General features: G+C 37.3%; 1 protein-coding gene and 1 long non-coding RNA gene across 2 annotated transcripts; one reads left to right on the plus strand and one right to left on the minus strand.

Annotated features, from left to right (window-relative positions):
- Positions 1–267,507: 267,507 nt before the first annotated feature.
- On the minus strand, positions 267,508–269,558 carry LOC118689622 (uncharacterized). The gene is made up of 3 exons (XR_004980656.1): positions 269,477–269,558; positions 268,150–268,260; positions 267,508–268,008 (listed from the first exon to the last, which is right to left on the minus strand). It is a non-coding gene; the product is annotated as an uncharacterized LOC118689622 (long non-coding RNA).
- Positions 269,559–276,875: 7,317 nt separating this feature from the next.
- Positions 276,876–283,430, plus strand: SPRY2 (sprouty RTK signaling antagonist 2). The gene is made up of 2 exons (XM_036390946.1): positions 276,876–277,678; positions 281,659–283,430. The coding sequence occupies exon 2, from the start codon at positions 281,710–281,712 to the stop codon at positions 282,643–282,645; it is 936 nt and encodes a 311-aa protein (XP_036246839.1). The 5' UTR covers positions 276,876–277,678; positions 281,659–281,709; the 3' UTR covers positions 282,646–283,430.
- Positions 283,431–288,358: the final 4,928 nt, after the last annotated feature.

Below are 288,358 nucleotides of genomic sequence, written 5' to 3' on the forward strand. Positions count from 1 at the left end.
CATCATTTGTATGAAAGCATGTTTTATAGACTGTTAGGCAACCTCTAGTTTAATGCTGGTGTCTGCAGCCTGTGGCCTACAACTGTTTTTCTAGTATGTTGATTGTTTTGGATCTGTTTCTGAAGTATCTAGTTCCCACTTGACATTATAAAAGCAGCTTATACACCTAATTTTAAATACGGATGTGGCTGTGGGACAGGAACCAGAAAGTTAAGTTTTGCAATATTCAGTATGGCTTAAAAACTTCCTTTCTTGATTTAGATTTCTGTCTAATGTATAAGGGAAATCTGTCTGACAACTTGATGCCAGTTTTCTCCAGAATCAATCTTTTTTGAGCCATGACTGCAGCAAAGTGATTCCACATAGTCCAGTTTACAACTTTTAGATTTCTGTACATGTCCCCATGAATTGTTTGACAATATTTTTTTCCAAAACAAAAGTACAAAAAATTAATTACAATAACACATACGCATAAATAAATAGTCTAAATGTTAATTCACAAGATACAGTCAATAGTTCTGGTACCTGGACTTTAATTCATTCAGGATATTTTTAGTGGGTGAGCCAATACTAACAACTGAAAAAATTCTATTTAAGGGAAGCTATAAAATGAATTTACAATGATGGTCATATTTTATGTGGTATTTGGTATAGAGATATATATTGGAGATATATTGGTATATAGAGATATATTGGTTTTACTGAAATTAAAATCAAGTATGAAAAGACATTAAAATAAAGTTTCATTTAAAGCTTCTAGTGAAAAATTTATGTAGTTTTATTTTGTTTTACAAAAAGAACTAATAATGTATTCAAAATATAAGGGAAAGTTCCTCTCCAGCACTTAGACACCTGAATACTAAAGATATTACTACTTAATCACTGTGGTGCTATGAAAAGATAGGTCCTATACAGTGCATTGACTTGGACTGAACTAAATGCAAGGGCTTTAGGCATTTGGATTCATTTATTTTCTTGAACTCCTGTGTAACTAATCACCAAGGAGATTATCCACCATATATTTCTTTCTTGGTTCACCTATTATAGCCTACATAAGCTAGTTAATATAAAGTGAGCAGAGATTAGATTGTGATCGCTCCACTTACCCAATTTCATTCAGTAACTAGTTTCAAAGAAAGGCAAAGCACATAAAAAGTGTATGAAATTGCTTCTCTGTATGCGTAAAATTCAAATGGGCTGGGATATGTCACTAGGGAAGAGACACAGCTTGGAAAAAGGGTGAACATGGGTGGAATAATATACTCAGGTGTATAAGAGACAGAAGGCATAGGAGCTGACAGTTCTTAAGCTCTTCCAGTGAAGGAAGAAGGGATGATTGGCAGAAACAAGGAGGGTACAAGTTTGGAGCAAAGAAAGGCAAGTTTTTTGGGTTTGTTTTTTTTTTTTTTAATGCAACAGGCAGCAGAGCTGTGAAACTCCTTGCCAAAGGACATTGTGGTTGTAAAGATTTGCCAAGGTTCATGAGAAGATTGGATGGCCACGTGGAAGAGTCATGCAGTGGGGTGATTAAGGATAGAAGTCAGCTGGTACTCCAGAAACCCCTGACCTGAAATCAATTGGAATTTGAGAGCATAATTTGAAGACACATGCCTGCTCTGTCCATACTTTTCCTTGAGTACCTGCTTATGATCAGTCAGAGCCTTCAGGAGACAGACTTTGTATCGAGATGGATAAATGGACTGAAACAATATTTCTGTTCTTATGTCTCAATCCCATAAATTTCAGAAAAGTGTTTGTTGTTCTATAAAAAGACAGAGATGCTTGTACACATCTCCACTCTCATTTTCTTATCCATCATTGCCTCACCAAACTTGATTCCTTCTAGTAGACACCTGGGAATGGATTTCCTGCTGGGCAAATTACTCTAAAAGCTGACAAACCTGTCAACTGCTCTCACCACAGCAGCTGTTCAGACATTCCATTATATATAACCCGTGTAATTCTCCCCTGTTAACTTGCCAAACAGCATGCAGTTGGCTGAGAAAACAAGTCATGGCAATTGTTCCTTTATGACTTGCATGCACCACCTCCTCAGCAACTTAGATCACAAAAACAGTGTGTGTTTCTTAGCTATATTGCCTGTGCACTCTTGCCCACATCAATACAGATAATGATGCAGTCTTCTGGTAATGGAAGATGTATTTAATGTAATTACACAGCTCCCACAAATATTCTAATATTACTCATCATTTCATACAGAAAAATACGTTAAAGGTTGTTACTCTGAGCCAATTTTGATAATTTCATGAGCTTATATTTCTCTCTGCAATTAGTCTGTGTACATTGTCAATTTAATCACTAAACAATGGCTTCAGACAAAGGCTACACTAACTTGGAATCAAGTTTAGGATTAAATAACTGCAATGGCATTTCACCTTTTAGAAAAACAGTTAAAAGAAATTAATACACACATAGGCATTAAAATAATTGTTTAGGGCATGCAAACAACCCAACCTCTGCCATAAAACAAGGCCATAAAGTACTTATATTTTTCAACACTATATTTTTTGCATATTTTCAAAACCTGAATTACCTCTGAAGAGAATTTTTTTTAATCTATTTGGGATTCTTCTGGCTAAAATATTTTTTGAAATGCACTATCGCTTCCATTCATACTTCCACTGCATTTCTCTTCATATTACGTAGGTCCTGATGTTTTGATGTTTTTCATTACTAGAAACAATACTTACATGAAATTGCTAAAATCCATTTGAGGCTGACATCAGCACAGATGCTTCAATATTCACATGCAGTTCTCAAAGAATCTAATTCTTCCACCCAGTTTAATACTGGTGGGAATCGGGTGGGAAATCAGGTGGGAATATTCCCTTTTATCTTAGACACTTATTTCAATGAAAAAGAGGCCAACATCTTAAGCACCAAAAGAAAATATTTACATACGGAGTCTTCAAAGGTGTTCGCATTTGCATGCCTTTCTGAAGTCATGTGTTGAGGGGCAATGGCATTCTAACTGATGCTTCTATAACGTTAAATAAACCTAGTCCATAGAATGATGTAACACTGGCATAATATAAATTCTTATAATATCCCTAATAAGCACAAAGTATGAGTATATGAATTCACTTACTTCTGTATATCCATTGCTGTCATGTTTGTTTTTCCTCTGATATTGTATCAATGAAGTGTTCTGTTACTGCAAAACTTCTTTCTTATATTACCTCAGGCTGTGAAAAATGTTATTTTTATTTCTTTTAGAAAAATATCACAACCTATCTATTAAAATTAACCACTAGCATGTGAACTGCAAGTTGCTTGGCAGCACAATGTTTGAGCTAGTAAAGACCATTCCTCCCTCCCCAACCTCCTAAACAGAGAAACAAGCCATTGTAAGACTGAGTTCCTTACTAGAAATATTTTTGCCATTTACAACTGTCACAGAGGGTCATTTAGAAGTCAACCAGCCTGAACTTTACCTTCACCCAATAACCCGCAAAACTATTCATTATAACACTCTCAGCCTTAAATGGAACAAAGCAGAAGAGAAAGCTATTAGGCAAGAACAAAAGCTACAATGAAAGTAGAGTTTGTAACAGCATTCTTGGTTAGATGATATTTTTTCACTTCAGAAAAGTAAAAGCAAATATGACCAAGAAAAAGAATAATTGGTCTGAAAATCATCATAGTGGAAACAGTCCTAAATACAGATAGGAAGTAAACTATAAAAGGGCCTTGGGCACAAACAGAGTGGAGGTAATTATTTTATGACTCCATTTCCTCCCTTTTAGTTACTGAGATTATAAATATATTTTATTGCTCTGGCCAAGCAGTCACAGAAGTCAAGATGTCTGTTTGTGCTTGTGCAAGTATAGCCAGGACAGTATTTGTCCTGGCAAGCAATTCTTTAAACTTTGACTAATGACATCTAGCAGGTCTTATTTCCTAAGGGAAAGATTAATTTCTCATTAATGAGGATTGTAAAGATGATATCACAATTCATTACCCAGCTCACTGCCCAGGAAAAGACTTAAGGAGGCAAGTGTTCTGCCTCAGCACTGATTTATTTTTTTCTTTTTTCTATTTTTTTCCTTTTTTTTTTCAATTGATTAAGTTATGTAAACTCGGAATTCTTATACTTTTGAGTGGATGAAAGTAGCTGTATGAAAATCCTCTTACAACAGCATGTGCAAACGCCAACTTTTAACTCAAGAAAAGGACTCCAGATCCCTTGCCTTGTGTCAAAGAGCACTTCGTCAATTGCAATGAGAACCAAAATAGAAGTCCTGCTGCCAGAAGCTCATTTAAATGCATGGCATATATTCCTTCCCCCACTTTCCACATACACATTACAGCAGGAACTCTGAGAAGAATTTACAACTTTTGCCATGTATATCTTCCTTTAGGCAATTCCAAGCAATCTATTCAATCCAGACCCTTGGATATACCATCTTTTACACCAAAGACTTACAAACTACTTAAGAGTAAGCAGCTGTCTGACAAAATAAAGCAAGGATACTTGTCAATTTAGGACAGGAAATACAGACAGTTACCATATGCAACTTTAAAAAAATGGGGCAATATCCAAACTGGAATGTGGCCAAGACACTAGATTTAACAATTCTATTCCCACAGGCTCTGAAACACTTATTTCTTAATCCACCAAATCTACTTTAATTGTGTGTAAGGAAATGTCTGTGTTAAAAGAAAATAACAGGGGTTACAGTAGTTCTTTTACAGCTCTTTGTCTACATATATCACTCAAGTTTCCTCACAACTATTAAACTTTCAAATTACTGATTTTTTCCAATATGTTCCTGTTTCCTAACATATTTTCTCAGTTACTCTGCTTCTCTTGACTCTACTTAATTTTCTGCTGTCTCTTCCTGCCTGCTGCTCACCATTCTAACCCTTTAACTGGTACCTTCTGAAGTTAAGGGACCAGAGAAAAGGATTCTTTCTGCCAGTTGTCTAATAAAAAAACTGGAATAAATAGATGTGACTGAACAGCAATTTTGTCCTACCATGTAATATATTATTTTTTACAGCATTTATCCTTACAACTTTTGTAGTTTCACAGAGGTCCACAACTTGTGCATCAGATCAGTCCCTCTTTGAATAATTGGCAGACAACATGCTTTTTAGGGACCCCTGAAACATAGATTTTGAACAACAAAGGATTCCTTTCTTTGAGACAACATCTTTTAGATGTTATTCTTTTCAGCACTTCCACCAACAATACAAATAATCATTCAATTTTCTGGGAATCATGAGAGATCATGTATATTTAACATTTGCTTATATCAGTTTTTGTTCTGTTTTTGAAACATCATTGGATGATGTAGTCTCTGCCAGTTTATTCAGAGATAACAGTGGAGCTAAGCATGAAGAGATTGGTAGTTACTTTGTCAAGTGCTGTATCACGATTAATTAAATCCACCGATTAAAAGTTATATATACAATGTGTACAGTAATAAAAATATTATACTAATTATAATATTATCTTCTATTTAAGCAAACTAGTTTATTTTTTCAAAGTGAGACTTAAAAAATGGGGCAGCATTAAGGGATTGGGAATGGCAACATTTTTGCAGAAGTGCAAGTATCTCATTTACATTCATACATTCTTAAAAGTCTCAACTATTTAGAATAGCATATCCAAAAAACATGCTGTGACCTTCTGCAATAGCCATATATCAACATTTTAGAGAAGTTTATATGAAACACATTGGCACAAATTAGCCTTCTGCAGTGTCCATATAAACTACATTTGCACAACACTGAAGTGTGGGGTGGAGTTCTGATTTCACTCCTGGCAATGGTGCTTCAGAGGCTGTGGAGCATAATGTCAATTCAACACCACATGACTGCTTCTGAAGAGGAAGTAACTCTTTAGAATAGGGCGTAGTCTACACAGATGTTTAGCCTGGAAGCCACAAGAGTCACTGGAAAATAAATCAGTTATAGCTAGATGGGTCTTAATGCTGTGTTTGCAAGTGTATTGCTTGGAATAAAGCAAGAAGTTCAGAACAGTTTATGAGTTAGCCCTAAAATAAAACTCTTGAATTACTTGGTAAATTGAAATACATGGCACCAAAAGATAGATTTTCATTTAAAAAAACCCCAAACCCGAAACAAAAATTAACTACAAGCAAGCAGATAAGAAACCCTGTGCATATTTTATCAAAAAACAAACAAACAAACCTATTTCCATTTTAATCTGAAGGTGAATTTTAATCCAAATACAGGTCCTCTTTTCATTTTATAAAAAGCTTAAGTGAAAGTTTCTTAAACTGAATTTTAAATTTGAAAAGTGCTGTGAATTACCAGTTCCATACTCTGGCTTCCCTTAAGGTTCTTCTTGTGACTGAAGCCTTTGTTTAGGGAAAGTGAATGTGATTTGATTAGATGAGATTAAGTTTGACTAGATTCACCTGCCTCCCAACTTTCATGTATTCATTTTTCTTGTTTTAAGGAATGGGTATCCTACAGCAAGATAAAAGGGCAAAAAAAAGCATTAAGAAAAAAAAAATTAAAATAAGGTAGTATGAGCATACTTCCAACATCTTATTCCATTTTACCTAGGAGTTTAATTGCTCATTCAGAGCAATTGCTTCCCATACAACAGGAGTGATGACTCCTGCAGCAAAACAGAGCAAATATAGAAAACAGGGCATTTTACAAAAGCATGCAATCTGCAACTAACAATTTTCTATGTCAATTTCAGTTACTATCTCTTTCTTTAATATTTCTGAGAGACTGAGAAATTGATTTCACACTAAAAAAGATTTCCAAAGGCTTTATCTCTCACAGAGGCACCCAACTTCTGTATATGAGCTCTGCTAACATGGCTTACAGGATGACTTGATTTGAGTATCTCTGACAGCCTGAACCTTGTTCCTAATGCAGTGTCCTCATTTTCATAAGAATACATTAATAAATAAAGGTATTGAATAAAGAGTTAAATCTCTATGGCAGCACGTGGGTACTCAACACTTGAAATGCTTCATCCTGCTTTATCTTTTTTATCTTATATTTTAAAAGGCTTAAGCAATAAGTATTTTAATAAATGTTGCTTTTCTAATTGATCTTTTATATAGTTCAGAAATGTAGAAAGAGAAATAATTTTAAACCATACCTGTAATTTGATGAGAGTATTATTACTTCTCATTCTTCAAAAAGAGGAAGAAACAGAAATTACTTGCTTACAAACTTTGCCCTGCAAGGTTAGGATTTTGACATATATATTTGTCACAAATCCAGCAGTTTTTGTCCAGGCAGTCACCTTCCAATTATTGGAGAGATAGTAAAGCCAAAAAGTTCATAGTTCTGGCAGAGATGTCTGTGATTTCTGATAGATATCTGTGTTCCCACTTAAAGATCTGGTCATTCTGGTAATATCTGTTCACATGGAGTCTAGGTTTAAGCTCTTAAGTAAGTCAAGATTTTAAAAATTTGTACTCAGCGTAGCACTAAAAAATTAGTTTACAAGTGTGTGGGCACAAAAAGAATCAGTAAGTTTAACCGGACGGTCCCACTTTTGAAATTCTTGCCATGGCGCTTTGGTTTTACAGATTTATGTAAACTGATGTCTATTTCATTAAATAATTCTAAAATAATGAAATAATTGCAAGCATGAGTTACTGGGAGTATAGCGACATTTTCCCTGCCAAGTTTTATGGTGCCATTAAATGTTTTTGTAATAGCTCATTAAACAGGCACTAAAATGTAATCTCAGAGCCATCTTCTGCTCTCCCCAATGGAAATATCAGCATATGGCAATTGAAATAAACATTGATTTAGTTTAAGTTTCAGACTTCATTAGATAATTTCATTATTTTGAAGGTCTCTAGTTTATGAACCATCATCATTCTAACATAATATTAATCAAAGCTGGGCTAATTCTTATTCCAAAGCCACCTGAGTTGTCTTTTTTTGTATTGTTTTTTGAGTTTCTTTTACTGGGAGTTGGTAAGGTGTGTGTGTAATGTCAATTCACAGAAACACATGAAGAAAACTTACTTGTGAAATGTTTGAAAGAGTAAGAATTATTTTTAAAAAGCCTCAAACTTGACAGTATGAAAATTCTATTGTACCAAGAACCAAAATCTCTCCTTGACTTTCTCTTTCATCTCTCAAGATGTTCCTAATTTTAACATTGTTCTCTGGCGTGATATTCCACAAGATCCTTACCTCATTTAAACATTAGAATGGAAGATCTCTATTTAGAAAACACCTACTCACCATTACATCCAGCTCTCATTGTTTGCTCCTGAACTTAAACATCATTTAAACTTTGTCTACTTGTACATAAAACTGAAGTCTCTAAAATTTTTCTGCAAAACAATCCATCCCTCCAGCCCCAAACATTGTCTTTAATCATACAAAGTAGTTCAGGTTTTTGTCATTTATTCTATTTCTCTGGAAGTGGCTGTATTACTTCCTCTCCTCTCACTATCAAAGTTCTTTTCTCTGCTAGGGGGAGTTTCAGGTTTAATAATGCATTTGAAATGGAAGAAGTTTCATGGAAAAACTCTTGGTTTTCCCTGTTTCTTTAACACTGATGAAACTCTCATTTGTTAATTTTTACATGAGATTTTCTTGTAATAGTTCTGAATGTGTTACTACAGCTGATGAATTTCTTTAGTAACAGCTATTGAAGAAATTGAAGAGCGTGCAGTTATTTTAGTCTTGTAAATGATATTAAACACAAGGTTCTAATTCAACACTGGGTTTTGGAGTCTAAAATTCTACTAGATTGCATGTGTGTACTTACATCCAGGCAAGAAGTTGGGAAACTTGTCGCTTGATGTTACCTACCTGCCTGACCTGTCTAAACATGGAATGCTGTTGACACATACCTCCCAGAAGTTTGCAGTTCTGCATAGCCAGGAAGAACTCTGCTTTTGCACAGTTAAAAGCCCAGGCTCACTGTGACCCACAACTCAAATGGAAATATCAGGGCAGTGCATATTATTTCATAGCTCAGTAAATAGACTAATTAGACTAAGGCAAATTACACCTGAGGTCATTTTTGCCTACATCTGTCCTAGTCGAAGGAAGTTCCTTTATCCCTAGTAAAAGCAGCTGTGTGAGCAACAGCCTTCCCACAATCAGCCTTCCCCTGATCTTCTGAGCAGCCAGGAAAACAAGCTCATACACAGAATTCCAGACATAAACTGTCCAAGGGGGAAGTAGTGTTTTACTTAGTTATGATTTTGTGGGGGTAGGGTTTTTTATCAGTTATAAATTTTAAAAACTACATCATTTTAACATCCTTTTAAAAGTTCATCCCCTTTAGCATTTCAAATTCTTGCTTCAAAACCTAGAGGTTGAGGTGAAGTTGAAGTAATGAGAATTATTCTTCTATTATGAGAAAGTTAAGTGCTACTTCTTCATTGGTACAAAAAGGCTGGTGATGTCCCACTAGTTTATGTTTCTGTTTTCCTGAAATTTGCTCAGATGAGGAAGAGCACATTGATGGTGCTTTTTAATTAAGGATTGTAAAGTAAGGTCTTCTGATTGAAATTACCAGATGCTTTCATTACTAGGAAGTGCTACAGTCACAGCTGAGTGGCTGACAGTGTTATCTATTGCTATTTGGATGGCTTTACATGTTATAGTTAATTGAAGATCCTGTGAATTATTAATTACAGATTATATCAGCCAAAGCACTAAAATCCCTAAAGGTTGTTGTGAGAACTGTCATTTTGGTGTCTGGCTGTAGAAGAGGAGTCTTCATGTAGTACTACATAACAAATTAGCTTTTTCTAAACGGAAGAGAGCAATAACACAGATGTCCAAAACAGGTCATTCCTGGTGTTCTAGATGACATTTATACTTATATTCAGGCTTCACAATTCAGTCTTAACAGCCTGGAACATCCTCTGAAGGGTGAGGTTGTCTAGACTCAAATGTGCAGAGCAAGGCACTATTTTTAATTATGTATTTTAAAGCAGATCTATGGCATGCCTCCTTTAATGCAGTAGATTCTGTAATGTGAGGGTGTTCCAACATACAGTGCCCATAGAGTGCTCTTCCCAGCAGGCATGCTGATTTCTTCACTGGCTCCTGGTTTAGTTAAGATTTCAGTCTTTTTCTAAATATACAATTTAGATTTTATCAGCAGGAAAATAGGTAGAGAAATAAATATTTCAAATAATTTTACTGTTAAATTTTATTGATAGAATTTTATATTTATCATGTATGGAAAATCTAATTTATAGTCAAACAATGCTTGACCTTTATAGATGTTTTGGTTTAACTCCAGCCTGCAACTCAGCCCCACACAGCCACTTGCTCATTCCCCAGAAGTGGAATGAGGGCGAGAATTGGAAGGGTTAAAGTAAGGAAACATATGGGTTGAAATCAATGCAGTCTAAGAGGTAAAGCAAAAGCAACGCACACAGGCAGAGAAAAACAAGGAATTCACTCAGGTGTTCAGCCATCCCCAGGAAAGCAGGACCCCACCACGCATAGCAGTGACTTTGCAAGACAATTGCCGTAACTGAACATCCTGCCATCCTTTTCCTTTCCCCAGCTCCTATCCCTAAGTGTGATGTCAGATGATGTGAAATATCCTTTTGGTCAGTTGAGGTCAGATGTCCTGAGAGAGCCCCCAAACTACTGGTGAGATGGGGTGGGGTGAGGAGCAGAAATGACCTTTACTCTGTGTAAGCACTGCTCAGCAATAACTAAAACAACCCTGTGTTATCAACACTGTTGCAGTCCCAAATCCAAAACATAGCACCTAGTGCAAGCTGCTAGGAAGAAAATTAACCTTATCTCATCCAAAAGAAACAGAACAGGCGAGAGAATGTTCATTCAGAACTTAAAGGCTCTGAATGAGTCATTTGATAGATATGATGTAGTGGCACACACATGGTGTACTGTCATGCTAAGAATGAAACCTAGGTGTCTTAAGTCTCTATAGTCTTTTAATTTGGAGACTGTCAACATTTTATAGTTTGGCAACAAGTACTTTTTATCAGAAACAATCATCTGTATTTAATTGACTGGTAACCTAAATACCTTGAAGAGGGCAACAAAATTTTATTAGCTATTCTACTAAGAAAAAAAAATGGAAGAAATTAGAAAATCATAATCCATTTATTGCATTGAAACAGTCCCATTAATATGTTCCCATTTGTACATGAGTAAAAAATGTATAAGACAAGTTTTTACTCTGTACTTCATACACCACACAAACGTGTGAAGGTTCTTTTTGCTCTTTTACATTGTTTGTTCTATATATAATTCAAATAAGTTGGGTTTTTTTTTTAAGAAGCAGAGGTGGAAAAAATTTCTGGCTTTACTAACAGATGAGGATATCTACTTGTCTATATGCATGCACTCTTACTTTCCAGCAGCTTTCTGTTATCCACTGAATTCAGTGGTGTACATTTATGTATGTGTACATGCATACATGTGCACACATACATGCACATTTATTTATTCTCATATAATTAAATAGCACGATTCTGTTACAGTAATTTTTTTATGTACAGACAAGTTACTAAAAATTATAATAATTTTCAGCTTCATCTTTTCTTTATGTTCTTCTTGAAGAAATGAAACTGATTCTTCCAAGGTTGAAAATATTGGAGGGTTGTTTATTTTCTCAGTGTTAAGAGGCTGGAAGACAAAATCAGTCAATAGTCTCAGGAGATTTGCAGATGTTCATTTAAAAGCATTATTAAGAAAAGCAGCAGATGTATTCTCTGGCAAACAGCTTAAGTTTCTGTGACCCTCTGTTTGTACCTCAGAAAGCTAATTTATTAAACAATGAGGTGCATAAGACCTGTTCTGTTCCTCTGTGGAAGAAGGTTACTGCAATAAGTACATTGTCCAGCTGCAATGAGAAACAAAGCAAAATATTTTCCCTGTAAGGCCATATCCTATATGGAACTAAATTGCAATCCCCCAGGCTTTCTAAGCAAAGATAATAGCTGTCTCACAGGGTCAATCATTTGACAGACGAAGGAGAAAATAGCACTTTATTTCAGGCCAGGTGGGCCTGTGGTAGCTGGTATTGGTACTAGTGGTTTTATGGGTGGCATAAATCTTTATCAGGACAAACAAGACAGCAGGGAAAGAGGAAGACACAAGTTCCTTTAGGAGCAATAGTATGGTGGTAGATGGCAATATGCCATAAAATGTAAATTTATATATGTTCTAAGATGACTACTTCTGGGTTCTCTTTTAGTGGAGAATGAACAGGCTTTTCTTGGATGCAGTCATCTGGAAGAGAATATTTACATTTCACCAATATTTTTGGGAAGTAAAGGTGTCAATTTATCTTTAATGACTACAAAATAGGTGAAAAATCTAGTTCAATCATAAACATTGGCAGTCTAGGCAACAGAGGCCTGATTTAATTAGCTAAACATCAGGCAACAGAGGCCTGGTTTGATTAGCTAAATGTAGGCATCTACTGCAATCTGAGATGTTGCAGGTAGTTTGAGGCATTTGTGTGAGGGTGACACACAACTCTGTATATGTCATATATCTCAAGGAGATTTCAGCCATTCTGAAGTGGCAGCTTGAAACCAGGCAGATTCACAAAGTAGTTCTAAATGCCTATGACTAGATAAATTAACCAAGTCCCTGAATTTCTGTGGTATTAATACCACACTCTCTGGTTGCTAAGAATTTATTTAGATTGAAAATTCATGTCAATAATATTTAAAACTTTTCCATATTGCTAGTAGTCAGAGTTTGAGAGTCTGTTACTATGAAGTAGCTATTAGTTTGCACCTTTAATAATTAGCATTTGCAATCCATAATGAACATTTACACAGCACTCCACAAGTGGTTGTTCATATGTGCTTGTTCATGCAAAATTAATTTTGTATTTTGAGAGCCAGAATTTCAACTAGCTTATATAAATATAAATTCACTGGAATTGATGGAGTTTTCAAAGTTTATACCAAATGAGACTTGACACAGAATGAGGTTATGCAATACATTTTACCAGTGCAGCTTGATACTTTTGGTATGAATACTTAATTTGGTCAAGTGAGTGAGCAGAAGTCAGTTTTTCCAGTACTAATGAGGTTTTTATTTTCTTTGGACTGTGGTTACAAAATGACTTATGAGGTTCAGTGTTCTGCACCTGTCTTTCCTTCTCGTTGAGCTAGAAGTGCTAAGATCCCTCAGACAAGCTTTCCCACAAGAATTTGTTAACTCATGGCTTCTGGCTGGATGCTCAGGCCTTCCTCTAAGTTTTTCAGCTTCCTGGCTGTCCTTCTTCATCACTGGATTTTTCTGGCTGTTGGCCATCACTAGTTCTGCTCTCTATTTCACCTCTTTTCTGTAATATGTTTTTTCTCTAACTGCTTATGGATAGGAGATTTATTTCTAAAACGTTCTCCTTTTTCTATTTCCCAAACTGATGATCAAGCATAAAAATTTATTTCAGGTTCTTTTCAGCTTGTCCCTTGACAGGGAGCAGCCAAAGGGTGGAGTGAATTTAATGAGAGAAGAATACACTATTCTCAGTTGGCCCAACACTAAAATGTGGCAGCAGCTATATTTGCTCTCAGTCTTTCTGGACTTTGAGAAGTTTGAGGACCGAATAGAAAAAACTGGCAGAAGTCTCTGAACGATATAAAAGTCAAAACAATGGGGTAGGTTGTGAAAAAGACTATATCACCTTTCAAATGTCCTTTTAGCAATATGGGAAGCAAACAACGCAGCTGCACTCTTGGAAAACAGAATGGATTAAGTTCTCTTTGGTTTTGCCATTTATTTAAAACAGATAGAAACTAATTTAGATCTCACAAACCTTGTTGGAACCAGAGACAACTTCATTAAAGTCAGCAAACACCTCAATAAAAATGGAAGTAAAAGGTAATACAAATTCTAACTAGACTCATAGAATCAGAATAGCCTGAGTTGTAAGGGACTCATCAGGGTCATAAAGTCCAGCTCCTGGTCCTTCCTGAACCCTCTCAGGCTGGTGCTGTGACCACTTCCCTGAGGAGCCTGTTCCATTGTCCAACCACTCTCCTGTGGTTGGAAGAACCCTTTTCTAACATCCAAACTAAACCTACCCTAACACAGCTTCAGGCCATTCCCTCAGGTCCTGGCACTGGGTACCAGAGAGAAGACATCAGTGTCTGCCCCTCCTGCTCCCCTCAGAAGGAATTTTCAGACTGCAATGAGGTCTTCCTCAGTCTCTTCTTCTCCAGGCTGGACAAGTCAAGTGACCTCAGCCACCCCTCATACAGCTTTCTGTAGAGGCTCTTCCCCACAGAAAATCTTTAATAAAGATACCTGAGTCTTTAGTGCTGGAATGTGGTGTTCTCTTTGACAGCTGTCCATATTTAAAGCAAAATGAGAATACATCAGCTACCAAACCAGAAATCTCCATTCTTTTATATTTGTGTTTGATTATTTAAGCAAGCCATTAGGTAAAGGGTGTTGGGACATCAATACTGCTTCTATAGCTGAATGTTTATCAGAAAGAAGAAAGACCAGGCAAAAGCAGAAAAGTATTAGTAAAGCCATCAAAGAGCATGAGGGATGAAGGAAACATTTGAAATACAGACATGCTAGGGTGAACATGCAAAGGTAAGGGTTCACAGAGCACTCACACGGGGAAAAATACCAAAATTGTGACTTCTAGATACAATTAATATAAAATATTTTCAAGAGAACAAAATTTATCATTCTCCACTAGTTTTTACATCATTAGAGTTCATGGTGGATCCAATAAATAACATTTTTAAACTCAATGACAATTTCTAATAGATAGTAAGATCAGATACATTGTATTGCTGATTCACAAGGACAGATAGGATTAATCAGTGTTAATTTTTGTAATCTTGATATTTTCAGCTTGTCCCAGAATTAGGATATATTCAAAGTATTTAATTTCTTTCTATACAAAATCTAGTTTGAATGCCACCTTGCTCACCTTTGATGGATACAGCTTCAATATCCATGTTTAATTCTTACTTTATGCACTAGGGGGTTCCCTTTCCCTCCTATTATGTACACATTCCCAAGTAGTTTTAACATCCATATTTAAGCTAACAAGAAAAAAAAAAACATCAAATGTGGTTTTGATTTGCTGCTATTTTAGGTAAGGGTATTTATTCAGCAAAAATAATTTTCACTATATGAAGAATTTAAACTACAATCCTGTCTCTGATAGAAGTATATGTAACATTATCCTGTATTTTTATTTTTCTCATTTACATATAAATATGTTTTAAATTTCTTGAGCTGTATGCAATTGAAATTTTCCAAAATAAATTATATTTTATACACTTACTACTTACTTGTGGATATAATATTTTTTTAAATCTCAAACAAAAACACCAAGAAGATAGAATTATAAAATTTTAATAAAGTTATAGTAAAGTAAAAAACATAGGATAAATAAATATGGCAGAGTAAATATGACCTCCTTCTTGTTTTACAGATTAAAATCAAGTGACTGTAGATTTTAAAACAGCATGTCATTGTGGTTTCTTTTTGAAATTTAGAAAAAACTAATCATTCAAACTGTATGTGCTATAGCATTATATTTATAAACAATTATTATACAATACAGCAGAGATTTTGTTTGGGTGGATGGGCAGTAATGTCATCAGTGTTTTGTGATGTCTGTAAGGGTTGAGACTAACTTCTGTTCCATTATAGACTTTACACTCGTAGAAATTTCTGTCTTGCATTCGGAATATGGCAGTAAAGGGAATTTTTTAGAAGACTTTGGGAAAGGGTAAAACTCTAAAGACATGCAATGTTGGTCCACTATCTTACAATATCTTACTAATAAGAGTAGCAGTTCCATTCAAATCTTCTGTTACAACCAAATTTCTGAAACATTCATGCATTATTTATAGTAGAAAGGTAGGTTGTAGTATAGTGATCCATTAGTTAAACACACTTCTGTTTCTTGTTGTTTCTGTCTTTTCCATGCACCCAAGTCTAGGATGATCTAAGTAGGATTCAGTGACAGACTGAAGATATCTGTTATATATTGTGCATATGTATCAACCAGACTACACAGGCAAAGATACTACTGTATCTACACTTAGAACCTGAATCATCTTCCTGAAGTGTTTAAAGTACTGTCTTTTCCTGTCTAATTTCAGATAGGAAAAAGTATCATGGGCTTAGTTACTTACATGTCATACATTCAGTGCCACTTGCAAAGATGCAGGCATCTGTGCTGGTTTTGGCTGGCATTGCAGGGATACTGTCCAGGACATATGCATGGACCTTGCAAATATGGCAAAGAACACACAGAAATCCACTCCCCTCCAAAGTGGAAGCTGGATCCATATGCTAAATTCTCTCATAAAGTAGTAGTTGTCTCAATATAAGCAACTTAGTAAAGCACTAATTTTCTTGTAAGTGCTAAAAAAAAATGTTATTTATTTCAATGAAACAAGGAGTAGCTGCATCTAGATTTACCTCTTGGGATGTGATACAGTGTGCTCTGCAGAGAGTGTCTTCATCCATGCTATGCTGGAATACATAAATCCTGATGCTAGAGATCACGAGAAAGGTCCTTTTGCAAACAATAATGCACTACAGGTTGTTTGTTGCCCACAATGTCTTCTTTCTAATAAAGGCCCTAACAGTGTTATCATCAGGCCTGGAACTGATAAGCCTTCCTGAGTAGTCCAAAGTCATCATAGCCAAAATAATTCTGATGACATCATAAATATGAAAGATAACTTCTCTTTATTGTTTTTATATGTCAAAAGGAATCATAAATCATTTTAGTAAAACCAAGTTTTCTTAAACAAAGATGATGCATATCTATACCAGAGCAGTCATTCTTCATATCTGTAATTATAGACTAAAAATTGGCAGTGTAATGCAACATAGATTTCCATCACTTCTACGTCTGAATAGCTTGCTTTTGCAATTGCTCCAGCTACAATGACATAGTAATTTGCTAAGCTAATGCCAGATGCTTGTGCTTGTCAGTTCTACTTTTAACATTAAATCTTTGTTGGTTCATTTTCTGTCTAATTTTGTAACCTTAATTCCCATCTTATTACTTTAAATATGTAAATAATTTAAATCTCATGATTTCAATCATTATATTTCTTTGCAGTTTCTAACATGTTACTATTTGTCAATTAACCAGCTTGCTTCTGACTTGTAACCTTAAAAAATTGTTAATGTACTTAACATCACTTTTAAAAGTATCTCATTTCATTTGCAGGGCCATGAAAGGAAGATACACATATGTTAATTAACCTTGGCTCAATTCGCAAAACATGATTTGATAAACAGCAGTAACTTGATCAGCTGAAGTAGTCTGAAAATATTCTGAAACCCTGTTGATATAGACAGAAATATTTCTGTGAATGTGGTTTATAGAATAAAGGTCCCCACCTATTTGTTTGGTCCCTCTTCTGAATATTACTACCATGAGAGCAGAGCCAGCTATATGTATGTTTTCTGTTCTTCTCTTTTGCCTCAGTACAAAGTCAAGTGACCTTATTTGTACAAATATTTACATCTTTGGATTTTCTGGTGGGTTTTACTTTGTATTTTATTTTAAAAGCAACAAAATTAACTTCAGAGAGCCTATGTATTACCGGTGATGAATAAACCATATGAAGAAGTGTGTTTTCTAAAGCAATGCGTGCCATATGCAAAAAAATTTATTAAAACAAGAATAAAGAAAAGACAAATATGTACTAATCAGGACATCATCTAGAGAATGTGAGTCTCTGCATACCTAATCAATGAATCTACAGATATCCATGCATGTATATTGACTTTTCCATTAATATGAAATTCATTATATTGATTAATATATTTAATCATTATCCTTGTCCATTCAACTAGCATCCACCTGACATTTACCAAATGAATACCATTAAAACCTTAGCACTTGAATGAATGTGTTTCCATTAAATTTGCATATTTATACAGCAGGCATAATTTCATCACAAATTTCATTAATATTTTTCTTACAGGAAACACATAAAATAAGCATTTTGTGCACTTTTCATGAGAACAAATTCCTCTGAGTAGAATGAAAGATTTAAAAAATAAAAACTGTATTATTGAATTCCATTGCCATCTCTATGATTAAATGTATTTTGCAGCAGGAGATACTTTTCAGTTTTTTTAATTAGTATGTGAGAAAGTGAAGAAAATTAGGACAAGATAATCTTTTTTATGCCAAAATTTGTAAAGGTGTACTTAAAAAACATGTTCTGTTTCTATAACTGTATAAGACTCTAACTGTATACTTTCAATAATAATAATGTTCAAACTGAAGTGTCCTAAATTATTCCATTTCAAAGTCATAAAATTTCTAAGCACCACCAGTTTAATAATAAAAGTATCTGAGAATTATTAAAGGTCTTAATATGTTTTAAATGTGCTTCAGCTCAGAATCAATAAAGCTAGACAATCTCCTTCTCCAACACATTTTTAAGAGTCATTTTTTAAAAGGCAGCATAATCTTACCCTGTGATGCCTATTATACAATCATGTGTTTGACTGTCTGTGTGGTCCCATCCTTTATTTGACAGTCACATGTAACATGGTTAGCACACATTACAATTGATTTCTATTATAATCACAACAATCCAAGCTTCTTAGCTGGTTTAAATTGGTTTTGATTTGGTTTGGTTTTTTTTCTACAGGGGCCAGTGAACAAATATTGACTTCAATGGGGCTAATTTGATTTATATTTTCAGAAGTCATATCCCACTATGTGGAAATAAATGTTATTACAACAAATTCTGTTACCACTTCATTTGGCCCCAAGAACCCTTTGTTGACCATAGTAAATACTTTCCCTTATTGATATCTCTTCCTAATTTTTAATCAAACAGATACATTTGGAAGTCTATGGTAACTTAAGAGGTGTGCATGAGGATATGTTCCTTTAAATGATCTCATTTAAAATGTTGCCAGTCTCTTAGTATTAAGTTATTTATGTGTAACTTCGAATTTTTACACTGTAATACACCACCATCAATATCACAACTTAGATAAAAAGGATTCCATCTAATTGTTTTCCAAAATTTTGTGAATCATATGAAATTTTCCTTAAGCAAATATGCATTTACACAGTATCATTTGACTTGAGCACTGTAGCAGATTTCAAGTATTTAAAAAAGCTTTGCATTTCACTCTTCAGAAAGTTTTGGCCTAGGGAAACAATGTCCTACAAGCTCTCTAAGCTCTACATCAAAGTAGCTATACAATAAGAAGATATTTCAGAGAAGGGTGAAGGCAGATATGGGAATGATTCACAGGAAAGACAGACTATCTTTCTGATATTCTGATATTCTGATATTCTGATATATCCTCCTCCAAGGGAAGGACTCTTCTCTAAACCTGCATTCTTCTGAAAATGAATGCTTGTCTGTGTTGAAATTCTCAAATATAGATGTAATCAAATCATTTGTTCTGGAAATATACCCTCAGAAGTCTGAGGAATGCCTATTTCAAACGGTCTGGATACCATCTAGTACTGCATTGTACTCCATAACTTAGAAATTTCTGGTTATGTAATTTTTCCAAAATTGCTAAAGCAGGAAATTTTAAAGACACAGCTAAAACTGTCACAATCTTGGAAACAGGTGCAAAACAAATCAGAAATCAAATATAACTCCACCAGGAACCTTTTAGCTATTTAATTCATCTAAGGGTGAGTGTAAAGGAAAAGCATGGGAGCTGACGAATGAAACTAAAAAAAGGATTATGGCCAAAAAGTAAGTTACAAACAAGCGATTAAGTAAGTAAATTGTAGAATCATAGAATGTTTTGGTTGGAAGGAACCTTAAAGGTCATCTGTTCCTAACCCCCTGTCATAATAACTCACAGACTATTTGACAACTTGGTTTGTTGTTGGTCAGTAATAGATGATGGATCCATCCTCCCACACTAAAGAATCCACGAAACACAGTCTCCAGACACTGATGCTCTTGGGATCCTAAGGAATAAATGCTAATGGTTATAAAGACCACTTAAAGAACCCACAGAAACACTGGAATGAGGTAATGAAGAGTAGCATTTCTAAAATCTCAGTAATAATAAGGTAACCAAAAATAGACACCATAGAGACTAATCAACAGCTGTGTCTGAAGTGTAATTTCCTTTCTGTGTGCTCTAGCAAGTCAACTTGCATATGGGTGATTTAGCAGACTTGTTATATCTAACAAAACTTAGGATTCCATATCAGATGAAACAATAATCGATTTGTACCTATTTGAAAATGTACATGTAATACTATTATTAATAATTGAATCATGAAAATTTATCAGTGAAGCTCTGAGGGTTACCCTTGCTTGAGAGTATTGTGTTATATGAGGTTTTTATTAACACTTTGTCCAACAGAGCAAAAAGAACATCTATAATAATGTCTCAAGAGTGGTTGTAATCATTTTTAAAACAATTCAGAAATATTATTAAATTAAGAATCATTTTGATAACACCCTCCAATTTCACCTCCATTTCAGAATTCTATAGTTTAAAAAATAATTTTCGTACAATGTCTCCTTAAGGAGTTGTGTCATGTTATTTTAGTGACACAATGTGACACAATGACTGCTTTTTAGTCTGATGCTTTATTGTCCCTTATTGCAAGAGCAAGGAGGAAGGGACCCAGAGTTGAAATTAATTTAGGTTCTGTCCGTGTTTGGCTGGATGTGGATGACTGGATGACTTCAGTTTTCCAATAAATTTTGTAAAGTTCTGAGTGAAATTGAGACAATGTTTTTTCTATTACTACTTTCACATCCATGGAATAGTCTACTTCTCAGTAAAAGGCTTGTTGAGATGCAATTCTCAGATCAACATTATGTCATTTACATTTGCATCTGGCCCTGAAATGCTACTGTTTGCATCGATGTTGCAGTAAATGGAAACAGCTTCAAGAGGGCAGGAGGATCTTTACATGAGTCAAAACCTATGAATTGTGGAGATAATTAGATGTTTTGTTCCTTTGATAGACTTTGTGCTATGGAAGGTGTTGGCTGAAGAAAATCAAATCATGCTTTGCTAACAGTGGGTTCTGTATGATTTCCCTCAGGAGTGAGGAGTGTCGGTGTTCATTGGCAAGGTAGGAACTACCCCACGTGAAAATACTTCATGTGAGAATCCTGGTGGGGTAAGTTCTTAGCTGTGGCTCCCAGATTAACAAGTAGCTTCAAGGATGGAAGAAAAACACATACTTGAAGAATATCAGCTGTTAACTCCTGTATTAGATTGAACACATTAGGAACCATTTGATAGTGAAGAAGCTAATTGAAATATTTTTAATTGTACAGTATTCACAGGCATTTCATAGATCCCAATAGGTCAAAGATTCTAGTAGCTGCATTTGCACTGAGGATGTGGAAATTTAATTTTTTAATGTATCAGATAGCACCAAGAAAGATTAAAATTCATTGCTGCATTATATTTCTGTTAACTTATTTTCATTTGAAAATGCCCAGTTGTAATTATAAATAAAACCCCCAACGATCTTAAATACTGATAAAGAAAAACAGAATGCATAGACAGGGCAGGATAACTAATGAGTTCTTTCCATGCCACACCCCATGTCAAGAGCAAAATATTTTCCTGGTTTTGACTGATAATCTGTATACTATCAAATCAGGAAAGGAAAAAAAAAAAACATAAAAACCCCTGAAACACTAGGTGAATATTAAGGGGGAAAAATCCCACATTTATGACACCCTGTCAATCATTCAATCCTCTAGAATGGCCTTCAAACTGTGAATGCAAGAGGGACTTTTCAGAAGGCACTAAATGATCTAAACCACATTTTGAGAATTTAAGACATCGTCACATATTCAGATGACTTCATTCATTTCCATAAAACATCGGAAGAACATCTGGCAAGAGCGGAAAAGCTTCTAAAGCTTTTTAAGGAGAAATGGTTGAAACTTGGGAAAAACAAATGTCAATTACTGAGGGATCACATTACCTTTTAAGGATATGCATGTTCTGAGGAATGGCAGAAGCCTCAGCCACAGAAACTGGATATTGAGTAATACTGAGATAGTTCCTGGAAAAATGGGTACAAAATCTTATTCAGATTCTTGAAGACATGAAAAATTTTCCAAAACAGCCAACAGAAAGCAGCTTTCTCATGACACAAAAACATCAGAGAACTTTTTATTTGTTAGGAAGTTCGAAGTCCATTTTTCTTTCAATTCCTGAAAGTATAGTAGCAGCTTGTAGAAACTGGTGATTTTCAGACACTAATTTTTTAGAGTATTAGCTGACTAAAATAGCTAAGATGCTGAATACCAGATTTTTTAAATAGAAAAAAAAATGTAACAAAATTAAATACCCAAATATATAATCTGAACTTTGAGGATCCCTCAAAGGTATATTCAGTAAAAACTATATGAATCAGGTCCATGAACTATAATTCCTTGTGGTCTGTACTTAAAACACACAGGCTTGTGGAATGGCATACAAACCACGTAAAAAGAGTTGCAATGATGAGTTATCTTGGAAAATACAATGACACAGGTTTCCTGTTGACTGAAGACAATGAGATTAGAGGCATGAGGTTCAGTGACGGTATTCAAGAAAAGTAGGCTTTGGAAACAAAATGGAAAGATTTTGCCAGAACAAATTTTCATAATTACACATGCAACAGAATGTGACTTTGTTGTTGTCATCAGTGGTATACACAGAAGAGAGCTGGAAAATCCTCAGGGTCTATGATGAAAGTACGATTAGAGGCACTGGGGTGGGTTCTCCCTTGTACTCTGAATGCCAGATACCCACCAAATCTCCCTATCTCTGCAGCTGGACAGAGAACAGAAAATATAGCGAAAGGTTCATGAGTTAAGGGCCAGGAGACATTGCTCACTGTTCACAGTCATGGGCAAAACAGACTGAACTTGGGGATATTAATTGATTTTATTACTAAAAAATCAGAGCAGGATAATAAGTGTCCTAGGCACTCGCCTGTACATTCCACATACCTTTCAACTATCCAGCCTCGTGGGAGATCTGTGTATTATTCTTAAATAGATTAACCCTAAACAAGACCTGAAACACTTTCAGAAGACTTAGCAAAAGGACCATGCTGGTTTGAGCATCCCAGGAATATTCAAAATTCTCAAGAGCAATTGTAATTAGCCTGGAGGAGAAGATGGAGATGGAAGGAGGTGTCTCCCCCTTAGGTTGGCTTGGAGAAGGCATAATTATTAATAGCTTCCAACAGATGGCTCCCGAAGTACAGAGATGACAGCAATGCTGATTATAAATACCAGATCAGTTTCATGACCTGTAATTCTATCATACCATAAGACACTGTTACAAAGCACAACAACAGGATGGCCTTAGCTCAGTTCCCCTGAGTGATAAACAGCACAACAGGGATCATATACTGCAAGTAAAGTATTACTTCTACTAATTTTGAGAAAAAACATACCAGCTTTATGAGAAAATAAATCAACACTGTGACCAGCAGCTCTTAAATTAAAATAAAGTGTGCTTATAATTTTTTTTCTAATTCTTTCCACTCATTTGTTCTTAGCTCAAACTGTCATGCCCCACCTTGAGGACAGGAGGTTGTGACATGGTTTAACTCCAGATGGCAAATAAGTATCATGCAGCCCTTTGCTCACACTCACCCCACAATGGAAAGGGAAGGACAATCAGAAATTAAAATGGCAAAACGTGTTGTTTGGGATAAGAGCAGTCTAAAATTTGAAATAAAGTAAAATATAATCATCATCATCCTCAACTTCTTCATCATTCTAAAGTAATGGAAAGAATAAGAGAACCCAAGAATAAGTGTTGCACAATTTCTCATGGTCCATTGACAAATGCCCAACCCATTCTGGAGTAGTAAATGTCCCCTTCTAGGCAAATCCTCCCCATCTTACACACTGAACAAGATTTTCTCTGGTATGGAATATCCCTTTGACCAGCTCAGCTCAGCTACACACCCTCACAGCTTTTTGGTCACCTTTTCATTGTTAAAGCATGAGAAACTGAAAAGTCCTTGACTTAGGGCAAAAACTACTTATCAACATTATTCTCATAATAAAGCAGAAAACTACTGCATTGCATCAGCTATTAGAAAGAAAATTAACCCTATTCCAGCTAAAAATAGGACACCACTATAGAAATAGTGGCAGAAAATAGAGAAATTCATGTTAACCTGTACCTGAAGGCCATGATCAACATAATCAATAAAATTTTTGAAAGTTGTTTTGAAATTCCAATTTAAAACTAAAAAAACAGAAGATAGGGAGAATAGACATTTAATAAATATTGGTACTGGAAATATCTGGAATCTGATATGGATTTCACCTGAACCATTATCCTAAACAGCACTCATAACTGCTGGAAAGAAGCAGGCATTTTGTGAGGCCTAGATGTTTAACACAGGAAAGATGCCTCACATCTTTAAAGACCATATCTCTAAAACTGTCTCAGAGAAAGTTAAGTCCTATTCCTGTTACTTGAAGTAGTCTTCCATTACCTAGTAGAACTGCAAAATCCAAAGTACAGATATTAAACAGCAGGCTAGACATTCTAATGCAAAAAGATCTGGAAAGCTCTTTTTGGCTAGTGAATGCTAAACAAACAAACCCTATTATCATATGTAAAATAAAACAATCACTTTGGGATTGTAAATGAGCTTTGTTGCCCCAGAAAACTGAAAAAAAAAAGATTATGTTAAATGAAAATTTTACTGAAAATGGCTTCTCAATGTGCAATAGTATTTAAAATGTCAGCATAACATTATGAAGTCTGAGGAACCAAACAAAGGGCATTATGACCATAGAATATGAAACCTGTTAAACCAGGGCTTGCTCTTCACTACAAATACTGTGTGATGTTCTTCATTGTCTCAATATGTGCAAGGTTACAAACACAGAAACTATCTGGTCGTAATAGTAATCATTGCTTTGGAAAAAAAATTCATGAGAACAATCTCTAAAAAAAGACTGAGCAATTTTTCCATCAAACATGAATGAATAATATAAACACCTACTTTATAAACACCTACATGATAAGTGCTAAAGGACAAGAAAAAAAAAAAGCAAGAGAAGATACTTGGGTTGATATTGTTCCTAATTAAACATACTAATGGCAAAAATGGGAGGATATGGTATAAACAATAGTTTCTCACAAGGAGCAGATCTATATCTGCAAACAAGATATCCAGGTATCCAGAACTTAGAAAAACCTGAAAAAAATTGATCAGCGATGCTTGTGAATCAAGAGTGCTCAGGGAATGGTAAAATTCATTCCATATATACATAATAGAGGGTATTAATAAATACTCTACTTCAGAGTCTAAGCTGGTCCAATTGTTCTAGAAGAAGTAGAGCTTTTTGCTAATTCTTAAGTGTTTGGAACTGTTCACAATGACAAGGAAAGTAGATTTTCTGGAAAGGATTTCTTTAAACCAATCTGGTAATAACTTTGATGCAAGAAAAGTAAGACATGCATGAACTGCTCCACAGGCCATTGTAGGAGGCAGTCTGCCTGAGACTGGAGACACTAGAATTATGTTTACTTACCAGAAATGAAATCACAGGAGTCTGGGAACTCTGTATGCATCATTTCTGGCCTCCACAAGATGTGCTCTATGTATTCATCAAGCCTGTTCTGTGAATCTGCAGACTCTTCTTTTTCAGCATTCTCACTTCAGAGCTGTTCTGACACCACCCAATGTAGTTTTAGTCTTTTAAACAATGTTGTAATATAACAGAAATGCAAGAATACTGTTAGGATATATATATATATATATATATATATATATATATATATATATATATATATATATCTCCACATGGAAGTAACTACCTGCCAGATCATTCGAAGAGCACTTCAGGAGAAATAAACCATGATTATACAGGGTCACCCAGCTGTTCCAGAAAAAAGAGTCAAAGGAAAGAGGAGGTACTCCACAGGAAGGCTCATGTACAAGTAGTATCTTTCCCAGTACAGCTGTCAGTCATCACAACTCAATTTAGATTTCTATTATGCTCTGTTACACTACTCTTACCAAGATTATGGGCTGCAACCATACACAACTCACAAAATATTCAATAGATCCTAAACCCAAACTTTATTTTCCTAATCTTAAATCTCTTGTCCATAGCCCTGAGTTACCACTTTATAATATAATTTTGTTTAAATGATGATGAAATTTATATCCCCACCCAGGTAACAATGATTGCCATAAAAAATGAGATACTGTTAAAATAAAGTGTGTGCTTTGCAAGTGAGTTGTTTTTACATTCAAAATGGGTTCCTTCAAATAACAGATAAAAAAGAGGAGACCTTAGATTAGAAATGATATTGTTATTCTTCTTGGACATATCAACGATAAAGAACGATGGTGGAAAGAATGAAGATAAACTATTAATTACTAACTTTGTCTTAAAATTAGAGCAAAACTTCTAACTATATGGAGACAAGGAACACAGTTGTTTTGGAGGGATGCAGATGTATCTATTAATTTATATTTATTTAGTATTAGAAAATTATTTATTTTAGTTTTGTGTCCCAAAGAACTCTATTAGTGTAATAAAAATTAGGACAGACTTCAGATACAGCTAGGAAAATGCAATGAGGAGTTGGTGAATGAAATTTTGAATACATGTATATCCTAGCTTTTATTATACTTTTAGGAGAGTAAAAAATCAACATAATCTATTTGAAAAGAAAAAAAAAGACATATTCCTCATTAGATTGTTGGGCTTTTAAAATACTTTTTTTAATTTTACTTTTTTTTTTTGGTCAGAAAATATGAGTTATTTATTTTATATATCATAGGTATTTATTTAGTTTATGGTGAGTGAAAAACATCTTTAAAGGAAAAGAAAGAATTTTTAAGTTCCATATTTCCTGCCCAAGTCTTCAGAAAATAGTTTTTCAAGTATGAAATATGGTATTTGGCATAGCTGGTGTAAGTATTTATACTGTTTGAGGGCAAAAGTGAAGTTACCTTATTTTTAGCTACAGTCTTCCATATTTTGGGACAGTAACTACTCTTCTTATTCTTTCTGCTATGACTAAAATCAAGTCAGACACTTTATATCTTATCTTCTAATATGAATTAATTTGAAGGTGTGACTCTGAACATGGGGGTAGTCATATAAAGCAATCTATAACTTATTTGTGGTGCTGCTAATGATCTTCTTTGTCCTTTCTGCATCTGTTTTATTCTCCCTGGATGAGCATTGTTTTCTCTGTTGCACACACTTAAGATAAAGGCTAGAGTTCACTTCTACAGCTAGTCTATTGACCTTTTTAATTTTTTTTATTTAAATTCAAATAAAATTCCAGAGAAGATCAATCACTGCAGTACCATTCACAAAAATGTGTTCTGTTCCTGTAGCTTCAAATAAACATATGCAATTTGCAGAAATCAATGCACTACAGAAACTAAACCTCATGTAAATTTTATGAAGTTCTTGAATTCCCCAAGTACATCATGTAACACTACTAAGCAGTGTGCAAAAACTGTTACAGCTGAAAGTAAAACCATTCAGTATGTGAAACATGAATCCTTGTCTTCTTTGTAATTCAGAGCATTCAGGGCCTCCATTCTCCACCTGATACCCACAATTACAAAAGAGAAATCAAATCTTGAGGACTGAGGAAATGTTGAACCTATGGTAGATGTTGTTAAGCTGCCCATATGACTTCCAATCACTATTGTCAGCATTAATTGAGAGCCCTGATGCCCACAAAGAGGAATCTAAAACATCATCTGGCTTTTGGTTCAAAAAGTTCATGAAACTCACTGTCAAGTAGCAGACTGACTGTAGCTGATGGATGCAGAGAGATACCTTAAAACATGGTGTTTGTGGTGAAACTCCTAGAGGAGTCCTTAGCCTCCTTAGCTTTTGTGATGTCCTAGTGTTAACTGAAAATGCAAGGAATAACCAGTCATTCCCTTTTTTCCCCATGGTCACAAGTGATAAATTGGATAGCGAGTTACATTGGTTTTATGAAATACCAAGATCTTCCTGGCATGGAAATTCTCTGTTGCTGCCTATGCCACTTTTAGAACTGTTTTTCAACACCTTCACAGGATCTTCATCACAGTAGAGGGCTGCAGACTCATGTCTGAAACCTATTCAATAAAATAAGATGCAGTTGTTTGGAACAGCATCAAACTCTAAATGTCTGTCTTATCAGTGCATGCCAGCCAAAAAAAAAAAAAAAAAACACATACAAGGACTGAGAAACCCTGGACACTCAAATTAATCCCAGAATTAAACTGGTTTTCTCTCTAACGATGTATTTGTAGAATACATTACTTTTCATTGCAGTCTTCTGCTAAAAAAAACCCAGCCACTACAAGTGCTGAGGCAAAATACAGCTTATGAGGATCTTGCAAATACTTAAACTCTAAATGTGCCTTAAGCAGAAACAAACCAATATCCTGCATGTGAAATGAAAATATATTTCTCCTTTGTGAATAGTTAGCTGGAGCCAAGAACACATCTGTTATGAGGATTCTACCTCGTTTTTATTCTCTGCATTCTTGAGAACAAAAGGTTAAAAAAAATCATTTACAAATGTATATCTGCAAAGAACTTTGTATTATTTATTTGCTATTCTATTTAAAGTATTCTCTACATCTGCTGTTTATCATTAAGTTCACTAACATAAAACTGAATCTGCCCTGAGGTGATAATCTAAAAAAGGGGCATTAGTGAGAGAAAATGTTATGGGAATGACAGAAGAATGCAGCTATATATTTTGATGAACAGTGAGTGTTCAGTGACCCAAGACAGAGGAAGCTATAAATGATTCATAACTTTGAGAAATTCTGTAGTTTCAGTAATTTAAGACATAGGGTTCTGTCTAATTAAAAGTAAGTACAGTATCTATTCTAGTCTTTGCTCTTTTATTGGGTCCTGGCTTCAATAAAATTATTTTCAGTGATGAACATTGCTATTTTAAGGGCCTCTGTATGGTGTTTTCATTGATTTATTATTATCTGATTTGCACATTGAAAACAATTGCTCTCAGGAGAATTACAATGGAATTTGATTCAGATGTAAATAAATAACAGAAGAGCCCTGAGATCTCAGCACAGTTTGCTTCTTTTTGTAGAGCTTTACAGATTTCCCAACTTGCCAGAAAATATTTTTCAAACCTAAAAACATAAAATTATAATTTTCTCTCACTTTTTTTTGCTTTTGTTGGTTTTAACATAGATAGATACATTATTTATATAATGAACAGTTGCCTTTGACTTCGGGAATATGGTTGTCCTTGCAGTCATTCCTCTTTTAAAGGCAGACGGGATAAATATTCCAATTCTCTCAGTTGATACCTGGAAATAATACCTTTTTGCTATTTGCTATAGAAATGCCCTGATTCTGCAAATATTTGCACACATAAATGTATTTAAAACATTTCAAAACTGTTTAAAGCTAAACATATAGAAAAAACTCAGATGTCTTAAAATCTGCCACTTGTAATTTCTAGACGTTTGGCATTCTGAATCTGGATGCAGATACATTACAGAGGTAATCAATAAAACTTCTAAGTGCTGGCCAGGGAACTGCAGAGCTAGGTAGAAGGAAACCTGAAATCCCAAACATCCCTAAGAAGGAGGAAATTGAATGAGACTGCCAGTGGGTTCTTCTGACTGTCAGAAATTGATAACTATGTCCTGGAAAAAGTTACCTAGAAAAGTATAAAAAACAACCAACCAAAACTAAGATTCAAACAGTATTTGTGGATATTGTTTAGTCAAAAAATGGCAGTTTAAAGGAAATTACTGTAACAGAGTTCAGAAGTCTGTAACTCCAGTTGAGGAGCAATAACTTTTTTAATACCTTGAAACTGATAAAGTAAGGTGGAATTTGATGTGCTGGAGTGTAGGAAGGCTCTACAAAGGGATCTGGACATGCTGGTTTGTAAGTCGAAGCCAGTTCTATGAATTTCAACAAAGTGAAGTGCTGGATCCTGCGCTTGGGTCAAAACAGTCCCAGGCAGTTCTACAAGCTGGGAGCAGAGATACTGGAAAGTGTCCCAGCAAAAAAGCACCTGGGGGATCTGGTCAGTAGCCAGCTGGACATGAGGCAGTGTGTGCCCAGGTGGCCAAGAGAGCCAGTGAGATCCTGGCCTGTATCAGCAAGAGTGTGGCCAGCAGGACCAGGGCAGTGATTGTCCCCCTGTACTCAGCACTCATGAGGCCACATCTTGAATCCTGTGTTCAATTTTTGGCCTCTCACTACATGAAAGTCACTGAGGTGTTGGAATGTGTCCAGAGAAGAATGAATCTGATGAAGGGGAAGGAGCGCAAGCCTTACAAGGAGCTGGTGGAGCTGGGATTGTTTAGCCTGGAGTGAAAGAGGCTTGGGGTGGGGGGTGATCTTACTGCTCTCTCCAACTCCCTGAAAGGAGGGTGTAGCCAGGTGGGGGTCAGTCTTCTGTCTCTGGTAACAAGCAACCGGACAAAAGGAAGTCTCAGGCTGAGCCTGAAGACTGAATTTTAGGAAAAAATTCTTCACAGAAAGGCTTGCCCATCATTGGAGCAGGCTGCCCAGGGAAGTGGTGGAATCACCATTACATTTAAAAATACATAGTTGATGGCACCTGGGGACATGGTTTAGTGGTGGACTTGGCAGTGCTGGGTTAATGGCTGGACTTGATGTACCTAAAGGTACCTTCAAACCTAAATGATTCTGTGATTCTGTTTGAACAAGTATGTTTTTTGATTGTTTAATTAATGATCTTACGTTTGCTTATATCCCTGTATAAAATTTTATTTCTTCACCTTGGGTGAAAACATTTTTCCAAAGCTTTACTGATTCAGCTCTATTGATGACATTTGGGTGTGAGATTTTATGAGGGTGGAGAGAGACTAGAACTCTGAAATGCTGCAAGTTGCAAAAACTTTTCATTGATGATAGTTTCCTCTTATTGGTACCTCCTCTAATCACAGATATCCTCTGATTTTCTCCAGCAAGTCCTCAGTTAGTTTTCTCATTTTTCTCAGCTAGTTTTCTCATTTTTTCTTTCCCACTTCTTTTGAAGCTACTACTAGGCTAGCTTTATTAAAATTGAGATGTTGAAAGAGTAGATATGAAGAAAATTATAGATAACAATGCTAATAATATGATTTCTGTAAAAAATCTTTCTGCAACTGACAATTTTTGGTATGAGTTCCAGCACACGTTGCATCCCACAGGGGCAGAGTGGAATGGCACAGGATTGTGACAGGGACCACTGAGAGCCTGCAGAACCTCTGGGAACCACTGAGGCAAGACTAGAGCCCAGCTTGGATATCCCATTACAAGCATTTGGATGTGAAGAGCACAAGGTGGATGGGAAAAGAAATAATGAGCTGGGAAAGGTAGAAGATAAGTTAGAAAAATAGATCCAGAGTTTAAGATAGTTTAAGGCTTTATGTATCATCCAAAAAAATCAATACACATTCAGAAGTCATGTACTTTATGGTACTTAAGGTCTATTTTATCCAAGAAGGGTTGTCTTGGTGTCCTGAAAAACTTTTATCATTGGAATGATTTCAGCCTTAGAGACTTCACAACTCACCTACAAAACATTTGCTCTATAAGACGTAAAATTTGCCTTCCAACTAGCAGCCTGTCTTGGGGAGAGGACGTGAGTGAACTATCATTTACCAGTGCCTGGGTGGGAGGTCTAGGCAATAGGTCTTCAGACATGAGGGAGTAGATTAACTTCTTCATCTCCCTGCTTTTTTACTAGCCCCCTTTGAAAGCACCATTGGCGCTATTCCTAGAATTAAATAGACAATATGAGAATCCCACTGCAGCTTGGGTGTGGGTCAGAGGGCTTGAGGAATATTCCAAGAGCTGAATAGCTGTATACATATGCCACTACGAATAATGCAGTTTCCTATAGACTTTGAATGCTTCCCTGGTTTGTTAGAGGATACTGAAAAAAAGGATTCTGAAAAATGTTCAGAAGTCTATAAATTTCTAATACTATTTTATCATGGTTAATAAGTATCAAAATCCATTCATTAATTTAATTCCCTGTTCCTTAAATTCCTTTTTGGCAACCTCTTAAGACATCATAATGATGACTTTGGGGTTTTTTTAAACTGTAAATTCTCTGCTTCTTTTTCAGTATACAAAATAAATCTCAGGTATCATCTGACATGTACAAGAAACATTGCAACAACTCTTACAGTAAACCAAGGCTTGGTTTAGAGTACTTTGGTTGGTGAAAGAGAAATTATTTAGTCTGAAAACTTTATTACAGATTAAGCAGAAAGAAGATGAGGGAGCAATTAAAATATTTAGATTCTTTAAGTTTCAGATTCTCCAAATCCTTCAAGGTCAGTAAAGAGAAGACTAAGATTAATTCCAGAAGTTGTCTTCAATTAAGTAATCGTAAAAGGGTTACAAATACACTTTCAAACATGATTCTCATAAGAGAATAAAAGAGTGGCCTCTGATTCTAATAGAGGTTGAGTACTAAATATAAAATATAAATATTGCAATATTAACAGCTGTATAGTTGTGGAAGAGATATCAGGTAGGTATTAGGTACATTTTAAGGTATAATTAGCCTGCACAGTACAGTCCCATGCAGAAGTACTTGAGCTATTATGAGAATGACAACCTAATTGTATTGTGTCATTTTTTAAAAACTGATCTGTCTTTTAGAGATAATTGTATTAAAGTACCAAATATCCTGTACCTTGTAAAATCATCAGTTCAGTTTAAAATAAATCTGTCCTGGCTCACTGACATTCAGAGCACAATAAAGACCAAATGCTTTGGTATTTACAAATAATTGAAACGACTAAGTTTGAATAGTATTCTGTGAATAAGTATTGGTCAGCCTTGCTGGATAGAATATGGAATAATACCTAATATATGTATACACAGGCCCAGCTAGTTTTGGATTAATGTTACAGACATCCTCTTGAAGATTCCTACATTTTATGGGAAACAATGAGGCCTGAATTCTTTCTCCCTCAACCATCTCATTTTGCAAAATAATTGTTGTAAATTTTGCTTACAGATATTACATTATGTTCTTGTGAATAGATGTCATCATTCATCTGAAGGGAGTGGTAAGCATGGAAGACCATATAGTGATAGGGAGAAATTTTTAATTACTTTTACTGTAAAAATCTCTTGCCAGAGTTTGAATCAACTCCCATTCAGCCCCATTACATAACTTGATGAAAATTATTTTGTTCAAATATATAAAATATATAACTCACCTATTCTTAAAGAAAAACATACATGAGATGAAGCACCTGACTGTCACCTCCTAAGTTTGCATCACTGGTTTAAACTGCCCAACAAAAATTAGAGTACCTAGAGGTAATATTGCAGCAGGGCAATGGTTAGGAGAGCCAGTGAGGGGAAGCTTAAGTCGAATGGAAGACAATGCCTAAATTCTTAACTCTAGAAAGATGAAATAGTTTAAAGCATATTATTTTGATAATTTTTCCCTTTCATTGCCTAAAAGGTAAAAAGATATACCTTCATGTTAATTACATTTAGGAAACCAAACTTTTTATGCTTTCTTTTTCTTAAGAAAATGTTAGGCCTTGATAATATCATCAATATTAGGAAAATAGTAAAAGTATTTTTGTCTAATCTGTTTTGGATGAAAATGTCAGAGCTAAATTAGGTAAACATAAAATTGGCTAAAAGGTATAAATCTTAATTTATGTTCATGTCAGTTAGTTCAGACATATTTAAACATCCAGCAGCGCTCTAATAAAAAAATATCTACACAACTGTCATTAAATGTTCAGTTTCAGTGATACCTATTAATTTTTTTCTAAAAATAAACATTTTCCTTTATTATTTCAATCTACAAAGTGAATCCATGTGTTAGATAACAGCATTAAAATCTGAAGATTGTGATTTGAACAACTATAGAAATTTTGATCCGTATAAGAAAACTATGTTTAGGCCAAAAATTGCTTTCCTCATCTACAAAAATCCTTCATGTGATTAGAAACACTTCTACAGTCTTTATAGTCCACTCAGAATCAATCTTGCAAGAGTAAGTGTGCAATTTACACACTTGTAGATTTTGGATTACAGACTAAGATGTTAACAATTAGCTTTATCACCATTTGAGTTTCTAAACCTCCAGTTGTGCATGCATATATTAACTCCAGCAGAGCTCTGGGAGGATGCAGGGATCTGCCTACATAGCCCTCTGCATATCCATACTCTTTTTTCCCCCCAATTTATTTGAGAGGTATTTTACTACCTCTCAACACAGCTTTCTCATAAATTAACCTTTCTGAAAAGAAATTCCAGAATTTCTTTTTGGACTGAAGAGAGAGGGAGAAAGTAGTTTTATAAAAAAAATTTGAATTTGTCCATAAAAATGATGCTACTTAAACTCTGGATTAATAAAATCTCATTAGAAAATATATTAGATTTATTTTAAATATATGCATATCTATGACTGTACAGAAAAATGCAGGACCAGATAATGATATATAGTGTAGGTATGGTGTACTCATTTATTTTCATCATTCAAAGAACTTTGAGCTTTTGTTAGTTTTAGAGTGAAAAATTCAATAGAAGTCCTGAAAGTTTATACAGCAGTGCTCTAGTAGAAGTTTTGAGTCTTCATTCATCTATAAAATGAAAAAAAAAATTATTTTTCATTATAGCATTATACTCTGTATTCTTCAGTCCCAAAACAATCTAGCTTGTAGAATATGAATTTTGTTGCTTTTTAATAGCATTATATGAATAACACTATATGGGAAATAGTGTAATCACATGTCACTGTATCAGGATATTTTCAAATAGTAATTCTCTCCTGCTATTACAGAAACACCAGATCTGTTGCAGTGATCCTGAATACAAAAACATGATCTTATTTATTTTCAAAAGAGAGGTTTTCAACCTATAGCAATGTTACAGTAAAAACTTTGCTGAATTGTACTTACACTATTTATGATCTGTTACATTTGGAAAATTGTGGAATAAGATATAATACTCTGTATGCAAAGGCAAAACAATATGATCATGACTGTATTCAATAAAAAAACTATTTGAATTGTTCCCCTCTCTCACTAGGCTGGTGATGAAAAGTGGAATTAACTGTGTGTAAGTTATTAGAGATGTTAGGAAAATTAAGGCAACAGGGTTCTCTAGGTTGTTCATAAAGATAATAACTAAATAGCAATAAGAACAAAATCAAATTCCACCCAGCATACTCTTATCCTTACAACAAACTAATTGTCGTGATTAAATCAATGGATCTCCTTCCCTGTCTAAAGCACAATGATCTGAAAACTCTTAGAAACAAATGTCCATATCCTTTTCTGTGTTTTCACTGTTCAAGCAATCTTACCATTGACACCACATTTATGTTTTATGTAAACCACACAGCACTAACAATTGCCATTCCCTATCATCTCAATAGGTTTATTACTGCAGGAAGAGTGGCTGCATCAGAATGAAAAGCTGTCAATGAGCCCACACCCTGCTGGACAGCTCCAAATTAATCATATAGTTCATTACAAAAACAGCATTTCCCTTCTTTTCCAGATGACAGTGATTATAGCCAGCCATGGAAAAGTTTCTCCAGATGAGGTGCCTGAAGGAGAGCACTAATCTGACTCTTCTGAGAGAGCTATGCTTTCCTTTCCCAGAGGCTGCAAAACACCATAAAAGAATGTTCTCCTTGGCTTCCCCCCATCTTCTCCCCTCAATATACACTTCTCAATTTATTGAACAGCTTCAGAGCCTGGACTGCAGAATTTAACTCCTGCATATCTGAGGTAAAGGCAATTCAACCTGATTAGCTTGACTTTCCTTCAAGTCCCTTTGTTCTTTTCTATCTTACATTGAAAAGGAAAAGAAAGGAGCAGAAGTGGGGGGAAAGCACACAAGCAGCCATGAATGGATAATCTTCTTCTTTAAAATATCCCATTTTCTAAGGCACTTAACCCATGAAGTGACACAGAATAAGACAAGAAGGAAAGACTTTTCATGAGGGATAACCTACAATGTGGTTAATGAAGGCTAAGAGGTTATGCTAAGCTTACTGGTGGTCTTTTAGTTATGAATGACAGAAAAATGGGATAAACACTTAGGATAAATCCACAAAATAGTCATGTGTTTGCTTTTCAAGAGACACTATGCTTTCTCTTGACGAAAACAGGGGGAGGAAAAAAAACAAAGAAAGAACAAAACAAACCAAACCTATAGGGTATTCCCAACACATAAATCTTAATTTCCTCTAGGGAAGGGAGGAGAGGGTTTGACACCTGTAGAGCATAAGGAGTACCTTGACCTTTTCAGACAAGTTTCTTACTTGAGATTCACAAGCAACAAAAGAGACAAAGATTAAATTGTATAGCACTTTGTCACTTGGTTTGGTGATATTTGTGGTTCTCACAAAGGATGTGAAAATATTCCTCAAAATTAGTATTAGCTTGGGATGAACTTGTTTTGACAAGAATTTCAGCAAGAGAAAAACTTGAACCAATGGGCTCTGGCACAGAGATAGTCTATTTTCATGGCTGAAACCTTTCCTGACCTGGCAACTCTTATGAGTCTCTTTAGAGACCCACAATTGTCTGCTCAATAAGAAGGCAAATCTTCACTCCAACATGATACAATTCTAAAGGTCATGAAGGTTTTTTAGTTTTCTAGGCTTTATACATTAATGGATTTTTTACAAAAGAGGAACTATTCTCAAAAAACCAAAAAAATCTCCAAAAGTATAAATTGAAGGAGTTCTGTTTCTTTTTTTCTGAATTTTGTAATGGATCTTCTTATTTCTTATTTCTGGTATCTAAACCTCTGTTTTGTTTCTCATTAGAAAGTACAGGAATAATCTTATTCTATATCATTATTTGATAAACAAATCCATTCAAGAGACATATGTTATTCCTCAAAAACAGCAAAAATGTAAACATCTGCTCTAAATCCCCAAATGAAACACATTTTCCTTCGGGACATTTAAGTTTTCATTTCCTGATAGATCATCTTTCGTGTCTCAGACTTCTTATGGGAAATCCTGAAGCCATTACTCTGGATAAGAATAAATAAATGAAGAACTCCAATGCAATTAGGGAAAAAACCCAACCCAAACCAAACCAAGCCAAAACATCGCTGATTAAATTGTTTACAATATACACAGGCCATGTGATCACAGCTAGATAAAACAGAGTTAAAAAGATTGACAAAGGTTTTTCATTTTTTTTCCTCCAAATGTATGTTAAAAGGTCTTTGTATTTTGTGTTTGGAGGATTAGTGAAGATAAGAAAGGGCTGGATATAACAGGTTTCTGCTACTTTGAACATAGGCTTGAATACCTTGATGTGAATTTATATAATGGAACTACTATACAGGGTTAGGGCCTAGTACAATTTTAATCAAAAATCAAGGATCAGAGGGCAGTAAGAATGTAATTTTTGATCAGCAAATACTGGTATGGAAGGTTAAAGGATTGATTTCAGAAAAACCGGTGGGAAAAACTGGTCTGGAAAATTATTTTGAACCTTTCCCCAAATAAATGTCTTTGATAATGCAAACTTAATTATATGGTTGAAATCACCTTTGTTGGAAACCTACTTACGGACTGAAAAGGAAAAAGACTGAAGACATTGGCCAGTGCTCTGTGATGTCAGTACAAGCAGATCTGAATATGCAGATTTCTCAGAAAGGTTTGACCTGAAATGAAAAGTACTAATTAAATTTACTTTTATGACTCATCACATTGACAATTTACCCTTTTGCAACTCAGGATTTTTGCAAGATGCAAAGAGATTCCACAATGCAGTCAATGCTGTTCAAAATATGCATAAAGCTATGAGACAAAAATAACATGGGATAAACTCCTGATGCTAAAGACAATGAGCAATTTTTTAAATAATTTCAATGTACCAAAAATGGGCTGAGAATCTTTATTGCTTTCTGACATAAAATAATCACTGACATGCTAAGTTTCTAAAAAAACAAGTTTAAACAGTAAAACAGTAAACTACCACCTGAACCACTGAAGTATACAGAGTTTATGTATTATAAATTTGAATTCAACTGAGTACTGCAGAGGGAGGGTTGAATACCAGCCAGTTGATTTAGATAAGCCTGAAATTAAAGCAGTTGGAGAGATTGGCAATGTTTTTCTGCATCCACAAGCATGAGATTATGTTGGTCATTTATTATGTTGTGTTTCATACTGCATCCTGACCTCATTTTCTTCTCTAAAAGAGTGTGTCTTTCTATCTTAGTGAAACTAATATTATGATTTCTTTTTTGCTGGTACCTTCACTCCCATTTATCAAGTTTAAAATTAAATATAAAATTGATTAACATTATCTTTAGTAACAGGATTTAGATGTTTATCCTTTATCTTTTGCAAATCATCATGTTTACAGACATTAAATCTGTGAGTGGATTTCAAAATGTTGGCATTAAATAATTACATTTAATTAATTAGACAAACCCAACCCTTACTATAGAAAAGTGAAAGTAAGGATTCTATTTGTTCTTGTATTTTAAGAATACTAACAGCTGTACTTTTTTGTGGCCTATGGAACAAATTGAAGGATATGAAAATTTTTGTTAGTTTTTAATTCACATTGTGTACTTAGAATACTGCCAGAATACTATTTAGTATATCTTTTCTGATCCATCGGAGATTGTGTAATTAAAACTGTAGATTTGTAAGTAGCCAACTGCTTAAATTAGAATCTGCATGCTATGCTGAATTTTAAGCATGAATTCTGTAAAGTCTTTGTTCCAGCTTCCTTGAACTAACAGGGTCAAATTCTGCTTGAGATGTACATCTGGCCCCGGTTCCTGAAACAGGACATACTATATTTTACAAAGAGCACTAAAGATCAGCCAAGTGACCTTTTATGTATTTTACAAATGCAATTGCACAGTGTGCAGCTGCTGTGGTATTCTTCCAAGGTGCTCCCCTTATTTGTCCTTCTGATTCTCCCAGTGTTGCAAACTGAAATTATTCCATTGCTAATTACAGATTATATTATTAAATCCCAGTTGTTAAGTAAGGGAGCAAAGATGTCTGGAAGTAACATCAGCAGTTTGGTGACCAGAAAAAAAAGAAAAAAAATCTCAAAAGAGTTCCAATTTTTTTTTTCTTCCAAAATAAGTTTTAATGCTGTGATTCATCAAAACAAAACTCCAATGTATACTCTTTGACATTATTTTTATTACTACTATAAGGTACAGAGTAATATACCCCAGAACTTGAAATAATACAACACTCCTGAAATTCAAAACAGAAGAAGAATCTTTTCAAGCATGCATTCAGTGATTATACCCATCTAAAAAGGACAATGATGTTATAAGCAGTAAATTAAATTGACTGTGAAAAATTATTAGCCAATGATTTTTGCTTCACTTTTTAACAAAATTATTCCATATTGATATATGATTTTAATTTAACTGATCTACATAGGTTTCTATTTCATTATTTAATATAAGTGTAAATATATTTATGATTCAAAATTCAATATTAATAACTGTAAGAAACTATGATATTTAATTGAGACTTTTCTTCCCTTGTAAACTGATACCACGGGCTACAGCAATACTACATTAATTTCTACCACTTTGAATCCTGGGGTCTACTTGGAAGATTTATTTTTGTGCATCAGAATCTCTTGACTTCCCTGAATTATATAAAATAAATACCTTTATGTTTTTTATGTAAATGAGTATATACATTAACATGTATACCCGCACACATATGTGTCTGATTGGAAAAAAAAAGGATAAGTAATAGAAATACACTGATAGAATGTCAAGGTTAAAAACAAAGAAAATAATAAATAATACACCACCATTAGTGGAAGAGTCTGATGGGATTCAAAGCTCTATGGCTAAAAATCCTGTGATAAAAAAAACTTAGCTGCTGTACAAAATCATGTTAACTTGATAAATGCAGTATAAAGAACTGGCAATCATGTAAACTCCACACTGCAGAACAAATTTGTAAAAGCTTTTACAACATATTAAAGTCATATGAATCATAAAGTCATCTCATTTGCTTGGGTTTTTTTAATTGTTCAAAGTGAGTTAATGAGATGTTATTATCTTTAACTGTAAAATTTCTGGAAATCCATGATCTCATATATTGTAATACAGTTTAATTTGCTAGATTTTTTGGGGGTTCCCATCAGTACTGAATTTTCATTTGCCTGCTCAATTAGTGTTTTACACTCTAATTAAGCCAATATAAATATTAGATAAAAAAGGGAGAAACTCTTCATCAAGTCAGATGTTCCTTCATATGCTTGTTTTGATTACAACCCAAAACCTTAGCTTTCCAATGAAGTAAACAGAATGTAGACACGCATTTGTTAAATTAGGCTGTAACAGCCTGTGAGACAGAAGTAGTGCAAAGCCATGTAAAGAATACCTTTTCCATTCTCTGTGACACAGTGCTCATCTCTCCAAGGTGACTACACCAGTATTTAGCTGGGCTGAAGGAGCTGAGGTTTAAACAAAAGTCAAAACTTCCCTATTTTTCTCATGTCCCCTTTTCAGAATCCAAGCCTCGTAGTCACAGGACTTCAGAGAAACTGAAGTGCTGGAAGGCCAGTTGTCTTAGACATCCTGAGGACCTGAAGCAACAGAATAGCTCAGAATAGCTCAGCTAGCTGATGAATTTGTGATTAATTTGTTTCCACCTGGCTAAGGTTAATACAGTCTTCAGAGCAGTGTGATACCAGTGATTTGTGACGAATCAGAGAATTTCAGAGAAATCAGTCAGATACATTAATCCATATGTAAACTCAGAGGAGAGTTATTTTTGTTTTCAAGACTGAGGCACAATAAATCAAATTACCCTATTTTACATCACCAAACCATTTATATGAAGTCTCTTCTATTATCATCAGCAGAGTACCATAGCTGTTACACTATTAAGAAGATAGGGAAAGTGACATAGAAATTAAAGGAGGTTTGTAGGTCAGGAGCTTTAGAAAACACAGAGTACATTGGTCAAAACTGATAGATAACTCCTAATGGTATAAGCTGAGAAAAATAGAGATATGTGGTATTTATTGCATCAGGAGAGAACAGCCAGGTAGGCAAACAAAAAAAAAAAAACGTGATTAGGTCCCTACTTTCCAAATAAAATGATTCAAGAAAAATAAGTAAATATTAATAATAGTTTAAGTTCCATTGAACAAAAAGCATGCCTCAAGTATTGAAAACTACTCCAAACAGGCATGCCTTTGCTCCTCTACAGATGCATGGGCTGTCAATGAAGATCTTTGTGTGCTAGCAAATGATACTGAACCTTTAGGTGATTACAGCCTACTGAGACTTTCTATCTGCTAAGAGATCAGGGCCAGCTATCTGCTGTCAGGCAGCTTCACTGCAGCCCATGGAACTGCACTTTGTCAGAACTCAGTAAGAGTTCTATGAGAGACTGAAATAAAGCTGTTAATTAACAACCAATGATCAATCATTCCTGTGCTAATCACAGACTGCATATACACATGAAAACTCACTGAAGCTTTAAACTACTTGTTTTTCAAACTATAAAATTCTTTGAACTTTGAGAGGTTTTCTCACTTTTGTAACAAAAGCTTGTCATACTTGTTTCAGAAAATAACAGGAAGATGAACAAGACCTGCTTCCCAGGTAACAGGGATTTTTATCATATAGGGATAAAGCGATGGTAAAAAAATAGGCATAAACACAATAAAAGATAGGTAATGTTCACTCATCTTTTTTCTTGCTTGTTTCAAACTGTTCTGAGAGATTCAGTTTCAGAACAGGAAAAGATTCGCTTTGGACTAAATGAATCCCTTTTGGCATTTGAATTCAGCAGCTTAAGCACTTCCTATAATTAAGTCCAAAGAAATACTTATTTTAGGCTTAAATAAATCCCCTTGGAGCTGTCAATGAATACTAACTTCCCTGGGCTCCAGAGAGATGTAGGGGTCCAGGGATTTCTCTTAAGTGCCTCATTACCCATTAGCTTGCAAAACACATTTATTTTCAATACCTGTAATATGATATTGAGTTTTAAGAGAGTAAAAAAAAATCTAGAATCCAGCAGGAATGTCCCCTTATGAAATTTAATATGGAACTAACTTCAATCCCAGTTTTTTTTCCTGACGGAGTGTAAGCTAACATGAAACACCATACAGGAAGCTTTTTTCTTTCTGCTTTTTAGGCTCCCCATCCCCACCCCCACCTTTGAAAACAATGTACAAAAAGGGACTCTTCTGCTGCCTGCAAGAGGTGTCTAATTACTAGCTGGAAGCTTCATTCATTGCCCAGGTGTTAGAAAACACAGCCCTCTAATAGCAGGCCATTGCACTCCAGTGAACTTGCCCTGCAGGGGTTTGGGCTGTTCAAGGCCAAGCCTAGGGTAACCTGCTCACAACTATATGGGGGAGGCCTATAGTCCTGTTTATAACAGTACTCCCTGAATTCCTGCTCTTCCTCCACTATTCCCACAGATATTTAAGAAAAAAAAGTTTTAGCGGGAAGAAGCAGATGCCTACAACCACCTGTACAACAATTCTTTCATGCATAGGCAGCAATTCTTTTATGCATTGCTGGCTCTCTTGTGTAAAAAAAAAAACAAAGTATGCATGCATGAGCAGTTATCAAGCAATAATAATGTAGAAAAGAAATAGAATTTTAAAAAATCCACAAAGCAGCCACATAAAGAAGTATAAAAAAATTTAAAATTACTTGAAGAAATTAAAAAGAAGCTGTTTGAGACAGAACTGCAAGTTATTGATTATATTCTCACTTCTAAAAATCAAATCTGATTCCTTTCCTTTCCTTTCCTTTCCTTTCCTTTCCTTTCCTTTCCTTTCCTTTCCTTTCCTTTCCTTTCCTTTCCTTTCCTTTCCTTTCCTTTCCTTTCCTTTCCTTTCCTTTCCTTTCCTTTCCTTTCCTTTCCTTTCCTTTCCTCTTATTTATTTGGGACTGGAGACTGATGGCATAAACAGACACACTGTCTTGTGCTCTTAAATAGCTGAAGCATCTGTGCACAATAGTCATATAAACCCTCATGTTTGTCTTCCTGGCATTTCAATTTAATTTTATAGCCATTCTTAGAGCACTAGCAGAGACAAACACATCCCTTTCACACAATTGGCCAGGGCTTCGATCTTGCAAGACTTCAATTTTAGTTAGTTTTAAACAGTCTAGTACTCAAATTCCACAATGTGTATGCCAAGAGACCTATCCCTGTTGGTGCAAAATACTCTGGGTGTAACTCTAATTGAGTTTTAAGACAGATCAGGAATGCACTTTTGAAACCAAATCTCCTGATCCTTGTGGAGCCACTCCTCACAATGTAGTCTGGAAGAGTGAGTGCTAAATGGATTTGTGAAATGCAAAGTAAAATGCAAGATGTACAAGGAACAAACTCCATTTCTCAAAACTGGTAGGGGATGTTCAGCCTATGAGACCACCCTAGCTTTTGTGAAATGTCCTAAAAATCATATAGTGTTGACGCACCAGGCCCTCCACCCCAGCTGGGTCCTGTAGTGTGACTTGTGCCATAGGACTTACTAATGCTCACATGATGTGTGAGCATCTGCTGAGAAACAGATATTCATCAGACTAGCAACCTCTGGATAGTCTACCTTTTCTCTGTCTCTGAAGTGATAGATAGATAGATAGATAGATAGATAGATAGATAGATAGATAGATAGATAGATAGATAGCCTTTCTGTATCGTTTATGAACCACTCACAGAATCACAGAATCACTGACGTTGGAAAAGACTTCTGAGATCCTTGAGTCCAACCTTTGAATGAAAAACACCATGGCACTAAGTGCCACATCCAGACTTTTATTACATACCTCCAGGGATATGGTGACTCCACTACCTCCTGGGCAGCCCATTCCAATGCTTGACAATCCTTTCTACAGAAAATTTCTCCTAATGTCCAGCTGAACCTCCCCTAGTTCTGCTTAAAGTCACATCCTCTAGTCCTCTCACTGGTGTGGGAGAAGAAACTGACCCATAGCTGGCTACAACCACCTTTCAGGTAGTTGTAGAGAGCAATAAGGTCTCACCTGAGCCTCCTCTTCTCCAGGCCAAATAACTCCAGCTTCCTCAGCTGCTCCCCATAAGACTTGTGCTCCTACCTTTCATCAGATTTATTGCCCTTCTCTGAACACATTCAAACACTTCAGTGACTTTCCTGTAGTGAGGGGCCAAAACCTAAACACAGGATTCAAAGTGTGGCCTCACAAGTGCTGAGTACGGAGGGACAATCACTGCTCTGGTCCTGCTGGCCACACTTTTGCTGATATAGGCCAGGATGTCATTGGCTTTCTTGGCCACCTTGTCCTGTAGGTGCCATGTGATCACACTCAAGATGAACTGGTCCATATCTTGCTGTAGCTGCCTGGATCCTCCTTCCAGTCCTTTGTGTGGATGGCGTCCCACTGGCCAATCTCTAGTCATCTGGGACGTCCCCAGTCAGCCAGAACTAATGAAAAATGATGGGGAGAGTTTTGGTGAGCTCTTCTGACAGCTCCCTCAGTACCCTCAAGTGAATTCCATCCAGCCCCACAGACCTTTGAATGTCTAAGTGCACGGCAGATCACTAACTCCTTTCTCCTGGAAGGGGGGGTCTATTCTGCTTCCTGCCCCTGTCTACCAGCTCAGGGCACTGGTTGCCCTGAGGATCACTGGTATTTCTGGTAAAGACTGGTGAAAGGACAGCATTAGGTACCTCAGTCCTGGTGACAATTTGCTCCCCTACCCCCATCCAATAAAGATGGAGATAAAGAATTCAGAAAGTATGAATAAGGAAACTCAATATCACAAAGCAACTCCTTCTTTCATATATGAACAACAAGTGTTTGTAAATTTACAAATAACTAGCAGAAAAACAGTGTGGTTCTGTATGTTGAAGTAAACTCAAAACCTGTGTTTGTGATGTATTTACTTCATCCTATGTGAGCATCTCTACAGAGTAAGATTCTGCAGGAATCCCAGAAAGTGATTCACATGATTGCACTGAAACATTAATCTTAGGGTGAGATATATCTGATGATACATCCCTGAATATATATCTACACACACATACATTATATACATATATAACATTATATTATACATTGTACACATATAAAGTTTAATGAAAAGTACATTGCTGTATATTTGTTGGGGTGAATAATATGTATAATGCTCCTCACCTCTACAGCTGGATAACAGTCTGATGTTTACATATAGTGTTGCATGAGTTAAAAGACATGGTAACTTTTCCTTGTTCTGTAACCTGGGCTAAGACAGGCAACTCCACTTAACAAACTGTGCAGCTATTTTTGGCTGGTGCTGTTTCTGAGTAAGCCTGGTTCCTAGGAAAGATCAGATGTGTCTGACAGAATGGCAGGAGCATGAGCTATATTTGTTGTGGCATTGTGCCACATTAATGTCGCTCAGTGGTAGCCAGAATAAATGGGCTCTGTCCTGACATTTCAAACACAGTCTTGAGAAGCAGGAGCCCATCTTCATCCACCCATACAGAAATTCCCTGTGTTTTTATTTCTTGACAGGGCTCGAAGTACTCTGGGAAGTGCTGTCACATTGAGGTCTTATAGTACCACCCTGGGTTAAGAGTTCAGAAAATAATATGCACAAAAATACTAATACGGGAAAGGTGTGTCTTCTCTTGCAATTATTTACATTAATTGGAAGTGCCCCTAATCCAAACAAAAGGTTTTTATTACGTTTAGACTGAGCCACTAAAAGAAACAAAGATTTGGTCCTGCTTTTCAGAGTACATATTTGCAAAGAGGAATTAGGTTCAGTTGCTGAGCTTGGAAGCATGGTAAACATTGCTGGGTCTCAAACTTATGAAAATTGTGAAACCTTGTCTTTACATTTTTCTATACACCCAATTCTTGAAGTACCACAACCACCTCAGAAGCATCCATTTTTAAAATTTCCATTTCTATCAAACAATTTTTGCACCCTGTTCCAGGCTCTTCTGTTGTTAATAAATAGTTTCAAAAGTATTACAAACTGCCTTCTCATAAGAATTTGGCATTTACTTTTAAAATGCCTATATTCAATCAGATTTTTCCTGATATCTTCACAAACATTTTTTCTGAATACAAAAGTTTTACAGAGGTCTAATTATAAAAATCTTCTAAAATATTCTTCTTACAAGAAAAAATAATGGATAAACTCATATGGCTTTCTTATTTTCCCAGTAACTGCACCCTCCAATTCAATTTGCTGATTTTACTTGGGTTTTTGTTCAGCAACTTTCCCAGGCCTCTACTTCCTCTGCAATGAGAGGCCTTTCCAACTGTATTATCTCCAAACTCCCTTGTTGACAGAGAATTATTCTTTCAGTTCCTTTGGAAGGACGAGATCCCTTTGAACCATCTGCCGAGGAGATATGCTATTATAATTTTCATTCCTTTTTCTTCCTCTTTCCTCCCTCAAGGAATAAAATGTGTGTACCTCAATCAAAAGCTGAATGAATAGCTGTTTCTCTCAGATCTTGATCTGTGTTCTTTACATTTTACCCATTCCAGAAGAGGAAGCTGATGAAACTTTCTGCATCAACTAAAATAAGTAATTTATGCCTGAAACATCAAGAGATCTTCTGCAGACCACTGCTTGTAATCTTTCTCTAATCTTGCATTTTACCAAAAGAAAAGGTAAAAAGCACCAGGATGAACAGTAGGGAGTCTAAGAAGATATCTTCATGTTAAAAGATTTTAAAAGCATATGTAGAAATCTGTAAGCCTAAAAGCTTGCCTCAAAATAATCTTTCCAGTGTATTTTTGAGCTATGCAGCAATCCTGTGTAAACATTACAGCATTAGACCACTGCCTGTTCTACTTACTTACTATCACAGGCAAATCTGTTTAGTCTCTTTGTCAAGATATTCATATTTTTGGATTCAATGTTATCCTGTGGCCCTGAGTTCCATGATTTTTTTTTTAATTTAACACATTACTGAGTGTCACTAGATTTTTATAAGAATCATAAAAAAATAACAATGTCATTAATTTAGAAATCATTTAGTGCCTGTCTAATTTTGTGCCAGCATGATCATGGATATCTATTTCTGACAGTGTTTGAGTGCCACGGACTACAAAACGTGTGCTGAATATGTTTTGTTCTTTACCTTTTTACCTTTAATTTCATTTTCTTTATCAAACGTGTTCAATTTACTAAAAATAGCTTCAACCAAACACCAGTAATTTACTACTGCTCCTATCTGCCATAGCTATGTAAAAGACATTACTCTTTTTGTTTTTGGAAAAATATTTTATATATTTTATGAATGTTATCATGAGTTCTCTAAATCTTCTGTTCTTTAAGGTAAGAGGCACCACAACTTTCATTCTTTTCTCATACATTACATGTTCCATACTTGTCAATGTTTTCCTTGTTTTCATAAAGACTCAATTTAGGTTACATACTGAAATATCCAAACACGAATTCCAGCTGATATTTTAATGTTGCTCAGTAGACAAGATAAATTATTTACTTTTCTTGCAACCTTAATTCCTATTTAAACATTTCTATTTGATTGTTTTCTTCATAAAAATATGGTATAGTGAAATTCTGGTTCCCAGTAATCTCAGAGCATTTTCTTAAAAATTTCTGTAAAATATTTTTTCTCACCTTACATTTCTCCAACCTAAATAATTTTATTATTCTCTATGATTATTCTTACTTTACAGCGGTCTTTTTAAAATATCTCTCATTTTCTTCTCAGTCAATTTCACTTACAGGTCAAGATCATTTTGAATTCCTGCCCTATGCTTCAGTTTGCCAACCACAGATGATCATGTGTGAGTCCCTTTTGAATTTTAAAGACCTCTGTCTTTATATCACTCATATTTGTCTCTTGCTGAAAATTCCTCATCTGTCTACAGAGTCTTCATGGGAGTCATTCCATATCATTGGTTAGTCCGTTGATTTTCAGTGTACTTTTTCTACTTGTGGCATTCGATGGAATGATAAAGTGTCAAAAGATTACTATACAAAGTGTCTTTGAAACATCTAAATCTTACAAGCCTAAACTAAGAGAGAAATGCTCCAAATTTTGAGAAATGGAAGTTTGAAGATACCAGTGATTTCTTGAAGTCAGTGACAAATTAATGATCATGACAATGACTTTGATTAATATTGATCTTGTAAGTTTTTTGAGCAAGAACTTGACCATAATCATCCCAACAGGCCCAGCAACCTCACTTGTAATATAAACTTAATGGAATGATTCAGATAATCAAGGTTGGGATTAAGTACTAATTACATGAGAACCAGGGATTTTATCATCTTCTCTGTCTGTCAAATTTCATAAATTATATGGGCTCTGTACATTATACTTGGTATGCAATTTCAGCTAAGCCTATTTAAATTCATTTTGTAGACTTTTGTCATTTCAGTTCTGAAAGATACTGAAAAAGAAGTGCTGATTTGTTTGTAAGGTATTTGTAGCTTCAAAGCAGATAGAATACAGTGGATTTTCACACCAACCACTTGTCACAAGGTTTGCCAGTCTTCCATTGCTTAATGAAGCCAAGCATTTTTAACAGCTGTGAAACTTACCAAACATCAGACTGTCTTAATCCAAAGTCTGCACCTCTGAAGTACCTTCATTTCTACTTTAAAACTTAATTGAACTGACTTTTCTTGAGTTAACACTTGATAAAATTTTGATAAAATATTTTTAATTATCATATAAAATGTGTTGAATTTTCAAATAAGGAGTACTATTATTTAGTGACTAGTGACCTTAAGAACTGTAGTGGAGAAAAACTTAATAGAGAAATATAATCAGCTTGTCTCAAAGAAAATCCATGCCATATTATTAATGCTAAGCTGTTAACAAGATTTTCCTAATGTTAGAAACTGCTAATGGGACTTACAACACATATCAAAAAAGACATAAGATATCTGTGGATGTAATATTCTGTATCACTCTTATACAACTTCAATACTTTCAAAACACTTTTATTCCCACATAGCGATCACTATAAATTCAGTCAATTGATCTTTCTTTGATGACATAGAACCATAAAGAAAGGTCATTATACATATTGCAGTCATAAAAATCAAAAATAGTACTGAAAAAAGGTCTCTTGTGGAGCACAAGAAATAAAAGAACTTGAGCCTGTGGCGTAATGTGGCTGAGGAGAGAGAATCTATTGTTGCCAGTGGTGGTAAATCAGCTGGCATTCACTAAGGATTTTAGTCTACACCCACAAATATCCCTCTGCAAAAACAAGCTGATTTCCTTTCCAATCCCACATGCTGCTCACCCTGATGTCAGAGCACTGAGGATATTATTGACCAGGAAAATAGTAAAAGTAAATGCTATTAAGAGCTCCTTTTCTTACAGTTAAATTGATTTTATAGTTAAAATAAACCTGAGCTTCCTTTGGAAAACACACACAACTACTTCATGCTTAACAATTCAGCAGCTTATAGCTAACCATCCTGTTCTCAGCTCAGTACTCCAGCAAGTGAAAGTATTGTCTTTGTACAGAGATATATTCTTCAAATATATCTTCTCCTTTTTCTTTTTCTCCTCTCTTGAGAAAAAGGTTTTAGAATTTAATAACATTTTGCTTCATTTTAACACAACATTGTGGTTAATATTATTTTCCTTATTGAATTGCTGTTGGGAATATATTTCTGAAAATTTTAATTAGAATGGGAAAGAATTGACAATTTTCTTGCTGGTTTCTAATACACTTAAAAACTGGGATGAAAAAGACTGGCAACAGCAAAAAACTTCAAATATAGCTCAGCATTCTAAAAGCTACACATATTTTTCTGCTACCCTCCATGGTTAGAAATTTGAAGAAGGAAACCATGGAATAAATTGATTAAAAATAGCAGTTAGAAAGTCACAGAACCAGTCAGAAGAGGTACTGACATACAAAGCGCAGATTTTTTTTCCTTTTTATTATTTTTTCACAGATGATTTTTTACTTTAGAACTATTGATGACATGTTTTTAATGCCTTTGATCTATTCTTTCATCTATTTCTCCTAAACATTTGAATTGATATACCTCCTTGTACAGGGTATAACCATGGCTTTTCAACATTGATTAAACAGTTTTTACTTTTTTTATCAAGGAAAAATTCTCATTACATGCAGATCTCTGAGGCTGAGTAATTCCAATTTAAGAAAAAAATAGAAAGCACATTTTTATCATTGTACAGCAAACCCAGGCTGCAAGAGCAATTTTATGGAGATATTTTCTCCTTTGCTGAGTCCATCTGGGCTCATTGTAGTTAGCTATATAAAAAATTACAGGTTTACCTTTTTTTCGAGTATATACTATAAATTGAAATACTGTGACTACATTATTGTGCCCATGATCAAAACATAGTTCATCACATTTAACATTTCCCAATATATTTTCATGCAGTTTTACTGAGAGTACAATTTTGTATATTACATGGGAAATCTAAGATGAAAAGCTCTACATAAGAGTAAGTATGACTTATATCTTACTATTTAGAGAGTCAAAATTTTATCTCTGCATAGAATGGAAGCCAGCTTGTGTTCCATATAATAGTCCTGAATAGGAATGTAACCCTTTTTCACTCTTAGAAAAGGAAAATCCTAACAGAAGATTGATCCTATCATCAGTGCTTCCTGATGTTGACTGCATTCACATTATTTTCTAATTTACCCCTTGAACTGTCTTTCTAACATTTAAAAGTCACTGTTCTCTCCCATATATATTCTGCTGTATGGTAGCAATTAAATAGAGAATTGTAGCACCTGTGCCAGCTGTTTTATTTCACTTCACAGTTTCCAGATGGCATGAAACAGGTGATACAGCAACACAGAAAGCCTCAGTTTCAACACTTCAGCATAGTAGTGGACCTCATCTCACTGCAGCTAGACCTCCACAAAAAAAAAAGAAAAAAAGGACCCCTACAACAATATGAAGTTTGCAACAGCAAAAGTGCACCACAGAGGACAAAAAAAGAGTATCCCCTTCCTTTAAAGAATAGAGGCAAAGAGAAAGTTCCTGCCTCTCTGCCTACCCTGAGAGTTGGTCACACAGCTAAAAGACTTATTGCAAGATCATGGCCAGCAATTCTTAACCCTATTGTCACGTCCTTTCTGGAAAGACATAGATATGCATCTCTTTTCTTATACGTGTCTACTAAAGACAGTTATTTAAGAGATTTGTTTTTCTTAGTGTTAAATCATTCAGCACACTCATTTTGCTTTGTTTTATGATTCAACTAAGGAAGTCCAGGCCTTATTTATTATGAAAACAATGGCAATACTGCCATCAGACACATTAGTATGGCACAATGGAATGTGTTGACTCTCAAACACATTAAGACCCAATCCAGAAGAGTCTAAAAATTACTTAAATTAACTTTTACCCATCCATCTATCTTTACATACATTCATACATAACATATACAAAAGCATGCTATTTTATGTCTTTTTTTTTTTTCCTTACTCAGTGATGAGACTTAATGTATTTTCTTCTGGAATCTGAAGGCACCTGTTCCCAAAAGCTCTCATTTTACCACTAGAGGGCCAGTAGATCCTTGAATTCTTTAACTTTCCCTTTATATAGCTAATGGAGGAAGAATCTGAAGCAGGAGCAAATATTATTTCTGGCAGTTTGTCATTGCTTTGTTTTATGCGTTTGCCACTAGACACTGCTCACAGAATCCATTTGAGTTTTTATGAAGCAAAGGTTAGAGGTGTAAAATTCTTATAATGGGACCAGAACTACATAAGTTAATATGTTAACTACCAGGTTTATGCAATTTATTACATATAAATGCTCTCCATACCCACCAATATGGTAAAGGGGATACTTACAAGAATGGCTGCACATGTGCATATGCATTTGAACTCAGTTGCAAGTTGCCTGAGACCTTGCATCGTTTTCAGAAAAGATTGCTAGCTAGAGTATACCAGCAACCTCCCTTGGCATTTCTGAAACATAAAAGTATTTGAAAAAGTAATTACTTTCCGATATTTATGTACTTTTATGTACAGCTGCTTTGTGACAATTAGGATAGCATAAATTAAAACTCTTGGTCAGATCCATTAAAAATTGATTCAATGCAGAAAGATATCTGATGGAGCATCATGAATCTACCTCAGTAATATCTGCTGGAATGATTTTCAAGTACTGGCTAAAGTGCATTCCTGTGTATTTCCACTCAAGCCGTCTGCCAATCTTAGTACTTATTCCTGAGGGAGGAAATCTTCCAGTGCTGTTTTCCATTTGATTTGCAAGGACATCCTGTTTAGGTACTTATCAAAAGAAGTACAAAATTCCAAAAGTCTTGATTTAGACAACTAAATGTGTGAGACTAAAGTAACAAGCTATATTTAAAAGGAGCTGTGGCATTGTTCCTTTATATTTGAAAAATATATGTTGCTGTTCACAGGCCAGATATATTTATGCATGTCTCCACAGTAACTGCTCTGTTCCCTAAACATTAAAGGATTTTGCTAAAAGTTGCTAAACTCCACTGGTTTGATGATTAAGGATGAAATCCAAAAGAACAACTAAACAAGTGAGCTATGCAAGAAGAAATAATGACTGACTTAGGGCACCAAGTTGCCTAAACAGTAATTGACCACAAGGTTCAGAGCAGGAGTGTTTACATACTCAGATGACCAGAGTTCTGCTACTGTACTTGTTTGGAGATGCTGCCATCGTGTCTGAGCCAAGGTCTTGGGGCTTATCTGATGCTTCAGGCTGTTCAGATCAAGCCAAAGACTGTACCTAACTCTCACAAAATGCATATGTGCGAGGGAAAGGTGGAGGGAGGAGAGAGGAAGAGACCACACCTAAAGCACTCTCACAGCACTTAGTACAACACAACCAAACAGCTAGATCCCATGGACTCCCATTTCCAAAAAGTGATGGAGAGAAGCTGCAGGTTTGCCCTGGACTATTGGTGTTAATTTCTTCTTCCAAAAAGAGACTGCCTAACTAGCAGTCTGTGTGCAAAGCTGAAATTGCCACGGGAAGATTCTTGCATTAAATATTGGGCTACTGTGCAAAACTAGGTCAGTGAGAAGTACAGGAGAGCCTATGCATTGCCCAGTAGTTACTACAGCTGCACTCCCTGGCACGAGAAGGGGTTCTTTAAGTTCCATTTCTTGATTCAAAGACCTTATACCTTCTGCATTAACGAGTCATTGGACAAAATGCCCTAACTTTAATGGCAAGAATTAGAATGCAGGGAGAAAAGGGAGAAACAGACAAGCAGACACCTGTCCCAATGAAAAGGGCTGTTTCCTTTGCACATAGTCTCTTGGGAGGCAGAATTCCTAGAGTTCCTACTGGCTTCACAGTAAAAAATTCCCATCCTAGGAAACATTTCAACCAACTACTGTCAAGGTTTTGTAATCAATATGATTAGGTGGCTCTGCCAGCTATTTTCTCTTCCAGGACCTCTTTTCATCAGTAAAACTCTTATTGGCTCTGAGGGTAGAAGTTATTTCCCTAAAATGTAAACTGATCCATCTTAGCTACTCACTCTAGGGATCTTTTATAGGCAAAGAACAGGGGTTTGGGAAACAATCCATCTTATCCAGAGTTAGCTACCCAAGCTAAGTTCAATAACTTTGAATAAAGGGGTCTATTTCCTTCTGTTGAATAGAAGTAAGTTAAAATAGACACTCAGAGGAAAAGTTCCTATCATATGGATACCCAAAATCAAGTGAGTAATAATACCTACACTCTCACTGGGAGGTTTGCTTGTATAAGAGTAGCCAGTCTAAATCTCAGACCTTCATTTTAGTATAATAGCAAAACAGCGACATTCTAACCAATGAAATATTTTCTAATGTAGAAAAGATCTTAAGAACAAATCCTGAATTTTTATTCACAGCAAATAAAACTCAACTGAAGACCAGATAAAAATTTGGAATCTTTTAATGCTAACAGGAAGAAACAAGTTTGATTAAAGGTGCCCTGTAAATTTACTGTAAATTGTAAGCCGTGGATATCTACTGCTTTGAGAAACAGGCAGCAGAAGTGTTGATGTGAATCTATGCCTATGAGCTTTCAAATATGCTGTTGAAAAGGGGACAATAAAGTCTATTCCCAGATATCCACCAAATATTAACACCTGCAGTTACTTTTGCATGGTTCTGTGGTACCTCTGTATGGAGAGGCAGGGTGGAAATGTTTTTTTAGTATTAGATTATCTAGTCATGCATCAGTCTTAGCCTGCATGGGCTTTTCTAATGCCTTTCTGTTCCTATGTATGCAGCTTACATAATGCTGGGCTTTGCTTCCTGTTGTAATTATTAACCCTGTGTGCTTCTCCTTCTTGTCTCCAGATCCAAAGCCACAAAACGTAAAGTTGCTTGCCAAGAGCCCATGTGTGGCTAAAGAGAGGTTAGTGGGGCTTGCCTATTAATGAAGACAAGAATTTTTAAAACCTGAAAAATAATGTATTTTTAAAATTATGGCAGAATATGTTTTTTTCTACAGGTGTATATAATAGAGAGAAACTGTTACTAAAGCAGCCATCTCAACAACAGCAGCAACAACAACAACAACAAACCCCCAAAACAAAAATAAAACATATTTAAAAATAAAACCAAACAAAACCCCAAAACCCCACAAACAAACAAAAACAACAACAAAGAAGCAAATAAACAAACACTAACAAACCCCAAAACAAAACCCAAGTTAGGGGATTCACATGGAGGGGGAATCAAAAAGTGAGCACTCTTGAAGTTATGACTCAGATGAATGACTGCCAGGAAGCTGAGAGTAAAGGATGATGTTCCATGTTCCTGTCTGAATTCTCAAAGACACTGGAGAAAACTTTATAATCGGAATTGTCTTGTGTCTGTTCACTGGAGTTCCTAATGCAACTATTTAAATGTGTCTTTCTCTGTATGAACATACTCCATTCATCAACTCCAGGCTTATAATGACCTATTTTGAAATGCTGCATTAGCTGTAGGAAGAACTAGTTTGTCACAATAACTGATCATCAACCACAGAACAGCTTCTCAGTCATATCTTGCAGCATGAAACTAACATTTTTTTTTTCTAACATGGGTCTTTTTTCATGTTCATCTTTAAAAAGGGAGATTGACTGCAATAGTATTTTACTGAGAAATTCTGTCTAATCTGGCACTGTTAACTCAGTCAGGAGAGACATCTCCCAACAAAGCAGTGCTCATTTGCTCAAATGCCTAAGCTATCACAAAGATATTTTAAAAATTACTAATTGTAGTTTAACAAGAGAGTCAGCCTGGCAGAGGTATCAGTTCATAGGCATGAAAGACCAGCACATCCGTCTAGTCTATCACTTGATGCTTTGGAGGCAGAATAATGGGTTTATCTATCCTTTGACAAGGAAAGTGTTAGAGTGTTAGAGCCAAATGATTTTTGGCTTAGCAGTTTATAGGAATATTGAAAAAAACTTACTTGCAAGAGTAAATACATAGGAAATGAAGGTCAGAAAGGATTGAATGCAAAACAACACTAGTAAAAAAATCAATTATCCTGAGGAAACCAGGAGAAAATATCAATATACCACATTCTAGTTATCTTAACATCAACTTCCCTTTTTTTTCCCCTCTTTTTCTTTCTTCTTCCCTCTCTCTCGCTCCCTTAACACTATTAAAATTGAAAGAATTAATTTATAACCGTGCTGGCATTCTTGTGCATCCTGACGTTTGTTGCTATCAATTGGCTCTTTATGCCTCTCGGTGGAGGCCGGATGTTTGCAGTTGCTGGCAGCTGTTGTTGGAGGCCCCGGAACAGCTGATGGGCTGGCAGCCGGCATTGAGAGGGAGAGAGGGAGCAGCCCGGAGCCTGGGAAAGAGCCCAGGCTGAATGCCCCCGCCTCTGACGGGTAATTAGCTGAGTACATGCAAGATTAGAGCACTAGCACTGGAGATAGGGCATCTGACCTGCTTTCCAAAAGTCATCAGAAATTAGAAATAGTAATTCTTTCACAAGAAATGTAAAGAATTTTGTGAATGGAGCTGGTTGGCTTTTCTTTTTTTTTTTTTTTTTTACTAAAGAAGCTCTGCTAGAAGTTGATCTCCTTTGAGCATTTATTTAAACAAATGGTTATTGTGTTATGGGTTTTTTCCTACAGTAAAATATTATATTTAAAATATTGTTAAAAAATAAATTTATATGTGCTTGTCTCTGAAATTTATGGGTGCTACAAATTTTCAGACATAACCTGTTGTACCAGTAAATCATCGGGGATTTTAATTTTTTTTTTTCTTTTTTCTTTTTTCTTTTTTTTTTTGTTTGTTTTGATTTTTGTTTTGGAAGGTGGAATCACCTTTAAGTAGTTAATTCCTATTTTTTAGTTATTTAAACTAAAAAAATAAAAGCCATGGAAAAAAAAGTTACTTGTAAAAATAGAATTTAGGCTCTGTTTTTTTACTTTCATTCATCATATAGACAGGATCAGACCCAAAGCCAGATGAGATCAAATGAAGTCCTCTGTGTCCTAAGGGGATCTGCTGTAATATTCAAGAAGTATCTGTATGCATGGGGGCAGGCATGTGTGTGTTAGAACACACCACATCCTTTCTCATATCCTGCATTTAGACTGGGGCTCTTTCAGGATCGTGAAATTCTCGGAAATTCTGATCTAAGCATGGCAATAAAACATTGTCTCATCCAAGTATGACACTTACTCCCTCTATGCTCTGGCAATGTTTTCATGAGTTTCTGCAAAAATGAAGGAAATTACTATTTCACAGATAGATTTTGTGAAAAATAAAATTATGTTTGAAACATACTTAGAAGGAAAAAATATTATCATAATTCCAAGTCCAGTATCACAGTTCTTATTAGAAATTTGCACTCTAAACCAATTTGGATTTCATAAATCAAAGTATGAAAGTCTTGGCAGATGCAACCCCTAGAGTCAGTGGTCTGCCTGTGGTTGGACTTGGGAATTGCTACCTGTGGTGCTTGTTATCCCTAATATCTGCACCTGCAGAAACCACAGATTCTTCTTTTGAAAAGAAAAGATCCAAAAAAGTATTTTAACAGATAAAAGAATCCACAGAGAACATGGACGAGCATTCTCGTCTGTTTTAGCATACTGTATTTTCAATTAACACTGACATTTGATGTTGGGGCACTCCTTCAGAGAATAAAATTAAAACCTTAGAGAGGAAACCCAGGTTTAGAGGAAAAGGCATTAGAAGCAAATCACAGGAAAGAGAAGGGATATATGTTGTAATTATTTTTTACTATTTACTTCCCCTGGGAATCTTCAACTTGCAAGGGAGAAACTGTTGGCCTCGTCTGTGCTTGGAAGTCAGCTACACACCTGGGGTAGAAGAATACATAGGGAACGGTAAATTTTAAAGAGAGAAGTCCAAATACTACTTTCATAAAGAGGTTTTGGGGATGGGGAACACTCATGTTTCTTTAGATTGTTCCCAGTCAAAACCATCTGAGAAGAGCAAGTTAAACTCATGACAAATGTGTAAGTGAACAAGTTAGTCTGTATCAGATCTCCCTAAAATTAATTCTTGGGCCTGAGATTACTGCTTCCAGATGAGAAAGAGGAGGGGAGCACATGATGAATGGAGAGATGGGGACAGACAAGGGGACAAGGGATGGGAGAGAGAAGAGAAGAGAAGAGAAGAGAAGAGAAGAGAAGAGAAGAGAAGAGAAGAGAAGAGAAGAGAAGAGAAGAGAAGAGAAGAGAACTATATATTTTGCTAGTGGCTAATGTTCCTATTAATTATTTACTGAATATTATCAGCATACTGACCTGTTAAAAAAAAAGACACAGTTCCAAAGAGATTTATCATCTTGGAGTATCAAAAACTGATGTGAATTCATGCTATGACTCTAAAGCCAGTGTAAAAGATACAGCCATTCTTACTTATAAAAAGTATTTTTTCCCATGAGGGAAAAAAAAAATTCATTGCCTCAGTGCAGGAGAGCTACAAGACAAAATGCCCATGGTCTAATTTGCCCACAGTTTAACCAGACCGCTTGGGAAAGAATCTGACAGTAAAGACTGCCCTGTTCCTGCAAGTACTCTGCTTTCAGAATAGCTTCCATTGTCATGCCAGATGTGTTGCAGTGATCTTGTGACCTTTTCTGAAGGTAAAAGAAGGAAGTGAAGAAGAGCTTGAGTGTTTTCTAAACCACAAATTGGACACACAGTTAACTGAATGTAACTTCAAGTACCTGAAGCAGGATGATATATGTGAGTTAATCATGCTATCTCCGATGGGGGCTTGTGTGAGCTAATTTATCTTACCCTGAAGCAAGAATGCCTTTTATGATAACAACCCATTTTACCCATTTCTCTCAATTGGATGCTAGTACAGGTGTAGGCATATGCACCAGAGATGCCTTAAGTAAAGGGAATGAAGTAATTCCCTGAACACCCCCCAACATCATTCCTGTCACTCTTCCAGAAAGTTATTTCATGACTTTCACTACAACTTCAGATCAGCAGTGACCAAAACACTCCATTACATGAGCTATGCTAAATTACAAGAGCTTTACAATTCACTCCACCCATCCTGTTTACATGCCTCAGTATGGAAAGCAATGAAAAATATCATCATGAGGATAATGAGACAGGAAAGGGAAGAAATATTTGCTACCTCTTGTCTCTCCCGAAGGGCATGTGCCCACATCAGTGCTTGGGCTGGTGAGACACCACTTCTAATTTTTCATTCAATTGCTCACAGCTGCAATTCCTCTGCCAAAAGGAGCAGTTTATAAAATGAGAGGTTTCTCTATTTCTTTCCAGTTCAGCCAACTATTCCAAGAATCCTGCCACTTATCAAGAGCAGACTGACTACTCACAAGAAAGGTAGAGAGGAAATGTTAAATATGTTTATGGTTGATTATAAAAAATTAAATATGCCAAGGCAGATTATTCCATTGGTCAACTTATAGAACCTTCCCACATCCAAGGCAAAAGTGGGGCATTGCAAGAATTTTTTTTTAATGGTGAGTTACAGGAAAACCACACATGCTATCTGATTCAGAAAAAATATGAAGTATTGATGGGGCTTTTGTTGAAAATTTCAGCCCTTGTAGGTCTTATGGTTTTTTTCTCTTGTATTGATAAAGCAGACTTCTTTCCCCCTTTTGATTCATATTTGTCTCTCAATAACATATGTTTAAAATCAGAAATTCTTCCACCATATCCTTTAAACTGTCCTTTTAAGGACAAAAACTCCTTAAACAAATGCCACAAAACTACTGGCCAGTATTGATATAAACCAAAGACCATCAAGGACAACGTTGACTGATAGGAGGAAGAGCACTGATTCATTTGTGTGTGTGTGTACAGATGTGTGTGTGTGTGTTCATAAAAGCATGGAAATATTTTATTCAGTGAAAGTTGTAGTGCCATTTTTAATGGCTTTTCTATCAAATTCCTTAAAAATTTTATTTTGAATTGTGTAAATGGAGGTGAGATCTTTGGACTGTTTAGAAATGCTTACACAGTAGTGTTTCTCCTAAAAAGATACCAAATGTTAAATAGAACTAAATAAATAAATTTGCTAAAGAATCCTCCATAATAAGTGATACTCTTTCTTCAGTGTACCAAAAAAGAGCAAGGGAACATATTGATTAAAATAAGCTTAGTATTTGCTATTTATATTTTAGTAATTTATTCTATTAAATTTCAAGCCCTTGATAAATTTGCAATAAATTCTGCATGGATTATTTAAAATGTTTTGCAATTTCCTAGAATCTGTACAAGTTGTCTGAATTAAGCAGGAATGAGGAGACAGATGAATCCAGAATAAAATATTAAAAATCTATCTCAGCAATAGAATAAAAATAGAAGAGCATAACAATTAAAGCAAACAAAATAAAGTAATACAAAAACAAAGCAACAGGAGTTGATTTAAAATAGGGTCTTTGGATATCATGATGGAATTTAAATTTAAATTTCTGGTTCCCAACTCCTAATATTTTGGTTCCAGGCCACAACTACCTTTTGAAGAATGAAAAGCCATGATGTCCATTGAAAGGTATCAAGAGGATATTAACTATCAAGAATAAACCACCAAGAGGATAGTTTACAAAATTATAGGAAAAATGTCTAAAACCTAATCTTAACCATGACTCAACATTTAACTTCACTTTCCTAGAGACCAAGCCTCTCCTTGATATGAAAACTACCACAGTGAGCCATTTAGTCATATGAAATAGCCACAGTTTAAGATGATAAAGCAGGAACTCATTATTACTGCTAAAGTTTTCATTAAAATCAGCCTCAAGGAACTTTAAAAAGAATCCTGCTCCTAGTTTGAACAAGTAATTTAATTGATAGTTAATTTTTCCTGCATTAACCAATATAAACCTCCTGCCTCAGTTATTTCATTCCTTACAAATTTTTATCATTTGAGCTCCAATTTTCTAAAATTGATTTTCCCTGGGGCTGATTATGCTAAGAAAATTTCAACAATAATGGTTCTCTTCAAGTTTTTAACTCTTTTTCAACACCATTTTTTGGTACAAAATACTCTATAGATATAAAACTACCAAATTATTACTAACTACCAAATTACTAATACTCAGTCTCTAGCACTATGAGGTGGGCTTTTTAGCCACTTGAGGTGTCTAAGAAAACATATTTCCACTGTCAGTTCTTAAACAAATGACAGTATAAGTAATCAAATAAGGATAAAAATGAGCATTAATCTAATCATTATATCATGTTCATTATTATAAAGTGTGATTTGAATCACTCTGCAGTACTTCTAGATTTTTTTTCTTAAAAGTTTAATTTGTAGGAATGGAATTTAATCAGAAGTCTCAGCAGATTTCCTGCTTCTCTTAATTCTTCCCAGAGAATATGTATATTACAATGAATGAGGTAAGCACTGAAAAGAGTTCTCTATCTAGGACACAAGTGCACTGGTCTCTCAACTTTAATTAGTACAAAAAAAAAACTGGTCAAATTTTATTAGGAAGACTGAAAAGTGTCTCTGGGTAGAAATTTAAATGTGAGGGCTGGATCATATAGAGCTCAGTGACAAAAGGACTTCTCTTGGAAGTATTGGGGTTTGACAAGACATAAATTTTGGGGGGAAAAAGAAGAAAACAAAACCAGAGAGTATTTAGACTCTATGATTTGATCTTACTAGTAAAATTTTTCTTTTTTTTGGAAGATAGTTGCAAGGCTTACATTCAATACTGGAATTGCATTTAATTTTAACTTTTATATAATAATATTTTAATTTAAAACTTCATTGCCTTTTTTTAATATTTTATATAAAACCTTTCAATGTTAAGCATTTTTAAAATTTTATTTTAGGTGATATATTCTGAAATATTAAAATTCCATTCTTCAAGAATGATTATACATGAAACTTTAAAGATTGACATCAAAGTGTAAGGGATTTCAGAATATTCTTATTTCCAGTAGCTAGAATTTCTGGTCTCCAGACAACACTGTGAAAGACTCTCCAGTTAAGTGGTGTACTACTGAGTGCTGACAGCCAATTTTTAGATGCCTAAATTTAGGTGACTTTAAAATGATGATGACTTCAAATATGGTTTTCAGAAACTTAAACTGATCTGAAAATAGAAATTCTTTGGGTTGGGAAAATCTCCAAAACATTATATATTTTAATCTCATCATTTCATCATGTCCATTTCAAAATTGTATTAGTTGTAATTTTAAACCATATGTATAGATATATAGACATATATAAGATCTATAAGTTTGCACAGATATAACTAGGTTTTCTAACGTCCTTCTCTTTAAAACAAAGGTGTCTATACACTTAAGTATATCCATTTTGAAAATAAGATTGTTTTTCCTACATGAAACCAAAATGAGATGAAGGCTACTAATTGTTATTTCTAAGTAGATAGTGAAATACAGCAGTTTCTAATACTTTTGGGGCTGGGACATAGCTAACTAAAATGTCTGGTGTAAAAGAGGGGAGGAAATCCATTGCTTCATTTCCAGCTAGTTTGAAAATTGTCAGCTGGTTGATAGCCCTGTTTAAAAAATAGCTGACATGAAACAGCATTACAGCCTCTGAAATTGTTTTTACACTGTTCACAACTGTAAGCACAATCTCCCTCTCAACATGTAAGCCTTCATGCAGAACAAAGCTGCTGTGGCTGCTGCCTTTATTCAATTCAAAAGTTTGATGTGCCAGACTTGGCATAAGCCTATCTCTCATTAACATCAAAGGCTCTCAGATAAAACACCATTAGTGTTGTTTGGGATTTTCATGAGCAGTGCATATAAATACACATCTCTTACACTGTCATAGTTGTATTATCCTTCAACATTAATGATGACTCTGGGACACAGAACTCTGATTCAGAGCTGGGTTTTGATCTCCCACATTCAACCCACAGATCCTGGAAAGTGGGTTGGTGCCCGGTGTTTTATTTAGAAGCATTATAAAAAGAAACATAAGATTTGAAACTGGGCTTTGCAGACTGCTCTAACATCTTCCATATGTGACTGCCTCTCTCTCCCCCTCTGTCATTGCCTTCCAGGCCTCAAATCTGATTGTGACACATCTAATTTCTCAGTTATAGATGTGCATCCATTCATACATTGAGTGAAACCCTTACTTGGAGGGAAATCACTCAGAACAGACTTTTAAGCTTTCAATTTTATATAGTTAAGGCGTTTTAAGAGAAAAATTCAGGTGTGTTTACTTTCTTTGAACCTGCTTCTAAATCTATCAAAAACTCATATGTTTCTAATATTAATCTTTTTTGCTCTGTTTGATTAAATGAAGCAACTGACTGTAGTTCAGAATTTCCTGAAGATGTGATAGTATTGAAGCTTGCCTGGAGTACATGCCCTAAAACTTGTAAATCAGCATATGAAAATTTTGGCCCTGTTTTGAAAATGAGCCAACATATTAAATGGGTTGTTTGGTTTAAATTTATTTGGTTTTAATTTCTATCTCTTGTTCCCAGTTCTAATGTCTCTAGGAAAAGTCAGAACTTTTCCCAATGTGATGCCATAAACTTAGCAGGTTATCAGCTCGCTATAATTCACCAAAACTTCCACTTCTGGCAAAGATTTTATGGTGAGTCATTCCAGGTCTAACCACTTTTGTTGCTGTTGTCCTAGTGAATGCAAATTGTTTGGAACACATAGTTGTTGCCAACAGAAATTACAGTTAATATCAGTAAAAACAAATTAAATGAGTATGTTCAGTAAAAAAGAATACAAAATAACCATCAGGGAAGTGAAAACAGACCCAAGACCTTGAGGAGACCTTTCTCACTTCCAGCTATGTAAGGCAGATGGTTTGATTTTAATAATGAGTTTTTTCTCCTGCATGATGAGCTGCTTTTGGCTAAATTTTATTATGTTCTACTGCATATGTGCCAGTAAAAATTTCAGGCACATTACATTGGAACAAATATAACAAGTAACCTTGTGTATATACATGACATTTTAGATTTCTAGATAATTTTTTTTACCGTGACATTGTCATTAGATTTTAATCAACATTATGTATTTATCATGAAATTGTGAATTAAGTTTTAAAAGGATGAGGTACCCAATATTTTAAGTTTGCTTCTAATAGTGATTTTCATTTAGAGCTATATAAAGAAAATTTAAACAAGCAACAAACTGCAGAAACAGTTTGTAAATACTGCTTGTGATATTTCCTTTAAACACGTTCTTGATTCTCCTCATTCCCACTAGAATTTGGGAGTGTTTGTTATGGACATGTCCTTAGTGGGTTCTGTATGAATGACAGAGGAAAAAAGTTTTACGTAAATGGCTCGTTCTTAAGTGTATACGATGCTGGCATTCCCATATATTTGCAAAACCAAATATGCTGACTCTTTCTCAATTTATACTTTTTCAAAATCAAAAATTGCTGATTTTGCATAACAAGTTTGCAAATACTCTTTTTGACACAAAATAATTTCTTTGAAATATTTCTAAATAAGTATGTGGTTTTGACAAAATTCATTTTCATTGAGAAATAATTTTTGAGAGCCATATGTAGTCAAGCAAAGCAGCTTAAAATTATTAACAAGTCAATGATCCAGTTGAATAAAGTGATAGAGGTATTCTAGCAAACAAACATATTCAATTAAAAACCAAGCATCCACAAAATATCTTTAAAGACTTGCTTAAGCTTTTACTTAGACTTTAAATAAGCTTTTCTACAATATTTTCGTATTGGTGTTATAAGATGTAATTATACCCTGTCTCTTCCTAATATTCAAGCCCACCACAGCTCTCAATTCCTTCAGTAATTTTAGCATGTAAAGCAATCAACACTGTCCTGGATTGCTAAAAAGATACAGGATGACATAGATATTACCAAGATTCAGACACTGGCATTGTAATTGATATTTTGTTGTAACTCAACCGATATAACATCAGAATTGCCACAGTCATATGTGATAGTGATTATCTGTCATAGACTAACGAGATACTGTGTGTTATTTCCTGCCAAAATAGAAAAAAATTCTGAATTCAATAAAAGCTTTGACTTGCATTATTCAAAATGGCATATAGTAAAAATTATAAAATAAGAGTATTGCTGTTGCAACTCAATTCCTAAATCAAATAAAAAACATTGAAGCAGCATAGAAGAATCTGAGAAACAAATATGGTAACGCAGTGTCTTTGTAAAACATCCAAACTGGATGATGACAGCTCCACTTATGACTGTTGCTAAATGGTATGTCTATTCCAAGTACAGTTTGGATGAAAATCCCAGAAAACTGGCAAACAAATTATCTGCTTTTTATGCTGCTAAACAGGAAACAATAGTTATAAGTCATAAAAAGTGATGAAAAGGAGAAATGCTTTTATTAGTAGGGAAGATTTCAGAAAGCTCTATAAGACATTAAAAAAACCTTACCCATTACTAAACTATGCAGCACTCTGCAATGCATATGATCAAATCCTTTTGCCTGATCAAAAGGAAACAATACAAGCCCTAGAGTTTTCACAGTTTGTCAACATATTCTTCTTTGAGCAACATGAAATAAAATCTAAAAGGATCTAGAGGTGACTGTAAAAGGTATTATTAAGGTCTCTCTAGCAGAAATCATGGGCATCATCTCCTAATCAGAATATCAATGCAGACTTTTTCTGTAAAGTGGGATATGGAAAAAGTCATGCAAACATCATATACCTTTACAAAGAGAAGGTTGCTAGATGCCAGGATATATCACTTGTTTTAGCTGTGGGATAAATTGCTGCTTGGATAATACAGCTAAGTTGCTTTAAAAAAATCCTTTGGGAAAGCCAAAGCTGTTTGTGATTTCTACAGCCAACAGTACGTGTAAGTGTATGCCAACTGTTTGTCTTTCTAGCCAAACTAACAGAAATAACCACAGTTATCTTTAGATATTCCTGAAATTTGAGAAATTTGAGAAATAGTCTTGATAATTTTTTTGCATTATGGCAAGATAGTAGGGGCTTCAATGTAAGCAGAATGACATAATCTTTAAAGATACTTCTGCCAAAGGCTGTGCCTTGATTGAGCACACATATTATAATGTCCAGCAAATTTGATTGTGGCACCAAGTGCTTCAGGTTGAACACGACGCAAATAAAACCCCAGAAGTCCTTCTCCAACCCTATTGCACTGAAAAGTATTTGAGGCAACATGTATAGTGACAATACAACTCTAAATTTATGAAAACATTTTGCATCATAATGTTTCAGTGTATTGTAGCTAATGATACATAACTTACAGATACAAACCCACAGTCAGCTTTTGAGAGACCAAAACGTCATTCCTAGGCAGAAAGAGACATCTAACTGGAACAATTTCTACCCCATTAAGTGGAAAATGGCACAATAAATCAATAGGGCATGCCATGATTATTGTTTAATACTAACAGAAATGGCACCTCTACCAAATATGTTTTATTACTGCTTGGAAAACAAAAACAAACAAGGAAATGACAAGCAAACAAGCAAAGGGGTCAAAAAAGCTGTCTGCCCTTTAACTCATGGGGATATCCAAGAGCATTGTGCTAATCTTACTGGCTTTGGTCCATTAAAAAGTATTATATACTCCTTTCAGGAGGTTTTTCTTGAAAATTTCCCTGCACATTTCCCTGGATTTGTTATGAATTTTGCTACATTTCTGTCAGATAATACTTTCTTCAAGTACTCAATGTGGGCAAAAAATTGTCATTTCATTCACTGTAGGAGTATACTCTATGGAAAAATATTTTATTTGAAAGACCTAGTATAAGAACATGTAAAATTGTTGGTGAATTAGTAGAAAATAAAGTATTGAAGAAAATAAGCAAGTACTATTTATTTTAAACAGATGCAATTATTTCCTTGTGAGAAAAAGAATTAATCTTTTCAGAGATATTCTGGGGATAGATTGAAGCTTTTTTCGTTTATTTTTTTAATCTTATCTCTATATATAGTTCTTAAACATTAAATGCAAACCATAATTTTCAAAGAGTTCTTAAATTAATGCTGAAGTATAGAAACACTGCAAAAACAATTTAAAAAAACATTCAAGCCCCAAAGAAAATATTTGCCTTTGGTAAGTCAGTACAAAAGCATTGCTTGTGCAAAAGAAACATTGAAACTTAGATGGTGGAATATGGATGTTTCAAGACAACAAAGTGCTGTCTTACTGAATTCATGCCCAAGTCAGGCAAAGAATGACAAAGAAATATTATGACAGATTATGCCATGAGCTGTTCATTTCCTGTTACCAAGGAAGAGGCAGCAGCCAAAATATTTCAGCCTTCTGGCCTTTATTGTACATCTGCTGTTATATTGTTGTTTAGCACACCAAGTTCTCGTTGACCAGAGAGTTAGTTAGCATAGTTGCTCTTCCAAAAATCATAGTCAATAACAGATGTTTTAAAATGACATTATGTTGTTTTGAGGTTGGTTTTCTTCAGATAGCTTGGGAGCAATCAAGTTCAGGCTATAGACATATAGCCATAAGAGAATGTGCATTTTTTGTGAGAATAGGCAAGTTTGACTCTGATTAGAAAAATAATTTGCTTAACCTGTACATTTTATATTAGAGATATATTTCTCAAATTTACATTGTGTGATTCAATTTTCATAAAACAAATGTATCTGTACCAAGATGCAGAGCTAAATTTTCTGTATCTATTGTGAGATTTGCCCAACACACTACAGAATTCAGACAACACTAAATATATTTCACAGTCATTGCATAAAACCTCAGATATGACACAATACAGAGCTACTAAAAAGAAGGAGCAGAGTTATTAGATTACTGTTAGAAATAATGGTTTTTACATCAATTTAAAAAAATTTACTAAAAGAAAGGGCAAATAGGAAATACACACAAAACTACAGCCTCCTTTGTTGTAAAATCTTTTCAATTTTTATACCTTTGGACTTAATTCTCTTTATGATGTAATAATGCAGTTCATTTCATTTCTTGAAGGCTTTAGTGAGATTTGTTGTAGCTAAGGGGTTATTTTCAATGAGGTAAAAATTTGAGATGTTTTTGTAATGAAAGAATGGGCTGTGTTTTCTTTGGTGACATAAAGTAATCCATGAAATGAGTAAACAAATATAATTTTAAAGGTTCTCCCCTGTTGCTTTCAAAATTTCTAAAAATAAGTACTTACACTATCCAGCCAAAGGAAAAAAAAAAGTAAAAATAAACTAAAAGAACAACACACTAAACACTCTTCTAATTAAAGAGAGCTATGTATTTCAAAGCTGAAATAACAATGCGATCATTTAAATATTTAACTTACATTTATTTCATTGAAGTCTGAATTTCTTTTTCCAAAATAAGCTTTACACATCTTGTAAAGAATAGGAAGCAGCTTAGACAAAGGTATGCATGAAATATTTTTCCCTAGGAAGAAAGAAGGACAGAATGGTAAAGCAAACAAAGGCTATAAATCAGATGATAAAAAATGCACATTGTGGAAGAATGATTTCCTGTTTGGGAAGGAAGAATAACTAAAATAACATGCCCTCAGCTTTCACTACCTGTAGCAGGAATAAGTTCAAAGAAATAGTTAAGCAATCAAAGGTTAAAAGGAAGCACCAATCACATCTGTCAGAAACTTATTTAACTTTTTCTGATGGAGATATGCCACAGTTCCACTTCTCTTTTAATTCCAGAAGGAAAGGAAACAGTTAGAAGGTTCTTCATTATCTTTATGTTGACACTGAGATAAGCTAACAAATTTTTCCTTAATTTCTGTGATGCTAATAACTTTTGTGCCAGCTTTATAGAGAGTGCTTAGAATGAAAAAAAAATACTTAAAAATTCTTCAAAACCCCAACCAAACAAAAAATCTCCAAACCCAAGCTCTTTATCTTTGCTGGTAACATTTTCTCTTCCAAGGCAAATAACAGACGTATTTGGGCTGCTGTTTAGAATGTATGCACAAATATATACCAGAATGTTAAAGCTCCCTTTACATAGCATACAAAGGAAACTTTTCTTAGCTTATTGTTTTTCACATTTCTCTCAGATGCCTGGAATCACCAGACATTTCTGGTATGTCTTTTTTCATGACTATTAATGTATTCTATTTTGTTCCTGCTGTCTCTATTGCAATTACTTGTTTTACATCCTGTCCAGCTGTGCAGATCTTTCAGATTAACAACCTATTTTGGGGAAATTCAGACATCACTATTCCCAGGTAATCATAATATACCCTTTAGCTAAATTATGTAATCTTGTCAAGTTTGTTGTCTTTAAAACTAAAGTTTTTTCTTTCTCATTAAAAAAGTGTTTGCTGTTTCTCTTTCCATGTATTTATATATTCATGTGTATGCTTTAAATCAAAACAGAGATCATGTGTTGAAAAAATTGTGTTCTCCTAGCTTTTCAAACGGACTTTTGCTGTTAATAAACACTTTGAAATATTTAACCAGTCACTGTTGAAACTATATGCTGTAATTATTAAGAGCCATATCTTAACCTGAGACTATTGAAATGAAATTATTTAATTTTATTTATCTGTAATTTCTTTCCTCAGAAAGGACCAGACACTTCTCTGCAGAAATTGTGAACTCTTGAGGACTAAAAGAAGACAGGGAACATGCATTTTGAATTTTCCAAAAATCCCAATCTTAAATCTGATCCAATCTTAAAAGGCAGTTTCTAGATGTGTTGAGATATCTATGATCTCTGTTGGTTGTCTGTCTTTCAGTGAACTGTACCAGATTAAGGTAAATTTAATTATGCTTGTAATAGAGATTTTACAATGAAAAGTCCCTGGAATCTTCCAGCTTTTTCGGTATTACTTGTTGCAACACTATTGCATAAAAGTGCACCTCTTCCAAGGCAGCCTGCATAAACTAGGGAAGCTTGCTAGAAACTTGAGCAACAGAAGTGTTGTGGAGGGAAAATGTGGAAATACCCCTGTTTATGTAATTATCACATCCTTTTAATGCATCTTAAGAAATTGCTGCATTTCCCAGGACTGCTGAATGTTCTGAAAGTCATGCCCTGACAGAATGATCCCAAGGAGCATCACTTGCCAAGAAGTCACTGCAGTCTGAGCATGCAGAGAGCAGTTCTGCTGTGCACATGGAGCACATAGCCTCGTGACTTGGAAAGTGCTTGAAGAAGAGAGAAGTGAAGATCAGGCTGCTCTTGGTGCCAGAATTGTTTTATCCAACTCATGACATCCCCCCAGCATGGTTGATGAATCCTCTGGTGCAGACCAGAAGCTACATGAATCTCTTTTACAGGACAGCTATGTCTCATGTGTCACCTATTGGAGATACATATGCAGAAGCAAGGTGTATTTTGTCTCATACAAAATGTTAAAGAGGAAGATTACAGAGAGAGAATGTGTGTTTTACAGAGATTTTGTAAACTGTTCTTTAGCACCTCAAATTCCTTTTGTCAGAATAATGCCATCTAAGGCCCCCTCCACTCTTGATGAAGAGGCAGCCTCCAGAGCGATTCAGACTGTATGAAGATTGAATCCTTCCTTCTGTTTCCTCCTGAGTAGCTGAAGACTTAGGGAAACTACAAAATAGACTTCTATATAAAGTTCTCAGAACTAGGAAAATTCTGACTCTGCACTTCTTCCAAATGTTATGAAACTATATGCTGCAGAGGAAAGCTAAATCATGTTAAGTGAATCATGATAATTCTGATCCTTTAGCAGAGATCACTATAAACAAATGGAAACATAACTAAATACCACAAGTCTCAATTATTTTTGAAAGCTCTTACTTTGCTAAATAGTAGTAGTGCTTACTTAATTATTAATTTTCTGGATCACAAAATCACAGAATCACAGAATGGATAAGCTTGGAAAGGAGAAGTTTATGTACTGATTAGAAAATAAAACACTTTGAATTCAAGCCTTAAACATTTAAAGAAAAGACAAGAAGTGAATAATAATTTTCTGAAGTGAGTTCTTAACAACTCTATTTCCAAGCAGGAGCACTGTATGTCAGCAGCACTGTACCCTGCCAGAAGCAGCTTGGAAGTCAGTAAGACAAAGTCATTTAGAGATGTGCCCCAAATGTGACCATACACATTCTTTTCAGCACTGTCTATTCTCAATTCAGGACACAGAGTAGCCGTTTGGAGCATTTGGATTATTTTGTGTTAGATTTGTATGACATTATTTGATTATTTTGGGTCATTTTTGCTGAGCCAAGGAAGTATGACTGCAAAAAGTACTAATTAAAATAAGTCTTATTTCCATTAAAAATACTTACACCAGAAACTGAAAATGTATATGACTACGTAGGAGCCAACACATCTCATAGAGATAGTATTTATGGTTTGTTTGAATACTTCAGAAAGCAGCAATAAACTGCCAGAAGAGTATTTAAAGTCTCAAAAACAACACATCAACTCACCACACAGCATTCCTGTGCAAAGCAAATTGGTCTTTTCTCATTTTTGTTTACAATCAGCTCTTCATAGACTAAACTCCAGTAAGTTGTGGAGTTTCTGATGTCTTCTCTCTATATACAAACAGTGCATTCACTATAAACACAATGAGGGAGGTAGGAAATAGAGCCTCACAATCAGACCCTGAAACACTGACCCCTTACATGAAGAGCTGGTTGATAAAGAAAACTGGTGGGGTGACAAAAGGTAAGAGTAGCTTAAAACACTAATGATTTAAGCAAAAAAGTATCAGCTTACTCACTCTGATTTCTGCAATGCTGAAGCTTACAAAGATTTAGTTTACAGCCAGAAACAGAAGCTCATTTAGAGGCAAGTTCTGTAAGAAACATTTTCTGTTTGCATGTGTAATTGATAAGTACCCTACAGTACTAAACAGGATCACTTTGGTTTTAACTTAGGTTTCAGTGTTTACAAAGCTTCCAAACTGCTTCCTAGGAACTACAAAAGATGTTTTATATTCCTTAACTTTCTACTACACAAGTTTTATAAGAGTTGAGTAGACAGTAACATGACTTTAAATCTTTCCATAATGTAGTAATATGCAAAAAAATTAGTAACATAATTCAAGCCTAATTTTCCAATATTCAGACAAATAAAAAAAGAAACTCTTGAATATGGATCACCAAATATCTACTGCCCCTTAGAAAGATATATCTGTTAGATATGCAATTACTTTGGCATGTTTTACTTTCAGGTTTAGGAGTTAGGTGGTCATTTGGGACCATGTTCCAAGTATAGGAGTTAAATAAATACAGTGTTGCCAAAACCTTGCTGAGTAATCAAAATTTCAGCAGTGTTGTGTGACTCACAAATAAGTAACAGCCACTGTGACAATAGGAGTCTTTTAATTCAAAAGAAAGTCTACATTTTAAGGTTAGAAATGAAGCAGAAATAATAAAAGAACCTTAGAGGGAAGTTCTAGAGGTTCTTCAAAATAACCTTCTGAAGAAAGAGAAAGGAAGGAAGGGAAGGAGAGAGAGGAAGGAAGGAAGGAAGAGAGGAAGGAAAAGAAAGAAAAGAAAGAAAGAAAAGAAAGAAAGAAAAGAAAGGAAGGAAGGAAGGAAGGAAGGAAGGAAGGAAGGAAGGAAGGAAGGAAGGAAGGAAGGAAGGAAGGAAGGAAGGAAGGAAGGAAGGAAGGAAGGAAGGAAGGAAGGAAGGAAGGAAGGAAGGAAGGAAGGAAGGAAGGAAGGAAGGAAGGAAGGAAGGAAGGAAGGAAGGAAGGAAGGAAGGAAGGAAGGAAGGAAGGAAGGAAGGAAGGAAGGAAGGAAGGAAGGAAGGAAGGAAGGAAGGAAGGAAGGAAGGAAGGAAGGAAGGAAGGAAGGAAGGAAGGAAGGAAGGAAGGAAGGAAGGAAGGAAGGAAGGAAGGAAGGAAGGAAGGAAGGAAGGAAGGAAGGAAGGAAGGAAGGAAGGAAGGAAGGAAGGAAGGAAGGAAGGAAGGAAGGAAGGAAGGAAGGAAGGAAGGAAGGAAGGAAGGAAGGAAGGAAGGAAGGAAGGAAGGAAGGAAGGAAGGAAGGAAGGAAGGAAGGAAGGAAGGAAGGAAGAAAGGAAGAAAGAAAGAAAGAAAGAAAAAAAGAAAGAAAGAAAGAAAGAAAGAAAGAAAGAAAGAAAGAAAGAAAGAAAGAAAGAAAGAAAGAAAGAAAGAAAGAAAGAAAGAAAGAAAGAAAGAAAGAAAGAAAGAAAGAAAGAAAGAAAGTCATAGACAGTGTTTTCATCCTACCAAAGCACTGACTGCAAAGAACCTTTTGTATTGTGAGTACACTGGGCATAGTCTGTTTTGCATATGGGTATGCAGATATATTATCCCAACTATTCTGTCTTTTCACACAACACACAGTATGATACCACGCATCAGAGATAATTTCTGAGTTGAGATATAGTCGATAACAGTAAGGTAGACAACCATCTACAACCTTTATTTAATATTTCTGAGGTTTTCATTGCAGTACCTAAAGTTGATTTTGGATTTCAAATTACAGGACAGTATCTGCAAGTTGAAATGTTTAACTAAAATCCCTCCAGCTTCCCATAATGTGATTTCCATATTTCAGGCTGCTAATACACCAATATCCTGAATAGAGTATTGGATCATTCCTATTTCCTCTTCTGTATTAAGGCACCTAAATTGCAAACTAAGTAAATTAAATTAGTAGACAACATTTTCCTATAATTATGTGCAGGTCACATTTCAAACAATAATGGCTTTTTACCATTTCTCTACAGAAGCAAAGCCTACAAGGAATTGTGATATCATCCCCTGTCTTCCCTTGAAGAAACAGTGGTGAGTTTTGAGCCAGATCAGACTGAGGAACAGTGATCATAAAGGTATGAAGTTCTCACAGATTTCCTGTATATAAATTTGTTCTGAAGGAAAGCAATTTAATCAGTGACCTAAAGGATAGAGAAGCTGAAGAATGATCTATTATTTGATAGAAGAGAATCCAGAACCATTATAAAAAATTCAGTTGCATAAATTGCTATGATCGCTACTTTGCACCTTCTATAAGAGTGTATGGATATAAGAGAATCTGCCAAAAAATCTGATTTCATTTCACTGATTACTGTTCATTTATTCAACAAGAGCAATTGACTAGATATGATCTAGAAACTTAATATATTTCTGACTGATTAGGAGGGACATGTCACAAAAAAAGAAAGGATAATCAAAATGTTTTAATTTCCATAAGTAGCCTTGTTCAATTTGAAGTTGATTATTTTATTATTTCCCTGGTCAGAAGGAATTGCATCCAAAATTTTTGATGCATAGGAAGGAAACAGGTATTTCATATTTCTCATGGAGATATTTAGATCTTGATTTGGCAAGTGAAGCAATCAATCTGATCATGATCTTCATGTTATTTGTACTACAGGATGTTAATCTAATATTTTCTGCTTCTTGCAAGAAGCATATTTTTCCTATCTTTTTCTAGAATGCACAAAAATTTACCTGTTTTTATACATTCAAAAAATAAACTAGGTAACTGATGTTGTGATGATCAGTGCCTTGCACTGTTTTCATCAAAAGGTCACTCATTTCCTTGAACTTCAGTATTGATTTCCTGTCTTTTAAGAATATTCCTTCAATTTCCAGTGAATTGCATTGAGGTAAATAGTTTTATTTTAAGAGGACAAAATTAATAATCACAGATTTTTCTGTTTTTCTCATAAACTGCTTTGAATTAATGGGAGAATAAGGACCATGGGACATGGGACCATGTTTATGAAGGCAAACTAGAGTATTGGTTTGCTTTCATCTTTTGAAGTAAGAATAAATTAACCTGTGGCATGCAGAGTAGTCCATACAAGTGCTTGATTCATCACAATAATAATTACATCAGTTATACTTCAGAAAACTGGATTATTCTGGAAACTCTGGATACTGTTTCTTTCACAACATTATCAAAGACTATGTGCGTTTCTTACCAGCCATTCCTTCAGTTCTTCTAGATACCCCTTTCCAGACTTCTCCACAGTTATATCCACATCACAAAATCTGGCTGGAAAACTTGATTTATACAATCTACTCATTAAATTTCTCCTGGGTTTTAGTTTGCTTCTGGAAATGTTTTTACTGTTCCCATTTTCCCTGTGGTTGTCTTGTCCTACCTATGCTCTTTTATTGCACAGGTAAGAAACAGGTGAGAGAAGATTGCACCAACAATTACATTACATGCAGAAATGTCAAGAAATTTCATACAAATCCCCACTACTAAAGATATTTTTCTGTGTGGCCCAAAACATCCAATTAATTCCTGCACTACAGCCTGGAGAAAGTCAGTGAAACATTTACAGAGAAATGTACATGCAGTCTGCCTTTTAATGATGTTCTTTGATATCTTAATAAAGTGCAAATAAAGGAAAAACAAAAAATGAAGAAATATGGAAGAGTAATTAGGAGACAGAAGATAACAGTCCATTTTCAACACAGAAAGACATTAATGGACAAACTCCAAGCTTTATCCACTAAATTATTCAAGACAAATATTTTTATTTAGTCCTGATTACTGAGAGTTTCTTTATATGGCATTTTAGTAAGAAGTAAGAATCAGGAATGCATTTTCAAAACAAATGTCCTGACCACTAGAACAATTCCAGGATACTACCTGTTTTGATCGATAGCACAGAGCAGGGTTGAAGTACGTAAACTATTTTTGTTTTGGACTAAATTACTGGAAGATGTGATTCAGAGCTTCACCTTACATGCTCTCTCTCCTCCCAGGATCCAGTTCATAGGACTGAGCTAGAAACAGTCTGAAGTAAGCAGTCTACCCTGCAAATTGCTATGCTACAGACAATGAGGCTTCAATGACAACTGTTTTATTCTACTCCTATTGGTCTTCACCACTTAATGACTTAGCCATAACTTCATTGAAAAATAATATAAAAACAGGAGCAAATGGTAGTGTTGTTTATAATGAAAACCTTAGGTACATGACCAATCTAAAATTTGAAATATAAAGCTTAGGTTTTGAGCTTGTGTTCGTTTTTTTTTAAAGGATAGATTTTTGTGATATTTTTGGTTTCTTTGAGGGATAAGTCAGCCAGTAACTGACATATCAACCTATGGAACTTTTTGCATCCAATTTGCTACATAGTTGAGCTGATTCATTTTACAAGTGACTTATTCTATATACTCTATATTTGACTGAGAAAGAAATGCCCATATCTTCAAGAGATTATATTCATTCTTTGGTGCACTCTCAGAGCACAGAAGGACTCCTCTGAAATCAGTGAAGATAAAATTTGTGAAAATACACAGAGTAGGAGGATAATCAGGGTCCAAGTTAGAAGAATCATTGTGATATAAATTTGGAGAAAAAGTAGCTGATTCTTTTTGAAGACCATAATCATCCATAAAACTCTGAATTTATTTTTTTTTTATTTCAGTAGTGCTTCTGTACATTTCTTATTTTAACAGGATGCAAATATTATCTTAATATGTTCAAATGGTAGACTCTTAGAATTTAAGAGAGAAGAGAACTTAAGCACTTAATTTTATGTACTCTTGCAAAATATATTTGCAATGTAAGTTTTTCTTACATTAAAGTAAATTATCCTTGAAAATTAGTATATTATATTATGTGAATTCTCTGCACATAAAACTGCTAGATTTCCTGGTTTTCAGTCTAATTAAATTTTTAAAAAAATAATGAGGATGTAATGTACGACATGAGATGGGAACCTCATGAAGTTCAACAAGGCCAAGTTCAAGGTGCTGCACTTGGTTTTGGGCAATCTCAGGCATGAGCACAGACATGAGAAGAGGTCACTGAGAACAGCCCTGCATGGGAAGAAAGGTCTGGGGGTTCTTGTGGCTGAAAAGCTGGACATCAGCCAAAAGTGTGCACTCACAGCCCAGAAGGACAACTACATCCTGGGCTGCATCCAGAGAGAAGTGATCAGCAAGGTGAGGGAGGGGATTCTGCCCCTCTGCTCTGCTCTGACCCCACCTGCAGTGCTGCATCCAGCTCTGGGGTCCCAGCACAGGAAGGACATGGACCTGTGGGAGTGAGTCCAGAGGAGGGTCACCAAAATGATCAGAGGGATGGAGCTGCTCTCCCATGATGAGAGCCTGAGAGTGCTGGAGTTGTTCAGTCTGGAAAAGAGAAGGCTTCAGGGGCACTTCATTGAAGCATTCCGGTACCTTAAGGGGCACCTTACAAGAGCTTTATAAAGGAGGAGGGAGAGGACTTTTTACACAGACAGTTTGTGACAACACAAGGGGCAATGGTTTTAAATTTAAAGAGGGCACATTTAGATTAGATGTTAGGAAAAATTATTTTACTTAGAGGGTAGTGAAGTACTGGCACAGGTTTCTTAGAGAAACTGGTGCCCCAGCCCTGGAAATGCTGAAAGGGAGTTTGGATGAGGGCTTGAACAACCTGATATATTAAGTGACATCCCTGCTTATGGGAGGGGAGGTTGAACTAGATGATGTTTAAGGTCCCTTCCAACCCAGGCATTAGATCATTCTGTGATTCTGTGACATTTCAGCTACCAGGGATTAAACAGTTCCTTTTCTGGTTGCTAAAATCTCATTTTGTATGATTACATATGTATCTTCTGACATCACCAGGTATGAGAAATTTAACAGTGTTTGCACCTGGAAAAGAGGGAGGTAGAATACACGATTTCATCATTACCAGACATGGAATAATGTACTTCTGAATAGGAAGTAGTCTCCACTGCTGCATGAAACTCCATGTTCTACAAATGATAAATTGTGACAGAAATAAAGCCGTTCAGAGATTTTTGCCAAGTAGTGCTATTTGTAAGCCCTCATAGGTCAAGCTCAGAAGATTAATTCCATATTTTTTTCCTAGAATTCCTTGTTTCACTTACTATGTGAATGCCAACATATACTGTCAACTGAAAAGGAAATACTATAAAAAATTAGGTTAATTTCCTAGTGTAAAATATATTAAAACATGATGTGACTAGCTTCTTGTGTCATTCAAGTACTAGGCTGTCACTGTGGTTGTAGGCAGAAAAAATATTGGCAGCTATGAACAACATATTTGATTTCTGTGATACATATTTTTAAATTATAACCAGAAACTTGAAATTGACCTTCTTCCAGCCACAAAGTTTGTTAGCAGTTTCTTTACATAAATTTAAAGGTTTTATTTAGCATTACCACAAAAATACAAAAACAAAACTACAACAGAAAATGTTGCTGTTCCAAAAGTAGATTCCATATATTCATATCATTCTAAATGTAAATATCTGCTTGAAAGTGTAGCGTTCCACCTGTGTGCAGTCTCTAGTCTCTTAAATGGGATAATAGTCCTCTATTTTTCTGTAATTCAACAGTAATGAAATATACTACAACAGCAATTCTGTTCACTGCAGTTAAAAAAAAATAGAGAAAAAGACATTTCAAAAGCTTTGTTAAAAGATTTGGAATACAACCAATTATGGTTCTAGCCTATGGTGGTGGTGGCTCAAATATGTTACTATCTTCTAATTGTTTCTCCTCCTGCATTAAAGCGCTGGTCTCAATCAATATCTAGTTTATCAAAACCACAGTCACATTTGGTATTCATTGCTACCCTTGTTTACAGTCTCAGAATGGAGACTAGGCAGTAAGTTAAGTTAGGTTTGGAACTAAACCCTAAACTCTTGTAGATGAACTGTCACATTGGGCTCCACAAAACTGGCAGGAAGAATACGAGGCCTCAGCAACAGTTACATAATGAAAACTAAGAAACTGAGCCTGTCAAAAATTGAATATGCAGTTTTATTTCCTTCTTCCAAATATTAACAACAAAAATAAAGGTTTCTGATTTTGCAATCTAAATATAACATAGGTACATGCCATCATTGTACAGTATACTTCCCAGAATCATCAGACTCACCAACTTTCTGTTGATATTGATATTGACTTCCACTCCATCCTGCAGATATTTTCAAAGTTCTGTGTCTGTTCATTTCTAGATATTTTCAAAGTGTTTTGTCTGTTCATTTCTAAATATAGACACCTTTTCCTTTCTCCATGAACTAAATCCTTCAAGAAAACATTTTCTCAACTTTCATCTTCCTTATGGTGAACTAATTAACCCTTCTTTGCTATGCCTCTAACCTCTATCATACACTTTAATTTTTTTTAAAGTATGCTCTATTGCATTATCATTGAGAAACAGTTAAAACACAACTCTGAAGATTTAAATTTATATACCCTTCAGTTTAACAATGAGCCATTGTTAAACTACCTATTAACTACCTACTGGCTTTCAGCCAGTTTTGAGTCACTTTATGGTAATATATTACTCTAACCTACTTACAAGAACACCATGTGACACTGTTTCATTAATTTTATTCAAGTCAAAACATAATTTATTATAGAAAAAGTTAATCTAGTCTGTAATCGTTTGTCTTTGCAATACCTTTTTTTAATGCCATATTCAATAGGATTGCTTACAAATTTGGATTGTCTGTTGTCACATTGTCTGATGACTGAAGCTGCACTGATTTAATTTCTAACCTAAAGGTTTGACAACAGATCAGATTTGCATTACATGCATGACATGCTTTACAGTTAGAAAAGGAAGTATCACCTCTTGTGAAAATGTTCAATGCTAAAGGACTACTGTGAAAGTGATTAAGAGAAGCAGCATGAACTCCTCCTATACCCAAGCAATTAGAATTCAAACAAGAAGTAGCAGAAATACAGATTATCCTTTCTTCTATACCTAAGGCACCAAGACAGACAAATTGAGGAGCAAAGTAAAAGTTCTGAAGATATGTCCTCCAGAGGACAGAATAAGAATAATATTCTTAAATTAAGAATAATATTCTTAATTTAAAGCATTTAGAAGATTGCATAAGCAGCTATTAAGATATGCTGCACTATTTTACAAGGGAAAAAAGTAAAGGTTAGCATGAACAATGTCAAATATGTACTACAGTGGAATATAAATATTTGCCTAAGGCGTGGAGAAGCAACGTGCTTCCTGAAGAGAGACAGGCTTATAGACAGTGTCTGCTAAAAAACTGCAGAAAATAACCATTTGCTGAATTTCTCCATTAACATTAGATTTTCATAAAGAATTTATTTGTAATAAGAAGTTATTTGATCTTGGTGTATGTTCTTTCATATGCAACCAAATAAGTACACATTTTCAAGGCATTAAAGAGTTGTCAAAAAGCAGCATGTAAATATTTCAAAGTCCTCTAAATATTGTTTGCAATAGACCATGTGATGTTTAGCAAATCTCTGGCACTTACTTAAACACTTAGGAAAAATGAATGAACAAAGATAGGACTTAGGGCGGGGAGCGGGACTGGAAAAGAAGAATAAAGGGAGGAATTAAAGAAAAAAAATAAAAACCAATTTTATATTGATTTGAAGTTAGAATAGCATGTCATTGTCAGTGCAAGGCTCTACAAACAACTAAGAATATTTGCATTGTAGAAAACTGTTCATTCTAAAGGAACACTATGAAAAAAGCAGCAGAACTGGGCTGCAGAGTCTGCTATAGTGACATATTCCTTGCTCCTTTGCTGAATTTCTGCATTATTAAAAGTATGTGAAAAATTGCAAACTTTTGTAACCAGTCTACTGGCTAAAGATGAAGATGTTTTTTACAGATGGATTGGAGAGGTTGAGTCACTTTAAGAATAATTTTCAGAGCACATTCTTAAAAAACTATATTAATTGCATAAAATCACCGAGTATGTTGAACAATGAAATGAGTTGTTATAGAAATCACTTACCAACATTCCAGTCATTATGATTTTATTAATATAAAATGTTACACTGATCTGTGTGGTTGCAAAGCAAATATGCACAAACACTGGATTTGTATGTAGAACATACAGAATATATAGAACATATAAAACCTATTTTAGAATATAAAAAACCCCACATATTACATTTCTAGATAATTTGAGGAGGCTATTAAGAATCTGTTTTCAAAATTTGCTTGGAACCAGGATACAAGATTTACTTCAGTCACCAGTAAGTACTAATCTAGTAATTCTTCATCCATTTCCTTTCCAAGGCAGAGTGAAAGCTCTTTCTGGGGATACTTGGTCTTAGTATGGCTGTTAATACTTATTTTCCAGTATACCCTGCTGTATATTACCGGTTTAAATTTTGCATTAATATCAACATCTGCATTAATTGCACTAGAACTGTTTTTCTTGGATTCAGATATTTGTTTTCTCTCTTTTTTCTTTTTTTTTTTTTTTGTTGTTGTGCTTTTTTTAAATTATTTTTCCTTCTTCTTAATATAGTCTTTTCCTCACTTCACTGCTATACATGTAATGACCATAGTAGAGACCATTTAGGCAGAGGGAAAAAAGAAATCCTGTCTGTTTCATGTGAGGGTCAGGACATCCATGTACACGACAGTACAATTTATAATTTTTATATATGCACTCATTTAGGATAAAAGGTACTTAAAAGTAAAAGATTCAAAAATATTCCTTAACCAAAACATAAGTAAAAATGAGATTCAATTGAGATTTGCGTTATTTATATGATGTGGTCTACTGTTTAATATGATCTAGGAGTATAGACTATTCTTACATCTTTATTTCTCCTATGGGATTAGAGGGCTAAACCACTGAGACTTTCACAAATAAGTTTACTGAATGAAATATATACAGTTCTTATGTAAACATACAGGCTATAACTTGAAGCTGCACAAAGGCTTTAATTGTACAAACCATGTATTGCTAAAATCAATCCAAGTCATAACTGTGGTAAGCAACCATCTTAGTCTTGAGCAATCTTTCAGTAAACTAATTAATTACACCAATATGGAGAGAGGAATAGCTCCTCTTTTTTGGGCATCTGTTCAGCACCCAGGAATAGCTGGGTTCTAACTTTGCCAGCTCTAATCAAATAAGCAAATCCTTTGTTGGTTAAAAGTTTCTCTAAACCTTTTAGGAAGTTAACAAGATACAAGAGGTTTTCCATGTGACTTTCTCTTCAAGACAATTTGAAAGCATGCAAACTTGTAAGGACTGAGATTTCAGTTCATCTCTTAATCCTTCAAACATTCCTTAAAAGATCCAATACACATTTTATTCAATTGTGACTACACACACATTATGACAATAAATCCACTGATTTGGAAAGCTCTAGGATTTTCATCTTTTGCATCCATAGAATTATAAATAACTTTAAGGCAGCGACCTTAAAGATCATCTAGTTCCAATCCCCCTTGCCATGGGCAGGGATGCCACTCGCTAGACCAGGTTGCTCAAAGCCCCATCCAGCCTGGTCTTGAACACTTCCAGGGGCTAAGCATCCACAACTTCTCTGGTACGTCCTGGGTAAGTGAGAGTCACAAGACCAAGATTTTAAAGGAGAATATTCCTCACTTTCAATATATGGTTTGCCTCACTAACTCAGTAACAACTACTGTTATTCTTTATTCTTTTAAACCAAATACATGATGACACATTGCACGGGTAAATAATGATGCCAATAAAAAAGAAGGGGCTTGGAGACCTGTGCATACTTACTGTGCAGACACTTTGATCTTTGATGTGGTCTGGATGAATAACACCTGTCACATGCACACTCCATTGAGATAGCTGCCAGACAAGATGCCTTCAAATGAACAAAATTCTAGTGAATGTCAGCATGAGCAAATTTCTCTGGGGAGGGCATGCCTACATGCTGTAGGGCTGCCAGTACACTGTACTACAGGGCAAACAGATTCTGATGAATGAGGAAGTCCTAATCTAAATGACAGCCTGCATGACATCTAGAATTTCCCATCTTCTGCCTCCTCTTCATGAGCCCACAGCTGCATAGACCATTTCTACCTAAAATAATTTTCAGGGCTGAATGTCCAGCATTAAAACAACAAATATCACCATTTTACACAGTAAAATAGCAATTCATAGTAGATTGATTTTTAAGTTATTTACCATTCAAAATCCATGTAAAGTTCCTGGAATAACCCCTAGTTTTTAATCTCAAGCACTACAGGTAGACTGCTCCAGATCTCAATATTGACACTTAGGGCTGTACAAGGTGACCTAGAGTGAGCATGGAGATAGAAACTGGTAATTCAGTTTTTCAGATTCTTACCTTTCTATACACTCTGTGAGAGGGTCAACAATATCTTCAGCAGACTAGGATAACCAGGCTGATACCTTGAATGTCAAAGTAATTACTTATGAAGTGTGAACCAAAAGCAGGAAATGCAGTGAAACAGCCCTCCATTACAGCTCAACACTAACCTTGCCTGTATAAAAGACTTACCAGGCCTGTTACAAAGTCTGATGAAGTAGGCAATCAACTCTGGTAAGCAAAAGTAGCAAGAAGAACAAAACATAACTATAGCAGTGAGTTCATGGATCATTTTCTCTGTTAGACAAAACAATATCTATAGTCAATTAAAATGCAACATTGCTTTTCGTGTCTGTCAAAACACCTCTACTGTCACAGCCTGTGTTACAGAAAAGCTTAGGCATTGCAGTAGAAAGAGAAGCTGTGTCATCAAACTTGTCAGCAAAGAATAAAGTACAGTTTATAAATAGATAAAACAAATAAAGGGTTAAGAGATATAACGGAAATTTCATTAATATTTTGCAGGTTTCTCATTAGTTCCTTTAATTTTCCTGGCTTTTTCTTTATTGACTGATGATATTGAAGATGAGGCAAGGGACAAAGCGAATGGTGGAAGCAGTGGAACAGGGATAAGAGGAAGGGATATATGGGTGGCAGCTAAAGTGAGGCTGAAGTGAAGCAACTGTAAGGGAAGGGGCAGAGGAGATTTGTAACAAACATCTAAGATGAACTATAAATAAGAATGCACACAATGCAGCACTTTATATCTTCAAAGCACAGGAAAACTACATCTGATATCAAGTCAGGAATTTCTTCCATTTCAAAGTATTTAGAAAAGTGTTTATAATGGGAAAATATAAGTAAACCCTTGAGGGCAAGTGCAGTGAGAGGAGAGTCTCCAAATGTCAGGTCTTTGTACTGAGACAGTTCTGGGTTTGACCATCACGCAATACTTTGAAAATGTAGAGAACCATGATTATCCACTACATTTCAGTGAAAAAGGTTAAACTCCTACCAACCAGATATCATTTGCTCAAGCAAAAAAAAAGTATATTTTTTTGTGTTTCAAAATAATCATCTGCAATGAATTAAGGGTCACCCGATTTAAAGATGCTCATTAAAACTATGAAATTATGGAACAAATTTTTATTATGCACTGTTTCTACATAGATGAAATCCACTGTATGTAAATCCATAATTTGCAAATCCATGGTATGCCCACATCTCATGTGTGAGAAACTCCCAAATACGGAAAAATAGAAGAACATTCAAAAAAGTAACATATAAACTGACTTCTGAGCAAGCGGTCAGAATGCTTTGATAGAGAGATAAAATTAAAGGGATGACCCTGTGATTCAAAATTTTTAAATTTGAGAGTAATCCTGAATATTCTCCAGAACAATAAAACAAAAAAGAGGTTTAAAGCTGTGACGAAAATGGGACTAGTTTACAATTTTTATAAAAAGAATTACTAATTTCTTCCATATTGCTACAACTTTTTTCTAGGGCCATTGCTGTGGAATAGTGGTGTCTGTTTTCTGCTATGACTATTATTCCCTCAATAATCTCAAAGTACCTATGAAATTGAGACCATGTAACAATGTGTGCTGAAGGCACAGAAGTCATTCAGAAATCTGAGCTGTGAGTATTCTTGCAGGAAACTCTGAAGAAGATCACTGTTGTCAAGCCGGAACAGGGAATGTGACAAAAACATTTGTTCTTGTGCTAGGGATAGCCAGGCAGGGAAGAAGCACTGGAGTTAACTCAAAGGTTAAGAAGCCTTAACAGTGAAAATCTATTTGTTTTTAATCAATAGAGCAGACAAGAAAACACATGTAACCAAGTAACAGAAGCACAATTTGAGCTCTGTAAACTGAAGTAAGATTGCCAGTGTCTGGGGTCAAATGCAGTAGCTTGATGAAGGTGAGGATGCTGCAACTCCATGACAACTCCAACCCACAGCAAGGTTCTTTCTAAGTACATTCACACACAGAAGACATATACACATACACACCATATGTGTATATATATATATATGAATACATGGTGTATATATCTATGTCAAGGTGGATCCCTATGCTTACTCAGTGTGCCCAGGAGCTGACCCTGGATCCCTGCCTCCTCTGAATCCAGAGCCTCACACCAGCTGATGTTACAGACCATGGTGTACATATGAGCACACACACACACACACATACACACAGAGCTAACTGGGACTCACATTCATGGACAGCCAGCTCTTTCCATGCTCTTGACCTTGGAGACTATCACATCCCATCTCCCAAGCCACTTCACCTATTCTTTAGTTTGTCCATCTTGATCTTCATCATGCACTCAGACTCCCAGACTTATTCCAGTTCCTGGCAGCTCAGGGAAAAGGCTCCCCTGTCATCCATGGTTCCATCTCTCTCATTGTAATTTGTTTTCATTAAGTTCAGTCACTCCATGCCCTAAACCCATGCACGTGGACCCTCCAACCCATGGCATGACTAATTTCTCCTCATACACACATGTTCACATATCAAAAACAGAGGCCTCACCCAGGAGAGCTAAAAAGAGATTTAATAACAAGCTGGGAAAGACTAGACTGATCAGGCAGAGGGAATGGCCAGAAAAATATACCTACCAGTAAATTTATGTAAGACTGACATCTCTTGGCTCCTTAGCCTTCAATTTCCCCACATTTATTCCTCTTTAAATCAACTCACACCACCACCATACTTTACCATCTTTGGTTCATCCCTTAAAAGTCCCATAGAAAGTCCTAGGTGACACAAAATACTTTTCCCCTGCATGCCATAATATGTCCCATCCCCCAAGGAGCAATCTCCTCAGGCCAGAAGATTCTCTGACATTGACCCATCCTGAGTGGTTTCCTACCAGGTCACAGCAGCTGAGGCTCTCATGGGGCAGCTCTGGAAGGTACCCAGACATTGTGTCACTTCCTTGAGCCTTTCATTTGTGTTCCTGCATGACTTCAGGCCTTTGTACTCCTCTAGATTTGTGGAAATGAGCATCTGTGGTCTGCTGGCCCTCAGGACTGGCCTCAGCTTCTCCAGCTGCCGTTGTTTGTCCCTGCTCCTTTCTGGGTGTGGAGATGAGCTTTTTGAACACAATCCTACTCTGCATTGTTTAAAATATGTTCCACATCACATCTCATAAAAAGAATGCAAAATAAGTGATCATAAAATCATAAACAATGGAGCTGGAGGGGATCACAAGGAGTTATGCAATTCATTTCTGGACTCAAAGATACAGTGCACCTAAATTATTCCACAAAGTGGTTTTATTATTTTCTTCCACAAAAGGAGGAATTAATTAAGACTATCCTTTCACAGCCTATTACAAATAGCTTTGCTGCTAGAAAACTTTAAATAATGTTTAGACTTCACTGAATTCTGTTTTACTTCGCTGTTATTCATGCTGGCCATGGAAAACTGCTTATACCTATCTCCTATTTTTACCTTTCTATATCCTGCTGTCATAGCTGTCTTCAGTCTCCTCACCTCTAGACTAAACAAGCCTAATTCCTTCAATTTTTCTTTAGAAGTTATGTTTTCTAGACCTGTAACAATTCTTGTTATTTTCTTTTGGACCCAATTCAATTAGTTTGTACCCTTCTTGAAGCATGAAGGCCAAAACTGTAATAATATTGTATCTGAGGCATAACCAAAGCCAAACAGAATTTTACTACTTCACATGTCACTTAAACAATAAAATGTTTATGTACAATGTTTATGTGTTTCATTATCATGTTTGCCTTTTGTGTATATAATCTCTAAAGTAAACTGATTTTGTTGATTATTTCCATCTTGTGATATCTTATAACCTATAGAGATCCTTTTTAGCCGCAAGACTGTACTTTCTCTTATTCTCCAATTTCTGTGCAGCTAAACCTCCAAAGATTTGATAAAGCATTTCCACATTTCAAGAAGTAATCATAATCTCCAGTGGTTACTTGATGTTTCTCTTCCTTCTTGCTATTACCTTGTAAATATTACAAAAAACCTGTATTTCCTAACAATAATTGCAAAACTAATGTCAAAGTAAGTTTGCTAAAATGCTTCAATTTTTTCTCATTAGACTAGGGCTTAGGAGAAAGACAAAAATTTGTTTAAAGAATTTACACATGATCTACATTGCATTATCCACGACTTTCAAACTTTTAAAATTTTATTGTCTTTGATGTAATATCTATGGTTCTACAGTTCTACTTTTGGGCATCTTTCTCAGGTAAAGAGGTTCTACTTTCTACTACTGTAAGAAATGAGAGAACATAAGAAAGAAAAACTGTACCAATTGGATTAATTTTTCAAGACTCTCATAGTTGCTAGAGAGGGAAAGACTTCTGCCACAACATAAAATATCTAAACTTGGTTTCCTAAGTTCTGAGGTTTGCACCTCTACTCTGCTCTTGTGTGACACTGGCAATTTATTTACAGACGCAAACAGGATGGGGCTGCTATGGAAAGTGTCTTGAGTTATTTATTTTTCAGCATCAGTCTCATTACATGATTATGATAATGGAAAGATCCTAACAGCTCACAGTCCAGGCAGCAGGCCAGAAAACTTAATCTTACAGCATACGTAAAACCTTCTAGACCAATCACATGAAGCAAAAGCATATTGACAGTAGTTCTATCCAATCACCATAAGCACATGTAGCTTTGGTTAAAACAATGCTTGCTTATTTCGAATACAATACCCATTTATAAGAGACAATGCACAGAGCTCCATTCATAAGCTTAACCTTCCTAATATCTTGCTAGATAAACTTTCTGCAACTTAGAAAGCCAAACAAGCACTAATACACAGTTTTATAGTTCTATTTGCCCATATCTTTGCTACAGCTTAAATAATATTTCTGCTGACTCATCTCATGACTGTTGCTTTTAGCTCTACTGACAATTCTGCTGCATCTGAGGCCTGTCTTCTGCAGTTTTCCTAAAACCCTCTGATTTTATGGATTCCCACATTGTGGAACTGAATTTGAAATATTCCAATCAGCTCTGGGACCCACAGCATAAAAAAGACATAGAGCTGCTCAAGAAGGTCCAGAGAGGGGCGACAAAGATGATTAGAGAGCTGGAGCACCTCTTCTGTGAGGGCACACTGAAGGAGTTGGGGTGTTTTAGTGGTTCAGTGGATTTATTTTAACAAAGAAAGAAATCCCATGCTATTTTCAATTTAAGCATGTTAAAGTAGTCTAGGTTGCCATAGTCATGAGCAGAGTGGGAGCTTCAGACAAGAATTATTAGAGAAGCCTTTTGTGGTGGTGTGTGATGTAACGTTGTTTGATTTGGTCTGGTTCATCCTGAATAGTTTCCCCCTCTTTCCCTGGAAATCCCCAATTTCTTATCGTTATTTGTCTATCATGTTTCCCCTCCCCTATCCATCAGATGTGTCTTGTTGTCCCCACCCCTGGCCTTTGTCCATCACTTGGCAGCCCTGCCTTTCCTTCTAGAACCTTCTCCCCAGGGTGTCAAGTGATTGGGCAAGGGCAGGGACCCCTCCCCAGTTTTTTGCTGATTTGTTAGCCTCATACGTTCATCAAACTATGTATCAGTTTTTTCATACCCTCATTTGCCGTCGTGTTGCCCCTCCCAGGCCCTCCCCCTTCCCTTATAAGCTGTCATTTGCCCTCAGTTCGGTGCTCAGTCCTTCTTCCTTCACCCCGCTCAGTCCTTCTCCCTCCACCCTGCTTTTCTCCCCCTTCGACCTTCCTCCAATAAACCTGCCAACCCTTCCTGAAGGCTGAGTCCTCCTTTCCTTGCCTGCGCCTCCCTGCGTCTGCCGCCCTCCTTTGCTCTCGCATCGTGGATCTCATCGGGACCCATAGGCGCGATAGGAGCTCCGGGCTCCTCAAGCGCCCCTTCGCCGCTGATCGGGGCTGAACGTGAGCCGGGCAAACTCATCACCCCAGCACCGCAGCAGTTTGGCGCCCAACGCGTGGCGTGAAGACCCCTGCATCTGAGGCAGTCTGCGATCCTGAACACCGTTCGGAGGACTGCATCTCGGAGCAGGAGTCCCGCGACGCGCGGGTTGGATTGCTCTAATCCTTTGGGCGACTCACCGCTCTCCGTGTAGCACGCCCTCGTTTCGGGAGGTGCGGTGCTCCGGAGAGAAGAAGGCGACACCCTCTCAGCGCACCCTAAAGAGGCCGCCTTCGGCGCAGGCAGCTCCCGCTAGCAGCAGCCTTGGTTCGTCCCCCTGACGGGTGAGTCTCTTGGCTGTGTTGTACAGCCCACCACCTGACCTCACGGAAAACCTGGCATAGGCATCCCGGTCCTCTCCTCGGCCAGTGGGAGGGGGAGGTCAGGGTCAGTGGGGACCCCGTTTAGTTTTATTTTAGATTCCTTTTGATTTCCCTGTTGCTAGCGGTAGAGCGAGTGGCTGACCCCTGCGTATTCCATCTGCAAATATGGGTGCTAAACTGTCGGCCACTCAGAAAGGGGTTTTTTACCAAGTTGTGGGTACCCTGGGGGGTGGGAATTATAAGTTTAATAAAAGGGAAGTTAAAAGTTTAGTCCGCTGGCTGACCCATACCTACCCCGATTTAAATGCCGAGTCAGTCCGGGATCCCAAATTCCTGAGGCGAGTCCAATCCCGCCTTCAGAGAGAGATCCAAGCTGGCGGCAAATCCTTTCAGAGCCATTTTTGTTTAATATCCCTTTTGATTTCTGCCCTCACTGTTAAACCCTCCTCCCGGACTCAGCCAGCGGACCCCCAGTTATACCCCAGTTCTCCCCGTCCCCATGCGCCTGCCCTTCGTTCCTCGCGCCCTCCCTCCCGAACCGAGTCCCTGCGGGGAGCAGCCCGCGACAGCCCCGCGCCAGGGAGTCATCCGTCCCTGAGCTCCTCGCGGGTGACTCGGTCCCCGAGCCTCCGAAGGTCTGGCCAACCTCCGGAGGAGACTGTTCCTGCTCCCTCTTTCCGCACCCCCTCGACCCCAGTTGTTAAACCCAAGGTTCGTTTCAGTTCTCCGCGGTCCTCTCGCCAAGATGGCGTCAAATCATCCCGAAATGGAGGGGACCGCGTGTTCAATCCTAAAAAACCCCCTTCTCCTTCCCAGAGTTCCCCCACTCCTTCCCGAGCCCCCCCCCAAATCCCTCCCCTTCCCCCCTCGCGGGTTCCTCCCACGTCCCCTCCCCTTCCCCCTCCCCCTTCTCCCCCCCCTCCTCCTCCGCCCCCTGCTCCCGAAACTCCTCCCCCTCCTCCCCCGCCTTCACCCCCTGCAACTCCTCCCCCTTCCCCTCCTCTCCCACCACCCCCCGCCTCCGCAACGACGTCATGGGGCCCCTCCCACAAGGGGAGGCACTTTGCTGCAGAACCCTCCCTCCAGTTCCCACGCCGGGACCCTCCCTCCCCCGCTCCCGGTTCCCACGCCCTCCCTTCCGGTTCCCACGCTCTGGGGGCTAGCGGGGGGGGGGTCCCGAGCCGGGGACCGGAGCTGTCTGCAGTCCCATCAGCAGCCCCGGTCGTTTTTCATCCCGCGGGAGATGGGACGACCCTGGCTCAATGGGTCCCCTTCTCTCACTCGTCCATGAAGGAGCTGTGCAAAGCACAGAAGGAGTTTGGGAGGGACTCCGAATATTTTCGGGGACTCCTTCAGGCCGTCCTGGTGGAGTCGGTCATTACACCTGCCGACCTCCGCCGAGTCTTCCGCTGCCTCCTCAATTCCACCGAGCAAGTGCTCTGGGAGGCAGCGTGGAGAAAGGAAGCCTTGAAGGTGCTCCCGTCCCTATGGGATTCCCCGAACTCCCGGACGAGTGTAGACGGGGATGTCATTTCCATTGACCATATGCTTGGGACGGGGAACTGGAGTGACGGAGCAACCCAAGCCAGAGCCATACCCGTGGAGGTTCTGCAGCAAACTGCCCGGGCGGCTGAGAAAGCTTTCTTGGGGTTGCGAGCGGCCACACCCCAGGTCCCATATGCCAAAGTCCTGCAGGGTGCCGAGGAACCATTCCTCGAGTTTGTGGAGCGGCTCCGAAAGTCCATTAACTATCAGGTTGAAGGAGAACACTTGCAAGCCGAGCTGTTAAAAGAGATGGCATTCCTCAATGCCAACTTGGCTTGCAAAGATGCAATCAACAGCCTCCCTCTGGAGCCAGCTCCCACCCTGCGGGACATGCTTTTGGTGTGTGGGAAAAAGGTATTAGTTCCATCAGGTACCGGACCACCACCTGCCGCAGCCTCCCGCCTGAAGACACCTTTTCATCCTGCCGCCGCCGCCGTCGAGGAGCCCCCATTTACCACCGACGTCTGTCCCACTACCGCGCAGCCGCTGCCACCAACATCAGCCCCGGTGCCCAAGCCTCCAGCCACACCGTGCCATCTGTGTGGGAAGCTGGGGCACTAGATGCCCGCATGTCCCCTCAAACAACAATTTTATGAGTCTAAAAAGTCCGTGCAGGGGACCCACGGGCAAACTGTTCAAAAAAACTAATTAAACAGCGCAGCGGCCCCCTGCGCCAGGACACAAATGCGGAGGCCTGTTCACACCATCCGTCCTGGCGGGAGAAGAGGGAGAACAGTGAGATAATGCCTCCAACTGGACTTGACCTTCATGCCGGACTGACACAAACACCACCTACTAATACTCATGCTCTTTCATCCTGTGTTTCCTCCCGTAGGTTGCAGCTTGCGGAACCATTACATCTCCGTTCCGCCGGTTTCCACCACGTTGCTGTCCTCCCGGAGGGTCTAACAAACTGGGAACGTCAAAGCCACAGTCTCCTCGTCCTAGGCGACACAAAGGCGACCCCACCAGAAGTGAGTATTGTCCCGAGCCTGCTTCCCGCTGGCTCGGAACAAATCTCACTCATGCTGCATTGTGTCCACCCCCCGCTCTTCCTACCGAAGGGGCAAATAATAGCCCAATTCTTCGTCGTGCCACGACCATCCACTGTTTCCGTTTTACCATCTCTAAAACCTCAATCGGCAACCCAGGCTCCAGACATACCCACAGTAGCCTGGGCTCAAACTCTTGGGCATGAAAAGCCCAAACTTATTTGTAAATTAAAAAAGGGGGGAGAGCAAGTCGCACTACGCGGCTTGCTGGACACAGGGGCAGACGTCACGGTTATTCCCTCTCGGGATTGGCCGTCGCGTTGGGAACTGCAAAGCGTCCCTGGCCACATCAGAGGTGTAGGAGGGCTTCAATTGGCGAGGCAATCGAAAGGCATCGTACAAATTACGGGGCCCGACGGACAATTGGCTTCTGTTCGTCCGTTTGTATTAGATTATACGGAACCCCTGTGGGGGAGGGATCTCTTGGCCCAGTGGGGAGCCCGAATTGACCTACCAGTGGCTCCCCAGGTTTTTCGGGCAGCGACCACTGCTGAGCGCCCCACCTGGAAGCTGGATTGGCTTTCGGATGAACCAGTACAGGTGGCGCAGTGGCCGCTAAACAAACAAAAATTAGCGGCGCTCAACGAGCTCGTGCAGGAACAACTACAGAAAGGGCATTTAGTAGAGTCCATGTCGCCTTGGAACTCTCCCATCTTTGTCATTAAAAAGCCCAACAAAGACAAATGGCGACTCCTGCATGACCTCCGTCAAATTAATGCAGTTATTAAAGATATGGGACCCCTCCAACCAGGGATGCCGTCCCCTGCGATGCTCCCTAAAGATTGGAATTTGGCAATAGTTGACATAAAAGATTGTTTTTTCCAAATTCCCCTACACCCTGATGACGCGCCGCGCTTCGCCTTCACGGTTCCATCCATCAACCGTGAAGCCCCAGGCAAGCGCTACCATTGGACAGTATTGCCACAAGGCTTAAAGTGCAGCCCGGTGATCTGCCAATGGTACGTCGCTTCCCTGCTGACCCCTGTTCGTGCAGCTGTGGAGTCAGCCGTCATCCATCATTATATGGATGACATTTTGATTTGTGCGCCAGACGACGACCTGTTGGCCCATGCGCTTGACCTGACAACCACTGCGTTGGTTGCTGCAGGATTTGAGCTGGCGCAGGAAAAGATTCAAAGGATGCCACCCTGGCGGTACCTCGGCCTTGAAATTACCAAGCGGACCATTGTTCCGCAAAAATTGGCAATAAAAAGCAATATCCGAAGCCTAGCAGATGCCCACCAACTGTGTGGTTCTTTAAATTGGGTGAGACCTTGGTTGGGTATTCCCACGGAAGACCTAACCCCTCTCTTCAATTTGTTGAAGGGGGGAGAGGAGCTGAGTTCTCCCAGGACCCTCACCCCGGAGGCCAAAACCGCTCTGGAGAAAATTCAGAGTTTAATCTCGGCCAGGCAGGCCCACCGGTACCAACCGGGCCTGCCATTCCGTTTTATTGTTTTGGGAAAACTGCCACACCTTCACGGCATGCTCTTCCAGTGGGACGGAGTCATCGGGAAGAGCAAGGACCGCGGGGCGAAGGACCCTCTCTTGATTATAGAGTGGGTATTCCTGAGCCACCACAGGTCCAAGAGAATGACATCGCCACTGGAGCTGGTGGCTGACCTGATCCGGAAAGCGAGATCACGGATCAGGGAGCTGGCAGGTGAGGACTTGACGTGCATTCATCTTCCCATTAAATTTGGCACGGGCCACCTCAAATTAACAATGTTTGAGAACGTCCTTCAGACGAACGAACTTTTACAACTAGCTTTGGACAGCTACACGGGCCAAATTACGATAGATCGGCCGGCCCATAAATTGTTTAATCAAGAATTTATTTTTACCATCAAGTCAGTACAGAGCAAGAGACCCCTCGATGCCCTGACCGTTTTCACTGACGCATCTGGAGCATCCCACAAGTCAGTGATGACTTGGCGGGATCCTCAAACTCAGCGGTGGGAGGCAGACATCACTGTGGTGGAAGGATCGCCACAAGTGGCTGAGTTAGATGCAGTCGTCCGGGCTTTTGAGAGGTTCTCTGAGCCATTCAATTTGGTAACTGATTCGGCATATGTAGCCGGTGTAGTGTCCAGAGCGGAGGGAGCAATCCTCCAGGACGTCTCGAATGTTCGTCTTTTCGAGCTACTCTCCAAAATTGTAAATTTAGTCTCCCACCGAGAGCAGCCCTTCTACGTAATGCACGTAAGGTCGCACACCGACTTGCCGGGGTTCATTGCGGAGGGCAACAGGCGCGCTGATGCCCTTGCCGCTCCTGTTCAGGTGGCCCCGCTCCCTGATCGCTTCGGTCAGGCCAAACTAAGCCACCAGCTGTTCCACCAAAACGCGCCTGGCCTTGTTCGCCAGTTCAATCTGACGCGCGAACAGGCCAAAGCTATCGTGGCGACATGTCCCCAGTGCCAGTCCCACCAGCTTCCATCATTGGGCCTGGGGGCAAATCCTAGAGGACTTTCGAGCTGTGAAGTGTGGCAAACAGATGTCACTCATGTTCCCTCCTTTGGCCGGTTGAGCTTTGTTCATGTCTCGATAGACACTTTCTCCGGCGCGGTATTCGCCTCCGCCCACACGGGGGAAAGGGCAGCAGATGTCGAAAAACACCTACTTCAGGCATTTGCTGTTCTGGGCATCCCTAGGCTGCTCAAAACTGATAATGGGCCTGCGTACAAGTCCAGGGAACTGCGCCAGTTCCTGCAGCAATGGGGAATAGAACATCGAACAGGCATCCCCTATTCCCCGACAGGCCAAGCCATGATAGAGAGGGCTCACCAAAGCCTTAAGAAAACTTTAGAACACCAGAAATCCACCACAAAGGTAGAGCCCCCTCACATCAGACTCTCAAGGGCGATGTTCACTTTGAATTTTTTGAACTGTTCCTTTGAGAGCCTGAACCCGCCCATGGTTAGACACTTCGGGAGCCACAACGCGCTGCAACCTACAGCCAAGCCTCCGGTCCTCATCAAGGACCCGGAGACTTGGCAGACCCAGGGGCCCTTTGACTTGGTGACCTGGGGGAGAGGGTACGCTTGCGTCCTCACTCCTTCTGGTCCCAAGTGGGTGCCCTCAAAGTGGGTTCGGCCTTTTGTGCCCAGGGAAGCGAAACACCGGGCGAAAGAGCAACAAGTCCGTGTCGCCAGTTGGAGGCGCCGAAGGAAGCCCCCTGACCCCCTTCTTCCGCCTATCTGTTTTTTATTCAGTGGTGAGCCAGAACCATTTGAATATTTAGTTCACGTTTCTTAAAACCCAGTTCTCCTTCCCTGAATAAGTTAGTCCCCCCCATCCCCCCTTTCCTTTTTTTGTTGTTTGCGAAAGGGGGAGATGTGGTGGTGTGTGATGTAACGTTGTTTGATTTGGTCTGGTTCATCCTGAATAGTTTCCCCCTCTTTCCCTGGAAATCCCCAATTTCTTATCGTTATTTGTCTATCATGTTTCCCCTCCCCTATCCATCAGATGTGTCTTGTTGTCCCCACCCCTGGCCTTTGTCCATCACTTGGCAGCCCTGCCTTTCCTTCTAGAACCTTCTCCCCAGGGTGTCAAGTGATTGGGCAAGGGCAGGGACCCCTCCCCAGTTTTTTGCTGATTTGTTAGCCTCATACGTTCATCAAACTATGTATCAGTTTTTTCATACCCTCATTTGCCGTCGTGTTGCCCCTCCCAGGCCCTCCCCCTTCCCTTATAAGCTGTCATTTGCCCTCAGTTCGGTGCTCAGTCCTTCTTCCTTCACCCCGCTCAGTCCTTCTTCCTTCACCCCGCTCAGTCCTTCTCCCTCCACCCTGCTTTTCTCCCCCTTCGACCTTCCTCCAATAAACCTGCCAACCCTTCCTGAAGGCTGAGTCCTCCTTTCCTTGCCTGCGCCTCCCTGCGTCTGCCGCCCTCCTTTGCTCTCGCATCGTGGATCTCATCGGGACCCATAGGCGCGATAGGAGCTCCGGGCTCCTCAAGCGCCCCTTCGCCGCTGATCGGGGCTGAACGTGAGCCGGGCAAACTCATCACCCCAGCACCGCAGCAGCCTTTCCATTGGGTCACAAGGTACAGAAAGGACACCCTTGTTTTCTAAACTCCTCAGAGAGGAGCCTGGGTGTGGTTGAATCCAATCCTGACTTTGTTAATGGTTTATACCTAGAGGATTATACCAGTGTAATTGGACCCTTATACAACTTTGTCCTTCAGGATCAAGGATGGCAAACCAAAAAAATTATATAAATAAAATGAATTATATATCTAAAATTATTACAATAATGATAATTAGTAGGAAATAAATTCAAATTAATCTGAAATATTTACTGCACTGTATGAATAGCTATAACTTCAAGTTTAGTGCACTATTTTTTGAAGCAATATTGAATTAATTTTGTTAAAGTAATGATATTAAAACTAGGAAAACAATTATTAAGTAGAGATTAATACTTCTCACCCATACCAATAACTGTAGCAATATCTCTTTCACTGTAAAGTTGAGGAAGGCTCTTCACACATCTTAGGGAGATATGGTACGAGTCTTTGCTGTGCAAAATGGGGAAAAGTGGGACCAGGTTTTTATAGTATAAGATGTCAGTTACACACATTTTTTAGATTATGTATTATGAGGCTTAATGAGCAAAATGTGTTTTGCAAAATGCACTTCAGCTTTGTGCTGAAACATTGTTACCTGCTTTTTGGATTGTTCTGCTCAGCACCTCTGACTCTCCCTTCTGTATCAGAGACTGCACAGCCTTGCTTCTTCTGGCCTCAGGGAGAGCCTGTCTTGCATGTCCTCATGGTAGGTTTCATATTTTGCTCAAGCTGATATGAGCATTCTTCAGCACTAAGAGCAGAAGATTGTTCTTGCTCAATCTTATCACTTAACTTGTGAACGAGGCAAATTTTGAGCTGCTGTATCTCCACTTAGGCAGAGAGTTCTGCTACAGTCATTTGTCATTTTTCTTCTAATTTTTTGCATCATAAGCTTTTACTTACATCTTCTCCTAAGTCCACATGTAAAGCGTCTGTCACATCTATGACACTGATTGTTTTTACGTAAAATCCAGCAGATGAAGTTTGGTGGGAAACAATTTTTGAATCTAAGAAAGAAAAATTAAACTTGCTGAAACATGGACATTAACACTCTACATCTGAAGACAGAGTGACAAAGTTATCTCTTCTTAATAGATCAGAGGTTACACTCTGTTCCTTATTAGAATAACCTTGTAATAGTTTTCCGGGTAAGAGTAGATTGATTATGAAACACTTGTAGCTAGCAGCATCCTTGAGAAGAACAAATTCATAGTGGGTAAATTACCCTCTGCTATAGGAATCCAAACTAGAGCAATTCTGCTAATGTGATTTTTTTAACACCACGTATTTTATTCAAGTCTGGACAACTAAAGTGAATTTGAATACTTCCTAAAATTACTCCAATATTTATAAAATATTAAATATAATTGAGCTTAATTCCGTGTTGGGTGTCATTTCACCATATCTTCAAATTCAGTAAAGGATGTTAATCTCCAGGCATTTCCTTCCCAAATGCCTCTTATGCTTTGGTTGATTTTAAGCATGATACAGATAGCAGTAGGTGTTATTCATGTTCTTAAAGCTGGGAAAATAGTTTTGAAAGGAGTGAGGCACCTTTCATAGTGCTGTATTTATGAAAAGTCAGAAAAGTATGTTTCTTTCCATAATTCAGACAATAAAAAAAAGCACACTTTCAATTAAAGTATGACAGTGCCACTGTCTCTAATTTATTACCTCACGTTTAAATACAAATAGCAATTATATATAATAGCTCATGATGTTGGAGACTTCTGACAATCTCCAAAAATAGAAAGCTAATAATAAACTAAAATGGTCATGTAAATATCAGAACTTCATTTACTTTGCTTGTTAGGTTAACATTAGTTTAACCTCAATTTTTCTCCTGTGTAGGGTGATACAGATTAGTGTTTTTTCATTATTGGGGTATATTTTCTTCTCATCACTTGTGCTCTTAATGAGAGAACACTCCCCTCTAGCATACAGATTGAATCACTTTCAGTCGCAGCATAAATAAATGCCTAGAAGATGTCAGCTGAAAATCTTAGTTATTTCCTAAAGGTGCAGGTGCTGGAAATGGTGTAATGAAGTAGAGACAGCTGCAGCCACAGGCTCTGGCCAACTGGAATATGTCTTCAGAGTGACATTCAGCATAACAAGACCTCACTATGTTTGCTTCCAAGAATGTTATCACTGTGGTTTTAAAAACAGCATAAATCAAGAGACATGCCCACAAAGTATAGCTGAAGTCACATTATCTTTATTATAACCCTATATATTTTCCTCATTACAACCTGAAATATGTTGACATAACCACTCATGCTCATCTATAATGTTACTAATAATTACACTTCTAGAAAGAAAAACGAGAACAAAAGGTATTACAAGGCTGGAATTAATCAAGTTATGACCAAGTAGATTCACTGGAACTTTAAAACCTCAGGTACAGGTAAATTTTAAGAAGTCTTTTTGAAACTAGTAGGGAATAATAGATGAGTCACTGTAATTTACAAACCTTTTCTTCAAAGAAAAAATTTGCACATTGAACCCTATTTTATTTCAGGCCTGTGAGTGACAAAATCATTTCTTGAGAATGCCACATAGCTGAAGATTGATGCTGCAGATACTGAGGACCCAACGTTCTACTCTCTTTTACAGAGACTTCATGAAAGATATGGTTTTATTTTTATTAGAAAAAACAAAACAAATATGTGATATATACAATAACTTTATCAAATATAGCTAGTTGCAAACCAGCAATTATTTGAAAGATAAAATACCTTCACAAAAACTTGTCTTTTTAATTTTTTTTAAGTTATATTGTAACTACTATCTGTTATGAAGCACTTCTGCAGTCACTATTTTGGGCTCAGCCCTCTTGTGTGAAGATGGAGGATTGGATCCCAGAGATACTAAGGATTCACCATAACACTGCTGGCTAATCTAATGGTTAAAACCTCAAACATTAAAGCGAGACATTTAAAAGAACTTATTATTCACTTGGTTTTTACCTAAACGTAGTTGTCAAGGAACAAATTTCAGTTTACCATTAGCTTTCCACATTTTTTTCTGCCAGGTAAGAGATTAGTAAAATCCATTCAGGGGCTTATTTCTGCTAGGGAGATAAAGCTGATGTTCCTAAACCCATCTTCACAACATATCAACCCATGGAAGGAGACACTTTTATTCTACACTTTTACAGCTAAGTGCCCAGTTCAGTGGGATGTAACAGGTAAGAGAGTGGCCCCTTCCTACTCAGCTGCCATAGAAAATCTTGTAGATGTATTCCTTTAGAATATTTAATAGGAGAAACTTATATTCCACTATCCTGGTATTGATAGTGCATTCAGAATTTTGACTTCAGTGAGGGGTGGAGGGGAAGAGAAATAAAGAGCTCCCATATTAGTGGATGTGTTCTCTAAAATAGAAGTGGTGATGGGACAGAATCAAATTAAAACTGTTGAAACTTCAGTTGCAGAGTAAAATGTATCACTAAGCAAATGTCCTCGAAACCAAATGCAAATCTGCTATGATTTTGCACCAGAACAAATTCTTTTGAAATACTGCTTTTCAGCAAGGATTCTGCATATTTATGCATATGAAAAAATGAGCTTCATTCATGACTAGAAAAAAATAATGAATAGAAATGTGCAAAGCTGCATGTAGATTTTCTACCTTTTATTAAGACTCAGAATTTAGGCACTGCCAGCAGTGACACTAAGCAAATCCTTAAAGTAACCAGTAAGCCTTGGGCAAACAACAGTGATAATGAATAATAGATGGTTCTATAAAGAATTATAACTTTCCTTTTGAGCATACAGATGTTAGATAAGTTTTAAAAGGGAGAGCTTGCACTGATGATCCCCTTAAAGTTTTACAAATATACTTTTTGAGCTGTTCAGGATTTCAGAATCAACCTGGATTTCACAGGACTAACAGGGATAAATAGTTACCTACTTCCAACATATATTTTTGTGAGATAAAAAAAAAATGTTAAACAATCCTACCACTTTTCATAGCACACTGAGTCAGTTCCAGCTCCATATTTTAAGTCACAGAAGTGCATGGTTTGTCCCCTTCCCCTTCTCCTATTTACAGAAGATTGCAGTAAAAAAAGACTTTTTTAGATTATTGTTCATATTAAAATTCTCAGCATATTGGTCCAGTATCATAATGTTATGGGAATCATTTAAAAAAAAATAAAACAAAACAAAACCAACAAATAAACAAATAAAACAACAATAAAAAAAAACAACAAAAAAACCAAAACAAACAAAACAAACTGGCCACAAGCCTGACTGATTTTCAATAGTGAAGAGCTACTAGGTATTATTAGGGTGCAAACTGTTTCTTATATTAGAAAATGTGAAGAAATGTCTGTCTCTTCTTTAACTGCTCCAGAAAAGACATGACATCTTTTCTCCTACTTTTAAGGGCAAAATCCATATCTTTAAGAAATATCAACTGATTTCCTTCAGATTGGCCCTACTCAGTGGTCCTGTTCTAAATTTCTGCTGTCTCCTTCCCTCTGGACTCAGCAGTTCCTATGCCCTGTTGGTGCAAATTCAAGGAGCAAAAGAATGCCTCATCTCCTTTCCAAAGTATTTTCACTTTGACTCCTAAATGAAATACCCAACTGTCTTCAGTGCTTCTCTAGGATATCCTGTCCAGAAGAATTATCCTACATCTATATAAAAAAATGGCAATTTAAGTCAGTCACAGATCCAGACCTGTATTTTTGAAATCTTCACTGGCTAATCACATACATAAAAGAACTGTTTAGTGAATATTAAGTGCTTTTAAAAGTCCTTCTTTAAAGCAAATTCTGTTTTAACAACAATAAATGATGAGGCAATAAGGACCAAAATTATTGGAATTTCCCTGGAGACTACTGTTAGGCTGGAAGGAGTTGAGACTTGATTTAGTTTAGTACTTTTTTTGGGCACTGATTTTCTTTCCTATTCTATCCGTATATTTTCACTAAGCTAATCATCATACAGTACCTCTGGAATTTTGAGGGAATTAATTCCCAGTGCATCAGATGAGAATCAGTCATATATTTGTTAAAATCTGAGGCCTCGGGACTAAGCGTTACAAAAGCCCTACCTATTGTAATTTTCACTGTGTGTACTCATACAGTCACATACAAAACAAAGCAATTAACATTGAAATCAGGAAAAATATATGTATGCCTATCGGAGGATCAGAATGATGTCACTAGGTTTGGGTTTGCTTCCTTAGAGGAACAGGAAATGTATATTCCTGTGCACATTGCATTTTCCAAAATAATTATCATTCCAAATGTAAAGAGCTGACAGCTGGTCCTTGTAGTAGATGCAGTAGCAGCATTTTCCAAAGGTTAATGCTGAATTTTTTTAAATGTCTGCATATTCATATATTATGTTCAGGACATTTATTAGGCAGCACTGGGTAAAGAGATTTGGTTGGTTTATGTCAACTACTTTGAATTTTTTATTGTTTCAGTTTTTAACCATCTGTGAGCAAGAAATCCTGCCAATTAGAGGAGTAGAAAAGTGAACTATTCACCAGCACACTATTTAAGCATAAATCTGCCTCATAAAGCCTACTGTGCTGGGCTAACAAGCCCACAGATGTCGGGGTCTCCAGGTCAAAGGACGGCAGTGGCTGCCCCATGCAGTGGGTCACAAGGCTCCTAAGGCCAGAGAGACCCCCAAGGCCCATCCCTGCCGCTCCAAAACCCCCTACCAAGACACCAGGCAGTTGATCCTATAGCTTGAAAAATAACTTGAGACATTTCTTGCAGCGGACACATCCCAGGAAATCAGGGCTCCCTGTAGTTTAACACTCATCAACCTGTCCCAGCTGGTCTGCGTGTCTTATTTTAATGGATGAGGGAATAAAAGTTATATTTGTATCAGCTTATCTGGGCAAGTAACATTTTATCCAGGTGCAGAATCCCATAGAGTTTTATTGTCCATATTAGATAAACACATGAAAAATGGACAGAATAATGTCAGCTGAGGGTGTATGATTCCTGTAATGAGTACACAATACAAACAGCACCCATCTCTCATCAAAGTAATTCTTTCTTCTATAAAGATGCTTGTGTATAGCAGATAATTTTGATGCAGTCATGCTCATAAACATACGTATGGAATACACTACGCTCAATTTACTTTTTTAATCTGAGAAACATAAGGCTTCATATAACTTGACGTCCAATTGAAATAGTACATATTTTTTTATTCATTCAAATAATGTCGTTTCATAAATTTCTTGGCCAGTTTTTCTTTACTCTTCACTGGATTTCCATACGGAAACCCCCTTTTAGGAAACCAAAACTCAAAACAGTCCTGAAGGAAGCAATGTAGGTGAGTAATCCGCCCTTGAGCTACATTGGTTGTAACACTTCTCCTGCTTGGAAAAAACTCATTTCCTCTTCTGATTGCCATTTTATCCAGCTATATGGGTCACATTCTTAGGACTGTTGTATGGTATGTTCTGTTATATGCATTTGAATTGCTCTTAAATATTATAAGCCTTCTAAAACAATGCTGTAGAAAAACTGGTGAAATTGTGTGTGTGTATGTGTGTGTATGTGTGTATACATATTTGTATCAAAGTTCTTCCTTTGAAGAGAACTAAAGTGTGTGTGCATGACCACATGCATGTAACAACTGGAAGGATTTTCATCATTAATTACACCTCTAAATTCAGAGATGCCTGGAGGACAACAGGAATTAGATTCAATAGATGAAAAGAATAAAGGAAAACAGCAGAGAGAAAGAACCCTTTGTAATCCTCTCTAACTCATTTTCTATGTATTATAGCTATAATTACTTCCCTGATGATGAAAAGGAGATATGCAGGAGAAAAAAAAATAATACACACAGTAGGAGAAGAGGTTCTTGAGGTATATGTACACTTAGTCATAATTAGCACCTCTGGAGCAGGCTGAGCAGCGCTATCAGTGTGCAGGAGCAGCACTGCTCCCCCTGAACAAGGGGGGACACTCCTGGCAAATGTCTGTAGCTGGGCTTCTGAGGTCTCCCTCCTGCCCTGTGCTGATTCACGGCCCTCTGGAGGAGCTGCAGAGGTCCAGAACAGTGCCAGAATATAAGCTACAAACAAATATCACAGTCCAGTATTCTAACTCTCCCCTATTGCTTAGCAGCATGGAGACACCAGGGTGGCTCAAGCCACAACAAACAGATCCCTTAGACAAGTATGGAAAGGATGGTGAGGAAGATTAAAGCAGTTCTTGTATGAATGGGAAGAGTTACATTGTTGTAGTGAACAAACTGCAGAGTCACTTGTATGAAACAGCTGTTCAGAGAGCACTTGAATAGTGGAAGGATCAAAGAATGGAAATAAATGTAGCAATATCAGAAACCAAATTCAAAAGGAACCATAGGAACCATAGAATCAGTGAAAAGTCATGTGGTATAAACTTCCCAGAGAAAGCCATTCTTCCTGAACTTTAAAAGAAGAGTAGACCTGAGAATTTTAATAATGAGATAAACCACCCACCAAAAATAAAAATCACATCTAAAAACAATTTTACAAGTAGAAGCAACCACGAGATATATTAACACCCTCCAAAGCCCTGCTTTCAAAGAAAATTTAATCATAACAATATTTTTAGTCAGTGAGACTTTTCTTTTGTTTGGGTTTTGGACCAGGGTATAGCTGAAAAGGGAAACCACAGTTTGCAGAGCGGTAAATAAATGATTTTTTTTATTATAGAATTCAATGTTCACACTAATTGTAAAAATTTCACAGAACTTCATGAAGCCTTAAGTTTTTGTTTGATGTTTTTGTTTTGTTTTGGTTTAAGTTTTAAATTCATTTTCTTCAAATTCAGCTTTTGACAGTTGTAATGCAAGTACTGTTAATACTGTTCCTCTAATCTGCCAACAATTTGTATGCCCTTAAAAATAATAAAATAGAAAACCCACCTTCTGGATTTCCTGTGGCTAACCCTGGTTTCCACCAGCTGCACTACATTCTTCCTTCTAGTTCATCCTTAACAATGCCTACATATACATTGACCATATATGATTTTTAAAAACATTTTGGGGTTTAATTATAAATTTTCCATCAGATTCTGGGAAATTACTGAATAAATTCTTCTCATTAGACTGTACTGTCATTATTCTTTTTAGTCCATCACCATAATGAAAATAACCCTCTAACAAGCAGAAGTTTCCTTCTAGGTTATGGAATATATTTTCAGTGGAGAATAACACTAACATGTTCATCAGTACAATGTCTCCATGCAACTTGAATATATTAATTTTTCTCCCCAACTTCTAAATTTCCAGAGAGTTAAATACGTCTTGGTCATTGCTGTTATAAAGTTGTATTTTTCTCAATCTTCTCTAGTTATTCACTATTTTTGGATTGAATCTTTACTTTGCTAGGAGTGCTTGCTGTTTGGTTTAACGTTTGCACAATTTTTTGCCAGGGAGGAGCAGCCCTTTTTCTTCTTGTGAGTGGTTTCACATTGCAGCTGCTGTTTGCTGGTGGTCTCTGTTGGTACTTTTCCCTCATTTGCTTCTGGTTTTTGGAGCTGTCCCAGCAAAGTGGATGGGAAAATTAAATTCTCAAACTTTTTACTGGGGGGATAGGAAATATGTGGGGGGAACTTTTTTCTTTGTTTTTATTATTTTAGTCACTGTTTAAATTGGGTACCTTACAGATGAGGGAGATTACAGATGAGAAGGATCACTAATATGTGTGCATCACATAGAATTCCAACACATGGCTTTGGGGATATTTTTTGCAATTTTTTTTGCAAGAAAATGTATTAGCAATTAGATATAATCTGATGTATTCCAAAATTAAAAATAATTATTCAGAAACACACTTTTATGAGCAGGTAATATAAGGAAGTCAGACTCAAACATACATTAATTTGGGGTATGGTTTAGAACTTGGGTTTAGAGCAAAATTAAGGTTGGGTTGCAAGATTGTCTTCATATATAACAGTGGCAAACTCACATACAATTTCTTCCTTCTTGGAACACAATCTGAGGAAAAGAGAATTTGGTTATATCCAGACTGGAGCTATAAAAGGCCCATTCTAATTTTGTATTTGACCCAGGATCAAAGCCACAGTCCTGGGTTAGAACATAGTGTTCTCATTTGGTCCTTTCTCTCTGATATTGGAAATATTTGGATGTGAAGTTCTGCATTTGGCTCATATCTATCCAAAAATGATAGTGAACCTTGCCAGTGGTAAGGCAAGCCTCTCCTCAGCCCACTTCAATTTAAACAGAATATATCCAGTAAATTAAAACACTAAAAAATAGGAATTACTTTTAAGCAAAGAAGTAATAGCCATGGTAACATCTTGTGCTGGATCTTCAGCTGTCAGAAAGGATAATTTTGCCTTCTATGTCATCACTTACAGAAAATATTAGTGTAGTTTTACCACCATCTGAGTCTGTGATAAAAACTTTTTCACATCAAATTCTCAGACTTTGAGACCTTTAAGACATTGAAAATGACAGCCTCTGACTGAGATGTGGATGCAGAACCTTCTCAAAAGTGAAGTGGCAAAAAAATCTTTAAGGAGTCTCTTTTTGTATAGATACAAAACAAAAATGAATATTTATGCTTTTTTTAGTGAAGAGTTTGTATCTGGTGCATTCTATACTGTTCACCTGCATAAGCAACTTTTAATGAAAGAGATATTTCTGTCTTGTCTATTAACATCATAACTGTCTTGATATTTGTCTCAAGCAATTAAGAGAAATCCAGTGTTGCAGGAGAATATTCTGGTTCTCCCTGAGGTCTATTTACTTCATAACCTATAGCAAAATGCTTCTTTTCTCTGTTGTTGAAAGTTTATATTTCGTTCACCTCAATTTTTTTTTTTACATGCTTTAAAATTCCATTCAAAAATACATGTTTTCTAGGATAAGCAAATATTTTCAATGAATACTTTTTGTGGTAGCTGGAGTGTGGAATGGAATTTCTTCTTAAACCCAGGAGTTTCCTGCTGTTCAATCATATTCTTTGACTGAGGCTTGGAATAAGGTTGAAATTTCTACATATTTAGGAATTTCAGTCTTGGTCTACCGGATACTGAGGAAATACTGTAATGGGATATTTAGGGTCCTCCACGGACTTCTATAAAGTTGGATGGCCCCCACTGTGTTTTCCCCTCTGCAATGCCTTTTTAAAACCAGCTCAGGTCTCCCACTCTGGTCTCTCTTCGCTTCTATTGAACTTCCCATTGGCAGAGTGTCCTCATTTCCTTTCATGAGAACTACAACCATCTTCCATGTGGGAGCTATCTACCCACTTCCCATTGTGCTTTCGTGTTCTGTGCTTCTGAATGCAGATGACTCAGCCAAACTGCCTTTTCATCTCCATTTTCTAGCTTATCCTGACTTCATTGGTTCTTGGATCAATATGCCTGGAGAGGTGCAGTCAGTCTCCCTTTGAGCAGTCATTTCATTTCCATTTATTACTTGTGGATATGAAGAGCCAATTTGACAAAATTTGAAAAGACAATTTGACATTTACTTCATTCACTATTTTGGTCCTTTGTCTCAGGTTCTTTACATCTTGTACTGGCCTCAGAGTCCCATTATAGTACTGAGGGGCTCTTGTCCCAGCTGTATATGAAGAAAATAGATTTTCTCTCCACACAACATCAACACAAAAAAGAAAAGTTTTCCCTATCATATCATATGCCAGTCTTTATGAAAATTTAGGAAACTCTTGCTCATCCCCAGGGTGAATGACAGGCATTTTGAAAATATTAAAATCACAAAGCTAAAATTAATTTAGATCCAATTTAGGCATCCAAATTTAGTAAGTTTAGATGTTAGTTTAGTTCACTGACAGATTCAATGTAAATTCCCTTCTCAGTCTAAACCAGATGACCATCTAACCCAATGATAGATTCTTATCACCAATTACAAAGATACAGGGATATTGCATAGCAAACATCATAATTTTTAAATTACTGTGCTTATTTCAATATTGGTGGTGTGAGTGGTGTAAGGGGAAAAAATTTTATCATAGGTATAAGTGCAAATAGTCTATCCCAATGTTATTCTTAGAAATAAATGACGATAGGCTTGTTGTTTTGTTGGGGTTTTTTCAGTCCATAAAAATTGCCTTAGATAAGAATTTTTACTTCAAGGGTTGAAACCAGAAAAAAAAGAATCAAATAAAAGCAGGCATTTCTGGTGGAAAGTCAGAAACAAACCCAGTAATAAGTAATGATGTGTCTAGAAAATACTTGTTGTATAACACACAACGCTGTGAAATACATATGGAAATGTGGAGAGTTTCACTTGATTTTTGCAACTTCCCCTAGCTAATAAATTTCCCAGCATTTAAGGGCAGCAGAAAAGTCTTTATGATGAGCTGTTGACAAAGTTCTCAACAAGAAAATAAATTTGGACAACACTTTATATTCATAAAGGATGCACTGAGCAACTTATTTTTTCACCAGGGCAACTTTTATTTCCAGGCAAAAGACCATACATGTGTGAAGACACACAAAGTGCATGAGTTTTTGAGGGAAAATAAAAGAAATCAACTTATAATTTTATGCTAATATATCCTTCGAGACTTCCAATGTATAATAGGTCTTTGTTTAAAGGTTAAACTTCAACAAAATTAACTTCACTTTTCATTAGTACAACCATTTTAGGTTCCAAAAATTAATTATTACTGAAATGTTTATAATCCTGATACTAAATTTTGCCATTTACTTGAGTTTTCAGGGGCTTGATCCTGAAATCTTCATGTCAAAATTGTGTTTGGATTATCCACTTTGATTAAGATAATTTCTGAAGTCTCTATTACAAGATTGTGATTGTTTTACCTACCTGGACAAAGATATTTTTGTGCACATTGGCTAGAGAAAACATGTTTCACATTTTAATGCCTATGACTTAGTTTTAAAATAAAGAAATATTTTAAAACACATTGCAGATTGCAATACATTGCTATCTGCTCCTGCTACTGCTTTTCAATTTGTTAAAAAATATGTTTCTTAACTAATCACCATTTATCATCTTATGTAGTATCCAGACAGTCGAATCTGTTGAGATGAGATCATCATCCCAACCCTTCAGAATAAGTCATTCATGTAAATGCACCTGTATTGCAAGTAACAGGCTTGTGGAGAGGAGGAGGAAAGAAAAACACAAACTTTGGCTAATCCTGGGTGGTCTCTTTGCCTGCGTTAGATTAAATATGTTTTTTTCACAACAGGTGACTTTTAATTGTTTTCTTATGGCAACTAATTTATTCTAGAGGTTTTTGTTTGGCTCATGTTAGTTTTCTAAGTTAATGACTGCATGACAACATGCTGAGCACAGGTGGCAAGAGGCAAGATGAAGAATGTGGATATTGCTTTATGTGCATGAGGCTACTGGTGCGGAGCAAATCCTGCTTGCCTTGATCGTGTGGGTCTTCCCTGTTGGTTCATGGTTTGGAAAATGGGAAGTCCTTACCTCTCCAAAGCCCAGAAGCATCTTCAGAAATGTCAGGAACAAAACGGGCAAACTCAGAATGCTCAGAAGCTGATGTTCAGTGTGGGTTTTGCAAAGCATAATTTTTGTTTTCTGGAATGCCATATTTCCTTGATGTACACATTAGCTATGCCAAAGCTTTCGTCTAGTTCACTAGATTTTCTTCCCTGAGTGGGCCAAGGGGAATGCTGGTGTTGAATTGTGAAATTCTTCCTCATCACACCAATTGGATGCATACATGTTATGTCTTTCCTATCATCACCCTGGCTTCTCTGCTGTTTATGTTCCAAATCATCCATCCTAACAAAGGAAACAGCAGAAAAAAAGCCAAGAATTGCCTGGCAAGATTTGGTAGAAAAAACTATTCTCACTTTGAGACATAAAAAGCTGAATCCCCATATCACGGCTTACAAATCACTGCTGGCAATAAACAAAATAACAGGGCAGGAGCAACAACAAAATAATTAAAACCAGGCAGCACAGACTATGCTAAACTGCAGGACAAAAGCTACACAGAGAGCATCAGCTGTGGAAGAAGCAATTAACCTGGCTAATGGGTCTGATACTTACATACCTCCCTTTCTGTCACAAAAAGCATATGGTTGCAATTACCTGGAGTAAAGGAAATACCATCTGAAGCCCCTGTTTTCCGATTGAGATGACCTCTGGCCCAGCATGAAGACAGTTGGAAGTATTTGCTTGGTGTTGGTTAGCCTCATGTGTAGTGGGTGGGGGGCAATTTGTAGATAGGCAAGGATTTGCCAAGCATATTTAAGCTACAAAACTATGCCTTACCACATAACAAACTGAGAGAGCATTTAAAGGAAGTTGGAACTAAAGTAAACCTCCTGCTACTGCCAGTTCCAGGGCTGTTACAAAAAATCCCCAAATGACAAAACAAACAAAATTCACAGAAGGTTACTATTTTATTCTCATCTGGAAGTACTAGTGGCACAACAGGTTCTCCATGGTATGAGTGTAAAATGTTGGGAAGAAAAAGTCTTCCATGTGTTAGACACAGACCCTTGTCACAGAATATACCTTAAAAGGCAGAAATATTACATCTTTCATTCAGGTGAAATGGGCTGTCATATGCTCTGTCTCACTTCCTGCTTCTTTCTCTGCTCTGTCTCAGATGGTTCTGTAAGATGCACATAGAACTTCTTGGACTTTCAAGTGGTTGTCATTAATCCAATATGTGATTTTCCTGAGTCATCTTTTTATGAGAAAAAAATATTTCTCATGCAGAAAAATGTATTTGCTTTAAATAATTGCAACTTTTTTTTGTAATCTTTAAAACTATTACATGCAATAAAAGTGATATATTTGTCTTTCAAATTCTAGATATCTGTTTAAAGGTTTCTAAAAAGCTCTTAAGTTATAAACTTCTGAGGAAAAAAACAAGATACACCTAATTAATTGTTTGAAGACAAGGTGGGTTAATTTTATGAAGTTCAGTAAGACTCTTCTATGATATTTTTAGTTTGCAAAGGAGCATATAGAATGAACAAATTAACTCAAAATGTATGTTTAACAGATATGAAAAACAAAATCTGTGGGAGTTTTGTAGTCAGATCTGCTACTAGTTTTATGTAGTTTAATAAGAGCATCATGTCTATTATGTATGTATTTCTTTACTACATTTTAGATATGACATGAAAACATCTGTGAATCCATACTTCTAAAAGACTATTTCTATGGGAGCATAGTAATAGATATTCATATCACCTTAAAGCTCTCAGATTTTACATGCCAATAAGCGATTGTTGGCTTTTTTAGGTGTTTTTGCCAGTATAACCCAGAAAAACTGTTTAGTCTTATTGTGTAAACAAATGTAAAATTTTTATGTAGTTCAGTCTTATTATTGTTATAGCAGAAGATTGTGGTTACCTACTCAAAAACCCCCACAGCTTCAGTATTTCCATTCATATGGATACACTGGAGTTATCCAAAAAGAAACAGTGGGGAAATATGTTTTAGCTTTTCTTTTTTTCAGTGAGGAGGAGGCCATTAAGTCTGGAAGGATGCCAGTTAATGATAATAATCAGTCCTTCTGGGGATGTTTTATAACTTTGCAGCTGTATTGTTGGCTACAATTTGCAGTCCCAGAGATATTGCTTTATCTGTTTGTGTTTTCCTGTTGGATTGGATAGGAGGCACTATTCCTTAAAAAAAAAAAAAAAAAGAAAAAGACAGAAACAGGAAATAAAAAAAAGAGCAAATTTTTAAGGAGAAGGGGAACTGTTGCATCTTTTACTCAGTGTAATGTCAACACCACTTAGGACAAATTTCAAGCATTCACCATTCTTAGACTCTTCCAGCTGCCTGCAGTGTGAGTTGTTAAAAGACCAGAGCATGAGCCATAAAACGTGTCTGTGGGTGTTAGTAAACAATTTGCAGGTGCACATCATTCCAGTAAAGCTTTCAAATTATATGCAATTTATAAGCTATGGTTGAAGCTTGTAGTTGTTATGTCTAAGCAAATTAGTATCTTTTCTGGCTTCAGTTTTTGAGAATTCCATCAAATTTGTGGAGTAAGGAACAAGAAGGAGAAGTGGTTGTTTCAAACATACAAAATTCAGACAAGCAGTTTATTGCATTCAGTTTTTGTTAAATGTACTGGGGGAATACTGCATCTGGAAGGGGAGAGGCAAACAGTACCTCCCTGACTGAAAATTTAAATTAGGGATCAGTAATGATTTGGGTAAAACAAGGAGCATTCTACAGATTTTCACCAATTATGAATCCATCCATTGATGAAATTTGTGTTATTATTTTTCTTATGTTTTGCTGGAATTTGATCCTTAAAATTTTTGGTTTAAGTATAGAAATGAGGACCAGGAGTTGTAATTATTAAAACTGTAATGGACTATTTAACATGTTAAATGTTTGCAGTTATGTTTTAACCATTTAACCTGCCCCTTTCTCTCTGTGAGATTTCTACATCATGGCTTTTTCCAGGGAGCTGCCATTTGTACAGTTGACAGTCTCATGTAGAAGAGGAAGTTTGGCAGAATGGAGCTCCAGAATCTTACTTTTTGATCCCAAAATGTGCCAAAAAATAAAGCTGCAAATTCCATTAATTGTAATGTAGAGTGAACTAAATACTACAGGGAAAAAAACCAAAAAACCAACCCAAAAAACCCAACATCCTCTTCTAGTTATTTAGCTGTATATGGGCAGTTACAGCATAGGTGTCTGTACCCAAAATGCAGTCAATTGCTCTATGCATGATGGAATTAAGGGTGAAGCAATACACCACTAGATAAAGTATTGACAAGAAGAAAAAAAAAAGAGCTCATTAAGCTCATAGTTAAAGGAATAGACTGGTTATTTTCTAGGCTTTAGAGTGGAATCAATTTGCAATTATGTGTGTTCAGGAAGTACAAAATGCTGGAAGTTTGTACTGGAAAATAAAATTTGGGTTCCTAAACTAGTAAAATCTTTAAGTATATATCTATATCATCTATATCTATTTATATCTACACACACACACACACATATATATATAAATCTAAACACATATATTTCAGTGATTAAACGTATATAAAAAATGACTGCTTTTGGCCATGCTTCAGCAGGAAATTGGTACAAATTGTATCGAGTTTAATACCGTAGACTTTTAGGATGGTTAGAATTATTTGAAAGAATTGTAATTAAATTGTTCAGTGCTCCTAGCTATGCAATTGCAATGGGTTGCCACCATTCTTTTCAGTCTGGTAGTTCAGTAAATAGAGAAAGGGCTTCATACCGAAGGTAGACAGGTGTGTGTATGTTCACACAGAAACAGAGCCCTCAGAACTGCAATGCTGTACTGTAAAAACAGGTCCTTGACAGAAGGATGCCATGCTGTGCTTAAAGATGCTTCAAGCATCCTTGGTGGTAACAGCAAGACTTCAATTATCTCCAGAAAGATTAGTCCTGAGATAAATGCCATGAAAGATAGCAGCATGTAAACAGTGTAATCACCTCTGTCTTGGGAATACATTCTGAACTACTGGTCTCATGTAGAAATTGAGCTGTAACAAAAACTAATACAATGCAGAAAAAGTAGGTAGGAGTGGGAAAGAACAATTTAGGCATTATTTCTCTGTGGAAGGTACATTTTTACAGAATAATTGAAAAAAATCCTTTTTTGTTGCAGGAAAAAAATGAAAACCAAACATAACAAACACAAGATCTTTTTTTTTTTTTTCAAAATTACATGATTGTTCTTGTATCTGAAAATATTTCTTCAGACAATTGGGCTTAATTAATAATCAAGCTCTATATAGCTATAAAAAGTAATTGCTACATTAAAATAATTCTATCTCAATAAAGAAAAAAAGGAAATTATTTTAGAAAAGCTGTTTATATGGGGTTATATGAATAAATATTTTTTTTAATCTAGAATTTAGAGTAGAGTATTCCAAAAATAAGTGTTAAGGCTTTTACTTCATCACATCTTTAGATTAGCAAACTGAGTGACAGTTTAGTAAAGGTTTAGTACTTATCAAGTGGTGCTAGAAGTACACTTTTATTTTCATTTCAAATTCCTATAGGAAAAAAAGGAGGAAAGGGGCATTCTTAGCCTTGATTTTTTTTTTCTAAAATTTCTCTGAAAATTTGCCATAAGAATACTTTGATATTCCATGCCTTATGAAAAAACCTATATTGTCCTAATTTACTGTAGTATTTCCAGGCATTATTAAATAACAATGTTATTAATTTCAAAAAGAAGCCAAGAAATTGTAATAATAACTGGAAACAGAGAGATTTTTCAGATTTTTCCTTCTGCTTCATGTATAAGATTTCATCTTGAGACATTTCATCTTGAGATTTCATTAAATAATTTCATTATTTAATGAAATTATTTGAAAGATGAAGACAGTCCTAGGAAAAGAACTGAAAAAGTGCAGCAAAGTCTTTCTTTTTTTCCCTCAAACACCATGTTTTTTTTCCTGTGCCTGGTTATTTTAATTTTATTTTATTTCTGCTGCATTAAAATATTTAACCCCAGAACTCCACTGAGAAATAGCCTTTCCATTTCTTACAGGGCCAGGGGACATGAAGTGAAACAGCACTAGGCAACCTTTCCTACAAACAACCATGCAACAGACTGGAAACACAACACATGTGGGAAATGGCTACATACAGATTTTCAACTCATTCTGAAAGAAGACTGAAATGTAGCACAGTTAACCTCTGTGCATTCCTTGCAGAGTGAAGCCACTCAGGATTCCTTGTCTTTGTAAAGCATTTATACCTGTGCATGAAAAAAAAGGCAAGAACAGAGCATACCTCTATTACTATAGAAAGTCAGAAGATAGTCTCAGGACTCTGTGTCTTACTAAAAAAAAAAAAAGCCAAAGAATGAAAGAAAAATCTGATTTGGGTGGGGTTTTTTTAGGGTTTTTTCGGCTTTTGTTTTGGGTGTTTGGGGGTTTTGTTTTGTTGTTGGTTGATTTGTTTGTAGTCATTTCATTGGTTTTGGTTGTTTGAATTTTCTTATTTTATTGTATGTTTTTAAAGGATTATCATTTTATGTTTTTTTCTGGATAAGTTACATGTTGAAAATTTAGTTTAGACCATAGACTTCAGGTCTCAGGAAGGTTTTTACTACAATCTTGTTTCTCTGAGATTTGTTGGAATTTTAACATCTCTATGACTTAAATTGTTCAAACTTCTAACAATCCTTCTTCAGCTGCAAAGAATATGCAATCTCTTCAGGACTTATATAGTTGTTATTCTTAAAAGCTAATCTTTCCCTTCAAGTAAAAGTACACTGATAAAAAGTCACAGATCTCTACTATTGATGACTGAGCCATATGAACTGGTTAGGAGACAGTGAAACAGGTTTTTATAGAAAATATAGTTCTGTCAAGATGAGACATTTGAATAGAATAGAATAGAATAGAATAAAATAAAACAGAATAGAATAGAATAGAATAGAATAGAATAGAATAGAATAGAATAGAATAGAATAGAATCCTAACTTTCCTCCTCCAAACTAGAAGATGAATCTAAACATGATTTCAATTGCAAGTATTTGTCTTCTGTGGTTCCACTCTATTCCAAAGAAACAAAATATGTCTTTTAGAAATCTTCAGATGATCCCACTGAACCCATGCATATAAATTCTTTATCAAAAATCTGCTTTCATATTCAACAGGCTTGTAGTGCTGTTTCAAAATACATGTTTATGGGAAAAGAGCAATGTTCCAACCCTCCATCCCATTAAGTGGCAATTATCCTTTCAGAGGTTTGTTTTCTCCTTAACTCTGATCCCTCATATTAAAACCTTAAAATTTACATAGAAGGATGTAAGCATTTTATTTAAAAGGGAAAGTTAAATATAAACTTGACAGATACAGATATTACAGGTTTTTTATCTGTTGGCAGAAAAGGGTAGGAGTGTTGAAATATTTAAGTGTGTGGCAAGCTGTGTTATGGATGAGAGGATTAGAAGTTATTTCTGAACCCTCTAGAACTTGTTTTCAAAGGTTTTGATGTCAGGAAACTTGTCCTATTTTAGAAAAGTTTATTTTCCATCATTTAAACATTGTTTTTCAAATAAGACATAATTACTAAAATCTGGAGAGTTTAAATTACTGGAAGATTTAGCCAAGCCATCAATAATTTTTTTGTGTGCGAAAATAAGTCTTGGTCTATTCCTAAAACTACTGGAGGATGTGCTCTAGACATTTGTAGAGAAAGCCAGACACCTTCCATTTTGCCAGAGACAAATTTAACTACAACCTCAGAAGGTTCTGAATTATGTTGTAATTTATAACATGCATTCTTAATTTTCTCACATTAGGTTGCCATATGTATGTGAAGGGAAGATGAGGAAATAAATATTGTCTGTCTATGAAATAAAGAGTTGGGCCCCTTTGGATCGCAGGGTTCAGACGGGCACTAAGATCCAATCCCAACTCAAATGATATTTATTTATTGATAGGATATTTTGTTGACTACCACTGAGATTGAAAGCTATGAAACTGATGGTAGTTACATGCTAGTAGTAGTTATATCTATCTTCTGAATTTATGAAGTATGTACAAATGTTTCATTAGCATACATTTAGACAGCTAAGTTATACATGTTTTTTGAGAAATTGGGGTTAAGTTCAGTTGTTGATTCCTGAATATTAATGGCATTTATGTCAGGGAAACACATCTAAGTTTCTCAAGAACCTACTCTAAAATGTTCCTGAGGATGCCAAACCAGAGCAAGTTAAGAGTACATATTATCTACTTTCTTTTAGAGATTGGATAAAGAGAATCCCTTTTCATTAGAGACCTATAAATTCACAGTGAGCTTTTCACAGTACTTCCTATAGTGACTTTTACAAGTCAGCTTGTAATGTACCAGACCTTCAGGTCTCTCCTGCATTTCCTTTGCCCGTACTGATATGTGCAACAGTGATTTCAGACTTCTTCTGGGCAACATGGGAAGCAATTTACACATAATCAAAACCATTAATTAGTCACTCTCTTTTTCAGACTGTTTGTTTTGTTTTTTTGGGTTTTTTTTGTCTGTTGACCTCTACATTGTTGTTCACAGTGTTAAAACACTTTTTTAAAAATTGCACACGTGTAAATTAGTAGAATAAATTGCTAGAAACAATGGTAAAAGTCATAATTGACTGAAACTAACAACCTGATATTGAAAACATTTGTCATTTGCTGCATATGGAAAAGTGTAAAATCAGATTAATGCAAATTAGATTAATGCAATCTTATTTTTCATGAAAGAATATCTATTTGAATAAATACCAGAATAAATATTATTCAGGATTACCCTTGAATAATAGCCACTTTCAGAGAAGCTGGTAAAAGAGGACGAAGGTCTACTCAGATCTACATTGCATTGACAAGAAAGATGCAGAAGTAAGAAAAGAAAGCTTCAAAAGAAGAGTAAATAATACAGATTTTTTTTAAATTAAAAAAAAAATCCCAAACAATTGTCACCTAACTTCAAACAATTTCCACTTAACTTCAAAGTGCTATTTCCACTGTTAAAAAAGTAATTTGAAATTCCAGGATGCAATCTGGTTGATCCTCAACCCACTGAGATCACTGCAAGATCCTTCGCTATCTTTAGTAATATAAGGAAATGCTTATATAGAAAATAAAGTAAAAATTATTCCTATTATTTTAAGATGGGGCAGTTGGCTTTTTGTACAGTATCAAAGAACTTCTAAGTAATTCAGGTTTCGCTCTTCTGAAGGCTTTATCTCTTTCCTCTTATGCCCTTCAAACACTTTGGTGTAAATAAAGCTTAAAATTTTTCCTGAATTTCTATATTAGAATAGAATAGACTAAGTCAGTTGGAAGGGACCCAAAATTATCTAGTCCAACTGCTTGAGCAATTCAGGGATAACCAACATTTAAATCATGTCGTGTACAAAAGTCTCTTGAACTCTGGCAGGCATGGGGAATCAACCATCTCTCTAGGAAGACTGTTACAAGCTTTGACCATCCTCTCAATAAAAAAAAAGGATTCCTAATGTCAAGTCTGAACCTTCCCTGGTGCAAGGGAAGGTTTGAGCACCCAAACACATTCTATCCATGAATACTGGAGAACAGCAGCTCCTTCTCCACATGCTATCTTCCAGAATCTTAAGGGAGAATGAAGTTACCCCTTAGCTTCCTTTTCTTCTAACTACACAAACCCATGGTCCTTAGTGGCTCCTTGTGAGATGTGTCTTCCAGCCATCTCAGCAATTTTCTTGCCCTCCTCTGGACACACTGAAGAACTTTTTCATCCTTCTCAGATTGTAGAGCCCAGAACCACACATAGTACTCCAGCTGAGATCACAGCAGTGCTTAATACAGCAGTATAATCACCTCTTTTGGAATGAATCAGATAACAGAAAATATAGTTTTAATTCTGTGATGAAAAATTATTGTTTGAAAGGAGGCTTTTTGATATTTCAATGTTTGCTGTTGGAGGCTTATTGCTAGTTCAAAATTTATTTGCTTTCTTTTTACTTTTGTTTACATCACTGCATTTATCAAGACTGAGATAAAAATTTGAGGAGTATTCATAAAACAAAAATGTTCATTTAAAATTCCCCTAATCTAGAAAAATTGTAAGAGGGACAGTAGGCATTTGAATAAGAATGTGAACATTTTTGTTTCTTTTGCTCAGCTTAATATGTGAGGGACTGACGGCTCCTGGGAGTGGGCTGGCAGAGTATTATTTGGGCTCCCCCTCCTTCCACAGTCCCTCTCAGCATCTCTGTGAGTGTGTAGATGAGTTTTGTAACATAACCTAACCTCAACCTTACAAGTTAAGCAAAAGTCTAAGTGTCTGGAGGCTTTTGTAAATAGGTGCAATACCCTAAGCTGGTTAGCTGCACGCTGGCTGTGCAGCACACCAACCAAGGCTGAGGTCCCTGTCCAGCCAGAAAAAAAAGCCCAAGCACAGAAGAATGGTTCCGCTGCACTCACAGTACAGGCATGTGACTTTACTTAAGTAAAGTCATCTAAATATTTAGCCTTTCAAAAGCCACATATGAAAAACAAGTGTCATAAAACCTGACTAGTTCATTCACTAAGGTCTTGATCAATGAATTATCAAATTAATGTTATTTTAACAAATTACCAATATTTCTCCAGATAGAAATGTCTGAAGGCAAATATTTACTAGTTTTCCCCACTGCTTTGTTTTCATTCCAGCTTTCTATGCTCCTGCTCTTCTAGGAACTGAAGTAGGAGCATGAGCAGTGGCCAGTAGCTGAGAAATAAAGGATCTCAGCCTTGAAGAGAGCCAAATTACAGCTGTGTCTTGGAAAGAATCTGCTATCTGTTTGCAAAATCCTTTTAGATTGTGTCTCTTTTTTATCTCTTGCTATTCATTTCCTGTGGTTGTCACATTGGCACTGAGGGAGCATAAAGGCCTGTATTCATTTTGCTTAGCTTAAAAACTCAATTACCACATTAAATTGAGGAAGCTTCAGCACCTAAAGAAATAAATAGCTTGCTGGAGGTAACATTCTAATTCTATTTACTTCCTTAAGAGATCTAAAGGAGGATGTGGTACCTACGTCGTGCAGCCCCGGAAAAAATGTATTGCTATTGCTGGTACTAGGCTTGTACCAGCAATAGCAAATGGTTTTGTAGCCATTTTTCAAGGCCACAGGACTGAAATTTGTGAGTTTTCCTTCCTCTGAACTTTCTAATCTTACCTTGAACTCTGTGTCCATTTGGTTTAGCTGTAACTGCAATTTTCCTCATGTTGAGCTGGCTACTCTTAATTTGGAGCTTTCACTTATCAAATGGTATAACCAAAACTTTGTATAGGTAATAGTAAACAGTAAATTTTCTGTGTAGGAAATTTTTTTATTACACTAGCAAAAAAATATATTAAGAAATATAGGCCTGGTACGAAAGCAGATGCCTTGGGAAGTGGGGACACAAGATGCAGGGGAATGCTGGCACAGGATGTTTGGAGTCAAGGTACAGAATGATGCTGGGGACCCCATAGCTCTAAACAAACCACCAGTGGTCACTTTATAAAATGCAGGCCTGGATCTCAAAGAAACCAACCATAGGAGCAACACAGAACAAAAAACAAGTGCCTGCTTATGTAAAATACAGCATATAAAGTTTGATTCACCATGAACTTGCAAGCAAGCAAAGAAAAGCTGTAAAGCAATGTTAGCAGATATAAAAAGTGGACTCTGGGGTAGGAAAGATGAAAATATCAATGTCATAGTCCTCCAGGTGGAGGAATTAGGATGAATCTGATTCACTGTATTCCCATACTTATAGTAACAATAAAAATAATAAAAATAAACCCTAATAAGTTTATGGTTAGGGTTAGGGTTTGGGTTAGGGTTATGTTACTTCTTTATGATAATATTTGGGTGTTATTTTACTCTTTCATTTTCTGTAATAACTAGATCTGTACTAATATCTCTTCTGTGACTAGATTTTAAAATTTCAACTACGCCAGTAATAATCTCTTGGATTTTCAGAATAAATATGTTTTCCCTTTTATTCATAAAAGGCTTTTGAGCAACAGAGTGCTCTCCAGGATTCTGATGGGGACAAGGAAATCAGAATGTCATGGGATTCCTTTCTGGGCTACATGGGTGACAGATCAGAAGTGATAAGACCCATGGAGTGGGGACACTGTTTAACAGGTGCAGGTAATTGCCTGTCATGCTAAGACTAGAAAGGATTGTCTTCTTAAGATCTGAAGAGCTGGTTACTGTCTGTTATAGGGCTAATGCAGCCCTCTACAGAAGTGGAAAATAATGCAATAGGTTAATCACTATCAAGTCCCTAAAAGGCTGCTGCAGTTATAATGCAGTGGAGAATGAACTTCATTGACCAAATGGCAAGTTCAGTAGATGATCTGTAGGAAGGCAAATTCCTCAATGCTGCTTACACATGAACTGTAAAGAAATCAAATCTACACCTATGCTCTTTCTCTATTTGACCACATTAAATTCCCCTTTTCTTGGTACTGCCTGTTACCTCTTTGTTCTGCAGTTAGTGAACGCATTTTAATAGCTCATTGTGAAGTTCATAAGAGGATCACATGCCTTAATAGTATCTTGAGTATAATTTTTAATGTTTTCCATCTCATTTAATTTCTTTCCTGCTGAAACTACTAAAAGCTCTGCCAAGAGTACACTGGCAAACAGAAAGTACTCAAACAATGAACATCTCATCTAATGTTTAAAACATAATTAGGGGATTACACGCCTTCAAGAGTAATGCCCCTTTTATTAGTCATAAATTGTCCATTTCTATGGATTTTTATTACCTCATGTCAGTATTTTTTTAATATTTTAAAAGCACATAAATATTTCCAATTTTGAACATTCAGAGCTCCAAAGTTATTGTAAATCAACCTTCCATCAGACCTCCTAAAATTTATTTCTTCTCATTCATGATCCACAGATTAGATCAATTAATACACGTATGTCTGATATTTGGCTGGCTGTAGATGTTGGTTTGCAAGCTATTTCAGTAGAAATAAGAACAGAGTTAACAGGAGATACATGAAGTGACTTACTCATTACTCTCAGCCTCCTGGGAGACATGGGGAAATCTCTTCAAGTTTCCATAACTTAGCACCACCTTCTGCCATTTTACTCACTCCATCTTTCAGGAGTTTCAGAATAACGTACTGTGTTTGGTTATCTGGCTCATGAGATATTTTATGTATTTGCTTTCTTGATATTATTCTACCTCATTGATTAGGGTAAAAAAAAACAAAATAGCAATCTCTTTCCCTATAAGATATAACATCTGGAATTTGATGATCACCTTGGGCAAAAATTTCAACTTTTTTTTTTGATGACTATGATTTTATTTTTTTGGCAGGATCAAAATAAGCCAACAAGTTATGGTGTACATGAAATAGCTACAACACAAAGGGTCACTTTTTCCTCTAGCCCTCAGCAAAATTTCAGTCTTCCTCAGGTGGATCCTCAGTTGTCAACCTACATAAAAATGCCCTTGTAGCCACGCTGATATATGGAAATGGACCAGTTTTAGTATACAAGCTGACCAAAACATCCTAGGAAATGTAAGAAGTCCCCATTTAGTCTGTGTAACAAACACCATACACACCTTTATCAAAGGTATTTGATAGGATCAAAATAAGTAATACAACATCCTGGGCTTGAGCATTTTTTTTGGTGCCGCAGGGAAGGATAGACTGATTTTTTTTTCTCAGCTTCAAATTCAGAAGTCATTATGTGACTATTTAGCATAAAAATTGCTTTTAAAAAGTTCTTCACCAACTGGAATCTGTGTTTTCAGGGTGACAAGCAGAAAAGGAAAGGAAAGGAAAAATTATAGGGAGGAATGCAGTGAAAATATTGAGTAGGCAAAGTCCAATGTCAGTGGCATAAGCAGAGAAACTAACCCTGAGGAATAAGAATAGCTTTTTCTAGTTGGAGATCCTTTTTGACCTGTAGCTTTCAGTACTCAAACTTTATTCACCTCCCTGGAGTGAAGACTGAGGAACAGCTGTTCCCGCAAAGGCAAATAACTTACCCTTCCACTTTACTGTGCTTCAGATCCTAATCCCCAAATCATCCCCATTACACAGACAATTTAATTCCTAGTCTCTCTCTTAGTATAAACCAATTAGTTTTCTCCAGGATGAAACTTAGGGTTTTTTCTTTTTTTGGAAAAAGACTTTCCTACATACTATATCCAGGAAGTGGAAGAGAGTTTTGCATCTCTGCCCTATAAGTCACCTAACATCACCAAGACCTTTCACACTCCAGCACCCTCAGGTGCCCTCATATCATTCTCTAAAACATGAAACACATACTCTGCTTCATTAGAAAACATTATTCTGGGGAACCCTGGCATAATTTCAGATGTTTTAAAAAAGAAAGAAAAACAAAAACAAAACACAACCAAAAAAAATCCCCAAAAAAACCAAAACCAAAAACCCCATGTTGTTACATTTCTGGATCTTGCTATGTGACTTCAGTGCAGGAAAACACAATCAATCTGTACTATAGGGGGCTATCACAGAGCAGCGTGGATGCAAACTAATCTGTGGATGCAAACCTTTCTGGAATGGCATCCAGTGATTGTTCTTCAAGTGGATACCTTTCATAGTGTAGCTCTACTAAAGAGCTCTCAGAGAAGAGACAGAATCATAAAATGTGCTCAGCTGGAAGGGACTCACAAAGGTCACTGAGTCCAACTCCCAGCCCTGCACAGGACCTTTCCCAAGAGTAACGCCCAAGAGCATTATCCAAACACTTGAATTCTCTCAGGCCGGTGCTGTGACCATTTCCCTGGAGAATCTGTTCCAGTCCCCAACCACCCTCTGGGTGAAGAACTTTTGTCTAATATTGAACTTAAACCTCCCCTGACACAGCTTGAGACTATTCCCTCAGGTTCTGTCCTGGTCACCACAGTGAAGAGATCAGTGCCTGCCCCTCCTCTTCCCCTCAGAAGGAATTTGCAGACTGCAATGAGATCTCCCTTCAGTCTCCTCTTTCCCTGGCTGAATAGGCCAAGTGACTTCAGCCACTCATACAGCTTCCCCTTCCAGGCCCTTTACCATCCTCGTTGCTCTCCTTTGGATGTTCTCTAACAGCTGAAAGTCTTTCTTATATTGTGGCTCCCAAAAGTGCATACAGTATTCAAAGTGAGGCCGCACCTGTGCAGAGCAGAGCAGACAATCCCCTTCTTCTATTTATTTTTCTTTAGCAAGACATTTTGAACAGAAAACTAAATAAACATGGAGGCTTTTTTAAATGAGTACATAAGGTTTTCATCACCAACTTTAATTCATGCTAGGGGAAAAAATACCAAAGTCAATGCTACCTAATTTGGCTAGTTTAATCTTTTTGCCTGCATGCAAAGGTTGACAAATCTGTGGTATAAGAAAGAACATGCATTTGTTTTATAGGGAAATAAGTTTGCCTAGAAGTTCCTGGAAATTTTATTCATATGGTCTTTCCTAAGCTCAAAAAACCCCCAAGATCTTTAACAGCAGTCAAATTTCTCCAATTAAACTGGGTTTAAAAGAAATTGTAATCTGTAGAAACCTTCTTTATTAATGATGACAAATTTTTTTTTTTGTATAAAATGAATTTAGGTAAATCATTTATATTTTGCTATTAATACAACTTTTTATAGGTATGAGAGGTATTTTTAATGTATTATCACTGAAAACTGAATTTAGAGGAGGGGAATATGAGTCACCATATAAAGAAAAGTGTGATTGCAGAGGAAAAGGATAATATTAAAATATAAATATATATTTTAAAATATTTTCAAGATATATCAACCCTTTAAAGATGTACTATGTTCCAAGAAGAACATAATATGTACAGCTTCCTGATTCTGAGTTGTTTCTCATAGCCTGTAAGGAACCAAGATTCAGTTCTTGTTCTCAGTAGGACTGATACAAATAGACATAAAGGGATTCTGGGAATTCCACTATCCATTCTATGGATAAAATCTCCTCAGTAAGGAGCAAAGAGAAGAAAACAAAAATCTTGTTGTGAAAAGCATTTACTCTTGTAAGAGGGCCTTGCAGTTCATCCAACTTACTGTCTGCCATTTAATGGCTTTTCTATTCAGTAAGTGTGCATGTCACTAAGATAGTGAATCTAAAATTCAGGTACCTAAAACTCAGAAATTTAAGCCTGAATAAATGTATGCAAGCTCTGTGTAATAGTCAATCTAAAAGGCAATCCAACTGAAGCAAAAGTAGAGGTATAAGAACAACTTCCGCTTATTTCTTTCCACTCACTACACAAGAAAGTCAATGAGATGACCTCAGATATTAATGCTTAGGTATCTAAATTTGGAAAATAGAAATCCCACTCTAGATTAGTAGCCACCGCAGCCAAATACTTACTTTCATATATGGACTGATTGAAGCGCCTAGCCCCTGGTACAAATGTATGTAAGATTTCTCTAGTAGAGTTGCACACGCCCTTCCATTCCTTAAATCACAAAATATGAGATATAAAGGCCTAGGAGGCACAGATCAATCTCAGAGCTACATGACAGCTGCTACTTATAATTATAGCAATGCGACATAGTCGTAAACTTAGCTTTTCAGGTTAGTTAAGCCAGGTTTATGGCTATTTTGCATTGCCAGAGTGGAGCAAAGTATGTAGAAGGTACCGCTACGTCTTGTTGTCAGATGGTGGGTGTATAAACTGCAGGACTGGCAGTGATAACTCATCTTGTTCATTGTCCAGCCTCCCCCTTTAATACTGTGTGACTAAAAAGTTATTTCAGTCCTTAATTCTAATTAATTTCAGGAGTTTATTGGTTTGGGGGTTTGGATTTCGTTGTTTTGTTGGGTTTTTTTGCATAATTCAAGTATGTTTTAGCTAAGTTGTACATCAGATAGCTAGAAATATGATCTTTGTGAGCAAGAAATGTCATGACTTTTCTTTTTGGAGGGTGTATTGCTGTTAGCTACATCATGCCAAATCAATTACAGATGAAAGTCAATTAATTCGTTTGAAATATTGTAATAAAATATGCATGTGAAGAACCACAGACTGTTTAGTATCAAAGTACAAATCTTTATCAGAACTACTGTGAATGCATTGGTAGAGTATGGACAAGTAAGCATCATGAGTGAGTTAGAAGGCTTTGAAAAATGAATATTTTCAACTTTTTACAGCCTTTTGCTTGTCAAAGTTGATTTGTTTTAGTGCTAAAAAAACACAACTAAGATAAAGCTGCAGACTGATATAGGATTTGTAAGCATTTTTCTCTTTTCAAAGAAAGATGATAAAATATATATTAGCTTTCAGCCCAATCAAAATCAAGGAGTCCAATAAGGAAAAGAGGCCTATCGATATATACATTTTATAAAAGAAAGTATTTAAACTAGCAGCCTTCTGGGAAATACCACTACAAGTTATTCAGCCATCTAATTGAACTTATGTTGAACCATTTTCCTTTTCCTTCCTTTGAAGGGTATTGAAGAAGCTCAAGAAAAAGTCAAAACTTCTGTGCTCCTGAATAATGAATGAAGACAGTTCCTCACTCCAGTAAACACTGCATTTTTGTAAAGAAAGAGAACAGCTGGTGCATGAAATCAAGCTTTTGAAACCACACATTTCAAGAAAAATTCTCTCGAGATACAACTTTCGATAAACATCAGTCTGCAATCCTTTTCTGCATGATAATGAAACCTATTAAACAGTAAAGGTAGGAATATTGTGTTTTGTGTATGAGGTGAGTTTGCCCTAGCAGAAAGGCTGCTTATTCCTCTGGGCTCCCACAGTCTTGTGGAATAAAAATGGTTTGTGCATCAGTGGTTTTCTGTGGGCTCCCAGACCATGTCAAACAGCCTATGACATGCTCTTTATTCAGTATATGGGAAATATTGCTTTGCAACCAGGTGCCAGGAAGGGCCCATGGCCAGGGGAGGGGGATATGGGGGCCTAAAGATCCTGACAGTAAATGTACATTCCAGAGAGTGCTTAATGGTCAAGAAAATCAGGGGTTCATTGAGGCAAGACAGAGAGGAATGTACAACTTGTTCTTTTGATTGATGGTCAGTAGAATGCCAAGGATCAAGAGAAAATAAGCACAAAAATATATTTCAGTAGGGAAAACAAGGCATTAATAGTGAATATCATGCCTAACACTGATGATGATTTATAGTCTGGCTTGCAGACAAAACCACCAATCTGGTACGGCTAACAACATGAGAGGCATGGAAAACTCCAAGGCCTTTTTCAAAAATGATAGAGTACACAACAGCCACAAAGTTTCTTTTGGAGGTTTGTTTCCCTATCATAATCTCCTGTAATCATTCAATTTGCATCAACCCGGAAAAAAATTCTAAGTTTAAGACTGAAACTGAAAATATTTCTGGTCAAGAAATACAGTTCTAGCTTCTTGCGTGAGGCAGAGTAAATCTAACTTCATGATGTGAAGTAATTGGGTATGAGGCACTTACACCTGTGGAAAAACATTTATGTGACAGGTTTATGTTCTGACAGTAAATATATGACAAAACCTGTTTTTTTCAGGGAGCACATGGTTTACACATGATAATTTATTTTTCTGAAGTAAATGAGCTTTAATATCTTTATTTTTTCCTTAACTGTGATAAAATGAGCACTATGAAATATCTTGCTTATCATCTCCTTTGCCCAAGGAGGTTTGAATAACAATCTCTCAGCTTGAAAATATGCCAACTGTCAGGTAAAAGAGTCATTCTATTATATGTTATCTCAATCTGTATTTAAGTAATTTATGAAAAGTTACTCCAGGCAGAAAGATTGAGGGAGACATTTGAAAATACTTGATGATTAGGCAATTTACCTGAAAGGTTATTTATGCTGTTTCAGTTCCCATTCTGAATTGGACAAAGGTGTGAACTGTAAGTCTACAAGATATTCTTAGGACACTTCTTTCAACCTTTCCTGTTGACATTGTTCCACTTGAGATAAAATGCTTAAAATTTGCTTGAGATGGAGAACAAGATTAGCTCTTCAGTCCTCTAGCTAGGACACTTGCTCAGGAGATCAGAACACATGACCACCTCTCTCCAGTAAATATTTAATTGAGTATATGCAGTGGAGCAGTGTCAACAGGAGACATTAAAAGAGGCCTTTTATGTTAGTTTTAAGTTAAGGGCAAGCATTCATTGAAACAATTCATGTAGAGGGGTGATCTGAATCTAGGTTTTTCACATCCTGAAGTTTTACTGCTTGAGTCCCTGAGCATATGAGAACTTCCTCTTCTTCTGGGTCCTTGAGATTGGATTTTTTTTTTTTTTTATATTTTAAATAGCCACTATTTTTTTCATGAATTTATTAATCAGCAGTAGCACTATTGCTTCTTCCACTGTTACCACAAAGTGACATTCACAATAGAAAAGTAGTGTTGAACTTATATTTGGAGCCCCTGATTGCCTTGAACAGAGCAGAAATGTATAGTCATTTAAAAGATAATGGAACTATGAGTTTGTTAAACCAAACCAAAATTATTTCATTGATTTTTTAGAGTATTCACAGATGTCATATTGCAGAAGTACCTAATTTTCTGGAGTGCAGGGCTTATTCAGAGAGAATTCTACAGGTTGCAAAATCAGGCTAACATGAGCCTGATACAATTTAATAAAAGCAAATGCAAGATCCTCTATCTGGGGAGGCAGAACACTGCTCAACACGGGCTGAACACCAGCTATCAGACCACCCTGCTGCAGAGAGGGTTAATTCAGGTTTGTAGGAGTAAGAGTGCAGACAAAGAATTAAAGAAGTGATTGTTTCACTGTAGTCAGCATATGTGAATCTTTTTTCAGCAGTGTCTAGTTTTGGGATCCTGCTTTTAGGAAAGACATACTGGAGTGGAGGGGGACTCCTATGTAATCAGGAACAGGTTGCAGAAGGACAGAGAGAAATTAACCCTTTTAGCCTGGAGAAGACCAAGGCCAAGGGAGACCTTACATCTGTTTGCAACTACCGTACTAGGGCACTGAGAGAGGATGGAGACCCAATTCTTCTCAGAAGTTCGCAGCAACAGAAGAGGAGGAACTGAACACAGGCTGGAACAAGAGAAATTTTAATTAATTGTAAGGAATTTTTTAATTCACAGTAAGGTTTTTTAAACAAGTTGTCTGAAAAAAAATTGGAATATCTGTCACTGGAGGTATTTAGAACTTGACTGTACATGGTGCAGAACAACCTGGTCTAAGTAGGTCCAGCTCCTAGGAGACAGTGGGACCCTCTGACTTTCAGTCAACCTTCAGGAAATTTTCAATAAACTGAGTTTCAGTCAATTTATGTCTTGACCATTTTATTTTGCAATATAAAGAATTGTAGACAATGATATTGGCAGTATTTGCATTTTCTTACTATTCCTGAAAATGTAATGGCTAATTTTTAAAATTATTGTTCAGTATTTTTTCCTACTTTATATACAATTGACATCTTTATTCCTCTCCTTATTCATCTTCTATAGTCTCCAGCAAATATGCTGAGTATTCTGTATTTTCCTATATGTATCTAGTATCTTCACAGTATTTAGGGTAATAACCAATACAGAGTACAGTACGTGTTATTCCTTGCTTTCTTCTTCCATCCATCATCCAACAAACTGCTGCAAAATTAAGAGTGTTCCAAAACAATTAGATATATTCTTTCTATGCTCTAAAGAAAGAATCTTTGTCCAGCTTTTCCACAATTTTGTGCTCAAGATATTTAGCTTAAATAATTTTCAAATTGATTTTCAAATAGATTTTTTTTTGTTTTAACCTGAGAAGTAATTCTATGTGTGCTTAAGAGAATGAAAAATTTTAAATTTATCACCAGTTGACTAAAATGCACAGTTCTCAAGTAGGATAAATTTGTTTCACTATCATTCAAATATTAGTACAACAATATATCATCCCTACTTCCAGATATGCACAAATAAATATGTTTATGCATATATGTTCAAGCACACAAGTATAAGTACATATAAAAAATTTCAGAAGAGAAAAAATTCTCAAACTCAGAAGTAAATGTAAACACTATTGATTTATTTGGGTTTTATATGAATAATTTTCTCTTTTGCTTTTATATCAGAGAAGAAATGTGTTTATAATGGCAGTGCTTCTTTCCATGTGAGCTACATATACTCTTTCTAAAACTGAGAGAGTCCTTAAAAAGGACACATTTGAAAAAATTTTTGCTCTTACATTCGTAGTTTCAAAGGGGAGTGCATTGAATTCTACCATAACCTTTTACACAGGGGTTTTATCTCTGGAAGTTACACCTATTCTATATTTGGAGAATAAGAAAGACTTGAAATTGCTCTTTTTTCATATATTTTTGCAATTCTGTATCCAGGATACACCACAGCCTTTAAAGTATGAGCGTGGTCTTATCCCCTCGGATTTCTCTTTTTCAGCCTAGCATGAAACTTTTTTGTCTTGCACGATGTATCAGTGATCATTCTTGCTACTTAAAAATCACACAGCATGTTATTATAGTATGATATTTATATTCACTTCAAGACCTTTTTCTGGATTTAAACTGCTTTGAATCTTGGTGTATTAGAATTTGTTATAATGTGTCAACTCAGAGATAAAAACTAGCAAGGAGAGAGGAAGTTTGGGGCTAGAGCTTTATGGAGAATTAAACTGAGTGTGGGACAGTTTTCATTTGCAATATCATTTTGGAAGCTACTTTTGGGGTGAAACAATCACCTAGCAGGAGATTTGCCTCAACAAGTATATATCTTTCAAATCCTTCACACAAAGTTGTCTTGAAATTCTGTTACATGGAATACGTGTCTAATTTACCCAGCTACAGCACTTTCACAAGTTGTTAGCAGTATATAAAAATACCTCATAAGCTTAGATCCATGGCCCATCTAGGTTGCTATTCTGTCTTCAGGACTGGCAGGAGGTCCTGGAGACAGAATAGCAACCTGGGGAAAGTAGGTAAACCTAGCAGCAGATCAGCTACCCAGGAAAAGCAAACCTGGAAGAAGGGTGGGATAGAGAGGCTGAACTAGAACATGAACCAGAACACTTCCAAACTTCTGAGTTCAAATGGCCATTGTAACTGACCCTTACATATCCCAGCTTCCTACTGGAGAGAGTTCAAGGTACATATCACAGCTTCTCTTACCCCTTTCAACAAAAAGAAGACCCAAGGAAACATGCCTTGGGTATTCTTTTTGTTGAAAGGGGTAAGAGAAGCTGTGAGAGAGAGACAAGAAACAGATGTAGCATGTTCTGACCATGTCTGCACCACAAGCAATGAGGAGAACAGGGCTTTGCAACAGTCAGAGCCATGGAACTGCTGGTCAGCCTAGATGTGGCATGTGATTACCCAGAATTTCCAGCTTGTTAAAGGGTGTTACTCTGCTGCAAAACCTAAAGGTGATTTTGTAGTTCATGAAGGCAGGAGGCTACTTAGCTAAGCCAAGCAGGATGGTTGTTAGGAGCAGCTCTCTGAGAGGAGGTCTGGTGTGTGGCTACTGCCTTCTGTATGTGGACTATGCATAGCATAAAAAATGTGGGAACAGGGAGAGGCACCTGTGAAATCTCACTTTTTCACACCTGGACTTGAGGCCCAGAGTCTCAGTGAGTCAGTCATTCCATGTCAGTCTCTGAAATGAAGCAGCAAATATATCTGACTAGAAGAGGAAATGTTACAGTTTTGCACTCCTTTTGTCAAAAGATTTACTCTCAAATATAATGTAACTTATTCATCTGCCCAGTACAGAAATCTAACTCTTATGCACATGCACATGAAAAATCACGGGAAGGAACAGAACACATAGTTTTTTCCAAATAAAGCCACAATGTATGCTCTAAAAAGGAGGCTTCAGTAAGTTAGATACCCTTCAGTTTTTTTGTGATCTGTTTAATTATTTTGAAATTTCATATAGTTCATGCACAGAAAAGGCATATATATATACATATATATATATACACACACAAATCAGTTATGCATGAACATATACACAAATACAAACATTAACATTCAGGATGATGTGCCCAACCACTGTTCTGAATGGTGTGAATATGCATTTTCTCTTTTGTAAAGTCTGTAGATAAAAAAAAAAAAAAAAGTCTGTATATCTCAACCAAGCAGGTAGGATACAGAGCAAAAATAATAGCAGTTATCCATTCCTCTTACTATAGTAAATCTTATTCTTCTTTTCCCATTAGCCAGTTACCTAAGGTTACCAGATTTTGAAACTTGCTGCTTCACAAGCCTATGATTTTTCTGAAGATTCTTCTTGAAAAAGTTGTCAGTGACAGCTACAAAAATGGCATCAGCTTGAAATAATATCTGGAGTATATTTTTGAGATTAAACTTCTTTGATTTACAATTTTCCATGTAGCATTGGCATAATCATGGGACTCATCTGACATAGAGAACATATTTAAATTATAGAGAGGATTCCTTTGTCGCTTAGAAAGTTTTCAGAATTTTCAATACTCAAAACAGGAATCAAAAATACCATGTTTCTCAGGAGCAAAATGCTGCAGAAATGCATTAATTCAGAGGAAGCTGCAAAATAAGTTGAGATATCTTTCAGTGTAATTCGGTCAAATTAAGTAAGCCCTGATAAAAAAAATCCTCTATTGCAAAGCCTAAGGAAGGAAAAAGAAAATACAATCATTTTTAGTGACACAAGAAGTTCTTTGAGTACCATAACTCATGGAGGCTGATTTTCTATGGTTTTGCTTCTTATGGTTGACTGAAAACTTTGATTGAAACTTTATGGGGAAGTTCCCTCTTCCATGTGGCTTCTTTGGTATTCAGAAACAGGGAGACTCAGCTGCAGCAAGCAACAACCCACAGTCATCAACACATCTAATATCTTTTTTCGTCACTTTACCTCTGTATTACTTAAAGAAATATCTTTGTCTGAGACCACTTCCTTACATAGAATTTGACTGAAATGTGTTACAATCTGCTTGATTTAAGGATGAAAGAACAGAATGAGACTGATAAAGAGAATTAAAAAAAAAAAGAGAGAGTATGACCTCGTAAACCTTGCTTCCTTAGGAAAATATACTAAAATCTTCAATGTAGAATGAAAGTATTCCACAGCCACAATCAAATCTGGTCTCAAATCACACTTTTTCTGTGCTAGCATATAATGCTATCCAGTCCTGATCCCATCCCCAGTTACCTAAGGAAATCTTCAGGGACAGAGAACAAATGAAAAATTTACTTTGAGAAACAAAGTGGTCCTTTGGTCCACTTTTACTTTTAAAGTAAGGACCATAGATTTAGAAGATGTAAAACAATGTGGATTCTTGACATGATAATTCTAATAGTCATTTATGAAGTAAAAGTCACCAAGTAGAATAAATGCTTTCTAACTTGAGAAATTGCCAAAGTGAAGAAAGACCTGACAGAGACAAACACAGAATCTCAGAATCAGAGTAATAACACTCAGACAAGCTCTTCTGAAATGATACTTTGCCACAGTGCAGATGTGTGTAAGGACCAATACCTGTACAAACAGTTTATATACAGTTTATTGATCCTCAAGTGCATTTGCAGTACTCTCACAGGCTACCAAGGACTTCTCGTGTTACCACTATGTGAAAATATGTTATTTCAAACAATCACAGCATTTTACCTTACATGTCAGACTGATGACTACTGGGAACAAGGATGAATACATTCTGACCTTAACAAGAAATAGTTTGAAAAATATTGTTATATATGAAGACTATGATACCTTGCAACTTCATGGCCTTCAGTCTCCATATTATTCTTACTTATTTCCATTGCAATGAAAAGCAGAAATGGAACTAAATAGACTTTTACTCAAGAAAGTTATCCAAGAGCCAAATATTCATATAGGAGGTAATACAATTATCATCTTATTTGATAAAGATATCAAAGTATCCTTTCTGCCTACTTCTAATACTCTTTGAGATTTAACTAATCCATTTCGAGATCCTTTTTTAACCTTTACCAGGGTGTTAATTTATCAATACCAAATTAATTTAATATGTATTTTCCAAAATCCAGCATAATTCAAGGTTGTGCCTGTGTACTGAGAGCATACATGTGCTGCATAGGCTAGTTGACCCTGATCCCTCAGAACCAGGACACTGAATGAAGTTTTATTTCTTAGGAGTATTCTTACTTGCATGGCTTACTTGCTAACCATGGGAGTTGGGCATTTAATCTGTCAAACATTTGTAAAACACCAAAAGCAGTGCAACCTTTGACCTGGTTCACTAAAAATGCACCTATTTCTTGTGATTTTTCTGTTCACCCAGCCTGTTTCATATATTTGTCCCATGCCTTATGAAGCATGCAGACAGGGTACGATCTTTGACATTCAGCCACCTGTGTCCCATACTTTTTGTGTGAAAGAAATAAATGACAGGCATGGAGATTAAAAACAGGCCTCCCTTTCTCTTTCCATCTTTTTTTTTTTTGGTGTCTTTTTCTTTCCTACTTTTTTTTCTTAGTTCAGGTGTTTTGCCAGATGACCTGCAAGAACTATTTGTGCTTTAAATTAGAAAAGTTTCTTTCTACCTTTTCTACTGACTTTTTTCTTGGTTTATATGTTACGTCGCTTTAAATAACCTTTATATTTTGTGAAAAAAAATTGAGATTAGATCATTCTCCCAATAAAATAGACAGCAAAAGCATCATTGGCCTCAATATAAATGATGAAAGATATGTGACCCTGTTTTTTTACAGTATATTAAAAACAACAAAAGAGATATTTTTCATTTGAATGATATTTCTATTTCTCCCCTGACCTTAATATAAGAGCCTGCTGACTCTTGCCTACATTAATATAGGGGCATTATTAATTTTAGTCATACTTTGGATCAAAACATATTTCTAAGTGGGAAAAAAAGTGCTTAATGTATCATTTTATCTCAGTAGCATTTACTTATGCCCACTACCATTAAGTGATGTTAAGTCAGTTAAAATTAGAATGATTTTGCTTATCTTCAGTTGTTTCAGAGTTGTTCATCTTGGCCAATTCCTGCTGATTCCACCCAAGCAGTGCAGGGAAGCAGGATCACCTTTGACTCAGATGAATCATTCAGTGAAGATGAGCCTGCCTTCATCAGGACTGGGAAATTAATTTGGGTTACTTCAGGCATAAGTATCTAGTGTTGTTACAGACATTTTTGAATATGCTGTTGGGCTACCATCTGCTCTTCTGGAAGGGCAGAGATATTTCTCTTTCCCATATACTTGTTGGCCAGATGTGGATATGTCGATAACATCAGTGCTGTGTCTCAAATGAGACAACATTCTATTTAGGAAACTCAACATTTTTCTAGTGGTAATTCACTGAAATTAATCCTACCCAAGCTCTTCCAATACCACAATTAATTTCAGTAGGAACAGTTGTAGGTTAGACAGAACATTTCATTAGCTGGTCCTCCACAAACAGAGTAGACTCCAGGACCTGTTATTAGTTTAGACAAACACTAAGTCATTCTGTTGACTGCAAAATTTTAGAGGTTTAAGTAAAAGCAAAAGCTGAGCCTCATTTCCTTGACACAGTAGCTGAATATTACTCTACTTATCCTACTTATTCTACTGCTTATTGAAATCATTCAGTAAATGAAAGCACTCAAGTTAATGCAAAAGTAAATTTTAGTAATGAAATTTCTCTCTTTCTGGTATACAGAAGTAACAAGCATTTTAATTATTCATTTTAAAGGTAATTATTTTCAAATATTTAGTTCATATTCAACTTATTCTGGTCTATCATTAGATTTTAATAAATAACCACAATTAAGATCAAAACTACACCCAATAAAATAGTGAGATACAAGAGAATAGTGTCATTCCCGGCATACAATTTGATGTAGCCAGATATGAAATTAGGTTATAAATACAAAAAAAATCAATAACAGTGTGATTTCATAATTAATGATTTTGAACTTCCTTTACCATGCTGTAAGGAGATAAGAAGCCAAAGATCCAGCCACAGCTGCAAGAGTAACTTAAATTAAGTGGTTTGCAAAGCTGAGAGGGAGCCATTAAAAAATAAAACAGCAGTATCTCCTCACACTGCTTCTGCCAGATGGCTTCAATCCTTCCATTCTTCAACTTCTGGTTAGATTGTCGAGCCAAAATTAAAAAATATACCAGATGCACTTTTTTGGACTATGTCCCATTTTATGTTCTCCCAATCAAGACTGGGTTAAGGATGAGGGATAATAAGTCAGATATATATAGTGGCTTGTACCCCTTTTCAAGATAAAAGAACCAAGAATATTTTTTAAAAAGTTAAAATTAAGTATTCAAGCAGAAAACAGGAAGCAGAAAAACTAGTCACAGAAAACACATACAAAAAATTGCATATTTCAGCAGAAGACTAGATAAGGAGGGAAGAGGTAGGAAATAAGAAATACCCAGGCATGATCTGGCAGGAGAAAGGGAATAACAGTTCTATTTCATGCCAGAGAAACAGAAAAATGTATAGGCCACCATACCCATGCTGGTACTAATTTCTGTAAATGGGGATAGTTCTGTCAGTAGTGACAGAACAAGGTCTAGTGCTTCTCACTGAAGGAAGGTAGTTTTATATTGCACATAAGGAAGAAATATTTGATGATGAGGGCAATAAGAGGTTGGAACAACTTGCCCAGATACCTTGTGGCTGCATCCTTGGAAGTGTTCAAGACCAGGTTGAAGGGGATTTTAAGCAATCTGATCGAGTGAAATGTATCCCTGTCCTTAGCACTTGGATTGGTCTAGATGGTCTTTAAAGGTCCCTTGCAACCAAAATGATTTCCAACACAAACCCTTCTATGATTCTATGAAGAAAGAGTGAGTCATGCCCTCTTAAATATAATGTATCTCAACGAAAGAAAAGCTAACTATCCATTATCCAAAACACTGATGAACTTGAATTATGTGTCTTTCCAACAATGCAGGTGATGTAAAATTCTTTGGACAACATGGACCAGAAACAACTCAGCTTGAATCCAGCCAGACTCACTGACTCCAGTTCAGTATTTGCTATGCCAAATTCAAGGACGTTTCTGAAAAAAAAATCAGTGAATTCTCCTATTTTTTTTTAAGTGGAGTTTCACAATTTTAGTCGTAATTGTTTTATACCATTTTGAGGAGATTGAAAGTGTAATTAAAGAAACAAGAAAAAGTTCTTGTCAGTATTTTTGCATGATGCATTATGTTTTCATGTAAGTCACAGCATATGCTTTCAAGGTAAGAGGTGAAACTATTTGAAGGTGTATTTCCAATTGCTTTCCTCATCTATCTAACTAATGAAAAAAATAATATGACTATTGAGAGCCAAATCTCCCTTTAAAATATACCTTATAGAATAGAAATGGAATTGGGTAATGATTCTTAATTTTTACTTTTTCTTCACTTCATTTCTTAAGTTTTCTGAAAGAGTATATCTAATTTTGACAACTTATTACTGGAAGAGAATAAGAACAAGCTCAGAATGCTCTGCAAATTTGACCACACACTCTCATTCCATTTGCTGCTGAGAATACCAAAATCATTTGATTTCTTCTTTTCAAAACTACTAAAAATTACAAAACAGCAGACTTTTTTGAAATACGAATCTGCTGTTAATGACCTCTGTAAAAATATTCTAGATGTTGCCAGTAAAGTTACAAGCTAAGAGGGTATTCAATCAACTCTCATGGATGTGGAATTAGGCCAATCTTAAATTGTTTGGAAATCTCAAGACCCATATTTTTTAAAATAAGCCTGGTTTTGGTCTTTTTTTTTTTTTTTTTGGTTTTTGGGTTTTTTTTTTTCTGCTCCAATTCTATGTGTCATCTCAAAGTCAGTAATTTTTTCAGAAGTCATTAAAAGATTTTTTTATGGGTTCTTGTGTTTCCTGCATTGTCAAAGTATTAAAATTTCTCTTTTTTTGTATCTCATTTTGCAGTATATCCTGAATGATATGTGTTTAAGTTGGAAAAGACAGTTCATAGACTGTAGTGAAAAGTACAGTAGCCCTTTGTTCCTGTGGAAACTCATCTTAAACTTTGGGATAACCACCTTTTTACTCCATATCTCTTTCATAGACAGTTTCTTTGTATCATAGCCCTCTTCCTAAAACCATAGCCCCAAGCCATTAAACCCTTGGAAGAAAAATGGACTTTGCATTCAACTCATCATGCTGAGGAAAGTTGAGCCACATCACAGAAGGAGGATTTAATGTGGTCATGAGAATTCAACATGGCGACACAATGTCCTGTTACAATCTGGAGATGTAGCAAATGTTTCAGCGTGCTCATCAGTTTTGCAACAACATAATGTATTTCTGTTTTGTTGAATAAAATGGACATTTATTTTAAAGTCAAATACTTCAGAAAGAAGTCACCAGGATTTCAAGATGAATTAGTGTAGTTATGAAGGATGTGATTTGCAACTGGTTAGCAGCTGCTTTTGGTTAGAATGTTTTTAATCTCTGCAGCATAGAAATGTGCTTCCCATAGTTAACGGATGTATTATTGGCAAAGGATAATGAAATAAATTCCAGATTCCATTCATCCTCCACAGTGATGTTCTTTATCAAAAAAATTGTTACTTCACTTGTTTCATTGCTGTCAGGATAAAAATCAAGGCCTCATTTGACCCTATGCTACTGACAAGTTGAGTGTTCTCCTCTGATGGAAATGACTTCTTATTTCTTACCTTTGAACCTTTTAAGTTAACCAACCATATGAGGCCACAAACTCAGAATTTACTTTAAAACACATCTTGTATTTTTTGCTCCATAATAATTTCTACAGGATAGCAAAGCTTTTGTTTTTCTGTGCAAGACATTACCAGCTTTTATGAGTCTGTGTGAAAGTTGTACAGAAATGTTATTATATAGCCCTGCTAAAGAGGGTCAGACCTCGGTGTGGAAAAGTTTGGTATGCTTCATCAAGGTTATCTGGGATGTGCAGATTAACACGAACAAAAAACAGACATAATTCCTGGTTTAGGATACAGCTGTAAATTTAGCAATCTTTGCATTTTTGGTATCAGCAGGTCAGTCACGCCTTCTAAATGAGAGATATTGGAAACTTCTGTAAGAGAAAAAATGAGAATTAAGAGGAAGTTCTTGATTCTTCAAGTAGAGACAATTATTCTTTACTTTAGGTTTCTATACTGAAGCACTATTGAATATTTTGTGCTGCTAAACTGGCCATTTCCTTTAACATTTTATTAATTTGAAACTAGCATCATAACTGCTTTAACTCATATAAAAAGGGGTTCAATTATAAAAGAGCATTGTAAAAGGAAGACATGTATCTTTGTCAGTTATCAATTTAGTATCATAATTTGATTCTGATTCTTAAAAACTCAAATCTCTCTTCTAGGCTTGAGAATAGAAAATTTTAGGAATGTCTGTAAATAATTGTGTATTGACTAAAATACTTATATACTTTTTAGTGTTTGCTATTTATTATTCACTTTTTCTTTTGAGTTTTCTTATGTCAAAGATTACTAAAAATTCTGATTCTGTCTTTTAGTGTAAGTACAGACCAGGTACTCACCAAGTTAAGGTCAGTCTGTGCAGGTCTCTTATTCCTGCATATTTCTGTAATAAAACAAATTTAAAAGTACATTCCTTGTCTCTTTGCTGTTTATTTTCTTATTCAAGTTACTAAAAAATATTTGTGGAAGATGGGATTTGAAACAAAGACTCTAAGACTATGAGGAATAAACATTTTGAATAGTGAGAAAGGAAAAATGCTTCAAGACAAACCGTGCAATTATGTGGTCTCCAAGTGTCAGATATTTCTAAACTTAATTGTAGAAGTGTGTGAAAGTTTTGTTTCCCTGAAAATACATATATTTTTAGATCTGGAGTAGTATGAAACCTTAACAATTCTGCTGTTTTCTGGTTTAGCATAAATAATTAAGATTGATAAACAAAACATCCTGAAATAAAATGTATTTGCTTAAGTTTCATGTGGTTTTCATATGAACAAGAAAATAATCTCAAGCATAATGTAGCAAGCTTGGTGTTACCTGCCAAAGTACCTTTTATAACATTATTGAAGGCAGTATGAAATTTGCAGGTACAGCATCAGAGTGCTGAGCAACGTTTCACCTAGCTTGAAATCAAATTTGGCAATGGTTTCACTTCAGACAAAAGCTTGTGCTGTGCAATGCTGTTCCTGGAAGTCCAACCCCTAGAGAATCTCTGGAGAATGACAACTGAGATGATAACATCCATATGTTAAAAGAGGGTTTGGGTCATGCAGGAGTTAATATGTTGATTTTTTTGCAAAAAAAAATTGTTGTTATCAAAACTCCTCATGGTCAGAGTCTAGATTATTTTGAGGCATTCCCTGTGCAAATAACACGCTATAAAAACTGAGGTGTTTTTCTTTCATTTTGAACACAAAGGAAAATGACTATTCAATTGATTTTTGGAAGATTTCATTTGTCTCATGCAAACATGGTAGTATAATTATTTTTTTCCAAACTATGACCTCCTCTAACTAGACCTAGCCTAGACACTGGCAAGAAACACACATCAAATCTCCAGTCCAACAAAATCACAATCATTTATTCATATTTTTCCAGTTAGTTATGTTTTTCTTGCTCTTTCCCTACATTTTTTTTTCTCTTTTTTTTTCTTTTTGTCCTGGCAAAATCCTCATCCTGTAAGCCATGTGCTTCACATCTGTTCTTACACTGAGTGGAAGTGATTAGAAAAAATTATAATTTAACTTCTAAATGCTTTTCTTTTTCTTTCCACCTGTTATTTTTCCAGGAAGACTTGACTTCCTCTTGTGATAATTCTTCACGTCTACTTTGATATTCTGTCAATACAAGGCATACTAGGGCACCCCCTGGCAGCAACTGAATAGAGTTTAGATCTGTGCACTGCATGACAGGGGAATCCTTGTATACTGCACCAAATTGATTTTTTTTTTTAAATGGTCCCTGTAATTTCAATAAATCAAAACTGCTTTGCACAGCCTGGTCTAGTGGAAGGAGTCCCTGGAAACACAATCTGCACGTATGATTAACTGCATCAACCTCTTCAGTATTTCCAGAAGGAAACCACAGGAAGAAATCTGTGCATACAGTTACAAAGAAATTTAACAGAGCAGTTTTTCTCATCTTTTGATGCTATAATATATTGTTACTGATATTTTAAGTTCCGTGTTTTGAGCTGAAATCCTACCACCATTTGAGTACCAAGGATACAACTTCTCATCCTAAATGTTCCAATTTTTCTTTTGGTTACTTTATTACTTTAAAGACATAAGATATGAGAGGATCTATACCAACAATTTACCTCAAAACACAAAAGAAAGTCCATGCATATATCTTTAATGTCTTAGTTTTAGGTTCTCCTATCATTCCTGAATGTTCTTAGAAATACAATCTACCTTTACAATGAGCAGTGCTTTCATTGGGTCACAGCTGGATGCTAGCACATGAGGCTTTCAGCCTAAATTCTGCACAAATACTGGTTTGCAGGGGGTATGCCAACAATTTTGGACTAGATTTACTTTTGTCTCTGTTACTGGCAACACAGAATAGCCAACACAGGACTTGGCACTGTTCAGGAAGATTATCAAACCTTTCATTGTTGACAGAAAAACCTTTCATTGTTGACTGACTCAGCATAGCAAAGACATGCAAGTTAAGGAAAGGGGTGGCACTGTAAAATTTAAACATTATTTACCAAAGTACTCTCATTTTTATTTAGGTCCTGAATTAGATATGGGAAAATATCTCTTCTTGCACCCAGGTAAAATGAAAATATTTGTAAAGTCAATTTAGTTCAGTCTTCAAAAAGTATGAAAATACTTTCCCAATTTTGCTATGTGCATGCAACGGGGTTTGAAAATGTAGGCTTCTTATTCATCCCTGAGCACCTTGAATGTTTAACTTTAACACATGTTTGCTGGCCATCTGGGGAAATTCCTTGAGAGAAGGTTGCTTTTTAGTGGTGTTCTGACAAACACTTAAGCATGGGTATCACTGATAAAGATGTTCAGACTGCAAATATGATAAGAATCCAAATTGCCTACAGAAGAATACACAGACATTTACTGCTCCTAACTGCTGTAAATGCTGCAGTTGTGACTGCAAAGTGTCTTGAATTAATTTTTTTAATGGATTGAACCTTAGGAGGAAAAGCTTAGAGACTAGGAAAGGGCCAGAGCTGGGTGATATGATCCTTAAACTGGATATATTATGACAGGGTGTATTTCCTCTGGCCACAGGAAGCTTTGTATACGGAGAAGTGGAAAGCAATAAGTCAGTCTTGCAAAGAATAAACTGTTACAGGAATATAATAAGCTCTACATACCCAGCTGGTCTCTGTGAGTCTGCTAGCACCTTTTCCTTCCTGTTGGAGCAAGTAACATCTGTTTCTTAAGTGAGAGAGTGTGAAGAGAATGAGCACACATAGCTATGCACAGAGACATGCAGGTGAAGGAAGTGATTAATTATATTTCAGACAGATTGCTTCTGCTGCAAAAACAAAAGCAAGGTCTGAATGAGCTTCTGTAAAATTATTTGTGCTTGAGGATTTTTTCTCTTTTTTTTTTAAGATGAAATGAGGTAAAACCTGTAGAAATTTTATTAAGGAGCAATATAAAAATACAGAGTACTGAAACATCTCATCAGTATAGTGAATGAAAACAGACCTTATAAAAATCATTAAGGAGCTGCACTTCTTAATATAGGACCTTTTCAACTTCAATAATTATTTTTTCCAAAAGAACATTTCTATCTTTTCTAAAGGACTAGATGTTGGATTATTTAGATATATAGAGGTTGAGGAATTAGGGTCTGTTCAATGAGGAAAAAGTTCAGTGGGGAATCCAGGAAAAACAAACTAGTTGCAGTGAAATTTTCTATAAATGCCCAAGACACAATTTCTCAAATTCTGTATTCAGATGCCTGTCTCATCTCATTAAATGTAATTGCTGATCCAAAGCACTGATTGAAGTTTTAGACATTTTTCTTAATAAAATGTGTTTAAGTCAGCAAAGTTCCACCATGACAACAGCTTAATATGAATAAAACCAAATAAATCCAGTTGTGTCATTTTCCCTGAGCCAAAAAAAAGTGGTTGTTAAGTAAAGGAAGTCTCATAGACTTATAGACAATGAATAACAAAGTAAAATATTGAAATTATTCTCTGAATATTATTTGAAATTGAATGATCTACTAAAAAAATTAAGCAGAAAAATCAAGTCAAGTACAAAAATCAGGCAGAATGGAGTTGAAATAACTAAAGAGAGGTAATAAAACATTTTAAAGAAGTCAGACTAAAATTCAATTGACTTTTTTAGGGAATAAAAATAGAAACTGCTATACTGCCAGACAGAATGCAGCCAGTGTAGTCAGCATTTGACCTTGAAGAAGGTATTTGATACTACATCAACTGCTCTATGTAGTTTAGACGATGCGATATTGACATCCACATCCTCAGCTGATTGGAAAACTGCTTACAAACTGAAGCCATATGAAAAATGGCTTCCTTAGGTAAGTATCAAGAAGCTGATGGATAAAATGTTAAAAGACTCCTAGCATTAAATCTCCCCTTTCTTATAAAATAAATCGCTGATGGATGGGAATGTGTAACAAGGTGTTCAAATATGCATATGACATGTCAATCAAAAAGGTATGCACAGGTAAAGTTGTATTAATTCTTCAGTAGGACAGGCCCCAAGCAAATTATGTTTTGAAAAGAAAAACATGGAGACCCAACCAAGGGCAGCCAGTGCTCTGGGTCTGAGATAACTCAGACTTAAAAAGACTCAGATTTACTGTGTGTATTCTGAATCAGCTGTTGGAGGAACCAGCTCAGGTGCATTTGTGCGCTCCAGGCCCTGGTCTAGGATGAAAGCATGGCACAATAGTAGTTGTCTCAGTCCCACCTTCAGTCTGGAGCACGGAACACACCCTTGAGGAGAATTTCATCACCCCAAAAAAGTTTTTCATTAATCAACATTTTGAAATCTTTTGCTAAAAAATTCAAAGCTGTTCAAGTTATCAATAAGGAGAGCAAGTTTATATACATGCTTAAAGTTGAGCATGAATCTAGTTAACAATTGAATCTTCAACAGGAAATAAATTGGTCATACATTACCAGCACATATTGGAGCAGTGTTATTTCCCCAAAATCCAACAATACAAACTCAAGGGGAAAAAAAAACCACAAACAGTAGATAACTCACTTCAATTCTAGTTTTCATCTTTAGAAAAAAAAACAATAGCTTCTCCAAAAGAGCTTTTTGTCAACTGCAATTTATTTGAAATTTTTATCCATAATTTCTCATGATTTTGTTTAGCTGAAGAGAAATATTGGTACTTCTTAGTCATCTCATTAATCCACCAGCTTGAAAACAGTTACTTATATTTTAAATTATTATTTTGTGTATTCTATATTTCATTTATCTGTTAATTCTTCTACTCTAGTTATGTTCAGCATGTTCTTTCATTTTTTTTCACATTGATATCAGAGAACTCATCACTGTCTTTGGGCAAACTCAATCACAGACACAAAATAAAGCTGACTTTACTGGAAGAGGTCATAAATCTACCTGCTTTTTCCACTTTTGTTAGACTGAAATTATGATCTGATTTTCTAATAAAATTTTCTCCACTGCTTAAAAAAAACCAAAAACCTCTTAATTTATTAAGCAAATTTATTAACCAAATCTCGTCTATTACCTTCCTCCTCAATTAGCAACAGGCAGTATCATTTAGTCTGCTCCATAGGCACATAATCTCATCAGTATATTCATCATTAGCCTTTCCTCAGGTTCAATGCCTAGCATTTGTTTCTCCTCAGAAATGCTGCTCTCAGGACAGGATCTCATCATCATTACCAGAACAGACATTTCCTTGTCTCTATAAAATATACTCATGCTCCACTCTCCACTCACTCTCACTCTCTCATCAAGAGTCATGACCTTTTCTTGTCTTTGTTCCTCATCCCTTTCTTAACTTACTCTGTGATTTAGGAAGAGGAAGTACAGTTTTATTCTCCATATAATTCCAAAGCTTTTCACCTCTTCAATAGCTGTAGGAAAAATTATTATTTTACTCATCCCTCTCCAGATTTTTCCTTCAGGCATAGCAAGAATACTGTCTAACAATACCTAAATCTTCTTAATCTGTCTTTAAAACATCTTTTTTTTTCCCTTAAGGACATTAACATTTTCAATTCTACATAGCTGGTTATCAACACTTTTATCTCTCTGAATATTATGTCCTGTTCCTCAGTCTGTATCAATAGGTTAACTTCTATCTATATTGCAAGTTGCATTAATGGCTCTCTACTGTTGTGTGTGCTTAGAGTCCCAGTCAGTACTCATTATTTCTATCCCCTATACACCTCTATGCTATATATCATACCTGTATTCATTCCACTGAGTAAAAGGTGCTGCCTCCTGACCCTCAGGACAAGTGACACCAACTGTGCAGTCAAATCTACTCTCTGCTAGAAGAGAGCAGGGGAGAGAGTTTTACTTGTCTGAAATAAAACAAGGAGAAAATACTTTAAGTAAGGTCAGGAACCAGACAGGTGCTTAAGATTATTTCCTATTTCAATTTTTTTCTTAAAAATACAGCTGCAGCCTCTAATGTGTTAGAATTAAAAGCTATAGTAACGTGAAAGGTGGATTTAAGGGAACTGTTCACTTCCCTTTTTAAGAAAAATATTTCCTCTGCTTTGATCTTGTAGAGTTGAAGCTGGGAAGTAGCCCATGAAATAGCTGTACTGCCTCCTAGATTTATCTCAACATTTTCCTTTTTTCCCTCCCATGATCTCTTGACTTCTGAGTTTAAAAATGTTTATAGGAAATTTAGTCATACCACTTGTTGTTGCAAACCTGTATCTATTAACACACACACATATATATATATTTTTAATCAATTTCTAAAGCAGTATTCAACAGGATGGTCACTTCACAAGGAAAGAAATAATTTTCACAATTTCAAGAAAGATTAACATAATTCAAAATAGTCTGGTGAAGCACACAGGTGGACAGAGGTTAACCACATGGGTAAGGACTTAAACAGCTAAGCATTCAGAGAAACATATTTTTGCATTTAGAAGACTTAAAGTGTCATTTACCCTTCTATGGGCCATTATGGGCTTAGTTTGTTTTTAAATAACTTCCCAGAAAGCAGCTAAGAATGAGCAAGAAGCAAGACTGGAGCACTGAACAAAGAAATTTTTCCGATATTATTCTGTCTATTACAATTTAAGAGTACTGCAATTTAATAATTATAAAGAAAATAAACACATAATCTAATAGTAATACCTTCCTGCTAACATTCCTGTAAGCCTCTGAGCCATTAACATAAAAAGACCATTCAAGTCAAACATGTTAAATACGTATTATACAAAAAAAGGATCAAGGGAAAAATGCTGTTCTGAGTCCTCCCTTAATCCCAATTATTTTGCAAAATACAGTGCACAAAAACATGGTCATGTTCTCAATTATTTCTTCAGAATTTTGCAGACCCCTACAAAATATTTTTTAATCCATTCTTCCTAGGTATTTTAATCTTATTGGAACTGTTTGTTTCATTTGAATTTGAAAATAACTTCTGAGAAACTCTACATGTGGTATTGCATACCATTCCTGAACTCTTTCAAGGAGGTAATGGAAACTTCAACAAGGGGAATTAGACAAGAGTCATAGAGAGTTACACAGGATCTTCTTATTAGATTAACCTGCAATACAGATGATTACAAACAATCCACACTCCTGCAATTAAGCCCACAGGAACAACAGGAAGAAATTAACACAAAGTCAGAATATCTGCTCTCTCTAAAAGCAATACTCACCTCATTATTTTGATATCTTACATATCCTCTTGGAAAGTTCTATGTGCATTTTGTTTTGGGGAAAATTTGTATTTGGTTCATGTTTATGTGTGTACCTGGAGTTGGTAATAGATAGGGTGGGGGGCAGAGGGGGTGGAAATCTGAACCTCATAGCTTTTCCTCTTAGATTCTGTGATGACCTAGCATGTAAGTAAAGACCAAATTTTACCCTCAAAAAAGTATGCAGAGTAATTCAATTCATCACAGCTCTGATGTAAGCATGTCTATCAGAAATATGTAACTACTGACCTTGACTCACTGACATCTTCTGGCCATCTGTGTGATTATAAAAGCACAGATTTTTGATCTAAGAGAATATTTAACTATTTGTGATGACCAAAGGCTATTCTGCTGTTTTAAAACTAGCTAAAAGAAGATTTACAGAAGAAAGTTTTACTTTTAAAGTTAGGCTGACTTGAGAAAGGCAAAAGTAGAGACTTGGAAGTGCAGATCAGTTTTCTGGTTAGCTCACTGATAACAAGATTTTCAGTTTAATGATCAGCTCAGGTCTCTTCACCACTGGCAACTCCCTCCACTGCACAAAGGCTAGAATTGCATCAAAACTTTGGTTTTGTCTTAAAGCATCAACTTACCATCCAGTATTTAAAGAGGGGAAGACTGCAAATAAATTAAAAGCATCTGTGAGACAGTTCATGTAGTTAAGTGATGCTAAATGTCTTGCTGAATGAGGTTAGCTCCTGTTTTAGTATTCCAGGAGATTATGGGCAATAACTAAGGGCTTTGAGTAACATGCAAGGAAGATGTTTCTCTTTTCTCCTACTTTACATGCTAGTGCCCAAGCAGTCTCTGAGCACATGTGAGCTTTTCAGCTTTACAAATTACTCTGGCTATTGCTCTGTGATTATGCATGTATCCTACACACCATAAAAACTCAGAAGAAGCACTTAAAGCTCTGAACATGCAAAAGTGTGCTCTTCCCCTCTACATGTACGGAAAGCAACTTTCAATATTTTGTTTCCTTTGACCATTACAGGTTCAGAAAGTTTTCTTCCTACAAGGATCAAGAAAAAGCTACAATCCCTCTTTGGTAATATACACTCTAGATCTTAATCATCTATTTATATAGACATTTCCTTTTTACAAATAAATTTAGAGTGAAACAGAATAAATATTCATTTAAAACCCAAATGTTTATGTTTTGGAAAATGCCTGTTTACCAGAAATTCTTCAGACTGAATGATGTTCTCCAGCTGCAGGGAAGGTTTCCATTAAAATGCTTTTATATTCATTGAGTTCACTACTATAGCAGAGTGACTCTGTTGGGTAATGAGTTAGGGTTTTGGGTTGCATCAAATCCTTCCTTCTATCAGTAACAGGAAGGCTGTGGTGGTGTAAATTAGCTGGTTAGACAATGAAAGGGCATGATAACACCACAAGGAATGCAAAACCTGTTGATCTCTATGTACAATGTAATGATGGATGTTTCCTTCAGCAAAACTTTCTTTCTAAGGAGAAAAAAAAAAATTGTATAAGATGCATGAGAGTACAGCAGCATGTGAGATAAGGAGTGCACTTCCTAGCTCCTTTGCACTGATTTCCCTGACACCAGCTAAGGCACATGTCCACAGCCCAGCCTGGCTCATAGCAATGCCCTGGGCTGATCATTCACACCACGTGATTTTCATATAGTGCCTTTCTAAGGAGGCTGCCTTGCCTGACAGCTGAATCACTGCCTACTACTTTATAACCACCTCCACCACCCTGAAAGAGGTTAATATGCAAAAAGCCTCTGTCACATTGCTGTTGCTCAGCAAATTTGGAGAAGAAAACTAAAACTAAGCCAGGGATCTTGTGGAATATGCTGATGTCTCTCCTGTATGGGCCTACTGAGGCTTCAACTGCCTCCTCCAATTCCTTGATCTTTCTCTAAGCCTACCAGAGAGGTAATATCTCCCTTTGCCACCCATCATTTAATGCTCTAATATCTTCTGAACACCCCAATGTGCAGTTTCTTCTTGGCTGAGTGGTCTCCAGGACTGACTCATACTTTACTTCCTTATCTGAGGACCAACACCATCTGTGTATGCCAGACTCACAGTGACCCAGGATGACACCAAAAGCTGGGATCCATTTGATGACTTAAATTATTTCTTGCTGATAAAATATTTAACAAGTCCCATAGATAATATTTGGCATATTTCCTGGAAGGGTTGTGGGTACATTCTTAAAGCCTGTAAATTACTAATGATATTTTATAAAGCATTGATTAGTGAACCCTTCACATGACTCTTAATGCTTTCACAGGAAGTCATCTTTCCTGATTCAAACCAAGATTAGTAACATGCAGAAAACTATTAATAATAAATACAGGTCTTCTTCCTCTGGCACAAGGAAGTCAAGCACTTCTTCTAACTAAATGATGAGGAATTTATAGCTATTGTGCTGCTTAGTGAAACCAAACTCACATACACTTTGAGTAGTGATTACCTGATTTTTTTGAGTAGGAGTGAAGGAGAAAATCACACAATAGTCAAAGAAGTAGAAATGAAAATAACTTTGTGAAATATTGCTTATTACTTGCTTGCTATGAAAAAGTAAAATACTAAGCTACAAAACAGGTGAGCCATGTGTGACTTTCAGAAGCTGACGGTTACTAAATACCACTGGTTAGCAGTACTTTAATCCTAGTGAACCATTAAGGACACTATTCAAGAAAACAATTAATAGGGGGCAGTTCTCAATATACAACATTATTTTTCACTTAACATAGCAATTATAAGATAAATTCCTCAAAGAATACTCTAAAGTCTGATTTTCTTCCATTTTACTTTAGTTATTTTATCTCAAGCTTATTTATATTCATTCAACTCCTTCATATTACAAGATGTGATTCAATGCCTAAAGCCCAGCACTCTTCTGACTAACCTTAGACCCATTCTAATCTGTGAACTGTTCCTTTTTTATAAATCTCTCTACTCTTTTGTCCATAATGCTATTTTGGTAGTCTGTCTTGTGAGCCAGGGAAGCGTAATGCATTTTCTACTGTTGTTTTCAGAATTTCTCCCTCCCTTTTACAAAATTTCTAGTTAAATACATTTGATAAAAAAATCCTTATGTTGAGGATTATGACTTTATTTAAAAATGTTTGGGTTGCCATAGAAAATGTGAAGGTGGTCCTGTATTCATTTCATCCCAGAACTGTCAATATAGACTTAATTCATATGTAAGAATCTGAGTTGAAAGTAGTTTCCCTCCTTTTCTTTGTCTAATATCCAGAGAAGTACAATCAATTAGGGCTCCTGAAGGATTAGGGCAGATGCAAAAGGTGAGGACTCGCTTAATGCTGTTCTTACATAGGCATGGGACAGGGAAGGAAACAGAAATATCCATTGTTTGAGCACAGCTTTGGTCAGTCCTCCACTCTCATGCTTTTCCAAGAACAGAGGCATCATTTCATTGACAAAGCCAGAGCTATCAGAAAAGTCAGTCAGAAATATTAAAGTCTGACACCTAGGGTGAATTAGCTAAAGACAGTAGGTCTGTACAACTACTCCTCATCCAGTGCTGTCTTCTGCTGGGAATTTTTTCCTTCTACAGATTAATCCTCTTCTGTCAAAAGAAGACTAGTTCCAAATTCTCCCCCTAAACTAACAACTCTGAGTAGAGCCACATCACAAGGTCAGGGTCAGGGCAAGGTGGACATGACAGCAGGGAAAAGCTTTAGGCTTCATCTTTCTAAACAGAGAGTTTTGATTGTTTCTGAAAGGGGAAGAAAGACCCACATGGATTAGTACTGGGGAGTTGCTGCTCGGTGAGCAGCAGAAGGGAAAAAAACCTTCTAAGGTGTAAGCAGCTATAGCACAAGTAGGTTTGTTTTCTTTGCTTGATTTGTTTATTTTTCTACAGTCCCCTCTGTCTTGACCTCCTTGTTACAGAGCTACATGGTCTGTCTTTCTGGCAATTCTAGTCATATGAAGAGCCCTGTTTTAAGTGACCACCCAGGAGACCAGCAAATCAAATTCCCCTTTAAGAACTTTACTTTATATAAAGACAAAAAAGAAAAAATTCCTTGGAAACCATGATATGCCTCTTTAAAATAAACATTTAATAAGAAGCAAATTTATTATTTCAGTTAACATTTAATTTAATTTTATGACTGTATAACCAAAAGCTGGGAAAGATTTTTGAAAGGGGACTACTTGAATGATTTTTCTGGGAAATGTTTCCTAATAACTGAACTTTTCCCTATATAGCAAGGCAGAAAAGAGCAACCCTCAAAACAAAGGCTCTCAAAGCTGTGGGCAATTGGAGAAATTTTTAATCACAAATGATGACTAACCAGGAAAACTTTTTAGCCAAGCATGTCAACTGCTGGACACTGAAGTCTAACAAAGGTAGGAATTCTACAGGAATTCTATTATATATTTAAAAGATTCTATTATGTTCGAAGCTATTTGTTTACCAGAGATAGTGGAGCAGTTCTGCTTCCTTGGAATTAATACTAATCAGTTTATTCTTTCCTTTTGAGGAAGTATTCATTTTTCCAAAAAGCATTTGGGGTACAAAAAACTTATCACACTTCTAAAATATAAAGGCTTCTATGGCCCCCCTCAAAGAAAAGAAAACATTTACTACTTTTCCAAACTTTTGCTACTCTTAAGAGTGCTTCCTCCATGAATGGCTGGTTTTTATGGGAGACCTGAAGTCCTGTGGTTTTGGTTCTTTACTGTCCTCTATGGCATTTTTATCTTCTAATTGACAGAAGAAGTACTTGTTGGAAAACATCCCTCAAATTCCCTTTACTGTGTCCTTTTCATTCTTCTTTTGCATATTACAAACTGACATTCTAAGTGGGCTCCTTCCTGATCTCAGTTTCATGGGAGGGGCAGAGATTGCAATCAAGTAAGTGCAAATTACTTCAGCTGCCTGGCTAGACTCTGAGGCTATCAGCTCTAAATGATCACTTGTGTGAGGCTTGTGCTTCCAGCAATGAGTAAAATGCATCTGTAATTTCTTGTACTAACAATTCTTGCAATGAGCAAGATAGTCATTGAAGCTGTGCCTGACAATATCAAGCAAATTCTTTGTGATTATATCTCCAACCTTATTTGTAAGGACCAAGAATAATCAGTAAATCTCTGGTGCCCACAGTTCCTGGATAATCTGTGTTAAAGGAGGGGGGGGGGGGGGGAAAATGAAATAAAAGAAGATATCGGATGCCTCTTTTTCACTGCTAATTTTTAATGTAGTATCTCTGAATTGTTCTATCTTGTATCCATCTTCTTGCTGTTAGATTTAACCATGAATTATTAGGTCTAGTTGCTTTTAGGAAGGTTTTCTTAGACTGAGATCAATAACTCCTTTTGCCTACTACACATTTACTGTAAGTGCTTTCCAACCTAGACCCCAGAGAAGGCCAGCTCAGTTACTGTGGAGACCTAAATGCATTCAGGAAGGGGATTAGGTGCTGATTGGTACAGACAGTCAATTAGTACTTCAAAGGGAAGCTGACTCCTTGTTTTATACACACAGAACATGGGATAAAAAATTGTAGTTTGATGTCTTGTAATCTCTGTTGTTTCAGCATTGACCAGGACTGCATGATATTGGAAACTTTCTCGGAAGTTAAAAGAGTCCTGCATTGGTTCCTAATGGAATGGAAGCTCTAAGAGAAACATTGACATTGTGTGATCTGTACACACTAGCTTTCCTAAAGTATTTCAGGCTGCAGTGACTCTCTGGGACTCTGTCTGTTCAAGTCAAAAGTATTTTTAATCTCTGTGATGTGCTGATCAAACCTTGAACTGTCAGGTCAAATTATTTCCACAAAACCAGTTCCATTTATGATTAATTAAAATTTCTTCTTGATTGCATACAGTCCTTTTTAATGTATAATCCCTTCATTGTCTAGTGATTCAGAGTTCGGGCCCAATCCCCAAAATAAAAAAGCAAATTACTTCAGTGCATGTTATGCCTATGCTGAGATGCAGTAAGTCCTCCCATTTGATGAAGGAAACAAAAGGCAGAAAACTAAGCTAAAAACAAATAAATCAATATGCTGTAAGGAAGAGTTTGATTCATGGTGACTATATAACTACAAAGCCATTATGTGTATTGGATTAAAACTTTTGCCCTTTAAAGGATTCACTGTATGCCAGCTTTAATGCAATGATGGTTGTAGTTATGTTTTCAAGTTCACATCTCCATTCTTCTCAAAGCAGCAAAACATCAGATCAATATATAACTGCAAACAACAATATTCAAGAAATTATTTTGTCTTTTACATACAGTATGTACTTTATTTTTGTAAAATGAGGAATATAAACAATTACTAGATATATTTAAGTATATGACAGTTAAATATTATATATTATTCAAATTTTTATTAATAAATTATTTAAAACTTTATTTTATTTTACTCTTCCTTCTCCTTCTTTGGTAAATATAAGGGAGTTCCTGCCCAAATGAGACTTAGAATAAAAAAGAGGGAGCACAATCTCAGATGGATCTTTAGAGCCATCCAAATTTAAAAGTTCAATTGCAGTATCCAAATAGGGAGGAGTGCTAGATTTATCTCACCTAACTTTAGATAAATAAAATTTACTCTGTGTGAGCCAGTTATTATATATGAAAATCTTTATGGGTAGTGGAAGAAATACACACTCTTAGGGGATTATTTTGTTGAGCTGCTTTAGATATGTGCATCAGAATGAAAGGAATTGATCTCTGAAGTGTTAAGTCATCTGCATTTTTTTAGATACTTTCTATCAGAATCTGATTATCGTGAAGTTCATATATGGTACGTGAAGCCTAGTAAATTACACACAAACATAATTTATCTTACCTAATTTTTGTACTACCTTCAGCACAGACTAGTCTCTCTCTGAGTTTCTTGTAATAGAAAACTACAACAATGAATGTTTTCATTTGCCCTTGTTTCCTATTTTGTGTACTGAACACAGAGATTTTTCAGTAACTGCAGATATATTGACAGTTATGTATAAGAACTGATTGCAGATTGCTCACAGGATGTTTCAAAAGTATGATTAAATAAAAATCTGTATTAGGAGAATGCATTTTAGACAACTAATTCATTTGGTACCCATTAGCCTAGAGTAATAAGAGAAAATTATATTTCCCATCCAATTTGCAAACTAGATGTTAAGTTATAACCTTGACACTGTTTTGCTCTGAGCATACTAAACTTTGTTGATACTGATTTGCTGTGCTGTCTGTGTGCTCCTACCAACGTTTCCAGCTCTCTTATACAGGTTTTCTTCCTTTGAAACCATGTGAAACGTTTCTTCCCTTTTAGTCCATAGTTCACCAACATGACATCTTAGCAGCTTCCGTCTCTTCATATGCATATTTTCCAACCTAGCCCAGGGGAAACTATTCCTCAGTGTAACAGCCAGCATGATACTATGGCACAGATAATGTTGTAAGTATTATACCCTAGAAGGCCCAGAAGTGGAATAGAGGTTTTGTTGCTTTCTGGTTTTCAGTTACAATATCACACTGTGGGTGCATTATGTTTCTGGGTTTTGTTTCTGTCACTATGTAACAGTATAACTTGGAATTTTAATTGCTCCCAAATCCTACAGTTACCTATATCCAGTGCCAGTGCTGCGATAGCACTGTGATAACATGTTCTAAAGGGCAGAAACAAATAAGCATCTTTTCACTGATGAAAAGCTACAGTGTACATCAACACTTCTCTTGTGATGCTGAGCTCAACTGACAGAGAATTTTACCTAAAAGGTAGGACTCACTATACAACTTAGAAACAATTCTTGAAATATGCCATGCAGCCAGTTCTCAGAATGACCATGGAAGCTAAAGAGCTATGTAACTTTCAGTATATTCATTTCCACCTATGACAAAAGCAATTTTGTTTCTCTTTCATCCTCATTTGTTTAATGCAGATTCAGGTCTACTGAAATAAAATGGTACCCAAGTGTTTTAAACTAGCAGTTTTGTCAGTGGCTTTAAAAGCAGATAGCGTATTGAAATAATTCAAAAAGAAATTCCTGAGATATTAGCAAAAAAATAAATCAGAGAGAAAAAAGTTAGAAAGCTACTTCATCTAATTAACTACTCCATCTTTTAGTTACTTCACCTAATTTTGGTCCTGGTTAAAGGGTAAAATAGGAAAACAAAGTGAAATAACTGTATCTGACATGAAAAAGAATGAACATTTTTAGTGACAACACTTGGATTAAAAATAGTTCTATAAACCTTAAAAAAATCCCCAAACATAAAGGACTTCATAGAACTGTGAAACTGCTGACAGATTCACATTTAATCCAGCAAAAATATTTTTGCTTATATACTAAGTGTGCTAAGATTTGTGTCTGAATTTCCCATATTGGTCTGATAAACCTTGATAAATCTGTTTCCCACAGCTCTTATAGGAGCTGCACCAGAGATAAGAGATTTAGCAATATCACAACAGTACCTGTAGGCCTACACCATCATGTAGAATACTACACAAGCACTCATGTGCTACTGTAGAACCAAGTGTCATCTTTCATCCTTCATGGATGTACACAGACCAACCAGTCCCTCTTCTCTGCTTCCAATCCCTGAAAAGAATGTCAATGCTGCTAAAATACCACAGCCCAGGGAAAAAGATGCCTAATTATTCAAACTGCAACACCAGGGTCTTCTCTCCCATCCTTGCCTTGGACTATTTACTACCAAAACCAATATGGATGAGACTGCATGAAAATTATTAAGGCAAATTAACAATTCAGTGTCTAAATGTGTCTCCGTTTACTGGCTTATGAGTTTCGGGTTTTTTTTTTCTGGTTCTTGTCCTCTTTTCAGGGCACATACTGAAATACAGTTTTATCATATTGTCTTGTACTTCTTATATTTCTAATATCTCTGGAGATAATCAAAAGTCATCTGGACACAATCTTGGGGGACCTTGCATGAGCAGGGAGTTGGACCAGATAACCTCAAGTGGTCCCTTCCAACTTTATCTGTTCTGTGATTCTGTGATTCCATAACAGATAAAGAAAAATGCCCAAATCTCACCTCACAATGAAACTGAGGCATGATGGATGTGTGTGTGTGTGTCCAACCACTCTTCTAGCAGAAATCCTAGCTGATCTGGTAATTAAAATTCCTTAAGAGGACTGTAGTCCTGGTGAGATTTTTCCCAAATATGAAGCAGATTTTAAAAGTAAGTTTCATCTGATAAATAAATTATGCCAAGATGTTAGGAAGTATGATTTTAGTACAATGCCTAAGATGACTGCTTCTCATGACAGCTTTTTAAAGTGTTACTCTCCTGATAGGGCTTAGTTCTGGGTAGTATTTTGAGAGAAATTATTTCAATGTCCATTCTGCCTCTCTAATATACTTAGCTCAGCCAGTGGTTCTGAATTGGCTCTTTCCTCCTTAGCTTGATGGAGTTTCTGAACAGAATCAAAAATCCAGTTACATGTGTCTTGTCATTAACTCATAAATCACAAGGGTTGAAGGACCATTTGCTCTTCTGCCACAGGCCTCTATGCTTAGCAACATTCACCTCATCAAACCAATGGCACCAATTTCATGGCAGTAAGACTCCAGCTGGATAGTTAAAGTTTTTCATTCTCATACAAAAGCCCTACATGAAAAGGGAGATGTCTCAAAGTCAGAGAAGCATTAATTTTCTCATAGCTTCCCTTTTACAAAACTCTGTAAAAAGGTCTGCAGCATCCTGAGCTTCTGGCATCACTAGGAATTCCACTCACTCACAAATTATAATCCCACATTAATATTCATGAGTTTTTAATTGCTCTGGAACTTGTACCTAGACTCTTGATATCCACTAATGTTTCTAGGAAGACAAGCAGTAGTAAATTAATTACCAATATGATTAGATAAAATTATGTTTATCCCCCTCCTAAAAAAAAGCCAGTGCAGTTTTATGGAAAAGGTGCTAGGCTGTTTCACAAAAAAGATATGAAGATCATCATGCAAAATAGGTTTAATTTTTAAATCCAGTTCTGTAAAATGGATTTATGTTGGAAGCACAAGTAGGCAGACTAGGAGTTCCAGTTTACTTTCTGAATTATTCACAGTATTCCTTTGTGTTCCATAAGTTTTTTTGCGATGCTCTAGCTCCACATAGGCTAACAGTGGAAATTAAGGAAAGGCACACTGCAGCGACATCTCTTCTGGCTCTCAATAAGAATTTTGGTTTGAAAGCACCCTGACTGTATTCATGCCTGAGTATGAATTAATTTGAGGGTCTCAAAACTACTATATTCTGTGGTGGATATGACCTTAAACATATAAATATATTTCTATTTTTTTAAGCCTAGCAATAGTATGTCCTGTTATTCAAGATATCCCTGGTTAGACCACTGAGCACTTGAATTCCCATTCTTTTTCCTAGTGGCCGGATCTATACCCATCTGAACTGCTGAACTGTTCAAAATCAAGTCCCAGCAGGACTAACAAAACAGACATTTCTGTGAATTGCACAATTTTAGAAATGAATCAGTGAGCACATGTCCAATACAAAAAAAACCACTAGAGACTGCTCAAGAAACAGGCTATCAAATTTAAACCCCCAGACAATGTGAAGAATTTCTTCCACTTGGAACTGGGTCTAGAAATGTTAGCATGGAGTACTTGTCTGTTGAAATTTGCTGAGCAGTCACAAGTAAAAATCTTTTTCATACGATGGTTCCCTGTGGATGGGACCTCATAACACACAGGCAGGGGTCCAACATGCACTTCAGCTGAACTCCTGTGTTTGCACATCCAGTTGTTCCTACTTCCTTGGCATGTATCTTTGCAGACTTAAACACTTGCATATCTCATATCAGAGTTAAGGATCCCAGTGTGTTGCCGTTATATGGCAGTGGCATATTCCCTTGGTGTGTCCAGGACATCAGAGCCTCCATGCTGCACAGCAATCAATGAAGCTGGAACTTGTGATGTTTGTGAGCAACAGAATCACATATCCTGATCAGTACAATCTCACAGGAAACATACTCCAGTTTATTGCACAAACTATCACCTCTGTTTAGCCTAATCTGTTTCTCTTTACAGGCACACAGTGGTGGGGCCTTCTCATGCAGATTAAATGATCTCTGTCTCGAAAGGGGAAGAAGACTGACTTTTTGACAGAGTTTGGGTTTTTTTTTTCCTTTTTTCCTCCATGGATGACCTTGATTACTCTAACTGTTGGGGTGTGTATGTGACCACAAAGAGGATTCCCGCCTTGCTTGATGCTTAGTTGTCTTTAATCCCAGCTCAAGCTCTTCTGGCTAATGCTTTAACCCTGAATTTTAAGCTAAAAGGCAAACCCCCAGTGCCCTTTTCCACATAGCATGTGGAGATTTGGATGAAAGTCACTCAGAAAACAGCTCTCAAGTGAGCATATTCTCCTGGCATTTCCTTCTGCTTCCAACACTGAACAAAGTGATAGGCATTTAAATTAGATAGGATGCATCCAAAAATACAGTCTTTGGATCTTTATCAGACGCAAAAAAATCACTGGCATTGTGTTGTGTTGCAATCCAAGAAAGATCTACATCTCTAACAACTTCACAACATCTCTAGTAGATTAATTTTAATATGAAGAAATGAAAGTTGGTCAACACCTCAACATAATGGGCTTTATTTTCTTCAAGCACCAGTTAGCATAGTATCATTACTGTTAATATACTTTGTTTTTCTTATGCAAGAGGAGGGTCACAGATTTTGAGGTACTACAGAGTTACTGGGATTGGATGGTTTCTGGGAATTTGGGGTGGGGTTTTTTTTGTTTGTTTTGGGAAGGGTATTTTGGGGTTTTTTTTTTTTGCGGGGGGAGGTTTTGGGGGGCTTTTTGTGTTTTGTTTTTGCTGAGTCACACCTTTGTTACTAAAAACCAGGGTTTTTTTCTTCTTCTGTTCCTGAAACATTGCTGTACTCATGATGCACAATGAGTCTTTCCAAAGGACTGAACTCAAATTTAACTACAAGGTCTCATTTGATTTAATGGAAAGTGTGCAGCTTAATCCTATGCAGTCCATTTAACATTAAGAACATGTTTTTCACCCAGTTAGCATTTCAGTGAAGCAGATTTGAAAACAACTTTGTGACAATCTTTGTAAATCCTAGCAACCAATTCTTAGCTAAGTAGATGCTTTCTAAATAGGGCCTTTAACACTTCTATGTACTTCTAGAGATTTTCATATTTTTAAAATGGAGAAATGCTGGTGTGCATTTCTCACCTGCTTAGCATTAATTTCTGATTCATAATCCCTCTACAAACAACAGGTTTATTGATTATAAAACCTCCCACAAGCCATTTTTGCCAACGTCTTTTCTATGAAAACATGGAAAAACCCAAATGCCAAAAAAAGTTTACTTGGAAATGAGCCACCTTTATTTTAAGGGGTTTTTGCAGTTGACATGTTGTCCCAGCAACCTAGGTTCTTATTGTTTGGTAGAAGAGAGATTTCTTTGCTTCCATCATGTTACAAAGCTGAAAAAAGGAAAAGAGAGACAAGCAATGAAAATTAACCATTTTATTATTCAAATATGTGAATTACCCTGAGCTGCAGCCAAGCCATGGGGCTAACCCACAGTGTTCTTGAACACCTATTCAAACCCTTCAGTGCTGCAATACTTCATTTCCATTAATTAAATAATTATACCAAACTCTCTGTAAAGATAGTGTTCAACTGAATTCAGGCATTCCAAAATAGTCATTCAGGACAGCTTAAGCTCATATCATTATGCCAGGAATTGACAAAGATCTTGTTTATTTCCCTTAGCAGAGGTATTTTAAAAGCCCCCTTTAATTAAAAAAAAAAAATGAAAGGAACAAAAAAACCCAAACATGAAAACTAACACCAAAATTGTAATTGATGACATTTCATATAATGAAAAAAACATAAGTTAGTATCCAAACATCTTAGTTCTTTATTTAATAGCAAAGTTTTTATTAAAATCTAATATAGTTAATGCATTGTAAAGATGAAGTCTGATGAAGTTTAAAAAATTATTTTCCTTGCTTATATAACATGAATCCCATTATTATTATTGGAAGAAGGTAGTGCTTGAGCAAGTTTACATAATAAGATTACATTTCAGCCTTTTATTTTATGATCCACCTTTGGTATATATGACTACAAAACTTTGCTTTCTGTCAGTCACATGGGTCAGAAAAAAACAGTGATGGCTGAGAGAAACAGCAGTATAACCAGCTCCTTAAATGACCAATTGAAAGGAACTGGCAGGAAAGGGGAGAAATTAATCTGAAAGCATATTCAGAAGAATTAAAAAGATATATGTGCCTTGCAATAGAGTAAGTGATGACAATCAAGGGAGTGGCCTATGTGATGTACAGGATTTGAGATCTGTTCTTTAGTCTCTAATGCTCTCATCCATCTAGATGTATGACACAAATAAAAGACAGCCAAAATATCTCTGTGCAGCTGGAAAATCAGAAATGGAGGATGTCAGACAGTAGAGGTCACAGTGGCATAGTTTACAAAAAATACAGACAGGGCAGCTTGTATATTAACCCACAGCTATCCAACACCCACTGTGAAAATGGTGAAGAAAGTGTCTCTAGATGGAGAAGAAAGTTTGTTTCACTATAACATTTCATTTTATTCACCAATTTTTTCTACTAGATGTGCCTAAGAGCAAAGGGATATTTTGATAGGAATGGAGGACCTAGAAAAACCTAAAATAAGATCATGGATTATATTTATAGGCAGTTAGGTAAATTTAAGCTTGCCTGGGGGACTAAGAAGTGTTATACACTGTGACACCAACTGTGATACTAGATGTCAACACCATTCTCTGGTGTACAAAGTTTTACACCTCTTACCATAATCTGAATTGCAAAATATGCCACATTTTTTACAAATATGTATTCTTATAACAGAGCTTTTGCTTTCATCTCTCTCAAACTCTAAGATGCAAAATCTAGAGGAATGTAGAGCAAAAAGCACAGGCCAGAAAAAGAGGAAAGAACTGTAAATGATCATGGGAGAGACATAGGAGGCACAGAGTTCCCCCTGTCATGCAAACCATGAGGCATTTGAAAATCCTTTTATATTAAGAGAAAGTGGGAGGTTTGAGCATATATCTAATGTATTATTGTGAAAAAATATAATGACAGAATAGTGATGACACAAGGTTGGTAAAACATGTAAGTACTGAAGGTAAAATTACTGAATGGAATGAAAGTTTGAATCATATAATTAGGAAATCAACAGCTATGAGGATATCAGTTATTTCAGAAACTACTGTGAAATATGTTATAAGCACTTATTTTTTCTCATAAGCTCCTTCCCTTCCCTTCCCTTCCCTTCCCTTCCCTTCCCTTCCCTTCCCTTCCCTTCCCTTCCCTTCCCTTCCCTTCCCATTCAAATTCCATTCATATTTTTTATCCTATTGTATTTCTTAGTATCTTAGAGAGCAGCTTAGATACTCTCTATCTTCATTTTTAGTTACAGTAAAACTGAGGGCCTGCCTAGCATATCTGGATAAATATGCATTTGAGTTGGAATTTTTTTAGGCAATGCATTGCAGAATTGCAACTTCATGGCTATGTTTGATTTAAGTCATTGCAATGAAACTACAAAAACACTTGTTCACTCTTATTGCTCTGTGCTTCCTGCTAAACACTCTAAGTTTCACTGGATAATGTTGCTTCTTATTCAAAAGAATTGTATAGGGCTATTGTTCTCTTTAGAACAGTTTTCCTCCCAGGGACTGATGCATTTCAAAAATTAGTAGAGAAATCCACTGGGACAATAATTATTGCTGATATGTAAACTCAGCAGAAATCAGATTTCTGATCGGCAGGTAACTGAAGCTTGTGTCTGTGTATTACTGTTGTGCATTTCCTGCAGATGAAGTAGATGTGCTTGTGGGCTGTATTAATAAACAATTTCCTGTAAAGGCAGAGAAGCATAAATGCCAAGAGCCTGGAAGGACAGTGCTGTGTAAAGTTTCATTCAACTGTCTAAAAGAAGAGGATTTCAAATCAGAAGAAGTTTAAAGGACAGACGGCATGATGAGGGAAGCCTTTTGTCCGAGACTAGATAACAATAATACAGGTTTTTTGGTCTATCAGAACAAAAGTTGGTAAAAGAGGTATTATTAACCTGTATAAATCCATTGGGGAATAAATATCCGAGAGAAAAGTTTATTTAAATTAAAGGATAATACTAGAAGTAGAAAAAATATGTGAATGAATCATCCAGGATTAATACCTTCTCAGAACTAAGATCTCTATCATAGAATCATAGACTCATAAAGGTTGGAAAAGATCTCCAAGATCATGGCAACCATGCCAGCTATAACACTAAGTGCAATATATTCTCATTTCTTGAACACTTCCAGAGATGGTGACTCCACCACTTTCCTGAGCAGTATTTTCCAAAGCTTTATGACCCATTGAAGAAATTCTTTGTGAGGCTCAGCCTGAATTTTCCTGGCACAGCTTGAAGCCATTTCCTATTGTCCTGTCACTAGCAGCCTGAGAGAAGAGGCTTCTTGTGACACCCTTCTTTCAGGTAGTTGTAGAAAGTGACCAGGTCCCCCTTGAGCCTCCTTTTCTCCAGGCCGAACATCCCCAGCTCCCTCAGCCTCTCCTCATGACACTTGTGCTCCAGACCCTTTACCAGCTTTGTCACTCTTCTCTGGACTCACTCCAGCAGCTTTCCTGAACTGAGTGACCAGAAACTGGAGAAAGTACTCAAAGTGTAGCCTCTCTAGTGCTGAGTACAGAGGGGCAATCACTTCGCTGGTACTGCTGGCCACACTGTTGCTGACACAGGCCAGTGTGCTGTTGGCCTTCTTGGCCACCTGGGCACACGCTAGCTCATATTCAGCCACTGTCAACCACCCCCAGGTCCTTTTCTGCCAGGCTGTTTTCCAGACACTCTCCCCTAAGCCTGTGGCAGTGCTGAGACTGTTGCAGCCCCAGTGCAGGCCCCGGCACTTCACCTTATTGAACTTAGTACCATTAACCTTGACTCATGCATCCAGCTTGTGCAGATTCCTCTGCAGAGCCTTCCAATCCTCTAGCAGACCAACACTCCCACATGACTTGGTGTTGTCTGGAAACTTACTGAGGGTGCATTCAATTTCCCTATCCTGACCTTTAGGGGAACCCCACTGGTCACTGGCCCCAGCTGGATGCAGCACCATTCACCACCACCCTCTGAGCCCGGCCATCCAGTCAGTTCCTAACCCAGCAAAGAGTGCTCCTGTCCCAGCCGTGGGCTGCCAGCTTTTCCAGGAGTGGGATGGGGAAGACAGTGTCAAAGTCCCAACTGAAATCCAGATAGACAACATCCACAGCCTTTCCCACATCCACTAGGCAGCTCATCTGGTCAGAAAAGTAGATTAGGTTTGTCAAGCAAGATCTGCCTTTCCTAACCCCTGTTGGCTGGGCCTGCTCACCTGGTGGTGCTGTATGTGTTGTGTGATGACTCTCAAAATGATCTGCTCTGTGGTCACTGCTGCAACTCTGTCACACTAGGTATTTTGAATAGTGTTAGAACTACTGCCATGTGTTTCATTAACTTTTCCTGTTTTCTACAGTGTCCTCTTCTTGCTTTCAAAATAACTTAGTGTTCAGTCCAATATGAATCAAAAAGTCCACCACCTTCACAAGGCAGCATCAGAGAAATCAGAGGTAATTTATGATTATAAAATTGGAAAGAAAGAGTGGAGGAAAAGGTGGAGTTCTGGGAACAAATAACTGTGTGGGAAGATGTGGAAATTCCAAATATCATCTCTGCCACAGATGAGGACAAGTGCAGGAGCACAGATAAGAAGGCATATGAGAAGATAAGGATGTTGACCCTGCTGTAAGGGAAAAAAAATGAAACAAAGTTCATTGTTCCACCCTTTCCTTTTTTTAATGGACAAGGGCTATTTTATGCTTCTCTCTGAACACATGCATCATGTCTTACATGTTACTGATAAAGTATTTTGCAATTGCATGCTAAATGAGGGCTAAGTATGCTAAATTCATGCTCTGCTACACAAATTGGTATTGAAAAATGTGAAAATAGTTGCATTACAATTCTCAACAACCAGATAATACCAAGCATGAAAAATGGGAGACTTTATACCTCTTTAGTACTTGGATCCTATCCCCTTAAATCAGATACTTTAAAAAAATATAGTTTCACCCTGTGTCTGCTTTATTACTCAGGGGAAAGGATAGATAAATTGTTGAATAAATGAAATGTACACAGAGAAATCTAAGTCTCCATGTTTAAGAATACTCATGTTTTATGAGAAAAAGTTTGAACTGGAAACATATTCAGGTACAGCCTTGATTTGAAAAGACCAGTTTACAGCCAAATATTATAGAGTTCATCATTACTCTTGTGCTTTGCTCTTGAGCTGTATGGCTGCAGGCAGCAAAAATCCCAGGGTCATGATTAGAAGGATAATATAAAAGTTTAACATTTTGAGATTTTGTGGCTTTTTAAGTGTTCTTTACAATGTAAGCAAGGCAGAAATCATGGAAAAATAATTTCTACATGGAAAGCAGTCAGAAAATTCATAAGTCTTTTGGACCTTTAAGGTAGTTTTTTTTTAATTTTAAAAATCACTTCAGCCTTTTGGCCTGTTAAAAGCCAGTGTTTGTAGAAGCTGATGGATTTTTTATTTCTTGACACTTTAATAAAATATTATGCCATATAAATGCCTTATTGTGTATCTTATTTATTGATTTAGGTACACTTTCTTCCTTTGAATCCTTACTAAACAGATCTCTTGTTTTCTGAATTGATTTTGCTGTCTCAGCCACATTGAGGCATAGACACTTTTTTGGCTTCCATCTGAATGAACAATTTCCTAGTTAGACACACTGGATTTGGAGTTGGGTCAATAAAAGCTTTACTGTGTCCTTTCTCTTTCCTCACACAGCTCACAAAAGAGAACTAAATTCCATTCATCCTTTCACTGGCCACTGTGGAATCTTTAGCAGTGCAATTCTGGCTGGGATGAGGAAACATGGCAAGAAATTGGAAGAAACACAAATAAGAATTCTTTATTTCCCATGCTCACTGCCCTGAAGATTTGCTGCCACTGGGAATGCATGTGAATTTCCTGGACTTTAACTATTTGTCTCTGCCAGTGAATTACTTTGGAAGCATAACACATTAGATATCAAAAGACAATTTAGCTTAATCCTGCCAATTCTGATGTGGCTAACTGTGAGTTATTTGCAAAAAAAGACCATTTTGAGTGGTTCTTGGCAATATGAGCATAAAGGATCATTGAACAGTTTTCATGCAAAGCATACTTCTAACTTTTGAATAACATAACCTTAACCATGGTTTAATAAAGTGTTTTCACCAAATCCTTGTGGACAGATGTAGATTTCAAACATACTAGATTATTTGCAAGGATGTACCAATGCATTAAAATTTACTTGGCTGTTGTTTTCTACTTGCTTTTTCATGTTAAATAATGCATTTATAGATAGTCCATTCAAATTAAAAACTACCAAGATAGGAAGATATCAATTTAAATTTTAGAAATTTCCAAAATAATTTCTGATGTCTTCAATTTCACACTTCTCCATCTCTCCATCAGCTTGTGCGCATATATATATATATATATCAGTTCTGTCCTCTCATTCTTCAAGATTTTTTTCTTCCATTATTTCTATGTTGATGCCACATGCACATGCACAGGAGTTATTTAAAAAAAATTTTGCAGCATAGTAGTAGTTTTCCTAAACATTTAATCATAGCAATAATTCAATAATTTTACTGTAAGTCTTTATGTGAGCAAGTATCAGACATGCAGATGCATGTGTGTCTGTGTGTGTATAAAATCCTTTTAGGCATAAAACTAGGGCTAGCCCAAGGCCAGAATGTTATGTTCTTATGTGACACAGTAAAATAACCCAGGGGATCTACTGGAATGAAAAAAAAAAGGATGATGAAAAATCTCAGCAACTTATCCCAAGTCCTGACAGTAGACAGGAAAGCAAGGTTTTCTGTACAGTTCCTATATGCAGTTTTTACTAGAGATCAGTGTGGTTCACAGTGCACTTGACCTGCTCTACCCATCCCTAACGGGGTAACTAAGTACTCACAGCAAGGCTGAGTGGAGACTATCTACTCATGCCCTCTGCCCACAGAAAGAGCTGCAGAGAATTCATTGCTGCAAAGAAGTGCTGCAAAGTAGTCAAAGAATTTCCATTTTAAAATGTGGATATACAAAACCATACCAGATGTCATTTGTAGAACTAAAAACAACAGAAGAAATGGAATTAAAGGATATTTTTTTAAAGTAATGTATCTTTAAATATAAATCACTTTTTCTTGAAATTTGCTAAAGGGTTCCATAAATGAGTTTGCAGACAGTTCATTCACTGAAAAAATTTATCTATTTGAGTCATGCTAAAAAATTTATCTATTTGCATCATACTAATCCTCTGATTAGGAAAGAGACAACCAACAAGGGTCACTTTAAAGCTAAAATTTTGAACATTTTCTTTCATCATCTTTGATATGAGCTCTTTTTAGTGGGATTTTCAAGCCATTAGATAAATCACCAAATAATGTCTGTGTCACAGCAGTTCTGCTGAGTGAAGGCTATTTCACATGTAATTTGTTAAATTAGGTATGGAGTTTATTTCCTCTTCTTTTTCACATTTTTATGATTAAAAAAAGACCCACTTTGAATAAGAATAGGACTTTGAGAGGCTCCTGAAAGCTATGTTCTGCTGCAGAGCTTAAATTCTTAGTTTACTAAAGTTTTTGTAGCATCATTTCTTGATTTTAATTAGCACAGAGAGGATGATTCTGAATTTGAAAGGAGAAGGCAGGAAGAGGAAGGAATAAAAATACTATTGTTTTGGGGTTTAGGGTGATATTTTTTCATGCCCTTCTGCTTCTTAAGTAATCAACAGATCTGTAAGAGCTGGAAAGAAATAATTCATATCTTACACAAATTTCTGGAAAGTGAATGCTCAAGAATCCATAAAATGCAAGATCACAAATGGAATATGACCTGGATTCTAGATTAATTGATTTTAAATCTTTGCAGAAGAAATCAGTGCACATGGGTTGCTGGAAGAGCAAGGATTCCAAGGGTTTCTCCATTCTAAGAAAGGGGTGAGTAGGAAGGGCAGCAGGACCTGCAGGACCAGTGAGTGTTGTGTACTTGTTATGTATTATCTATATTGGGAGGTAGCTTCTTCAAAGGTAGATTTTTTTCAAAGATAGAAATTATAAAAATCTTGCTCATGGGACAAGGTAAAGGAACGTGTGAATAAATTCTCAGAGAAGTTATCTAGTCAAACTTCTTGTTAAATATTTATTAGAGAAGTGAACAACATGGAAAGCTTTTATTTTTTCTGTTAATAATACAAATATGGAGCAAAGAGGAAATCTTGACAACATAAAGTAGAAATACTTCAGAAAGGTACTAAGACATTCTAGAAAGGGGTTTCTTAATTTATTCTGAAAAAACAGGGTCATATTTGAATAAATTTCTAACTTATAATCAGTGATATATATATATAGTATCAAGATTAATACAATGTTGCTATACCATACATATTGATTGAAGACCATAGTCCAACAAAAATTGTGTGAAGCCAATATTTTTACACAACAGAACCATGAAAAACAATGATATCTTTATGACCAGGACATAGAAAAACCCATATACAACTGGAAAAATAAAAAATATCCTGAATAAGTGATGATTAACAGATTATGGTAAAGTTATACTACAAAGAAAAAATAAAAGCAAATCCATTTTTTAACAATTTCTATTTTAATAAGAAAATTCTTGAAAAAATAAGGAAATCAGTGACAGCTGAGTGGATTTGTAAAGTTTAAAAGCTTTTCTGAAAAAGAATCTCAGAGCTACTTTAATTCACAGATTGAAAGCCAATACTTGTACTACAAGTAGAGAGAAAATGTTTGAGAGGAAAAGATACAAGACCTAGCTAGATAACTATTCATTCATGCTGAGAATCATTTAGTAACCAAGGAATGAATAAAGTCTTCTGTGTGATGTTTCTCTGCAGCTGTTGAGATGTGGGCCAATGGTATATTGCTGAAAATAGATATCCATTTACCCATTTTTGACCTTGATCACATCAGTGCAAAAAAAAAACCATTTACTGGAGTAAGTAGGGAGTTTATGTCGAACAGCAAGAACAGATTGACTAAATAGAAAGATATGTCTTGAAGGTCAGAATATGTAGGAGAAAAGTAAGACTTGCCAACTATCAAGCTGAGCTGGACCTTGCAGAGGAAATTAAAACAAACAGTAAAAAGATTTTTAGCCACAAAAATAAAAAAGAGAACAAAGAAGGAGGAAGTGGTGTGGTAATTCAGCAAGTATAGGGGCAAAGATTACAGTTAATTTAGATACTGCCAAAAAAAACCTTTGACGCAGATTTCTGTAACTGCAAATGATGTAGTTCATGGAGGCGAAGTCAAGGGGCTAATGGAAATAAGAACATGAAAATGGAAAATGCCATAATTGAGGAGGAAACAACATTGAAAGGCTTAATACACTGGGGTCAGTGAGCAAATAATCTCCAGCACTGGATTCCAGCTCATGTAATTACAAATCCAGAAGCAAAGCTCTTTTATGCATTTACCAAGTCAGACCTATACCCTAAAGAATAGTGCATTTCAGCAGATTTTCAAGAAAGACATTTCAGTGACTGAAAGTAAAAATAGCTCAGGAACTTCAGGAACAGAAACCTTCAGTAGGAAGGAACATTCAGTAAGAACAATTTAGTTCTAGATGGTTTGGTAGAATACATAATACACAGAAAACAAAATTTAGAGGACCTACAGTTGTCCAACCAGCACAAGTTTGAAGCTCCTAAGCGAAGGCTGATACTCCTGTGAATCTCTAGTCTTGCTTGGAGCAGTGACTGGATTGCATCTGATGACAAGACATGAATTCCTAAAATGCTCTGTAACTAACCAGATGAATGGAATTGTAGAATCACAGAATCATTTAGGTTGGTATGGACCTCTAAGACTGTGGAGTCCAATCCAGCGATGCCAAGTCCACCACTAAACCATGTCCCTAGAGGTGCCACGTGTACTCATGGCACTTCTAGGGATGGAAACTCAACCACTTCCCCTGGCAGCTGGTTTCAATGTTTGACAACCCTTTAAGTGAAGAAATTTTTCATAACATCCAGTCTAAACCTCTCCTGGAACAATTTGATGCTATTTCCCATTGTTCTATCTCGTAGACTAATAACAAGTTCTAATACTAATATTGCTCTTCAATAGATAGAGAAAAGACGGATGAGATACTAAAATTCACTTTTGAAGAGCAAAAAATTACAGAACATTGGTAGACATGTAGCTGTCAGTACACATGCATATTCCTGCATGTTTATCTTAAATGCAAAATATTGAAATTTTGTATGGGCATCAAGTATTTCACTTTAGGAGTAAATCAACATGTACTGCAAGTGAAATGGGACAGCTGTACACATTCATATTTCTGTGTACTGCTATAAATTGTTAGGTTATTATTATTGGCTCATATGACTAAACCTTCAGTGAAATTTGGAGAAAGTCTTTTTATCTACCTTGTGCTTTCTTCCCTGAATTCAAGATAAGGTTTAATCTTAATCAGTCCAAAATCTACTCTTTCCTTTCAAGGCTCTCCAAGAATTTTCACATGGAAGGTCAGAGAATAATCTCATTAGTGGCTTGTAGAATTTCAGGTATTACAATGACAAGGGCCAAAGTAATCTATGAGTAGTTACATTTGAGAAGAAAAAGAAACAACCTGTAGGACTTTAAAAATTTATATGCTTTTATTTTTAGATAGTGGAAGGAAATTCAGAACTCCACTTTTCCAAAGATGATCTTGACCTTCTTAGGCGAAACGTTGAAAAAATAAAAAATATAAAATATAAACCATCTGTTTGGCTGAGAGAAAGAAAAAGGTTTCCCCAGTGACAAATTTAAAATGAAGAGGAAATTGCCTCCAAAGCATTATGGTGGAGAAAGCCAACTTGATTGTATCTGAACCTAGCTAAAACTGTTTAAGGGAAAAAGGAGAGGTAAAAAGAATGTCTCTAAGGGCCAGGAGGCTCAAAAACCATCCAAAAGGAGCAAAAGCAAAAGAAAACAAAACAAAAAAAAACAAAACAAACAAAAAAAACCCAAAAACAAACCCATATATATATAATGTAATCCTTTTATAAATAATAAGTTTATATGTTCTCTTTTAAAATGTTAGATTATTCATATATCTCTTCTGAAGAATGTAAACAACCTGGTTTTAAGATGCAACACAGCAAAACAAACAAATTAATAAAGAAATAGATAAAGATCTAATGTCTTGCCATACTGTCTTTAGGGATCTAAAATATCTAATGTTGAGCAAGGTAATCAATATCAGTAAAATGCACATCTAGACAGACTTCTTCATGTGAGTAACTAACTAGGTCAAATGATCTACCCTTTGAACACATTCATTTCTGTCTACAATGTGAGCCTAATCTAAATTGTTTAAGCATATGCACTGAACTTTTAGTGGCCTAAAATTGGAACAGATAAAATACATCTCAACAAAATAAACTACTGAATTAAAGGAAGAAACTTCTTTTTTCAACCTAAATGTGCTGACAAAATAAACAGAAGAATCAGCTAAAGATCGGTTTAGTTATGTGGAATAAATTGAAGTCAGAAGCTTTTGACAGTACTATGATAGAAATGACTTAAAACAATCATCTAGCCCCCTCTTCTCCTGACACAATACAGAGCCTTGGCCACCAGAAATCACAAATTATAATCAATTAAATAAGTGATTGATTGCTATATCTATTAAGTTTCAGGTGTGAGGCTAGAAAAATGAAGCTCCTTTCATGTGCTGTTGTAACATATCTCTTCAGGAATTTATATATAAAAGGCAAGATACACAACCTTAAACCAGGTTCATTTGTTCTATTGCCCTGTTCTGAAAGGCTCTCCTACATGTATTTTACTCTCAGATGTCTCCAGACATTCAAATGAAATATTCCTGAGCATGAAACATCTAGTTTCATTTTCATCTTATAATTTATACCTGTCTCAAGTGCCAGCAAAGCTGCCACATTATATGAGATAGTATAAACTAAAATCAATGTCCTCACCTCTCTCTTCCAAGCCCAAAACAAACAACAGAAGCAACAACAACAACAAAAAACACAAAACCAAAACCAAAACCAAACCAAACCAAACCAAACCAAACCAAAAAAAAAAAAAAAAAAAACCAAAACCACCACCCCACCATCTATCAAAGTGTTCTAGTGCCCTGTGGCAGCCCAAAGAGTCTGTTGGCCCAAGTGCTGTGTGTTTTGGCCATGGCATATCTGTTCTGTGGATGTCTAGCTTTAAATAGGGTATGTGGATGCAATCTGCACCACTTTGGAGCCAGGAATTATTCCCTTGGCTGGATGTATTTAGAACTGTAGAAATAGCTTATATCTTTCTTATGCAGCTGCAAAGGGAGATAATTGGAACATTAAACAAAAAGATCTAAGCAGGATCAATAAGAGCATCCATTTGGATGGTAGACAAGGGCAAAGAACTATTCAATTCCTGACTTTGTTGGCATTTAATTTTTTCAGAGGTCACTAAAGAACAAGCAGTCTGATCAATTTAATCCACATTTCATATTCTGCTTGTCAGCAACTTTATAGTCTTTTTGGAAAGGTTTCCGCTTTTTATTTTTTATGTCTTTTCATGCTATGCCTTTCCCATCCCCTATAATTGTTTATTCATTTTTTCTAATTTAAACTGAGTCAAAATCAGGACTTAAATATTTGATGCAATCTGCTACACTGGAGAAATGGATTAGGAAATGCTAAGAAATAAAAATAACTCTGTAAGTGCTACAATCCTCATAAAGACTTATCAATGCTTAAGCCAGTCATTAAGTATCCCTTGCTAAATAAAAGAGTTTCTGTATTTATACATTCAATTAGTATTTAGATTATAGACATCTGATTATAGGCGTTAAAAGCTTGATGTAATATTAGTAGGCATACTAAAAAGAATAAACCAAAAAAAGCAACAATCAGAATACCTCTATGCATTTAGGACCAATTCCATGCAGGAAGCCCAATTAGAGTGATCCAAAACCATTAAGAGACAACCTTCAGATTCAAGTCCCTTTAAATTTAAGAGGTATAACTATCTGTGTTATAAGAGTTTTGTAACTGTGCAAACACTAAGGATTGAGTCTTAGTACTTTAAACTAGACATACTTGAATTGCTACAGATGTCTGTCTACTTAACAGCCAGTGTGGGACACTGTTCTTTCCCTATTCTTTCTTTCTGTTCTTTTCCATTTGAAAGCCTCCATTAATTTCTGCTGCATATGCTACATCTACATTTTTAGCTTTCAATTTGTTAAAAATATGGACACTCATTTCTATATTGTACACTTCTTTTCATGTCTTACATTGAAATCAAGATGCTCAGGATGAGTGACAGAGCAGTCAAGCTGAAGAAATGAAAAGAACTGCCTTCCATATGCAGACTCATATTTTTCTTCAGCAATTCAAATATGGAATTTTATGAGAGATCAATACTTTTGGAGATAGCCTTTGTGATTAAGCAAATTTCTAAGCATCTTGAGAAGAAGACAAACATTTTAGGAAAAAATAAATGAAATTATTAATAAAGGACTTGGAGTTTCTTAATGTCCATTGTCCTAAAGGAATATTATTATTTTCTCAGGACTAAGTGATATCCAAATAGAATAATTTTCCTTAAAACACAACAGCATTATTACTTCTGTACCTTATGTTCCTCTTTCAAACACGTAACACACATATGGTAGGACAAATTTAAAAGGAAAAGGAGTCATATGAGCAGTGGCATTAGTTTTATTTTGTAAGAAGAGTGACATTTTAATGTGCCTGTCAAAGCAGATGAGCACATATGAACACATATATGTTTTACACCTTCATTGCTCTCTCTCTCTATATATATATATACACACAAAATCATAAGATAATATGAAAAATATATGGCAAAAAAAAAAGGTGTCTCTTTTAAACTCGAAAATTATTCATAATGCTTCCAATTACTTGCTGTTTAGGTTGTCTGCATATCTATGTACTGTTGCACTGCAAAATTCAAGCTTGACTTAATTTGCATATATACACGACTAATATGTTCCTTTATAATATGTCATTTTAGATACCAATACTGTAGGTGCCAAAATCCATTTTTTTTTGTCACTAATGTTCACTTATGAACATATACATTACCTTCACTTAATATTCAGATACAAAGTCAAACTGTCATTGATACCAGTAACTATTTCTATTCTTGGTGGATTTAAAGAGAAGAAATAACTAAAATTTAGGATTTCTTTTTAATATTAGCTAGCGTCATGGTTTAATCCCCAACCAACAACCAATTACCACACAGTCACTTGCTCATTCCCCCACTAGCATGATCAGGGAAAAAATTGGAAGGGTAAAAGCTAGAGAACTTGTGGGTTGGGATAACAATAGTTTAATAAGGAAAGGAAAAGCCTCGCACACCAGGAGAGCAAAACAAGGAATTTATTCACTGCTTCCCATGAGCAGGCAGGTGTTCAGCCATCTCCAGGAGACGAGGATCTTGTCATGTGTACTGGTGACTTGGGAAGACAAACACCATCACTCCAAATATCTTCCCCTTCTTCCTTCTCCCCCCGCTGCCTTTCATATACTGAGCATGGTGTCATATGGTCTGGAATATCTCTTTGGTCAATTTGGGTCACTTGTCCCAACTGTGTCTACTCCCAATGTCCCAGGCACTCCCAATTTCTTAACCAGAGTGGCAATAGGAAAAGCTTAGGCTCTGTGTAAGCTCTTCTCAGTAATAAAAAAACCATCTCTACGTTATCAGCCCTGTGTTCAGCACAAATCCAAAACATGGCCCCAGAGCAGGTACAGTGAAGAAAGTTAAATCTACCCCAGCCAAAACAAGCACAGTTGGAGACATATGAAAACAACGCATGGGGGGAAAAAGCAGTAGATTTCTTCTATTTAAAATATATATTTTATTACATTCATTCTGTTGTTGTTGTTGTTGTTGTTTAAAAATTGTACATTTGATCATTTGGGTATCCATAACACTTTCCAATGGGATTCAGCTCAGGAATTTAGAAGCTCAATTCAGTTTTTGGGATGTGGGTGTTTAAAGAGATTGGAGAAAATCCATCTTATCCAAGGCATTCAAATGAGGCAGGAAAAGACAAATTTCTCAATCAGGTTATTCATATGCAGTAGACCTAGTGAGTAAATTCAGTGAAATCTAGAAAGCTATTTAGCTTGCTGAATTTAAGTTCCAAATTTATGAAGATGTACTGTTGTTCAGATTCCATTGACTATTTTATGTCATGTCCTATTGACCATATCTCCATTGGGTAAAATGAGTTGAGGCATAATGAAATGTTTCAATTTGCAAGCTGAACCTCATCTCTAGAGCAGAATCCCATTGTGTGAACACAGGCATTCAGAGTAAAATTTGTTTGCTTAAATTGTCAAGAAACATAAAACCTGTTCATAATTTTTACCCCAAGACATCTTAAATGGCACCAGACACATATATTTAGGCAACTTAATCCTGTCTTTAGGTAATTTTAATTTGCCTTCATTTTTTAATTTTCTTTTAATGTTTTCAATACTTTATAATATAGTTTATATGAAAACAACATTTTTAATTGTGTTATAATCTATCCTACAGCTTTTATTTACCCGTACCTGTAATGTATATAAACTAATATAATCTAATATAAGCTAAGGTATGGGATATGAAGGCTTGGATTCTTGTCTCACTTAGATCTCTTTGCTCTATATTCTGAACACTTCTCACTATGTTCTATAAAGACACAATGGAGAAAAAGTGCATTTTTTGTATTACTCATCTTATCAATAGCTGTGCATTTTAGGGTGAGATTAATCACTTCCATAAATATTTTTCTCCATTGACTAAAGACTTCTACATTTTTCCACTGATCGGATGTAGTTGTTTACATTAGGCTTTATTAATACTTCCTGGGCTAGTTAGTCATTAAAAAAAATTGTATTACTGAGTTCTGGAATTACCAAGCCTCTAGAAAGACTTAAAGATATTGTCAGGAATAAACAGAAGACAATGTTGATTTGACACATTGAAAAATAGAAAAATATAAATAAATTATATTTTTAAAAACAAAGAAAACAACATCAAAAACCAAAGCAAACAAACAAACAAAATGCAAAACACCACACTACACAGTCTAAACCAAAGACCAAATAACCCATAGAATCTCTCTGCTTAGTCTTTCTCACTGCCCTAGAGGAATGGCTGACAAAATTCTACTCCTTGTCAACTGCTCATATAATTTCCAACAAAGAAAGATTGTTCATGCTCTTAAAACCTTTCCTGCTTCCATGAAAATGAGTTCAGGGTTTGTTGGAAATATCAGGCTTTCTTTTTTACTGCCATACTTGTTACAAGACAGCCATGTTTGAGTTATATTCTCTGACTAAGTAGCATCCAAATTTAAACTGTTCTAGAAAACAGTTTTCCCAAACATCTACATTTGTCAGCAGCCAGCCTATTTTAGAAATAAAGGTGAAGCAAGCACTTTCCTGTTCAACTATAAATCTCATTTTTATGAATAAGAAACTAAGAATTTCAGCTTGACACTTTCAAAAAGTACCATGTTCAATCAAATATATACCATATACAATCAAAAGAAATTTTGAAGACCTTCTTTGCAAATTACAAGAACATTGACTGCAATGTCCTCAGGCCTCACAGCAGTGTCTTTCCGGTTCCCCTGAGTAAGAAATATGTTTACTCACACATTTCTGCTCTGATGTCTACAATTAATTTTGAGGCAAGGTCAACACTCCTTTTCTATACCTTGAAACCTACAGAAGGGAACCCTTGCTGAGTAACTCCAACACTGAACAAATTAGTTCCAGTCATTGCTCAAAGAATCTGGCAAATGAGTTATTGTACACTCATTAATTATTTTCCAGTGTCTGCTAAATAAGCAGATTATATTGGTTCATTTTTTTGTTTGTTTTGTTCCTGAAGCCAATATTAGAGGTAGATAAAAATGCATAGCATGGATCAATTCAGATTTCAAATGTTTTAACCAACAGTTTTCAAGGTGCTTATTCTGGTTAGACTCCAGGATGAAAATTATGACAGACATATGAGTATATAGAGAAGCATAAAAGACTACATCACTGAATTTCTGGGCTGGAGTTCTCTAGGAATAATATAAAAAGGAATTTTTTTTAGTTAAAGACAGAGGATAACCAGGATGAAGGAAAGTTTCAACATGTTGAGAATAATGGAGACTTTTAAATGAAACTTGTTTACAGCAATATCCTTTTTCAACCTTTGATGGGCAAAGTAAACCTTTGCTTGTGGTAGATGGAACTTTACTCGATGATTGCCTCCAGTCTGCCTTTAAGAAAACTATCTACAGTAACATCTGTTGATGTCAGCAGGGAAGTTTTTTCTGTTATAATTTTATCAAGGTAGGAAAAAAGTTTATTAGATCATTACATAAACTACTCATGGCTTGCTGAACACATTGAGCGTTTCAGTCTTCACTTAGAGATAATTTGTGAGACAGATGCCTCACCTTTTCTAAAGCATTAATGCATCAAATACTCTCAAAGGCAAATATTTTTGGAAGCCTTAGAAGTGCATATTAGTTTTCAGTAAACTAATAAGCATTGTAATAGATTGATGTATTGTGTTTGATTTCAAGGAATTGAGTTTAAAAATATCATTCTGCGTTACTTAAGTCATTAAACAAATTGGAACATCTGTATTTTGCCTTTGATTCAGGCACCTCTTGAAAAACACAATTTCAGCAAATCAAACAGTAACTTTATTAACAAAAATTACAATTTTTTTTCTGGTGTTTTATCAATTATCTTACAATTTTCTTCAGTAATTTTTGTTATTTGGAATAATTAAGCATAAATATTCTACAGACTAAGGTAGGGCCCAAAAATTAAGAAATCAATTCATAATGGTCATTCAAGTTTTGAACTGACTTGGATTAGGCATTCATGCCTCATTATTTTATCCTATTATGTGTCTGTACAAAGCTAACTCTTGCTGTAAGATTTCTGATATGACCAATTTCCCCACACATAAATAAGTAAATAAATAAATGTTCTTCCACATGTTACGCTTTACAGCAGATCTGTATGGAAAATTTCACAAATTTTCAGCATCGAATTTCTTATGGTACCCACAGTGTCACAGTACGATACAAGGCACAGTTCCATTGGCCAGAAAAAACAAAGAACCTGGTTGGAAACCAGTTGTGTATGAAGGAACTATGGTACTTGTATATCTCTAGTGGGCTAAACCAAACCTTTGGATTTATCCCTCCTGAAATTACAGGTTTAATTTGAAAAATACTTTATAAAACTCTTGCAGCTTAAACCCATTTTCAGACAGCACATGTTAGTCATACCAAGCCCCAGAGAGAAATCTAGCCAGTTACAGAAGGAAACTCATTAATATTTCCCCTTATAATCTGATTTTTTTTCCTTTTTTAATGCTAGTTAATTTAGAATGAGACTCCAAGGATAGTAAATGCCCATGTGTGAACCAAAAGTGGCAACTTGGATTGTAAGTCCAGCCACAAGCACAGTTTTTTGCTTTTGAAGTTGCTCACAGCAGGGACAAGCTGAGCTTGCAGCCAAGGGAAATTGTGTATTTGGAAACCAATAAGTCCAAAGTATGCTTTGCTATATGACTGTAAGTGTATTAACATCAGTTTTTGCACTACTACATGTCCTTAACTAAAATCATCTTAGACCCCAAATGTCAGAATTTGGAAACCAGGCATCAGTGAGTCAGGACTGACTAAGATATAAATGTGGCATTTGTTATCATTTTATACTCTACAGAGTGATTTAAATTTACTCTAATCAAGTAAACAGAAGATCTTTTATGAAATTTTACTTTGTGGTCCTCAAACAGAAAATATTTGTTCTTATATGAATTATCTTTCCTATATTAAAAATGGCTGTTTGTTATTTTGTCTTTTCAGAAATGGCTACATAGATTCACAGAATATTTTCTGTTGGAATAGACCTCTAAGATAATGGAGCTCAGTCATTAACCCAGCACTTAAAAGTGTACCACCACTAAATATTATCCTGAAGTGTCACAGGTACATATCTTTTAAATAGCATTAGGAATAGTGACTCAACCATTTCCCCCGACAGCTTGTTCCGATGCTTGACAGCCCTTTTGGTCGCTAAAGCTGTGATAATGAGCTGTTTCACTGCTCATCTTCTTCTGTCCCACTTCAACAGGCAAATACCTGCAGAAGCCATTGCCACAGACTTGATCAGGGCACCCAGCTGGGTGTACCTGTGGAAACATTCAGGTCCCTTGGCCTCATGGGCATGTCCTGTCATGCTCCTGTCTGTCTTCTGTCATGGACATCTTCTGGGGAACATTTCCTGTTTCACAGAATCACAGAATCACAGCATCAGCTGAATTGGAAGGGACTCACAAGGACCATCAACTCCAACTCCTGGCCCTGCAAAGGACCATCCCCAAGAATGTTCCCAAGAGTATTCTCCAAACTTGAGCTCTGGCATGTTTCCTACTGTGGGCTCTTACAAATAATGATTTTTCTTCTGATTTTCCTTCTGATATTCAAAGATCACACCTTTGGAAAGGAAATCATAGGAAATCATAGGAAATCATATCTTGGTCTCCTGAAGATGAAAGCCACTCTGAGATAATATATATTAGAACATACTGGCACTCACTGAGTGCCCTTATACGAGGGACAGTGTTCTGTCTATATGCCACATTGCTTTGTTAAATACATATAAAAATTATTTTAAGATGGAAAATTATAAACTCTTCTGATGCTTAGATAGATATGAATATGAAAAGTAATGTCCAAGCTGGGCCAGACAGTGAGTTCCAGGCAGGCCGAAGTGCCTTGTTGGTGCTGGGGGAATCTGAATGTGCACATGTTCTTGAACGGAGGGAGCTCTGTGTGCTGCACCAGTGGCCTTCTGCCTCTGCCAGCCAGAAGGGAGAATAGGACATGGCTGACTGTGAGTCCTGTGGGTGGCCATCTCTGTGAGTGAGTGAGTGCCCATGTCTCTGTGTGTCTCTGGGATATTGCTCAGTTGCTCTACTGATTGAATTTTCCAATAGGAAGGCAGCAGCTGAAACTTTTAGCCTGAGCAGAGCCCCACATGTCCAAATTAGTCTTCAGCAGAAAGGGACAAAGGAGACGCAGACTGGAGCTCCTGCAAACAATGGACACTTGTAACATCCCTCAATAGTGACAATCTGTTAATTTACTTCAGTTCCTCCACCAAAATTCAAGATAGCTGTAATCAGGCCAGTGAACAGAACTTAAACATATAAACAATTTTTCTTATCTGTTAATTATAGCCCATTTTAACTAGGAGAAAAGTATTGCATCTGGGAACAAACTACCCCTTTCACCAGTAAAGGCTGGATATCACCAGGCTGAAAAGCAGTGGCCATTGGTAACTCCCAAAAACTGGAAAATATTAATTGCAATAGTAGTCAATAGTTTCTACAATTTCAGAAGGGTATGTTGAACTTTTAATTTACGTACCTGTACAAGTTTGCTGAAGATGGATTCAAAACTTTTTCAGGGCCTGAGAGCCCAGCAAGCTTCATTTTTTTTCCATTTTGGGAATTTCCTTATTTTTCAGGGATTGTTGCATGAAATGTATTATAAGCATTATTGAAAATGTATGAAGCCATTTTTGCATTATTTTACATCTTAAATGTAAAGGTGTGGAGGAAGGTGTGGAGGAAGAGGCAATTCTTGTTTACAATGCCCTTTTAAATATACAGAAAAATAACCTGGACTCTTAAAGATTTAGTGGTTTTTGGCTGGCTCTAACTTCATGTAATGTGCAATAGATATTTTTCCAAAAACATTTTATGGGTTTTGCAAACAGTTTATTCCTTCCAAATGCTGAATTTAACAGTCCTACAATATTTTATAATTTCCATTCTATTCATATGGCCTGTCATTAGCCTAGCAACAGAAGTCGTAATGATTTTGATCGCTTCTAGAACATTTTATGAATTCAGAATTGATGTTTCAGCAATTTTGGACTAAAAGTCACCATTTCCTGATGAACTGCAGGTTCATATAGTTTGAAATAATGATGAGTGAATCTCATGCACACCCTTACTATCAAGAGATAATTTAGAAAGTAGTTCATTTTGCATTTAAACAGTCTTGTTCCAACCATGTCATAATAGCTGACAAATCTGGTGGATAAAATATTCCACTTTAAAAACATATTTACACTTAGATCATTTTTGTAACTCAGAAATAAAACAGAGTAAGATGCATACTCCCCTTCAACAGCATTTGAGACTTAATAGTAAAAACTGTTGACCAAGAATGAAATGAAATTATGCAATAAACATTGCACAAAGAATAACTGTGCCAAAACCATTTTAATAGATTATGAAAGGAAGTAATTTAAATGTGTAGTTGATTTACAGGCGGAAAGATGCCTTCACATTGACAGAATTTCTGGCAATTCAACTTTTTTTTGGCAGACCCTCAACTTTTCATTACACAGAGGAAGGAAGAACTATCTGTTTCAGTTATGTGTGGTTAGTACATTTATATACCCTAGGCTAAGGCCCTGTTTGCACTACTCTCGCAACACATTATTTGTCTAAATTCTCAAATAGGAAGATAGATGTTCCTTCTTAAGGGAGATATCTTCATAGGCCAGCCTAACTTTAAATGTTTTGGCCAAAAGCAATGTTTTCTGAGCAGCTTCTACTTTCCTTGTAAAGAACTGAATGGCCCTTTTGTGGTGACACCCTGTGCTGCTGCGTGCATCCCTGGTCACAGGGGCGTCAGAGGGGTGGCCATCACACACACTTTGCTCCAGAAGGGCAAAACAGCCTCCCAGAAACCCTAACCAAATCAGTCAAAGTTTGAACAGCCTTTGATCTACTCTGTAAAGAGATCTCTAATTATCTCTATAAAAGAGAAAGCAGAAAGCAACTTCGAATTAATTGGGCTGAGGTTTTCTCCCTCAGTTGTGCTTTGTAAATTATTGTCAGAGCTCTTTAAAAAATACTCATTGGCTGCAGCTCTCTACAATAACTCCCTACATTTTGTTCTTCGGATCAGTTAGGCAAACCCCCCCCCCCCCCCCCCAGATCTTCCGTTTTTATTCTGGTCTTGCTTTTTTAGCTTTAATTTCATATGTTCTTGGAGAAGTCTTATAAAATTTAGCTTTAGAATAGAATTATAAAAGTTAATGCCATCTCATTTCATGTTCACTGCCTACCCAGTTCTGCTGTAGCACATAACAAGATCAGGGTTTTACTACATGGTTCCAATTGCAGGTTGACTTGCCCAAATTTGTTGAGCTATCCAGCCCTGAAAATGTGAAATTATTTGTTTAGTAGCATCTCTTTCTTATTGTTATAAAATATAGATTTATCTAGATTGCAATTTAGTAGGCTTTGACTAATAGCAATGGAATGTGGCTTGAAAATCTACAAATTACCACCCATTTATCTAATTTTGTTACTGGAAGAAAGTATGGTGCATCAACATGATACTGAACCCACCTTAATTAGTGCTGTTGAGAGATATGGTTATTAGCTCAGCTAAAAAATGGGATTAACACTGATATATACCTTTTAGGATCTGAGCTTATATCTCCACATGACATTATGCAAACCTTACAAGTTCATCAATTTTCTAGGGACTCCATTGTCCTTCAGGCATGGCCAGAGTATGTCAGGGACAACTTACTTTTGACTTACACTTCTAAAAATCTACTCAAAGATTTGGAGGCAAACCATTAATACAACTGAAACTGAGGACAGAATAAACTCAAGAGCAAAGAAACCTATGCATATGTATAGATAGATTATGCACACAGAATTTATACAGTAGTTACACAAAGAAGTGAAAGGAATTAAATGAACAATATATAACTATCATACTCTGCGCACATTTATAAGATGCTTTCATTGAGAAAAATTCCTGTCTGTACAAAATTGCTCTTGCCTCAGGGAAAAAGACCAGTATATTTCCAGGTGAAATGAGAAATTCTCTCTTTTTCTATTTCACAACAAATGATTGATTTAGAAAAATAAGTTAGTCATCTTATACTTACCTCAAGCACTGAATGTACTCAGAACAATTAAACTTTTTGTTCAATAAACTCATAGCTCTCAAATTTTTGGCATAAACAATTCTTACCCACATTGTAGAAAGAAAAGAATGTAGATAGTTGATGTGCAGTTTTAAGAGCAAGTCCCCTATTTGCAAATGTATTGAGACAGGCTAAACTTTTAAAAATGAATTCTGTCATAAAAGTAGAAAAAAGGAAATAGAATGTGATTTGTTTTTTCCTAAAAATCTTGACATCTCTGATGTGGCTCTAGTGAATCAAAGGATAAGTATGTTATGAAACAAATATTTTGAACATGCATTTAAGAATAAAAGACAGGCATTTGGGCATCTTTTAAAGTCATACATGGGCAAAACCTCAGCAAGGACCAGATGTTCATATGCATATAAATAGCTTACAACAAACACAACAAGTTTGTCTTGGTAAGTTGGGTTTTGGGTTTTTGTTTCCTGCATAAAAGTTTTACCGTGGGCAAAACAGAAAAAAATGCAAGGCATTCTCCACAAACAAAGAAAATACTTAGTTTTGCTTTGGCTTTGTTTTGCTTTGTTTCCAAGAAGAATTATAAAGAAAGAAAACATTCAGCTTTGGGGAAACATGAAGAATTTTTGTTTTACTAAATTAGAGAAAGACTGAATGCCACCTGTGTGATTCTGTAATTATACCTGAACAGCAGGAAAATCTGCTACTACTCGTTGAGCCTTGCTGCTGAGAGAAGTTGAATAGATCATTCATTCCACGTTTAAGGAGAGTCATTTCAAATCTGTGTACCACATGTAAAATTAGTTCTGACCTTGTCAGCCTCAAGCATGTCCTACAGCTATGGATCATTAAATTCAATCCTTAACACTCCAGGGAAAAAAGCTAAAAAAATTAGGGGTTCCTTATATTTCATTCTATGATCTCTTACTAAAACGATATATTGGCTTTGATTTTCCAGATGGAACCATCATTTATATCCTTGATGCACGAAAGCTGTGACTGGTATCTTTCTGAAGATGACTTTCTCAAAACAAAGGAGGACCAGTTAGTCTGGCCCATGCTGAATCATTATCTTCATGGTAGCTCATGCAAGGAGACAAATTTACAAGAGACTAGTATGGGGCTATAAGTCAGTCCCTGAAGCATTCCCTCCTGTGCACCTAGATTTTTCATTTCATGCTAACAATGTGTCAAGAAATGAGTGCTTCCCAGTTCCACTATATCTTCCTCTTTAATATATCGGGACCACTTATTCACAGAGAGATGAGTGAGCCTGTACAAGCTGCTGAGTTTACACCTAATTGTTTGTGGCGTTCATAGTTCACTCTAATGTTCAAGACTGTAAATGGGCTTTCCAACACTCAGCACTTATGACCAACTCATGATATTTGTGATTTTGCTAAAGGCTCAGTCTATGTTTACACCCAAGGCATCTTCCCTCTCTTTTGGTCAGGAAAACTCAGCCACTGGCTGAAATTAGCTGTGTGGGCCCTGATCCCTGCTGAAAAATAGGTGCTTTCAAAAGAGGAGTCCTTCAAGAGAGAGGCTCTTACTACCTCAAGATAGGCACCTATAGTGCTCAGGATAAACAACTGCCTGAAGTGGCCAGTCTATCCTTACAAAATGTAAAGAGAGGTTGGATTTGAGCAAGATATCCAATCTAAATTTATGTGTATGTTACCAAAGAGGATTTAAGGAGATACACTGACCCAAAGAGATGCAAACATCAAATGCCTCTAGTGTAACTCAAAATACAGTATTGTCCAAATAATTGGTAAAAAACTGCTCTTATTTGCCTCAGTGATTAATGACAGAAAAAGGTCCAACAGATGTGTGTAGAAAAGTTAAATTGTCTGATTGTCTCCTGCTCTCTGTTACACAGTCCTGGTACAATTTCTCCAGTCGCACATTTCACTAGGCCAATGCATTTCAGTTTCACCATGCTGAGCCAAGATATTTTTACTTTTTTTTCTTAGAAAATACTGAAACACTGGCAGCTGACCTCTTTGGCAGGTCTTCCTGTGCAAACACACTTTATAGTCTGCTACAGGGACCTAAACCCATTTGCTCCAATACTATAATAATATTTCTCATGATCTCTCATTCACATATGCACATTACAAAGAGGATGGGAAAAGAATTATGAAGTCTAGCCTGGCATGTTCATTAAAAACTAGATAATTCCCCTACAGTATTGCACTCTTACCATGCACAAGTTCAGAGGAGCAATTTAATATGCTTGGGGACCAATTATGGACAAGCCCTGATGACAGAGAATCACTGCATTACAAAGTCAGCTCCCTCTGTATCCTGAGAATGGGATACTTTGTGACATCATTAATATTTTTTGAAGGTCTAAGCTAGGAATCTCAGTAGTAAATTGCATATTTAGTTGGCTTGCCTAGCCAATCTCACCATCCATGGATTTGAAGCAGAGAGAAAATGCAGTCAGTCTTTTCTGGAGGAGGTAGGAGGTTCACATTGGCTTCTTTATGTTGGTTTGACTGTGTCAAACTAACTCCATGTTACTCTACAATGTGAAATGTTCACCTTTTTTTTTTTTTTGCAATTCATATCTGGAAGTCTTAATTTTTTTCACTAAGAAGGGAACAGAATTTCTATCACTTTTTTTGGTAAAAGGTAGATTCTACAGCATTAAAAAAATCTATCAGTTCAACTTAAATATTTCTAAAGTTGAGAATATTAAATAGTCTTGGTTGATAATTATTACTGCAGACAACTGAAAAAACAGTTAGGTAAAATTTGAAAAATGAGATGGTCAGTTTTAACAAGTACTACATGCAATTTAAAATTTGAAAAATACTGTATTTGGCTCTGTGTCAGTGGGGCTGGAAGAATCATTTTATCATAAGTTTCTACCCTCCTGATGAGAGCACTTTGATTTATTTTATCATAAATCAAAACTCCTGCTGGGCCATGAATGAAAGATTTGTAAGGTTTTGGCCTTTAAAAGTGGTTGGGAGCGTAAAGGAAAGAACATGAGAGTTTGCGTTAAGGGAGGTAGAGAACCATACTGGCCAATAAATACATAGAGCAAAACTAACAACTAACATAAGAGAGCACAACCAAGTAAAATTACATTCATTTATGCCAGCATTTGATCTTCCCCTTCAACACAAAGCTGAAGTGAAAAGCCTGGCCCACCTAATTCAGTCACATAGTATCACAGATAATGGCATCAGATAGTCTCTCATATGTATTAATCAAGATATGTCCAACACACAGATGTGTAGAAGCGTTGACTTTGAAAGTGTAAAACCTTTGATCCACAAACTGTTCCTCATGGGAATTTAGTATACCTGAGAAGGCATCCAACAATATTTAAACATATATGAATATTTTATTACAAGGTATAATTAGGATAGTGTGACAAAGATAAGAACAATGCCTTTAAATTTTAATACACTTTTGGCCATATGCTAAAAGGGAAGCATTAACCTTTTAAACAGTACATTTTTAACCTTGACTCTCATCTATGACTTTATAGCCCTAAATAATTGTAATCTGTTTAATAATTTCATCTTGTTCCTCTGTCCTCTGATTCTAGATAGGCCTGAATATAGAACAGGAGATTGAAATCCTCTACTGCACACAGGGAACATCAGACATAGATAAGGCCATTTTCACCACAGGGAACTGTAGCGGGATAGAATATAAGAAAATAAAGATAGTGTAGTAAGTCATCTTACCCCTAAGGAGTAGCAGCTGGGCCAATTATCAAAGATTAGGAAGAGGCCTGACTTTAACAGGATGCAGCTGTAACTAATAAGAAGAGTGCTATAAAAGGGTAGGATGACTAGTTAAGGAGGTTACTAGAGTAAGCTGGCTACTTTGTGAAGAAGAAAGCATCAGTGCTTGGAGGAGCTGCCCATGAGAAACATCAAGGAGGTGTGAAACTTTAACATTAAGGGGACAACAGTATGGAATCCCTGCAATAAGATGACAACAGGGAACTTGTTATTTAGCAAAGAATGACTATGGCTGATCATCCCTTCATGTCTTCCAGGTTTGAAACAGCTTCAAGTGGGAGTACAACATTCTTACTCTGCCTATCCACTTGGATTTTCAAAATGTTTTTGGGAAAACATGTTTTTTGCATGCAAGAAGCACAATCAGATTTTTTTTTGCCTGACTAATGCTTACAGTCTTTAATGAAAAGTATGTGTTGTTTTGCTTTTGGGTTTTTTGAATTAGTTGGTTTGTTATTTTTGTTCCAGTAGTCTTGTTTAATTAATACAGAGAGTGCCAGAGTGTAGAGCTGGTTGGCAATTTTCAGATTAAAAGGTTGACTTGCACAAACAACAGCAAAATCTACACCTATTCTTAGGATTTCATGATGGACTTTTCCCTTGCAATGAGATATAGAGGAGAATGTAGTAAAAAGAATTATTAAAAACTGTGTACAATAAAGAGGAATTTAAATAAGAACAGATGCAGACAAGGGTGGAGATCTGGGGGAAAAAAAGACCAGGAAGGAAGATGAAATCGTACGAACAGAAACTAAAATTAGCAATCTTTGTTTAATCTAGAAAAATAAAAATTGAGAGGGGGTATGGTTGCTCTCCATATATAAATAAAGGATAAAATATAGGTAGAGAATAAATAAAAGAGTACTCTGAAACAGTGAGGCAATAAATATGGTCACAGATAGAATAACCTTGGAATTGGAAATAGACCTCTAACCATATCTAAGCCAAAGAGTCTCTGAACTTTAACCAAGGGTTCAAGGTCAACTTTGGCTCATATAGGTCCTGAAGCAATTTTGAGAGTGAGATTGACTCAGTTTAATCAAAATTTGTTCCTAAATAGATTTAATTGGACTTGAATTTAGTGATGTACACAGGTCACATTTAGCATAAATTAGTTTAGGTTTTTGTTTAGGATGAGTTACCTACTGAGATCAGTCTCTATGACCCAGTAAGTTCCCTTCTGACAATGGTGCTATTAAAACATTTCAATTTCTACTTAATTTTCATTGGGACAGTCTTCCTCCCTCCAAATGGAGCTGGCAATAACAATCTAGACAGTTTTTCTTCACGTTTTGAGAATGCCCCTCAAACTCATATTTTGTCATTCTCTAACATGTTAGGTTTGTGTCTTAATTATCTCACTGTACCCTTGATATTCACTTATTGTCAGGGATGAAGCCTACACTAAGGCGCAAGCATGGTGTGCTGTGCCTATGAAGCTAATCTCATAAGTGTCCAGAGTGAAAGACCTTGCAGAGCATCTCTTAATTCCCTTTCCCCTGAGGTTTTGATCATGACCCAAGTGCCATTTCAACCTACTCTAGCTGTAGGTAGAGCACTTCAAAATCAAAGGTTTCCATGAGATTAGAAAATGGCCCCAAGATATCTTAATTTTGTCAAGAGACTCTATTCCATGAGTTGACATCATTCACTATCAGAGTATTAGAGCCATGCTTTGGCAAATGACTATTGTAGTCATTCAGGCAGTGATAAGGAGATATGGATTCAAACTTACAGTGCAATCTGTAGTAAAAGTTAAGTGAACCACTTTCAAGCTCAGCTATAATAAATAAAATGTTTCAACTTGTACAGTTTATTATTCTCATCTTCGATTATATTTTAAAGGGCTTCCAGAGACTACTCATTTATAAATTTTATCTCTAACAGTAAAAATTTTAATATTGTTGTAGATACGTCCTTCTCCAAATGCTTCAAAACAATTTTCTCAATTAGATTGTTTCAGTAAATTTTTTTCTGTCGGTAATTTTTCCTGTTATCACTCTGATTCAGTTATTGAGATTCTGCTTGTGATGCATGCCAAGTGCAATTATGAAGGTTCCAGAGACAAATATATCCTCTAAATGTACTTTTCAGGTTCTGCATTTGTCATTCTGGTGGACAATTTCAGAACAGAATTCAGAAGCCATTAAAGTTTCCCTTGAGACATTCAAGTGTTATAACAGGAAATTCTGTGTTTCAATCAAGGAGCTGTATGAGATCAGACAATGGGAATGTGAAACTCAAAGAATTATTCTAAATAGTTCATCTACTCTCCAAAACTAACGCAAATCTCCATTGCAGGTTTTATTCAAATTATTTACAAAATTAATTTTTACTCAAAATTAAGCATCTGAAAGCATTCCTTGAAAGAGCTACTAGGGCCTCATACTTTTTAGTAAAAGATGCCTAGGAGTATAATGATCATTGTAAAACAGAAGTGATGAAGCCTTTCTCTCAAAAAGTGAGATTTAGCTTCTTTGTTTCAAGAATATCAGACCATGTTTCTTCCTTTCCAGGTGACTTTGCAATGTAGTTCTTATAGCTCTGAAACACTTCAGGAATCCTAAATTTATAGTGCCTCCTCTTAAACATTTTCTCACTTAATGGAATTTTTGGACAAAGGTTATAGAGGAGGCACTAGCCTACCCTTTACCAGGTTAGTGAACAAACCACGAGTGTCTTCTACCATACACTACCTGTTAGGCCCAAGAGAAGCTAAAAAAATGGAAACTATCTGGCACAAATGTTCCTTAACTACACACCAGATGCTACACTAAGGACTTGACTCAGGCACACTTCAGTTCTCAGTACCATTTGAATCATTCTCACGTATGTTAGATTTGGAAATGAAGCTCATAGGCTTGGTACAGTGTGGGTGGGACTTACAGCTACTCTGGGCCTTCCATAGAATAGCTGAAGGCCAAGCCAAATATCATAGGATTGTTCAAATTGCACTGGAACTTCATGTGAAGGCAATTGAATCAAGATTGGAGTCTCATTTTGGGAAACTATCTTCAGTATGCTGCAATCCAAGAAAATGGTGGATACCCTGTCTCACTGCTCCCAGGCTTGAGATGGGGAACGTGATATGTGCATCATCTCTTCATCTGAGACAGGTGATGAAGAGATTAGGGACAAAATTAGATGGAAGAAGTGGGAACTGAGACAGTGTGATGGGCTTGAAGAGCTCATAGAGGGGAAGAATATTCAGAGAAAGAAAGCATAGTCCACAACTGCTCACAGTAATAAAATACACAAAGAAGAATTTTCTCTTCAGGGAGGCCAAAATCGCCACCTAAGTTTATAAGGACAAACAGCATCAGATCAAATCTTGAAAGCAGCAGCACAGGTGCTCCCATTCACATGTGTCTGACGATGTAACCCTGGAAGGTACGAGTGAAACAACTGCCATCTGTTTAGGCACTCACTGTTCTTTTTTCTTTTTTTGTAATCTCCCTATGTTATTCTCAGAATGATTTTTTTTTTTAATCCAGCTTGGGATGTTCTGCATTTGTATTCGCATCACTATAGACACTTCTCCTTTTTCTAGAGACAATAGGAATGTTCTTTGGGGCCCTAGAAGCAGTTTTGAGAGGAATTTTTTGAGTTTACCCATAGGAGAAACACACAGAGTGTACTCCACTCTTGGGATAAGAGACACAGGAAAAAAAGATGAAAAAGTGTCTGAAAAGCACATTGCTGTCTGTCAACATGCAATCCATTTTGCAAAGCCCAATTCTCTACATGTTGTTCTCGAAAGGTGTATTTCCTTTTTATGGACAATTGTTGATTTTTTTTTTTTTTTTTTACTTCTTAATTCAGTAGGATTAGCTGACAAGTATTAGTCACCAATGAAAGATGGAACTAAAAATATAAATCTCATGGGCACTTGACAGCTCAGGACTCATTGATGCATTGATAGTAGACACAAACCTAAGAGGAGGTAGCACTGTCACATTTACAATGCTCCAACTGTGTTTAAAAGAAAAAAGTCAGAAGTACAAGCATTACCAACAAGTCAGTTTTAACAGGACTTAACAACATTTCGCTCTCTCTTCTATATTTAATTTATGTGTCACAAATTCATTCTCCTTTAAGGCTCTGCACAGCTCTGTCTACATACTGTTTTCAATTATTCTTTTTGTCTTTTCCACCGCTGTAAATTCCCCTCTCTCCCAACCTGGAAGTACTCTTTGGCTAAATAATTTGCTGTTTCCATCTTCTTTTGTCTTCCATAGCCTTACTTTCAGTCTGCCTGCCCTATTTACAAGTTTCTTCATCTTCCATGTTTCAAACAGCTTCTATTCCACACTCAGCTACCTCCATTGTACACACATTTGGGGCACAGAAGACTTTCACTGCAATAGGCCAGAAGTAAAATTGACACATTACCTGTGGTCAGTGCATTTGTTTTTCAGAAAAATACCCTGCTATGGTGACATAGTACATGAACAAAAATTCATTGCGTCCAAGGTTAGCTCAGTACATGTTTTCCTGGTTTTGGACACTGAGAACTAAAGTCCTGCCAGACTTGAGCTGGGTCCCCACAGGATGACAATAACTCTCAAAAACACATTGCACTACCTATGTTGCCCAAGATCTCTCCTTCCCCCACCCTGGGAAATGAGTAGGACAGTGGTGTTTTGATGCTCTATTCATACCTAGCCCTATCTTATTTAGAAAGGCATGCATAACATATGGGATGCATTTTTCCTTAATTTGCTTTGAGATGGAGACAGACCAAATAATTTTGTAGGTATTTGCCACTGCAGCAGACTGAAGTCTAGAAATGAAAAGGGGGATACAGTTAGATACTTTTAGACGATTTACACTTTCCTCGTGTAAAATCAAGAAGAATATTTAAAATCAAAAGTTTTTGGCATTTTTTGTATTTTGCTATTAAAACACAAAGACAGTATTCTAATTGCAAGGAGTGAATCACTCCCAAAATATTTTACTTTGTTCCATCTCTCAGGTCAACTTTAGCTTGGGACTTTTCTTATGGAAATATATGTATTTTGCAACATGCTGTCATGAAATATGACTGTGTTTAGCTCTGAGATTAGGATCTGTTAATTCCTGAAGATCCAAAAAATCATCATGACAGATTTATAACACTGAAATGCTGAAGGAAATTTATTGAACGTACTTAAACAGATCTTGAATTACCTGCTACCTAATTAGAAATGGCTCCAAAGCTAGCCACTGTAAAAGACTTCGCAGTAAATTGTTTTCAAACCCTAGGGCAGGTTGTAGTCATTATGTTTTCTTTACACTCTGCACAAGATGGTCTTTGTTTAGTAGCCTGCATGTTACATGTATCCTTTCACGTTTTCCTAATGTTTCTATTTGTTTACTTAATTTTTTAATCCAATGCTACTCCATTTGTGAACCACGTGGACAATTTTAGAATGGCTGCTACCTCTGTCTGTACTGACTCCTATCTAAAAAGCTGGTACTTCCTCTTCTTTGGGGAAAAAAAAACCAAAACCAAACAAAATGTACTAACAAACAAACAATCCCCTCCCACCCCCTAAAAAAGAGAGGAAAAAAAAATAAAAAGAACAAGACTGACAGCTGGGGAGAGAAAGGGAAGAGGATGAGTAAAAGATCAAATGCAAGAAGAGAAATACAAATACAAATCTACAAATTCCTAGACCAGGAGAATGTATCAAAAAGGAGACAAATATACAGAAGATTTAAAGTATAGTATATATGTATATGACTTCTGGCATTCTCAAAACTTTTTTATAAGCTTACATTTCTTTAAATTTTAGGAAGTATTTAAGCACTTGAAAGATTAATTCATGTGCAAAAGAAGTGTGCAAAGCAGCTAGCAAGTTCTTTTACTAAATAACCACTTTCTGGAATGCTAAAAGGATAACACACTGTGTTGAAGCCCCTTCATCTGCAGTTGCCTTTTAGGAAGTTCCAGATGTAAAAAAATATGAGCATCTGACTGGATATGAACAGCAGATTGCCATTTTTTTTCAGTTAGCATCACAGGTATTGACCAAGGCAGAATATAGGTCTCTACTCTTTTGGTGAAGTCCTTTATCCCATGACACTTGTTCCTAATCTTTTTCCCACTCTGCCCTAAGCTTTCTTAGTAAGTTTTCACTTGCACTTGTGTGCACACACATTGGAATCACTGCCAGAGAGAGGCTGAATTGTTCAGATCCAACCTGTACTTGAACCAAAACTATCTAAAACTGCTTCATTCTTCTGAATGTCATTCCAAGTGAAGTTCAACATTGTTCAGTCTTAAATTTTGGTGTAATCCTCCCCCTAGAATCCTCAGTCTTCGGGTGAAATCCTCACATTTTAATAACAGTTAGATATTTTTAACTTGTTCCAGTAAGAAGCAAAGCTGTTTAGGAATAAAAGCATGCTTTAATAATGTCTGTAAAACCTTAGTATGGTGGTTTGCCATTGGCTCTACTAGTTTGTATCAAATGTGAGCCTTGCCAGGTAAATTAGAAAAGTCATCTTTAGAATAATTCCTTAAAATACAGTATATATCAGTCCTTAAAATCAAACTATTTGTGCTTCTTATCATTGATATCTCATGAAGGTATTCATTTTCCATACAAGTTTTCTATGTAGTTCCAAGCACATCTGAAACAAATGCTGCATCTTTCTAAAAAAGCCCTAATTATCACTGAAAGAAATTTAAAGCACGGCTAAGCATGAGGGAACAGAAAGGAAATATGTGCTTCTTGTAACAACAACTATGAAAAAAGGTTTGCAAATCTGTGACATCATAAACTACTAATTATTTCCACACTTAGGAAAGTATTAGAATTTATTAGGGTCTTTCCAAGATATGGAAAATACTCCACAAGTGAGGCAACTGTAATTCAGGAGAGATGGAGTCCAAAATGAATTATTAAGGTCATTTCTTCAAGAATGAATATAAATATTTTCCACACTTCACTACACCAGCCACAGTATATGCATGAATATACATCTTAAATGCTGGCATTCATGGGGGCTGTGAATACGTAATAGCTATCCTATCTATTTTAGGAATTTTGAAGGCACATGTTGCTTTGGCATCTACCTTTCATATTTATATAAGTTCAAGGACTGAAAGAAACTTAATATATGTCTTCCATCTTTGCTAACATAGACAACTGAAAACTCTATGCAAAGACTTAGCCATGACAAATTGATGTTGGTATATTCTGAATGTTTATATTATTAAAGATAAATGCCACAGAGAAAAGGGTGGACCTGGAGCATTCCACAACGTTCTTATGTTTGTACTAAGAATCAAGCTAATTAATGTTTTATGAACCTTGATCTTGACCTTAAGGTTTTACAGAACTGGATAAAACCACAATACCAGAATATTTCTTTTTAGAACTTGTCCCCCTAAATCAAAGAACTAGTAATAGTGCCAGAAAAACATACAGCTGCAGTGTCTTTACTGTGATTGCTATTTCCTTTTTCATCTATAAATGTGTTGGTTGGCCTGGTTACAAGTCCCAGCCTGCTGCTGCTTCTTGCCATTTCCCCCCTGTCCTGCTTTTCCACAACAGGCAGGCAAACTCAGTTTGACTGTTCGCAGTCAGACAAAATTACATTACTTCAGTGGAAGTGGCTCATTGGACAGAATACAACAGCAGAAACACATGGATGAGGGCAATGGTGGTATCTTTAGCCATACAGCTTGATCTAAAAGAAGATCTACGAAGAGATCTTACTGTCTTTCCCCCTCTATCTACTCTCAGTGGATAAGATTGTTTCATTTAGACTTCTGCAGACCAGAGCGTATTGTTCATGCACAGCAGTCAGTACAAACAGGTTTTATGAAGAAGAAAATATTGGTCAAATAGTAGAGAATCGCCACTAAAAAATCTATTTCCCTTATGAACAGTCATCCCAAATTCTTGATGAAAGCATGCTTAAATACAGCCACTTGCTGAGAGCTCAAGATAAATATATCCAAACTCATTGATCAAGTTAACTATGCCCCAGACCATCCATTTGCACCCAGTTCAACTGGGAGAGAACAGCCTGTCTCCATACAAACTACTCTCTCCCTCCTACACAAGGAATCTTTACCAAAGGTGTCTGCAGATTACTGTCTCTATCACTCCTAAGACATGATCAGGCCTTTTTCTGGAAAATGTTCATTCAGCTCAGGCTGAAATTATGCCTTCAGTACCAGCAGCTGAAGAGTGCAGGAATTTGGTTTTCTTCCTATCATCCACCAAGGCCCAAAAAATAGAGATGTCTTCCTGAAAGACCCAAAAAACAAGTCCATTCTGTGCATAAACTGGAAGTCAAGTGCATGTCCCAGTATGGTTACTCAGTCATGGCAACCCAGTGCCCACTGTTTTTCCTGCTACAGAGACTGATGGCTTTCTTCTCTCACAGAAGCACACACAGCCATTCTCTCCCCATAACAAAAAAGATATTTTCAGAGAAGCAGAAAAAAATGGACTGAAAAAAAGATGATTAGAACTAGGAAATTAAAACAAACAGAAAAATAAGTCTTTGATTAAAGGAAGAAAGCAAAATTTGGCAAGGGCTGAATGGAGAAGAATGGATTTTTACATTTTTCTTTTCATCCTCTAAAAATCTAAACCCATCAGCCTTGTAAAAGCCATGAACCTGTAGTAATAGCAGCTTTGTGGATTTTCCAGACAATCGGGCAGCACAAAGTCACCTGATCCATCTGTGAGACCTGGTGAGAACCAGCAAATATAATAGGTTGCAAAACACCTGAAACTGCTGGCATTGCAAACACTTCCTGCCTAATTCTGTTGGACAACAGACACAAAGCCGACCCTGTAATTACATCCCACCCCAATCTACATTTGCAGTAATGTAATTAATACTTCCTCTGTAAAGCAATGGAATAATTTAGAGAGCAGATTTTTAACCTTAGTCTGGGAAAACTGAGAGAGTGCAAGCTCTGCTTGGGCATTTTAGCTACAGAGAAATACTTTTCTGCTTCCATTTGCTCACAGAAACTGTAATTAGATGCTCAGAGCTCTCTTTGTGCTAGGGCAGAAGAAAATGATACTTCCTTCCTGTTTAAAAGCCACAGGCAAGAAGGGGTGAGAGGAGCTTTTACTTATTCAGGGGACTTTATGAGAGTGATAAATGTAGATGGCCCTGCAGACTCAGCCAGCTGAGAAAGTGTTGTGTTATCCCACACATTGAAACATTTAGCTTGTCCTTGTGTAGTTAAAATGCTTCTTCTCGTAAATCATTGTGGTTTTACAGTAGGCATAACAAAATCCCATATAGTTACTATACAGAAAACAAAACAAACACTTTTCTGTTTCTTATCATGCTACCCCATGATAAACTTTCACTGAGCTGATTTTTTTATCTGCTCCAGATTTCCTTCTCTCTCAGTATACTGCATACAGAATGGGAAAAATCATGACTTTGAGGCCTCCAAGATACTTCAAAAAGAAAAACTACACAGAAAGATGTGTAGAAGTCAGGAGTATGGAATTGAGGAATAAGACAAGGATTCTCAGGTTCATAATTTTGGGCTTAGGTATTGCAATTCTACCTCATTCCCCCTTTTGGAGAGTGCCAGGCCCAAGAATATGTCCTAGGAAGTAATGACTTACAGGTAGCCTCTTTTCTGTGTTCACACTGTAGTGAAATAGCAGTTACTTTAGCATACTAGTTACCTGCTCAAGCAGGGAGAAAGCCGGGTTATAGTCAGAACTTCAGACAAAACAACAACAGATAAACAGAGCAAACAAACCCTAAAACAAACAAAGACCCTAAAAAACAAGACCCTAAAAACAAACCCACAAATCAAACTTTAAATATATAGAGAGTTGTCCCTAGTATGACTCCCTTCCTGTGTTTTAGTGACAATATCATCCAGGCAACATGAAGAAGAAATGACTGACAGCTGCCTTCTTTGAAATATGCTCACTTCCATAGGCACACAGGGTGTGCATAGCTGGCCTGAATTTAGATTTTTCAATGAAAGGGCAAAATGAAAAGCTTCTCAGAGGTTCTTGAAGTTCTCCAGGCTTCAAGTTATTCCTGAAGCAAAGATACAGTCTTTGTCTTCTCAAACATATGAAGTTTTCCACATCACAAGTGTTTAAAGGTACAATCCAGTACTTCACAGTAACCCATAAAGCACAATTTCAGTGGGATTCAGGCATTTAAGTCCCAGAGCACTCTCCAAAAATCCTTGGCCAAGATCCCAAGAAGCACTTATTCCAAAACCCAAGTATCCTGTTATTGCACATACCTAAAGAGGATATGCTTTTGCTGATCCAAACAGTTGAGTACCTACTCAACTCTGAATTTACAAACGAGGTAGGTCCTTACCAAAGAAAGGACACCTTTCTTTCCATGTTAAGATGAAACACTTGTGCAAAGAATTTTACTGGTTATAAAATCTAGACAGGATTTATAATAATTTTCCTACAGTTTTAGAATAATTTTATTATGAAAACAGTTGCCTAGCAAGTCAAGTGTCTAGACTCAAATCACTTGTCAGCCTGTAGAGACTTGATTCTCTATGCACTCTACACACAAAGCTGTGCAGGAGTCAGGAGAGATGCGATCCACCTGTTCAAATGAAGCATATATCTCTATATCTATCTCTGCAGACAGCAGTGAAAAGATAACTGAGTAAGAAGGGCATTAGCCAAAAGCAGTCTGAGTCTGTAGCCTACTTGTTAGATCACTCTCTTGCAACAGATTGCTGAAAGCAGAGCAAACCACAGAAAAAGGTGCTGAACTCTGCATTAGACACCTGTTCTCTCAGCAGTCTAAGTCTGTATTTTCATTGCTATAGGAGAAACAGGAAGACAAAAACATCCTATTCCTTCAGTTGCATTCGGCTGAAATTCTAAAGGGTTTTGGTGATATCATTCATTCAAGATAAATAATTCTAGTGTTTTAGAATTTACTTCCTGGCCTAAATTTTGAGCCATGCCTTCTAATAATTATTGTATCAGAAGAAACTGCCTACAGGAAATCGGCATTGCTCGATGGTTACATCAAATATCAGGTACAAATATCAGGTAACCTAGCATGTCTGTATTCATAAATCTGTTTTTCAAAACACAGATAAAAGACCCTTATTCTATTTCTCCTGCTTGGTAATAAGATATGCTTGAAAAAAACATTATTTCTTTATGTATTTCAACATAAATTTTAATTATGCCGTCAGGTAACTAGGTGTTTGTAAAGTAATAATTATCACGGGCTTTCAGCATCAGTTCAGGATATTAGCATCTGAAATCAGGGCACTAATAGTCTACCCCAAATGAAAAAGATTTACTTTCAGACTTCTTAAATTTTTAATGGATTTTTCATGATAGACTTTGCAGTATCACATTCACATCTGTCTTAGTGAGCTCATTCTAATGTTTGATTAAACAATTAAGTCTTTGAAACAAAAAATATATCTGGTTTTGAGCTTTTGCTCAAAATGGTTTGAAAAATATATTTTCAAAAGTTTCAGAGGAGTTTGACTAATAGTATATATTAAGGCTGGCAAGAAAAACTTGGTGTCTCAAGACTCAACAAGACAGGACAGAACATTTGGCTATTGCATAAATATTTAATCTTTCCCTTTTCATTGGCCCTTCCCCTTCCCTTCTCATAATCTTGTGTGCTGGTTTTGCAATTTTTAACTTTTTTAAGAAACAAACATAAGCAGTCCACTTCTCAAAAATAGTTAAGGACATTTTCTTATCAAAGTATAAATACTGTGAAAGCAAAAGCAATGGACCTGCTACTTTCAGGTACTTTAAAGGAGAGATTTTGAGGTAACAAATAAAAATATTGCACAATCGTTCAATAAGTCATGTAAATTTTGCTTCCTTTCTTAATTTAAGACTGTTGGCTTTCATATTTACTTCCTAGTCACATATCACATATAAGCAGCTGATAGTTTAAGAGGGACTTCAGCTAAACAAGGAAACAGGAATTCACAAAATGTGACATCATAGAATACTTTTAATCCTTTGGTAGGGAAGAATATAAATTATATGTGGTTGAACCATCTGATTGTACATTCTCAGAAGCTATTTCCGTTTTAAAGTTGCGAGGAATAAAATTAATGGGCATATTTCCTTCACTGGCAATATTTAAAAATTTCTTCCACAATGTGCTTTTTAGAGTTATGGAATAGCACATGCTAAAAGGGATTCCTTTCTTCCTTTCTTCTTGCACTGGAGATATTGCATAATCAGGATAATATTGAATATTGACAGAATACTTATAAGGGTATGAAACACACATTCTGTCAAGTTCTATGCTGTGTGCTGGAGCCCTTGCTACAGAACAGGAGAGTGAACCTTTAATGTCTTAATCTCTTTTCCAAAACATGATACTTTTTTACACAGGTATGAATTTAGTTTAGAATTTTCTATAAGACTGTCACTAATCTTGGTTTTCTTGTACTTATAACATCAGTAAGATAAAGTTTCTGTTTCTGCCATCCTCCCCATTTACAAAATTTAAGTTTATATGGGGAGATCAAAAAAAGATGGAGAGAGTGCTATATGGCAGTTAATTTAAAATTGACATGTTAAAGGTAAAATGGAATAATAATTTAATTTGTGTTATGGACATCATTTTTTCTAAATCACCTAGGGAAAGGAAAAACAATACAGTGAGTACCACAGACTCAAACAGATATTTTCCATCCAGTGAAGCCCCCTGTACCCATACAGAAGTTACTTATGTGGAAATAAGTATTAGGAAAGTATGACTAATGCAATTTAGCAGCATAAAGCAGGAAAGAGAGATGGCACACGGTAATCAGCCAGTTCTCAGCATACTGCAGATAGAAAAGCACTGACTAAATAATATTTCACAGTCTATGTTTGCACTGGGCCTGTTTGTGTGGGGCAGATGGAGTCTCACTTTTTGTGAGCAGTTTCATCAGCTTCTTCACTCCACTATTCCATTGTACAAATCCCATGAAACTAGAGACACTGTCTCACCACCAAATCTGTTGGAACAGAAGAATATTGCGGAGTAATGATTAAAAAAAAAAAAAAATCACAGAATCGCTAGTTTGGAAGAGACCTTCTAGATCATCAAGTCCAACCCATGCCCTAAATACCTTACCTAAACCATGGTTTCAAGTGCCATATCCAGCCTTTTTTGAGCATATCCAGGGACGGTGACTCCACCACCTCCCCAGGCAGGCCATTCCAATATTTTATCACTCTTTCTGTTAAAAACTTCTTCCTAATATCCAACCTATATTTCCCCTGACGCAGCTTGAATGATCTCCTCCCAGATCATTCTGTAGAAAGGCATCAGACACTAACAAGAGCAGAATAAACCAAAGGAAAAGCTTGATACAGTTATCTTCCTTTGAAATAAATAAAAGATTTTGTTTGCGTGTCATGGTCATGGAAATCTGGTAAAAAATATGTGCCCATGTCTGAAGAAGATCTCTGTACTTCTAAGGGAAACCCAAGCTCTCTCTGATCCCCAGGAAGTGTCTCAAATACATGTGTGCTTCCAGGATTTTGATCAACCACCATATGGTCCCAGTGAATGACTTTCCCTATCTGTGGTACCAAAAATACATTATTTCACTGTCAAAATAATTTTTCATTAGATTTATTAAAGCTCTATTGCCTCCAGGTTTCAGTTTTTCCATCCCATAGTGGGTTCTCTACTGGACCCATAGCAATCTTCTAAATGAAATGTTCTAAAGGAAATGCTAGATATACTGATCAAAGGGGACAAGTTTATGTTTTAGTTAATAGCCCAGTAAAGGGGTTAAAAAAACAGGTATTGCAAGCCCCAAGGCAAAGTTTAGCTCCTGGTACCTAATTTAGTTCTTGAGTTCTTGTCATGACTAGAGCCATCTGACAGGGACTCAGTACTCAGCTCGGAGGAAGTGTTGCTGAGGCTATTAAATACATCTAAATGCATTTAAGGCCATGTATACTAGAAACGTTTCTATAGTTAAGGATCATGCGAGATGTCTGCAGGTCTTTTCGTCATCTTATATTTGGAACATCTAGCATGTGCCTGAACAAAAGGAGATGACTTCCTGGGAAGCAGCTAACTCTATCCCATTCAGAAGATGGGAAATCATTGTGAAAAGGAATGCAGTTCCCAAAGAAAGAAAGTTGTTTTCCTTTGCAGTCTCTCTCATCACCACCCCTTTGCCCCTAAGCTGTATCTTAGGAGACAAAATTTGAAGTACAGACTCTTGAAAGCCACAGGGGCATTGTTTACATAAATTTCTGCACAAAAATCTGATTTAAATCCACAATAAAAAAATCTGGATTAAGCAGATGATATTAATTAAATTCTTGCCAGTTTATTTTTCATCTGACATTGTGCATATGATCCTCTTAATGCTTAGAGAAAACATTCCCCTCATCAACTAGTCTCATCCATCTGACAACTCATCTCTATCATGTTATCTCTCCTGTTTAAATGAGCACATTCTGCTATTTACATTATAGCCATTTCCTTGCAGGGGCATCAACAGCCATGGGCACTGAGTGATCTAGCTTGCACTCCCTCTGCTGGTTATCACATTGGCAGTGTGGCTACAAATCAAAAAATAACTGGGGCCAAAAATTTGACTAGTACCTGCAAACCAACCCACTCTACATCACAGAGGGAATGGCCTCAGTGGTCTCAAAATAAAGGGCAGGACCAGAAGAGCAAATGCAGACAGCAAAATATCTGTTTGCCTATTTTTGTGGAAAAAATATTCCAGGAAGCTATGCAGAATTCTGAGGCAATGAAATAGCAGGAAAGAGGAAGACTAACTTGAATCATGGTGTGGTGAGAAGCAAATCCAGCCCAGACTAGAAGAGAGAGACACCCTTTGATGGTCCTAGCAAGAGCAGAGTATCAGCCTAGGTGCTCTGAATGATCTCCTCGAGATGTCTTCACTAATTCTAGATGGATCATTGGGAAATTGCTAATTTAGGCACATAAATACGATACCTGCAATTCTGTGCTTAAGACCAGTACTGAATGATAGCTCCTACATTACTGGTGCATAATTCCTTTTTAACTTGCATATTTTGATCTCTTTCCTTTCTGGTTTCAAATTATGACTGCAATATTTTTAATATTTTGTGTGTGATGACACTGATGGAATCCTTCATTCCTGAGTTCATGTTTCCCTTTCCAGGATATGCCAAGATGCAATCTCTGCAACTCTGCAAGACCCAGTCCTTTTAAGGGCAGGCATACCATCTGCAATGCAATCTATTGTGCACTCTGACTCCTATGGCTCATGAAATTACCCGTGTTTATGACACTCATAACGGCAGCAGATGAAGCTGAAGTCAGACGTGGAATGTAAGGGTGCCAGATGTCTCAATTTTCATGGGACATTCTCACATTTAAATAAAACTCCCCCATCCTGTTGACAGGAACCATTGTCCCAAGACCTGCACATGCAGAACCCTCCTCCTCTCGCTGGCAGGGTGGGAGGAATCCATGTGGCACAGCCCCTCCCTCCCCAGCACCAGCACCCTCCACCCCACTCCACCTCTCCTGGAGTGTCTCCGATTGCCAAATGCTGCAGCTGCAGCACCTGCAACCAGAGACAGGGAATAATGGAGAGGGAATTTGGGAGGGAGGAAGGGAGGGAAAAAGGGGCAGTGTAGAGTAGAGTCAATCAGACAGAGAAGGAAGGAAGAGAAGCAGTTTAGGCAGAACAGCAGGGGAAAAAAAAGAGAAAGGAAAGAAATATGTGAGGAAATTGAAAGAAACAGAATAAATATTTCTAAAATCAAAAGGAAATTGAATTATTTTAAAAGATAGAAGGATAAGGGGGGGGAAGTGAGAAAGAATATAAAAAGAGGTGAAGGTGCATAAAAGCACAGTGGAAAATATGGAAAAGGAGATGGAAAGGGATAAAGAGAGAAAAATCAGGCAAATCCAAAATGCCAAACAGAAATACAACTAAAAGAAAATGAGGGAGAAGCCCCATAAAATCTAAAGCTCTAGCTCTCCCTCACACAGGTAATTAATACAACAAGCCATGCTGTCCCCCTGTTTCCACTTTCACTACTTCTTTCCACTCGTTTTCAGAGCCTGCACACAACTTGGTGCTGGAGCTGTGAGCGTGGGGAGCTGCCAGGAGCACGCCTGAGAGCCCTGAGCAGCCCTGCGCAGAGCAGGAATTGACATGGACTCCCAAGGCCGCCTTGCAAGCAGCTGCTATTGGAACAGCTATGCAGTTTAATGATTTCTTTCCAGATTCTGCTGGATAACAGAAGAGTGAGGGAGGGGGGGACTGGATGGGAGGCTGAAGCTGAAGGTGCAAAGAAAGGCCAGCCAACTTTTGTAGTATATGTTGCACGACCATACAGCCCCTTGTGCTGACATGATTAAATGCAGCTCTTCCCCTGGGCTCCCCTGGACTTATTTATTGTGTAATAATCAGGATTCTGAAAAAGCATCTTTTTCCTTCTTATTGTCAGTTCAATTGTATCCCCCCCATGAGAATCCCAGTAGAACATAGAGTTTGCTGAAGTCCCACCTGCTTTGCTTGTCTTTCCAAAGCAAAGGATTCATCCCTGAGAGAGATGTGGATAGAGATAAACCTTCAGCTCTGCACAGAAACTGAGTTCCATCTTTGCAGACCCAGTTCACATCAGTTCAAGGCTGCCAGCCCCACAAACTTACCAGTTTTCCCCAAATATCCCTATTGTAAGAGAGCCAGCTAGGCTAAAGAGAGCAGCTGTTACTTGAAAGGGATTTCAACTTCTCAGTTCAGTCAGAAGAAAAGAAGAAGAATATAAAATCTGGAATAGTGAAGAATGAATATGAAAGACCTAGCATTTGCCCACTGCTAAATAAGGCAAAGAACTTGTTTTGATGGCTATACTGATGGATATACTGAGCTCAAGATTAAATTTGCACAACCATAAGGCTTGGGTCAGCTGCACGTATTCTAAACCTTGCTCCCATCAGCCTTTCTCCAGCCCCACAAATCCTAACATGTCCTGAGACAGTCAGAGAGCCAGATGACTTTCTGCAGCCTAGACTGTAAATGAGACCCGTGTGTGGGCAGCATGGATGGCAGAAAAGCTGCAACTCAAAACCAGGCGTGGTCCCCAAACTTCCAAGATGCTATAGACCTGCCCACTTCTTATTGTTCACACGGGCACATGGGAATGGATGGGATGAATGTATAGATTTTTATTTCTTCCATTTGTCCTTTTAATGAACTAAAACAGTGGCCTCTTCATGTGTGAATTTTAGTACATGCCTGCCTAGCAAATTTTAGAAATCACCTTCCCTCACAATTTAAGCTAACTCTGCTTGAATGAAAGAAAAACCACATTAAGTGCATGTAGCCACAAACAGCTACAGTGAGACTGCATGGAGTAGAGTGAATATAAGAAAAATATCTTAAATTTTGTAAAGAAAAGACTTGGATTTTGTGGAAGTAGACAATATGTTTTCATGAAAACTGTGAAAAGAGATTTGCAGATCCCTTTTGAAACCTCTCAATTTTTTCCTAATTTTTCAAGGTCCTGCTTGAAGTAAGGATACAAGAAAGACTGTCTCTCCTAAATTTTCTAGATTGCAATTTTTCAGATGTCATATGAAATAAAGTCAAATACAGTACAAGCATAAATTTCTGCTATAATAGTCAGCCTGAAAATCAGGTCTATATATTTATTGAAAAATTATCAATATTCCTGAAGTACATTGACTAGATTTAATTACGTTTAATTATTTTGTGGATGCTTCATTTGTGAGCCTCTTACTCAGAATTAGTATGAAGATATGTGGGTCATAAACTTTCTTATAAAATGCTTCTCATAAAATATTTCTCATAAAATATTAGAACAACATTAGCTTTGTTTCAGCATCCTGGAAAGTCCCCCATTTTGTATGCCTTGTTTGAAATCAAGATGAAGGTCTCAAAAACTTCATCTGCCAATGCCTTTAATACTGCTGGCTACAAGTCATAGAATCTACTGGATCCAAAATTCTGTCACTCTTTATTTTGTCATTTAATGTCTGTTACAGCTTCTGATGAAACACAATGTACTTCATTAAGATTGCAAGATATGAATGAATTCTCCTTCTTCAAATACAGAATTTTTTTTGCTGAATATATCTGATATATTCTATGACTCCAAATGGCTACTTTTTAAATATCCATGCCTTTTCTGAATAGCTAAGATAATTTTTGTCTCCTACAAAATCTATAACTTAGCTAGGATTATTTCTAAGAATTTAAATAATTCCTGTCATTTCCTGATACAAATGAAGTATGTAATTTTTCAGAAATTTTATGTCTTTAGCTTTCTTTATTCAGTGCTGTTATTCTTAGTTGCAGCCTGCAGTGCAGCATATATTTTATTTTATTTTATCTGTTGGTCTCATCAAAACAACCCATTAATAGGAACTTTTTCCTTCATTATGTCAGCAGTTCCTTTCGAGTTCAGGAAAATAGCTTTCAAAAAGCCATGTATTTTCATCACTGGGTCATTATTTGGCTAAATATAAAATATTAATCCAATTCTTATTAGTTCTGTTAAGAAAATATTTGTTCCTAGTTGAGTGATTAATTCACTATTTTCCATCCAAAGAGCACAAAGAGTAGGACTGACTGAAGTTACTTAATGTTAAATCTCATTAAGTAACTTCAGTCAGTCCTACTCTTTGTGCTATTTTATTTCTGTAACTTCCAGGAAATCACAAAGTCATAGAATCAGTTTATTTGAAAGGGAAAAATCTTTATACAGGACTTTTCTGCCGTGGCAGGGACACTTTTCACTAGACCAGGTTGGTCAAAGCTCCTTCCAACCTGGCCAGGTGTTCCTGGAGCAATGCACTGGTGACTTCATGAGATCTCCAGGCTCTCTCCCCAGGTTACTCAAAACCCCACATGATAATGTAACTGCTCTTCTCACACATTATTGGAAGCTGTTTGAGGAACCAGCAATGTTTTTATCTATGCTGATCTGTGACATAGATAACTATACCAAATCAATATGTAATTATATGAATCATCAGTGAATACCTGGACTCATAAGCACAGAACAACTTTCACTTGATACTGATTCACTTGTTTCAGATTTTGCAAAACATGTATTAAAAATTACCCAGATAGATTAAAAATATATCTTTCAAGTTCTGACAGTGAGAATGTTACTTTAAAAGGTTTTTATAGGAGTTTGATGGGGAGCCTGTTTTCATTTCCGACTGATCCGTGTAACAAACTAAGATCAAAACAGTGAATAAAGAAACTACACCACCTTTTTCTGGTATTTAAGTGTTTTCCATTTCAGTCTACATTTACTCAAAATCCTAGATCAAAAGAGCTTATTAGCCACACAAATATAATGTTGAATAAGCCAACAAAAATCAGTTGTTTATAAAACAGTTCAAGTATAATTTGTGGTCAATAGGAAAATTGTATTTTATGACTCCTCTTCCCATTATCAAGGACTGCTTGGAATTGACAGTTCATGCTGGCAAGTGCTTAGATCTGTAAGAAATTCCATTAAAGGCAATGGGATGGTGGTGCAGTCACTAAAATATGAGGAAGGACTCTAAACATCATGTTGTATACATAAATAATTTATAAACTTTAGATTATGCATTTACAAAACATTTGCTTTGTGTCTTTCAGCTGCCTACATCATGTAATATGTTATCTGTTCCCTGAGAAGATGACAGATTTCTAAAACATAAAATAACAAATAGTGAATTATTTTGTTTAAGTAAAACTATTTCCGTTGCCTAGGTATACATAAAAGAATAAACATTTCCCAGATATTCTAACTTACACAATCTTTTCTCATGACTATTTATAAATTACTAATAGAAGATCATGAAAGTGGCCAAATGAAAACAACTCTAAAATTTTCAAATGAACATAATTTAAGCCTTGTGTCTACAATAGTACTGTTTATTTTCACAACTAAGTTCTTGCTTAGAAAATGATTTTTTAAACATTTATATCTGCTATCACTTCAAAATTCAATGTAATTTCAGAGCATTGAGTACTGTTTTTCAGACCTCCCCCCAATGTGCTTTTAGATATCTACATCTTAATTAAAATACACAGAATTCTATGAAAACATCTACAACTAAACTAATAAATGGAGTGAGAGTTCAGAGTATGCACGTGGACTGTCATGCTTTGCAAGCAAAGACTTGCAGAGCCATTCATCATCAAAACAAATCCTGCCAAGCATGATAAGATCTGTCATACTCCAGTCAAATTGGTAAAATAAATGTAGAAAGCAGGAATGTAAAATGATGTGACTAATCCCCAATACAGCAGAAAGGAAGGTTCTCAATACAGCAAGGAAAAAAATACTCATGATACACTGAAGGTTGAAGAGGGAAACACTGAAGATTTCTCTCCTGTATCTTTCCTTACAAAGAGTTTTGAAAATGCCACACTTCTGATGTTCTTCATTAAAAGTAATTTTTTTTTAATTTTTTCTTACGTCTCAATTTAAATTTCCTGAATAAATCACTTGCTGCTTTCAGGTTCAGATCCTTTAGGGACCTAACCATTTAGCACTTGAGTAGAAAAGCAGATTAAGAACTGCAAAATGCCAGGTGCTGCTCTCCTATGGAAGTCTGACCACTAGTGGCACAAAATCACTCTCTTGGAAATGCATCCTCCCTGGGGGGAAGCTTGAAAGGCTGGAGCATTATTTAAGGTGGCCTTTGAAATTATGCATATTCATAGAGTGGGCAGAGATGGAGGTACCTACAGGGTCTGTTTGAACAAAGACCGGAAAATCCAGTGGGATCTTCTGCCCTGAGGGTCTCCCTGAAGCAGGAGACACCTGTGTTCTTTGGTGGGCTCAAAAAGGCATCCCATTCCCTGGAATACAGGTCCTCCCTTCAGGGAATACCAAGCCCTTCCTTCTTCCTAGAAACAGCTTTATATTGCTGGTTATCCTCACTGCTTTTTATAAATATGATAAAATGAAGAGCCTAAAAAAAAATAAAAACAGAAAAAGGAAAAAAAAAAAAGAAAAAATGGGCTGGAGCAATTTTTTTCTCTCAGAAGTCAAAACAATACATTAATATATTTAGTGTATTTTGATATTCACTTTTCTAGAAGAAAAACGTCTGTGGAAAGAGGAAATTTCACTTAATGTGTCAATAGAGAAGTTTTCAGCTGGATCTGTTAGTTTAATTACAGATATTAGGCCTTACTTCATTCATACAGAATAAAAGCACTTTTTAGAAGACTTGTAACTATGCCATTTTTTCTTCTGTTGGGTCCAATTGGCATCATTGGCAAAATATACTTAGAAACTTGCTTGGTTGAAATTCCTAAACAAGGAGATTCAAGAATCAGCTGAGAAGGCTAACATACAGGATCCAAAATAAAATAGAGAACTATTCAACCTGAGGTTTATCTAGGTATTAGCTTCTTTTAACATTACTCTTTTGAAATAGTACTACCATCAAATGTATTCCATTTTTAATGAAAGAATCAAATGCATTTTATCTACCTAGTTCGTGAGTTTCCCATCAGGATCTATGAAACAGTGAGGAGGATAAAACAGACCCCATTATTCAAAGAGGCTGAACTCCATTTTTACTGGAGCTGGTCATAAAATCTGGCACAAGCTTATTACTATTAATATTCCTTTCTGTTTGCACTTACTTTTAAGCCATAAATCTTCTTTGTGGAAAAAAAATATATTTTTATGGAAAAAAAATACAGCGTGTGTGCACATGGACTGAAGACACAGCCAATTATCCCGGAAATTTATTTTATGAATTTACACTGAATTAAATATTGACTACTACAAGCATCTTGCAAGAGTTCCTCCTCCTGAAACTACACATCAGCAAGGTTTCTTAAACTGGAAAACTGAAAGATCTGGCTTTGCAGTCTGTTGTTTGAATGTGTTCTGGTTGAAACAGGTAGTAGCAGCCTGATTGATGGCCCTATTTCTTTCCTTATTGTCACAAATTACTTTCAGGATGCTAGTAATAACACAGTGTTAGACTTCCATAAAAGGTGCAACTCTCCAGCTGGGCTTTCACCATAAAGAGTTCTGTCACATCAGTGGAAATCGCTTTGCTGAACATTTAAATCCTGCATCCTGTCATGCAGGAGACTGGCAGTAAGAACAGTATAAAGAACCTTTCACCTCTCTGTTGCTATCTAGAGCTCAGGCTCAGTAAGACAACAACTGCTACTTCTACATAGAGACTTTTTCATTCCCTATGTAAAATGAGTTTAGGCTAACTACTTGTTAATGATTAGTCTGAAATTTCTTTCAATAATAGTGCTATAAGTACTCTGAAGAGCACTTCAGAGAGACATAAGGACTGCAAAATTCAAGTTCAGAACAAAGAGGAAGTGATTTTTCAAATATCTCCTTCTCACATGATTCAAAAAGCGACTGGGAAAAGAGACATGGCAAGGAATCCATCAAGAGCTATTAAAAAACAAAGACAACACCTCTGTCCACCTCCAAGTGGTTTTCCTTTGGAAGCATTATTTCATACTATAAATGACATTCATCTGGGACACCCTAGATTGCTTTAGACAGGTAATATAATGCAGAGTACATTCATTTGATTGCTTGTCATGTTCTTGCCAAGGTGTCTAATGTCTCTCAAAACTAACAGCAGGATAAATCCTTAATTTGACCCAGTGTGGGTAGTCTTGTGTTATGTTTTTACCTTATGTTGTAAAGCTGAAAACAGCAGCCTTCTTCACTGTAGACTCACAATGTGGGTATTACAAAGATGTAATTTCAATATCCTAGAAATTTCAAAATCTTTACCCTTTCTTTCTTTTAAAGTAGGTCTCTAGTACCTTCCTCAGCTTTTGAAGACATGGTGGAAAACACAGCAAGTAAAAATTGCATTGGCTTAGCTCAAAGATTGTCACAAGCTATGTAAAGGGTGATTTCTGCAGCTAATTTAGCTGTATCTCTGTCTCAACATCCAGGCAGGATATTCTGATGATAGCCTGAGATGTTTATAGAAACCAAATCCCAGCTTCATACTGGTTACAGTAGTCAAGTGCACATCAAATCCTACTTTCCCTGTCCCTGTGTGACTGCCCTGATTCCAGCCAGGAGAGGGTCAATTTTTGCAGTAGCCAGAAAGGGGCATGGCTGGGACATGAAGGTTTCTGTACCACCTTACCTCATTGCCAGGGGCAGGGGAAGGGGAGTATCTTCCAGGGAGCAGGGGCTCTGCTCGCTCAAGAAAATGTGATTAGGGAGCTGTCTGGTATTGTCTATTATCACAGAGTTTTTCTGTGTGAATAATTCTTTTTCTTATACTTTTTATTAGTAATATTATTTTTGTTATTCATTTTCCTATCTCATTGCATTTCCAGTAAATTCCATGATCTTTGTCTTTTTTGCCTCCAGTTGGAAGGAGGGGGAGGAGGAGTGGCAGTCTGATTTTTATTGGGAGCACTAAATTGGAGAATACCCTTCCTAAATCAAGACAGTGACCATGAAAAAAATGAGAAGCATGCATTTCATGAGGGAGAGAAGAGGAGGATACATAATCAGAGGACCAGGGCCCATCCACAGCTCATCTGTGCTCTCAGGCAGCTGCTCACTGATGTAGATTATGAAGTCCTGGTAACAAGTTCTTGGGTTTTCTTCCTGGGACTCCAAATAAATTAAAAAAAATCAGGACTACGGATACCTTGGCAATTACTCATGTGACTGAAATTGTTTTGCTGTCTTCTGCCAGCAAATAAACTCTTCTACCTAAGTCTAAATGAAATCAAAGAGTACAAAGAAAGAGTAAACACCTGATTCAGCTGCCTGAGCATAGTTTCATATTCTAATATATCTTGGAATATCATGCTGCCTTCAGGTCCTGCATCAGAAGGGTTTGGGTACCCCCTTGGTCCTGTGTGATACCTCCTAGGCATGTGAGCATTTCCCATGTACCTTATTGCATCCCAAATGCCACCAGACACGTGAGTTCTGGTGTCTGAATTGAGCCAATAAATTATTAATATGTAGGTTTTGTAGAAAATAGCAGTTTCATAAATCTCATTCAAAACATTTCTGCTTTTGAATCTTGATTTTGACACTTCTGCAGCTCTGAGGAAATAGTTTGCCCTACCCTCAATCTCTGAGATACAGGATTAGTTCTGCTCTGTATTATAGTTTGTTTAGTAAATATGTATTATAATTAAACGGAAAACCTTCTTTTAAATTTGAATACATTTTAGCAGTAGTACATGACTAACAGTGGAATAATCTCTTTTTCTGTTCAACAGGATATATGCAGTCTCAAAGACCTCCTAAGTGATATGCCTGCTGTCACAAAGAACAGATGTCATAGTGCTGAGAAAGACCTGAGAAAGTCATCTTCATCTCCGTCCTGTAGCACATAATATACAACACCACAGATTTTTAATGAATGCCTCAGGAGAGGCATAAAACTGAGCACCACTGGATGTAACATCTGCAAAATGCAGAAAAGAGCAAACCCTGCCAGCAGCATTATTAACCGTGCTCCAGGAGTCATCAAGCAGATGTCATACCTGTTAGGGAAATGCAAATGACAGAGCAGTCCAGCTTGCTTTCCAATAATACCTCAATCTGATTCTGCCTTGTTAAGGCATCCATAGCAAATTATTTCCAGACATCTCATGATGCCTTAGAAGACCAACTAAGATATCTGTAAACAAAACATAATTTTGTTGGACTTGAAGTCCCCACAGCCAAAAGTATGCTCTAGATCTGCAGTAAATGGCATATTCCACTGGTTTTGAGATAGCATAATTATCTCACAAAAGTAAGCCAGTATAACAAACAAGACTATAAAGCAGTAAGAATTAATATAACATAAATTGTGAGACAAACTCAAAAAAAACAAAAAACACATAGATAAGAAACAGATTAAGATCTACAGGAAATAGTCATAACATATTTTGCTGTATAAGCAGACACTGAGGCCAGTTTAATATATAGGAAAGCAAAGGTAAGTTTCTACCTTAAAGAGTTTACAACTTAAAAGCTTCATTCTTGCTTGAAATTAACAGACTGTCAAACCAGCATTTTACCTTCACCAGGATACATATAAAAACAGTACAGCAATTTTTTAATTATTGTTATTATTCACTCTAATATAAATTATTTGCCATAAATACGATGTATCTTAATATATGTACATTTACCATTTGCAATTCTATATTTCTATTGATTTATATGTTTAACTTTCAAGGGACAAGAGTTTTCAGGGGAGATACCTAGCTGAAATACCTTGGTTTAATGTAGAAAGAAAAAGCTTTCTTTCTTCATCCATTAAAATGCCAGGAATCAATGTATAAATGACAGTTAAGACACTAAGTAGCAATTATTCCTATATCTGCTCATTTTAGACAACCTCAGCCTTATCTCTCACTTCCTTCAAGATAGGATAAAACAGAGCCAGGTATTATAAGCTGAATCCATAGATTTTCTTCCAGCACTTTACTGCTACACTTAGCACTAAAACAAGTTACAGGCAACCACAGCAAGGGAATTTATGACCTTACAAATGGAGACAGCATGTGATAAATACCACACTATCAGTTGTTCAGGTAAGTAATATATGCTCTTGTAAAATCTGTACTGAAAGCTGAGTAATTTATGTAGTAAAAGAAGTCTGGCTTCTTTAACCTCTCATGCTAATTTACTTTAAGATAACATAAGGATAGACTTGTGTACCACCCTCTCCTGGTATTTTTAATTGCTATGTCGTCTCTCTTTCATTAGTGTATCCTATTTCTTTCATTTATCATGTAAAAGGAGCAAATATTATTTCACCTTTAAAACTGAAATCCTTCTTCCTGATACAGGCTGATGGTTTACAACCTCTTTTTTCTGAAGAAAAAAAAAAAGAAGAAATTGCTTTTCTGGCCAGCGGCCATGCCAAAGTTGAAAACATGTCTTTTAGTAAAGGTAAAGCGTCCTAATGAATGACTTGCTTTGAAAGAACAAGACACAATCCTTGCAGTCATTCAGGACAAGCACTAACACACACACACAGAATAAAGACAACTTCCTGTGTGTACTGCAGCACATCTTGCTCTTTAGTTCCAACCAACCAGTTTTCTGACTCTGGTTCACTAAAAGGAGAAAACTCTGAGGTCCAAACTACATTCAGTTGACTTGTGAATATCGGGAATGTCCCTTGGTATTGTTTAGAACTGAGGCCTTCAGTGGATGGGCTATCTCTGAGCCTTGTTTTTCTTGTGATCTTAAAAGACTAGGGCAAATAGAAATTCTTACATTCCTGTAGCAACTTCTATCTCTGGAAAGGTTATTTTTCTATTTAAGCAAACAAGGCCAGTTTAATAAAATACATTGTCATTACCTCCAAACCTGCCAATTTTCTTGGATCAACACATGCATAACTACACGTTACCTACACTACAGGCACTACAGAGAATACATGCACTTTTGTCTGTTTAGAAACAGAATTGTCCTTTCCAGCTGCCAGGATTTTATCACTAAATAATAATGACTATTATTGCATGTACATGCAGTCATTTAGTATTAAGACCTGGATTATGTGTAACAAAGCTATTAATGCCAAAACTTTTAGGAAAGCAAGATCTGCTTCTAAGTACAGCAGCCCTTTTCCAGAAGAAGCTGCACCAAGTATTCACAGACCCAGTTCTGCAGCTGGTTATGGCATGCAGAGCTCTTTGCAGCCATCATCCCTGGTGTCTCTGCTGGAGCTGCTGCCCACCTCTCAGCCAGTATTCTCACACATCCTGTTACATTAAAAATAAGCATTAATAGAAGTATCAGTCTGCAGCACTAACAATGACATAGACTATCTCATGTTAAACATCCAGGCTGATGGAACTCAGAAATGCTCATACATGAAGGCCCTTATCTGTAAATCCGACAACGATATCTCTGATATTCTATGACATCCAAACATCACTTTGCCTGTGTTAAACAACCAGTTTATATTATACCCAGTTGGTATTTGCAAAGAAATCTGTGAAGGACTCAGAATCAAGTTTCAAATAAGCACATACAGCATATACAGCACTGATCAGCTGTACAGTGCTTGAGACTCCACTGACAAATTCTCAAGATGTGTACTGATTGTAACTGAAGTTGGATATTTTGTTCAACATCTGGACACAATTAACTGACTACCACCTGCAGCTGAATCTCAGCCCTAGGATATTTCTTTGTTATCTACTGTTCCTCAGAGCTGAACCATTGTCTAGATGTAGACAGCTGGATACTTTCCCCCTTTCTAAGTATTCCCCAGGTGAAAGTCAGCTACGCACTCCTAAATATTAAAGAAATAAGTCCTTGAGGATTCTTATTGCTCTTAAGACCCAAGACACACCAGTAAAGTAGTTCTGCAGCCACTGCTGCAGGATTTTGCACTGTAGGATGTTAAATCTGTTGAACAGGTAAGTACTGCACCCACAGGAATAGAAGCTCATACTGCAAGATGATGCCTGGCATCTTGTCCCTCCACCTGCTGCCTGAAGAAGTGCCATGACAGAGTCTGAGCACTCAGCATTCTGTTCAGGGCACTCCATTCCTGCAGCAGAGAGTGTTAATATTTATCTGACAGATAACAGACTAAAACAGCAAGTGATAGCTGAGACAGTTATCGTGGCAGTGAACAGTGTGCTGAACCTCTTAATATTTCTCTACCACAAGCTAGAAATTATCTCTGGTTTCCTCCTTACTCATCTCACATAGTATTAGGGGAAGCTGACATGGCATTTAATTAGTTTGGGATTTATCAATAGTCCTTTAAAAGATAAGATGTGCCTAAAATAATGTATAGGTAGATATACCTACTCTGAACTGCTCCTGTAATTTTAAACTGCAGATATGGTCAGGAAGAAATTCAGCCATGCACTGTAGGAAAAGATTAGACAGCTTTGAAAGGTGTGCCCTTAAGCATGTGTAAATACAACAGTCTCTGACTACAGAGATAACAACAGTGAAAGTACCTAAGGCAGGTGCCATCCAATTCTTCTGTCACCTAGTGAAGGGGGAATAAACTATCAGAAACTTGAGAACGAGGAGGAACAGTGACTCTGGCTCAACTCCTACTTAAATTAGTCCTGCAAGAGGATCATTCTTCTATTTAGACCACTTATGACATACTGGTAGAGAGGAGGAATGAGGAACTATTTTTCTATTTTTTCCTTTTTGGTTTTCTTCTTATTTTTTTCTTCTTTTTTTTTTTTTTTTGTTTTTTCTTTTATTCTTCCTTCTCTTTTTCTTTTTTCTGAAATATTGCCTATATAAAACCAGAGTTGATCAAACAAATAGCAAATGTAGGGGGTGAATTATTCACATTATCACTCTTATACATGGTACAAAGAAACACTATATTAACTGATTTAGCACATTTTAAAGTATAAAGATAATTTTATTTGCTTATCAAATTGTGCTGTTAAAAGGAAGGACTTAGCAAGTCCCACATGCTTTGTTTGTAAGTACATAGCGAGACAGTATATTTCAGTGAGCACGCAAATAAAGAGTTACAACTGAAATTGTGTGTCAGTAACAGCTGTAAGAAATTTATGCATCCTTCAGGAATGACACATGTTGTCTACCTGGCAAAACAGAGGAAACTGTCACAATAAGCAAGACATGTTTCTGTGGAAATATTTTTTTCAAATCACTGGATAGTGAAAGAAAATATTGATACCTACGTACTAGTAGCAGCCATATACTCGTTTTGTAAAAACAAAAACAAAGCAGTGCATATAAAATCAAAATACGCTCCTTTCTCTCTCATCATCATTCTTTTCTCACTCTAAGGACAGAAATTCCTAATGGCATGGGATTGAATCAAAAAGAGTGGTAAGAAGTTGGTGTAGGAAGCCCTTGCCCACTCTGTGTTCTCCTCACACGAAGACATAGCATCCTATGTCTGTAGCAAGACATGTTTTCTTCTTCCAAGCAAAAACATAGTATTCAGTAATTTTTCCATATTTCCAGATTACTGATCGTCCAATGGGAGTAGCAGCACAGAACAAGACACTTAACATCTGGAAGAACTTTGCCCTTCTCATACAAGGTTGACTGGCACATCCTCAAGTCCAACACATTCTAGGCACATGGCTTCTGGGGCATTTGAGCATCCCAAAGATGCGTTAGGCTTATTATGCTCAGGCTGCACATGCACACACAGCCTGTCCTGTGAGATAAGGATATGTCAACAAAACTGCTGGTTTGGACAATGACATTTGTCTCCTGAAGCGGGACATAGGAAGGAGACAGGTCAGAAACAGGGACCAAAGGATATTACATTTGGAAGGAGCAAATATTGAAGGAAAAGACAGAATGAGATTCAGATGATCACATTACTCAAGAATGAGTTAGGCGCAGCATTCTACAAAAATGACAATAGAAATCTTTCTCCACCAAGTTTTTGTTTTATGCAATGTGTTTGAGGCAATTCAAAATATCTTTAGGGCATTCTAAAACGGCTTTAGAAACACATGGTCACTGTTGTCATGTCCTTCCTATAAAACCAAGCTATCTTTGACTAAGACTGCTACTTTTAAGGTTTTGGACCTTAAGATGAAAATTATTGTTTTCTTAAAATCTTTTTAAGGAATTGCTAAGATTTTTTTTCAATCTGTTAGAATGTCATAATCTATCAAGATAATATTAACCCCATGGAAGAAAATTTAAAAAACTAAAAAACTAATACTCCCTTAACAGAAGTTCCTTCTCTATCAAAAACATAGGTTCTTTTTTCAGGATAATGAGTTTAAGTAATGTCACAATATTATTATTTAAGAACAATGCAATGGGTAATAGCCCAAATCAGAAGCTGTACCCTTAGCAAACCACTTAAGTTCATGTTTAGATCCTGTCTATTTTGATGATACTTAAAAACTGATTCAGCATTTTGCTGAACTGAAGTCTTTTACAACATTTTTTTAAAGAGTTCATTAAAAATTTATTTTCTCTCATTACTGTACAGTAGTGTTCATGTCATTTGGAAACCTAAGATTAAAGTTTGAAAACTGCATTAAAGAGAAGTCATCATTTATTTGAATTTTTTAGCTTTCTGAAATAGTTTTTCTACTATCAAAAATGATCACAGTCACACTGAAAACTCCATGACAGTATGTCACAGTGGCTTTGTGGCAATCTGATCTGTGACCAGAAAAACTTGCTGCTTAAACGCTTGTGAATTTACATAAATGTCATTGATGACAGAGGCCTTTGATTAAAACACACTGTTTTCTGTCATTAAAAAGAGGGATAGATGGCACTCAGAAATGCTATTTAAAGCAAGGCCTATACATTTTCTCCTTTTAGCATGTTCCTTGCCTTCTTGGACATATCTTATATTTGGATGCATCTGGAGATATATTTTATGTGAAAGATATGCATCATTTTGACAGATACTTAGTAAGGAAAGTATACATACCATTTATACAGTAAACCATGAGAGACAAATCTATAAGGGCTACAGGTTCACAAGTTCATGAGAAATGTTTTATTACACTAACACACTTGCTTTAAGTCTGTCTAAAATTTCAACGCACTAGACTTCTGCCCTAAGCTAAAGCTCCTTCATGGTTTACAAATAATGGCAAATCCATGTCTTATATGATTGCTGCAATGTGGAAAAAGAGGAAGGAGGACTATCCTGGTACTTTAAGAGTCAGAACAAAACACATTTACCAACCAGAAACCCAATCCTCAACAGGGCTAGACTATGCTGTCCAGATTCTACTAAAATGCAATAAATCAATTTAGTGGTATTTCTATTGTTTGTATCTCTTTTCAAACTAGTACATTACAAACCAGTACCTCTTTTCAAGGTAGTACATTAACAAGGCTTTCTTCTTCTAGTCTATTTCTGTATATCATAAACTATTAATGGATATTGTAAAACTCAGCTATCCATTAAGACCAGTCTAAAACACCATTGCAGATTCTGATATTCACATGCAGAGTTCCAGATACAGCTACATCAGCGTTCTTCCAGCTAGCAAAGCTAAAAAAAAGAAACAAAAAACCTCAGCTTTCAGAATTCATTACTTCCTCTCTCAGGATTCAGATATTGGCGCATGTCCTTTTAGAAGATCTCATTCTCTTTCCCTGCTCTTTTTCTGCCCTCTCTCTTCCTGTCACATGTGTCGGCATACACATGGATGGAGAAATACACTTGCACATGCTTCTGGTGATTTTTATACAAGACTTTCTTAACACTCCTTTTAAAACAGTTGCTATTCTCTTTCATTTTCAGAAGTCCAGGCAAGAGCAATTTCCCCTTGCAAGCAATTCTGGTTCAAACATGCAATGATTTTGAGAGAAAGTATGCAGATAGTGCAGATAGAATAGGCACTGAGCTTTATTTCAGACTTCCTCTGACTGAAGTTTATTAGCATGTCATTATTCTACTAAAGAAGTATTTTCCTCGCCTATATGTTAGTGTGTTGATTGAGAAATACTAATTTTAAATTAAAGTACAGAAAGCCTGAATACACTGTACTGCACGCTTATGAGCAGGAACATTTGGACTATAAGGGATACATTAATCCAATGAGAAGTTGCTATATGTTGTAGGGCTTATACGAAAAAGGTACTGGACTCTGATCCAGAAAGTTTTCTTGGTCTCATGTTGCTGCAATTTTGAGGAGACTGATCAGTCTGGGCTGTGGAAGACAATCAAAATAGCAAATTGAAAGTACATTGATAACAAAATGCAGTCAGGAAATAAAATTGGCCTGTTACATGATGAGCATGATCACCTCTCAAACAGGGACAAAGTCGAGGCAGCAATGTTTAATGCTTTCCTTGCCTTGGTCTTCAACACTGATGATGGGCTTTGGGAACCTCCCAAGCCCTGAGCTGGACAAAATTGACTACAAGAATGAGAAACTCCCAACCAAGGCCCAAACTTGGGTTGGATTTGCTGCTCCAGCTTGTTCCCCTGTAAGTCTATGGGGCCAGGTAAGATTCATCCCAGGTTACTCAAAGATCTTGCAGATGTCATTGTGAAACTTCTCTCAATGGGTTTTTCAAGAATGTAAGGGATCAAAGTGGTCCCAGGTGATTAAAAGCTGGCAAATGTCCCAGTCTTCAATAAGGACAAATGGGGTGACCTGCCAGTGTCCACTCAGTGCTTGGCAGAGTAATGAAGAAGATTATTCTGTGAGTTCTGGAATAACACCTGAAGGCCTATGCTCACAACCAGCACAGGCTCACCATGGGAAAGTCCTGCTTGACACACTCAATTTCCTTTCTTTCCCAATCTCCTTTCTTTCTAAATTCTATTAGCTTGGATACTTCATCACCTTCCTATCCTTTAAGCAATATTTTCTTAGTAACCAAAGTTCTGTGTCCACCTCTCACCTCTTAAGCAATGGTGTGGAATTAAGAGCCACCTCCCTCCTGTGAGTTACATCAATATGCCATGTTGCGCACATGTTGCATTTGTAGGAGACACTGCAAAATGTGCAGAGTTTTATTTCCATTTGAACTGTATTCATGTAGTTTCCCTTTACACTGTAGAGCTCAGGGGCATTTTGCTCTTCACTGGAGAGGCTAATATGGCTGGTTGCCATTTTTGGGATGAGGTCCACATCATTTGCTGTAAGTGAAGGATTAACACATGGCATCAGTCCATATTTAGTTAAGGATTTGGGATGTCACTGGCTTTCAACTTCTACCACAAACTCTCTGACAAAATCCTATTTAATGCCTTGTATGAATTTAGTCTCTTTAAAGTTTCATCAGTATGATTGTTAGCAATTTCTGCCTGAAGTATCAAATGTACCAGCGCAGATATTCTGCTTTCCGCTCTTCCATGGCCATATTCAAATCCCTTATATAAATATGCCCACACCTAAATCTGTCCCATCTTGTTGATCTGCATGTAAAATTCACACGCTGACTTATGTAAATGCAACCCAACCATGAAAGCAATTTGCTAATGAGTCACACAACCCTGCAAACATTGAGGTAGCTGCAAAACCATCCCTTGTTAGATTGAAGGTAGGGTATTAAATTCTGATACCATTCTGAATTTAGCTTAAAAATAAAATTCTTAAGGGTTTTGTTCTTTTCTGGATGTTTTTAAGCACTGACTAAATGGTTCATTTTATCACAATAAAAAGATAAGTAATGTTAGTTCTTATTTCATCAGCTATTATAAATAATTATATCTCCTGCTGTACAAATGTGGCAATGTGATCACTGAGATTAGCAATAGAAGGAATATGACCAGCTGAGACCAAAATGCAACTTTTGTAGATAACCCATCAAATCTATCAGAACAAATCTGTACTTTGTTTTCCATTTATGAGGTCTCTTTTCTTCTAAAATTAACATTTGTTGACTGACACTTGCCATTAAGGTTGGTCTGCTATGCCCAAGAAGGAAGTAAAAAGTATGAACCTCAAACTTCAGTGTGAAAATTAACCCAATAAGCTTTAAGCTGCCCAGAAAATAAAAAGTAGCTCTTTTTTTGTGTGTTCCATAACAAAGCCTTTGCATCCAGGCAGCCATATTCTTCCAGAAGCTTGTTTGTGTTCTTTATTTTTTTTTAAGTAAACAGAAAAAGAAAGTTTTAAATAAAAATTTGAAGAAAGATGACTGAGGCTTTGCAAGTGATTGAAGAGAGCACTTTCAACTACCAGAAGCAGCAGGTGAAAAACATAGATGAAAAATATTGCTTCCTTGCAATTGTACCTAACACAGGGAAAGTTTTAGTGTTGCAGCCAATGGGAGAAAAACAATCTATGTCCAGACACTAAGAGAGATAGAGAAATTAGAGAGACAAGGCTGTGAGACACTTTTATTGAAGAGTAAGGCTTTGCATTTAACATGAGACAGGAGGTAGAAACAGTGATAGTATGGCTAAGCCAGCCACAGCCTAGAAACAATATCTTTGGTGGACGCTTAAAATAAAATACCTGAAATATATATTTTACAAGTTTTTCACTGCCACAGTGATACAGTGGAGTATTATATAACCATACGCATGGAAGACGCAAATACTTTTGACTAAAGCACTGAGTAAAAATATGGCTGTTTTAGTGAATTGCATAGGACTACACAACATTACATGTGTTTGCACATCTGTTTCTGAATATTTGCAGGGCAGAGGGAAGTATGGCTCTGCTCAGTGTGTCTTCAAGTATTCTGGCTATGGAAGAGGCTATTGTGCAAGTTTAGGCAATGCATGAAGTTATGTTCACAGGTCCTTACAATCAGTGTCAGGTTTTTTTTTGCTGAACATGTTACACTGACAACATTGTATGATAAATGTGTATATTAGTATACACTCTAAATGAGTGCATACACTCTAAATGATTGTAGATGCTCTTTAATGAATCCCACCTTTCCAAACTCATCCTATGTAAAATAACTGTATATTATGTAGAAAGATCATCCTTGGCATACACATGGCATTGTAAGAATCTGGCACATTGTGTTTCATTGCATTGAAGCCAGATAGCCAGAAGTAGCCGGAATTTTCATTTGGATACTCTCCAACCATTGTTAATCATAAAATACATGGTACAACAAGTTGGCATTCATATATGTGATTCATAGAGTACTTCTTTAATTATGTACAAAAATCCTAAATTAACTAGTTTTGTCTCCTTATAAAGTGCCCCTTCTTCATCTGTTTCAACCCCCATTGAAGTCAAAGGAAAGCCTCCCACTGATTTCAGTTGAAGTCAGTTGAGTTTTATGAAATTCTTTTGCATGATGTCTCCTCACTTCCTTGAAGTCTGTTGCAAATTTGGTCGACATGCAAAGTGCTTGCCTCACAGCCTTTAATTACATAAAGCTGTGCTGAGGACACTTACTTACCTAGCACCAAAACAAACAAAATTCTGATAGAATAGACTGACTTTAAAAACATTTTGTAGCTGCCCAAGAATTAAAGGGCCCAATTAAATGCCTAATACATCTGCTGTCTTACATTAAACTGAAAAGAAAACATTTAGTGCTTTTAAACCAGGAGAGCAAGTGAAGAATGTTTCTTTGAAAGCCTCTTCCCTTCTAATAAGCCAATATTATGCCATTGTTAAAAGATAAGCTAACAATTTTGAGAAATATCAGTGAAATAATTTCTAGAAAGATTCTTTTCTGAAGTTAAAATATATGATTTCAAGCCTTAATATTAGTGCTATATGAGTATTCTTTGAGTTCATTGCAGAATAAAAACATTTAATAACTTCAAAGCATATATAGAATAAAGCATTTAATTATGTTCAAGTGTCCTAAATTAATTGTGTTCACATCTTAAAAAGTGTCCCCTTTTCTATCTGATTCAATTTTTACCAAATCCAAAGCTTAAGTATTATCAAAGATGGATGCAAACTTCATACTATATGAGATAGGTTTAAGTGGATATAGAAATAGGCCAGGTAGATGTAGAAATAGATTAAAAAAACTTTATAAAAGGCTTTATATGGCTTTGACAAACTATGACTTCATAGAATGTTCAAGGATTAAATAAGCTGCTATTTTCTTCCAGAATGGACGTACTGTTTCTAGCATTTAATTTTCAATGCATTTTGCCTTATGGATTGACCAAGTAGATGTCTTTTTTCTCTCCTCTCCTTTCCATCTATATGGGACGTGCACAGCACACTTCTTTAGGCACCTTTGTTGGTGACAGGCACAGTGGTATTGAGTGGACCCTCAGCAAGGCTGCAAATGACAGCAAGCTGTGCAGTGTCATCCTCACGCTGGAGGGAAGGGACACCACCCAGAAGGACCTTGGTGGCATTGAGTGATGGGCTCACGCAAATCTCATGAAGTTCAATGAGAAGCGCAGGGTCTTGCACATGGGGTGGGGCAACCCAAGCACAAGTACAGGCTGGGCTGAGAATGGATTGAGAACAGCCCTGGGGATAAGAAAGACTTGGGAACAAGAAGTTTGTCATGAGCTGGCCACGTGCATTTGCTGCCCAGAAAGCAAACTTATCTTGAGCTGCATCTAAAGAGGCATGGCCAACAGGCCAAGGAAGGTGATTTTGCCCCGCTGTTCCAGTCTTGTGAGATGTCACCTGGAATACTGCATCCAACCCTGGGTCCTCCGGCATAAGAAGACCATGGACCTGTTGGAGTGAGTCCAAAATAGGAAGACAAAGATGTCCAGAGGGTGCAAACACCTCTCCTGTGAAGACAGGCTGAGAGAGTTGGAGTTTTCAGGCTGAAGAAGAGAAGACTTCATGGAAATCTCATTGTAGCCTTCCAGTAGCTGAAAGGAGCCTATGAGAAAGCTGGTGAGGGACTGTAGAGGGAGTGCATAACAATAGATTAGGAGGTAATTTCTTTAAACTGAGAGAGGATAGGATTAGATTAGATATTAGGAAGAAATTCTTTACTGTGAGGGTGGCAAGATTTCTACTCTAGGGCAGGTAATTACAGAGAAAATATGAACATTGTCTCCCAAACCTCTGACTCCAAGGACAGCAACAGATAATTCACATGATCATACTTCCACTTCACAGTTCTGAAAATGGGCAGAATAATGCCTGCTTTCCACAGATTCTCTCTATGTTTTTAATTAATCTCATAGATTTAGAGCAACAGGTGCAGGGTCTGGTCTTTCTACCTAATGAAGCACTGATGTTATCTCTAAGAAATGCAGCACTAATTGTGATGATGACAGTGACCATGACTGGTGAACCTATGGAAAAAAATCCAGCCTTTCTCCTTGACCTCAGATCTGTCTCATCTCAGAGATGCTCCTTCATGATCTGGACTCTGTTGGAGCTGGCCACTCTGAGTCTGTCCTGCTCACCTTGCTGCTCCATGGGTCTGGGATGGTCCCTTTGGCTCCTAACTCTTAAGGAAGAGCTGGCTGTCAGTGAAAGTTTTGTTGTCAGGTTGGAGAATAATTTCAATCTTTATGTTAAAACTAAAAATTAAGAGGAAGGAATTTTAAGTTGCATCGGCAGAAAATTTATAGAAGAGCAAAAATGAAGATAGCATAGTTTGCTTATTAGGCATTTACTAACTTTGTACAAGCAACTGTGAACTAATTGTGGAGCTTCACTTCAGGTTTTCAATACAGGAAGAAAAAAATTTTGTTTTGTGAACCTAATAGAATAAATATGGTTGTGGTGTACATTGATGTACCACTGCTATCCTGATGCCTTCTTATTCCCTATGTATGAAACTCATTAAAAACTATACCTAGGCATATAAAAAGATGCTAGTTTTTAATTTCAGAATTTGCATGTCCTTATGTTTCATGAGCACAATTGGTTTGTTCTTTTTAAATTTCTCATCAAACCCTTGACTATTAAAAAACATTGAACATAGAAAGCAACATTGAACATAGAAAGCATTGAACATAGAAAGGCATAATAATTATGACTTGCAGACCAATTCTCTAACATCTTGATCTCCCTAAAAGAGGCAATGATATCAAGATTGCCTTAAACTCTCCAGAAAGTTTCCAGTGACAAAGAAGATTAAGTTCTTTTCCTACAAGAAGAATATAAATAATGTGGAAGCATCTGAAGATATCTTCCAGTTGCTGAATGCTACAAGTGTTTCACAACCTTGTAAGAAGAAGTTCTTGTTATCTAAACAGCAGTGCTATTAGAGATGATTAATCTTATCCTTGCTATTCTCCAAACTACAGAGTGATTCTTTCATCCTACTTCCAGACAATAATGGGCACAATATAAAATGCACACGAAAACAGCTTCCAAATGACTCTTTGCTACATAGGTCATTAATACTGTAGCAGAAAACTTTGTAGATGAGCTAAATGGTGGTGTTAGTTACACATTGCTACATTCCTACTGAAAACTATGCCTTGAGTCTCTGTTAGTCTTTTACTTTATTGTTGGAATATAAACCAAATTGGATGTAACCATGTAACCAGAGTTCTGGGAATCACGCATGGTGGGATAATTTATTGACCAAATCTTAAGTTTTTCTAAAAGTGGTCAAGGAAATTGGTCATTGCCTACCAATCTGTTATGTGTCTTGAAGTATTTTTATGAAGAAAAATGAACTAAAACATATGGGCCTATATTATGTCTATCAAGTAAACATTAGGTAACCTTTGTCTTTTAGGGCTACTCTATTTTGCCTTTCTGCAAATTTCACACAAGTTCAGCTTATCTGAAAAGTAGCTGTAAGGAAAATATCTTATTCTCTATAGAAGAGAAATAGGAATTAGTATACCAGTTGCCACTGGTCTTTGCTAATTAAAAGAAAAAAATTACAAGGGAACAGTTTTTGACCTTCATTAGGCTGCCTTTTTGCAACAATTAAAAAGTTTTTAAAATTTTCCTTCCTTGGTATTTCCTAGTCAATTTAGCAAAAACAAAATCACCCTTTTATAAAAAAACAAGGGAGGATAGATAATACTATGGAGGAAGGGCTATAGTCACATACAATGATTAGTAAATGGGCTGTATTAAAGGAGACAGGGCTATGATTTCACAGAAAATTTGAAAAGTGCAAAGGGTTCTGAATCTAGAATTAATAAAATTTCCATTATATTTTTTCAGATATTGTCCCCAGTCAATTTTCTGCTGTTGCAGAAAATAAAGTAGGTAATTTATGATTTTTTTAATGTTATAAATATAACACATACTTAGGGACCAAATTTTCAGAGTAGTTCCTTTAGATTTCCTCATGGAGGAAAGAAATCCAACATCAAACTACCACCCCCTCTCCAAAAATCCCCACCCTCTTGTTTTCATAAATAGGCTGAGGGCAGTGAAAAAATCTTACTTCTTGGCATCTTTGTTTCCTTTAAGAATTTCAGAATGATAATGCAACAAAAAAATCACCAGAATTAACTTATCAAGTTTCTTGAGACCTCCTGTTATATAAATCAATCCTTTAAAATAGAGTAACATCTCAGCAAGTCTATATTAAAATGCCTCCTCCAATGTATTTTTTATTTCTATAAACACACTGCATCCTAAAACTGAAACCATCATCATGACACAAGTCTAGAGCAGAGTCCTGAAAGACTGGACAGGATTATCATCAGCTCACACCAATAATTGACTGTGTGCCAAAATGTTCTCTAGCCCTGACACCCACTGATGTGGAACTGTCCAAGTCTGTTACATTCTCCTCCTTTCTGAAACATCATGGCCACAGCCAGGCTGGAAATTGGAAATGGTTCCTCATCTGTATGAATACCTATTCTTCAGCCTGGGAAATGACTGGGAGATTGAAAGCTGCTCTGCCAAAACCATGAGAGGGAATGCAGCTTAAGAGAAAAGCTGAATTCCAGTGCCTAGGAAAATTCTGTTACTACATAATTTACTAGTACTTTATAATTGTAACTGCAATGTAAATGCAATGACTAGCAAGTCCTTGAGAAATGCTTAGAGACAGGCAAGAGAGTGGTAATATTTAGGCTTTTACACATGCAGACTGATGATGGACATTCCTATTAAGAAATGTTTCCTGTAAGGCATCAAAACCAACTGTCTCAGGGCAGCTATAACACCATATTTAACAAAAACAGCTCTTTTGTGTTAAACACCCTTGATGGGGCCATTTCCTTCTCTGCACATGAAACTTTAACAATATGGGAGCAATAATAAAAGGATACACTCATTTTGCACAACATCAGTTAAACAAGATAGATTATTATATTTGTATTTTAAGCCTGTAATTAGAAACCAAGACTGCTTTCACTAGGGTCAGTGAAAATTTCATCAGGATTGGTGCTCATTCTCAAGAAGATAAGAAGTGCTGTGGCATGAGCAGCTAAAATCCATCTGAAATTTTGCTGCCTGCCAAAATGTTAATCAGTTTGGATACTTCATTTGTATCAGCACTAGCCTCTGCTTGGTGGAACAGCAGCCACAGTGTGAGATGATATTGTGAAAAAACAACACAAAAATAATATTAACCATCACTAGATAATTAATCTGACATAGCTGATTGCACATTCTGAAGCCATTTAATTCTGGCACAGGAAGGATGTCAACATCATGACTTTTATATCTTAAAGACATTTATGAAATCACCTCTGATCTTATTTTCTCTTTGGTCTTCTCTAAATGTCATATTTTGCAGAACTCCATATTAGCAAAATAATATAAACAATTTTAAACAAATGATATAATTTTATTGACATTTGACCAATTAAAGTACATTTGTAATCAATGTTGGAAAAAGAGCTTTAAGTAACATGACATATCTCCAACTAATACTTTTTTAATCCTTGGTCTTAAAATATTTACTACATAAATGACAAGCAGGGTCAAAGCAAATTGCACTTTATAAACTCAAGTTTAAGACATCAAACAAGAATTCATCAACCCAATATAAATGAAAATGCTTGACTTCAGTTTGCTCCATCCCTGGTCTACCCTATGGAGATAAGAAGGGAAGACTGCAATTTTAATTGGTCCAATAAAGTCAGCTTGTGTTATGGTAAAGGAACATAAAAGCTAGATCAAAGGAGCCTGCCTAACGGGCCTGTCAATACCAACACTGAGACAGGAGCAGCAGCCCCCTGCAGCAGAGTAGTCCACACCAGGAATGCAGGTTGCCATATGCAAGGCAATCTTTAGGCACTTCTGTTTATTGGTTTGCTAAGACCTTCCTCAACTCAAGTTACATCAATGTTAAGCACTCTTTATAGACATAGGAAAAAGCAGAATCTATGGTAAGAGTAGAGAGAAAAACAAATATCATTCCTTTCCTTGTGTGTAAATGTTGAAATGGAGTTTCCAGCTTTCTTTGCCATAAATTCTTCCTTTCATTTTTTAATCAAGTTCTGAAGGATTTTATTACACTTTGTGCTATCTGCTGGTTCTGTCTTGTTTTACAATGATTTATATGTGAAATTTAAAAACAAAGTAAGATGGCAACATATCCCTGGCAGGTAAGTAGGAAAAGGAGTGTATTTGAACACCACAAATGTTTCCTTCATTCTGAAATAAAGAGAAGGGTTTGTACATGGTGTACCTCTTCATGTCTTTCAGTGAGGTCATCTTATTGCCTAAATCTTGTTTCTAAGAACAAATTTGGCTCTGAACTTGAAAGTAGACCTGCCTGTAAACTGCAGAGGTACTCTGAATCAGCTCTGGAAATCTCCCTGCTGTGGGAGTCTCTGCATCCACATACCTAAAGAATGTGTAAAATATCTGTACCAAAGCATGGCAGCACCTCATAACACTGATATAGAAGTACAGCAGTTTTCATTTTACTGGTGGGCAAAATATTTTCACAGAAACTACTTTCTCCTAGGTCAGGGAGGAATTCTGCAATAGAGCAGTAAAGTAAAACTAAACTGTGAACATCTCAGGTGAGCAATGTTGCTAATGAATTTGTAAAAATGGCTGAACCTTGTGTGCACTCAACATAGATTAGCTTCTTGGAACCTGTCTTCCATATGACAAAACTAAGTCCAGCTTGAGATGTGAGGAATGCAGCCAGACTCCTAAGGCTTTGTCTCTACTGGTAAATAAAGCCAGGCCAGAAATCAGCCTCAAACACTGGGCCCATTGTTGTCCTCCTCAATTCATTATAGCCTTGCTCCTACATCTGTTTTGGACTACCCAAAGCAGATTCCTACATGATATATCTTCTCCCAAGAGAACTAGCCCTGAGCATCTACACTGACTAGACCAATCCACAGCTGTCTTTGACTTAACATATAGACAAAGCCTCAGTGAGCAGTTCCAGCTTGATAAACAGCTTTTCAATCTGTAAGATTATAAGGACACAAGTTTGAGGATTGTCTCCTCCCTGTCCTAAAGTCCCCAAATACAACAAAATGCTTGATTCTATTATACGTCCCTTCGGTATTAACAGAGTCTCCTTGAATACTTCTCACCTACAAATATATACATTTCTCTGCTTCAAAATACATTTAGTTCTTTTCCATTAAGAAAAATTTAACAGTCACATTCCAAAGCTCTTCTTATATGGTTTCAGCAGTCATGTCCCATGCTTGATTGCTGTTCAAGTGTCTGCTGTAAACAGTTGCAGCATGATTAGCAAAGAGCCCTTTCCACTCCCCAATCCAGAAGACATGCTACAGCCCCTGCAAGGCTGCAGCCTACAGGTATACCATCCCCACATTCCACTTCATTGCAAAGCAAAGCCGTGCTCACAGTCTTGGTAGGAGCAAGAGCAAATTCTAATCAAAGGACAATCTGAGTAATTAGTAGGTTAGGATTTCAGCCTGCACCAAAGATGCAAGAGAAAAGAGTGAATGCGGCCTTATAAAGCTCAAAATATGGAAAAGTCTGGTAAAGCAACCAGAAGGAGAAGCAATAAGCTCTTACTTTGTGTGAGAAACTAGGAATTATTTGTAGAATACATATTTATGTCTATTTCAGAGACAGTTTGTGCAGTTCTCTCAGAGCTCCAGATTAGCTCCTTTTAGGAAAAGAGACTGTGCTTGGTCTGGCATCACTGCCTTTTTTTTTTAATTATTTTAATGAATACAGTTGCAGTGAAGCCTCCATCATAACACAACAATGACATCAAATGAGAACAATAAGGAAAATCCAGAAGAGTGAGTGAAGCATACAAATATCATTCTGGTTTGTTTTGAAGTGACACCATTATTCAGTCACTGAAAACCTACAAGGTGAAACTACCAAAAGGCTAGAACAACAGAACAGGCACAGTGTTCAGAATTACCAAATGCAGGCCAAAAAAATAAAAGAGTGGAGCAAAGGGAACCAACAACAGATGAACGTAAAGCAAAACCAAACCTCATGAATAAGTTGTTCCAGTGTGCAGGGTCCTAAGTGCTTGAGCCAGCTTCAGCTAAAGTACACAAACAGAGCAGTCATTGGAGTTCTTCAACAGTCAAGTCACTTGGAAAAACACAAGCAGCTATAAATCAAACAAGCCACGTACTTGTGGGCATATTTCACATAGAGGGTGCATTGAGATAGACCTGCAAGGACATGATTACAATAGCCAAGAAACTGAGCTTTTTCTTTTTTAATGTTTGGAAAGCACCTAGAACTTTTCAATTGCTACCCAAAAACATGCAGTTACAATAATAACTGCAAACATGTAAAGATTGAAAATGAATGCCAAAATAAAAAAAAGAGAAAAAAAAGTGGAGTTAGCAGATATGAGGCACTGGTCATGGCACATAAGTATGTAATGGTGGAACACACTGAAAATCAAATCAAATTTTTATTTCTATAGGCTGTCACATTGGTACATAAATACGGAACGAACAGTGACAGGCTCATTTCCACTTCTGGGTTGTGAGTGTTGATAGCTGTATGGTTCTGATGGATAACTGCAGATATAGGATAAGAAAGTAGGGAAAAATAATTACTACAAAATAACACATGGTAGTCCCCAGAATAGTGTATTAATGTGAAAGGAAAACTTGGCAAGACACATTCCCATAACTATGAAAACAAGGCAGATATCAGCAGACTCTACTATCGTGGTACTGTTTAGAAAAAAAAGGCTATACTGTATTGATTAAATTCAAAACCAGAGGGACAAAGATGACAAATGAAAGAGCTACAGGTATTAAAAAGATAATATAATTATTCAAAGTTGTGTTAAAGTATTTTCTCCATTGTCCACAAAGTGATTAATTCTTCCCAGGCACAGCAATGAAAACCCTCCAGGAAGCTAAAAGTGAGAAAAGTGCTGTTCTGAATTACAAATGTCTTCCTACCTACCACCTGAGCTCTGCTTCTGAACACAGCCTAAACTAAAGGGCTGCAAATTAATACATGTAGAGGCAACTTTCATTCTTACACGAGGTAGAAGTCTCACCTACTTTGTTACAAAACATTATACTCCTATCACTTGTAGTTTTGCACAACAGTGGCTGTGGCATTTACAGCACTCACATCACAGATGGGAAATGTGTGTCTAACTCCTTGTTCAGACTAAGAGGATTTAAACCTTCATCTTTCACCTCCAAGGCACCTGCACCAATTTTTAGACTAGACACGCTCTATCTTGTCCTTAGTCATCCACTGAAATAAGGAGTTGAAATCCTGTCATATTTAATTTAGTAAAAGCATTTCAACTGAATCCGTGCAGGCAGGGCATCACCCAAATTGGCTGCAGCTTAGAAGTCCAAAAAAAAAAAAAAGTGGAAGCTTCAGCCAAAGCAACTAAACAAAGCTAATTTAATTTTTTAAATTAAAACTAAAATGCTCTGATCTATATTATGTCATGCAGGGAGATGCCACCAAACTGAGTATGGAACCTTCAGTTCATTCAAAACGTTTTCTTCTTAGGGCTGAACTGTGGAGGTTGCGCATCAAGATTTTAGAAGAAATCATGCCAAAACTATCACTAAAATGCCGTACTTAATAACCCTCATCCATGCCCATTCCTCCAGATCACAATACTCAATCAAATCACCAACTTTGATCACTGAACTCTATTGCTTATTCCTATCAAGGCATGACATATACAGCATGATAGACAAAAAAAAAAAAAACCCAGTACTTTTCTCATTTGTCATTCATATTTTTAATCTGTTCACAGAACAGTAACTGTGGTCTGTGAGTCACAATAGCAACACAAACATCCATGCCATCAACACTTCTAGGTATGCCATTTCATGAAACCACTTCTTTAGAAATCTGAATAGGCAATGCTTGGCAAATGCTTGGACAGCTGGGGGGAAAATTGATGTGTTTTAGAAAGCATTGTTTGTAATTCAAAGAAAGAAGCTTGGATATTTGTATTTGAAAAAAAAGTGAGCATTTGTTGTAATGTGATGTTTCCAACAAGAGTGGGTGCAATTTTTAATATAGTTTTAGAGTCCATTTTCTCTCCTCATTCTGGACATTTCCACAAAAGTTGAAGACTTCAATCTGACTCCACCAGAAAAGTCTAATTTCTGAATTACAGCCAGAAAACTCATGAGTTTGCCAAAAAAATAGAAAATTATCTTTATAGTCCAAATATAACAGAAACTATGAGGTAAGTTCTGATAAATCCTATTACATGATCTCAAGTGAACTCTGGGTAACATGTAGAGGTTATGCTCATGCTTGTTGTTTTTTATAAGAAATAATTTTCTTATAAAATTTTCTTATAAAATAATTTGTAGTAAATATTGCTTATGTGAATGAGTTTCTTTACTATGATCAAAGCACACAATAGCAGTGATGTTACTACACTGTTCCTTTTACTCTTACCCTTCCATATCTTTTCTTTATCCATGAAAACAGCATACACTTCATTTCTGTATGACTTTAACAAAACCCAGGCTTAACCCCAATTGTTGTCATGTGCCTTCACTTCAGTTGGTACTGATTTTGTTTTTCTTGGATCCAACAATATCTAGGCATACTGAAACATAGCTTATTTCATGTCAAAATATATTGTGCTACACATACTAGTTGATCAGGAGTTGCTTTCTCTAAACACTGAAAAGATTTCCTCTTGTTGTTTCAGGATACTTCTAAAATGCGTCTCTGAGCTTAGGGCTAGAGTTTGATTAATGCATGATTTCCTCTTTAAAATTAGAAACAGGAATCATGAGTGATGGTTAATAATTTTCATTTGCTCTTCTGCTCTGTTTTCCAAGCAGTCTAATTAAGGCCTGGTTCCCAAGCTTGATTAGGCTTCTTTTACATCTGACTGCAGTTTGCAGATAGTGCTTCCAGGCAGGAACTCATGCTTATTTGCAGTAAATGGAAACAATCTGGGAAGGAACAAGAAGATTGTTTTGGGTTGTTTTCTTTCCCCCTCCTTTAATTAGAGAAATTGTAACGTCTCTTGCCGGAATCAACAACATCATTTAACTATAAATGTCAGAAGTGGAGACACAGTAATGAGGCCCCAAGTCACATTTGCTGAATGGCATGTTGCAGTCATGCCATTAGAAACAACTGTTTTACACTTTTACCCAGTCTGTGGGATTGCAGGGCACTCAGTCTGTGCTGTCTGAACTTCACATGTACCATGGAAGCTGTAGAAGGTCTGTACAAACATCCAAGTTAGTCATTAGTTCTCTGACCTGGTGCCTCCTGAGGATGCTGAGCACTACTGCATCCTAGCAGTGGGGAAGGTATCTCTCCTGCTGACTAACACCTATCCCAACATCAACTCCTAAAACAAGTTCCTGTGTTACTACCATGTGATACATGAGGCTACATGTGGTACACAACTGTGTTTCAATTACGGCTCAGTCCTCAGAGAGAGTTTCTCCTCCCCACTGTAAAGGGACAGGACGCATCCATTTGCTGATTCCATGGACTTGTCCTTTTTCTCTGCAGTGACATGGTTCTCAATCAGGTGATCCCTCCCATTAGCCAGTCTTTTCAGAATGTGGAGTCTCTTTGTTCCCTGCATTCCCCTGACTCCCTCAGGGTGCAATGCTCCCAGTACTTTCTTCTTAATCCTGTATGGGGTTGTTTCATTGTGTTTTGTAATGTAGTATCTTAAGACAGGTGCTATAAGTTAACTCAGTGAAAAAGAGTTAATATAAGTACATTTATTTTCCCCTAAAGGTACGTGTTTAAAGGATAAATGCACTTTAAAATAGTTCTATTGATCATTATGCCTTAAAGGTATTATTAGCAAAGGAAAAGCCCACAATTTGCAGATGTTAGATTTGTGATTCAGCATCTCTTATGACTAGTTATAGCTTCATGCTGCAAATCTAATGAGCTTTTGACAGAAATGAAATTAAGCACTGTCAGCATTAAGTGGATCTAGATGACACAAACACCGTCCATTTATGTTACCTAAAGGGGCTGTTTGCACAGAAAGATCTAGATGATATTCTTTCCACTGATAAAAGCAGGTTCTGAGGCATCACATCATAGAGGCAGTTCAATTCATGTTTTCAGCTTCTATAGTCTTCTACCACATGAAGTATAGAGCAAAATAAAATGAGATTTTAGGACCCTTATTTTAGATATGGAGCTTCGGCTTCTAATTAATTTGTCTGATCACTTTCCCTCTACTACTATTACACACAGTTCTAATGAAAGAGGAAAGCCTTAGGTTTCCCACTTTCATCCTGAAGCTGCTGGTAAGAGTAGTCCCAGAGAAAGAGGAAAATCAGAACCCTGTTTCCCATGCAGTTTGTACATTTGATCCAGTAGGACAAGCCATAAGCCAGGACACAGGACAGTACTGACTGAAGTGTCGCAGACAACTTTTATGAAAAATTCTTTCCTTAGGATTTTTCCTCCTGAGAAGCTGAGAGGCCTCAGGAACAAAATGTAAACATTGATTATCTGCTGCTGTGGAATGCAACAGGTGGATCTGTGATTGGTCCATGTTGGATGTTTGTAATTAATGGCCAATCACAGCCCAGCTGCCTCAGACACAGAGCCCGAGCCACAAACCTTTGTTATCATTCTTTGCTATTCTATTCTTAGCCAGCCTTCTGATGAAATCTTTTCTTCTATTCTTTTAGTAGTATAGTTTTAATGTAATATATATCATAAAATAATAAATCAAGTCTTCTGAAACATGGAGTCATATCCTCGTCTCTTCCCCAATCCAAAAACCCCTGTGAACTGAAGGAGCACACTGAAGGAGCAAACTCTCCTTTCTTCTTTACAGGATACAGACTAAGCTACTTCTTGGTTTTCATCTCCCATTATCTGAACTGAACTCAGGGCTGATGAATGAGGAAGGTTTAAGCGTATCTAAGAGATGAAGCCTCTTGACTTCAGTGAAGCATAAATGGAATATGAATTACACAGTTGGGCACCCAGTTTTCTCTCCCAGGTGAAGGTCACACTCAGGGACAGTTTCTTTCTCTAGGACAAAGAAGAATAGAATAGAATAGAATAGAATAGAATAGAATAGAATAGAATAGAATAGAATAGAATAGAATAGAATAGAACAGAACATCTGAGGTGGAAGGGATCCACAATGATCATTGAAGTCCAGTTCCTGGCCCTGCACAGGACCAGGTGTTATTACATTTCTAAGAATCTCTAAAGCTTACTTACTGTTTGTGAGAGAGAAATAGGAGGTAGGTGCCTGAAATCCACCAAAGCTGTATGTTGAACAGAATTCAGACACTCCAAGCCTGCCCCCAAATATCTCTAAATGCAGACTGGCTATGAAATATCAGTATTACCTTAAACTCAATTTCCTTTTTCTTTATTTATATTTTTTGCTTAAATTCTCTTTTAATAAATAAATACATACTGTTTAAATTTATTTCTATTAAAAGTGCAATGAAATTTGTTTTTACAGATATGAAAACTATAGAGCTATTTCACTGTATTTTTGCATAGAAGAACAAATTTTATTACGTCTTCATATTCATCAACTTATTTTGGTTAAAGAACAACATGACTACCATGACAGGGCAATATTTTAGAGAGGAGAACAAATGAAATAGGAAATTAAGTTCTTCTTGTACTGGAAGGGGAAATTAAATGAAAAAGCAGTTGTTAAACATTTTGGGTGACTTGCTGAAAGATTAATAAATTATGTTATTGTGTTCAGAACTTACATTTGCCATCTTAGTGTCTAAGTGGTTTTCCAGCTAAAACTTTGGAGTAAATAACCCTTCTGACTTTTGAATGACTCAAACACATAAGTTCTAAGCAACAAAGATATTACATACTTTGTCAGTGCACATCATACACTTAAGTCTTCTCTCCAAAAGACACAAATTCAAGATTACATTTTATGCTTTGTTATTAGTCTACTTCATTCTCTTTATTTCACTAAGCCATAAGTTGGAAATGCTTGTTATATCTGGAAGAAAACTATGTTCCTAGTTATTTTTGGTCCTTTGATATGAAAGGACTTATTCATTTAAACTAAGTATTTTATCATAGAGCTTGGAACATCAGTTAGGATTGGTACTGGGGTGAGGCTGGTAATTTTGCTTCTTATTAAAGTTTCCCAACACTTCTCATTATAAAGCCTGTTTTTCAGCTGCATATCGCTTTGCCAAACCTTAAATGTTTGGGCTGAAATTTTCCATGCCAGGTGTCTGCCTGAGGCAGAAATATTTCAGGAAGTTTCATCCAAAATGGTACAGCTGTTTCTGAGAATGAGGTTAAAGAAAATTTGTTCTTTACTAATGTTGAAAAAATACTGGCAACCTTTTCCTGGAGAAGTCCAAGTGGTTTTTATGCGGAAAGTAAAAGTTTGAAGTTTGGGGTGACAAGAAAATGGAGAGGGGGAAGCTGACTTTCTGTCTGTGATGTATGTCTGCATAGAAACTTTTGCATTTAAAATTTTCAAGAGTCAACTTTTTTAACATATTCAGCAGGGAATTGTAGGCTCGGTGTCTTGGACTCTAATCTCTGCTGAAGTGCCTTTACTTGTTTCTAATTCACACTTTCTGTGACTAAATGTAGCCAACAGGAAACATTACAGAAAGACTTATGAAGCACTCTAGGCTAGGTAAAGCAGAGCTTAAATTCAGGCATTATGTTTCCATGACCATAATGGAGGGGGTCCTCACTGGATGTGTCACAGCTCCTCTTTATACTTTCTGCTCATCCAAATGTACTTTCCTGAGGGAAGAAAACTAGAACTGAGGGAAGAAAACTAGAACTACAGGGGACAGCTTGAGTCTCCCTGGTGACTGTTTCTTCCATCCATGCAAGGTGTGGATACAGGAAGGGGCACTGAAAAAATTTTGGTGCTGGTAACTTGGACATGGAAAGCAGGAGCAGCTGGGGCTGTGTGTGGACACCCAGGTACACACTGGCAAGCCACAGGGTGAGGAAAACAGACCTGCCATGGAACCTGGGAGGGGATGTGGAGGTGTGGAAAGAAGGAGATATGGGGATGGAATCCATGCAAAAAGCAAGGTAAAGAGAACTACAGGAGAAATGTGGCAAAATTGGGAGGAATAGGGTGAGGGAAAAAAAAAAAGGAAATGGAAACAGAATACAATAAGAGCAGGGAAAGAAACTTGCTGAAGGGAAGGAGTTAGCAGGAGAGCTGAAAGACTCATTCTGAACATGGAGAACAGAAGAGGTGAGTGATGGAGATTAAGTATAGAGACAGGCCTGGAACAAAGGGAATCTTGGACTAGATGCCAAAAGCAGAAAAGAAAGTGGCATACAGGCATGGCAAATGGCACCAAACTCAGAAGGAGATAGAAAGAAATGGGATAAAAAGAGCTGTAGGTGCTCAGGAGTGTTTTCTTCTGAAGGAAATCCAGGTCCAGCCTGCAGATGGACTGATGGCTACTGCATCAGTGTGACAGTAAAATTCAAAGAGACAGGACATAAACTAAAGTACCATCACACAACTACTTAATCATTACTAATTACATTCCCTGAGAGTTTTGGTCTCAATGAAAGTCTTGCAGACCATTCCCAGTTTAGGGCTAGCACAAGCCATAGACTGCTCTCAGTTGTTGCTATATATGAAGGCAACCTCCACAGAGGTAAAAGAATATTTGGTTATATGGGCACAAATTGTGCCATGCACACACCCAGAACCAGAGGATGGGCCTTGGTTCACATTATTTACTAATATAGACGTTGCCTAAAGCTATAACTGTACTGCTGAATGAAAAAGGGCCAGGGAATGACTCAAGTACTGAACTGCTGATTGCTCATGCAGATTAAGAGTTAGCTCACTCACAGTCTCCATTTTGGACCACTAATCCTAGGAAATATCTACTTCAGAGTGGTCTTCGGTGGCATGAATGTGAGCAACTCTGTGTCACTTTGTCTAGGGCACAAATCAGCAGGCTCTTTTACTCGGTGCTTCTCAAAATGAGTCCACTGTCAAAAAATAAAATCAAACAAAAAAAAAGACAGATGAGTACAACGGTCACACTGTCAGAATGTACCAAGTAAAAATAATTACTGTTTTACAGATTCAATATTATGGTCCTGTTTTGACTAAAGGAGTTGGATTAATATGAGAAAGGCTTATGAAAATAAGAAGTAAAAACAAGGGCAATCCTAAATGTACATTTTAACAGACAAAACTGAGGCTCTATTTTTGCTAGGAACAGAGGAAATCAAGGCACATATCAACAGGTATTGTGCAATGACAAAGTATCCTTTCAGCCCTTGACAGCAAATTGCAGGTGACACTGTCCCAGGTTTTGTAAATTGTGACCTTAAATTATTGCTAAGGATATCAACACCTGCTTAGCTGCTCTTGTATTAAATCCAGGCAGAAGCTGTCAGAACTTCATTGCAGTGTAGGCAGGCCTATGCAGGAACTGAGGAGTGGCCTGTGCAGGCTTTTATGGCATATTAAATCAGTGTGGAAAACCTTCAGCCCACACTCCTCTTTTTGCCCACTGATATGAAGTATGTTTGGCAGATCAAAGCTAATATTAGGGGATGAATACCAATTTTTTTTTTAGTAGATTGGATCTCACAGACCTGGTGAAAAAATATATACTGTGTTCCTGAAAGCACAGGTACAGAAAAAAATGCCAGAGGGCATAGAGGAAATGATACATGTCAATACAAATAACTATCACTCTGGGTGAAATTCCAGTCCATGAACTTCATTAATTTGGTGGTAGCTTGCCAGACTGCAAATCCCACCAACAGAAATGTAATAAGCAATAAAACAGAGAATTCAGTCACTCTCTGCTGAGCTTCTCTTCTTCTTTGTTTCCCCTATTCCTTTAAGCCACAGTGAACCTACATAACTTTATTCTCATCCTGAGCTGTTATCATGAAGTCTCACCTTATATCATAAGGATAATAGACAAAATGCACAACCTTTTGAAGATTTCAGCAATACTAAAAAAAAAAAAAAAATTAATGCTACACTTAATACAGCTACCAGCCAAGATCAGTCATTCAAATATGTAAGTACAAAACTATATGCATTGTGATTCATGAAAGCCACACCAAACCTAGAATAAAATAATAAAAACATATGTGTATCTATTTAAAATTTGGTGCGAGCTAAGGCTCCCCACTGATCATCTCAGGGGGAAAATACATGCTGGCAGTTGGCAGAGTAAAAGGAAAGTCATGGAGGTTGAGAAAATAAATACATAAGTGTTGTTTAGATGATATGCAAAAGTCAGCTTGTTGTTCACTTGCTTTCCATGGCTTGCACTAGCAAGATAAGCAGGCTAACAACCACAGCATTAAATTAAACAGATATATCATGGCAATAATATGAGTGTTTGAAAGTTTACTTTGCCATAGCCCTAAAATAGATTCTTCATAATAGACCAAATGTATAACTTACTAAATATTTCCAGTCACCTGGTCCTGGCTGCTAAGACTTTCAAAGGAAAATTATTAATATTATCAAGAAAAACAACACAATAAAAGTTTCAAACAATAAGAACTTTTAAAAATCAGGCCATTTACCAAAGAGAAAAAGGACCTTGTGGTTCATCAGGTTCATTTTCCTGGTGTTGCAGACATCCATATCATAGGATATCCTTCATGAACTTATGAAGTTGCATTTAAAGAATGTTGTTTGTTTATTCAGTTCTGGAGCTTCAGTATTCTAGCAGTTAAAAACTTTCCTCTGATTTGCACATATTTCTGGTTATTTTACATACATCTAGTTTTCATATGAACATTGGCCCTCATCATAGCTTTTTGACTTTTTGGCAATAAGCCTTTAAGACATTTAGAGACAGTAATGAAATCCTCATCCCAGTCTTCATTTCAGTAATTTAAATACCATGTTTATTCAGTTTCCTTTCAGAAACTGCATTTCCCCAGCTATCTTGTCTTTCCTGCCTCCTTGTTTCAGCTTAACACATTTCTAAACATATGGATGGTCAAAACTGTAAGTAATGTGAAGAAGGCCCCACCAAAACCCCATCTGAGCCTGTATCTCTGATATATTTTATGTGTCATATGCCTTTTCCAGTACTGGATCACATTGCTGAGATTAATTGGCACATCCTGCCTTCCCTCTTGGGAAGACATCTTACAGATTATAGCAGGAATTATTAGAATCCTTTTCCTTCAGGTTTGTCAGTCTGTCAGCTCTGCCTGTATCATTTAACTGTGTTGCCAATGGCTCATTTTTTATTGGACTCACTTTATCAACAAAGCACAAATTAAAAGATTAAATAAAACCACTCTCAAGCATGATATTTCTTATACTTCTTGAGGTATACATTTTTGAGGTAAATACATTTTTTCCCTTTTCAACACTACAGGTTTAATTTCCTTAACTGATCCCTCCCCAAATTCTTAACTTTACTCCTTTATCTCTGACAGTTTAACCACATCCTCCCTAACTTAGTCCACATACTACTGTTCTCATTCTTCTTCCCTGTTTCTTTCTGTGCACATTTCTGTTCTCTTATATACCTTTATCCATAGACTTGTATCTAAATTAGGTGTTGATTTTCTGCAATTCTATTTCAGCTTTTTCTCATTATTTTGATAGATATTGAACATATCTAGTTATCAATTCAGATATTTTACCCCAAGTTATTAATACTGAACAGTCACAGAATCACAGAACATCCAGAATTGGAAGGGACCCACAAGGATCAAGTCCCTGGACCTGCATTGGACAGCCCCAAGAATCATGTTTTTGAAAGTATTGTTCAAACACTTCTTGCACACTGTCAGGTTTGATGCTGTAACCACTTTCCTGAGGAGCCTGTTCCAGAGCTCAGCAACTCTCAGGGTGAAGACCATTTTCCTGATATCCAACCTAAACCTCCCCTGACACAGTTTTGTGCCCTTCCCATGGGTCCTATCACTGGTCACCAGGAAGAAGGGATAGGTGCCTCCCCTGACCACCATGAGATTCCCCCACAGCCCCCTCTTCTCCAGGCTGAACAAACCAAATGACCTCAGCTGCTCTTCATACAGCTTCTCCTTCACCATCCTAATGGCTCTTCTCTCAATGATCTCTAATAGCTTAGTATCCTCATCTATGTTACTCTTTGTGAGGTGACCATCCTCATCAAGAACTGGCCGATGTAATCTCTGGACTGTCTTTTGCTATTAACATTCTTTTAAAAAGTTATTTTTATTGTCCCCCACAATACTGGCCAGCTTCAACTTTAATTAAGCTCTGGCCACATGAATTTTCTCTGCACAGATTTGAACACCATCTAATCTCAAAAACTAGCCTTTTTATTCCTTGATCATCATTACTGTGGCGTTACAATGGGAAAGTAACAGGATTGTGAAAAGGTTACCATTTTCTGAGCTAGGAACAGAACTGGAGATCGTGAAAATAATGAAAAATGTATAGTTTCACCCTATCCCATACCTGACTACAGAAACTAGAATGCCTTAGCTATGCTACCTTTAAGCTATTCAGTACCATCTAGAGCTTTGTTTTAGGTTTGGGGTTGGTTTTTTTTTTCTTTTCTCATTTGGGGAATTATTTATTTACATATTTATTTATTGTTGGCTGTTTGGCTTTTGGCAATGTCTAGCTGGCAAATGTTGTCATTCTATTGGCATTTCATCTGCTTAGATTTCATCTATGCAACAAACCAGTGAGCTATGCTACTCAGGAGGGGTTACCACTATTTTTTCTATTGGCTACAGAAACACTCAACCATACTACATTTCAGTGGTAAACACAGCTGTAATCACTCTATTCTTTATCTAAGAAACAGGAATGTGGAATGAAATATAAAGTTATTAATACAGGATTAATTGTAGAAAATGTACAATGCAATGCAACATAATAATAAAGCAAAACAACCCCTAAAGAATACATTTAATCATTTCTATGTCTTCCAGTTTATGTGTGATCAGACTTACTTTCAAAATGAGCAAAAACATCATTCTTTGAGTTCAATCCCATATGCCAAATTTCAGTCCAGAATGATTTTTTTACAACTAAGTTATAAATTCCTGAAAACAGGGGGAAATAATGGAAACACTGACTACAATATCATAAATAAAAGCCTTCCTCTGAAGGATTTCCAAGATTTCCAGTTCATAAGAAGTTTAATGTTTCAATTGAGACTTACACCAAACTTCAAATAATGACATACTACAAATTTGTACTTTAAGCAGTACAAATAAAGTAAATTTATTCATGATGTATTACTGGTAACTGTTTATGTCCCAGAAGTGAAAAACACGAAGCTCAAAGACAGCATAATAGCCTATATCCTGTAAAACCACACATTTATTTCCAAAACTTCACTACAGCCAGAACTCAACCAATGCCATACTCTTACCAGTAAGAATGTTTCTATTGTAAAATAAATAGTATCTTTTTCATATTACTGAGGATTTTTTTTGTGTGCATTTTGCATTTAATTTTTCTCCCATAAGATAATTTTGTATAAATTTATTCTTTTTTCCCTTAGCCTCAACCCACAGAAACAGCTGTTCGATTTGTGTTTTCCTGTGTTTAAAGGACTGTACTTACTGAACAAATACAGTCATCATGTGGGACAACTTGTATACTTGTTTCTGTTCTGGAACTGCTCTTTTCTCTCAGGTTAAGTAGGGTACATGATCTAGTCACTAGTAACAGTTTTCTGAAATTTTTAATTTTCATCCACTACTGCAAGGCAGGCCTTAATAATTAACTGCAGATGTCACTAGTTCTATTGATTTTCTGTTGAGTGGGAGTTAAATTTCTCTCTTGTTTTGGTAACATCTAAACCAATATTGTATTGATCCTATACTGTTAGCCCTCTGTGATTTGGTACTATTCACATTATGCCCTGCTACTCTTACCAGTATCACACTACATTTGGTTCAACTAAAGTAAAAGTAATATGAAGAATTTGCAGCTTTGGACTTGAAAACAAAAACTCTGAACTATTCTGCCTTTGGCAAGACAGTGCTTAAATTTGTCTGTTGTAACAATAAGGCTGTTTTAAGGTGTCAGTAAAGAAAAGGCAAACCACAGCCCAGTTCCCCATACTGCATAGAAGTGTTAAAGTTGGAAAAGCTCTCTAAGACCATCAAATCCCACCATAAACCAGCACCACCATGTTCACCTCTAAGCTATGTTACCAAATGCCACAGCCACACGTGTTTTAAACACTTCCACCACTTTCCTGAGTATGCTGTTCAAATGCCTAACCACCTTTCACTGAAGAAACTTTTTCTAATGTCCAGTCTAAACTTCCCCTGACACTGCTTGAGGCCATTTCCTCTTGTCTTGTCACTTCTTTCTCCTTCTTCAAACACTCGACATGGAGAGAAAGCCAGTTAATTCTGAACATCTATCCTTTACTACTGACAAGACAGGAAACCCAGAGCAACAAGATTCTAATCATGAGCACTTCAGCTAAATATCTAAAAAAGGTGGAGTGACCTTGAGCTCACTGAACTCAAGTGGGTGATTAGAGAGGCACTAGAGCAGCTTCCGAGGAGTGTCCCAACATTAAGAAGGTATTTCAACTCAGTGGTTAAACAAACCATGCTGGAATGCCAGCTGCCCTTTAGCTTCTCATTACTCTATCTTTCTCTATTTCCATTTCAAGCCCCCAAAAACATTCATACTGTCATGACTGATTGTCATTGTGAGAAAACTGACTATCCCTATGCTGAAAGGTGTTTCACAACAGCATATTTGGAAACAAAATGAAGTGGTCTGAATAGAAATCCAATGTACTTGGAGTCAGCTGGAGATTCCTTTTTTCCATATTTTTTCCTTTCAGCATTTCAAAATTAAATGTAACCATTTTCCCTTGAGATGTACAATGATTCTTTATTGTTATTCATTGCCTTTTATCAGGATCTTCAAGCAGTTTAAAGAAATCAGCATTTTCTAACATTCCTGAGGTGTGCAGGGAGGATTTTCAGAATTCTGGCAGATATCTTTCATGTTTATCGCTAGAGGAGATGACCAAGTCAAAAACCCTATGTTTTTGACTTGGTCATCTGTCTTAGGTCATCACCAATATTGCAGAAGAACAGAACAAGATATGAATCTGTGCCTCAACTGTCACATTTACAGCTCAGTTTATTAAGGAGCACATACCTTCATTGCAATTTAATCTAGTATTCTGTACAGCAAACCATAGCAACTGACACATGGCTCATATCCTATCCTTCCTTGCCTCCTGTTGGAGAAGTAATCCTCTGAAAAGAGATAGCAAAGACATTGGGGCGCTGTAATGTTTTAAGCTACAACAGCTAAATCTGCCAGTACTTAATCTCTCAGTGCCCACATTGAGTTTGGTGGGGTTTGGATTAGCCTTAAATAAGGAAACTACAGTAAAGGGAATTTATTTCATCTCTCTGAGGTCACACAGAAGTTGATGTAAAACAAAGGAAGAATCGCCAGAATAAGAAATTGCAAAGGTAGTAGTTAAGCAACCATTTACTTTCCAACTATATGAAGAAAACATTTTCTAAACAGTATAATATTTATACTGAAATAGTTAAAATTTTCTTTTTTTACTACACACAAAGGTAAACTTTGCCCCTTAGTTAATAGGATCACTAACAATTGAGTTAATCACAATATATGTCCCTTTTTTTTCAAACACAGAGAAGTTATGCGCAGCAAAGAAAGAGTAAAAATCACAGCTGATTTTGGCCAAAGCTTAAATTTCTAACTGAAAGCTGAAGCACTGAAACCTACCCTTTCACGAGGATTTATCTTCTGCAACAAAAGCAAAATTCTCCACTTTTAGCACTACGCCCTTCCCAAGTAATTTATAGAGTAAACATACCTTACTTTATTTCTACTAAAATATTTGCATTCAAAATATACTTATTTTATTCTAAATTAAGCCGTATGCTGATGGTGATTAAGAAAAAATTCCTTCTCCAGCATTGAAATAGATGAAAGCGAACGTTCATGTATATAAATAACTGTAGAGCTGCTTTTTCTCCTGCTGATCATTTCTTCCTATGTAGATCTGCTGTTCTGCTTCTGAGAATATAACTTATTGACAACACTAAAGGGGGAAAAAAAGAAAAGATATCTTTCAGCAAGAGCCTCCTCTTTGCCAAACATCTCAGGGTTTGTCTCCAAGGGCTTTAAAAGAAAGGAAAGAATGAACAACGGAAACCATAAAGCATGCATTACTGCTATCATCTAATTGCTGAATGAATAGCACAGTTGTTTAGTCTGATTGCACTAAGCTAGTTACCCACTGCAAGCCTCATTGACAAAAAGGGAATCTACACAAATTATAGGGAAATTCAAGCACTAAAGGAATGTTTTGGTTCAGAGGTTTGCAGGGACTATTGGCTTTGGTTCCTGGCATAGTTTGCCTTTGCCATATGAACTCTGTTGGGCTGGGTCAGCCCAAAGCTTTCCAAAAAGCCAGAGAAGAGGACAGACTTCCTTGTCATCTGTATCCCATAAATAAATTAAAGTGATGTTCTCCAGTTAGAGTTTGTTTCTTGGCAGGCTAATCGGCAATCAGAGAAAGAAAAGCTCTTCATTTGTGGACTCTAACTAAAGGAAGGAAGTTTTTGAATGTGTATTCACCAGAGACCAAAATATTAAAAAGTGGAAGAGGAAAAACATATGTTGCAGTCCCCCAAAAAATAAATGGATAAAAAAATTGCATTAGAAACATGCCCTCAGTTGACAATATTCTAAAAAAAAGCATTCCTTTAAAAGGAGCAGGCAAAATAGTTTTACCACTACCACATTATTACAGCTTAAGAACAGGTTTTTCAGGCATTTTTTTTACGAATTTATACCCTCTATACAGAAATAGCAAAAAAATGAAACAATCTTAATATGCCAGCTTCCAGTGGGCTTGCATTCTCCCTCTTAGCATATTGCAAAATGTATGTATGCAGGATGACAGGGATATGGATCACACTTCCCTGCTATTTTTATGACATCACAACCAATTGCAGCACATATGAGCAGTGACATGAGTAGATTCAGCACACTTTTCTGAGTACTCTATTTCAGTCAGAAAAGACATTGCAGCTCACAGCAGCTACACTTCTCCTTTTGCAGCCTACGGCAAAACTCCATCAGACTCTCTTTCCATGTAACTACCAGCACTCAGGCTCCTCTCTCACATACTCAGACTCTTTCTTTCAAATTGTCTTGCACTTCTTGCGTTACTGAGGTGAACTTTCTATAGCTATTAATTTCTTATTAGTTAAATAGCTAAATCTCTATGAAACCTTATTATACCCAGCAAAATAAACAGATCTCCTTTTTTTTTCTTTTTTTTTTCCTACACTGAATGATTACAAAATAAAATTAAAGTAAGAAAATGGTAAGAGGATGCAGTTAGAGGCAGCATTTTTCTAGATGGACTTCTGGGATTCTCTGATATTTGTAGAAAGCCTTAACACTCTGCCCCCAGATCACACAATTCCCTGTTCTGGGGACACCCTGTGCCTTGCACAGCTGGTGTGGGACTCTACTCTCCATTGTCCAGACCAGAGATACCTGTGTTACTGAAGCTGCAGAGTGGCAGGTGACACAGGAACTTCACTAAGTTCACATGAGTCACACAAAACAAATATCAGAAACGCTTAATGGTTATTGACTAATAATGCATAATAAAAAAAAAAATCTTCTTCTAGCATGACTTCCTGTGTCTGGAAAATGAGTATAAGCTTTGCCAGTGAAAGACCTGTTTAGCTGCAGCTCCAGAATAGCCACAGTAGCCACATCAACAAGCCATTCTAAATACCAGCAAGCTTTGAGAGCTGTTTTGACATCTCTATCAACCACTGTAACATACCTCTAGGGATAAGTATTATTTGAATATTAGCTGCATTGTATTTGGAAATGTTTTATCATCTCAAATTTGGAGCCTCTTTAAACTACATTATAAAATGCATTAAAGAAAACTGAGAATTAAATCAAATTTAGATCCTATTAAATTCAAGTTAATGGAAAATGCACTACTGGCTTTACGCAGATCCCAAGGAGACCGCAGATGTCTCATTTTCTTTCCAAACTCTATTGTTAAAATCTAGTTTCTCTTTATTCCCACAAACCAGAAAAAACAATCGAAGTATAATGATTATAACCAGGAACTGACTTTATGAACACAATGAATATACAACTACAGAGTTTTACTTTCCTATGTTTCTATTCACTGTTTTTTGCAGTTATATTCATGTCAGTTCTCCCCTCTATATCCAGTTGAGACAACTCTAATTTAAATATTAATATCCACCAGAATCTTTCTATGTAAATTGTTTGTCTTTGAAATTACCTTGCTCATTCAAACAGAGTTTCAATGGGATAGGAAAGCATGGCTGTGAAGGGTCAGGTATGGAAATTGAAAGTAATTAATTGTAAGTTCTGCACATATTCTGCACTTAACGAGGAAGAATTAATAATTAATCTTAAGTTTTTGGCAAGATACAATCTAGGCAAGAGCTTAATGCATTTGAACCACTGCTCCTCATCTTGGAACAGGAAATTGGATTTCTGTTTCTCTCTGGCTGACACTGTGGAGTCAATAATATTTCTCAGGGAACTAAAAGAAGTGCTGGTGATGCTGATGTTTTCAAGAGAAGGGTCTGATGCAGACAATCATGGTTAGGATATATCTCCTGTGCTGCATGACATCATTTCCTCATGTGTATATTCTAACAGTTGCCTGACTTTATCCCTCAGTAGTTTGAGGTTAGCAGCTTCTTTAACATGCCCTGGTTCATGATCCCAAAAGTTTGAGGCTGAAAGAAAGGATGTTTTCTGAAGGGTTTTCTGTGCCTCTTACAGAAGCTCTGAGTAACATTTTGTACTGTCCTCATGAAAGGCTGCTTGGTACCTTGGAATATATTTCTCAGTCTCAAAATCACTGGACCCTGCTAAAACCCTTTTGCTTAAAATCCTCTACCAAATATTGAACCGCAATGTTTGACTGAAGGTTTACCTTCCCATGGTGAAAGCAAGAAACACAATGCTTTGCATCCACAGTGGCAGTAGAATTACTATTGCCTTACCCCTGGTAACCTGCCTCCCAAAAGAAAAGAGAGACAGAAAACTGCATGTCTGTGGAAGGAGTGAGAGGTGGAGTTCTGGGTAATTCCATCATCTCTTTTGTCCTCCTGATAGCTCCTCCGGGATGGCTCCATCTCCTGAATCTCCTTCCTCCTCAACCTCCTGTTTATATGAATGTGCAACACAGGAATTAAGGAGGGAAAAATCCCATGATGACTAGCAAGGAAAGGCTTCTAGGCTTGCACATAGTGGCAGGGATCACCATTGCCTCAATGCTTCAATTTGTGTGCCAGTCTGACTCTGCTATAGTACCCAACTTCAGTTTTTTCCTCCCCATGTTTGCATTCCCATTTTAATGGTGAATAAAATGCTTCTCAGAGTAACCAAAGTAGATCAGCAGCACAACCATGACAGAAGAAGAAACATCACTTCAGTCTCTATTACGTCACATAACGAAAAAGCCCCTTTTTTACATGGACTGAGTGTCACATGAAAACTCACTTTGGTAGAATACTAGGAATATCACACCTTGCACATGATTTTACACACAAATATCCTTTCCAGTAAACCCTTTTGCTATTCAAATTCATCTGAAAATCCTGAGTTATTACTTTGTAGTATGCCATGTTTTGCAGAATACCGTATTTTCTAGAATATTCTCACATGTTCTCACATTTCTCACATTTTTTTGTATAAAAAGGAACAATTACAGAGTATGTACAGTCCAGAATTTTCGCAGAACAAGGTTTCTAATTGCTAGCTGAGCTACAGAAAGGAATATATCAGTGACAATTTTGATAGTTAGTTAAGTGCTAGTCAAATTTATAAACCCTGGGATACAGAATTAAAAATCAATACATTAAACTTGATACTTTCCAAATCTTCAGAGAGCTTGTGTTTCTAGTTCTGTGTGAAAATTAAAGAGAAGACCTTATTAAGTCAAACATATCTTTTACCTAATTGTATTCATTCATATCTGTTAGTAAGATATTTAGTCTTTTTGTTGAGGCCTATGACCAAAAAACTCCAGCAGCATCACCTGAAAACAGCAAAAGAGTCAAAATTTCCTGTCTCAGCAGTTAAAGACCTAATTTTGACAGTCCATTTCTGAAGAGCAATGTGACTTGGGCCTGTAAACTAATCTCTGGCACCTCCATTGTCTGACATGTTTAGTGTTTTCTCCTTCTAGACTCCTTTGAGACTTACAAACAACAAAAGGTGTAGCATGTATGTTAGTTATTATAGATTTAGATTTATAAATAGAATCACCAACAGAAAAATTCAAGTATTTTGGTTTTTCTAGTTAGTGCTTGTATTCCAACCTGAAATTATCCAGGGCCACATTTGTCCAAGATGGTACCTCATATTTTGCGCATGAAAATGACTCCATGATGATAGAACAGATATATTCATGTCCTAAATATGAAGAATTGCATTTATCTAACTGATTCAGCTCTCAGTGTTGAGTTTGGGAGTAACAAAACCAATATAAACTTAGTTCATAGTTCAGTAATTAATTGTTTGGAAACAATTCATTGTAAATAGTTTTGTATTTATAGCTACTATGAAACAATGAAGATAACATCTGAGAAGGCTCCAAGTGAAGCAGGAAGACGCTGCAAAGGATGTGCCATTGTCATTATTAATAAAGCTTCTGTCTGACTGCAGCACAAGGTGAGAGATTGGTATCAGCTGTGTCCCTGGAGGGATGAGACAATGCAGAGCTGTAGTGAGAAGAGTAAGACACCCTTCTGAGACAGTGTACGTGGAGGATGAAGCGTCTCCATGGTTCGTTCAGTTCCATTTGCACAAATGTCATGGCAAAAATTACCTTCACTGTTCATTTATAAAAACCCTGCACAGAATGTCTATAATTTTGTATGGATTCCCAGAACAGATCTTTTGGCCAAAATGTATTTATTCATTGTCAGAAGAAATGCTTCGTTTCCTTGTACATTAACACTACAAGCTTGCATTGTGACTTCGTTAATGAAGGTAAAAATGCTTTTTCATGCAGATACACTGGACGATAAATTCTGAGTAATTTGCAATCCCTTCAAAAAACATCTACGACTGCATTAAAGAATGTTCTTATAGGACAAAACAACAATAAATAAACCAAAAATAGCAAGGCTGATGAGTATCTTTTCCTGATTTTCCAAAAATGGGAAGATAAGTGAAACTAAACCGGATGACAAAACCATTACTATTTCTGAGAATAAACTGCAGTCTAGCCCCAATATGTAGAAGCGGAAATTGCTATTGCTGTGAGTATACATTTTTTTACTCTTTGTATAAACAAGCCTTAAAGAGAGACAGGATGTGAGCACACCCATCCTCTGGCGAGTACACTAAATCATCATGCTTTTTTTTTTTTGTTCTAGATCAATAAATCTCAAATTCTCTAGACAAATAAATACAATAGGGAGGCTAGAAATGAGCTCTTAGGGGTGGCAGTTTCTTAATCCAACACAGTACAGCCAAACCAGAAAAACTCACTGTTTGTTCAGTTTTTTCTCCAAGGTCACCCATGCTCTGTCTACTGTGTCAAAATAAGGAGAGATCTCTGGTTTTATTGGCATTAACTTGCACCCAGATTGGTAGAGTGTCATCCTTGCTATAGCACATGTATTTTGGAAAGGTTTGCATAGTTAGGAACAGAGCCAAAGAACTAGTGCAGACAATCAGGGGTTAATTTGAGATAGGATTGTTAAGGAATAACTGCTCTGAATATGTAATAATAATGATTATAACAAAAAAGGAACTAATCATTTGATGTGTGCTTTGTCTATAAATACCAATCCAATAAAGTCATGTTTCAAAGGCTAAAACAAGCCTGATTTATCATTCAGTCTTCTATACAACCCTCTCACAGAAGCCTATAATTCCCTGAAATATAAATATTTATACATAAATATATAGATACATGTATTGACTTGCAACAAAGCATTCAGTTCTTCAATTTTGGCAATCCTTTGTTTGGCTGCAAAGAAATAATGTTTGTTCTTCTGAAAGTACATGCTAAAGATAAAGTATGGTACAAAAACTGACAACATCTACATGAGAAAAAGATTTGAAAGGACAATTTTTTTAAAAAGAGCATATGGAAATATGCTGTTTGTACACACTATAATGTGTATTGCAGTGTACATCTTATTTGATTTTTTCCATTGCAAGGTACCTTCTCTTCCCATTTGACATACCTAACTTATAATTTACAGAAAACATACTTATCAATATCTTACGTGACATTCAAACAAGAATTACTATATCAAAATTCTTGATTAGCATGGCAGGGGCTGTCTCATATGACAGGTTATAAAAAATCCTGGTATCTTGTCTTATTCTGCTCTCCTATTCCTGTTCCTCCTTCTCCTTAAATTATCAGTTATTATCATCAATCATCTTGCCTTCACTATGCTTCCAAAGTCCCCATTCCTGTGGTTCATCCTCCCTACTGCACGCTCAGTCTTCCTGTGGCCAAATTCACTTCCCCCCCTTCTCTTGCATTTCTCCAAGACATCCCAAACTCCCTCCTCCCTACACACCATCACAGCCCAGTCAGCTCTTTAATCCCTTCTTTCCCAACTCTCAGCCTTTAATTGACCTTCCTATAGGAACTGTTGCCAGCCACCACTTCCCCTTCCCTCTCCTTCTCTGCCTCTTTTGCTGGTCAATCTGGGTGGGAGAGGAGGAGCAGGAGATGAAAATGGGAGACAGCCTGTCTCCCTGCCAGGTGGCCGTGTGGAGGCACGGGGCTGTGTGGTGCCGGTGGTGGGGGCTGGAAATCTGCTGAACACATGAGAAGCTGGGAACACTCGAGAAAGGAGGAGATCAAGAAGGGGGCCAAATGTAGACATCATCAGTGCACACCATTTGGCAAACTCGTAGATGCTAAAAATTGAAAAGCAGGGGGAGGAAGCTAAGTTCCTGCTAAGTCATCTTGTGCAAAATATGTGTCAATCACCGCCTGATTCTAAATCACTACCTGATCCTAACAGTAGCATTTTGGAGCTTTGCATTTAGTTCTCCACACTCCAAGAGAACCCAGGCCCATGAAATAAGCATATTCTTATAATAATATATATACATTTACTTTAATACATTGTGGTTAGCTCTTTAAATTTCTGAAAAGTTTTTTACCTACCTGTCACTGAAAATTACACTGTGTCCTTTTCCTCTAACTGAAACATAACAGGCCTAAGAGGATTGAGAGTCAGTTTTCAGGTTTATTTATTATTCTTTTTGATGAGAGGTGGTTTGAAATGAAATAACTTCTGACAAGCTCTTTCCTTTTCATTTGTTCTTATTTGGTGAGGGTGAGGGAGGTGGGGGGTGAAATCTGCATCAGTAGATTTTGTTTTGACAGCAAAAACTCTTTCCCCAAATGAAAAAGAAGGATGATGGAAATAAAGATAGTCTCACATGTGTGGACAGACCATACAGTTATCAAGAATTATTCCATATGCAGAAGTAACATATCAATGAACTAATTTGTTAACTGGCACCCAGTCAAACCTCGGAGCCACCCAAGGTAGGAAAAAATATAGCGAACTTGTGGATTCTTAGGCAATCTTGCTTTGTTTTTCTTTCAATCAGAGGAAAGTCCTTTCAAAACCACTTCATTTGTCTGCTACATGTATTCATATTCTCTTTTGATATTCATTTAGTTGCATAGCAAAGAATTTCATGCTCAACCATAGCAAAACGGGTATAGACAAGCTTTCCATGTTGTGCTGTCAACACTGCACAATGCCAGCCCTTTTTAAAATACAAACTTTATGCAGAAAAAAGTTCTGACTTTTGGATCAATTGATAGCTAGTGATATCACCTGAATTGCAACCTTTACATTACTTTATAAGGTTGATGGCTTGCAGAAACACTGATTCTGGGGTTGGAAATACCATGAATATAAATGTGTGAAATACATTAATTTCTATCAATTATTAATCCCAGAGCTATCATTTTGAGATATTCTTATATATTTTAATTAAATACTTTTGAACCTATCACATACTTCTCCTTAGATAGGTAATTGTTTGACACAGATGATTAATTCAGTAAAATACAGATACAAAAAAAAATTCTTGAGTGTGAAATCCTGAAGGATATGATTTGCTGCGCAGCACCTTTGTCAAAAAGGGTTTATTTCTCAACATTCCCCTAATATTTTCTGAAATAAAAAACTCAAAACCAAAATAATAGATAATTTGACCAAAGTGTAACTCTTTTGCATAAAAGAATAGATCACTCCTCCCACTTACATTAAAGCAAGAGATTTGCCATGATGTTCAAAAGAGCTTTGGTGGATTGTTGGTGAATATATTTGTGATTGCTGTGTGCTTGCTACTGAAGAGCAGTTGCAGCTCAAGAATGTTCCTCATAATATTTACTGCCCAGCATGTGCTCATAAGTGTCAGTAAGAAAACCTTTTCTGCTATCACAGGTACAAATTAATTCTTGATTACCATCTAAGTACAAAAATGAAAAGGAACTATGCACATTAGATAACATAACATTTGAAAAGGTCAGTAGAAAATACAAAGAATGGTAAACTTCAAAAAAAAGCAGCTGAACCTTAGACTAAGTATGACTGTAAGAGACAGGTTAAGTCCTACAGCCATAGGATACCAAAAATAAACAGATGCTGCTCAAAGCCTGGTTTGAATGGACTGAGTAGCCTTATCCCCTCTGTAGTGGACAAACATCCCCCCCTCTCTGAAGGAAAATGTGTGTAATTTCAAGCAAAGAAATTCTGAAATTCTGGAGAAAGACATTTTCCTAAAACATTGTAAGGGTGGTAATACCTGTGAATGCTTTCCATTGTATATCCCAGTGCCATGAATGACTACACAAACAGGAAATTGCTGAGGACAGGTAATGCTACCATGTGTACTTTTCCTTTCCCAAAAGAATTATGGAAACTATCCTGTCCATTACATAGACCCCATATCAATATTTATTTTTCTCACAATAATACAGTTTTCTTATGCCAATGCATAATTTTAAGATCACTGATTGCAAGAGCTTACTAGGCCACTTTCCCGACGTTCAAAAAGCACAATTACATCCATCAAAGATGTGTTTCTCAACTTTCTTTAAAAGGAAATAAAATAATTTTAAATTTTGAGATGTATGATCTGCCTCTAAATCAAATTTGCTTGATTAAAAATAACTGGATGCTGTAAAATTCCTACATCTTAAGTTGAAAACCTTAATTATTGCATTTTATGTTTCTAATAGAAATTAGTATAAGGCAAGGTATTGAAATATATTTTAAACTTTTTCTTCTGCACATAATTGTGCTGGCTAAGCCATGCTAGTGAAAAAATCATACAGACATGAAAAAGAAGTATGAAAAGGAACTTAACTCTGTTGGGTTTTTTTTAATTCAGATCAAAATTTCAAAAAATGACAAAAACAAACAAAATCAAAGCATAGCTAATACTAAAACCCCCACAAATCCAAAAAAACCAAGAACAGAATTTATTATTTCTATAAAACAGAAGATCACAGACATTTGGAGCTTTGGATGTGCCGGATGGAGGAAATATAACAGGGCAGATGGAAATTTGGACAGGCTAGATTTTGAAGCTGACATTTGATGAGGTGAAGTCACTGAGAAACAGAATTGTCATGAAAAGTCTCATAATATCACATGCTAACCCACATCCAGTGTCTATGTCTATACTGATAAATAAAACAGGGCCAGAGACAAATACAAAATGTGACTGTTTTTGGGGGTAGTCCCTGGAACAAATTAGACCCAGAAATCTGCCACATATTGACTCAGAAACAGTTGTTTGGAGAGATCCTCCAAGAGCCTGGGACTGAGCCAATAGTTAAGCAGTGTCTACAATAAAGTATCCAAAACTCTACTTCCCTCCCTTCCTTTATTTAGTACACAATGGCAATTTGTACCATCTACCCAAATATTGTTAATGGTGGGAAGTGGTTATAATATATCATCCCTAGGATATAGATATAATGGAGTGTAATGAAGGATTTCTTTGAGATTCTAGAGCCTAGAAGACAGTGCTATGTCATAGACAGCTTCAGCTGTCATTTCTGTTGGTTGCTGTTGATGCAGCAAATGATGCAGTATGGCTATGCACTTAAAGTCAAGATCTCCTGTAGCCTTCTGGCCAAACCTTGTGATTGTTAGTTTCTCATTTCAGCTGGACAAGTGCCACATTTGTCTACTTCAGTTTTGAAAAAGTTCCACCAGCCACATTAGCAAGGTATTGGAGGACATTTATAGAAGCATAATTAGATAGTCTCTCATTTCCTTCCTTCTCTCCTGCTTCTCTGATTGCCCATGCCAGCAAAGTAAAGAAAGCATTTTCACAATGATTTTAGATTGCAAACAGACAGGACTAAAGACCTTTTCCTAAAGCTCTCCATATATAGTCCCTAAACCAAAACTTTCTTGTTCCTGTTCAGTTCAAGACCTTTTCATAACAAGGTTTTAATCCTTCATTGCTGGCTTGATGCCCTGGGATAGGGATCTAGAAGTTCATGTAGGATGTCGGGCTTTTGTTAGATGGAACAGCTTTCCTAAATTGAAGATTTAAAGTGGAGGCTCTGCCATGTCACTGAGAGATCCATCTTGTGCAACACAAAGGCACTAGTTTTGAAACAATGCCATAGGAACAGCATCTTGTGCCAGACACTACATTTATTCTGGGTTACTTGAGCAGAAGTAATGAGAAGCGTTAAAGCAAAGTTTACATAATGAAATGCAATATCAAACACTCTATGGACATTAGTGAGGAGAGTAGAGATTGAGTTGTTTTGAACAAAACTTAGTCTGCTTCTTCAGAATGGAAAATTACTAGCAGACTGCAAAATTACCCTCTCCCCAATTTTAATGTTACTTTTGACCTAATATAAATATGTTTGATTGTGGCTCATTTTGACAAAATGACAAAAATATCTTCTAAAATGTTTGCTATATTCTTTTTAGTAACTCTTACTCAGCAACCTGATCTTAGAGAGGCCTGTAAAATATATATAGCCATTCCATAAGATGAGGAAAATACATGATGAAATAAAAATGCATATCATCCACAGAGCAGAGTATCAACAGAAACCAACAATACAAGATAGCAAAATTAGATAGCGTCTTTTGAAAATTATATTCTGATTAACACCTTATACAAAGAACAAGGCTAAACACCTTTGTCTCCTTAGGGAACCTGTTTTGCATGGAAATGGGCTCAGATCTCCCTTAAACAAAGTGCTTTTAACCCATGTCATGACTTCTGGTGAGGAATTCATGCCTGAAGGGAGTCAATGCCAGCAAGTTCACATCAAAGAATCTGGAGGGCAAAAAGCAGAATTCAGAGCCTCTGTGACCTATATGCACTTTCTATGGAAGGCCCCATAACCCACCTATGTAAAGAGCTACCCCAGGAACCCCAAAACTGCTTCCCATAAAGCTTGCTCAAGCCTAATTAGCCTTGAACCAGGGAGAAGTTCCTTATATTTTTACCATTTTCTGCTACATGTGGCAGTAGTATAGCCATATGGAGAATATTACCTAAGCAAGGTAATTTATACATGGTACAAGAAGGGTACAAGAAGGATGACAGTCAATGCAGAGAGGACTGGACCTGTTCCAGAGGGAGGCAGGCAGCAGCTCTTCCCTCTCACCTGAACACTTCCAGGGGTACAAAGCAGTTGAGGTATGTCTCAGGGCACGATATAGAGAAGGAACCTGCTGGCTCTGGAACAATAGTGCCTGGGACTTTTTCCTTACTTTTTCATTTACTGACCCAAGAAAACATACTGTTTCTTCACAGGTGCATGGGGGAACCATGCTCATTGCAGAGGGGTCGGACTAAATAACCTTTAAAGGCTCCTTTCAACTCCAGCCATCCTATGATTCTGTACCTATGACATTGCATGGGGTGGTCTGTCCTCAAACCAAATGGCTGTACCTCTTCCACAAGACCGTGATTTCTGTCCAGAAAACAGTATTCGAAAGCAAAGTATTATGATGACTGTATGGATTATACACACATAGCTAAAGGATCTTTATATTTTCCTTTTCTTTGATTACCCAGGCTATAACAAATCTCCCAGCATTTGGCAGCAAAATCTGCCCAAGCTGAGAAAGCTGTGACCAGCCTCCCAGATGGCTGCAGCAGGAAGATGTCTCCCACCGTGCTGCATCCTCAGGAAAACACGGGTATAGTTTTCCCCCACTTTTCCCCCTCTCCCCACTTTTCCCCCCAGCCATATGCATGTATGTAGCTAGGATCACCTCAGGCAAAGGGTGGCATGGCAAACCAAGGCAGAAAACTGGGCAGTGTCAGGAATCAGCTATAGGATGGGTGCAGCTCATGTAGAAAGATTTGCAAAAGGCTGTGACATTGCAAACCAGCCTGAAGAACAGGAAGAAACAGCTGCTCAAAACTATGTCCATGACCTTTCAATGGAAAAACCCAGTGGGGAATACATGTATTCTATGAATGATAAGGGAACAGCCAAATGAAGTGCAAATGGAAAAGACAGACTGAAACAGGGACTGGACAAAGACCAAGAGAAGAAATTACCAGGGGAAAAAAAAAAAAAAAAAAAAAAAAAAGAAGAAGCAATTAAGACCCCACATATAGTAGAGGAGAAAAGCAAAGCTTTGTGCCAAAAATCCTGAGAAAGCCCACAGGAAAAGCAGATGGGAAATATGTGTGGAAACAGTGCTAACACCTACAACAGGTGTGTTATTTTTTCAATATGAAGAAAGAGTTCCAACCACGTATGACTGCAGCACAAGCACTGAAAGAGACCTGTCAGAAAGACAGAAAGGATAAGCAGTCCCAACCAATTAATTTGCATACAAGGAAAGTAGTTCAAAATATTACATAAGCAAAATATGATAGAGAGCCAGGATGAAAAGGACTGTCATAACAAAGGTGTTGCTAGATTTATTGAGTAATGCTCCAGAAGTTCTAATCATCATATTCCCTAAAGAAACAAATGACACCAATAAAGTATATTTATATAAAATACAAGAAACTGTTTCTTCAGACAGTAAGGAAAAGAAAATCTTATCTGCACAGTGAGGAACTGTGCAGATAAGAAACTTGCAGAAGACTTCCCTGTGTGAAGCACGGGTGAAGAAAGTAAAATGCTGGACACCAACCAAGAAAGATCCGATGGGGTAGGTTAGAGGGGTTTGAGTGCACAGATCACTGGAATGCCTCCTGCTGCCACAGCCAAGTGTTTGGATTACACTGTCTCCCCTTATGCAGACCGGTTGCCAGCCTCTTGGGCTCAGAACTGGCAGAGCCTGCTAGGCAGGCTGCAAACCTTCAGGAGAAGGAGGGAAAGGGAAAGCTTTCACTTAATTTGGATAATCCGGCTTGTACTTCCAACGTACAAATTAGGCGAGAAACTAAAATTGTTCTGAAGCAAAAGATGAAGGATAACATGAATATAATGTCTCCTCAAATGTGTGGGGAAACAAGCAACAACTGGAAGGTGCTGTACTAAATAAAGGAGATTACGATCTGGAAAGACTAACTGAAACTTAGTGGGATAATTCCCTTGTGTTGAAAAGACAGGATGCAGTATGCATGGGAAAGGCAGAGTAGAGAAAATCACGAGGTGTAAAATATGTTATACAATGCTTTTAAAGCACATATTTTATCATTTTGAGAGTGACAATATTAAATGGTAAAAATCTCAGGTAAGCATACAAAAAATTACAAAAATACAACAAAAAGAAAAACAAAAAAAAAAAACCCAAAAAAAAAAAACCAAACCAAACCAAAACAAAACAAAAACCAAAAAACTCCTACAGCAATAATTTCATGCATAGCCCTTAGGCTAGTACTCTGGAACAGAGACAGGGAAGGTGCAAACCTCTGATTGCATTTTAGTTGATTAAGTCTCTAGATAGTGCATACAGATGCAAAATTGTCAAACAAATAGAGTGAATTCCAAAAATTAAAGATGAAGAGTTGGGTTAAAGTTTCAGCTGTTTGGAGGTGGGGCATTGAAACTATGAAATCAAAGCACTTGAACCCAATACAGGAAGAAATTAATTCAGTGAAAAAAATGGTGTAAGGGAATCAACTCCACTTTCAGAAACATTTTAAGGAACATAAAATATTGAATATGGGATATGAATAAATGCTTATGTTTAAAAAGAAAATGAAAAAAAGAGAAAAACATTTCGGACTTCTGGGGAAACTGCAAAAGAAATTAAACTCGTCTGTGGGGAGAAAAAAAGGAGAAGGAGATACAAGGCAAAGCAATGGTCAGAGTGTCTTCAAAAGGGCTATTCAGAGTTCAAAGTACATATACAGGAAGGAGTGGTAGGAAAGGAATCCAAGGACTCTTAAATCTGAATAGGCCAAAAAGGGAAAAGGAGAATAAAAGGACTTATATAGCTACCAAAGGGGAAAAAGAAGTACAAAGATCAAAAGAGACTCTACCAATGAAAGGAAAATGAAAGAAAATGAAATTTAAAGTTGAAAAATAAAAGAAGATACAACCTTGAACTGTGTATCTTTTTTTGCATGAAAAGAAATACTACACGCAATATAGAGCCAACCCCTCCAAACTCATCCTCAACTGTTTGGAACGGGCCCCAAAAAGGACCACGTTGAGACCCCTTATGTACTTTTGAAGTATTCAAGTAATCAAGAGACCTATCTTTGGCATAGAATGTAGGAAATTTTGGGTGTGGTTTACAGGTTCTATCTTGGGCAATAAATGCACCAATATCTCTGAGCCAGTCCCTCTAGGTTTTTCACAGTAGACAAACAGGAAATTACCTGTCCTGATTTTAGCTGGCATGGAGGTTTGCCTTTTGTTGGGTTTTTTTGGGTTTTTTTTTCCACAGTAGCTGGTACAAGGCTGTGATTTGGATTTGTGCTGTAAATAATGTTAATAATACATACATGCTTTCATCATTGCTGAGCAGGACTTACACAGACTCAAGATCTGTTCTGCTACTGACACCACCCCACCAGCATGTAGTCTAGGGGTGCACAAGCAGTTTCCAGGGGACAGAGCCAAGACGGTTGACCCCAAATGATCACAGGGATATCCCATAGCCTATGCTGTCATGCTCAGCATAAAAAGCTAGGGTAAGGAGAAAGAAAAGGAGGATGTTCAGACTGATGGCTTTTGTCTTCCCAAGTGTGCTGGTTTTGGCTGGAGTAGAGTTAATTTTCCCCACAATGGCTGTCTGTGGCTATGCTTTGAACCTGTGCTGAACACAGGGCTGATAATATAGAGATGTTTTTGTTATTCCTGAGCAGGGCTTACACAGAGTCAAGGCCTTTTCTGCTTTTCATACTGCCACACTGGTGAGGGAGTTGGGGGTGCCTGAGAGGTTGGGAGGAGACACAACTGGGACAGGTGACCCCAAATGACCAAAGGGATATTCCAGACCATATGGAATCATGCTCAGTATAAAAAGTGAGAGTGTAAGAAGAAGGAAGGGGGGATGTTTGGAGTGAAGGTGTTTGCCTTCCCAAGTCACTGTTATGTGTGATGGGGCACTGCTCTCCTGGAGAAGACTGAAAACCTGTCCATGGGAAACAGTGAATTAATTCCTTGTTTTGTTTTGCTTGCATGCATGGCTTTTGCTTTACCTGTTAAACTGTCTTTATCCCAATCAACAAGTTTTCTATCTTTTAGTCTTCTGATTCTCTTGCTTACCCAATGGTGGGTGAGTGACAGAGCAGCTGCCTGTCACTGCAGGCAATCAGTTTCTGGCTGGGGTTAAACCACAACACCAAGCCACTGTTACACACGAGGGAGCCCTGTTTTCCTGGAGATGGTTGAACACCTGCCTGCCCATGGGAAGTGATGAATGAATTCTTTTTTTTGCTTTGCTTGTGTGTGAAACTTTTGCTTTTCCTATCTCTGCACATGAGTTTTCCCTTTTACCCTTCCAATTCTGTGCCCCATCCCACTGGAATGCTGTGTGAGTGAGAGGCTCTGTGAGGCTTCAATTCCTGCTGGGGTTAAACCATGACATAAACTCTGCATAATAATGTTAGCTTCTGGAATAACATCAGACACATCACATCCAGAGATACCTACTTTTCTCCTGGGGGTATAAAAAAACATCCTAATTTAGATTTAGAGATCTAACTTGGGCATGCTTCAAGTCATATGAGACAAATGTCACCCTTCCTTTCTAAATATTACAAAATCTAGAAGGATGAATTAATGCATGCATGTGATACATGAAGTTGATTCCAAAATAGAAAATTCAAAAATTCAGACGACAATATTTTAGGTCTGTTTTTTGTGAATGGTAAAAATAGCATATCCTCTTTAAGGACAATATTAACAAAGATGAATGTCAGGTCCACCATTAGGAAAACATAAAATACTGAGTTTTAATACCCTCTGAAATCTAAGTGAAATAATTATCTTACCAGAAATGCCTAATGTTGACTGGTTATGACAACAGAAAAAATAGCAATATTGGTAGAAAAAGTTAATATTGGCAAAGTAAGAAAATAAAATACTTAGGAGGTATTGTCATTGTCTAATCTCTTCAATCAGAGGGGATGAAATAGGAAAACAATCCTTGCTCTCAGATGTTTTGGATTGTTTGTGCCACAGTGATGTGAACTACTGAAAGAGTTTTTCTTCCTGCTATACATTTTGAGAAGTATTGTATAGCAGGAAGAAAATAAATGATTTAACACCTTTAATGGCACCACCATAGGAACACGAGGGAGCCATCAATATAAATGAAAACGTGGTGCAATTTTACTGGAAGATATAATTACTGCCAACTCACTGTCACCATGGTGAGCCCTGTTATCTCCAAAATGGAGCAAACCTACTGGGTAGAAGCTGCAGGAAGAAACGTGCAGGAGACGTGTCTCAGGCTGACTGAGGCTGTATTGTGTGTGTGCATGCACGTGTGTGCGTGTGCGTGTGTGTGTGTGTGTGTGTGTGTGTGTGCCATGCTTTTTTCTGATGCCATAGCAAACTGCTTTATCTTCCCAGCAATCATTCTCTTCTAATGAAAAGGATAACATAATCCATTTACCAGCAGATCTGACAGAAAAATTGGTAACATCCAACTTTTGGAAACCCAGTCTAAATTTACAAATTTTCATTTCATGCATTTTGCTCAATTTGAAATGAACTTATTAGAACACTGCATTACTCAGCACTATAACTGTTTAAAAAAATCTAAGCTTTATAAAACTCTATTTCGTAAGGAAAATACTATTTTGCTAGATAACTTATAATATAAACCATACAGTATTCATCTTGCAACTCAGGTAACACCTTCATGATGAGCACTATTGACTAGCAACCAGTAATCTAAAACTAACCATTTCACTATGGACTCAGAAAAAGGATAAAAGTCTATTTCTATGTGCCTATGTTTATAAAATAGTACTGGGGCAATAATATATTTCATTAGCAATGTGAGCCCATGAAAAACATAGAGAAAAATTAAAATTAATTACCATTATGAGAAAATAGATTTCTGAGCCTTTATATTTTATATCTGTGCTTTCGATTACAAATAGAACACTTACTTCTTTTCTTATACACCGAAAGTGCCCTTTTATTTCTTTGCTCCTTATTTTTCTAGTTACAACAACTCTAAAAGAATATTTAAGGCAGTAACTGTCTCAGTGTAACAGCACTGTGGGTAAGAAGGAAGTCCTCCCAAAAGACAGGAAAGAAAAATGAATGATAGTGTCTTCCCACCCATAAATATATACTGAATTTCTTTACAGTCAGGCAAGACCTTAATCACTACAGCTGTGACACCTACAACTGCCACCATTTGCAAACAATTCATAATCAGCAGTGTGAAATAACTCCTAGGAAATGCCAAGCAAGAAGAAAATCAAAGAATATAATATATGCTGCATATTAAATGTGTCAGAGGCCCCAGAGTAAAAAAAGATGCATGTAATCATATGATTACAAATTGTAGTATAAAGGGAGTGTTAAGGTTGTCAAGAAAAGAAAATTCCTTTACTTTAGCAGCTTAATTTTTGCTCCTTTCAATTTTCACCACTGGGGCTCTTTTGCTAGGCTTTGTTGGCTTGGGTATTTTTGGTTGGGTTTGAGGGGGAAGGAGAGGGTAGGGGGAACTTTTTTTTCCTTTTGTTTGTTTTGTTGTTGTTGTGGTTTTTGCTTTTTGTTTGGTTTTTTTTTTTTTTTTTTAATTTTAAATGTGGATTTTTGGACCAGTGTAACTGTTCCTCTTCTTGGAGGTCCGCAGCACATGACTTCACTGGCAGTGACCCTGCAGAACAATGAGCTCTGCAGTAAAGTTATTCTTGGAGACCAGGCGACAGGATGTTCTCATGTAGGCAGTATGCAATTATACATTGTTAACTGGGGACAGCTGATCCAGCAGCCAGCACGCTGCGACACAAGTCAACATTGTTTCTCATACAGAAAGGATAAACCTCCCTGCAGAACAGAGGTTAAATCTAGCAAAAGTATCCAAAGGACTAGTCAGTTTCTCCATCTGCAGGTGTAAAGAAGAGGTTAATGACCCCAGTTGCATTATTATTTCCTCTAATATTATTCTAGATTACATTAATTGCTCCAGTATGTATCCCTGGTATGGAACTAACTTAAAGAAATACCTTTTGTCTTTTCTGTCTTATGCAGACATACTGCATACATTCAGCAATCCAATGTGTTTATATGAAATGCCAGTTTATCATCTGTGCTCTCCCAATCCAAGGCTACAAAAAAAATTAGAGATAGGAGTTGGATTACAAAGATTTACATCTGAACTAATAAAGAGAGCTCTGTGATGCAGCTATCACAGTACTTAAAGATATCTACCCCCAAATTAGTCATCCTGGTTTCTTTTATAGCTACTGGAGAGCACTTGCGTGATGTCTCTCATCTTAACCTGTAGCAGCCAATTAAAATACTCTAAAAGGACATGCTTCTGTCCATTAATCATATTCTCCATTAACAATAATCATAAGTTCCTGAAGATAAATTCCACCTTTCCAGTGTAGGTACAGATAAGGTTAAGTGTCTGGGAGATTATTTATGCTATTGAAATTGGAGAAAAAATGGAAAAAAGACAGGAAGATGATAGAAAAATTCTTTGCACTATGCAGAATTCTAAACATTCATTTAACCCATTAGCCTTTCTCTGATTCCTTCATCATCACTAATATTAGGCTTGTTCTTGGAAAGGCAGAAGTGCTGTCACAGTCCATCTCCCTTAGCACAGCAGTGACTTCCTTCTTATGTGTGCAAACATTTAGATCTCGGTTTTGGGCATACCACTGTGTAAATCCAGTACTTGGGTAAATGTTTGTACAAGGGTTCTCATAGATGTAGCTAGCAGGACAATTTTCAGCAGGATTGGAGTCATCCTTCATCCATTCTACCCATTATAAACCCATTATTTTTTCCAGTGTGCACATCCAATGCATATTTTTTGAGCTGTTCAGATTCCTAATGCTGATTCACCTTCATGCTACCCAACTTCCTGACTACTGTGGGATGGGTTATATCACAGATGTTTTCTCAAGGAAAATAATTCTTATCTGATGTGGTAGTTGTCCTGAAGACTAGAACTGGCTCATGGGCCATAATACCCCTTAGGTAATCAGTTGGATGGCTTTGTTCCATGAAGTTGGTGCTACTAATGAGCACACAAAAATAATGCTAAATTAAGTATCATAACAAAATAATGTATTGTCTATAAAATTCATTTTCGTGATCCTTTGGGCTCAATGAATGCAAAACATGTTATTTGAGATTATGCTTGAGCAGCTACAGCAAACTGCAGAATGACTCCAAAATCCAGTTACCAGAAGAGGAAGATTTGCCTTCTGAATGTGCATGTACAAAGGTAATTTTTTGGTTTCGGTCTAATTTTGTGAGATGTAATACTATCTGACTTTGAAACCTGTGTATGATCATGTTTCCTCCAAAATTTGGCACAAAACTTTGAGACAGACTGATATTTGATCCAGCAGAATGGTACCTGTGGCAGTTGTACAACTGATCAGGCTGCTAAATAAAATTATGGGAATAATAATTTGGGGAGTTATGTTTGCAATTTAGTTGTTGAAATGAAGTTACCATATGCAATGGGCTGACCCGGGCTGGATGCCAGGAACCCACCAAAGCAGCTCTATCACTCCCCTCCACAACTGGACAGGGAAGAGAAAATATAATCATGGATCATATTGTTAAAGCTAGACAGAATTGGGGAAGGAGCTTTTTCCTATCAGAAAATATTTTGTGGGATTGTAACACTTCTGATCAAATTATTCACAAGGAATTTTCTCAGCTTTAAATAAAATCTACTTGTATTTAAGTGAAAGAAATAAACATCAGCTGCTTCTTGCCTAGAGAGACAACAGTCTCCCAGTACATGGGAAAGTGAAGCACAAACACCCACTCACCTCACTTAACTCGAACCACTGCTGTGAACAGCTGTCACATCCCAACTCAACACATCGGAGCTGAACTACAGTCTTCTCTGAGACTGTGCAATAGGCTTTATCAACAGAGAACTCTCACAAAGTTTTTCCCTTTGCATTTTGCATTCAGAACAGGGCCCTCAATCACATTGCTTTATACCTGTGGTTACTGAAGGAAATTGTGGTTTTGGTCCATTATTTGGCTTAAATGCAGACAAACTTTTATAGGACCCCAGTTCTGATTTCTTCATCAGCCTGCATCCTCCAAATTAAATAGAAACTCATACTATGATGTTTTTCTTTAGGTTATATACTCTACCAGCCTCAATCTTAGTTCAGACTGCACTTTTCTTCATTTTACTATTCTTTAACTGCATAACTTCAAAAAAGGTCTTCCAACCATGTTCTCTTCCCTTGTCTTCCTCTGCTTAACTGATGTGCAGTTCTTCCCTTCAGTCCTTCTAGGTCCTAGCTAATCCCCTGAGCAGATAGCAATGGGGAAGCTGCCAGAGCAATACCAGGGCTGATTTGTGAGCTACTGGAGCAGCATTTTGAAGAATCCCAGCACTATGTGCTTGCCTATTGAAAATATTTTGCTTGGTATAAATTACTACATCTTTTGAGTGTAAAATCTTAATTTATTCAGCAATTATCTTTGAGAAGGGGGAGGGGTATTTTTGTTTGAATTGTGAATATAAGTTTAAATGTCTCGTCCCACTGTGGAACAGGAAAAACATTCCTTATCATGCTGTAGTTGCTTATCAGAAGCTGTTAAGGAAACAGAGAAAGAGAAAAGAAGAGAAGAGAAAGAGAAAGAGAAAGAGAAAGAGAGAAAGAGAAAGAGAAAGAGAAAGAGAAAGAGAAGAGAAGAGAAAAGAGAAAGAGAAAGAGAGAATACGTTTGTGGAGAGTGCTGAAATTTGTTAGGCCCTTCAGATCTAAGGATAGATAAGCCTCAGGGAAAAGCTAGATATGCATATATTTCTTTAATTGGTTTCAAATGTGTTTTCTTTGAAATGTCTCTGTACTAAATAAAGATTCTGTTTCAAGAAATTTGTTTGGTCGTAGTGTCAACCATTGTCATTGATTTTGGAGAGAGAAGAGTAAGACAACCTTCAAAATTAGCCATAGTATTCTGGGACTGTGGCTGAGAACATTGTTTGAAGCTGAGAGTGTCCCAAATTTTTCCAAGAGTTATTTGATCTGTACTGTATGTGCACATTGATATTTTGACCTTGGCCAACCTTGAGGTTGGCTTCAGCCATGCCTGTCTGCATAAGATGTGCTTTCCCCATCTGCACTACACCAAAGCCTCTATATTATACCGAAGTAACCCCTACTGTATTTTTTTTTCTTCTGAAGCAAAGCTGTTAAAGATCTCCCCTCTGACAATACAGCTCTTCTTCCAACTATATCCTTCCTTTGCAGAAAGCAAAGTGGATTAAAAAGAGGCAGGAGATAGGAACAATGGACTGCAGTTGATGGGCAGCATCTTCATCACTTCTCTCCAGTAAAGACAGCACAGAAGTGTCATTATAGAGCCAATGTCTGCTCATTCCTCTCACTTCTGATCCACTCCTCAAGGGGAGCTTTGCACTTCTTCCTCAAGAATACCTGACCAGTGATGGTTGAGTTGTTCAACCAAAGGTTTTGCACTGTTTCCATGCTACAGTTAGAAAAAAACATAGTTCTTGTTCACTTACACCAATATTTCCACTGAAAACAAAAGCATATCCAGGTAAGAGAAGTAATAAATAAAATAATAGTGTGTTGGCATTATTTTTGTCAAAATCGTCAAAAAGCATTGTATAAAAAAAAACTAGTTTGAAAAAAATTCTTCTCTGCAATTTGTCAGTTAAAATTGATAAATATAATTTCACAAATGAGTGATTTTAAAAGTCACAATAGCTAAAAATAATAAATTGCCTGTGATAAATTGCAGCTCACTAAACCAGTTCAAATGGTCATTTACTAAAGTAAAATATTACCATGTATTACCATTTGTTAAAGGAAAAGCAAAGACTTACTTAATATTCATTAAATAATTAAATTAATAGGTTACCTATATTAATAACATAACCTCCAAAACAGCTAGAATGAAAAATAGAAGTCATAGAACAGCAACACTCAGCCTAGGTATGATTCTCATGGGAAAAAACAAACAAACAAAAAACCTGAAAATAGGAATAATATAATGCTATTTCTCTGTTGTCTTTCAGTGATACCCTAGGTATGTCTTTTTCCCTATTTGTCTGTAGCTTATATAACAAGAAGCAGTGTATTCAGGCTAGGCATAAGCATAAATGCAGAATCATGCAGCCTAGCTATGCTTTCTGTTTCTTTCTCAAACCCTTGTTTCTGAAAAACAGAATGAGGGGAAAAAAGTCTTAAATGGCTTATTATTTATGACACTTAACAAAAGCAGTGCCACTAAATGTATAAGTTTTTTCGTGCTGAAATAGTGTCTACCTAGGAGAGGAAGGACTGGCTGCCCCGGTGCCAGCAGAGGGAGCATAGAGCATTGCTTTTTGTGGGCTTCAAACCTGCGAGGGGAGCTTTGTCCCTTCTTGTTCCAATTTCCCCCCCCACTGAAATGTTTTTAAAACTTAATGATGGCACACTCCGTGCTAAAAGCACCTTTTTCTGCATCACAAATACGGCTGTGAGGTAACACAGGTGTCAGATTGCTGTAGGACAATTAACTTCTAGCATCTGGAACACCAAGGTACACACAGGTAGGGAATTTCACCAAGATGAGACCTAAAATGTCCCAGGGCACGGTGGCTGTATTGTGTAACAAAAACGTGTCTTCAAATCATCCCCACTTAGGGGCAGAACACGTGCCCAGGCACAGCAGCCGCTGCACGGAGGGGAGATGCTGCTCTGCACAGGGCATGTTTGTGCACAGCTGCGTGTCCAACACTCCTGTGCCCAGCTACGGAAGGGGTGTGACCTGGGCGTTGTGGGAATCAATTAGCTAATGAGCCTTATCTCCCTGTCGTTACTCAGGTAAAATTTCCACTAAAACTTCCACGTGTCTGAAGCCAAGCAACTGCAGAGCTTCTGAGGATGAAAGACGTGATGTCTGCGCTGCTTGCGCGGCTGACAGCAGCAGGGCCTACTCACCCCCTGACTCCAGACAGAGGGAAAATGCGTGTTAAGCCCTTCTATGCATTAGAAGATCCACACAAAGGACTCCAGAAAACTTAAAGACAGAGTCAATTAAGGCCTTTTCTTTTCCTCATGATTCTCATTATTGGATTCTCACAAAATTGGATCCCACTTTGCCATGCCTTCAAAGGGACTCTTGTTAAAGCAAACAGCAGCACTCACCATCTTGCAGGTTTTATTCCCAAGTAAAAATCTCATTGCAAAATGTAGCAGACAGACACATCCTTTGGCTCCCTGACTCTCCCTAAAAGAGTCTGGAACCATAAAGCTTCCAGAATCAGATTTTCATAAGTTGAAGCCTAAGGTTGTAGAGGATCTTCTCATGCACAGTTACAATTGCATATGCATAGCTGGCTTTTGTACATACAAATGGAGCCTGTACACTAGTGCATGGCTCAAAGGAATCTAGACAGCTATACAAAAATACACATGGGTCTCAGTTTTTGTTTTATGAGGTGAATTAAATGAAGGGGGAAGAAGAAGGTGATGGGAAAAAGATGAAATTCAGACCTCATCAAAGTCAAGGGTAGTTTTCCTACAGACTTCAAAAGAGTCAAAACTTCATCTGTTGCATTTACGTCCTACTGAACCCAGAGATATGCTCAGAAACAGGTTTCAACCTCAATTCATTTGGCAGCCCAACTTCTTCCTGGTTGAATGGTGGAAGCACTGACAAGAATCTCAAAAGAAAATTTTACTGTGATCTAAATCAGTATTCCCAGTAGTTCCCAATTTTTCTGGCTGTCTGGGCAAATACCTCCTTTTGAGAGCCAGTGGGAGCTTTCTACCCCAGCACTTACAACTCACATAGCCCAAACTAGCGTGTTCATGGAGTTCTCCATTGGGCTGGCATGCAAACTAGCCCCATGTTTTCCAGAAACCATGAATTTGCTATGTAATTCATTCCCAAGCTGCTACTCCTGGGAATAGCTTACAAGCTGGACAAATTGAGTTTGCAGGCTGTATTTAGCCTATACTTTGCAGAATGGGTGTTTTTCTTCCAAGTTCACACTGTTTACAGCAATCTAACTAAGGACCATTAACTGTCTTTCAACAATGGCTTACATCTTTCTTGTGGGAAGAGAGTGGGGGGGAAATGTGGGAAAAATTCCCTTCCTGTTGTCAAATTTAACCTTGGTCTCCGCAATTCCAACATTGCTGACACTGCCAGACTCATGAACTGAGTAAAATCCTGGCCACACTAAACTTGATGGCAAAACTCCCTTTGACTTTATTAGAGCCTAGATTTCACAACAAGTGTTAAGGGAGTGTGACTGCAAGACTGAGGCAAAGGCAAAGTAAAAGCAAGAACAGTTTCTTCACTGCAATCCAGAGAAAATGCATGGTTCTCCAGGGCAATAAGGCAAGCAATAAAAATATAAATAAATATATAAATAAATTAAATGGATCCCCTCTTCTGACAGTTACTAGTTCTTGGCATTTTTTTCTCTCATCTTGTCATCTACAGACACCTGTCCAGCTGAACTTTCTTCACACTTGACTGCCCAGTTAAGCTTCTCTGTCAGCCTTGCTGTCACTACTCTTTCAGCACATGATGTCAGCTTTCCTGCCATCTTGATGTCACATTTTCATATGGCAGGATTCACAGCCTTAGCTCACAGACCTGTTTGTACATTGGAAGAAAAATATTTGTCATACTTGCTTCCCATCCCCCATTAAAAAAGAGCTTAGCTGAGTAGGAAAAGCCTGTCAGGAAAGTACTGACATTGAGTTTCTCTGCCAGCAGTGTTCCAAAACATTGGATTTTTTCTTCTGCCTTCCCAGAGATGAGAAGAATTGAGAAGTGAAGGATTCAGCTCTGCTAGGCAATAAGCATACATACACTATGATGGCTTTCAAGTGCTCTTTTACATGTAGGTCAGTGAACAGCAGAGGTTTTCATCCTAGTTTTTGTTTGGTTGTGGGATTCTTTTTCTCCACTGATCTAATGGTGGCTAAGCAATCATTTTGCACTTCTGGGCAAAGGCAATTGCAAATTTATTAGCTGGGCGTTTTTATACTGTTCCCCAGCACAAGAGACACACCTCAAAGCCCCCAAGGTGGCAGGTTCTAAAATGTCATTCATTTTAACAGCAAGATATTGCTATTCACTATGTGAGCAGACTTTAGGTTAGTTGGTATAATGTGACATATGAGAATGTGTAAGTCTTGGTCACAGTAAAGAAAAGCAAGAAAACAGGTTTTTACAGCAAAAACTTTCCATCATGGGTTCCCTTTGCAGGACATGGATAACCTCTGACTTCCATATGGTGCTGGATTCTCAGAGGATGAAAGTGAGCAATGGTAAATCACCCCAGATGAGTATCTCCTCCTCAACATAATAAGCAGTTTATGTATCCGGCTGCAAAAGTGTTCTAGGAAGTTGCCAAACAGGAAGGAGATCCTTGCCTGGAGTAATTTGCAAGCTAAAGGCTGGATCCTACCAAAGCATCTGGTCTGAGGTTTTGAACAGCTTTTACTCCCATAAGATTTCAAAAGATAGTTAGGAGGGCTATGTCTTAGAGCATGCTGTAAGGTTTGGCTAAAATTGCCTGTAAACTAGTCTCAGGCACTTAGCAAGTCTATGTTACCTTAGTCTTTAAACTACAGCAGAGATGTGCTGTGGATAGATGAACTGAAATTACACCCACAAGAAGATGAAATTATATTAACACACACACAGACATATCATAGTGCAAGTGAAAGACAGTAATAATACTCAAAAAAAAAAAAATGTAAATCCTTCTTCCCATGGCCTGACCTACCAGTGCAATCATGTTAAATTGATAGGTTAATGTCATGGAGTGAACTGTGCAGATCACACACTTAAACCTGCTGCCACACACCTCCTTTCTCATGACCATTTTTTTCAATTAAATACCCTCTGACCACTCGTAAGCCAACAGTGATATTCTTTGTATCTTGTTAATAGGTGTCATGATAAAGAGATAAGAACATATATCCTCTGTTTTGTGAGTAAGGAGAATCTAATGCAGCTGCACATTAGTTAGTTCTTCCTTTTTTGCCTTGATTTTCACAAACCCCAAACCTTCACAAAAGTTTGATTTTCTACTTCATCCTCCGGCTTTTCTGTCAGTTTTTTTTTAAGAGTTGCATTTCTGGCTAGAATACAACATTTTAGTCACAATGCACGGACATTGCAGAACATTGCAAAGAATATTTGACCCCTGCTTTTTATTTCCTAAGTGTAGCATCAGTTCCAAGCACTGAATATATTGGCAGAATTGGGCATTGCTAAATGGCAACACTAAGTCTAACAGATCTGGATTGTAGTTAGTTAGCATGCACTAACTACCTCATGTGATGGCAGGAAATGACAGCTCCAAGGCTGAAATCAGATCCAGGCAGGTGGGCTCCTAAAGGGGGTTGGTGCAAACAAAAATGTTGGCCCGTGTGGATCCAGCTGCAGCAACAGAGCCTTAGGTTGCAGAGGCCTTAGGAGAAAAAGCTGTAGTTGTGTTTAAAATTTAATGCATCCAACACATTATTATGCACACACATCATATATGAAGCATTACACATGGTAACGGCATCGATACTGCCTGTATCAGACAGTTAAGGGCACTAAGTAAAGTACAGAGGTACAGACCTGCCTACAATGAGACACATCATTAATTCTCAGGTTCGGGGTTTTCATTCCCCAAATATAATCGATGGGCTAAGTCCACGACATCTTTCTGAACTCCAGGACACAGAGTTCCTGTGAAAGAGAAGAATCAGAGCGAACAGCTTTTCCTTGCAAACCACGCAGATCACTTCCCTTGTTGCGTGGAAGACAAGGGATGAGCTACTCCAGTCACTGGAGCAGATGCAGAAACCAGTGGAAACGTGGAGATAAAAAGTCAAAGCCCAAGGATTGGCTAATAGAGAAAGAAGTGTTGTAATTGCTAAATCACCCAAACCGCTTTGCCAAACTTTGACATGCTTGATTTCCTGTGCTTAAATAATTTTTAGGCTTAAAAAAAAAAAGGGCGGGGGGAAGAGGGGGGGGGGGAAGGGAGGGGAAGTGCAGAAAAATAACCAGCTGTTCCTTGTATAGTGCAGGAAACATGTATGATTTATGGCTTTAAGGTTATTTTTGAAGGGGCTGCCTGTGGCAGCCGGAGTGCCGGAGAAGTCACTGAGGCCTGTCCACTTGAAGGGCTCAAACTGTTTCCTGAGCAGCCCTTCTTCACTCGTCACCTCCGACAGCTCCCATTGACAACGTGTGACTGGGGCCCCGGAGTGTTTTAAAGCCGCGGGGGGCCGGGGCGGACAATGGGGCTGTCAATTACCTTTTCCCCCGTTGTGAAAGGGGCCGGCGAACAATGAGCGGGCGGCGGGGGGCTCTGCCGCCGCTCCGAGCCCGCCGCCCCCGCCGGGACAGGGTGCCGGAGGTGCCGCACGGCCAGCCCCGAGCTGCCGCCGCCGCCCCCGGCGCTGGAGGGCAGCGGCCGCCCCACAGCCTCATCCCCTTCCCCGTCCCCATCCCCGCTCCCCATCCCCATCCCCACTTCCCATCCCTGTCCCCACTCCCCATCCCTGTCCCCACCCTCATTCCCCATCCCCGCTCCCCATCCGCATCCCCGCTCCCCATCCCCATCCCCACTCCCCACTCCCTGTCCCCGTCCCCATCCCCGCTCCCCATCCCCATCCCCGCTCCCCATCCCCGTCCCCGCTCCCCATCCCTGTCCCCATCCCCATCCCCATTCCCATCCCCACTCCCCACTCCCTGTCCCCCGCTCCCCATCCCCATCCCCATTCCCCATCCCCGTCCCCGCTCCCCCATCCCTGTCCCCGCTCCCCATCCCCATCCCCACTCCCCGTCCCCGCTCCCCATCCCTGTCCCCATCTCCATTCCCCATCCCCATCCCCGCTCGCCGTCCCCATCCCGCTCCCCATCCCGCGCCCGCGGGGGAACGCCCAGGCTGCGCTACCTAGATTGTGCCTTTAAAAACTTCCTGTGTGCCTTGATGGCTTGCTGAGAGGACTGTCCATCATACAGGCGCTTTGTCTGGCAGTCACTGCCATTTGAATTTGACTGACTGAGGAAGCCCGAGTTATTTGTAAAGAACAACAAGGCTTTTCATTCATAATTTCAGTGGGGGGACAGGGTGCTAATGACTGAGCTTGAATAACCAGGGAATGCGGTATTCAAGGCAGGAAGAAGCCCAACTGGCTGCCAAATGAGAGGAAGGGAGGGGAGGGAAGGGGGATGTAGGTGAAAGTGCTTGTGTGAAAAGGCAAACAATGAAATCGGGATCACACGCATGTATACAAATACAAATCAGGTTCTCAAAAGGTGAGACAGGCAAAGACAGAAGCAGGAAGGAGAGCGGAGGAAATTCCCGTTTCTATTTCATTGACTTGCCTTCAAAACCAGCCTCTGCAATGCTAAATCCGAGAGGGTCTCAGCAAAAGGCTCTTCCCTCCTGCCTTCCTCTCACCACAGAGAAAACGCTTTCCCTCTCCTAGTCCTTTTTACCACAGAAAAAATCCTTTGGTTTGAAGTTGGGCTGAATGAAGATTTTGCCTTTGCAGCTTAAGCTCCAGCTTCGAGCAAACCTGAAAGTACAACTACTAGCCCGGGCTGTGGGCCCAGCATCTACCATCTGTACTTATAATTTGACATACTGACCATCTAATTTTGACATACATTTACATATATTCTCTAACTCTGCAAATAATTTATCCTCACAGAAGTCAAACTTTACCTGATGCAAAAGCTATTCAACTAAATAAAGGTTTTTGTCTTTATTTCTATTGTCTACATTGGGATTTCGAATAAGGCATTAACAGAAATTTCCTTAGCTGAAATGGATTTTATAGAGCCATAATTTGTGTCCCTGTGGAGAAAACAAATCTACGGAGCTAAGAAAGAAAATGGAAATTGAACAGCACATACTTTCAAAAACACAACTGCTTTGACACAACGTAAACCGTCAGACTGGATATAATTTATGCCAATTTGAATTGCGTTGTGAGTAAGCAACAATAAGAAAACTTAAAATATGTTAAACGGTTTAAACACTTAACCTCAAGAATGAAGGAAGTTTTCCAGTGGGCTTATTTTGCAAGCTTGTTCTGTCAGATGCAGTGGATTTATTGTCTAAGTTTGTAATGCAATTTCCAATGCTTCCTTTAGCTTTCATTAATTAGAACACCATCCTAGGAGCTGCACTGGACAGCTGGATTCCCTCCCTGGCCTGGAGCACATAAGACTTTCACTCAGGCTCCAGAAGGAGTCAGGGGCTTATTTAGGAGGAACAGCTCCAAGATTCAGCTTCTCTATTAATTTCTGCCTTTGTATCTGTGGGACTTATGAAAGTAACAGACTTGCTTAAAATACAGGAAAAGATTATTACAAAACCACAAATGAGATAGGAGTAACTACATCAGATGCAGAGATGGAAGTTTAGAGGAACTCTTTAATCAAGAGGTGGGAGTGGATGCTCCTGCAGAGACAACCTTGTTTAGATAACCAAACATTTTGTCCTCTTCCCTCTCAAAGTAAGATAATTGTCTAACAGTTCATAATTTTTTAAACTGTTCTGATTCTATCAGACACAGATTCTGAAATTTTGTTTGGGCAGAAAGACTGGAGGTCATGAAGGAAATTAACACCTTGGGCCTTCATGGGAAGCAGCATGTAAACAGCCAGAGACTGAACTGGGACCTGAGAGTCCTAGTCCTTTATTTTGAGATAAGTTACCTCTTTCTTTCTTCCTTATTTTTTCTCACCTCTAAAATGGCCAGTAACATCTCCTGAAAACTAGTTTGAAATCTGTGGAGAAAACTGTGATAGAATATCTAGCAGTTTAATTATTGTCATGTCATTGATATTGCTTTTATAATCAGGGGGAAAAAAGCACAGATCTGACAGCAGAATCAGGGTATTTTGCAATTTTAATTTTTTCTAATTGATGTAACCATGTAAACAGTATTTTATTTTGATTGTGTTCTGATTTTCAGACAAGTGATAGGGAAACAGAAGTTTTTATTTTCCTTTTTGTGCAAAATTCATTAATCTCCAGGAAATTATTCTGTCCTGCATACAACACCTCTGCTTTCAGGATGTACTTGTATGCTTGTATTCAGATGAACACAAGTCTTTCACAACTGAGGAAAACAAAAATAATCTCAGTAAAAGGATAAACATTATACTTTTTTAAAAAAACATTTGCTCAATCTGCTTCCTTTTGTTTCCAGCAAAATCTGTAAGTCTGACTTGTACATATGCCTTGACTGACACTCAAGATTTATGTTACCAGTTGCTAATCTCTAGGAGTTTCTCTAGGAGTATTTCTTTAACTCCAGCCTCCAATACAGAAAAATACCTTATGTTCTGGGAGCAGAGTGTCAATCACAGCATGGAGGTCCATCCAGGCTGCCTTGCACTTCAGAGAAGAGCAAGCTTCTTCCAACTTCACTGCTCACAGTACCCAAGATATTAATTTACCTTTCTGCTACTTATTGCAGTTTAGAGCTAGTTCAGGTATCTCTACATCAGTGGTTTTCTAACTGTGATCTGTGAATTCCTATGGACCACTTCTAAATGGGAGGTCTCGTAATTTACCATTTTCTAAAAAAGTCTATGCTTCCCTTATGGTTTTTTTTTTCTCTTCTAAAGCACAGAAAAAGTCTACAGACTGAAGAAATTTGAAAACTACTGTTGCAAACCACAGCAGAGATGTGATAAGTCTCTTCATAAAACCTCCTTTCAAATTTCCCATAACTTCTAACATTGACCTCTTCCATTTCTTCTGAGTCACTTTAATCCCAGGTCAACACATAAATGTCTGCATCCTGCTATAAAATATTTTGGGAATTCCCAAACCAGTGCTTATTAACATTTTAATAGACAATCAGTTGATTTTGCATAAAATTCTAGTAGAGTCAAGCCCAGTGTTATCAAGCCTCTAACTGAATGAATCTAGAAAATTGCAGAGTGTTTGCAGAGTTTCAAACACTAACAGACTAGGCCTGTCTATGCTGTCATTCTTACAATTACTTCTACCATAGAAATCAAAAATATTAGAAGGAATACCCTACCAAAAACAAATACACCATATACACCATAAAAAGCCTGCTACAATACCAGCTTAGCAAATAAACTTCACTTAGTCCCAATACATGGCCAAATTGTCCAACTTATGAAAATTTGGTCTCAAGAAAATTTGGTATTTGAGAAATTATAAAATGCATTGTATAAGCTAGAAAGGTTTATAAAGTTGAATTAAAAAAAAAGAAAAACAATGCTGATTTTATCGAGGACACAAATATAACCAAATAACATTGAATGACACATCAAAGAACATGCTAGCTTTATTAGAACAATTTACATGCAAAAGCTCCACATTATATTACCAGTACTAAATGTATGTATCCTTCATGATAATTTCAGAAGGTACAGGAAAGAGCTTTGTTTATTCTTTAAGTTTACATAAGTATATTCGGTACTCAACAAATACTGGCAACTGTCCCTCTATATACTGGGGCAATCACCAGATGGGATAAAGTAACACAGGATCTGGCCTATATCATCTTTAAGAAAGGTGTCTATCATGAGCTAGATCTGAAAATAGCAGTTTAATCGGAGAAGATCTGAGCATCACTAAAAGCAGGAGACTAAATCTCCGAGCAGCTGCAGAGCTTGTGCATTCCCAACCAGAGTGGCAGGTATCAGTTCTTTCACGTGTAACAGTGCTGATCCTTGTCCCACCAGACTGTGTTCCTAGAACTCAGTGTTCATTTCCCCCCTTTTCTCAGGGAAAGAGAATTCCAGGATTGCCTTCAGGTAAACTACAACAAAAATTGCAAAAGCAAAACTAACAGTACTGAGTCAAGGATCTAATTTTCTTTATAAGTACATCCACCTGTTTACAGTGCAGTGTGTTTGACTTCTCTGTTTCTCTCTACAATTTATCTAAACGGCCTTATCTGCCCTGAGAACCTCAATGAAATATCAATAGACAAAAAAAGCTTTACACTTTTAAAAAGCTCTGTCATTCCTTTATGTACTTTAGCTTATTCAGAGTCACAAACATGGAAGATAATCAATTAAAGGTTTAAGTTTTGATGGAACTTCTGAGCATTAGAAGCAATGTGCAGCCAAACTTAGTCCTTTTAGGATGTGAAGAATCAATATTCCCATATCATTGCATTAACTCATGAGATAATGCATGAAATGTTCTCAAAGTCAGCAAAGTACTGCACTTTCATTCCCTTGCAGGAAGAATTCCTTATGAATGAGCTGCCCTCTCTTTTCAAAGTAAAGGGGAAAACCACTTGTTTTCCAGTCCTGGTCCGAAAATTGAATCAAGCAAAAACCTGTGGGACAATTTCATGATGAAGCAGAAAAGTTTCAGCTATTTCATATGGGTGTCTGTCATGTCATACACTTTTCAAATGTATATTCCCCATTTTTTACCTCAAGCCACTGGAATTGCTACTATTCACATATATCATGAACATACAACACATATACACATAAATACACGTGTATGTTGGTATGTACACAAATATATATATATATACACAACAGTTACATTTCTCTGCTGAGAATAAACTCAAGAACCTCGTCTCAAAAATAAGGCCTACTTGGCTTAAAAGGAAAAAAAAAAAAAAAAACCCAAAACCCCCCCCCCCCAAGAAAACCCAAACCAAAAAACAAAAACCACAACAAAATCATGCAGTGGTTAGAGCAAACCACTAGGGGAAACATAATCACATGCATTAAGCCATTCTCCACGACAAGAAATGTGAGTGATACATGAAATCCTCCAAAAGCTGGTTCCAAGGTACCATCAGATTAAAACTCTGAGAAATCAGCATTGAAGCTCCAACATGAACAACACAAGCACACACACAAAAGACCACACTTAATTTTTTGCAGATTTGTGCACTATTGATTGTTTACCTTTGTGCCAGTTAGCACACAAATCTTTGCACACAAATCTTCTCTTTCAAACTCATCAGTACCAGGATGCTGTATTCTTGGGGTTTTTTCTGGCTTTATTTTTGGCTGGTTTTTTTTTCTTTTTTTTTTTTTTTTTTGAGCTATAACACATTGAAGCTTCACCATTTTGCACGCATGACTGGCAGTGCAAATAAAAATAGCTTCACTGTTTTTATCTCTGCCTTTGAGACTACTCTCTGTATTAAGTGTATACACCTGTAGTTGAAAACTGGTGTGGGAATTGATGATTGTACTACTGACCAAAGGATTTTAAAATGGTGTTATGAACTTTCCAGCTTAAAACACTATTTATGTACTCAATATAAATGATGATAAATAATTTAACAGACCTTTCCCATGTGTATAGGTTTGCACAAAAAGTTCTTAACCTATTTTTGACTTTGCTATGTGGGAGGAAGTAAATTTTTGTCTTTCTGCAGTGAGGGGAATATTGTGTTTACTGTTTCCCGGATATTTTAACCCGTATTTGTCTCCCACAGCGGAATACCGTGGATTGCCTTGCTGACACAGAGCTCGCAGCCTACACACAGGGCACATCTCCGAGGATGCTCATGTCGCTGCCCGGCGCATCCTCATGGAGACGCCCGGCCGCTGGGTGTCCCGTCCCGCGGGGAGGCTCAGGGCAGGCCTGCGGCTCCCTCCGGCGCTGCCCGGCGCCGGGGTTGGTGCCCCCGCGGAACCGCCCTGACCCGCTGCCCCCCGCCCCGGCGCCGCGCTCCCTCTGCCGGGGACAGCGGCCGCGCCGCCACCGCTCCCCGAGCCCCGGCGTAACCCAGCCACACCGGGCTGCGGCTCCAGCCCCGGGGCAGCCCCCGCCCCGGCGGGAGAGCGCTCCGTCTGCGGGCCGGGGGTCGAACAGGGTGGGGAGGGGACGGACGGCCGGGCTGCAGCAGTTCTGTGCGGGCTAGGGAGCGATGGAAGCCGCTTGAAAGGAAAGAAACGAGCCCCGTTTAACTCCGGCTGACCTTATTGTCACCCGAGTACGGAAAATAGTTTGCACGTCAGAATGTTACTGTGGAAGAACGGATACTTGAGCATAAAACCACGAAAACCCGAAGGCCGCCCATGTGAGACACAGCCCTCGTTATTTACACGTTTTTATGGGGAATGACCACCCCCTCCACAGAGCGGTGACCAGCAGGTGTAGGAGAGGAAGTGCCTGCGAAATCGCCTCGAGTAGTAGAGGGCTGGCTGGGGCTTTGCACCGCGGGCTGTCCATGTGAATAGTGCAGCGATTCCTGCCGTACACACGGTGTGTATTTTAAGCAGTGCCACACGTGACACGGGAACTTGGTGCTCGGTGCGCGCCTGCCTGGGGACAGGGCTGCGCGTACAGATACGTGCCGGCGCAAGATGCCCGCGTCCAACCAGCCGCAGTGGCCCCGCCAGTGCTTCCAGCCCGTACCAAAGGGACCGAGCTGTGGCCGTGTCAGGAAACGCCCAGAAGACAAACAGTCACGTTCGCGAGCTGCTCGCAGACCGTGTCCCCCGCACGAATGGCAACTGACTAAAATAAAGTTGGGGGGGGGGGGGGGAAGTTTGCAGCGCTTTTTTAACTTATAAGAAAAACCCCCACACATCCAGCCCCCCTCAGCACAGGCGAGGGGACCCTGCTGGTGCCAGGGACGCGGCGCACCCCGCGGGCAGCGCCCGAGGCGCGGGGAGCTGCCGCCCGCTCCGCGCCCCGCTCCGCGCTCCCGCCCGGGCACGGGGGCGCCCTCCGCGCCGCCTAATCGCATTAATCCGCGGGACAATGCCCCAAGTAATCACCCTTCCTGCTCCCTGCGCTGCCGGCGACCGGCGGCTGGAAAGGGCGAAGCGGGGGAGGGGAGAGGCAGAAAGTGTAAACTTTTATTCCACTCGGTTAAGAAAAACGGGTGGGAGGCAACGGGGAGCACCCGGACACGGGTCTCCCGAACGCCCGCCGCGGCGGGGAGAGCGCGCCTTCCTCCCCGCGAGAAGCGAGTTCCCCTCGGTTTCCCTGCAAACCTATCGCCGCCTGCCTCTGAGTAAATACACGAGCACAAAAGCAACCCCGAGCGGCGTGAGACCGCGCACGGAGCAGCCTCCCGTGAGCACAGGCTGCGGCCAGGCCCCGGGAGCGCGGCTGCCGCTCGCCCCGCGCAGCGCGGGGAGCGCCGCGGACGGGCCGGGGCCGGGGCCGGGGCCGGGGCAGCCGGGCTGGCTCGGCGGCGGCAGCGCTGCCCTTTTGAATGCCTCCCGCAGCTCTGAGTGCTGGCAGGGCGCTGGGAGCGCCAGTGAATGTAGCCCCGCAGAGCCAATGAGCTGGGACCGGATGCGATATATCCTCTGGGACAACAACTGCTCTGTTCCTCCTCAGATCCACATGACGCCATTTACTGCTGCTTTTGCAGAGAGATCACCCTACCTCCTCCGGAAAGAAAAAGAGAGAGAGGGAGAGAGCGAGCGAGCAGAAAAACGCCGAGCCCCTACAGCTCAGATCTCAAATCTTCCTCCTCCTCCTCCTCCACCTCCTCCAAACACACAACAACAACCACCACCACAAATCCGCTGCGCTCCCAAAACACCCCCCCGATTGCAAACCACAGAACTGCCTGCAACACACACGCTCGCAGAGGGAGCGAGAAAGCTAAGAGGGAGAGAGGGGAGAGGAGCCTGCAGCAAGCAGCTTCTCAGCAGAACGGCTACATTGCACAAGCTGCTTTTTTGGAGGAGCTCAGTGGAAGAAAGCTCTGGGATTTTATTTTAGATCCACTTTGTTTTGTTTTCTTTGGCTTTTCCCTTTCCTCTTGATCAATTTGCAACAGCAACAAAAAAAAAAGTGACTTGGTGTTGGCGATCCGGCCTCCTGTTCATTGAGGAAAAAAAAGGAAAGTGTGTGTGTGTAAGACTGAGTGATTTTTAGTAGCAAAGAAAACCCACCCCGATCCGGAGAGGTGTTTTGATTATTATTATAGTATATACACGCACACACGAATATATAATCGATCTGGGGAGAGGCACGTAACTTTGCTGTGGACTTTTTTTTTACATGGTGATCATTCTTACTCTAATTTGCAAGTTGGACTAAAGCAGAGTTTGGAAAAGAATTTTTTTTGCTTTAGGGCTGGATTTATTTGCAAACCGCAGGAAGAAGAAAATACAAGAGAGAGGGGTTTGGTGCAGCGCCGCGATCACGGTGAGAGCCTTTTCCTTCTTTGCAAAACAAGCTTTTCAGTAACCTCCTCCACCCCCCCCCCCTCCCTCCTTTGGTTGCTCCAAGAAAACTCGTGGAAATGTTTGAGGCCGATCCCTTTTCCATTCGTACAGGTTCTCCCTCTCCCCCCCTTCCCTTCTCCTTCCTTTCTCAGAGAGGAGCTGGAGGTGGGATTTCGGAGCGGTTTCTCTCCGGGGAGGGGTGGGGGGACCTCCGCGGGCTTTGCGGGCTGCGCCGCGTTCGTGCCCCGCCGCGGTGCCCCGGGGGTGCGGAAGGCTGCGCGGGGGGCGGAGGGCTGCGCGGGCGCCCCGGAATGCCTGCGGGGGCTGCCAGCGGGCCGGGGGTGCGCTCCTAGGAGCCACAGCTCCGGCGTGTTCTCCGTGCTGCTGCTGCTGCTGCTGCTGCTGCTGCTGCGGGGGGCCGGGCACGGGAGGTCCTGCGCGCTCCTGCCTCGCCGGGCACGCGTGGGTTTCCGACAAGCCCCGGGGGAGGTGAAGGGAGGGCGCAGCGGGGCTGGCGAGCGCCGGGGCTGTTGGTGCCCCGCTCCTGGGGGAGAAGGAGCAACCCGCCTTGCAGTGCGTGATTTGCGCCTGTCTCTAGTGGCGTCAGGAGATCCGTGCGATTCGGAAGTGAGTGCACGTCTGGTACAAATATATACGTGTGTGTGCGTGCGTGTGTGTAAGCTTAGATACTTCTCCTGTGATGAAATTAATTCGATCTGTAAGACGAGGAAAGTCCTTCCCTAGGTTCTTGTATGCAGAGAGCATGTGTGGAGGGGAAGGATAAGCCATAATTTTTACTTTTTTTTTTCTTTTTCTTTTGTGGGTTTACTTCGTGACAGCCCCCTTCCCCCATTAAAAAAAGAGAAAAAAAAAAAAGAAAAAAAGAAAAAAAAAGCTGCTGGTGTTTTCAGCAAGCTGTTTGTGTGTCACTTTGCCCCACCCCGATGGTAAAGTCCCTTTTGCCCTAATCCATAGTCTGATCACACACTCGGCCCTTAATGGGGGTTTCAAAGCACTTTGAAAGAAGAGGAGGTGGTTGGTGTGTGTGCGGTGGGAATGGGGGTGGGGGTGCCTTGCACAGGCTCCGGCCACAAACAGAAATTCACGGGCAGAGGACTTCTCTCCCTTAGGCTTCGCCCTTCCCCGGCCAGCTGTACACGGGATTTTTCCACAGCAGGCAAGAAGCCCCTCGAGTTTTAAACCTCCCCAAACGTGCCGAACGCGAAACCCGTCCCCCTCGCTCACCCTTTTGCCAAGCCCAGTTTGAAAGAAAAGAAAAGTTAGCAATCCTGGCACTTGAGCTCGGTGAGAGTGGACTTTGGCTCTTAGAAGTGGGGAATAGTGTTATCACACACATGCACACACAGGCAAATCTGCTTCTCTCGCTCTTGGCGGATGCAAAGGGGAGAAGTACTGGGTCAGAGGAGGGAGAGGTGTGCCCTCCCGTCAGGATTTTCAGGCAAATGTAGGTTTGCAAATAAGTGTGCTGGTTCTTTGCACCCTGTCCTGTTAGCGGATCTATGACGGGGAGAAAAAACGGGGAGCACCCTGCTCGGCCCGATGCCCCACTGGAAATGCCTCCCGGGTCCCTCCGGGCTGGGGCGGAGCGGGGCGGGCTGAAGGTCAGGCAATTTGCAGAATATGCGTAAAATAAGAGGAGCTTTTCCAGCGGCTGGCTTTGTGAAGTTGAATGGGTGTTTAGGGCAAGGCGAGAGGGGGTAATCTGCCTTTTGCCCAGCTGTCCCGGAGGTGTTGTCTGAACCGTCTGCAGGGCGCCTGGCACTTCCCGGGAGGGGAAGCTCCTTTAGCATCTCCTGGGGGAGGGCAGGGGGGAAGAGTTAAAAGGAAACATGGGTTTGACTTTCTGATAAGGCGGCTGAAGCTGCCCCCTCCCACCTCCCGGCCCGGAGGATGTCTCCTGGTTATCTCCAGGTTGTCTGCACTCTCCGGCGGGCGAGGGGCTGTCGCCTCCCACCTGCTGCGCGCCCCCCGCCCGAGACGGAGCTGGAGGCGGGGAGGGAAGCGGAGAGCGGAGGCTGCTTTTCCAGCTCCCACCTTGGCGTCTGAGGGGGGCTCCGCCACCGATCCCGGGGTCGTCTGAAGCGCCTTCAGGTCAGGGTCAGCTTTGCTTTTGCAGTGAGTTGTCATTTCTGGAGAGGCAGGGGCTGATCCGGGGTACCCTCCAGGCTGCCCGGGGCTGGTGGAAACCTGGACGCGGAGGAGACATAGGGCTGCCAATTCCTCTGAAGAGTGGGGGAAAGCATTTTATTTTCTATTATTTCCTATCTCCAGATAGTTTCAGAGGAGGTGAACATCTACTTAGGCTGTTGGTTGAAACTTTTGGTATGGCAGAGGTTTTAATTTGAAAGAAAAAAAAGGATAAGCAATGCTTCAAGCCAAGTTTGCAAGACTTTTTGGGGGAGTATGGGCGGGGGGGGGGGGGGAAAGGAGCACTGTAACATACATCCTGTGTCCAAAACCAGGATTTAGCAATATTTAAAATAAGTAGTCATTCTTAAAAGTTAGAGATTTGTCTATATGTTTTTATTTTAATTTTTTTAAGAAAAAAAGACTTGAAGGAGGGGAGCCAGGACTTAAAAGGTTAAATGTTTTGCATTGGTGTTAGAATAAAGACTATGTCTTGAGGTACTCTTTGTTAAACTGTTTGGCTATATTTTACTATTCTGCAGTACAGTATTATTGTTGGTAACTGATGTGTACAGAGTAACACTATGGTGCTCTTTCTAGGTATAATTGAAGACATTGTGTGGTCCTTGTAAGAAGTTTGGTTCCTGCTTGGGTTTTAATTGTAGAATATTGTTCTGGATTTTTGTATAGGTAATTGGATTTTGGAGCCACTTTAAGATATGATGAAGGCAAAACAAATATTAACTAATTTAAAGGGCAGTACTTGAAACTTGTGCATATTTGAGTGTGGAAGTTATTTACAAGTTCTCATCTTCTGTGTCTTTTACTGGCTTCTCATTTAAATTCTAAAGTCTGCATTTCTACTTTGTAGTTAACGATCCTTTCAAGTAATATTCACAATCAAGTAGACATCATGGATGCTGGCATTATTTGATTATGTTATGCATGCCTCTATCCCACAAGCCACTCTTGATCATATTTACAATTTGAAATGTAGTCTATGGAATTTTTTACACATAGAAAAAAACAACAACCAAACAACTGTGGTAACATTGCTTTTGTAGTTTTGAGCCTTAAAATGACAATCACAGTGGTGTGCCCCAGTATGACACACACTAAAATACTGGAGAGAGGTATTTTTACTTGTGCTGTTGAAGTTTTTGGTAGCACTAACTCATTTAATGTCTAACCTCAAACATTTTATTGCTATTTAGTGTTTTTCTTGGGACCATTGGTATTAAACTAGAATTTCCTATTTACATCATGTAAAGTTTAATGTGCAAAGAGACTAGCCTACCAAAATATTATCCAGTTTTGAACAAAATTGGAGAATTATATGTCTGTCATCAGCAGGTCACATTACACTTGCTAAATACCTGCAGGACAGTTTGGTTTTTTTTTTGACTATAAGATTTTCAGTAGCCTGATGTGAAAAGAAGTGTCACTTCAAGTGGCTGAAATGTAATCACTTTAAAGGCCACGGTCTAACCAGAAGATAGCCTGAGAAGCCTCAGTCAGCAGGAGTAATACCTAGACTTTCCAGAGCCACAAATTAAGTTGCATGGTCCTAGGAAAGACTCCTAGGGATTTTTAAAGGTTCTTAAGCTCTCCACAGCAGTAGGCAGAACAGGCCAAGGGAATTTGGTCACTCAGTTGACCGGTGCCAGTGCTTGTCCCAGACGTGACTCCTTTTTTTAATGGCTGATGCATTACTTGATTGTCTGCGGTGCTGTGGGGTCCTGCAGGTTTGAAAAGCTGCTGGAGAGAGCATGAGATGTGTTTCAATAGTGAATCCTCTCTTTTTTGCTCCAGGATTTCAGATGTGTTCTAAGCCTGGCGGGGTGAGCAAGCTTCTGGGCACTGATGGAGACTCAGCACGGCAGTGGGTCGCAGCCCTTACTACAGGCTCGGCGTGACAGTGGGAGGCCGCACGGGGAGCCTGACCTGCGGGATGTCCTGATGCAGCAGGTCCACGTCTTGTCCTTGGACCAGATCAGAGCCATCCGAAACACTAATGAATACACAGAGGGACCTACGGTGGCTCCACGGCCGGGGGTCAAGGCTTCTCCTCGGGTAACAACCCAAGCCAAAAATGAAAGGCCCCATGGGTTGCCTGAGCATCGTCATTTTAGCCGGATCCAGCACACACAAACACATGCATCTCCTCGAGCACCTCTGTCGCGGTCCATCAGCACAGTCAGCACGGGCTCACGGAGCAGTACGAGGACAAGTACGAGCAGTAATTCGTCAGAACAAAGACTTCTGGGATCATCTTCGGGGCCAGTTGCTGATGGGATAGTCCGAATGCAGCCCAAGTCTGAGCTCAAGCCGAGTGAGCTGAAGCCACTGAGCAAAGAAGACTTGGGAGCACACAGCTACAGGTGTGAGGACTGTGGAAAGTGTAAGTGTAAGGAGTGCACTTATCCAAGGACCCTGCCCTCATGTTGGATCTGTGACAAGCAGTGTCTTTGCTCAGCCCAGAACGTGGTTGATTACGGGACTTGTGTTTGCTGTGTGAAGGGCCTCTTCTATCACTGCTCTAATGATGACGAGGACAACTGTGCTGACAACCCCTGCTCCTGCAGTCAGTCACATTGCTGCACTAGGTGGTCTGCCATGGGTGTAGTGTCCCTCTTTCTGCCTTGCTTGTGGTGTTACCTACCAGCCAAGGGTTGCCTTAAGTTGTGCCAGGGCTGTTACGACCGGGTAAATCGGCCTGGGTGCCGCTGCAAACACTCCAACACCGTTTGCTGCAAAGTTCCCAGCGTACCCCCCAGGAACTTTGAAAAGCCAACATAGCATCGCTAGCCAGAAATACTAAAGTAACAAGGATCATTATTTTAACGTACATATGCAACCAACTAAGCATCTATGGTCTTGGCACTGTAGTAGAAGGGTTGGGGATGTACTTTGCTGTTTGCAGTGAAATGCTTTTCTGTGTGTGTCCCATCTTAACTGATACGCTTGTTAGAATCCAGCTAGTGGCATACAGGGGAAAAAAAAGGGATGCAGTACATTGTGACCCACATATTGCATAAGCTAAAGCAACACAGACACTCCTAGGCAACTCTATTGTTTGTGAATAGTACTTGCAAAATTTGTAAATTAGCAAATGACTCCTTTTTTTTCATTGTTTTCTGCCAGAGATAATGTGCTATATTTTTGTATATACAATAATATTTTCAACTGTGAAAAATAAGTGCTGTCATAAGACATGGCACAGTCACAAAATATTATACTAATATGTTGTACATTCGGAAGAATGTGAATCAATCAGTATGTTTTTAGATTGTATTTTGTCTTACGGAAACCTATTACAAGACTTTGATTTCCCTTTGGACTTCATGTATATTGTACAGTTACAGTAAAATTCAGCCTTTATTTTCTAATTTTTTCAACATATTGTTTAGTGTAAAGAATATTTATTTGAAGTTTTATTATTTTATAAAAAGAAATATTTATTTTAAGAGGCATCTTACAAATGTCACCCCTTTTTATGAGGACGTCATAGTTGCTGCAAATAAGGGGTGAATGATGCATATGTTCACTATAAAATAGAAAATATATTAACGTTTGAAATTAAACTGGGCTACTTGTCATTTTTTCCCATTTACTGTTCTGAGTTGGGAGAATTGATACTTATAATTGCAAACTTTACAGTGCTATAGTCACAGTGAGCCTAATGTGAAACCAAAAAGAGATTTTTAAGTGTCTTCTTTTGTTCTTGTTTACTTCTTCACCTGAAAACAGCGCAGGCTTTTTGCTCCCTTCCTTTCCACAAATGTCCCATATACTGTTCCTACAAGAGAAAAGGAAAATGAACATAGGAAAATGCATTAATTCATTCCAGACTAGGACTAATAGGCACTGAAAGCTTGACCTATTCTATAAGTGATGAACTTTTGTGCTTCAAATAGGAAATAAGTAATCATTCACAAAAAATGTTAGGCTTGCATGGCTTTACTCAGTGATGAGAGAGAGGAGGAAAAAAATATAATTAATACCGTCAATGCAAAAAGCTTGCAGGATTATTTGTTAAAGTTAGTAGAGTATGCCACAGGGAATGATAGATCTGAATGCAGTCCAGCCTTATGTCAAACATTTGCCTCACTTGTAAGAAGAAAGTTGCTTGATTTGTCATTTGTGGCAGTTACCTTCCACTGAGGTCAAAATCCTTTCCCTGCCAAGTTTCCCACCGGAAGCCTAGAGAATGATTTACCTTTCTTTATTAACAAACTATCATTTCCTGTTCTGAGCATGTCTCTCCAAGTTTAGAGGTCTTAATGTTCAATTTTATTTATACATTTCTTAGGCTGGCATTTAAGAATAGTTGTAAGTATTTTTAAGCTGATGCTTAAAAAAAGTCTCCCAACCCTTTTCTGAAGCCCCTCCAAGATAAACAAGTTATTACTAATAAAATAAGAACTCACTAAAAGTTGAAAACCAGAGCTTTGAGTAAATGTTCTGTCTTTTTGCCCCTTAATTTTCATCTCAGGTCTGGTGTTTGGATGATTTTACATAGGTCTGTAGGACTCAGAAATCTTACACTGTGTGTTTGTGCATATTGGTTATCAATCATCAAGTGAAATTAAAAAGTGCTTGTTCTCTTACTCTTTTTTTTTTTCCTTACCTCTCTGGTGAAAAATGTAAGCTGGTTTACTTTCTGCACCAGCTGGCTGGATACTTTGGTATACAAAGACGAACAGTATATATTTTGCTTTATGAGTGGAATTTGCCAGAAAGAGGGTAGCTTATGTTACCTGACATGAGTAGTTTGTCCATATTTAAAGCACATCAGTATACTGTAACTGAGTAGTGGACTGTATATATGAGATTGTGCTTGGCTGATAAACAGAAATTTTTATTACTTAATTATGGGGTTTTTAGCAATTTTGTTCTTGAAGGGGTTAATAACCATCATATGTTTCCATTCACTGAATGTAGTTCTTGAATTAGGTTATGTGCTTATGCTTAAACTGTTGTGGGCTAGTCTTGCTGATTAAAACAAACATTAGGAGAATCTTTAGGCTCTGTCTTGGAAGCCCCAAGTCCCACTGATTTCAGTAAATACAGTGTTTTCACTGGACTGATGAACTTGACAAAACTGAAGGCAAGCCCAGTCTTTTCAGTGATTTATGTTTCAGTTGAAGATAACTCCACAGAAAGCTGAAAGTAAAACTGGGAAACTGGGATGGCTGAGCAGCACAGCAGTCAAAGTGGGTGCAACTCAAAAGTCCTACCAGCTAAAGTCCAATACTAAAATTGTGCATGTGTTTTCTTCTGCAGTATAGTAAGTTCTCTGTCTGCCTAGTTAGGTTCTAAGGGAAAAGAAAAACCATCTTCTTGTTGGCAGTGAAATTTGAAGCTGGTTTAAACACTGAGCAATGGTTGTGACCTTCCACTTGGTTCTTGTGAGGATAAAATAGGGAGTCCCACCTACCCCAGGTAAGCCCATTACCAGAAACTGGGCAGGATGTGTGACTCTTGGGAGCAGGGATGTAGGGAAGTGTGGCCTGTTGGGCTAACTACGGCACTGGGGTCTAGGCTTCAGTTAGTATGGATTGATGTTTGTGCCCACTGGACTCTTAAAAGCTGGCTTGTGTATATTAGTTAACATCCTAATATTGCACTTAATTAGATAAGGTTTAGTATTCTAAATAAAACCAAAATCTTGCCTCAAGCAGATTAGATTGTTTTAATAAGAATTAAGAGGACTTTTCAAGTGGATTGAGATACTGTTATTAGGGCATGCCTACTTTATCCTTTGAGATAGGAAAGTGGAGGTCCAAGTAAGGAAAATTTTCCATACACAGGTTTTGGGGATAACCATGAAAGTCAGGCTTGGTATACATCCTATAGGACTTTAATTTTAGACTGCTAGGAAGTCGTGAGAGAGAGCAAAACCCTTATTATTGCTCCATTTGTTGTGTTGCTGCTTCAGAGTTTTGATCTGTTAACTTACAGATTCCTTAAGGTTTGTTTAAGGTATAGAGATTTGCAGGATTGAACTGAGAGTTGACACTAGTAACAATGGAAACAAATAGCATTTTTTCAAATTATTTTTCTGTATGATGTAAGCTACAAATAAATACATCAAATTTAGAGGCATTTAGAAATTCCTCTATTAATATCCTCGGGATCTTCTTTTCTTACTTTGCTCTTTATTGGTTTGAAATTTGATTATAATTTCTTTTTTCAGATAGGGATCATAGCAGTATAAAATAGGGGGGAAAAAAAGGAAAAGAGACTCAGATTTAAGTAGAGAATAGAAAGTGCTTTGGATGGAAATGTGTTCCTAAAGGATTTGGATCATATTCAGGTGAGTATTTACATTCAACAGATTTACCAAATCAGTCTTCATAAGACAAAAATTCTCCAAGTGCAGAAGTGAAGTAGTTAAGTTGCTGTGATGATTAACATAATAGATTTTGTACACTTTCTTACTAAACTCCCAGCATTTAAAGATACAATATTACCTGTATTACCATTTTCACTTTTGGTAAAATGCAAAATAATTAATTTTTGTAATGAGTGAAATCTTAGGTCTTGTTCTCAGGTGGGAGGAAGAAAGCAGAATGCATTCTGTTCTACAGTGGAACATTTTTAGGAATTAACGGTTGGGAAAGATAGATTTGAACAGTCTGTCTTGTCTCAGATGTTCCTAGATGGGTGCAGGTACAGCAAGTAATAATGATTTCATCTGCTGAGACTAATTTCTCAATCAGTCACTGGAGCAGAGCGCCAGAAAGAAATTGGCTGAATGTGAGAGCACGCTCGATTGAGTAGTGTCTGTAAGATTAGTATTGAATAGATGTCTTGCTGAAAATGTCAGCATTTGTCTTGTTGGGTCATCTTAAATAAATCAGTTGCATACTGGGATTGCAGGTAGACAGCACAACAGATGTAGGATTGCAGGTGACAAAGTGCACCAAATCCTTACCAATGAAAATACTTTGGTGTTTTCCTCTTTATGCAATCTGATTTTAAACTGGAATCTTAGAAATAAAAAATAATGTCTCATTGAAGTCAGGACAGTTTGACTCAAAAAACACACGCATATAAAGTGCAGATATGTATAGTACTTTTCAATTCAAAAATATTTCATGTTTCAATCTGTGGAAACCTCTATGTGTTATTTCTCTTCACATTTATTCTTTCTGGTCCCTATCCCTTTCCTTGACCTTTCCTAGTCATAATACATAATACATTATTGCCACTTAGAACAAAAGGGGAAAGAGGAGGATGAAACATGCTATTCTCATTAGTATTCTGTACCTGAAAGTTTAGGACAAGGTCAAAAAACTGATTACCTTGCTGCAAGTAATTCTTCCTGCATTTTCAGTGATATAAAAGGCTTTTTTTCCATTCACGTGACATCTGAATCCACTATTTCAGAAAAATCTTATTTTCATTGTTTTGGTATGAATTTTATTACTCAAGAAGGCTTTATGTGTCTTTGTTTTAACTCACTGGCACTGTGTTTCAGGTTAAAGAGGAAGAGGTGTTACTACCATAAAAGCATGAACTGCTGCTGTTCCTCTGCCACAGGGATTGTTCAGTAGAGAGCCAATGTAGTTGCTTTTGGACAGGAGTAGCAATGATTTTGTTTGAAACAGAGTGGGAGTTCAGTGTTTTCAGCCTTGGGAGAAAGCAACAGAGGCTGTGCTACATATCTCAAGTTTCTCTTTATGTGTGGTGTAAGAAACGTTTTTTTTTTCTCTGACTTCAATGTGAATGCTGATTACAGAAGCTTAGGGCTAAAATGTTCAAATTGCTAGACTAAAATGGGTTGGTTCCCATTTCAGTAGAAGTTAAGAATAATCAGAAGCTTTGACAATGTAGTCTGCTATTATGTAGGATTATTTATGGATATTTTAATACTTGGGGGTTTAAGTTACATTTTAAAATAGTCTTGCCAAGGGAGATAATCTGTTTCTAAAAGGTAAGGAACTGTATAATCAGAGGAGCTCTGCTTTCCTGAAAGACTGCTGTGTAATTACCAAACCACTTGGTGCGCCTAAGATATGTTACAAGAGATAGCACTTGGTGCCATTTAGGAGTTGCACAAGTTTCATTTGGAGAGTCTGAGCCAGTACACAAGGGTGTATTAGGAAGAATCACCAACTTACAGACATAGAGAGCCCCTTGAGCAAGGGGAGTTTTTACTTTTTCTTTTTTACTGTCACTTTATTTTGATCTAGAAGTGGTGTATATGAATGAGTCATAAATCGTGTTGTTCTTCTGTTTAATGATGAAAGAATGTGTTGATGCTCTCAAAGTGTGCTTCAAAAAACCACACCAGAATGGAAAATCTTTAAATGACCAAACTTACCACAGAAATGAATGCAAACATCAGGGCTATAGCAAGCTGTGTTTCGAAATTAGTTGCACTGTAAGTAAAATGCACTAATTGGTTATGCTAAAACTGTTACTATAATTAGACACAGTTCCGCTTTAGCTCTCAAAATCAACTCAAAACTTTGTCAGCTTCCTCTGTAATGCAGTTTCATTA

This window comes from Molothrus ater, chromosome 2, assembly GCF_012460135.2.
Source record: "Molothrus ater isolate BHLD 08-10-18 breed brown headed cowbird chromosome 2, BPBGC_Mater_1.1, whole genome shotgun sequence".
Lineage (NCBI taxonomy): Eukaryota > Metazoa > Chordata > Aves > Passeriformes > Icteridae > Molothrus > Molothrus ater.

Excerpts from the sequence above, each read along its gene's own strand:
- SPRY2 (XM_036390946.1), top strand. The coding sequence starts at position 281,710 with ATGGAGACTCAGCACGGCAGTGGGTCGCAGCCCTTACTACAGGCTCGG.